The sequence below is a fragment of the Lepidochelys olivacea genome (assembly GCF_965140295.1).
Source record: "Lepidochelys olivacea isolate rLepOli2 genome assembly, chromosome: 1".
Lineage (NCBI taxonomy): Eukaryota > Metazoa > Chordata > Testudines > Cheloniidae > Lepidochelys > Lepidochelys olivacea.
The window spans coordinates 155,263,629-155,551,986 of NC_140411.1; the positions used below are offsets into that span (position 1 = coordinate 155,263,629).

Below are 288,358 nucleotides of genomic sequence, written 5' to 3' on the forward strand. Positions count from 1 at the left end.
ACTTACCTCTGGACTTAGGTCACCATCCCCCGGCGAACCTAGTTTAAAGCCCCCCTCACTAGGTTAGCAAGCCTGCCTGCGAAGATGCTCTTCCCTCTCTAGGTAGGTGGATCCCATCTCTTCCTAGCAATCCTTCTTCCTGGAACATCCCATGGTCGAAGAATCCAAAGCCGTCTCTCCAACACCACCTGCATAACCTCCACATTTACCTCCACAATTCGATGGTCCCTACCTGGGCCATTTCCCATCTACAGATTCTAAGATGTTTTAACACAGTGGCACAATCACCTTATATCTTTTGGGCAGACAGAAGAAAACATGTCTTTATAACCACTTTTAAGAACCCTTTTTAGCCCAAGTTCCAATACCTACCAAAGTTAAAACATGATACTTTAACATGGCAAAGCTATGTCAGTGGTGGAAACAATGTGCATTTTAGGGAAATGTCAAGTGTAGAATAAGTCTATGAGTTTTAGTTTATGGAGCTGTGCAAATTACGCAACACAACTTTATAACAAATGCTTTGTTTTCTCTAAAATGACATAGAATACAAAAACCAATACTAATGCCAAGTTAATTTAAAGTGTCAGGAAATGCAAAAGTTCAGAGCAATGTCAGCTCACATATTATTTCTGATTGCTAGTTACCTACATAATTTCATATATGATTACATAAAAAATCGACACTAAAAAAACTAAGGATGAAAACTCAATCCCTCAAAAGTTAGGAAACGCCAAAATTAAAATGGCCTATGCTACCTTAATTCAGCCTTCTTTTGTGTACGCATTATGATAGTCTTAAATTACATGATGATATACTTTTTTTTTCCACTGGACCCCTGCTTTTCATAAGGCTACAAAGGCAGGTCATGTGGTAGAACAGTCCTAGCTTGTAGAGTTATACTGAACACTTGCATTGCGTTGCAGCAAGATATATGTTCATGTGGAGACTTGGTCTTTATTGAGATCCCTCCATTTACAGTGCTAATTCTGAGAAAAGTTGTAAAGTAATAAAAATGTATAACTATTGAAAGGGATACTGCAAGATAAAAATCTAGTATATGGAACATGTAGAGTAATTGATCTAAATATCCTTGTTCATAATATATTAAACTGAACATTTTAAACATCTTAATCTTCATTGCTGTCTACTTTTTGCATTTCTTACAGGTTGGACAATGAAACTAGATTAGTCAGTTTCACATATTTATAGCTAGTTTGAGTTTGGTATGCTGACTAGAACAATGCTGCAGCTTAATGAGTTGGAAACCGTGCAGGGGAATGCCTAAATCCTACATTTTTTTAAATTGAATTTAAAATGTCATGGAAGAATTTCTAATCAGATTAGGGCTAGTCTACAGGGGAAACCTGTCCAGAATCGTTATTATGAAATAAGCTATTTTGCAATAGCTATCCTGGAATAGATGCTTGTGTGGATACTTTATTATGGAATAATAAGTGGGCTTTGTGAGCACTTGCTCACCAACTGCTGTCTTCCAGCCACCAATCCTCTTTAATCAATAATTTATCTACTCCCTTATCTGTTCATTTTCTCTTCCATAACGTTCCCATTTTGCGTGCAGCACTTATCTGCAGTGCCCAAAAGTGGTCCACAGACTTTTTCATCAGCTGCAACAAAACTTCATAAAATGAGCTGAGGAAACCAACTCAAAGGATTCTGAGGCACATCTCGGAAGCTCAAATGAACATAAACAGAGGCCTTATTTCTTGTTGTTGGTTAGAATGGAAGAATTGCACAGTCAGAGAAGACTGTTTTGGGATTTGCTTGTTGAATAACCACAACAGACCCATTGCTATCCTAGGCCCCCTTTTGTTTGATGCCATAAATACCTGTCTGTGTTAGCCTATCATGATGTTTGATTAATATGGCTACAGGCAACTGTTGTCCTGGCAAAATATTTTGAAACACATCTTTTTAAAATGTTTGATAAAGGAGATAAAATATCAAAGTACCAGAAGAAATATGGGCATAATTTCTTTAGCATAAATGCACAATTTTGTTTCAGTATTTTTGAGACTAGTAAATTACAATAATAAAAAATTGCATAACACTAGGTTTGTGTGAAATGGAAGTAAACTACAATCTCAAATGAGGAAAATACCTCCAAGGACATTGGAAAGTCATGGAGAACTCACATCTGTTTTGTACCTTAAATTGAAGCTTTCAGTTAAATGCAATGAAATTTCTATTCCTTTTCTTTGTTAAAGAAAGCCTTCTTTACAAGTTAACGTAGTTATCCTGTTTACTAAAAGGTGCTTGGGGTTTAATAGGGCTATTAGTAGTATCTAATGGTCTTTTGTTGAATTATGCAAATTGAACTGATGTCTGAGTCCATTTCTTAGTGGGCATTAAAAAAACTGCCAGTACACCTATCAATCTGTTTGATGCCATCAGAGGTGCTAAAGACAGAAGGACATATTCCTTATTTGAACCTAGGATAATGTTATATTGTCAGGACAGCATAGGGAAGGTTGCACTGTTATTACTTGTACTATTATTTGGATACATAGGGAACTTTAATTTCCAGTGCTGTCAACCTGGCATTTTTCATAAAAATGAAACTAATCCACTTAAAGATAAATAGGAAAGAGACATGACTGTAATTAGACACTACTAATTGTTTTACAGGGTTGGAGGCAGTTGAGAAGTGCACACAACTTGAAAATTCTGATCTATTCTGAAAATGCACTTACACCTCTGTAAGTAAGCTGAAACAGTCAGAGCCTAGAGGGTTCCTGCAAAACAGAGAGTACTGAGGCAGAACAAGAAATGAAATGAAGTAGAATTGCAGACATTCTGGTCAATTTCACTTTACTGTCTGCCCAAAGGGGAAAGGAGGGGAAATGTGGGTGACAAAACAAAATCAAAATGGAATAGAAGGAAAGAATGAGTGATGGTGCAGAGAGAGAAAAGGGATAGGAAGGTATAACAAGAGAGTGAGACTGAGACATCAAAATCTCATGAAGAGGTGTAGGAAGTCATCAAAACTGAAATAATTGGGCTGTATTTGATGTAGTTCTTAAAAGCAAAGGTTGTTAGGCCTAAACTTTTATTGATGTTTACAATGACCATAGTTTGAAATTATTACCTTGTTTAATTCCTTATATTTTTTGTTGGTGGTAAAAATACTAAAAACTAGTCTGACAGTAAACAAACTGCTGCATTTGTACTATAACAGGATAGCAGCGTGTACTGGTTTGTTTACAGAGTGCTTAACACTAAGACCTGGTCTACACTGCAGGGTTAGGTCTATGTAAGCAGCCTTGCATTAACCTAGCTGTAGATGTGTCTTCTCTTAAATTGGTTTCCTGCCAAAGTGCCTCTCTACACCAATTTAGTAACACCACCTCCTTGAGCAGTGTAGTCATGGTCGATGTAACTAAGTTGACACAGTGTCAGTGTAGACACTGGGTTACTTTGTGCACATTACTGGCTTTCAGAAGGCATCCCAGAATGCTCCACACTGACAATAAAATTGATACAAGCGCTCCTGATGAGGATTTGCATTGCTAACACAAGGAGCCAAGTGTGCGCGCACACACACAAGTGATTTAGTAACTGTGGCGGCTGTATGTTGACAAATGAGGTTGACATAATTTTATAGTGTAGACAGCCCTAAGATGTGCTTTTGCTGTCCTCTCCAAATGCTAAGGGTTGGCAGGAAAACATAAGTAAATCAGGAAATTGCACCATAATTCACCCTTCAGTCCGAAGTCCTAAAGACTGTTTAGAAGAGAATCCCTGAGGCCAGTCACTATGAGTAGTTGTTGTTTTGGTCTGTACAGACTGCAAACACTGGAGATAAACATTTTTCACAAGTTAGGGTTGTTAGCCCTGACCTCCTGGGCAAATTCCAACTCCTTACATTCTGCATAAAGTTACCGCTGCATTTTTAATTGGATACTGTTGTCTTCACTGCCTGCCCTGAAACTGTTAGCATCATATTGGCTAATGCTGTATAACGAGAGAGACTCAACTTGAATATGATCAATTTTTTTAAAAAAAAGGTAAAAGTAGTTTCAGGTACTAGATCTGGTTGAGTTCCATCTCCCTGTCAACTTTTGTGGTTTTAGATTATTCCCTATTTTTAAAATGTTTTCTCCCTCCTCTTGCTATACACAAAGTCCACACAAATGGAGAGATGTGACAGTATTGAATTTACTATATTCTAAGTGCTGTCAAGCAAATAACCGGAAGAAAAAATAGACAAAAATAATATATTTGTTATAGTAACCTTAAGTGTTACAAGAAAACAATTGGGGGTGGGAGAAGGAAAACAGATAAATTTGAGTTTTACAGTGCTGATGCCCTTTAAATTATGATGGTGGCTTACTCCAGTGGTGGCTGCATGCAGGGAAGGGTGAAGTAATTGCTATATGTATACAGTATCTGCTTGTATGACAGCTTAAGGGCCCCCTCCTACTGTCTAGGCAAAACTCCATAGTCTGACTCAACTGCAGCACTGGGTCCTAAATTAGTAACAGGCTTCGGATTGAAGGGTGCTGTATGCATGCAAGACTCGCATGAAAAACGAGTGATGCCGCCGGTCTGCACGCACGGTGCCAGGCAGCTGGAGGAAACTCCCCTAGTTCCAGCGCCCGTGCCCGTGCCAGGGCGAGGGGCTGTCTGGCCGGTTCTGCGTTACGGCTACTGCTTGTGCCCTAAGCCACGGGCAGCCCGCTGCTGGGGGGGAGGGGGAAGGGGGGAACGTGCGGCGGAAACACCCGGAGTCGGCAAACAGCGCTGCGGCCGGCCCGGGTTTTTCTCCCTCTCCCGCCGGGCACCACCCGCCTGCGCCGGTGCGCGTGGCCTGAAGGCGGCCTGCGGCGCCCCTCGGCCTGAGGCGGGGCTCCGGGCCCCGCGGGGGAGCGGGACGTCAGCGGCTGCGCCAGGCCCCCGCGCGCCAGTCCCCGTTTCCCCCTCCCCCACCCCGGCCCCGAAGGAGGAAGCGTTGACGTCATTATCCGGGCTCTCCGCGGCGGCGCTGTTCGCACAGCGGGTCACAATGGAACCCCAACGAGCCTAACCGACATGAAACGGCCGCGCAGCCGCCCGCCCCAGTGAGCGCGGCCCGGCCGCCCCGCTCTGCGCCGCACCCCCTCCCCGTCCCTCCCCTCCCCCCGCCCCGGGGAGCCCCGCGCGCCCCTCGAGGGGGCGGTGACGGCCGCCAGGCCTGCCCCGCCGTCGGGCTGAGTGACACACGGCGAGAGAGAGGAGAGGAGGGGGAGGGGGGTCACGCTGTTTGGGTGGCGGGGCCGCCGTCGCGTTAGGTCGGAGTCTGCGCCGCTGGCCCAGCGCTGCCGGAGCCGCCATATTGCCCAGGACGTAGCGAGACGCTAGCGCCGGGAGCGAGGAACCGGCCACGCCGCCGCGTCTGTTCTCCGCCGCCCCGTGCACGCAACGAGTGGCCAGTGCCCGGCCCCTCCCCCCCGCCGAACCCAGGCCCCGGTGAGCGGCGCGGGGAGCGTGTGCGCCCCTCCCCCGGGCGTGTGTGTGTCTGTGCCCCGGACGGGGCGGAGCGTGCAGGCCCCGGCCAAGCCCCAGCCAGAGCCCCGGGCTGCCGGGCAGGAGCTGGTGACGCAGGAGAGACGCCCCGGCGCCGCTGCCGGAGGGAGCCAAGCGGCTAGGCCGGGATCCGAGCGCGGGCAGCTCCGCACAGCGCCGCGGGGCCCGGCAACGGGCAGCCCCCTCCGCCCGCCGGCTCTGCGCCGAGCATGACTCGCTGCCCTGCTGGCTGCCTGGGATGAGACAGCCCCCGGCGGCGCATCGTCTGCAGCAGCACACAGCGGGGGAGCGGGCCGCGGCGGCGGCAGCAGCGGGAGAAGAGGACACCGTGCGGGGGTGAGCATGGGCCGGGGCCGGGGCCGGGTGGAGAGGAGCGGTTCGTGCCGCAGCCGGTGGCCGCGCTGAGCGCAGGGAGGCGCAGGCTGAGCGGTCCCTGGCCCCGGGGGACGGGGCCACCTAGGCGGGGTGGGGAGCCGGAGGCCGCTGTGTTGTGGCTGCGGGGGGAGGTGGCGGCGGCGCCGCCCCCGGCGTGTGTCCGTGCATCGCTGTGTTTTGGAGCGTGAAGGAAAATGGCTGACGGCGTCTCCTCCTCTTCCCCGTCCTGTGCGGGGCTGCGAGGCGGGCTGGAGGGAGCGCACCCAGCCTGGTACCCTCGGGGAGCGTGTCCGCCGGGCGGCCCCTCCCTGGACCGCTGGGGTGAGAGGGGCTCCCCGCAGAGCGGCACCCGCTTTTACCTCTCCTGAGTCTCGTTTCATTTCACACCAAGCGCCATTACTGAGGTGGAGTGATTGGAGCTGTGTAGGCCTGGGCTACGCCTGGAAATAAAAGGCCCTGCTCAGACTCTTCCCCCAAATCGGAGTGAAATCCAGCAGCACCAGCTCATTCCCAGCCGCTGTAAGCGTTATTAACACGGGTGCGGGCGAAGTGCGTCCCGCCTCTAGCTCCCATTCCTAATAAAACTGTTCCTGTGTGGAAAACGGCCTTACCCTTTTATGCCCCTATTCTCTTTAGTTCACCCTGTTAGTTTTCCAAAATGACCACTTAAGACTTTCCAGTTGTTCGTTTACACCAGTGTTAAAACTTTACTTTGAGATTCATATCTGCGGCAGGGCAGTTGGGACATAATTTTTAATGTCTTGGCCCTCTTTTTTTATTGACAATATAAAAGGTAATTGAGGAGATGACCACAGGACCTCCCCCCCCCCCCCCGGAGTTATCTAACTACTATTCTACCTCACTTTTGGCACCATTGTCTGTGTACAGTGAGGATGTATATGAAAAATCCATACTAACAGTCTCTTATTGCCAAATAAACTTGTTTCTATATAAATGTCATAGAAATGTCCTAAGTTGTAAGATGCCATATTTAATTTGATTATTGTTGTTCAGGAATCAAGTTGTATATTGAATGATCATGTAGCAAAAATTATTTTTTTAATATAAAAGTGTGTAATTCTAATTAGAATTTTGAAAGGACTCTAAAATTCTTTATACAAATCAGGTGTGTATTATGGTTCTACCAGGCATGTTGATTTTTGTCTGCAAAATGTTTTAAATCCTTGATCCTGCAGTTGGGTTCAGTGTGGGAAGACCTTTACATCTCAACAAAGCCTCACTGGACTAATTTTGGGTATGTGCAAGGATCTGCCCATATGGACCTAATTGCAGGATTGAGGCCTAAATTTTAAAACTGGGCTAATTTATTTTTGATATATAGTACTAAATATGCTAGGAACGCTTGCTATGGCAAACTGACTTGCAGGTTTGTTTGTCATTGGATCTCTTATCCGTTTGCTAGCTAACTACAATTGTGCTGGGCTGTGGGACTGGTGGTAAGTGTTGAGAGGATTGGGTCTTTGCTGATTAGGTAGCTGTAGTGACATGTCTACTTTGAGAGGTTATTGGTAACAGATTAGCAGCTATCTACAAATTTCAAACTGCTAGATACGTCCTGGATCGTTTGGGTGCTGCTTATGATAAAATGGTGGGGCTTCCTCCTTTAGCATTCCTGATTGAGGAACATGTAGGATGAAGCCAGCTATTTCAGCAAAATCTTAATCCTACTGTACATTGATCTTGAGGTTTTTGTTAAACATGTAATGATGTTTATTTGCAAGGCAGCAGCACCATTTGTTTTCGCAAACCAGAACTCAGCAATTTTCTCAGTCATATTTCTCAAATATTAAAATTATTTCCTTCAATTGCAGTATTTGGAGCAGGAGAGTAAAGGCCAGCTGCGCTGGATGTCATGGATACTTAAAGATAGCTCTGAATAAAGACATAATCAGTATAATCTAGAATGAACTGCTGTGGAAGAACCTCCAGCATCTAGTTATGTGAAAAAAGGCTCTAGGTTAAAAATAAACCCATAAGATTGCACCACTTTTTCTTCTACTTTTTCACTTTTACCTTGTGCCCTTTCTATCATCTTGCCTCTTTATATAGTCTTTTTAAAACATTTCTTTTGAGCAACCTCTGCTGTCCTCTTACTGTTTCCAGCCTGCTGCTTTGCGTCTTGGTGAATTTACTATTCTGGTGATACTACTTCCTATTGAACTGACAGGAAGGGCTGCTTCTGTAGGTACCAATCAGTAAGGGCAGTGGGAGCAGACCAGGTGTGGCTTTTGCATCTTTAGAACACCACCCCCTTTAGAAGTGTTTTGTTTCCAGTTTAGTGCATTCACGGTTGAGGGTACCCCGGAGTGTCAAGCAACCCCTGTTTCTATTATGTATCCAGTCTTGTCAGTTGTGTATTGTATTGAAAATGCTGGAATTGTTACAAAGAAAATGAGAAAAGATAAGTAAATAGCCACTTGAGGAACTAGAAATGCCTATGGTAACCACAGTAGTATTCTCTTGCTGGGGTTCTCAAGTCTAAATATGCAATTCATGTAGGGAATTTTCAAAATGTCAGATATCCTGAGTAAAACTGAATAAGAATTTTGTTGTTGACTGTGATAAAAATATCTTTGAGACACATCTACTTGATTACTGAGAATTTTTCTTCAAGAGTCATAGGAACCTTTTTATTTTTCCCAATATACTCAACTGTATTTAAAGTACTAGAATTTAACAATTACATGGATTTCAGGCAGCATAGCTATTTTTTCTGAAAAAGCGTTTGTTAGCTGATAAATAGAATTAAAAATTGCAATAACATTTTGAAAACATTTTTACTAATAAACATCTAATTTAAAATTACTTCCTTCAGTCTGTTTTGATCATATTTTTAAGGGAAGAAACAATGCTTTTATCCTTACTTGCATTCCAAAGAGCACTGAAATTGTTATGCTGAATCAGACCAGTGGTCTGTCTGATCCAGTATCCTCTCACCAACAGTAGTCAAAACCAAATGTCTCAGATGAAGGTGTTAGAAACCCTAATGGGGAATAATGTGCACATGGGGAAAGTTTCCTCCTAATCCCTAGTAGAGGTTATAAACATGAGGGTTTGTCTCTCTTATAATTTAGGATACTAATGTTAACATCCAAATGCTTAAGTGAAAATTCTTGCTGCTGTTCAAGAATCATTATTTTGCTAGGAACATCATGCTTTGGAAGTATGTGCTCTTCTTAACCATTAATTTGATTATTGCGTGAATCCTTAAAAATGTAGTACATAATACTTGTATTGCTCTTGTCATATCTGTTTTAAATTTAGGGGCTAAAGTTGTAGTTCAGGTGTATTATGTGAACTAAATTTGAGTGGTTGGACATTATTTTAGTCCTAGAAGACGGTATATCTTTTGCAAAAAATAAATTATCATGTACCTATGGTACTGGGTTGTAGTCTTTCTCCTTTGTATTTTACAGTGTGTCATTTAACATAATGTAATAATACACGCAGACTTACTGAGGAAGTAGTTAGGGTTGCTACGCACAATGTACCTTACACAAATCCAGACACAAGAAAAAGTTAAGCCATCTAAAGCAGTGGTTCTCAAACTTTTGTACTGGTGACCCCTTTCACATAGCAAGCCTCTGAGTGTGATGTCCCTTATAAATTAGAAACACTTTTAAAATATTTAACACCATTATAAAGGCTGGAGACAAAGTGGGGTTTGGGGTGGTGGCTGACAGCTCGCGATAAGAGGGAAGGTCCTCTCATGGATTAAAAGATAGGAAACAAAGGGTAGGTAAAATAAATGGTCAGTTCTCAGAATGGAGAGAGATGTCCCCCTGCAGTCTATATTGGGACCAGTCCTATTCAACATATTCATAAATGATCTGGAAAAACGGGTAAACCGTGGGGTGGCAAAATTTGCAGATGATACAAAACTACTCCAAGATAGTTAAATTCCAGGCAGGCTGCGAAGAGCTACAAAAGGGTCTCTCAAAACTGGGTGACTGGGCAACAAAATGGCAGATGAAATTCACTGTTGATAAATGCAAAGTAATGCACATTGGAAAGCATAATCCCAACTATACATATAAAATGATGGGGTCTAAATTAGCTGTTACCACTCAAGAAAGAGATCTTGGAGTCATTGTGGATAGTTCTCTGAAAACATCCACTCAGTTTCAGCGGCAGTCAAAAAAGCGAACAGAATGTTGGGAATCATTAAGAAAGCGATAGATAATAAGACAGAAAATGTCATATTGCTTCTGTGTAAATCCATGGTATGCCCATATCTTGAATACTGCGTGCAGATGTGGTCGCCCCGTCTCAAAAAAGATATATTGGAAAAGCTTCAGAAAAGGGCATCAAAAATGATTAGGGGTATGGAATGGCTGCCATATGAGGAGAGATTAATAATACTGGGACTTTTCAGCTTAGAAAAGAGATGGCTAAGGGGGGATATGATGGAGGTCTATAAAATCATGACTGGTGTGGAGAAAGTAAACAAAGAAGTGTTGTTTACTCCTTCTCATAACACGTGAACTAGATCACCAAATGAAATTAATAGGCTGCAGGTTTAAAACACAAGGACATATTTCTTCACACAATGCACAGTCAACCTGTAGAACTCTTTGCCAAAGGATGTTGTAAAGGCCGACTATAACAGGGTACAAAAAAGAAGTAGATAAATTCATGGAGGATAGGTCCATCAATGACTGTTAGCCAGGATGGGCAGGGATGGGTATCCCTAGCCCCTGTATGCCAAAAGCTGGGAATGGGTGATGGGGAATGGATCACTTGATGGCCCCCTGTGTAATACCTCATGATCCCAACCCCCAGTTTGAGAATCCCTGATCTAAAGGTACATCTAATCTGCATCTGGGAGCAAGCCTACCAGCCTGGGTAGAGACCCAGGTCTCCACTAGTGCTCTAAAAATAGCTGTGTAGATGGTGCTTTGATATTACAGATTGGCCTGGTATGTTGACTCTGAAGCCCCCTTAGCCCCTGGAGCTTTAGAGCCTGAGCTCTAGCCGGAGGCCCCACTAACGCAGGTCTGTGGACCAAGCTAGGAGGCTTGCTCTCCTATGCAGTGTAGACATTCCCTAACAGTACCCTCTAGTTCCCTCTAGTTCTCTACCTGCAAGCACAATACCTTACTATTACACTCAGCTGCTGTATACCACAGACCATACAGCCCGGGTATGCAGAGGGGGTGGCTACAAGGGTGATGGAATGCTGCCATTCTTAGGTGGCGGAACTAAGATTGTGGTGTGTAGTCTGTGATATAAAGTATGTGCTTGTGGGTGGTGATAACATTATGTGGTTTGTATTAGACGAACAGTTTAAAGGTTGAGTTCTTTTGGATTCTTGAATTACTAAAAATTACCACCAGACTTCTTATATTTTAATCTTGTAATTTTTTTCTCCCATGAATATGGTGATATTTACAATTTTTTAACTTTGATATAGTATTGTCATAATGGGTATAACTGCCTTTTTAAAATAACTGTACTTTTTGACCGTGTTCCTGAACAGAGACATGGTGATAGCTTTACTTTGGAATGCAATTAAAAAAGGGTTCCAACTATGCTTGAGTACAGAATCATGTTTTAACTTGGGTTGGACAGTTTTGTTCTAAGTAGGTCTTCTAATGATGCAGTTGTCTGTTAGAGTGGACAGGGTTTCTGCATTTGTCTATTTGTCTTAATTTTACCCTCTCAGAACTTCGCTTGTGGAATCCCTGGGAGACTTTAGGGATTCCCCCACGCCGCATGCTTACATCATGCATTTCCTGTGAGTAGAATAAATCTGGTTTAGTGGCCTTCTGGATGATTTGTCAAGTTGGATATCAGTAAAGGTACAAGACAGCTCGGATATGAGCATCTGACTTGAGGGGAGGGGGAGAATAAATTTAAAAGATGACAGCATTCCAAAGTGGAATCTTTTTTTTTTTTTTTTTTTTTTTTAAAAAAAAAGGAAGGTGATTAACCCACCTAATTCCTGTTACATTTTTCATTGTGAACTTTACTAATATTTCTTCTTTGTACAAAACAAGTAATTTTACTCACGTATTTCAGAAAGTTCAGTTCTGAGCTGCTGGGTAGGACTTGCTGTCTTCTGGTTATTGAGACAAATGTTTTGGATGATAGTAGGCATGCAAACATTGATGGAATAAAATACAAAACTTACATTTTGATACATGCTTACTTTGGTGGAAAATCCTAGATTGTATGGGCTTCTTTTTCATTAGGTTCTGGACTGTTTTCCCATGGTACCTGAAGTATAACAGACAACTACCATTTGTCTACAAGAAATGCATCTCTTGCAACGAGCTAAATATAAACATTGACCTGAAAAGCTGTTAGTATTTAATATGTATAAAATATATATATAAAAATATGTATTTAATACTCTAATATGACCTCCTTTGATGCACAAGGCATATATAGTAAAACCTGCCTCAGAGACCAGCTGTTATGAGCAACTTCTTGCAGAGGCCACGGAATATGATCGTTGTCTGCTGTGCAAACCTTTGAAGAGAGACCACATCTTACAAGTGACCACTTTTGCTATCCCCAATGAGTGGTTGCTCTTGACAGGTTTTACTGTACTTTGTGTTCTAGATCCCCTAGGCACCCCGATCTTGCTGACACTTAAGTAGAGGCTTAACTTTATGCATATAGCTTCAGTAGGGCTGGAATAGAGTAAAGTACAAGTATTTGCAGTATGGGAGCTTTTAATATTCTAGATCGGTGATTCTCATCCTTTTTGGGCTCAGGATCCATTTGTAAATTCTTATGGCTTCTAGCAACCCAGTAAATAGTCTAGGGGTAGAGACCCTGGCGTGGTTTCAGTCAGATCCTGCCCCTGGGAGTGAGAAGGTGGTCTTGCCAGCACTCACTCCGCAGTGGGAGCTCCTGCAGTCCCTGTGCTGTGAGGCTGGTTGGGTGGGGCTTGGCTTGGCTCTCTGCTTTGGGCGTTGCAGCCTCTGGGGTTGCGGTGCCAGTCAGATTTGGCCCCACACACCTAATTGGATCAATTTTGTGTGAGTTGAGTTGTGACCTGGCTCATGGGCTTGCAGTGCCACTCAAATTTAGCCTACCTAGACTCATGTAGTCAAGACAGCTGGACCAAACCTGGGTGGTGGTGGGATCCCAGAGGTTGCAGTGCCTGGAGTAGGGAGGTGAGCCTGTACTGCCCTGTGGGACAGGAGCTACAGGAGCTGCCATGTGACCCTTTGAAACGTTTTGGATACCCAGTTTTGAGTCTTCAACAGGGATTCTCAGCCCATGAGTCTAGGTAACTGGAAAACAGCAAAAGGGGTTGTGGGGGGGGGAAAGGGGGGAAGCTGACCCTCATTAGACTTGCACATTCTTTAGGAATGTGTAGAATTATCTTGAAATAAGATCCCTCTTTCATAAAAGACAGAATTTTAGAGGTGGGTTTCCCTCAACACTGTGATGCAGTATAGAAGTTCTAGAAATGTGGGTTGGATTCTAGGTTATTGATCCTTTTGTACTAGAAATTAAACCTCTTACAATTATGTGGAGGGGAAGCCTCTTTTAAAAATTTCTTTATTGGTTTTCCATAATAGCAGTGTAAGTTATACAATGAGAAATGTTACTATCGAAAGAGATTGGCATCTCAGTATATGTTTTTAATATACTAGTGTTTATTTTTTCTTGTTTCTGTTGTACCAATAAAATATTTAGCACATTTTTACAAGTTTCATCAAACTAAGTCTGTGTGCATGATTTTTAATAAAAGAAAGAAAAAGGGATTATTGGAAGATTTGATTTAGTCTATCCTTTTATAGGGGTTTGGGGAGTGAAAACACGTTAGCCTAAAATTTTGTAAAAGCATGGAATCCTAGATTTAGGCAATAGATAATGTTTTATTTTTCATTTGCAAAAGTGAAGAAAATGTTAGTTATTCATGACTTGAACATTCCTTTTTTATCCAATTCTGGTAGGTGTTTGGTTGTGATAATATTCAGTCATTTAAAAACTGTGGCATAGTCCCAGAAAATATAGAAAATCTGGAGCTTGGCTGGAAATAGGATAGTTTTGTCCCGAAAAATCAGTGATTTGGTCTGCCATTTTAAGCTCAGATTCTACACAGACCTCCATGTGGGTGGACCCCTGTGGCACGTGATTAACTTCAGTAGAACCTTAAATTTCAAAATGCTAGTTTTTGCATTTTAACTTGTATTTTTCTTTAAATTATCCCTTCTGACAGTAATGCTTTAATCTTTTTTTCTGAGCAGGGTAAAGTGTTAATGTCAGATTTCTTTAATACCTCAGATGTCTCTTGTACTTTTTTCATGGTCCCTACAGAGGTGGATTAAGATCTGTTGGGGTCCTGGACACACAGAATATTGGGGCTTTCCACATGCTCCCCCCTGCTCCTTCCCTTCCCCCCCCACCCCCCAAAGCCCCAGAAGCCAGGCCATGGTCAGAGCTTCCCAGGGAGCCTGGGCCACTGTGGGGAGCCCTGGACCCTCCACCTGCCCTGGGTGGTGCGCCCTGTGGGGCAGGGACAAGGTCTTGGGCCTGTTCTCGGTCACCCCGGCCCCCTGCCCAAAGCAGGTGCAGGTCTGGGACTCCCCACAGCTGCCAGAACTCCCTGGGCAGCTCTTACCACGGCCTAGGGAAGTGGTCCTCAAACTTTGGGGCATGCTCTCCTAGGGAGGCATGGAGGAACGTTTAGTGGGATGCAGCAGGGCCCAGCCCTACCCCTAGCTCCACTCTGTTCCCACCCCAGCCTTGTCCCTAGGCCCAGCTGTGTCTCTGGTCATGGCCACCCTGCTACTCACAGCCACTGACTGCGGGTCCCAGCCCTGGCTGCCCGGGGGTGAGAGGGGTGGACTGGGTAAGGGGGAGGTGTGACTGAAAAAGTTTGGGGACCCCTGACCTAGGATGACCATACTTTCCATTTTGGTCCCAGATGTCCTGACTTTTTTGGCAAAACTGGGCATTTGTCCCATTTGTTCTTGCCAACTGAGCACTAGTGTTACTAAGGCGATTATTTCTCATACTAGCTACCTAAGCTGTCAAACTGCCAAGGCCATGTCCCCCAAGTCACACACCATGTCCATGTTTCTTTTCCTATGTTATACTCTAGCTCCATCACTATTTTTTCTCCCTCTTTCTCTTCTCTCCCCACATCTGGTCAGAGCAGGGCTTAGCTATGGTTTCCAAAAATGATGCGGAGCAAGGTTTGTCCTTGCCTGTTTGCACTAAATTATGTTCAGCACCAGTTCAGCTGCCCCTGTTACTGACATTTGTTGTCAGTGGGTAATTTTCCTGGTGTAGACAAGGCTTATGATGTTGACTCCCTCTGTGACATAGGGTAAACCATTAATTCATTTGCCTTAGCTTTCCCATCTGTAAAACTGGAAAATAGGGCTTGGAATTTTGATCAATATGAAAGATGTGAAGAGAGGAGCACCAGTGGGGGCCAAGACAAGATCTTTGTTGAGAAGTCCCACCTGCAGTTGCTGAGAGTACTTCCAAGATGCTTTGACCCTGCTCAGAGGCTCCATCTTTAATATCAGCCTCTTGCTAGTAGATGTCTGAATTTGAAGATCACCTTTTCCTTGTATGCTGGAAGGGGGGATATTTTTTCTTCATCTTTGCCAGCACTCCAGCCACAGTGTCTTCTGACTTTGAGTGGGGGTCTTTACTAGTGTCTTCCTGCTCAAGAGTCTTGGCTGGTATTGCTTGGCAGGAGGATGTAGAAGTGTCTCCTAGTAGATCCCTGCCTTGGCCTCCACTTTTTTGTATTGTTTCCCCTTGGACAGTGTTTGCTTCTGCTGTTACTTACAACTTCCCCCATAACAGCAAGTTTCATTGCTGCCTAGAGATAGCTGAAAAGCAGTAGTGAAAATGACCAAAATCTTTTTAATTTCACTGTGTTCCTCCATGGCAATGAGGTGAGTAATAGCAGAGGCTGTCTGAATACTCAGACTGCATTGATTCATCCTCAGTTCACACTTGGAAGGTTTTTACATAACTGTATGGAGTGGGGACTTAATTTTTAAAACACGAAAGGTTAGATTCTGCAGAAATTGAACTTAGATCTCCCTTTCCCACTTCCAAGTCACTAGGGAAAGCATCTCCCCAGAAGTGAATAGATTGATTTTTTTTTCTCTCTCCCAAACCCTGAGCATAATACTTCTCACATGGGTGAGGACTGATTAATATTTGTAAAGTGTTTTGAAGTTCACCATTATATTTTATTCTTGATACACTTTTCTTCCAAAGCTTTCAGTTTGAATAGTTAGGTTATCTCTATTTCACAGGTGGGAAAGCTGAGATAGAGAGGCTGTGTAACTTGTCTGTAGTTAAACAGAAAATTGTCATTTGGACATAGAGAACTCAAGTTTCTCGACTCTGATCCTGTGCTCTAGCCATTAGACTACAGTTCCTCTCTAGGTGGATATAAGACACAGCCTGTTTTGTTTTTGTTTTTTCCAGAGGTGAAGAGCAACTACACCTCGCCTTGAGTTAAGTGAGATTTGCCAAGCACCTCTTAAAATCAGGCTAATATGAGCTGAATACTGGTGTGTAAAGTGTATAGTCAGGAAAGGATCTCAACTTTTGTTCTTTACTATGTCAGCTGACTTTAGGATAACTGTGATGATTTAAGTATTTAAAAAAAGACTTTGCAATTCTAAAATTGTTTAAATTCTAAATGAAAATTGCTGCTCAGAAATCAGAATTCTTCTGCAGTCCAACTCTTTTTTGTTTAGTGTAACCTGGTTGTGATGTGTCTGGTAACAGAGCAGTAAGAACTAATATCTAGTTCAAAGTAATACGAATCATTTGGGAAAATTCTTATCTGTTAATGTTCGTGCTGTTTTGGCTTACTTTTTAAAAAAACAGTTGTTGATTTTACCTGAGAACTTTTAGCCCTTCAGTTTCATGGGTGTTACTTTGTGGAGCAAACCAGATGTATAACTGTTTTTTGTTTTGTTTTTAACTTTGACTCTTAAGTCAAAAATGATTGTGTTGTATAGAAACTGAGCTAGTCAGTGTTTTCTAAGGGGAACAAATACCTATTAAATATACTTTTTTTTCTACCAGTCTTAATTTTGGCGGGTAGGAGCTGCTCATGTTTACTTCTACAGTAACTCTTACAATCTAAATTAATCTCTCTCCAACCAGATTTAGTATAAACTGTTCCTAAACTTCAGGTCTGCTCATCAATACTGCACAACTTGGTGCTGAAGTTTAGGGATGTGTTCACTCTGAAGATGCTTGATCTTTATATACATAGTCTAATAAAGTAGGTCTTAAACTTTGGGCTGCTTGCTGCCCAATCAGCAAACAGCTGTGGCCCATGTAACATCCTCAAGACCATATGGGTAGTGTATATATTGTGTGGATGCGGCCCACATAACACACAGAGAGCTGCATGTGTGGCCCACAATGGTAAATAGGTTGAGAACCACTGGTCTAATTTTACAGTTTTTGCTCACTTGTGAGGCTTGCAAAAAATGATAATTGGGGTCCTGTTAGTCCAGGGGTTCTCAAATTTTTGTATTTTGTGATCCCTTTCACACAGCAAGCCTCTGAGTGCGACACCCCCCCACCCCCTTATAAATTAAAAACACATTTTTAAATAATAAACACTATTATAAATGCTGGAGGCTAAGTGGGGTTTAAGGGTGGAGGCTGAGAGCTAGTGACCCCTGTGTAATAACCTCACAATGCCCAGTTTGAGAACATCTGTGTTAGTCTGATTTTGAAAACTGGCACAATAGCTATGGAAAAAAGTTCTATAAAATTTTTTTTTTAACAAGTCATGGATATAACTTTTTCTTTTTAGGTGCCTATAGAATCAGGTTTTCTATTTTTTTTTTTTATTTAATCAGCTCTAAACTGTTTAGTTATTCTGTTAAGTTTTTTAAGTTTAAGGAATAGTTAAAATTGAATCCTGTTTGGATCTGATAGAATTACCGTCAGGTCTTCCATTTGAGAGACAAGGTGGGTGAGGTAATAGCTTTTATTGGATCAACTTCTGTTGGTAAGAGAGAAGAGCTTTGGAGCTACACAGGTCTTTTTCAGGTCTGGGAAACTTACTGAAAACATGGTCTTACAGTGCAAACTTACTCGGTGTCAAAGGTAAACATAATTTTTCATTTTCTCCCTCACTACCTTTGAGTTTTTTCTTCTTCCATTTGGTCCATTGTATTTTTTTCTCCCTTTCTGTCACAGAAAATTGTGATGGTGTTTTTTAATTAACCAAGGCATCAGATTCGTTGTTTTTGTCTTCCACTTTTTACCTGGGGTCTTCCTTTGCTCTTATTCCCTTGTTTTTCCTCTATGCTCTCTCATCCTTGTACTTTCCTTGTGGTTCTGTTTTTGCTTCTCCTATCTTGGCTGAGTTAGGTGGAATACTGGGTTTACAATGTTGCCATGCCCACACTGGGAAGAACCCCATTAATGACCCATCTAACCCATCCACACAGCCAGGTTTGGGCCCTTGCTAGGGGCAGTCCAGCACCCAGACCTTGCTGTGTAAGCAGCTCCCAGCCAGCAGGTTGTGCTCCCCTGTAGGGGGCTCGCTGCCCAGCAGCTGGGCTCCACCATGCGGGTTGGGCAGGGCTGCTGGCTGTGGGGCAAGTGGGCATGATCGGGAGGACTCTCGGGGGTTACATCCCAGGAGTCTGTCCCACTCCCCAGTGTGGCTCTGGCTCCAAGTGGTCTCTGCTGCCTGCCACCTGTGGGGCCCCATCTACCTCCCTAGGGTTGAAGCAGTGGGACTGGTGCAGAGGCTGGTATGGTCTCGGCCAGTTGGGGAGAGGGAGGGAGCATGGGGGGCTCAACCGAGCCCCACCAGGCAAGTGGGTTCTGAGGGATCCCAACCCAGATCTGCTCCCACACTGACCTGGCTGATTGCACACTCCCGAGGGGCTGGAGCCATCCCTGTCCCGGGGCTGGCTCTGGCCATGCTGCCAGCTCAGCCTGGCAGATATGGTCACCTCCCAGTGGGGCCAGTGAGTGCAGGAGGATGTGGAGGAGTGGGTCTCTGGAGGGCTTGTGGGGGGGTGCTGGGCAAGAGGGTGTTGGGTGGTGGTGGTGCGCAGGGCGCTGTGCGGTTGTGGTGGGGGATTCTGCAGGCAGGGGGATAGGAGTCTGAGGGGGGTCTCAGTGTGGGGATGCTGGGCATAGGGTTTGGGAGGCGCTGGGCTGGGGGGCAGTGTGGGGTGACATGGGCCAATCCCGAGGGGAAGGGGCACACTAGCAGCATAGTGCCGGATGGGCCAGTGTGCATCTGGCAGCTGCCAGTTTGTAAACTGTTCCTTCATGCTGGGTTCGGCGAGTGGGGCCGCCCCGACTTGCTGTACCGCATTGCCTCCGGCTGGCCCCTCATTCCGGAGACTGGCCTCTTTGACCCTGACTACTGCACTCTCACTCCCCTGAAATCTATTCAAAATAATGCTGCTAAGTTCATTTTCTGGCCTGTCATTCTGACCACATCACCCACCTCTTTCAGTCCCTCTGGCTTCCTCTTAACCGCTGTATCAAACACATGAATTTCTTGTCTTTACATTCCAAGATCCTTCACAGTTTAATCGAACACTATTTAGTTGATCTGGTAACATTTCATGACATCAGCTCCTTCCTTCTCTGTGCCAACATTCCCAGTCTTTACCATGTACCAGCCAGGTCCTTTCATAAAGACCTTTGTTTTCTCTTATGCTATCCTTATGCAGGTGGAAAATTCCCAGATACAATAAACACTTCCTTATCCTAGGCTTTATTTATTGAACACCATCCAAACTCAGCACTGAATACTTAATTCTTCATGAGCTTCTCTGTGGCAGTCTTACCTTAACATCTGTGTGTTTCAAAAGCATTAATGAATTATTCTTCACAAGGTGAGGAGGCAGTGTTCTCACCATTTTACAGATGGGGAATTGAGTCGCAAAGAATTCAAGGGCAAAATTGTCAAGTATTACTAATATTGGGTCCACAACTTCAGGTGCCTAGGGTCTGAATTTTCAGAGTATTTAGCATTTTTAGAGCCCTTCATGTGTTTAAAACACATCTCCCATTGACTTCACTTACAACTGAGAACTCACCACTTGTGCAGATTAGGCCCCTGGTATCTCAAGATAGGGATAGAAAATGAGGAACATGCAGTTAGTTGCCACCTGTGGAAATTTTAGTTTGCGACTTACAGGATCTTTGTGCCAGAGACAGGAATAGAATCCAATTCTCCAGAGTGGCATTCAGTTCCCTTAACTACAAGACCTTCCTTTCTCTTCCTGCAATATCCTGCCTCTCTCAGTATACACCTTTCAGCTTCTTCAACAGATGAGGCAAGGGTCCTGCAGACATCAGCCTCATTCACCGAACAGCCCTGAACCCTGTCCACCCTATGAACTGAATGAGGTAGTGGTCCTATGGAAAAAATTGTCTTTAACTACAGATTGTATCAAAATGCATACCCAAGGGGGACTGAAGTAACTTTGCCCATGCAACCTTAATCTTGCCATTTAATTTTTTTTGAGTGCTTTATTTTGTAACAGTGTTCTTTTAATGTAGTTTTTATAATCTGTGTAATTTCCTGTTTTTTTGAAAAGCTGATAAATAAATCTGAAGTTGATCATATGAAACTATATTGATTTCCACATTGGTCATCAGAAGAGAGAGACCTTTTAAATCCACAGCATAGCCCTTAACCATGTGAGCTAACAGAATAATTGATAGCAATTGAAGGCTGCTATCTTTTCTTTGGATCTGTCAGTTAGAGGGGAATGATGACACACTTTGCTCCTAAGTTTCACATTCATTTAATAGACAACAAAGGAATGTTGAGACTCAGAAATAATGGTTTCAGTTCCAGGTTCTGGAGGGCAGTGGGCTCTGCTAGTTATCAACCCTTCTGGCCCTGCCCCTTCTGCTTTGATTCCTCAAACTCCCCCCACCCCACTATGGACTACTCTCTGTCCCCCACTACTGCTCACTCTCCTCATCAGCTCTCTGCTTCTCACCCCTCTGTGTTCAAGTCAGACTGCATCCTTCTCCATGCTGCCTAGGTGCCAGCAGGAAGAACATTGAAAGCATAGGGGAGAGTGTACCTTTTTGTCAGTTCCTGTGCCTGGAAGAGCACATGCTGGAAAAGTTCTCTTCAGCCATAGGTTGGAGCATGCTCAGTCACTTTTTGGGGATGGGGTATGTTCAGGGGTAGAGCATTTTAGTGTAGACAGGATCTTCAAAGATTTTAGCTGTGAGCTTCTAACAAACCTCTACAGAGCTTGTGTGAACTGATTTCCCCCCAAATCTACAGCTTTTCACCAAAGTGGCTGTAAGAGTTTTTTGAATATGGACAAAACAGTTTTCACTAGCCTTTTTTTCTTGAAAACCGTTTACAGAAATCTTCTGGCTGAGGCAGATGCCCGATGTGGAAAATTTCAGCCCAAGTGGTTGACGTTTTACAGTTAAAGCTACTGAAAACAGTCTTGTAATGAAAAGTATTAGGCAGCCTTACTTATAGTCATAATTTCCAACTTCTTCTGTAATTGATGAGAGACTTAAATTGTGCTTGATGTTGAGCATCCTTGCTCCTGCACTGGATTCACCTCTTGCTATCATTTAGTAAAATGAAAAATAGAGTATAAAAAAACTGCAGTGCTGGATAGAGCTAGTAGCACTAGAAGAGGAACAGAGTTTTTGTTGAATTTAGAAAGCATTTAAAAGAAAATGTTGAGGATTAACAAAATTGAACTATGTCAAGACTCAAGAATGAAATTAAAAAGTTGCCTCTATTTTCCCTGTTGGTATAAGAGCATTGCTGACTACTATAGCAGAGCATGTGGACCACTGCTTTACAAGTTCTGTGCCGCTTGCAGGTAGTCTGCAGTGAGTTGTTTGGTTACTAGTTTGCGGGGATAGCTTATGGTTCGTACTTAATGAGAGAAACATAGTGTGTAGAGTTCTCACTTTGTTCAAAGTATTTTTAATATACTTTTAAGGAAAACTTAAATGCTTCCCAATATAACTTATTTAGAAGAAAAGTCTGAAGTGGGACACTATCATCCTGTGTTGTTCTGGTGCCATGGCAATGCTTTTAATGTTGTCCATCTCAAGCTCTATCTTCACTTAAAATTCTACAGCACACAGCTGTAGCCCTTCAGTGTAGACACGTCATAGTGATGGGAGGGGTCCCCCATCCCTGTAGTTAATCCACCTCTCCCAGAGGAAGTAGCTAGGTCGATGGAAGAATGCTTGCACTGGTGTAGTGCTGACTATGCTGGGAGTTAGGTTGGCATAGGTATGTGTCTCAGGGTGTGGATTTTTCAGACCCTTCAGAGACAGCTATGCTGATGTAAGTTTTCAGTGTAGACTGGCCTTAACAGAAGTCATACAGAGTGGTAGGAGTGCACATGGTGCTAATGCTTAGGTCTAGTTTCGCAGGGAACTGCATGCGTGAAATTTATGGCTGGCGGTATGGGAATATTTATTACTGATAGGTCACTTAAAAAATGTATGGGTGAATGTCTTTTAAACATGTACACGTGAATGTATACAATATATTGGACTTATTAAAAATCTTTATCTGCACAGTGTGAAGATGCATAATCAACTGAGAGTGAGAACACATTTTAGTACCACCAGTGAGTGAGCTTGGGAAACTGCCACATTTTCCCTCCCTCAATCAAGAAAAAGCCTAATGAGCCTAGAAGAGTCCACTGGGATGTTTAAGCCCTCTCAATGAGAAGCCAAGTTTAAGAAGCCCAGCAAGCCATGTGAGCCTCTTTGAGAGGTAGCCAGACCCATAATGGATGTATTCATATGCCCCTGAAAGGAAAGTGGGACTAAGGAGCCTGGAGAGTGTGCATGGTTACATTTTAAACATCTGCAAAATCTACTGTGTGTGGTGTTTAATGGGTGGAGCTCAGAATAATGCCCCAGTGCCATTTTTGGAATCTGATCCCTAACCAAAATGTAGTTTGCTAATGTGTAATTTCAAAATTAGCTAATTTGTAAATTAGTAACATGTCTGTGGAATGTAGACTCCTGCAAGCATAGTGTAAAATGTTAAACAGATTACTGAAGACCTAAGAGTGCTGCTTTAAAAAAAAAAAAAAGTTTTTGGCCTGTTTCTTCATAAAGGCAGACCTCAAAATGTAATCCCATCTCTGGGCTTATCAATGTGGGGTAGGGAATGCTCTAGCTTTACCCCTCCTGCCAACTTCATTATGTGCAAATGACTTCCAGTCTCCTCCTAAGGTCTTTAGCTAAGAGGGAAATTGGGCTTGCAGGACTAGAGTGTAGGGGAAGAACTTCTGTACTTCTCCTATGGATCACAGAGGGTTTGGCACCTCCATCCTAAAGCCAGACCTGATTAACACTGCTGGATTAGGCCTGTCCCTTTTGTAGACATGCTAGGGTTTATAGGAACAGGATTTCTCTCCAGCAGGCCTTAGGACCAGACTGGAAAAAGTCCAACCTAAAACTAAAGAATTTCCCACACAAACTATGCAAATTTATGAAGTGAAAGTACCAGATGCATATCAATAGTTTGACTGCACTTTAAAAGAACCTGAGATTATAAACAAAAAAAATCCCTTAAACTCAAGAAATAGAGTTATGGTTGCACTTAAGCAAGGCATTCAAGTGGCTTTAATTTGGGTCTGAGAATTAGGAACTCGTATTGTCTATCCGTAAGTTTTTGTGACCACACAGAGAGGATGCCTTAATCTTAATTGAATAGTAGTTGCACTGCTTAGTGTCTTCTTTTACAGTCATTCATACATACAGTTTTACGAATTACTTAATAGAAGGATAGCAACATGAAGGCAATCATTCCTCATTGTTAAGGGTCCAATCCTGCCAGATGCTGAGGACATGCCTCTTAGTAGGAAGTGATCAGCACCTTACAGGATTGAGCCCAATGATTCGGTTTGCCATCCAGTTGGCTAAGTGTCAGGCAGAGAGGTAGCATGTCTCCACATATGAACCTTGTATACCCCGATCAAGAAGTTTAGCTCTTACTAAAGAAAGCAAAGGTTAGTGTGGTAACAAAGCAGTACATCCAGTATCAGATGTGTGTATGAAATAAATGATAAAATCCGTGTTCTGTGATGCACAGTTTTGATACTCTACATGTAAAGAAGGGAAGATGATAGGCTGACATCTCGGGACAGAATTAAGGTAGTTTGGGAGCCTTGTTTTGAAAAGTGCAATTTCCTACAGCCACAAAAGGAGATTCCATGCTCTGTTAATGATCAGTGATATTACTGGTGTTGATTTAGTCCATGCTGGGTTGTCTCCATCCAGTGGGACAGTCACTTTCCTGAAGTGACAAATAAGTGGACTTGCAAAAGAGGTGTGTGTGGGAAATAAAACACAAAACTTGGTGAAATCTCTACTAATTATTAGGTGATTCTGCAGCTACTATATGTGGGTGGGGAGATGGATGTCTGTTATTGAAAAAGGTTTAATTTTTTTCTAGAGTCTGAGGTCCCCTCCAGTTTATTCAGGAATGTTTAAGGAAACTAACTTTTGTATTTCACCTTTAAATAGTCACCCAGCATTTTTATGGATCTATCAAAATGTGTTCATTTTTATTAGTGTTATAAATAACTGTAGTGCCTAGGAGCTTTAGTCATGGACCAGAACCCACTGTGGTAGGTACTGTACAAACACAAAACAAAAAGACACTCTCTGCCCCAAAGAGCTTACAATCTAAAACAAAAGGCAACAGATTGATTGACAGATGACTGAATACAAGGAAACAGTGAAACCATATTGGTCAGCATGATAGGCTGCTGGTGTGTTGAGCATACTGCCTAACTGTTTTTTGTAAGTATCACAGCAAAGTTTTGAGGGTTTTCAAGGTGAATAATGAGTAATGAGGTAGCTTTGTGGATGTTTACAAGGAGCTTCTCCCAAGTGTAAAGGGAAGCATGGGAGAAAACATGAAGTTGTTGGTTGGAAAATTTTAAGAAGCGGGTGATGAAGGCTGGCATTATGGCCAAATGGATACAACAGGCAACATCTCAATAGCAAATGAGATGTTGGGGGGGGGATAGACCTTGAAGGGTCTCGAAAGTGAAGATCATCAGCTCATGTTTGAAGTGATAGAGAAGGGGGAACCTTCTATATTCTATAGGTTGACTGTGTGTTGTGGAAAGAAGCACTTCCTCATTTGTTTTAAACCTGCTGCTTATTAATTTCATTGGGTGACCCTAGTTCTTGTTATGTGAAGGGGTAAATAACACTTCCCTATTCACTTTCTCCACACCGTTCATGAGTTTATAGACCTCAATCACATCCTCCCTTAGGTTTTTTTATAAGATGAACTGTCCCAGTCTTTTTAATCTCTCCTCATATGGAAGCTATGCCAAACCCGTAATAATTTTTGTTCTCCTTCTCTATACCTTTTCCAGTTGAGGTGGGGTGCCCAGAACTGCAAGCAGTGTTCGAGGTGTGAATGTACCATAGATTTATATAGAGGCATTATATTTTTTGTTTTCTTATCTATCCCTGTCCTAAAAGTTCCTGAACATTGTTAGCTCTTTTGACTGCTGCTGCATGTTGAGCAGTTTTTTTCAGAGAACTATCCACAATTACTGCAAGATCTTTCTTTAGTGATGGCAGCTAATTCAGACCCTATTATTTTGTATGCGTAATTGGGATTGTTTTCCAGTGTGCATTGCTTTGTGCTTAACAATATTGTATTTCATCTGCCATTTTGTTGTCCAGTCACCCAGTTTAGTGAGATTCCTTTGTAACTTTTTACGGTGATCTTAGCTATCTTGGACTTAACTATCTTGGCTAATTTAATTACATTTATTTACCTAAATTTAGGTTATTGCTGATTATGTGCGCGCGCTCTCTCTCTCTGTATATATGTATATGTATCTTATGACTTTTAAAACAAACTTTTTGTATTTGTGGATAATGTAAGCACTATGCCCAGATGTATAGACACTTTTCTTAACCTGTGTGTTATATACTTTAACATTAGATTTCATAAAATTTTTATCTGCAAACTTTTCCACCTCACTGTTCACCACCTTTTCCATATAATTTATGAATATACTGAACAACACATTGTCAGTACAGATCCTTGGGGGACCCTGGTATTTACCTCTTTCCATTGTAAAAACTAACACTTTATTTCCTGTCTTTTAGCCAGTTACTGATCTATAAAGACCTTACCTCCTATCCCATGTTTGCTTAGTTTGCTCAAGGGTCTTCAGTGTGGGATCTTATCAAAGGCTCTGTGACAGTCCAAGTACACTATATCAACTGGATCACCCTTATCCACGTGCTTGCTGACGCCCTCAAATAATTCTAATAGAATGGTGAGGCATCATTTCCCTTTACAAAAGCAGTGTTGACTCTTCCCCAGCATATCCTGTTCATCTGTGTTGCCTGATAATTCTGTTCTTTACTATAGTTTCAACCAGTTTGCATAGTACTGAAGTTAGGCTTACTGGCCTGTAATTATCAAGATTGCCTCTGGGGCCTTTTTTAAAAAATCAGCATTACATTGGCTATCCTGCAGTCGTCTAGTACAGTGTCTGATTTATGCAATGGGTTATATACCACAGTTGGTAGTTCTGCAATTTCATGAGTTCCTTCAGAATTCTTGGGTGAGTACCATCTGGTCCTCATGATTTATTATTGTTTAATTTATCAATTTGTTCCCAAACCATCTCTATTGATGCATCAGTCTGAGACAGTTGCTCAGATTTGTCACCTAAAAAGAATGGCTCAGGTATGGCAATCTCCCTCACACCCTTTGCAGTGAAGACAGATGCAAAGAATTCATTTAGCTTCTCTGCAATGGCCTTATCTTCCTTGAGTACTCCTAATCATCCTTTGGCCCCGTGATTGTTTGGCAGGCTTCCTGCTTTTCGTGTATTTCTGATGATGGTGGTATCCACAGTGAGAGAGAGCGAGCGATAGGAGGTAGTTGGGAGGCCTTGTGGAAGTTATAGTGGAAAATTAGGAGCGTTCTTTTAACTATTTTTATCTTTAGGTGATGGCTAGACATCCACAAGGAGATGTCAGGTTTTAGTTTAGACAGAAGGAGACAGGTCTGGAGTAGAGATGTAGATCTGTAAGTCGTCAGCATAAAGGTGGAAGTTTAATTTGTGTTTGTAGATGAGATTACCCAGCAATAAGGTGCATAGGGAGAAGAGATGGGGACCAAAGACAGAGACTTGTGGAAACTCTAAGATGGCATCCCGCTTTCTGTGTCTGTTGTTTGGCTGGCTGACTTTTGCTCATATGCTCAAGGTCTAACTGATCACTGTATGTGGGTTCAGGAAGGAATTTTCCCTGACGCCAGATTGGCATGACCTTGCTGGTGGAGTTTGCCTTTATCTGCAGCTTGTGGTGCGGGTCACTTGCTGGGAACATGTGGGTATATCTCCCTTAATCAGTTCCCGGCCATTGCAGGGCCTCAGCCATTGATGCACCACAGTCCCTCCTGGTCTCTGCCTATAGCACAATAATAGTTTAGTCTCCTGTGATCAGTAATACTTTCGTTTAATTTTGCTTGTTGTGGTTTAGTGTGCAGGTGCTGAGTGGTGTTGGTGGCCTCTGATATATCTGAGGAGGTCAGATTAGATCATCTGATGGTCCCTTCTGGCCTTAAACTCTATGACCTCCACAGAAAGTTGGAGGGTGGGAGAAGGGGATACTCTGAAAGAGACAATGAAGGAGCAATTAGAGCGGTAGGAGGAGAACCATGAGAGAACAGAGAAACCAAGGGAGGGCAAGATTTCAAGAGGAGCATGATTGTCAGCAGTAGCTGACAGGTCAAGGAGGATGAGGATGGAGTACTGGTTCTGAGTTTAGTTAAGGACAGTGGTCCCAAAACTGTGGGGCATGCCCCCCAGGGGGATATGGAGCAATGTTTGGGGAGTCATGGCCTGTGCCAGCCCCCACGGGGGGTAAGGAGGGAGCACCACCTGGCTGCTGCCCCAGCCCGGCCCCCAGCTGAGGTCCCAGCCTCGGCCTTCTTACCCTTGTCCATGCAGCTCCCGTCCCCTCCCCTCCCCTCCCACAGAGCCACAGCCCCACTCTTGTGGGGGTGCTCCCAACAGGGGTAAGGGCAGGAACAGCTCTGAAAAGTTTGGGGACCACTGAACTAGGAAGAGGTCAGTAGAGACTTTGACGAGAACAATTTCAGTGGAGCGCCAGGGGCAGAATCCAGAGTGTAAAGCATCTAGAATAGAACTAAAGGAGAGGAACTCTTGACAGCTATTGTAAAGAGCATGTTCAGTGAGCTTAGATATAAAAGGAAGAAGGGGTTGTACCTGGAGAGGCAAGTAGGATAAGGGTGGGTTTTTAAGATGAAAGCATGATTGTGTTGTGATGGGAAAGAGCCAGAAGGGAGTGTGATAAGGAGAAGAGGAAGGGAGGGGATGAGAGCAGGCATGAGGGAGATCAGGAGCTGGAATGGGTTTACTGAGGCAAATGGAAGGGTTAGGGGAGGCGAGCAGACAAGAAACTTTGTGATGGGGAGAGAAGGGGGAAAGGGAAGGCAAGCTGAGGGGAGGGCAAAGGTTATATTGCGTTCTGCCAATTTCTTCCAAGAGAAAACTGACAAGATTTTGTGAGGAGAGAGAAGTGGAGAAAGGAGGAGGGGAGGTTTTGGGGAGTGAGTTACAGGTGAAGAAAAGGCATTACATTTTAGTCAACTTTAAAATGAACAGTCTAAGGTTCTTATGACCAGTTTTGAACAAAATGCAAAACATTTGCAATAAAATAACGGCCAAGCAAAAACATCAGTGGTGCCTTGGATGTACAGTAACTCCTCACTTGTTGTCCCGGTTAATGTTGTTTCGTTGTTACGTCACTGATCTATTAGAGAACATGCTCGTTTAAAGTTGCACAATGCTCCCTTATAAGTTGGCTGCTGCCTGCTTTGTTCACTGCTTGCAGGAAGAACAACCCATTGGAGCTAGCTGGTGGGGGCTTGGAACCAGAGTGGGCTGGCAGCCCCCCATAAGCTCCCCTAAGTTCCCTGTGCGGCAGCCACCCAGCAGGCTATCAATTGCCAGGCAGTTCAGGTGTCCCTCCCCCTACTGCTGTGTGCTGCTCCCGCCCTCTGCCTTGGAGCTGCTCCTGGGAGCTTCCTGCTAGCTGTGCAGGGGGAAGAGTGCTGTCATCAGGGTGTCCCCCTCCACCCGCTCTTGTACCCCATCTCCACAGAGCAAGGGGGCACACGGCAGGTCTCAGGACTGAGGGAGCTTGCTGGCAGCAGCTGCTGTCTCAACTTGCTGATCTGCTGAAAAAGGCAGTGTACTTAGTGGGGTTGGCATACTTAAAAGGGCAATGTGCGTCTGACACACACACACACACATATGTATGTGTGTATATATATGTATGTATGTGTGTAACACCTTCCCCCCCCCGCACTTTGGAAAGTGGAGGGAGTGGTGCGCTCCAGTGGGATAGCATGGGATCATCACATTCAGTTTCCGCAGGGAACTGTTTGCAGCCACTGCCATGCATCTGTTGTCTCCTCCCTCCATTTGTGCTGCCTTGTAGAGTGTGAGGCTACATTATCAACAATGTGTTAACCCTTGAAGGCTTAGCCGAGTGTTAGTTCATCATTTAGCAGTAAGGCATTCCCTGGGAAATATCCCACTCTGACTCCATCACCTCAACCAAGCTTCACAATCATCATTGCTGTGTACAGTATTGCATTGTGTAACCCCCCCCCCCCGTGTGTGTGTATATAAACACACACACGTCTTTTGTCTTTGGGGAAAAAAGGTTCCCTGGAACCTAACCTCCCCATTTACATTAATTCTTATGGGGAAATTGGATTAGTTTAACATTGTTTCGCTTAAAGTAGCATTTTTCAGGAACATAACTACAACCTTAAGCGAGGAATTACTGTAATTGTTATTGACAGATCTTAGATTTATCTGCCAAAGATGCAACAGAGAGTCAATCAAAACTCCTTAATAAAAAGTCTAAGCAATTTTTGTCCTTGTTTGTCATGGGATGTTGTCTTAATGATTGAAATGCAGATAGTGCCCAACAGTAGAAAGGAGGTAAGTACAATACACTCACCTTTTTGTGTCTTTCTGGGATACTTAAAAGGTCACACTTTTTAATGTTTTGTTAAGCAATACATACTAGAAGCCAGTATAGTAGGTAAACTGTTAACTGACTTTTTAGGCTATTTCCTCTATATGGACATGATTTGACACTGGGAAGGTACAAGACCCTAATCTATCCTGGATTGTCAAGTACAGCTGATTGGAAAGTAGGGGGAAAACAATGAAAAATGTCAGATTTTTTTCCTTCCCACATTTTTGTCAGACTTCTGAACTTTTCAAAATTTTCCAACCAGTTATATTGCCAAGAATACCCTTTAGTAGATCTGAAAAACACAAAATGAAAGCATGGTATTGTATTGTTTATCAGGCATGTGATTAAGTCGTCCTCAATTTGAAATGTATATGTGCAGTACTCTTACCTTCGATTTTTTTTTTTTTTAATTTTATTTTGAGGTTGTCACTTGCTATAAATTTTGCCCCAGGTGAGGAGAAATCTCTTAAATTTCTTTCCATTGTCACACACATTTGGTAATGAAAGTCTAGGAGTAGACAAGAAAGGGTCTTCATAATAGGTAGAAAGCACAATCATAAATTTCAAAAATCTTTTAACAATTTGAAGGCCATTCTAGTAGGAGTGATCCTAAAACTTTTAGGAAGCTCATTGTTTAAGTTGTAGTACACATTTTCCCACTGTCTTCTTTGCCAAACTTGCCTAACATCAGTTGCTTGTTTCCAGCTTGCAAACTTTAGTTTGTTTTACTCACAGATATGTGACCAAGGTCTAATTTCTCTCTTCTGTTACCACCTAAACACAGCAACTCCAACTTTTTTTCAGTCTCAATTTTAGAACAACTGAATCTCAGGCTTTCACCCACATTATAGGTGGAAACTCAGAATAGGTGCAGACTCAGAATAGGAATAGTCAGTGCATAACCCCCCTACTTTCTATAGATTTCTGCACGGGGATCTTGTAGTTTTGCATTCTTTCCTCTGCTTTGTGAGTTGGAAAAACAATTTATTAACATGTAATTTGTGTACATTTTGCAGTGTACTAAGGCATGCTGATGTCACCATAATGCCACAGTAGAATTAAGACGTCTGTATAGTTGAGGATGCAGTTTTTCCCTTCTCCTTCTGTTAACCAGTATCTTAAGGATCATTAAGGCTATCTGTTGCTTTAACAACCCCCTAGATCCTACATTGTAACTACCATCTTCTCGGCTGAGGAATATATAGGTTTTGAAGGAAGTCTGTTCTTCCATTTGCCTGAGGACTTTCTATTTAAAGAGGTGAGGCACTCATCCCTTTCAATCTTTGAATGTGCTTCCTTTTCAGCCGTTCTGTCCCATTGTCTGTCGTGTGAGCCAGACCCAGGAATGGGAATTGAAATCTGGTCTTCCACTTGACAATATGGAGCACTGTCTGGTCCACTTCTTTACATTGTGATTTCATGGAATGGAAAAAGAACATCTTACCCTATGATACTGAAAGCTATGAAGGTAATGGCACATTGTCTAACAGATATTAAATATAGCAATAACGTACAAGATTCAGATTGTTTAAATCAACAATTCTGACTTGGAAATGTTAGATAAAACAAGAGTTTCAGACATAGACTGTACTGCAGTCAGAGTTTGATTTCAAGGACCTGAAACAGTTCTCTCTGGAGAGCTAAAACTAGTTGTGTTGCTGACATAAGCAGCACCAAGGTTCTCTGGATTCATCTGGATCAATTCTTAGTGCTGTGGTCTAATGTCATCAGTTATGAAGCACTTTCAAACCAGTTCTGTGTCTGACATAAGCAGCATTATATGTCTAGAGCTCTTCTGGATCAGCTGAGTCCAGTGCCAAGAAGCAAGCATGTTTGCCTATGAAGCGAGCTTGCCAAAGAGGCAATGGTGCCCAGATCTCTCTGCTTAGGGATTCCAGCTCTGTTGTCTATGCTCAGTCTAAGTGGCATGGAAATCCGTAGGTCCATGTTGGTTGACTGAGTCTGGTGCTTAGGATCAATCACTGCAAAGAGCGGCTCCTTAACATGACTCTGGATGGACACTGAGATCTGTGTGGAGATTTTGTGGTTTTCTTACTCATTCTCTTGGGGTAGACTGCAGTTTGGTGTTTTATGCTAGACTAGCATTTACTTCACTCATGTCCTATGGCATATATATTCCATCTATCTCCTTTGTAGTTCATCAGTTCAAGCCCCCCCTCTGGATTACTGACTAGCTGCTGTAACTTGCTTCCAGTACTAAACTAAGAGCAGCACTTTTTGGCGTTCAATTCTGGAGTGACTCTGGTATGGAGTGGGCAGCTATAGTCCGTAGCATCCTCCCAGAGTGTGGAATTGGTCAGTGCTGTTCCTGTGATACTGAGCCCCGCCTTGGTGTTAGAAATTTTTGCCAAGTACCCCTTTGGATCCAGTGGCGCAGTCATGCTTTGTATTTGAGGGAGTCTCAGCAGCTCTAGCTTTGATTATTTACAACTTCTTGGTGGCAGACAGTCTGTTTCAGTTCCTTGAGCACTTTTAAATTCAGCCAAATGTGGGCTTACGGGAAGAAACACTAGTCTAGGAACCCATGGATTAACATTTAAGGATAAAGACTTATTGGTGTGTAAGGTTTATTCCTTAGCCAACTAGCAAGCAGTGCTGATCATGATTTCTTCACATGTGGCTTGCTACTGCTCAGATATGTTATCCATCAGAGAATTGATACAAGAGAATGCCTTTCCCACTGAGGTTCCACAGACAGTGCTTATTGACTTGCACCCAGCCAGAAGTATTTGTTTTACCTATGGGGTCTTGCCCATTGAGTTGCGTTGCAATTTGTAAATTGCAGTTTCAGTCCGCACACTTGATGGTACAGTTTTGAAAGATGCCTACTTTTATGTTTTGATCTTTCTCATTTAATATAGCTCTGGCTAGTATAATGGAAGACATCTACCAAATAACATAGCATTCTGTACTTGGGCATTTTTCTAGCACTACCAGTTTTCACCAAATGGTTGAATATCATAATTTTTGAGATGCTAGGGCATTAATTTCTGTGTCTAGATTTTGGCTCGCAGGAGTATTTGCACCTTTCAGTTCTTGGAACGTTGTATAAACAAAACATGGTTCATTTTAATCCGTACATGAAAGGGTTGGGGGTCACTGGATCCCTAATGGGGCCTAAACCAGCAAACTTCCCTGCTGGAGGACAGGTTCCTACTGCACCTGGGTGCAGTCTTTCATCATGCTATATTTTAGGCCTCTGTGTGTCTGCTATGGGTATACAACCTCTGTCTTGGATTATGAACACGTGTGACATTTTGGGCCCTATGAATCTGTTTTATTATGGTGGATTTATTTTCCGATTTTTGTTTTTTCCTTTTAAAAAAAAGTCTTTGTTTTTTTTAATCAAAATTGTTTGGATACTTTGACAACAATTAAGTAGCCTTACTATAAATTCATGAAAATATTCAGAATTGGATTACAATGGGGAAAAACTGATTTAAAAAAAATCCTACAATTTAAACAAAACATCCTGCAGATATACAGTATATGTAAAAGTAACACATTTTAAATCGCTTTTTTAAAGTAGCTCTTGGTAGTATGACCAAACTGATACTGCTGAACAGTAATACAAGAAGTCCACGGAAGTAAGAGTCTCTTACAGTGTCAATGTAACTGAATTCATATTTGAATAATTAAAAAACAAAAACATGCACTAAACATAAAATAGTTGATCTTTGCAGCAGTCGTTGTCATTTTAAATTAAACTCTAACTTTCAAGCTTCCTATATTCGGAAGGAATGTTTAACTTAATTTCAAATTTGATTAAATAATTTCAGACTATCAAACCAACAGTTTATTGCTGAGTAGTATTACAAATTGACAAACTTAAATATTTTTGCTATCTCTGGCAGACATCTCCATTGTGGTACATTTATGGTTATCCTTTTAGCATTATCCTCAGAAAGTGATTCCCTCTTGTCTGTAAGTAGATTTTCATATTTACTAAAGCTTCTCTCTGTGTCTAAAAATCTGACAGGAAAGAAGATGTAAGGTAGGGCAGTGTCTGCTACTTTAGGCACTCGTCCCTTTATAATCTGTAAAAAAGAACAAGATAAGTTTGGAGGATAGGTCCATCAGTGGCTGTTAGCCAGAATGGGCAGGGATGGTGTCCCTAGCCTCTGTTTGCCAGAAGCTGGGAATGGGCAACAGGATGACGGATCACTTGATAATTACCTGTTCAGTTCATTCCATTTGGGGCAGCTGGCATTGGCCACTGTCGGAAGACGGGATACTAGGGTAGATGGATTTTTGGTCTGACCCAGTATGGTGGTTCTTCTGTTCTTACATTCTTATCTTCCAGTAAGCGTCGGAGATCCAGTGGATCTGGGTTGGGCTCATTCTGAGTGCTGCACAGAAACACCAACCTTTGTTCACACAATTCTGGTGAGGGATGGGCAAGAGATGGTGAGCTGTAGGGCAGTGGGTATCCTCAAGGATGGTTGGTGCTGTTATCCGTTTGGGACAAGCTTCAGATATGAAAGCTGTCTTAAGTTTCAGCAAGTCTGATTTCTCCTGACTGCTAGGTAATGTCTAAAGGTTTGTCACAGCCTGTGCTGATGACTTCTTTTTCAAAAAAGTCCTGGTAGAGATCAGTGTGCTCTGCATGATTTTATTGCCTGAAACCAGCTATTCCATCTTGTGTGTATTACATCAGGGGAGACCATCATGGTGTGCCTGCCATCTTCACTTTCTGACTGGCTTTCTGAAGAAGGAAGAGGGCAAAAACGCATATACGGTACACCCTCTCTATAATGCCCTTTACAATATCGGACATTGGGGTATAGTGAACCTTGTCCCTGGATCCCACCTTGAATGGGTGAGGGAACAGAGCTCCTCCAGCCATGGATTTTTTGTTTTTTTACAGCACTGGATTCTGTGTTTTGATTCCGTCTGTGTTCTCTTTAATGTGGATTTCATAGGGCCGTAGGCATTGTGACTCAAGACACTTGTGCTTTAATGCGGGAAAAACAAAGGACAAACAGACATGCTATCATCTAGTTCTCTTCTCCCCTCCATTGTCAAGTGCAGTAACATTTTCAGTAGTAGACTGAGAAACTCACCTTGATCGTATCCTTTTCAAGGTTTGTGAACTTTTCAGTGAATGATACTCCACATCGATATACTGAAGCTGAAAGCTATTTGACCTCTAAGGTTTCTCCTGCTGACCAAATTCAAATGTTGAATTTCTGACATGACACCAAAGAGGTGTATAGTCAGCAGTGTCGGGGAGTTTTCATTGCCCCTTTAAGTATACCCAACTATCCAGAGCTGTTGCCTGTTTTGTCAGTTCTGCTGACAAAACCTCTGTCCTTGTTTATCTAGAATTCTTTAGTTCCCTTTCCTAAGGGTTGTATTGCTCGCTAAACTCCCACAAGTGATAATACGCAGAGGCTTCTCAAAAAAGATATGGTGGTTACTTTCCAGTAACTGGAGTTACTTGAGATGAGCTTCTGCGTAGTTGTAGTCCCCATGAGATTTCTACATTAATGGAAGGGTATCTGTTGGTGCAGGAACACCACCTCCCAAAGTGATCGTAGCTAGGTCAACAGAAACATTGTTCCATTGAAAGAAATAAATCCATACTGGGGGTTAGGTGGGCGTAACTTTTTTTCAAGGCTGTTGTTTTTTTTCACATTCCTGACTGGCATAGCTATGTTGCCTAAAATTTAAGTATAAACCAGGCTTGAGAATCTTGGGTGGAAGGTGCTCAAGAAATCCACAATATTTAGAGGGGGGGGGGAGCATACTTTCCTTAACCTTAAACACATTGAAATATTATACTTCATGTATGTATCTCTTATACTAAAATAAATGCACTTGTTTCTTATGCAGCTTAGTTTACCAAAAACTGTCTGATAAAGGATTGTCTCCAGTGTCTATTACATTGAAAATTCCCTTAATTTTGTTCAGAAAATCATCATCCTACCATGATGTCATTCAGGTAGTCAAGGTTATGTTGTGGTTCCGTTAAGGCCAGAAAGCTAAGGAGAGGAAAGATAGTGAAGTTCCATTCCTTTTCAGAAGCAGAGTGTGAGAACAGTGGAGCTGTTTCCTGTCTTCCAGCTGGAAAGAAAAAGGTCCTGTCCCTTGACTCTGTTCAGGGACTCATTTTTGGTAGTGTGTGTAGTATCCAAAACACTCTATCTGGTGTGATCTGGAAACCACAAGTGTGCAATTAGAAAAATTAAGAGTCCTGTCCCATGAGCTGTCCACGAAGTTCTGCCCATTTGCCATACCAAAACAATATGCCAAAGTGGGACTCCACTCATAATTAGAGTGGGCTGGAAAACATTTGTTCTGTGAAAAATTGAATTTTCAACGTGGGTTTCCATTTCAGCGTGGAACAAAACTGAGACTTATTGAAATTCTTTGTGAAAAAGAGAGTGAGATTCCCCCACCTCGGAATAGCTGATAGCTTGATGGGATTTTGGAGACACTGGTTCAAATCCCTGCAGTGACTGTTTCAGACCAGGGACTTGAACTGTTGTCTCCACCTCTTTTTTTCTCTCTCCTGGTGGAGCTGTTCTACTGTATAACTAGGTCACATTAGGCCAGAGTCACTGATGGAAACTCTCTAGCCCAATGATTTTAGGGCACTCACCTAGAAAGTTGGAGGCTCAGGCTCAAGTCCTTGGTCTGAGTCAGGCAGCTCAGGGATTTGAACGGATGTCTTCCACATACTGGGGGAGTCCCTCACCGATGGGGCATTAGGTATTCTGGGGTGGTTTCTTTCTCCCTGAAACCAACACTTTTCTGCCAGAAGCTTTGGTTTTGACAAATCAGCATTTTCTGACACAAATATATAGTTGACAAATGCCTGACCAGCTCTACTACTCATAGTTTGCGCCTATCTTCATTGTATGTTCATCCTTCTTTGCTATGAGCTTTGATCAACAGTGAAATATTTATATTTAAACTATCATATTAGACTTCATTTAACATGCTGTAGAGGTGAATATTTCTGTTTTTTAGTACTCTACAATATGAGTGCCCATTCAGAGCTTAGGACATATTTGACAGTCTTTTAGTATAAATACACAAGTAAACAGAACCCAAGAGCAAAATAACTCAGGAATAGATCTAATAAACCCTTCCATGAAATCCACATAGCATATGGGCAGTTCAGACCTCTCAGCTATTTCAGGGTATTTGCAGATTCAGAGAGCCATCCCTGCATCAGTTTACACTGGTTCAGATTTTGAAGACTCTCCAGTTGGCCCAAATGAACCCCTTTAGTAAGCTTTAACTCTAGAAATTCAGAATGAGTGCATATAGAATGAGTTAAATAAGATGGCTGGAATTCAACAGTACAGCTAGGTAATCAATAGTAGAAAGCTGGAAAGAATTTTAAAATACAGTTGTCAAGGCTACAATTAACTTTTTGCTGCTGCGTAATAGATGAATGAGTGGTATGGCTAATCAGAAAGGTAAAGAACAGTATAAAATGCAGAAATTGGAGGTTTATTTGCAGTTAAAAAGAAGCATAAGTAAAAAGTGTGCAATAAGCAGCAAATTATAGAAAACTTCAAATAAAGAATTATTATTGTAACATATCAGCATATTTGGAATAGGCAAATAATAAAGAACTACTGGATCCCTTACTGGTGGTTTGGAGGGTTTTGGTTGAAGTTACTTTTGTGTCCAGATTTCAGTTTCTGAATACTCTTGATGCTAATCCTCGTATAGCATTACATGTAGCATACAATAGTTAGACTATTAGAAATGTTGTCTTCCGTCAAGAATGAGTAAATGTTTAGTTATACTCACTGGCAAGGAGTAAGTTTTCTTACTTTAATAAAGTTGTATTTGACTTGATACTTTGGTTTCTTCCTGAATGTGGATTTAAAATAAATTTGTATGTTTCTAATATTTTTTATTTCTTTCAGGTTATGCAATGGTCTCTGCAAGATGGCTTGTTCTTGAGTTGGAGCTTTTTAAGGCAGACCTATGCTGGTACTTCAACTTTATTAAGCGGACTATAATTTCTTCTATCACGACAACTACATAAGCAGACAAAATTGCAAAGATCTGCCCTGTGTCGAGTATGACAGCCACGACCCGTGGCTCTCCAGTAGGAGGGAATGATAGCCAGGGCCAGGCTCCTGATGGACAGTCTCAGCCGCCCCTCCAACAGAATCAGGTATGATGCTAATGCTGTTAGTAAAGCTGTCTAGAAAGACAATAGTTCTGCAGCATTCAATATTACTTTTTTTCAGGTAATTCTTTCAAAATCTCCTTAGGGTATGATTTTATGACCCGTTGAAGCAGGGTCAGGCCTAGTTTGTACTTTGTTGGAAGTCTGTAGGTGAGTCACTGCTGAACAACTGCCTCAGTATGGTGATAGGAGACCCTGTACTGCAGAAGGTGCTGCCTTTAGATAAAATCCACAGTGATGAAGTAAGCTGCCCTTCCAAGTGTCTTTACTTTGGGCAAGAAATCTGCATACCAGGATGTCAGATGCTTCTTCAGAGCCATGTCTGATTCACCTACCTCAGATTTTGTGATGTCAGCTTGATACTCAGCACTCTGAAACACCTTTTTGACCCTTCCTTCCCCTCCCCTCTCCTGAGGAAGAGTGATACCTGTTTTCATTCACTAAAATTGATGCCTTAATGGCTGATACATCCACCAGAATGGTTTCAGAATTGGGGGCCCTCTGCATAGAAGAGCAGTGCTGTACCTTTTGTTTGGGTAAAGTAACACATAGGAGTGTCCTAAGCTTTATTCTGGAGATCAACTTCATCTTTTGTAGGTCACAGGTAATAGTTCTCCTGTCTTTCTTGCAGAAACTGTCTGTCTGAAAGAAACTCTAGCATACCCTGGGTCTATTTATATTCCTTTCATTAAGCAGTTCTGCAAGACTTGGACCCATTTTGTTAACTTACCTGTCACCTTAAACGGATTGAACTCTTCAAGTATACTGAATCAGAATGGTCCATTTCCAAATGCTGTAAGTTGAAAAGCATTGGCAATTCACACCTTCTGTAGGATTTACAAGCTGAGGGTCCAGATATCTGCCAGAGTTGCCTGTGGTAAGAGAGGGCTTCATGTTGTAGTCCTCTCATATCAGATAATTGGTTTAAATCCAGTATATAGTTTAATGTAATTCTGCCCTCCTTGAACGTACACTGCTATAAAAATCCCCACTGTCAGCAGACCTATTGATCTTAAGATGGAGAATAGAAAAAAATGATCCCTGTTTACCTGAAAAATGCCCTTTTCAGAGTAGTAAGGGTCAGTTATATAACTTCCCCCTTTTCAGAGTTTCAAACAACTATAACAAATTTCAGAACTTTTTTCACTGGAATCTTTAAAAACAGTGTGGAAAAGTCTGGTACTGCTGCATTAAAGCTTTTTTGCAAACATTTGCTTCAAATTTAAGTTGACAATGTTCCTTTGATGAATAATTTAGGGCAGATGGATCTTCAGTGATTCACGCATTGGTAATGAGTATGGCCTTGTCGTCTTTAGATTTTTTTTTCTTCATATTTCCCCACTGTTGTTTCTACCAATAGAGTTGCTCTGGTAGTAAGAATGATAGGAAATTTTAGGAAAAGAGAGGCTGGAGTAGACAAGGCAAGGGAGAGTCGCTTCTAATTTGGTTTCAATCTGACCCATGTCACTAGTGAGTAAAAATGATCTGACTACAAAACAGCTGTGAATATGAAGTGTTCTTAGTGAAGAGAAATCCAGGTCAAAATCCACCTTCATAACTGGCATCTTTGATCGTAATCTCACCATAGTGACCAAGGATTGCATCAAGTTTGAATTATCTTGTCACCTATAGATGTGGTCGTCTGCAACTTGGAGCAAATTAATAGGTCAATGTATAGAAACATATGCTACTGAACATACTTGTTAGACTTTTAATGCCCAATTATAGGGAATAAAAATAGCACAAATGTAAATGATACAGAATTTTTCTTTAGCAAAGGTATCTTTGTCCAACCTGCAGTTTCATTACTCAACATTTCTGATGAAAGTTTAAATAATATAATTTAAATAGAACAAGTGAGAAGTAGATTTGAGTGTGGCGGAGAAGATAAATCAGGATCTAAAATTCAGGAATAGCGAGGAGGGCTTCCTGTGTTGTTGGCCAAGTGGATATAGGTGACTGAAAGCATTTTAAACTAAAATCTGTCTCTCTTGTGTCAGAACTGAAGTTGTTAGCACATGGGCTGACTTTGGCTTTCACCATACCAAATAGTGAAGGGAATTGAAGGTTGCAACTTAATATGGCTAAGATTCTAAGTACTGTAAGTTAAATAATAAAATGGGGTTTAGAATGCTGAGGGACATTAATGTGAGATTCAGAAAGTTTATGCCCAGACAACTTAGGTTTTTGTGTAATGATTTTTTTCAAAACAAATAGAAATGTTAAAATTACTTTCATTTACATTTGTTACTGGTTTGAAAACATCCCTGAAGTATTTGCAACCCCCAAACATTGTAGTGTTCTAGTGCATGAAAATCAGAGTGAAATTATTCCACTGATTGGCTCTGCTTCATGGAAATGCAAAAAGTTAGCAGCAAATATTAAAAAAAAAAAAAAAAAAAAAAAAAAGTGATCTTACGAATTTTTTTAATTTCAGTGATCCAAGTTACACAGGAAAGAAAGCATTGATTGTTCTTTCACCTCCTCTTATGTTTCTGCACCTTCTGCTATATTGTCCTTTCTTTAGATTGAAAGCTCTTTGTACTAGGGACTGTCTCATTTCTATGTAGCCTGTTCAGTGCAGCAATTAGGGTTGCCAACCCTCCAGAATTGTTCTGGTATCTCCAGGAATTAAAGATTGTCATATGATGAAACCCCCAGAAATACGTCCAACCAAAAGTGGCAACCCTAATTTACAGGACCCTGATTCTGATGGAGGCCTATGCGTACTACAGAAATACAAATATTTTAAATAAAGGACCACTGCCTAGTTCAAATTTGAAGTAATGAAATCTTTACCATATTTTTTGTTGATTGAATTAATTTTAAAATTACTTTTCTATTGGCATTATTGGAAGACTAAACTCTGATCTAAGAAGAGACTATATGAAACTACATTCATGCTGTATTAAAGTTGAAATTGTAATTGTGCAAGAGTTAAGAAACCCTGAGTCAAAGGAAAACTGCAGTGGAGTGTAAAAATATGCTAATTACATTTTAAGTTATTAAAACATTTATGTCTGAAATTAGGTCCCTCAGTCCATACTTAGGCATTTAATTAAGAGTGCAAGTGATGGAACCAAGAGGTAGTTTGAAGAGGACTACAGTTCTTGGGAAGGATATCAACCAAGCCTGGTCTTTCAACTATTTAATACTTTTTAGTGTCAGAAAAGCAGGGTGGATAAAAATCTGTTTTTAAAAATAAATTTTCACTATTTTTTTTAAATTAAATACATTTCTTTTTCTTTTTAAATGTGAAATTGACAAACGGAAGTTCTAAACTTACTATATAATCTATTAAAATTAAAATGGAAATAAAATGCTGCATCAATGAGCCCTTCCCAATTTTAATAAGTTAAAAGGTACTGCTTTTTAAAGTATGTATACAGTTTTGGGGAAAACATCTTAAATTTTGAGGTCAACGCAAGCCATTTAAATGTTACAGTGTTATATGCGGTATTAAGTATATTATTTTCAGTCTTTACAGTGGAGCAAATGTTGGTATTTTTTTTTCCAGATGTAAGTACTTTCTGTTTCTGTTGTGCAGAAAACCTTTTGCCTGTATTACTTTTGTTTTCAGTTTAGGTAGCAGGTGCAGAGAGAATATTTTCCTCGTTTTTTCAAAGTTGAAAAACAGTGGAAACAACAGGAAAACGTTCAGTCTATGAATAAAAAATGGAAGAGGATGAGATCTAATTGTAAAACACTGAAGGACAGGGACAGATTTTCAAAGGTCTTTAGGCTTTCAAGATGACACAGTTCATCTACTTTACTCCTGGGGGAATTCTGCGCCACTGCGCATGTGCGATATTTATGTACCTTTGCAGATTTCTTCGCTTCCCTGCAGAAAAATAAATTTTTGTCTGGGAACCAAAGGGAAGCCACAAGAGCAGTCATGTGATCCTCCCCAGCAGTATGTTTCAGGTGCCCAGGGCAGCTGGCAGAGAGGTAAATCACTGTGGGGCAGGGGGCTCCTACCCTGTGCCGGGCTCAGCTGCTAGTCCCAGCTGGGCTGGGGAGGATGGGACTTCCTTTTCCCCTGCATGGCATCTGGAGCTGGGTCAGAGCCACTCCCAGATTTCTCCCCCAGCTGCAGGAAGCTCTGCCAACTCCTCTTCTCTCCTTCCTCCTCCTCTTCCCCCCCCCCCCCTGTGCTTCCTGCACCCATCGCTCCTCAGCTGCAGGGGGAGGGATCCCTGTACAGGGAGCTGCTCCCCCATCTGCCCAACCCCAGTGTAGCCAGACCCCTCATACCTAGACCCTCCTGCCGAGCCTCACCCATACTCAACCCACCCGCTCTTCTGATGAGCCCCACTGCCCCTGCACCTGGACCATCCTGGCGAGCCACCCAGATCCCCACCACACTGATCCCCACTCCCCCAGCATCTGGACCCTCCCCCCAGAGTTCCCCAGACCCATCTGCCAAGCTCTATCCCCACACATTGAGCCCTCCCTGCTGAGCCCCAACCACCTTCACCTGGATCCTCCTGCAGAGTCCCATTACTGTTGCACCCAGAAACCCTCAACATACCGCTGTAAATCCAGACACTCTTCTCCTCCCACCCCCTGCACCTGGATCCCCCACTGAGCTGCTGGCACGCAGATTGCCCCACCTAGAACCGTCTCAACCCACCCCTGGGTCTCCCCACACTAGGCCCCTCCACACTTGGATCCTCCCTTGCTGAGCCTGCCTGCCCACACCTGGTGCAGAGGGACAGGGTCCTGAGGGGTTTCTGGGGCAGGCTCGGTCCTTGTGCTGTGTCGGTGTCGGGTGAAGCCTCACCGCTGAGTCCATGTCCCAGTGGGGAGCTGCACAGTGATCTCCCACCTCTGTGCAGTCAGTGGCCTCTGCTCCCCAGTGCCATGCTGGAGCCTCCACATTTATTTGACAAATAAAATTTGCATAATTTTAAAATATTGTGCACAGAATTTAGTTTTTTGGCACAGAATGCTCTGAGGAGAAATCAACTCACTAAGTACAGTTAATACTTTTGTTTAATCAATTTTAACTAAAAAAAACATGATTTGATAATCTTATTTTCTTGTGTCAGCACATTTAAGTTAGTTTTAACTAATAAAAACAATTTGAAAGTGCTGTTTCCATTTGTTTTTAATTGAATGTCAGTTTCCATCCAGATGCATTTTGAGAGGATGAATTTGGAATAAAAAAGTTATCTAGTAAATAAAGAAATGCATCCCTCATCATTTTCTAACATACTGAAAAAATATAAAAATTAAGATTATGAATAAATATGTTGAGTGATATAATTTGCTTAAATAAATGTCATCCTGGGTAGCAAAAATAAGTACCAAATTCAGTGTAAAGGCTTTGTTTAGTTGCAAATCAACGTGTTTAAATGGTAGTACCAACCAGTTAGAATTGATCTCTTTTTAGGAATATAACTAAAGTAGATTTAAAGCAAGGTTCCTGCTTGATTTAAATCATGCTTAATATTGGTGGTTTGTAATTTATTGGCAACTGCTGTAAGAAGGAAGGGAGGTAATGTTAAGTTCATATGTGCTGCATTTTGGACAAGTAAAGAAATTGTTTCCTGCAGCTGGCAAACTGTAGATGATGGAATAACAATAGTCACATTAAAAGAAAATCAAGGCTTGGGTGGCAGGTACCAGATTCCCACAAGAGAGAGCAGGGGTATAACCAACACCAAACAGGTTATATAAATAGAAATCTTTAGCATGTGGTTCTTCTTGATCAGTGGAAGACATGTGTACTCCCTGTGTAATTTGTCTTATCAACTATCTGTGATCCATACAACCAGGAGAACCCAACCAGGGCATAGAATTCATAGTGGCAATGCTTGCCAACCATTGCTCATTCAATCTTGTTTCAGTGTGAGCCAGTTATCTTGGCTGGATTCAGTACAATCTAGCTGCCATGCACCAAATCAACATTCCCCTTCAGGGAGGCTCCTGACTTGTGGAGTCAAGGTGGAATATATCGAGCAAGGTGTGTATAGCTGAGTCTTCACACTATGCATTGCTTTCCGTAATTTTACACTCGATAAATTTAGAAGTGGGGGAGCCTTTCAGAAAGTCACAAGATAAACTAGGGGGCAGATTTATATTGGACCATCAGAGTTTGTAATACAAACAGATTTTGTGTGTATTGGCAGTTGCCTTATTTTGTCATAAATACGTGAGGTGATTTATTGCCTCAGCCTTGCAGTTTGCACTGTTTCTGCTAGCTGTTCTCTACACTTGACACTCAACATGCATGCTCCTCACTCCCAATGACATCGTCCATCTTGAAATGAGACACCTGATCTCCCTACACTTCCATCATTGTGGACAGACCACCTCCATTCTTTCGTGCATCTTTGAAGACCTTCTACTTGCACAAAGAGCATCCCTCCTTTTCGCTAAGACACTCTTTCATGCACAGAATTCCCAAAGCCCTGATTTTGGCCTTTTCAATGAGAAATAGAAAGTTGGTCCACTAACAACAAAATCATGGACCAACTTTGTTTCAAATGACACCTTTTTCCATATTCCAGGAAACTAGCATTGTTTTTAGACTACTTGAATACTAAATGAAATATATAATTGGACTAATAAATAATTTTAGTTAAATTCTAAAAGCCTTAAATAGTCATATTTTGTGGTGGTGTGTTTTTTTTAAAGATTTTTTTTTTACATTTTATTGACATTCTCTGTTTGCTTTCAAAATTCAAATGAAATTTCAAGGGGGAAAAAAGGAAGCCAAGAGTAAATGATGTACATCTACTATAGTATCTGAGAAGTAGGATGAATATTGTACATACAGTATTTAATTTAAATCATTGAAATGTTTTTATTTCAGACTTCTTCACCTGATTCTTCCAATGAGAATTCCCCAGCTACCCCTCCTGATGAGCAGGGTCAAGGGGATGCCCCACCCCAACTTGAAGATGAGGAGCCCGCATTTCCACACACAGATCTGGCAAAGTTGGATGACATGATCAACAGGTACTTTAAGTTTGATGTACTCTTCCTAATCGTGTGGTTTATAGGTAAAATCTCTTAACATTGCCATCAAAATTTATGGGCCTGGCTTTGTGTTTGTGTATTAGATTGCATATTTGCGGATTTGGGGGGAAATAAGAAAAGAGATGGGGGTTGGTGAGGTTTTTTTTCTAAAGTTGAGCCCTCTTTAGTGGGTTAAAAATAGATTTTACACTTTTATCCTAACCTAAGGGCATAATGAGGGGGAAGATACGTTTCAATTTCTTTTCAGAAACCTAATTAAAATGCAATACTTTTTTAAAAATTCAGACCTCGATGGGTTGTTCCTGTGTTGCCGAAAGGGGAGTTAGAAGTTCTTCTAGAAGCTGCTATTGATCTTAGTAAAAAAGGTAAGTTGAAAATACAATGAATGGTTGCTAGAGGAATGTGTAAATCTAACTCCTTAAAGGTCCTCCATGTCCCTGTTGGAGCTTTATTTCTTTAATAAATTGAGATCCAAGAGTCCCACATCCTGGATCAGCATGAAAAGCTGCATAGATCTTTTGAAAACAGCATAGCTATGAATTTTCTACCTTGACTCAAGCACTGGGGAACACTGAGCCCACAGCTATAAAATAAGTCTTGTTGATCCTTTCCCACTTGTTTTCTGTATTTTTACCTGCATATCAGACCTGATCAGGTCTATTTTCCTGACAAATTCTTATATTTTAAACTTTGAAGTTGAATTTTTTTTCTCAGAAAAATTTTGACAAATACCTTGCTAAAAACATTTCTTCAAAATCTACATTTAGACACTTTGGATAATATTAGAAAACAAGATTTGGAACCATTAGAAACAGTGTGACCCAAAACAATTAGAATGATTTAGTTAATGATTGTTTGTCTGAGTGCGACCCCCCCCCCCTTTATAAATTAAAAAACACTTTTTTATATATTTAACCCCATTACAAATGCTGGATGCAAAGCAGGGTTCGGGGTGGAGACTGACAGCTCGCAACCCCCCCCCCCCCATGTAATAACCTCATGACCCCCTGTTTGAGAACCCCTGCCTTAGAGGAAGAATAGTACTGTTTTAAATATATATTTTTATTACAATATAAAATTGCCTGTTCTTTACCCTTGGATAGTTGGACTAGGAGGAACTTACCTCACTAATAAATATTTACTCCTAGAATTGGCAAGGAATAAAGGTTGTTGTCAGCAGGCAGTTCTGGCCTGCAGGAATTATTTTGTATGAGTGTTAGTCACCTGTTTTGAAGCACCTGCTCAAGAAAAAAGTTGTGGTGTTCTAAATATCTAGGGTATGTCTACACCGTGATAAAAATCCCTGGTTACGGAGTCTCAGAGCATGGGTTAATGGATTTTGGCTTGGGTTGTGAGGCAAAAAATGGCAATGTACGTGTTTGGGCTCAAGACCGTCTCTGAGGCACGCCCAATTCACAGGGTCTTTCAGAGCCTAGGTTGCAGCCTGAACCCAAACTTCTACACTGCAGTTTTATAACACTGCAGCCTGACCCCTGGGTGCCAGCTTCAGCAGACCCAGGTCCAGCTGTGGCCATGCAGTTCGTCTTTTATTGCAGCGTAGACCAAAGGTTGGATGTGATACACACGTCTTACTGTGCAGTTGATCTGTTCTCTGGGACTCCAGTGGCCATTGACTTTTGGTAGACATGTGTGCCTGGCTGAAATCTTCAGGTGAACATAGAAGATCTCTCAAGAGGTCACATTTGTTCAATGACAATACAAATGCTACCTTTCCAAAAAAAATTTGAAAGATGCAACTAGCTACATCTTTGGGTCTGCTGCTGCAGCACGCTGGTAGGAAGAAATCCTCTGGTTTCTAGTTTGAGGAGTTTTTTGGCTGCTGGCAGCAGCTATGTCTGTCTTTAAAAAATCACAACACTGTCAGTAGTGTAGCAAATAAATATAGACAGAAAGCTTCTTCAGCTGCTCTGCGGACAACACCTACACACTCCACTACAAGGCAACAGATTTGACAATCAGTCTGAGAAATCTTTTTCACACATCTCCCTACCCTTCTGAAGATGATTTGCAAAGCTGCAATTTGGAGCTCCATTTATATAATATGTTCTAAGCTGAATTTAGCGCTAGTTCTAATATCAATTTTAGGCATATGTTTCTACAGTTGCTGTTAATTACCACTGGTCATTCCACCCCTGGAGTTTATGCTGCAGATTACTTTCCCACAAGTGGAAAGAGAGGTTACCAGAAACTGTTAGGAAGTGTGTACATGTAGGCAACACAAGTAACATCTTTCCCCACTCATTGAAGAATGGAGGATGGCTGAGGCTGTTGTCCCTTTTATAACTCTGAACAGTCAGATTTACGAGTGAGGTTCTTAGCTGTTCTGAAGTGGGGCACTCTTTTGCTAAATGGTTCTGAACTTCGAAAGTGTGGAAATGCAGAGGCAATATACTCCAAGAATGATGACTTGTTGTTGTTGTTGTTATGATTTAACCTTTCTGTTAATCTGCTGGAAACGTAAGTCTTCAGTGAGATTTTATGAGTTTAGGTACCTTACCACCCATATGTGGACTTAAACTTTAAATCCAAATGGTATCTGGTGGAATGGATACAGAGAGGATGAGGACTGGAAGAAGGGATTGAAATTGAATAACTGTGTTCCTAATATTGGCATTGATGTAATTTTGCACTGAGATCTGTAGCTCACCAGAACTTTAGAGCAGAGGAACCAGATATTGTTTTGGTAGCCCACTAGACTATTACACAACAAAACTATTTTTGTTGTTGCATGTTTTTTGAAAAACTGTGTGGCCTAGTGGATAGAGCACTGGACTGGGATTCAAGATCTGAGTTCTGTTTCTGACTCAGCTACTGTTGTGCGACCACGGGCCAGTCACTTCATCTCTCTGAGTCCTTATCTGTAAGGTGACTTTGAGAACTACTGATGAAGAGTGTTATATAAGATGAGGTGGTTGTATTGGTATTATCTCCTGCTAATTTGGGGGAAAGAGTAACATAGGAGGAGGATCACTGAACCATTAAAATACTTTGTGGCACTGGCAGTCTGATGGTATTTACTTTATTTTTAATCTTTGAGAAAACTCTTTTTCAGGGAGAGAATATATTCTCAGTTTAAAGAGGCACTCGGGTGGTTGTGTGAGGTTTTTCTGAGATTGGAGAAGCAACTTATTGAAAGAATGGTACCTATCAGCTCGCTATTGAATAATTATAAAATAACTAAAATCAGGGATACTATTTTTGAATAGTGGCAGCTACTCCAAAAATTAAATTTTAATAATAGAGCTATATAACATATATTATGACAAAAAATAGAAGCACACTTAAAAATTATGCCTGGCTCTTATGCTCTGCTTCCCCCATAAAACCCCTGCTACAGCTGGTCTGACAGCTGCTGGGTGTTCCCATTATGGTGTGTGCTCCCTCAGCTCATGATTTTGTGGTATGGACCTGGTTCTTTATAATGTTCATGTTCAGTTATTTTTTCATTTTGCTAACATTTTCCTGACTGGTGCAAGCAAGAGGAAAGGAAATGTCAAGTTTTAACAACTTGTAACTCAACCCTTTATTTCTGCTGAAATTCAAAGACCTGCTGCAGTGGAGGTGTTAGAGTTTCTCACAAAAGATCACAAGAATTAAAGAATATTTTATAATGGAGGGTATTAGGCAACTCAAATATAGGAGTTACTGCTAGCTCCCTGAACTGAGCTCTTTCTGGGTGCCTCTTTGAATCTCTGTTGAATTGTGGGGGAGGGAAAAGTGTATCTTCTGTTACTCTTTTGAAGTGACATGTCTTGACCATTATTCATCTAGACTGAATAGAACAGGAATTATATATTTTCTGGGTCCCCAGTATTGCCTGTGGTTGGTTGCTCAATGTTTTCTGAGGCTGGACATGTCATATTGCATAAAGAGTGTGATTTCAGGACTGAAAATGAAACATGTCCTGCACAATAACAGTGCAGGATACAACCTCTTGGCTATTAATGTAATAGTTTATATTCACGTAATTCCTCTTTTCATAGATTTGTAGATAAAGCCATAAGGGACCATTGTGATCATCTAGTCTGACCTCCTGAATAATACAGGCCATTGATTTCCCTGAATGAATTGGTTTGAACTCATTTTCTGCAAACTGTTGTATTCAGTGTATGTGTGACTCAATACATTGAATATATATTTTCTTTTCTGTCCCCAGAACTGAGTTATTTTCAAATGAAAAATGAACTTTAAAGGGACAATGTCAACTTAAAAATTACATTTCTGTGTGAAAATTTGGGGCGTACTGTTTCAAGTAACCCTGAAGGCTAACATAACTGAAAGAGTGCAGTATTTTTCTTTCCTCCTTTTTTGTTTATTTTGTATATGGTCGATTTCACTGTTTTCGTTGATGGTCAGTTTCATTTCCTGTCTTCTTCATTAGCATAGCTCTCAGGTACTGCTTTGGAGTGAGTTCAGTGCAGGAACACCATTAGGCTTCTCCTCTCCTCCCCTTCCCTGGAGAGGCATGGGGAGCTGCAAGGGGGCCCTCTAGTATTTACCCCTGCAGGTGTATCTGTTTGGGTGAATGAGGAGGGCCAACTCTAGTTTTTCCTGCCTCACACAGTCTTCTGCTGGGGTAGTATTGGTGAGACCTACCAGAGTGGTGGGTCTTAGAATTAACACTGCTTTGAGATGTATGGGGAAGTCCACCCCTCTCAGAGCCATTGTTTCAGGCTCTCTGTAGTTGCATGTCTCAAGGATGTTGGGCCTAGAGATGGGTGTTTAGTGTCTATATTGTAAATATGACTCTGCTTATGTACCCTGCAAGCTGGTTTTTACCACTACCAGCAAACTGAAGAGACAAAACGCAAGTGTGTACAAAATGAAAAAGGAGTGGAAGGGTTGTAGTTTTGTATTCTGATTTGACATGCCCAAAAGACTGTTTAAGTCTCAAGGGAGCAGAAAACATTTACAATTTTTAAAGCAATTTAAATATAGGACATACTATTTTTAAAAGGATGTTCTATCAAAAACAATTTTTGGGAATTAATTAGTTTCACCAAATTAAAATTTACATAGTCATGTAAAGAAAACTTTGAAGCCGAAATGTTAAGTGAAATTTGATAGGAGAAGAGAAAATTAATTGGCAATTTTAATGTCTAGTACTGAATTTTGACACTTTCTGACATTAGAACGCTATTCTTTTTTTAGTTTGCATGGCTATATTCCTTTCATTAGGCAATATCTACAACTGAAACTCTTCAATGTATATTGAAGTTCTTCAAATATTAAGAGCTGAGATCTAAAAATAGGGAGGAAGAAGTCAGTGGTTAGAGTAGGAGACTGGGAATCGGAGCTGCTGTGTTTCATTTTTAGTTCTGCTACTGATTCACTGTCTATCCAGTAGTAAAATCACTGAACCCCTTCCCCCCCCCCCCACCTGTTTATCAGTCTATAAAAGGAGCTTGATAATAGCTACCTACTCAATGTTTTAGGTCTTCATTTTTTGTAAAGCACTTTGAAATCCTTGGATGTTAAAAGTGTAAGTCCAAAATATGACTCTTCTTAATGTTAAGTGAGCATTGTAGACAACCAGTAAAGTGGAGTATATTAACTGATCTTTCCCTTTTCTCTTTTAAATAGGCCTTGATGTTAAAAGTGAAGCATGTCAGCGATTTTTTCGAGATGGGCTAACAATATCTTTCACAAAAATCCTTACAGATGAGGCGGTGAGCGGCTGGAAGTTTGAGATTCATGTAAGTTTGTATTGTATTTTATGAAAAGCAAATAATTTTAAACAGTGATGGAGCTGCAGAGGCCATCTGCTTATTTGCAGCCATGAACAATTTTTGAAAATCCTCTTCTTTCTGACAGTTCTGCACAACTCCATGACTTATGGGAAATAAATTTTCTCCTTCCTTCTCTTCGCTCCTCACAGCTTCATGGTCTGACCTGTAGGGCGAGTGGTGAAGGGAGAGAGATTGGGTTAGTAGGAGATTACATTTGAGCTAGGAGGAAGTTTGGGTTGAAAAAAAATCAAACGTAGGGCCTGGTATGATGAGGTATCAAGGTCCCCTTCCTGCGTTTATCAGTGCAACCCCTTGTTGGGCTCCTGGTTATGGTGGACACGTCTATGTCCTTTCTACTCCCCAGAGTAATTATATAGTTCAGGGGCATGAAGCTATGTCTTCAGATTTTGGTAAACCCTTTAGAAACTTTGCTGATTTGTGCATGCTCATTAACGACTTCTTAAACACTAAAATTTTCCTCTCATTAAGTACTAGCCAAAATTGAGGTGGTGGAGTTACTGGTGAGTAAATAAGTCTGGAAAAAAATTGAAATAGAAAAGATATGTATTTCTTCTACCCACTGATAACTCAAACACTGAGAAGATTAGCTCAGATTTTATTTTAACCTCTTCCCCCAATTATGAAAATAGGCATGGAAGCTTCAGCTCAGACAAATTTTTCGAGGAAGCAAAGAACAAAGTTTTGTAACTTTGCTTCTGTGAATGCAGTAATACAGTTCATAATTTGTTACATTTCAATCATCTGCCAAAACTTTTAAATATCTTTTTCTTAATAGAGGTGTATTATTAACAACACTCACCGTCTAGTAGAGCTATGTGTGGCCAAGTTGTCCCAAGATTGGTTTCCTCTTCTTGAACTTCTTGCAATGGCCTTAAATCCACATTGCAAATTTCATCTCTACAATGGTACACGTCCCTCTGAAACAGTTCCTGCGGGAGTTCAGCTGGCTGAAGATGAACTTTACGCCCGTCCTCCTGACCCACGATCACCAAAGGTAAATTGATATTTTTTCAAACTAAAATCCTAACACCTTAAAGCTAAAGTCCATATTAATATTTGTAATTAAACAAAATCACACATAATCCAATCAGAAAAATCATTTAGGAGGAAAGAACCCACATAAGACTTGCTGCTTTTTGTTTTGATATTTGATTGCCTTGTGACTGTAAGAGCTTCTCCAATATTTTTCCCTTCTTCCTCATGTTTTTAATCTTTGCTCCACAATCAGAGTCCCCATGGTGAGGTACCCACCAGTGATCAGTGCTGGCATAACTGTATTTGGAATGTCAGTTTCACTGCTTTAGTTGGCCAGAAGTCTTTGCTAGAGTGACTGGATTTCCCTTTTCATATCATTTTGATTTTGTAGGTGTAACAGGGTTGTAAAGATGCATCATCTGGTTAATCATATTGTCAAAAGCAGAGTTAGTCTTTGAGTGACATCTACACATTCACGCTCTTTGGATGTGGCAATGGTGCAGCTTGGACCAGGGGAGCCATCTAATAGTAGAGCCCACTGGAATCCTCTCATGCCTCTACCCCATTCTTCCTGGCTTTGATTGTTCAGAGGGTGCAGCCCTACAAGGTGGGGCATGGAGTAGGGACTACCCCCATTTGTTCTGACAATAGCAGATGGACCAGGAGCCTTGTTGAGACCTTGGACACAAACTAATTGGAATGAATCACTCCTAATGTGGTCCATTTTAATTTTGTTAGCTGCTCTTGTTTTTTGCCTAAAGATCCTCCTGGCTTTGGTCCTGGGTACCATATGTTAGAACCAAAGACAAAGAAACCAGGGTTCAGGAGATGTGCCTCTTGCCCTGCTGTTTTTCCCGTTTTGGTTGTATGTATTGTTTTGGTCTGCTTGTGAGGGAGGTAGTTTTGCCTGAAAATAGCATCAGAATTAAGCATTTAGTAGCTAAGCCTTCTGACTCCTAATGCAGACATCTGTAAGTGCTTGGAAACCAGCGTGAGTTCCTATCTTCAAAGGGTTTAAAAAGCACTGCACAGCCTGAGTGCAGGTATCTGCTTCCTTGGCTGGAGTGAAACCAAAGATAGTGGTCATGAAGATTCATAAAGATTGATTCTGACTGAGCATAAATATTTGGCTTCACAAGTGTCAGTCTCTACTTAAAGAGACACTGTGGGGTATACTCGTAAGCGTTAAGTACTTTCAATTCCAAACAATGATGGTACAAAAGCATATCCATAAGGTCCCACCTCAGAAGCCACAGCATATAGAGGACCAAAGCTTTATTACATAACTTCAAACTGCCCTGGATCTGAAGTCGTGAGTTCCATGCTTGAAACTTCATTGTAAGCTTGATAAGGCTCCTGATACTTTCGTGTAACTATCAGTTTCTCTTGGATCCATTGTTACCATGATGGCTCAGTTCATTGTGTTGGACCCTTGGAACATCCTAATTTGTGTATCTTTGGATTTGTGGGCCTCTTATGCAGCACTGGATACATTTCTTTATCTTTAAATTCTAGATATAAAGAAAAGAAGTGTAAGGTGGTGAGGCTGGTTCCTTCTTTTTTCTTTAGAAATAAAGAAAAATTCTTTCAAGGTGTAATCAGTTTCCCTAGCTACACAAATTTCCTGGGAGATGTATGAAGCTCCCCCAAGCTAATAAGTCTAATCTCTTTTTTGGCTTTTTGCTTTACCAGGCTGTTGTTGTCACGCTTGGAAACTTCCTCAGACTGGGCTTTGGAGCCACACCCAGATCCAGAATCAGGTCTCAACTACTGGCCTGATGCTTTTCTCTGCTCTTACTTTCCCAGGGAACGGATCAGGAGACCTAGAAAGCATTATTGAACTTCTGGATTCCAATCTTTCTGACCAAGATCACCCTCCTTCACCCAGAAATTGAGTTGGAATTTCCTATTGGTTACTGGTAGAACTGGGAGGTAGCACTATGGGCATTGTCACCATATTGGCTTTCCCTTCTGTATTATCCTGATTTTAAAAGGACTGAAAAAAAGACAGCTACTAAGGGAGCCTTCTTCCAAAAGAGTTGAAGAGAAATGTCCTGCACTGGAGTGACCCTGCCTAGATCTGTCACTCTGTGATATCAAGGGAGCAGTCTCCTTTACTTATCCCAGGTATGCTAGAGGCCAGTTGAACCTCTCAATGTAGATATGGATGTGGATTTTCATACTTCGCTGGATGACATTGTGGATGCATCCATCTTTTTTTCTCTCCAGAAGGTGCTCTAGTTTATCCCTTTGATAATCTTAAAGGAATCTACAAACCTGTTTTCTGATACTTTGGGTTCATCTCTAGGAGTAAGATTAATTTATCAGTTCTTGATGGTTTATTATAGCAGGCAGAATTATCTGATTAAATCCAGCATCTATCCTGGTCTGTGAATAAGAATAATGAAGGACTGGCAATTTCTGAAAATATAGATAAATTATATCAACTGTCTCCTAATGGTTTTTTGTTCTTTTAAACCCCTCCAGTTCCAGAATCATTGGTAGTGGTGGTTCAAATTGCTGAAGGGGTGAAATCCACAGTACTCCTTCAGATACAGAAGGTGAGAAACTGGACACTGAGTTCTCCCTTATTACTTATGGGACAAAACTGCACTGTGTTGCTCAGTCAGTGCTGGAAGACCAGAGAACTGGCCAATGCCCAATGCAGCTAAGATCAGTTAGTTGCTAAGCACTCCTTGAGAGCATACTTCACTGCTTCTGATGTGGCTTCTGGAGCTGTAGCATCCACAGTTATTTTGAAGCTGTACTCTTGGATATATTCATCTGGCCTTCTTCTGGAGCTAAGAACCAAGTAGGAAAATTCTTGTTTGACGGTGAAGGGGCTGTTCAGATGTAGAGCAGACAAGGTTCTATTGAAAATGAAAGACACCAGGTGTGCTACAAGGTCTCAAGATTGCTCAGTCCTCAACTAAAAAGATTTGAGGTCCCAGTGTTTTTTTAACCAGTGATAACCATACCCAGCTTCTGCTTCTGTTCACTGCAGTGGAACCAATACCAAGAAAAGCCTTCTGTTCCTCATCAGCAGAGAAGTAAATCCTAGAAACCACAAGCGAAGGGGAGATCTTCAGCATCGTCAATCTCTGCACAAGCCTTTCAGCCTCAGGATTGAAGGGATGTATGGGAGCTACAGACGAGTTTTTAAAACATATTAGTTATCTGCCCTTCATTTAGAAACAAACTCTCCTTTTTCTAAAATACCTGGAGTACTGTCGCCGACTGATGCATCTTCTCCAACATGTAGCTCATTCATTAGTAGAGTCAGGTGCCATAAAGGAAGTTCCTAAAGAGTTTCATGGGAAGGGATTTTATTTCTTGTATTTTCTGATCTCAAACAATTATAGATGTCTCCCAACCCCTTTCATACCTTTGGAAGCTAACTCTTTCATTAGAAAGTTCAAATTCCTCATCCTTATCCTAGCTGCGATTATCCTTTTTTTATCCACCTACGCTTGGTTTGGGACCTCTTGATTTAGAGGGTACCTATTCTCATCTCAGAATATCTTTTTGTACTGGTGGTGATGTTTTCTCATAACCAACCTTAAGTATTTTCGATGCAAAAGTCTATTTGGCATGTCTACGGCACCTTGCGTGTTCACAAAGTGCCTTTCAATGGAAGCAGCACATTTGCAGTGTAGGGGCATCCATGTCTACTTGTTTGGATGATTGGCTCACTAGGATATCCTCATAGAAGGACGTAGCAAAGGATATGACACAGTCATGACTCTATTCCAAACACTGGTGTTCAAGATAAAGTGGAAGACCCACAATTTCCGATCCAGATTATAGTTTTTATTAGGGCTGTTATGGACTCTCAAATACAGTTTTTCTTCCAGAAGAAAAGGTATTTAAAAATCCTTATAGCAATAGAAGTACTACAGGAAAATTAATTTCAAACAGTGTTCTTCCTTAGTTTGGTGGGCCTTATGACTTCAGTGACATACGTAACTCCATAAACTCATTTAAAGATGAGGCTTCTACAGCACTGGCTAGCAGGATGCTATATATGCCCAATATAGGCAACATATTTATGAATTTGACACTACCTAGGATGTATCCCTAACCCTCATATGGTGGTCTGCACATCACAATGTCCTCAGAGGAGTTGCATTCAACAACCCAGCTCTGTCTTTCATAGCCACCTCTGACTCTTTCAGTCTGGAGTGTGGAACTGATTGCAAGAATTTAAGAATCAGTCACTGGAATTTATGGGAGAAAAAGGTCCATATCAGTGTTATATAATTAGGAATTCAGAGCCCAACTTGTTGCTCTTTTCTCCCCCATCTGCTTTGCAGAATAGTTCAAGTAGTTACTAACAATACTACAGTGATATTTCACATGAAGAAGCAGGGGGAGCACATTCCAGTTAGCTGTGCAAAGAGGCCAAAATTCTCTGAGTGGTTCATAATACACCAGATTTATCCTGTAGCTGTCCACCTTACAGACAAGGACAATATACTATCAGATCAGCAGAGACTTGCACATTTAGCATGAGTTAGTCACTCAAGAACATCATCTCCTTGTGTGGAACTATCCGGAGAGAGTCTTATTTGCAAAAAAATATAGCTCCAAATATCTAAAGGTTTTGCTCCAGAGCAAGAGCAGACAACCAGCCTATCTCAAATGTTTCTTCTAGAGTGGAGAAAGCATTGTAGTTCTCTCTCCCTCCACCTTTTTCCACATCTAATTCAGACAGTTCTCGGGGAAATTAAACAAGAAAAGCCAAGATGATTTTGATTGTTCCATCCTGTGGAAGACAATAGTAATTCTTGGATATACTTACTTATTTTAAAAGTCTGCAAAATTCTGCATATTTTATTTGTCAAAATAACGCAATATGGTCACTCTGGTGTCAATTATTTCAGTAATTTATTTAAACTACAATATAGGGGATAGAGAATGGGAGTGGAGAGCAACCCCCCTTGCCTAATAGTAATGTAGCTAGGTTTCAACCTTTATTTCGAGTTTAGTCAACAAATATATGTAGTCCTATGCTCAGTGTTACAATATAGGCAAGTGATAAGGGCTGGGGAATCGAACACACAATTTATATTGGCTATTGACCATCTCCAGAAATGTCAGCAGCAAACAATTCATGGAGCACATTTTGATAGGAAATTTTTTCAGTCCAAAAATTTAGACCAGTCCTAATCACCACAAGCATTTATAAGGCCACACTAGTCTTTTATACCACTCTGACAATGTAAAGGAGCCTTAAAACTTTTACACTTGTTTTATACTCCTGGGGGAATTCACAAAGACAGTGGAAATAATTCACTATGCAGGCAGGCTGCTACATTGTGCTCTGTCTGAGGGGACAGAGCCTGCCCTACACCTACCTTCTCAGAAACACCCCAAAGCCCTGCCCCTCCATGCCAAGCATGCCGCAATAGTGAGTGAGAGGGGCATGCGTGCGCGCGCACACACTTCCTGTTGGTGATTTAAGTCTCTACTGGTGCCCAAACCAACCTGCCTGCGCTGCCGGGAAGGGGTGCCTGACCACTCTTGCAGCTTCCCCTTGCTTCGCCACCACAAGTAATTTTTCTACAGAGAAGCAAAGAAATCTGCAGGGGACATGAATTCAGCACATGCGCAGTGACACAGAAACACTCCCCAGAAGTATATACTGCAACTGTCACAGGACAATTTACTGTTTCTTCCTGCAATTCTGAAATTATTGACCCAGCAGAGAGTTCAGATTTGTTATCTGGATCCATGCTGTCTCTGCTTGCCCAGCATGGGCCATATGACTTTGACAGAGTTAGAACTGTCCTGTTAAGTGAAAGTACATGAGTCTGTTAAACTTTAGGAAGTCGTCACCTCATCTGTTTTGATAACAGTAGAAAAGATTATTTTTGTGGGCAACCAATAATACCATAAACCCAGCTTCAGTTAGTATTCAGTTTATATGTACTTGATTTGAAATTTTTGAGACTCAAGAGGAAAGATGGCCCACTGATTAGGGCATTAGCTTGGGACCTGAGAGAGACAGGTTCAATTCCCTGCTCTTTTTGCAAATGTTCTATGTGACCGTGGGTCGGTTGTTTAATCTCTGTTACCGATCTGTAAAATGCGGCCAAGAGTACTTCCTTACCTGACGGTGGTGTAAGAATGAATATAGTGAAAGATTGTGAGACTGTAAGCGTCTACACTATGGGGTCTATACTGGTATAGCTATGGCACTGTAATTATGCCATTATAACCCCATAATACAGATGCAGCCTACACTGATGGAAAGGGTTTTTCTATTGGTATAGGAATGCCACTCCCCGTGTGACAGTCGCTAGGTTATTTATTGACCTATCTGCATCTACACCGGAGGCTAGGGTTGGCATAGCTATGGTTTGTATTCTTTAGACTCCTGATGGACATAGCTATGTTGGCCTAAATTTAAGTGTAGACCAGGCCTTAGATACTATGGTAATGGGGTCCATATAAATATGTAAACTAGAATGGACTCTTCACGTTGTTGGTAAAAGTACATGTTGCAGCCATCTTGGCTCATCACTACTCCATTAGGTAAAAGACTATATTCACCTATGCTACAGTAAAACTTCTTGGAAGGGGTTAATGAAGTTTAGAGAACTTCAACCTACATGGGACCTCAATTTAGTACTACTTCAACTCACAAAACGTCCTTTGAACCCATGAGAGAATGTTCATTGTTTCATTATTCAGCTAAGACCGCTTTTAGTATACCTATCACATCCGCTAAGAGAGTGAGCTCTCATGACTTCCCCCCATTTTTTACAGCCTTTCACAAAGATAAAGTGGTTCTTCATCCACATCTGAAATTTGTCCCTACTATAGTAACTATTCCATTTCAACCAGTCCCTAAATAAAAAATACTTATCGCTTACATAGTACTGTTCATCTGTAGATCGGTGTATTTTACAGATGGGGAAACTGAGGCAAAAAGGCCAGTGGCAGAGCTGGGGCTAGAATCCTGGTCCCAAGAGTCCTAGTTCAGTTTTTTAGCCAGTAGGCCACATTGTCTTTCCGTTAACTTGCCAGTATTTTTCCTTAGGTCTAACTCAGGGGAAGCACCTTCGATGCTAAGAGAACATTATTAGCCTTCCATTTACTAGATCTAAGGAAAACAGGAAATCACCTGGACTATTTTTCTCATATGGGAGAGAATAAAAGCAATCCCATCCTAATGCCTTTCTAAGTAGGTTAGACTCTATATTGAAGAATGTTGTAAACACACTGTTTTCATTTTGCAGAAGGGCTGAGAGAGCACTCAGCTAGAGCAAAGGCCTTCTCCAGAGCCTGCTTTAGACATAATCCCATATTCGAAATCTGTGGAGCTGCTCTTGGATCTTGAGTTACACTTTCACAAAACATTATTCCTTTGTTTTGGCATCTGTCTCAGATGCACAGTTTGGTAAATCAATATTACAATTTTTATTTAACTGGGCCTCCTCATTCCATCAAAGTACTGTCTTCCTAATGCCCAAGAGTTGGGAATGTGCAGAGACCGTGCAGAGAAGTGAAGATTACTAATCTGTAACCGTTGTTCTTTTAGATGAGCCTCTGCCCATTCACACTCCTCACCTTCCCCTCTTTCTCAGAGTCCCAGTTATAATTTTGGACCTGAGGAGGCACTGGAAGGAACTGGGGTAGTTGGGCTGCCCCCTTATGGCCCCTTTTTCTGAACATTGGGAGGTACAAGAGTGCTCCAAAGGGCACTGCTAATAGAAGTTTACACTGGTCCAAGCTACACTGTTGGCACATCCCAAGAATGTGAATGTGAAGAAGCATCTCAAATAGTTGTGGTTGCAAGTGTATAACCTTCATTTTTCCTTATTTGTTACTAATAACACCATAGATGTTAAAACTTGAAAGAAATTTTAAAATCTAATTTAATTTTCACTATATGCTTTTTTTTTTTTTAAAGCTTTGACCAGGGAAATTGACTTAGACTAACTGGCTTCACTTATGACCTATCTCTGGTCGCTTTGCCTTTCTTATCCTCAAGTACAAGATTGTAAAGTTTGGGTTGTAAGTAATGTAGACAGTTCTTTTAAAAAAAAAAAAAAAAAAAAAAACCTGAATCCACTTAAATTTTTCAAAGTGAATCGTAACGTTTGTTTTAGTCATGAGTTTTGAAAAGGTGATTTTCATAAAGCTTAAGTTTTATATGAAACTTGACTTGACAGGTTCTTAGATTAGCATTTGAATGAAGTACTTAGTAAAATCCTATAACTATTACAATGTTGTTGAAGCTTTAATTTGGTCCAAATTTGAGCCAATATAATTTGAGAGAATTAACATGACTATTGTACAGTAGTAAAGTTTATTGGAAGTTCGTCAAAAACAAAATGCACATTGCATCATTTCACTGAGTGAAACTAACAAAAGAATATGGACAAAATATGTATCAGTTAAAAATAAAATTATTGTAGTGATAGTTTTCAAGTACAATAATATTTTTAATCTGCTCTGAAAAGTGACTTTAAAAGTGGTTCTTCGAGTGCTTGCTCATGTTGATTCCATGTTAGGGGTGTGCATGGGAAGTGCACAGTTGCCAGAGATTTTTTTCCTCCTTTCATGGTATCCATAGAGCTTATGCACCGGTATAAGAGATCCCCCCACCCTCTGTTCCTTCTTACCGCCTGTGATGGTTGCTGTAACGGCTTCTTGCTCTTGCAAGGCTTTCCTGCTCTAGTGGTTTGGACTTGTTTCTGTTGTATATAGTTCTCTCTAGTTAGCCTAGTTAAGATAGTGAGTGTTAAAGTGTAGATAGTTGTTCCAGTCTTTGGGGGACTTTGTCCTGCGGATTGGGCATACCCAGGTCTCCGGGTTTCAGGCCGTGCTCCACCTGTGACAAACCTATGCCCGTGAGCGACCTGCATTCAGCTTGTCTGAAGTACCTCAGGGAAGCTCACATCAAAGACAAGTGTATGATCTGCAGAGGTTTTGGGCCAAGGGCTCAAAAGGATAGACACATTCATTTGAAGGCTCTACTAATGGAGGCAGCCCTCAGACCATCTTCGGAGCCGTCCTGCTCTGATCAGTGCGAAGTGCAGCGCCAGCACCATTCTCTTCCCAGCACCACTCATCATCTCTGGTGCCAAGGAAGAGGCACAAGAAACAGTGTGCGGGGAGAGGGTGCTTGCTGGCGCCGAAAAGGGACGCAAGGGGAGCAGGTGACATGCTGAGATCAGTGCGGGGCCACTCACGCTCCCCAGAGCTGCAGTCTACTTCAGCGACCCTGCCAAGGGTGCTGAGCCCTATTCAGGACTCGTGTTCAACTCCCGGGAGCAATTGTGGTCCCTTGCACCTGCGAGCCCCCTCGACACTGGAGGTGTTCCAGGATGCAAAAGACTGATTGTCGCTCCCAGTACCGCCCACTCCCCAAGGTCCTGACCTGGCCAAGGCTACTGAGGATAGAGGGACACACAGACTGGACAGCTCCACAGTGGCAGCAGCACCTTCCAGAGGGAAGCGCTGTATGGTCCCACTTCAATGATCCCTGGCCTGGCATCTGTCATTAGTGCCCCAGCACCACAGGGAAGTGGAACCGGGTGGGGCTCCGCCATGGTCTCAAGGTGAAGAGATCTCATCAGAATTTGAGGTGGAGTCTGTAGTGTCTCAAGTAGTAGTACTGGTTACCAGCATATGCACTGGACTGCGGCACTGGTGCTGCAGCTTGGCCATCGGGCTGGCCCATGCAGTGGCAGGGCTGGAGCCCGTGGGGGTTCCCTCTGGTACCAGGTCCCCCTTCTCAGCAGTCGTACTTACGGTATCTGAGAGGCAGACAGCGACACTATCCCACCTGTCACTGTATCCCAATTATGGGACTGACCATGGTACTGAGGTTGCCAAGTTGGCCCAAAGGGACGTGAGACAAGCTGAGGGTGGGTGGGATAGCTCAGTGGTTTGAGCATTAGCTTGCTAAACCCAGGGTTGTGAGTTCAATCCTTGAGAGGGCCATTTAGGGATCTGGGGCAAAAATTAGAGATTGGCCCTGCTTTAAGCAGGGGGTTGGACTAGATGACCTCCTGAGGTCCCTTCCAACCTGATATTCTATGAGGGGGATGCTACAGCTCTTCCTGTTCCACTAGCCACCTCGTCATCCTCTCCGGACGAGGTGGTGGCAGATCCTTCCAATCTGACTTGATCTAGAGGAATCAAGACTGGCTGCGCCATATGAACATCTCCTCCCTATACCTGATGCCACGGCTGCTGTATAGCTGAATCCAGAGGAGCAAGCCTGCTTGGAGCATGTCTAGCAGGTCTTGGTAGGCAGCAGGAAACCTTCCACCAGAGTGACCTACTTGGCAAAGTGGAAGTGTTTCACTTGTTTGGCCTCAGAATAGAATCTCTCTCCATATCGGTCATCCCTGCAGTCCATCTTGGACTATCTGCTTTATTTGAAGCACCAATGCCTGGCTGTATTGTCAGTTAAGGTTCACTTGGCAGCCATCTTGGCCTTCCATTCTCTGGTCTGAGGTAGATCGGTCTTCTCCCACAAAATGACGTCTCGGTTCCTGAAGGGTTTAGAGAGGCTCTACCTGGAGGTTCGCAACCTGATTCCCCCATGGGACTTAAATCTGGTACTGTCAAGGCTCACAGGTCCCCCCCTCCCCCCTTTGAGCCGTTGGCATCTTGTTCTCTACTGGTCCTCTCGTGGAAAGTTGCCTTCCTTGTGGCAATTACCTTGGCCAGGGTGGGTCTCTGAGATGAGAACCTTGACTTCAGAGCCCCCTTACGTGGTGTTCTTCAGCGACAAAGTTTAGCTGTGCCCAGCCTTCCTACCAAAGGTAGTGTCACAGTACCACAACAATCAGGACATTTTTCTGCCTGTCTTCTTCCCGAAGCCTCACAGAACTGATGAGGAACGTTGACTGCATATCTTAGATGTTAAACTGGTTCTGGCCTTCTACATTGAAAGAACTAAACCTTTCTGCAAGTCAGCACAGCTCTTTGCAGCAGTTTTAGTGTGTGCATAGTTGTCTAGCCAAGCGATGGCATCTTTAGTGGTGTGATGCCGTTCTTCTAGGCCACCGCTGAACCTAGTCGGCAGGCATTCATCGACAATGTGCAACATCGTCTGTGTTGCGCTGCAGCTGCACAAAGGGCTGTCACGAAGGCCCCAGCAATACTAGTTGGCTGCACAGAGACTTTGCCTGGTCCCGAACCTGTTCAACAGGGACCACTGGCAACAGGGCAGGTCAAAACCAGGCGGACAAATTGTGGTGTCAACGACAAGGGACTGGTTGGGGATTATAACAGATATCCATTCCTCTCACCAGAGTGTTTCCTCCATAACATTCTGGCGTGGCAGATGAGACCGTGATGGCAAACGTGCTGTTGGTGGTTGAAAAAGGTCATGCAGCGGTAGGCTTGAGTTGGCGCCTATTTACTTCAGTAACTTGCCAGTGATAACCCCTCGACTGATATAAAGAAGAGCAGTATTGCTTAGAACTGGAAGTCATGGGAATGAAGCCCAACGTAGGGCACCAGAGATGATGCGCATGGTGGCACGTAACTGTGTATCCATCAGTTTAGTGTGTGGCGATCGACTCCAAACTGGTGCTCGGTACTCTGCCACTGAATATGCGGTGGCAAGAGTTGACATCTGCAAAGGTGGAGCACTAGCACCCCATGACAAACCTGCTAGTTTGCTAATAAGATTGTTGCGTGTCTTAACTTTAGCTGCTGTCTTTTTCAGGTGGGCATGGTAACACAGTGTGCAGTCGAAGGTCACACCTAGCTTGACCGGTTCTACTTCATGCTTCACCTTCTGACCATTCAGATAATCATTCAGTTCTCTGTTTCTGCCGGTGTGATGAAGATTGGACAAACTGGAGACTATTTTTATGATGGTTGGTTGGAGGCGCCAAGTCTTACAGTAGCCAGCTAACTTTATCATGTCCCAGTGTAAGAAGGCATCAAGCTCGTGAAACATCCGGGCCTGGGTACTGCAACAGATGTCTGCGTAAATTAACTTTTGTGAACCTTTTGTAACAGTGGCAGACAGCATGAAAAGTCTCCTGGTGTCATCCAAGAGAATCTCGTCCTGGATAACCACCTGCATCCGGGCTTGCTATGAGCAGGCAAAGGTTCTGCCTCTGGCCATGGTGACCACTCATTCCACAGGGGCTCAAGCTTTGTCAGTGGAATTCTTCAGTACCAATTCAGGACATTTGCGAAGCTGCGACATGGTCGTCAGTTCATACCTTCACATCCCACTATGCCATCACCCAGCAGGCCAGTTTTGGAAGGGCAGTGTTGCAATCAGCACATCTGTGAACTCTGAGCCCACCTCCAGGGGTACTATTTGAGTCACCTATCTTGGAATCAACATAAGCAAGCACTCGAGGAAGAAAAAACAGTTACAAACCTTTCATAACTGTTGTTCTTGGAGATATGTTGCTCATGTCCGTTCCATGACCCGCCCACCTACCCCTCTGTCGGAGTTACCTATAAGAAGGAACTGAGAGAGTGCTGGGCCGGTGACGCCCCTTATACTGGTCCATAAGCATGGGGCTCTAGGGCAGGCCCTATGGATACCTTTAAGGGAAAAAATCTGTGGCAACAGTGCACGTGGCGCATGCACACTAGCATTGAGTGGGCATCAGCAACATATCTTGAACAACAGTTATAAAAGGTTGTTAACCATTTTTTTCTGTGACTCTTGTTTTATCTTATTGACTTTGTCAAACTTGCTGAGTTCACAAGTAAAACTTCTAGAAGTCTGGCTTATTAACCTGGAATATTAAGGTCAAGCTGTTTTTCTTCTGCTTTACCACAAAGATGTACTTAAGTTGCAATTGTGATCTGAATGATTTTAAATTGAGATATACACCTCAATTGCAACTTAATTAAATCTCTTACACTGTGGTTGGGTCAGTTTTACCAGTAGTGATGTGTCAGAAGTAAATAATACAGCCTGATTTTCAGATCTCAAGTTGAGGGTAGGACTTTAAAAACACACATTTTTACTTTTAATACAGAATTATTGAGGCACAGTAAACACAACTCCACAATGGCATGGCATTTTTAATGTCACTGCTCACAAGAAACTATATTGTCTTTAACCTGAGTTGTAAGGAGTTCACAGGTTTCTTATTTGGCTGAACTGGGCAGGGGTGCAGGGAGGTGAGAGAACAGATTCTGCATCAACTTTTGTCCTAAAGACGTCTCGTTGGAGAGACTTGTATTTAGGAAACAAGACTGTATATGGTATTCCCACACCTATCATTTTGTATACTAAAATAAGTAATTTTTTTTAGATTACTGAAATTGGCAAGATTTGTAGAAATTAATACTGTTACAAAGGGTAATATTTGATAGCTGGTATAGGATACAAAGATCATCTGCTTGGAAAATTGCTGCTTGAGGACGACTATTAGGCTGCAGTAATTCAAGATGACATTGTTCAGTACTTTTAAATGTGTGATAAAAGCCAGTTTAAAGAAGGAGTTTCTATGGGAGGCAGGTAAAGCAATGTTTAGGTCAGTTGATAAGCAGAATCTTTTTTTGGGGGTGAGGGGGGACCTCGAAAAATGGAACACAAGATGGAGATAGCACATTCATATAGGCTTAAAATGATAAACAATTAGCTATTGTTAGGGGAAAACTGAATATCATGACCATAGACATCACTGAAAAAGCCCTCAAGTATACAAAGAGAAATTAAATGAAAAAGGAAATACATGTAGTAAGTTGGCTGAAAAACCTGAGGATTAAAAACCTGGAGGCTTTTCCCCCACCATTTAAAAATGATCAGCAAAAGCTAGTTACTCTCATGAAATATGGCCAGCTTTTGATGCTCAGTAGATTAACCCCTATACCTTAGACGCTCCACAGTCTGAAGTTATTTGAAAATATCTGGAAGTAGCAGGTTTGCCACAGATCATGAGATTCATAAACCAACTTTGGATGCAGAAATTATTTAGGTGATGGTCATAGAGACAATAGCAAGCAAGAAAAGTGATAAATTTCATGGTCTTATGGCTAGCCATGTTAATTTTACAAGGAGATATTAGGAGGTCCTTCAAAGGGTACATTTAATACTGTTTTGTTAGGGAAAGATCTCAGGGCTTATCTACATGGTGCTGCAGAGCATGTTGTGGGGTGTGATTTTTAAAACACACCATGTTGCACACTAACTGGCCCGTGCAATCCTTGCTGCTGTGCACAGTCTACACAAGCTAGTTAGTGCTCAACTTTGGTGCACTTCAGAATTCGCACCCCATAGTGTGCATTGCTGCACTGTGTGTATGAGCCCTCCATCTATACAGGGTGCCACCGTTGTGGGTTCTTCCTCAGGTTGGACCACATATAATTATCAAATCATGATATAAAAATCTTAACAAAAATACTAGCTCCATGTTTCCTGTCCAAACTATTAGTTTACATACATCTGGATCAGAGGGTATGTAGGCAAGGGTAGGGTTATTAAGAGTAGGCAAGTGTTAGATAATGCTTATGCAATACTTGAGGTCAGACTAGATGATCAAAGGGGCCCCTTCTTGCCTTGGAATCTATTGAATGTATAAATCATTCATAGTGCCAAATATTAAAAAAAATTTTTGTTTGATCACTTGACTCAGAAGGTGTTGGATAGGGTGTAGTGGAATCTTTTAGTTAAAGTTTTGTTCCCCATTGGTCCTTATTTCCTTAAGTGGATTACTGGTCTTATTTCCATACCAAAAGCAACTATGGGAATTAGTAGGGTTAAGTGTTCTCTGATAGTTATATAGTGGAACTCATCAGGAGTGTCTGCGGTATCCTTTACTTTTTGCACTGGCCATGGAGCATTTTGCTCAGAAGACAGTGGATAACTGATTTGTTACAGGAATAAAACTGGAAGATGCCACAGAGTAGCACATGGGACAATATTATTTTTAATTAAATCAAACACTTCCTTAACATTATATGAAAATCATCTTTTGGGAAAATGTCTGGCTTAAACTAGCTGTATATTTGCCAGATTCAAAAAAGTCATTCTCTCAGAAAAGTGTTGTGTAAATGAACACCACATTGTATAAGGTACCTGGGAATTCAAATTTCAACCTAGAACATCTATATGATTTAAGTATCAAACTGTTACTTCATCAAACTAAAAATGATATGAAATGCTAGGAGAGCTGCCCAAATTCTTGGCCAGGGAAAATAACCATGGTCTAATGAACATTTTGCCTAGTTTATTAACATCCCCCCCGTCCACTCCCCCCTACCCCAAACACACACACACACACACACTTTCCTATAGTCATCCCAGATAGAAATAACAGGTATAGAGAGGATGATGGTATAATGTATACCACTGATTAACCAGGGTGAGAGAGCTGTTCCAAGCAATGTGTGATTTTTCTCAATCCAGCCAACTCAGATTAATTTTTTTTTTTTTGGCTTGGTGGAACTCTCATCTAGCCAAATGCTGGATCACAGTTGAAGCAGGAAGTAGCGGTAATGCGGACATTTATAGATTACTGGGATTATTAATAATTATGTCCTCCATAAATGTGTGCCTATCTGTTAGAGAACTACCGTTTAGGTTTGGGGTAGAATTAGATAGAATGAGGTTTTTTGTTTGTTTTTTTTTTCCATTGCTAGTGACACACACTGCAAATAATATAGGCTTTAACTGAAATAATGAACTTGAGAGTTTCAGAGACTTCAAGAGTCTTGAAATATATTTGTTTGGCCAGTTTACTAATAAGACATTTTGTGATTTTTTAGAAATCAAAACCAACTTTAATTGATCTGCTCTTCCAGTAACTTCCAAGTTAAGCATAATGTTTCTCCTATTTTCAGAGAAACTGTTTATTTTATAGGAAGCTAATTTGAGTGGAACCAATGGCTTCAGGATGAACAGGAAACAAACGTTCCTCTTCTCCCGCAATTTGTCAGTTTTTGGTGATCACATAAGATGATCAGAAAGAGACTTGGAATGTGGTACATTTGAACTTTCACATGATCTAATGAGGGGAAAAAAGGATTTGGTAGGCGAATGACCTTGAAAGAAAACTGGCTTTCATGTGGAAAAGAAGCAATTCTGATTTGCAGTGCACAATAAGAGAGAATGTATTTGATACTGTTTCAATGGTACCTTTTACCAACAATGTAAAAATAGATTGATAGGAATAGATGTTGGGGAGGAAAAGTGATTTTATGCATGTACATGTCCAAGTTTTAAATAATACTGGGAATGTATGTTATCCTATATTACAACTTTTGGACATTTATGATCAAACAATTAATTGATTATCCTTCTGGGGCTTCCTAGTGCAAATAGTCTCACCCATGGAAATAAGTAATGGCAAAATTCTTGCCATACTGAAGTCAGTGGGAGGTTTTTTTAGTGGGGCAGATTTCACCTAATGAATCTTTCATCTTGCTTTTTCACTTTAGTCAGTATCTACTAAATTAATTTGACCAAAATTAGAAGAACAGAAATGCATTGCTTACTATTAATTTACTACTCAGAGTACATGTATACACAAACAAATTATATTTGACAAAGTTCTTTGAATAATTAATAGGTACAATACCTGTGCTTCAGTTTAATGAATAAAGACAGAATTGTCTTTCTGCTGAAAAAACAAAACACCACAACCCAGAAACAGCATGTCCTGGATTGTGTAGGATCATATGTAACTTGTGTTACCCTTACAAATAGAAAAACATGACTATATTGGTTGCATAATGAGTCTCTAAACAAAAGTGATGTTTATGTTGTAGTGGCAAATATTGTATTTTTGGCAGTTTATAATGGTAACAGTTTTTAAAAATGAGGAAGTAACTAATTTATTGTGTTGCAGGGTTGGCTAGTAGATCTCATCAACAAGTTTGGCACATTAAATGGATTTCAGATCCTGCATGATCGTTTTATGAGTGGCTCAGCATTGAATGTTCAGATAATTGCAGCTCTCATCAAGTAAGTTCCTTAGAAAGCATAGTAGTTTTGGGATATGTTCATTGAAAATAAATGCAAGGATTTCAAGTATCATTTATTTTTTTTCTTCTGAAAAGGGGTACTGTGATCTGCTATTCAGTATTGTTTACTTGAATGTCCAGAATCTGAATTACCTTTTGTTATTTTGTTCACTTGTAAATAAACCAGTTTCCTGAACAAAATACTCTAATATCTTAATAAACGTAGCCAAGTATTCACATTACATCTGATGTTTTTTATTGTTTTTTAGACCATTTGGACAATGCTATGAGTTTCTAACGCTACACACAGTCAAGAAATACTTCCTTCCAATTATAGAAATGGTTCCACAGTTTTTAGAAAACTTAACTGATGATGAACTGAAAAAAGAAGCAAAGAATGAAGCCAAAAATGATGCTCTGTCAATGATAATCAAATCTCTAAAGAACTTAGCTTCCAGAGTCCCAGGACAAGAAGAAACAGTAAAAAACTTAGAAATATTTAGGTTAAAAATGATACTTAGGTAAGGCACTCTTTCTGTTGGAATGGTTATTTTTTTGTCTGTCTTTTTGCATTTCTTACACTTAATATTTCTTACAGATTATTGCAAATTTCCTCTTTCAATGGTAAAATGAATGCACTAAACGAAGTTAACAAGGTGATATCTAGTGTGTCATATTATACGCATCGGCATGGTAATCCTGAAGAGGAAGAGTGGCTTACAGCAGAGAGAATGGCAGTAAGTTTTTGTTCTTATTACCTGAATTAGGTTAAGACTTTTTTTCTTTAAATGCAGTAGTAATTCTTCAGAGATAGAGTAATAATGTACATTACTTTATGTGAATCCTCATTATCTGGTGTTATCCAAAGTCATGAAAATTAACTATCTTCATAATTAGTCACAGTAATTACTAGTGTGTCATAAGGGTTTTTATGCTTTGCTGTTGACATCACTATATTACCATCAGGATTGCTATTAAAATGTATTCAGAGATTTATAAGATCTGCAAAAAATTATTTTCGAAGTTGATCTTGTGTGTCAAGGTGTAGCACAATTTAAAAGAATTCTTTTTTTAAATTGAACGTAAAAATAGATGTGTACTGAAGTTGACACTTTTTTGTACCACTATAATTAGTACAGCATTAATTTAAACAAAATTACATGAGTCATTTCTCAGAGAGCAATGTTGATAATTACAAAAGAATTATTTAAACAGTTCAAATTAAATTTTGAAAGTGATTGCCCTACATGTGGGTCTTTAGTATACATCCTAATTGTTTGACCGAAAAACTTTTCGTAGAATAGTTTTGTGATAAGACTTTTATAAATTTACCTAAAGATATATTTTTATAGGTACAACGGCTCATTCTGATTTTATGTTAAATACATTCATAATCATTTTTTAAATTTAATATACAGTCCATACATTCACTTGCTTTGAGTGCTGGTTTGTCCCTGAGTACAGATTTGAGGAATCCCTGAAATAGAACCTTTATCAAGTTCCAGCATGCTGCATTTTAAGATGTAATTGCTACAGATGTTTGCTTTAGTGAGAGCGAGAGAAAGAGAGTAAAAAGTTCACATGCTCTCCGGGTTTAGTGACTTTTTTTCCCTGCTGTGAAATTCATAATCTGGAGAAGTAATGCTATGGGGCAGGATTATGCAGCGTTTGCGCTATATGTACTATATAAGTGAATAAGTGGCTCTTGACACAACTGTGGGATTAGGCATCTCAAGCAGGATTGACTCTTGTTAGAAATACTCATTTTTTTAAAAAAAAATTTTGCCAAAAATAATCTCTTTATACTGGAAAATATAAAGTACAGGTGATAATTGAAAAACCTTGTTTGTCCAAGTCTTACATGAGGTGCCAGATTGACTCTTCTAACTATATAATCAAATATAGCAACTCTGAAGGAATGGCCACCTTCTCTCATTCCTTTTTGGTTCTGGCACTCAGTAGACATTCTGCTGATGCCTCAGTCTGAACGAAAGAGCTGGACTACATTGCGTTCCTTGCACTATATCAGTGCAACCTTTGAAATCATCTTAATTTTTGTCTCCACTTCTTAAATCTTGCTTGAACTCTTTTTTTCTCTAATTCAAGTAGAAGTTGAGGCATTTAAAGAGGTGAAGCTGATTAAGGAGTACCCTTTTCAGAATATAGTTCATTCCCTGATGTTTTCCAGTGTTCAACCATCCTCTTGTTATGTAACATGCTATGCTATAAGTGTACCAATTGAGTTACAGAAAGGTTACACCTGAGTCACTGAAATGTCTTCAGTGGCTCCAAGCTACTGAAAAAATGTATCCCTGGAAAAAGTAGATGCTTAGTCTTCCCCCGTCCCCTTACACTGGAAGCTGTATGAGAATTTTTATGTTCAGATTTCACTGTTGCGCTTTGCTTGAAAAACATTTATAGTGAAGTATCCTTGTCCACTGAAGCTACAAAGCATGGGAATTATTGCTGACCTTGCCTTCAGAAGACAGCTGCAGGAAAAAAAATCTTATTTATTACAATGGGTAGGGAATCAGAATTGTATAAAGCACTGACTTGCTTTGATTTGGGGGGAGTGGTGGTATTGCATTCTAGAAATTGGAAGTGAAGTATAAATATCCTTCCCTTTTGGTGTGTGTTACCTTTATAAGAGACAGAATGATGATTTCTGGCTTACATTTTCCGTTTAACTTTAACTATCTACTTCTCAAAAACTTCAGTATTTTGAAATTGTATTTTAATTTAAAATTAGGAATGGATCCAGCAAAATAATATTTTATCAATCGTATTACGAGATAGTCTTCATCAGCCTCAATACGTAGAAAAGTTAGAGAAGATTCTTCGTTTTGTCATCAAAGAAAAAGCCCTCACTTTGGAAGATCTTGACAACATTTGGGCAGCTCAGGTAAGGAATTAAACTATTGCCCTGTCCTTAAGCAGGATTGATCTTACTTTATAGCACCTCTTTACAATTTTAAGTCAAATCATGACTTTTATTCAACATAGCAAATGGCATGCATGTTATCAAATAAGGAAGGAGGGTATTGGATTTCATGTAGACGAGAGGGTGCTTTGAGATTGTGTTGCTGGTGGTGTGCACTGGTATATACAAAAAGAAATGGGGGAGGAGATCTTGAAAACTAAATTTAGACTGCTAGGTGGACTCAAGTCCAGGATCTCAGACTGCCTTCTCAGATGTGCTACAAGTTCATTGGGCAGGACTAACTAGGCAGGAGGTAATAAATTCTAAAGGCATAGATGATAAAATGGTACGGAGGAGGGATTAATATATATTAAGCGGCGTGTGATTCTAGATTCTCTAGCCTACCAGTGGACAAGATGAGGCAATTAAAGATAATGAAGTAGTGTAAAGCATTTAAAATGAATATTTTGTCTTGGTTTTACTGTAGAGGACAAGGGAGTTTTTTGAGAGTGCTTTAATTTTCGCTGAGAGCACATACCATTTCCCATGAAATCTCGAAGGCGTGGTCTACACTGAAACGTTAAGTTGACCCAGCTATGTTGCTCAGGGGTCGGAAAAATCCACACCCCTGAGCAGTGTAGTTAGGCTGGCATAGCCCCCTATGTAGACAGCACTAGGTCAGAGGAAGAATTCTTCCAGTGAGCTAGCTACTGCTTCTTGGGGAGGTGGATTACCTATGCCAATGGGAGAACCTTGTTCGTTGGCGTCGTAATGTCTACAATGAAGTGCTATGATATTGCAGTAGCAGCAATGGATTTGTGCCGCTGTAGCATTTAAAGTGTAGGCAAGCCCTAAGAAGAAATTACTGGAGCAAATGAAGTGCAATAAATCTGAGAGCCAAATGAGTATTCTGAAGCTTCTGAAGGAAATAAAGTGTGAAACAGTGAATTCTGAACACCCGGTATATCCATAAAACTAGTGACTGTTCCTGAAAGCTTGTAGTGTCACTAGTGTTCTCATCTTTTTTTAAAAAAAAAAAAAAGACAAAAGGAAGAGTCCAACAATTACAATGCATGCTCACCTCAGTTCCAAGGAAACTGATTCAGCCTCTCGTTACAGCACTCAAATAAAAATACAGTGATAAGATCAAACCAGCACGTGTTGTGGGGTACAAGGGAAATCATGCTGCTTTAACCTGTTAGGAGATCTAAAATATTTAGCTTTCGGTATAACATTTTCAAGTGTCTCATGAATTCCTGCCAACAGAATTAGTTCATGTAGGTTTGGGGAGTAATACTGAAGTCTGCAAGCAAATACTAGTGCTCAATGGCAACAGATTGAGTTTAAGGGAAGTGTCATGAGGGGAGGGAATTGGTGTTGGGACCCCATCTTATTTTCCTTCATTAATGATCTAGAAGTGGGAATAAACAGCATGTTACCTAGAGGGTCACAGGGTTCATTGCTTCTGCAGGCTGAGCACATTGCACACACCGGGGTCTCTTTCCATTCCTTGATTCTCTCTCACCCACCTCTATTTCAGGGACTCCCTGCACCCCCTCCCTGACCCTCTCCCTCATGCAAAGGGCTCTGTTGCCCCTCCTTCCCCTCCTTCTGCTATGAGCCCGCTGATATCTCCTTTCTGCCACATGCCATGGGCTGAGTGCCCACATTCTTCTTCCCCATTCTAGGGGCACTGTGTGGGCCCCCATGCTCCCTCCTCCACCGTTCTTTCTTCATTTTATTGTCTGGAGAGAAGTCATTCATGGTGTCAATGTTTTAAACTTTATTGGGAGGATGGACAGATGGGGTGCTAGGGTGGAAGGTGTTAATGATTACCGTCAACTGGTTCTTTGATTCAAAGATTAGACAGAGAAATGCTGTCCAGTTCATTGGCGTAAAAACTCACAAGTTTCCCCACTGAAAATTCACAGATACTAAGTTGAGAGGTGTTGCAAACACCATTGAGGACAGAGTAATCCCCTCTTCTGTGTTTGTGGTGTTTATACTGTCCTTTGTGCAGTGACCTTGTGTTCATAGCTGTCCATAATGTGAAAGGCACGCATCATAAATAGTAACAAAAAGAATGAATAAGTTCAGAAACGGGGCTGAAAATAACAAACTGAGATTGACTTGGGGAAAATAATCATAAACCGATTCAGTGGGAGGAAAGAAGCTAAAAATCAGAAATGCCAAAAATAGGCATTGGCATGATAGTGGATAAATTAGATCTGAGTAGGAAAAAAGGCCAAAGCCACTTTGGACTGGTGATTGCATCTCTCTCCATATGGTGTTGGTTTAATGGCAATGAGATGTTAGCATTTAAATACATGCCACATTAATACTAGAAAGACGACAAATTGGAGGGAGTTCAAAGAAGTCCAGAGAAGAAACTGGAGGAATTGATTTAAAAAAATTGAGATTTGAATTGGTCAGCAGGGGGACACTAATTTCTAAAAAGTTTGGTCGTATTCAAATAGATTGGAATTATTTAAATTTAAAATTAGGAGTAGATTTATTGAATCAGGAAAATTAAAATTACTGAACATTTGGCGTATTCAGCAGTATGACTGCCACAGTCACTCCCTCTTTTTTTTAAAATCTGGACCATAATATGAAAGTAAAAGTCAGTGGATAAAATTTAGAACAAATATAAAGTAGTAACACTGCACACCATATAATTTTAAGATACTGAATTGAGTACTGCAAGGGGTGAAGTGAAATACTGATGCAGAGTTTACAAAATAGTGAATTTCATTACTATTAATGCATTAATTTTTAACACTGAATGAGATTGACAGTATCTCTAAATTTTGTTTGCGAAGCTTTACAATTTACAATAATGGGTTAGTCTCGCAACTCTACATATTAATTTTTTGAAACGTGTCTGCTTAAAATAATGCCATATCAAATCAGACTATTGGTTCATCTAGTCAGGAATCCTCATGCTTGATAGGCATAGAACACAAATAAGGCATCTCTTTTAGCATTAAACCAGAAAAAAATTGGTTTCTACCTTTTCCCTAAATCAAAATGCCAACAATTATTGGTTAAGCCTCTCTCTTCTCCCCCCTCAATTTCAAAAAGTCTTTATATGACACCTCTCTTACCATGGCTGTTTTCTGATGCACTGCTGATCAATGAGTAGGTTCACCTTTAGAGTGCTGTCAGCAGATTTTTAAGGAAGGCTTTCAATTAGCCATCCTCCACTACTATCTCAGGAAGACTTTAAGATACAGTATAGAAATATTGTATTGAAAATCCATTTAGACACAGAACAAAGCAGCATGATGGAATATGGATTGAAGTGCAGGACAGCTTGTTTCAGTTAGAAATTTCAATTTAAATTCTTTGCAGAAATCATTATCTTCTACATAAAAGTGTGAAAAATCGGGCAAGCTTTGACCTACAGATTATTTTTAAACCCAATCCCTCACTAACTAAGGGTATGTCTATACTACCTGCTGGATTGGCGGGCAGCTATCGATTCAGCGGGGATTGATTTTATCGGATCTAGTCTAGACACGATAAATCGACCCCTGAGTGCTCTCCTGTCGACTCCTGTACTCCAGCTCCGCGAGAGGCACAGGCAGAATTGACGGGGGAGCTGCAGTAGTCGACTCACTGCAGTAAAGACACCATAGTAAATCGATCTAAGTACGTTGACTTCAGCTACATTATTCATGTAGCTGAAGTTGCATAACTTAGATCGATATTCTCCCCCTCCCACTTCCCACCCCCCCAAGTGTAGACCAGGGCTAATTTCACCTGATATTTTAAACTTAAACTAACAAAATAAAACCAGACAATCAGGTTACACTGAGGAAATCTATGTAGTCAAAGTGGGTTATGCTTTGGTGGTGGGGTAGTAATCCTTCCTACCCATTTCAGGTAATCATCTGACAAATTTGAAGTGTTATATCTTACTATGTTTATCTTAGTATAGATAGTTACAAATGTTAATTTTGTTTCTCTGACAGGCTGGAAAACATGAAGCCATTGTTAAGAATGTACATGATCTTCTTGCAAAGTTGGCTTGGGATTTCTCTCCTGAACAACTTGATCACCTGTTTGATTGCTTTAAGGTAACACTGCATTTTTCAGCTGTTCTGTTACTGTAAATACTGAATACAGTGAACTTGCCTTTAATGTACTGGATGAAATAGATTAGTATTTTGATTGTGCATAATTTGCTAAAAGCATTTTTATATATTCAAATTACCACAGTAGAACTCTTTAAATTGTCTGTCATACTCTTTAGCAGTCTCCGCAGACAGGGGACTTCCCTTTGCATGTAGGTATGAACAGGGTTGTAACTTTTGTATACTGCTGTACTGTTTAGAGCACAGTCTGGGATATTTTCAGAATATTTCTTCTGAAATAAAACAAATATTTAGACTATGGCATAATCTACACTCGACAATTAGGCTGGTTTAACTACATTGGTCAGAGGTGTGAAAAAAGCACACCCTCGAGTAGCATTGTTAAGCCAGCCTAAGTCCGCATGTGGACAGCATTAGGTCAACGGAATAATTCTTCTGTTGATCTAGCTACTGCCCCTTGGAGAGGCGGATTACCTATGTTGACAGGAGAATCTTTCCCATTGGTGTAGGTAGTGTCTACACTGAAGCTCTACAGCAGTGCAGCTGTGCTTCTGTAACGTTTTAAGTGTAGACATACTCTACTTGTTTTATTGACAACTTGTTTATCTAGTTTCCCTTGGCTTTTTCAGCTAATGCATCTTCATTGTGTCTTCAAGCTCAGTAAATTCAGTTTTATTCCTTGAACACTATCATTTCATTCAGAAAGTAAATTTAAAAGTGAAGCTATTTATCGTTCCCTTTTTGTAGTCCAGGGTCTTGTCTTCATTTGGTGGGGGGGTGGGAAAGGGGTGTTTTTTAACTCAGTTAACTCGAGGTAATATCCTAGTGAAGATAAGGAAGTTGTAGTAATTCTTCGAGTGCTTGCTCATGTCCATTCCATATTGGGTAAAACCCACATTGGGACCTGTGCATGTGTCCCCGCTTCAGTGGTACCGATCCCCATCGAGAGGGATGTCCTGCCAGCGTTTGCCCACCCAAAGCCGTCACGCCTCAGGATTGGAGAGGAAGGCTCAGCTGAGCCCTCTTTGGTACCCACGCCAGGGGCACTGATTGAGGGACTCGAGGCGTACCTCGCTGGTAGATTGGTGCAGGCCCTCTGAGGCACGTGCCACCTGGCAAGAACTCTGGGACCAGCCCCGACCATCTCCAAGGGCCCAGGGCCGATCAGACACCAGAGACCACCAGTTGCTGGGCCATCATCGCCTGTCTCCAAGAAGGAGGTTGCCCTACTCAGGACAATCCTCCTGGCCACTGGCCTGTAGTAGCTCACGGTCCTGTTCAACGTCCCGGTGCCAGTTGAGGAGCGTGAGGCGTGGATTACCAGGTATCCACCGCAGCTCTGCCGAATGCTGTTGGTCCCCGAGAGCCCGACCAAGACAGCCTCGCTGCAGAGGGGGGCAGAGAAGCACTCCCTATCTTCACTGGCTGCAGTCACACTCTCTGCCCCCAGCCCCAGACTTGCCCTCTGTGGCCCCAGCCTTAGCCCCTTTACCCCTGTCTGCAACAGGCCACAAGCCACGGTCTATTTCCCAGCCCCGTCTTCCCTAGAGAAGGGGGCAGGCATGATGTGAAAAGTTTGGGGACCACTGCTGTAGAGGGAGACTCAGTGCTATCACACCCGATGACTAAAAGACTCCTCAGGGGTATAGTAAATCTTTTCCCACAACACCAACTCCCTACCCCCATGTGAGACCTAAACCTGGTATTGAAAGGACTGACCATACCCCCCTTTGAACCCATGGCTACCTATTCACTTACATAACTCTCAGTGAAAATGGCCTTCCTGATAGCAGTCACCTTGGCTGGGAGAAATAGTGGCACTGATGATGCATCTCCTCCTCTGCCCCCTGGTATTATTTGGAACAAGGTTATTCTCAGACCACATCCAAAATTCATTCCTAAAGCAACCTCCCCTTTTCACATGAACCAGTTGATTCACCTTCCAACCTTCTATCCCAACCCTCACCAAGACAACAGGGAGGCTATATTACACACTCTAGATGTCTGGAGAGCCCTAGGCTTCTACCTGGATAGGACGAAGGGTTTCAGGAAGCCCACTAGACTTTTCCTCTTCATTGCGGAAAGATCCAACGGCTCAGCAGTATCAGCCCAGAGCCTCTCCAAGTGTCTCTCTCAAACTGCATTAGACAGTGTTACTACATTTGCAGTCCAACCCCTCCGGATACTATTCATACACACTACACAAGGTTGGTCGGTGTCATCTGTCGCAGCCTTCAAGAATGTCCTTATCTGAGAATTTGTAGAGCAGTGATATGGCCATCAGTCGACACCTTCGCACAACATTATGTGATCAATGGGAACTTTGCCTCCGATACCATCTTTGGCTCCTACAGTACTGTCGTCTGTAACTGACCAGATTCTGAAACCCCAGCCCTCCAATAGGGGCACTGCTCGGGAGTCCTTTACATGGAGCATCAGTAGAAACACTACTTGAAGAAGAAGTTACTCACCTTGTGCAGTAACGATGGTTCTTCGAGATGGGTCCTTATGGATGCATCAAAATCCTGCTCTCCTCCCATCCACTTCAGAGTTCTTGTCAATGACTCTGAGGAGGAAATGAGGGGTGTTAGCCCGTGCACCTAACATGGTGGGGCATGAGGAGAGAGCGCACAGGTGCAGGCCTAATGGACATTGCTGCCAAAGTTCTCCAATCACCAGTGCAGGGACACAAGCACACCTACAGTGGAGCACCCATAGTGACACATCTTGAAACAGCATCATTACTGCACAAGGTGAGTAACTTCTTACTACTATGCCAATAGGCAGATCCCTAATGATATGATTTTAAAAAAAAAAAGCATTTCAAGTCTTAGTACAGTATCAGTATATGTAAATTTGGTAAATATACTGAAACTCTTGTTGTAATGTCTCACAGTGGTATAATTTTGTGATGGAATGACAGACTTCTAAATTCTGAGCTTTTGTCAGTTTGTTAAACCACTTACTTTTAACTATTTGTCCTGGAATACTAGTGTTAAGAGTGATTTCTCAGATGTTTCCTTCCCATTGTCAAGCTAACTTTTATTCAACTAAGGGCAGTATGTGTATGTATATGTACATGTCGGACATGGAAAATTCTGTATTTCAAAATATTTTATTGTATTTGTATACTTGCAACTATATGACATGCACTAGCTTTATACTGAGTGATGCTGAAATTATTCTCATAACATATTTTTATGCCAAGTGCTTTTGTGTAATGACATTCAGGAATGTTTTGGTTTTTTTTTTCTCTGCACGTTTTTGAAGGGGTGGGTTATAGTTGCTTTTAAAAGATACTGACATGCATACTTGGATCTAATAGCCACCGTTAAAAGTATAGGGCCCGATTTTTCAGTAGATCAGTAGGTACTTCTGCACCAGCAAGTTTGCGCCTGCTTTGTGGGATCCAATTCTCTGATTTGTGTGTGCAGTTGACTGGATAGATGCTTCTTTAGTCAATGTTTTCATGTAAATAAAGGATTCAAATATATATTTCAAATTTATTGAAAGTTAGAACCGTATTTACTAAATTATTCAAATGAGTACTCAGAAATTACATTAAAAGGAAAGTAAATGTTAATATCATTTGTGGCCTCTTTTAAGAAAAGGGATGTGGAGTAACTTATTTTGGGTCAGGTATGCTAGTAAAAATTTTTGTATTATCAGGCAGTCTATTGCATCAGAGAGATCAGTATTATAACTATTAAATTAAATCATTAACAAGTAACATTTGAATGATTTACTAGATGGCTTTTAATTATAAGCAGGGGAGTCTTTAGAAAGCAATAACAAAAAGCAGCCGAGGTCCACTCCATTTTGGTTACTGTTTAAAATGTCAACAGTAAATGATTTATCAGCTGTTTCAAAACAATGGAATGTATTGATGTTCATAATTAAGGAACCCTTAAACCCCAGAATTTCTTTTAATTCTTAAAAGAACTTTGTTGTACAACAGTAATCACTGAAATTTGTGCTCTTAATATGTGTCTTTTATGATTGACAATTAATTAAAAATAAATGAGGAGGTTATTTTCACAGTATTCTTTTGTAACTGGACATGTCATAATGTATAAGATCAAACGTAAAAATCTGGTGGCTTTTCATTTTGAATGAAATTCTTTGTTTACCAGGCAAGCTGGACAAATGCAAGCAAAAAACAACGGGAAAAACTACTTGAGTTAATCCGTCGTCTTGCAGAGGATGATAAAGATGGTGTGATGGCACACAAAGTATTGAACCTTCTGTGGAATTTGGCACATAGTGATGATGTACCTGTTGATATCATGGACCAGGCTCTTAGTGCCCACATTAAAATTTTAGATTACAGCTGTTCACAGGTAAGAAATTGATTGTGGTTTTATTAGGGCATAAGAACTACCATTTTGAGTCAGAGCATGGTCTGTTTTGCTCAGTATCCTGTCTCTGACAATGGCCTGTACCAGAGCTTGAGGTGGGGTGTACAGAATAGGGCAGTTGTGAAGTGATCCACTCGGTCTTCCACTCCACTTTCTGGTAGTCAGTATGGAGTTGTGTCCCTGACCGCTTTGGCTAATAGGCACTTGATGGACCTATCCTCCATGAACTTAACCAGTTCTTTTTTCAACTCAGTTGTAATTTTGGTCATTACAACATCCTATGGCAATGAGTTCTACAGGTTGTTTGTATAGTGTGTGGAAAAAGTAGTTCCTCTTGTTTGTATTAAACCCTTTGCCTATTCATTTCATCCAGTGACCTGTGGTTTTTCTATTGTGGGAAGAGGTAAATGACACTTCTCTTTTCCCTTTCTCCACGCCATTCATAATTTTATAGACTCCTATCATAATCCCTGCCTTACTCGTCTCTTTTCTAAGCTGAACAGCCCTATTATTTTTAGTCTCATTTTGTATGGAAGCCATTTCATGTCCTTAATCATCTTTGTTGCCCTTCTCTGAACCTTTTTGAGTTCTACTGTATTCTTTGAGATGGGGCGACCAGAACTGTACACTGTATTCCAGGGGTGGGTGCACCATGAATTTAGGTAGTGGCATTATGATATTTTCTGTCCATACTTCTCTGGGGTAAGCAGTCTTAGGTGCTCTGTAGCTAGACACACACCAGGTTGAATACCCTGCCTGGAGGTTAGGCCTCTGCCACGTGTTCAGCCGGATACTACTTTTCCCCCCACAGTGCGTCACTCTTTGCTGAGCAAGTCCCTAGTAGCTCTCTGGGGAGGTTCATGCCCAGTGCATTCTCCTGGGCTGCTCAGGTCCCTTGCCTGGGAACAATTTCTGTTCCTCTTTCTCTTTGAGCCTCTGCTCACCAGGGAGGCATCACTGGAAGTAGCTTCCTAACCAGGAGTCTTGGGGGTTCTCTCCTTGGAGCTTCCTGTGTTCTGGGGCTCTTGACTGAACTCTCGTAAGTCTTTATTAGGCCCATGTGTTCCTTAACTAATTAACTGCTTCACAGCCACCTGGTTTGGTTCATTCTTTTTAGCGGAGCCTGTCACAGGTAGGCTGAGTGCCTGACCTCCTCAGAGCTCAGTTACCCTATGACACATGGTAACGTGGGAGTAAGAGGTGGTCCTCAACTGAATTGGGAGGAAAAAGGCATTTCCCCGGTCAATTTTAAATTTTTTGCTTTGTTTTCTGGGTAATCCTTGACTCTTTATTGGAAGATAAAGGAGATAAATGGGAAGAACCTAATTGACCATTTATTCTTACTGATGTTTTCTAAAATAAATAGTCAATTTTTAAATCTCCCACGTTTTTACATGCCTCTAATGATTTCATTTCCCTTCTGAGTCTTTTCTATTGCTATATCATTTGTGAGATGGGTTAGTCAGAATTGAATATAATCCATTTAAAGGAGTAATACTGATTTATATGACACATTTTCAGTATTCTTCTCTATCCCTTCCTCAATATTACTTGTACCAAAGTATATATCATACTACATATTCAGTATCTGGAAGTTGCTAATCCTTCCATGTGCAGTGGCACTGAAGAATATTATTAGACCAGTCCTTGGTTTCTTCTCTTTTCAGAAAAAGATACTGAAACACTTGTTCTTTGGCCTAGTAAGGTCAAGGTTCTAAGCATGATTACCAAAATCAGCACCATTTCAGATGCACCTGTTGCCAACATCCATTATCAACATCTGGTAGTTTTTCTAGTGTACTCAAATCCTGCAACTACTTTGATTCAGGGCAGACTCCTGGCAGGTTTGTGGAGATGCAAAGGGAAAAGAACAAATTTTAAAATTCATGGAACTAATATGTAGAATGAACAAATTGCAAATTATGGATCTGTTACACCATTGAAGTCTTCTGCTGATGCCATGAGCCACTTGGACTTCCCTCTTGTGATTTGAAATTTCAGAGCTCAATAAAATTAGTCTGATAGTTCAGTTACTTGTTTCTTCTATATTTATGCACGCACATGGATAGAAAAATAAAAATGGATAAAGCAGTTTTAATTTGTTTTTGATGTATACTAAACTGTGAAAACTTGCTTTTTAAGGATCGGGATACTCAAAAGATCCAGTGGATAGATCGTTTTATAGAAGAGCTTCGCACAAATGACAAATGGGTCATTCCTGCACTGAAACAAATTAGAGAAATTTGTAGTTTGTTTGGTGAAGCACCACAGAACTTGAGGTAAAGAACTAATGTGAATGGGATAGAGTTGTGGACAATGTCCTAGTTTTTTATAAACTAGGATAGGTAATGAATTTTATATTTGTTGAAGCTTGTTTTTGCTGTTAAAATACGTGTGTGCGCGTGCGCCTGTATAAACCATTTAAAAATTATTGGATTTAAGCATTCAGGCACAAGAATAAATCATTGACTACTTTATTACTTCAGGTGTATATAGACTGTTAAACTGAGATGTTACAATCTCCTAATTACACTCTCATTGGGCTGTGTGACCTTGAGCAATTCAGTTCATATCTCTGAGTTTTCATTCTTCAGCTGTTAAATGGGGATGATCATAGAATATCAGAGTTGGAAGGGACCTCAGGAGGTCATCTAGTCCAACCTCCTGCTCAAAGCAAGATCCAATCTCCAACTAAATCATCCCAGCCAGGGCTTTGTCAAGCCTGACCTTAAAAACCTCAAAGGAAGGAGATTCTACCACCTCCCTAAGTAACACTTTCCAGTGCTTCACCACCCTCCCAGTGAAATTTTTTTCCCTAATATCCAACCTAAACCTCCCCCACTGCAACTTGAGACCGTTACTCCTTGTTCTATCACTGCTACCACTGAGAACAGTCTAGATCCATCCTCTTTGGAACCCCTTTTCAGGTAGTTGAAAGCAACTATCAAATCCCCCCCCCCCCTTTCTCTTCCACGGACTAAACAATCCCAGTTCCCTCAGCCTCTCCTCATAAGTCATGTGTTCCAGTCCCCTAATCATTTTTGTTGCTTTCCGCTGGACGCTTTCCAGTTTTTCCACATCCTTCTTGTAGTGTGGGGCCCAAAACCGGACACAGTGCTCCAGATGAGGCCTCACCAAAGTTGAATAGAGGGGAATCATCACGTCCTTTGATCTGCTGGAAATGCTTCTACTTATACAGCCCAAAATGCTGTTAGCCTTCTTGGCAACAAGGGCACACTGTTGACTCATATCCAGCTTCTCGTCCACTGTAACCCCTAGTTCCTTTTGTGTAGAACTGCTGTCTAGCCATTCAGTCCCTAGTCTGTATAATACTTCCGTTTCTCATAGTGGTAATGAAAGTATAAATTCATAGATTTTAACCTTTCTGAAGATAGAGGCCATATAATTACCTAATTAGAATCACACAGCTCAATTACCTTTGGGATTTTTGTTGATGCAAAATGACCTTTTCGGGGGAATTCTTGACTTCTTAATAAGTTGTTTAAGAAAAGCAAATTGGAGATTACCCAGAAATTTCCATTAGTTAAAATTCTCTAATTGTAACAGATTGGTTCTTTGCTTTGCTTTTTTCTATTTTATCATGCTTTTCTGGAATAAAAGAAAGTGAAAGTTTAGCCTAAATCTTTTTTATATATTAACTGTTTAATAGGATCTGTTGAAATTAACAAGCTTAGTTTCACTTACTGTGTCTCCTCATCACAAAAATATCTGACCCCTCAAAACTGAAAATTTCAGTGTGGGTGCTGAAGTTTCTGCAAACTCCAACGTTTGTGCTTGTGTATGCATGTTCCACTGTTCCTTTGTTTTACCTGAATAGTTCTGTGAGCAGGCAGAGTATTCAAATGAGTTTCAGTACCCTGTCTGCTTACAGGAATGGATAAGACTGAAAAAATTGAGGGATGATGTGCAATTTGTAACAGATGATAGCATCACTTATTTTTTGTTGATGGGTTGTCATTTTATTTGCTACTGCTACAGCTGATGTCAGTTTTGCAAAGTACTATAGGATATACTTAGCATGAGTGAACAAGAGTAAGAATAATACCATTCACATACAAAGCTTTGTGCTACCATTTATGTATTATATAGTGTGTAATAGATATTAATATGGTGTGCAATACATACATATTTGCTAACAGTGGATATTTGTTGTTCTCAGTGCACATTATCACTTGAGTCTCTGGAATTTGTTTTTCAAATCAAACTCCTAGAACAATCAGAGATGTTTGTGACAATTCATTTGAAGAACACTGCATAGAGTGTTGCATGCAATATTGATGTATGCAATCTCTATGATGATGTATCCTGCTTCCCACTTGGGTATCTGAGCCATTGGCAATTAAAGGGCTATTTAGAAAAGATAAGGGCATTGAGTTCACAGCAGGATGTTAAGGTTAAATTTAATTATCTCTCTTGCACAGGAGAGATTCTCTTCAGGGGAATGGCCTAGGTGTCATACTTAACTTGCACATGAACAAAGTTTTGAGAGCAATATAAATATAAATGCATCCAATGAAGTGAGCTGTAGATCACGAAAGCTTATGCTCAAATAAATTGGTTAGTCTCTAAGGTGCCACAAGTACTCCTTTTCTTTTTGCAAATGCAGACTAACACGGCTGTTACTCTGAAACCTATAAATACTTGGATAGTTGCTTTCACAGCAGACTTCTTACTACAAGGAAAAGGTACACCTTTTGGGAAACTTAGGGCATGTCTGTGCATACAACACTGCAGCTGTACCGATGCAGCTGGGCTGCTGCAGTACGTCTGCTGAAGATGCTCTATGCCGCCGGGAGAGCACGCTCCCATTGACTTAATAAAATGACCTCTGCAAAAAGCAGAAGCTGTTTCGGCAGGAGAGGCCCTCCTGGTGACGTAGTGCTATGCACACGAGTGCTTATGTGACTGGGGTTCCAGGGTGGCCACGCTAAGACTGCAAAGAATGAGATAGACAATCCCCAAAGCTGGAGGTTATTCTAATACTTAGATCCACCAAGCTAGCAACAAATCTGCTTCTGTAACACTTTATTGGTTACCCAGAAGCCAAAACACAGTTCCCTTAAATCAACCCAGCCTTTGGGGTCCCACCCAGACAGCCAAATCAAATATGATGAGGATTATTGAAAATCTTGTTCATCATATAAAAAGTTCTACCAATTCAAAAGGAGTGGACACATTACCCACCAAGTTAATGAATATTTCAGATCTTGCCCAAATACATGTTTACAACCAATTCTTATTAACTAAACTAAGATTTATTTTTTAAAAGAGAAAAAGTATTGGTTAAAAGATTATACTTACAGACTTGAATAAAATTCTTAGGGCAGTTTCATAGCAGCGATGGTGAGCTTCAGAGTTGCAAAGAATCAGTTGATCAGGTTTATAGTCCAGTGTCCATATCCAGTATCAGGAGAAGGAACGAGGAGTACTTGTGGCACCTTAGAGACTAACAAATTTATTTGCGCATAAGCTTTCATGGGTTAAAGCCCACTTCATCAGATGCATGCAGTGGAAAATACAGTAGGAAGATATAAACAGAGAACATGAAAAAATGGGGGTTGCCATACCAACTCTTAACGAGACCAATCGATTAAGGTGGGCTATTATCAGCAGGAGGAAAAAAAACTTTTGTAGTGATAATCAGGATGGCCCATTTCAAACAGCTGATAAGCAAGTGCCAGTAACAGTAGGGGGAAAATTAGCATGGGGAAATAGTTTTTAGTTAGTGTAATGACTCATCCACTCCCAGGCTTTAGTCAAGCCTAATTTAGTGGTGTCCAGTTTGCAGATTAATTCCAGTTCTGCTGTTTTTCGTTGGAGTCTGTTTTTGAAGTTTTTTTGTTGAATAATTGCGACTTTTAGGTCTGCAATTGAGTGTCCAGGGAGGTTGAAGTTTCTCCGACTGGTTTTTGAATGTTATAATTCTTGATGTCTGATTTGTGTCCATTTATTCTTTTGCGTAGAGACTCTCCAGTTTGGCCAATGTACATGGCAGGGGGCATCGCTGGCACATGATGGCATATGTCACATTGGTAGATGTGCAGGTGAATGAGCCTCTGATCGTGTGGCTGATGTGATTAGGTCCTATGATGGTGTCCCTTGAATAGATATGTGGACAGAGTTGGCAACGGGCTTTGTTGCAAAGATAGGTTCCTGGGTTAGTGTTTTTGCTGTGTGGTGTCTGGTTGCTGGTGACTATTTTGCTTCAGGTTAGGAGGGCTGTCTGTAAGCGAGGACTGGCCTGTCTCCCAAGATCTGTGAGAGTGAGGGGTTGTCCTTCAGGATAGGTTGTAGATCCTTGATGATGCGCTGGAGAGGTTTTAGTTGGGGGCTGAAAGTGATGGCTAGTGGCGTTCCATTACTTTCTTTGTTGGGCCTGTCCTGTAGTGGGTGACTTCCGGGTATTCTTCTGGCTCTGTCAGTCTGTTTCTTCACTTCGGCAGGTGGGTATTGTAGTTGTAAGAGGGCTTGATAGAGATCTTGTATGTTTCTCTGTCTGAGGGGTTGGAGCAACGCTTCCTCAGCTCTCGTCCCGTAATGCCCCTACTGTACTTGCGCTACATTGATGACATCTTCATCATCTGGACCCATGGAAAAGAAGCCCTTGAGGAATTCCACCATGATTTCAACAATTCCCATTCCACCATCAACCTCAGCCTGGACCAGTCCACACAAGTGATCCACTTCCTGGACATTACAGTGTAATAAGCGATGGTCACATAAATACAACCCTATACCAGAAACCTTCTGATGGCTATACTTACCTACATGCCTCCAGCTTTCATCCAGACCACACCACACGATCCATTGTCTACAGCCAAGCTCTGCAATACAACCGCATTTGCTCCAACCCCTCAGACCGAGACAAACACCTACAAGATCTCTAAGGTGCCACAAGTACTCCTCGTTCTTTCTGCTGTTACAGACTAACACGGCTACCACTCTGAAACCTGTCATCCAATATCAGGGCAATCCAGAATGCATTGGAGACCACAGTCTTGCAACTCAAACCCCTGTCAAAGTTTAAGCAGATTTCAGTTGAAAGGATTAGGTCCCAGGAGTCTTTCAAGAGATTTTTTGCAGTCTCTTGGTAACGGGCAGTCCTTGGGTGAACAATAGGCTTTTGAAATAACCTTCTCTTTTCTAATGACCGGTAATTAGCTACATTTACTAGCATAAGGTGGTAATTCATTAAGCAGTTCATAGACAGTTTACTACTAACTTCAAAGTGAAATGTAGACAATGACATTATTATACCCAAGTTTCATAATCCCTTTGTATCTTTGAATTAACAGATACAGTAAGAGACAGGAAGTATCTGTTTACATGGTTAACATGTAACAAGATATAAGTGAACACATACAATGAGCATTGCCTCTAATTCTTTAACAATACAAGCTTACATTTCAAAGCTCTGTCTAACATGGCTATGTTAGCTATTTATAAGGAATAGCCTTAATTACCATTTATTTACTTCTCTAATATGCCTTTAAAGGTTGAATTTGGATCATTTAGCCTGCAAGTTGCTTAACCCTTTTTGGCCCTGTGTCACAGCTTATTTCAGTGTAATTTATGTCGCTCAGAATGATTATTCACACCCCTGAGCTACATAAATTATGCAGACATAGCCTTACTTTAACCAGAATAGCAACATCAAGAAACCAAAGTTTCAACAGGGGTAAGACCTCCTTTCATCATAGGGTCGAATTCAACTGATTACCACTGTAATTTATTTGTCTTGTTAGAGTTGGTAAGGCAACCTCCATCTTTTCATGTTGTGTGTGTGTGTGTGTGTGTGTGTGTATAAATATCTTCCTACTATATTTTCCACTCCATGCATCTGGTGAAGTGGGTTTTAACCCACAAAAACTTATGCCCAAATAAATTTTAGTCTCTAAGGTGCCACAAGTACTCCTCGTTCTTTTTGCTGATACAGACTAACACTGCTACCACTCTGAAACGGTTCACTGGGGTTGTGCACACTCGCATCAGCAGGGAATTTGACTCATTGTCTTCAGGTTCACGAGCCCTAATCTGCTTTCAATATACTCTGTTGATTGTGGGCAGGGAAGTAATTTGCACTTTGTTGGTGATCTTTGATAGTTAGACCTGTAGTTTTTGTTTAAAAGATTTAACCTTTGTTAATTTGGCAGGAGAACTCTGTTTTGAAGGCTGCAAGTTGTACTGGTCATGATACCACTTGGTATCAATAAATACAACACAACATAAAATCTTTTAAAGATCTATTTTAATTTACTTACTGGTGTTAAAATGACAGCAAAGGTGAAATCTACCAAAATCTTTTTTTCCAGTTGAAGGGACAATCTAGTCAATGATTGTTCTCTCTAGTAGGTTCAACAAATATTTTTGCTTCTATGGAAATGATAAATTTCCTTAAGATTATATAGCTGTGTGTGATACAGGCTTTCATTTTTCATAGCTACTCTTTACAAAAAATTATTACTAAAGTATGATGTCACAATTCAGTCAGACCAATGGGTAAAATTGGCCTCTAGTCTGGCAGTATTTGCAGAAATAACTTGAGTGCTCATGTTGTGGAATTTGCCAATGTTTCTGAAAATATAGCTCGTTATTGGTCAGTGTGGCTGCTACCAGAGCTACTTCTATGAGTGGACAGAAATTCTTCTTCCCTTTTGAGCCCATCAGCCTGATGGAGGATTAGCTTTTCTGAAGGACCATGTAGCATTTCAATGAGCAAAATAAAAAAAAAAACTTGGGTTATTCCACCAACTATAATTCTCTAATTTTTGCAGTGGTTGCTTTATTTTTGCTTTTCACTTTGTGAGAGAAGTGGTTTATTTTGACAAATCAGACTTAAAAAGCATAGGTCACCTTGGAAGCCAAATATTAGAAACAACTGGATCCACATGATCAACCCTACTATTAATGTGAGTGGTGGAGAACCCTCAGTGAATAGTAGGTGATCTGAAGTAGATCCCCTTCTTGTGCAGGTGTTGCCTTCCCTTTGTGCTCCCGAGAATGAGGGTATTACAACTACTACTTTATGTAATCTATATAGGTAGAAAATGGGGTGATATTTTCCCAAGAATTAAAAAATTAGAGACCTCTTTCAAGCAAATAAAAAAAGATCAATTAACTTTAATCAGATTATGATCATATTTAATACTGGGCTGAACAGTTTTAAGATGATGCTGTCAACTTAATTGAAGACAAAGCTATGTTGTGACATAGGGGTTGGATAAAGGATAATAAATCGAGGGCCTCCACGCTTTATAGTTTCAAACGAAGACTCAAACAGAAGTGATTCTGTTGTCTCCTTGATAGGACTAATTCAAGATATATTACGTTGAAATATTTGAACATAGTTGTTTTTACAGTTGCGTATTTTATTATTCAAGAACGGACAGTGGGAGTGGTCTGTCAAACTGTTTCCATTCACTTCGTAAATGATAAAAAAATTTCAAATGTCAATGAAAAATGTTGGCATCCCAGAATATAGCCATGTGATTGATTATTGGTCAAGTCCTAATAACGTTTTTCCTTTAAAAAAAAATGAATTTTTCTAGAAAAATTCATTAGATGCAAGAAATCTTATTTACTCTAAAATTTGTGTATTAATTACAGCCAGACTCAGCGAAGTCCCCATGTATTTTACCGCCATGACTTAATCAATCAACTTCAGCACAATCACGCCCTAGTTACTTTGGTTGCAGAAAATCTGTCCGCGTATATGGAAAGCATGAGACAGTATGCTAAAGGTAAGTTATATTTTTGCTTCCTAAATCAAGTGTTTCATAATTCCAATTGAAAATCGGTGTTTAAAGCAACATATTGCTAGTGGGGAGAGAGAGTGTTTATTTCACTTTCATAGGTTGTTAGATATTGGAGGCCTACACATGTATATCAATCCAAAACAAGTCAAATTTAAATTTTAAGATTACTCTTGTAAATGTAAATTTAAAAAACCAAATGCGTTTTGTAGTGGAACTTCAAAAGTGGCAGTCTCATTGCTTGTATTTACTTTCAAGTTAAAGATAATCCTTTCATGCCCTGCTTAATTTGTGATAGTTGTGTTTGTGGAAAATGTTAAATTCTGTCCCACTTGTAGCTTTGTGTAAATCTCATTATTCATTATTACAGAGGGAGTTGGTAGTAACACCTATATTTCGGTTGCATAGCACTTACCATCATAAAATATTCTTAGTCTTAGAAGCTCTATCATCTTCCTTGTTCACAGCAAGCATTTAAAACTTGGTAGGGAGAAAGCCCTGAGGCCAGAGAAGTGCTATTTATTAGTTACATGAAATTCTGTTAATATTTAGCTGAGTTATAAACTTCTGAAAAACCCTTCTTTTCTGTTGCTTGCTTTGTCAGTATGCCAAAATAATAATGAATATGCACATATTCCAATGTCAGGCCAGTCCCCTGTAGATTATTCTGCACTGGGAATCCCAAGAGTAGGCAACCTAGTCGCTGCTGTACAACTGTAGCAGGGATGAGGAGGTAAAGAAGAAAGATGGGCCAGGTCATGTCAACAGTGCCCAGCCTGCCCTGTATTCAACACATGGAACTGGGGCACATCGTCCACCTTGTTGGCACCACATGGGGCAGGAACTCTCCCCCACAAACAGAGGGTGAAATGGGGAAAGAGATCAGAGCTGGGTGCCCTGCTTACCCAACATATGTGCCTAGCCACCCACTTCCACCCCAGGGTTTAACAGCCTGTGAGCTTAATGTAATTAGCTGTGTAGCTCAAATGGTAGATATCTGTGCTGCAGTGTTGAGTTCAGGATTCAAACTTTACAGATGCATGATGGGGGAAGGAGGTTGTTATTACAGCTGCACATTAGAAATTTTTTTTTTCCTTTTATATACCCCCCCCCCCCAACGCCCTCCCTCGAGGGGTTACATACAGAAAAACCTGTTAAAAGAAGGTTACTCATGTTGCACAGACAGCCTTAATTCAGGCATTTCCTAACTCTTCAGTGTTTGACTTCGTAACCTAAAGAGCTCAGCTCTTGAACTTGTGCTACTATCCAAGATTTACTTCAACCTATTTTCACAAGGCCTTGAGAGCAACCTTCATTTAAGAGACCTGGAGACTGCACAGTCAGTTTTTTTTTCTTCATCTGGTGTTGCCTATTTTAAGTGATTACATTTATAATAGCACTGCAATAGTTAATGTAGAGATGGCACTTCTATTCTAATAGCTTATTTTCAATTGTATATAACTTTATCAAAATTTACTGTGTGTGCTGACATAACTCAGGCTTTGTCTTGTCTGGAAAAATGGAGTGGGATATGTGCTAGTCTTTGTGCATAAACATTTATTAAAAATGGGTGTGGCACTTTTAAAGTTACCTGAATATTTAGGTTGGAGATAACTAAAATATTGGATAACTGAAATTTAGGATAATATATAATTCTGAATGAGGACAAACTATGTAAAATCCATTATTTTCCAATAAGGAAAAGATAAGTGTTGATAACATACCATTCTCAGGATGTCCCATGTGTTAATTTCTTGACTTCAGACTTCCATTGGAGGAATGTACTGAATATTCACAAATGCAGATATTTGACCGATTATACTTGTCTAGAACAAAGAGGGGGAATGGAGAAGAGTACCATTACATTTATTTCACAGGAAGTTAACGTTTTATATGAATAGCTTAGCTCTCTTAAAACCAACATTGTCCAAAGTTCTTTTCCTGGAACAGTAACACTTTTTCCTTTTCAGCTTATTGGTACAAAGGTTCACAGAATTAGAACAAAAAGAAAAGGAGTACTTGTGGCACTTTAGAGACTAACCAATTTATTTGAGCATAAGTGAGCTGTAGCTCACGAAAGCTTATTCTCAAATAAATTGGTTAGTCTCTAAGGTGCCACAAGTACTCCTTTTCTTTTTGCGAATACAGACTAACATGGCTGTTACTCTGAAACCTAGAATTAGAACACTTAGTGGGTAACAGATGTTCCGAGTATGTAAATCTTGTATATGTTCATCCCAGGATACATACATTTTAAATAATAGTAAAAGTTGCAATTAATGAAACAGTTTGAAATTGGTGGGTCAGACCATTCTGAATAGGGCTGATCTTGTCAGATTTTTAAAAAAGCCACGTTGACCTCTTTCAGTAATTGGATGAGGAGACCTCCAAAGACTTTTTTCTTGGAACACATTCCATGCACCAAATTTAAGCCACCAATTTGTATTGAAGTTCTGTTTGAATTCCCGCTTCAATTTTTATTTGTTTTATATCATTGGTGGTGCTGCCTATAGTTAAGGTTGTCTAATACTTGCCTGTGGGGTCGTTCCCAGTTCCAAATAAGTTTGCCAAACTTCAACTATTCATGCTGACATATTTTTTTATGCCTAGTGTCTTCCTTGGGCTGAAAATATTTGGAAAGTTTCAGCAAAAACAGGTCAGCCCTTTCTGAGAATGAAGTTGGGGAGAAATTGTTTTCCTTATGTTAAGTGGAAAGGTCTAGCGCCTCCATGGTTTAGAGCAGGGACTTGGAATTTGTCAGGGAGCTTGCTTCTTGGAATCAGAAAGATTCTTTTTTACTTTCCCTGTGAAAATCCACCCAAATTTGGCCAGCTTGTAAACCTATGAATATTACTGTCTGCCCAGGCTCAGTGGAGGTATATTAGAAGAGGGAAGACTCGCTTCTGTGTTTTCACTGTTCCCCTGCTGGCACCCAGGTAGCATGGAAGAGGCAACAGTCTGGCTTGAATTCAGGGTAGGGAGATGGACAGACACTGGGTTAAATAGGAGTTTGGAGGTTGGAGGGGAACAAGGATATGCTATTGGCTATGCTGGGAAGAAGAATGAGGCAATGGCAGAAAGGTCTGTAACCACTGGAAGAACACTTCATTCCAGAATCTGGAATTGAATCTGGGATTTCAGAGTCTGGGCATTCCTCTTGTCTATCAAATAGGAGTGAATCTCCCTGGGAAAGTATTCAGGATGGGTACTGTGACAAAGTTCCTCCTCTACCTTGGTGGATCTTGCGCTTATTGGCGGATTTGCTCGCCTTGGAGCTTCACAGCAGCCTCAGGTTGGCCACTTTTCTGAACCCACAGTCCAGGTCGACGACTCCTGTGTCTGACCAGGAGTTGGGAGGATTTGGGGGGAACCCGGGCCTGCCCTCTACTCCCGGTTCAAGCCCTGGGGTCCCGTGGAAAGCAGCTGTCTAGAGTGCCTCCTGGAACAGCTGTGCGACAGCTATAACTCCCTGCGCTACTTCCCCATGGCCTCCTTCCAACACCTTCTTTATACTTACCATAGGACCGTCCTCCTGGTGTCTGATAATGCTTGTACGCCTCAGGCCTCCAACAGTCCGCGTTCTCAGTCTCAGCTCCTCATGCCTCTTGCTCCCAGCTCCTCATATGCATACCGCAAACTGAAATGAACTCCTTTTTAAAACCCAGGTGCCCTGATTAGCCTACCTTAATTGATTCTAACAGCTTCTTGATTGTCTGCAGGTGTTCTACTCAGCCTGTCTGTCTTAATTGTCTGCAGAAGGTTCCTGATTGTTCTGGAATCTTCCCTGTTTTCCCCTTACACAGGGGAAAGGGACCTACTTAACCTGGGGCTAATATATCTACCTTCTGTTACTCTTCTGTAGCCATCCGGCCCGACCCTGTCACAGTACATATTGTCTTTGGTAAAAAGAATGGGAGAAGCAGATGATTTTCTGAATGCATCCGATGAAGTGAGCTGTAGCTCACGGAAGCTTATGCTCAGATATATTTGTTAGTCTCTAAGGTGCCACAAGTACTCCTTTTCTTTTTGATAAAATTAAGGGTGTTTTTTTTTTCTTTATGTTGAAATGGATATTAAAATCAGGGTAATAGGTCAAACTGGAGGAAAAAAGTTGTGGTACTTTTAGGCTGTGTGCATTCATGACACCAAAATTAGTTGCTATTTATAGTGAATTGTGCAGGACTTCATAGTGCAATTAGCCCTATTTCTTTTGTGCTTTGATCAGCAAATAAAACTGATTCTGGTCATCATGGTTGTGAAGAACACATTAAACAAATGTATTCCAATACAGCGGTGTCTTCCTGTGTCTACAGACAGCTTGAAAAATAGAGAGGTGTGAACTTGAACCACTCATCTCAAAGAATTTTAAATTCTGAAACCAAAAGATGATAGTTTGTGTCAATATTGTTTACCTATCTCTCTGCTGATTTATTTTAGCAGAAAGATTTAGCTAATTTGCTTATTTATTCTAAAATGTTTCCGATACCTCCTTGGGTGCCAAAAGCCCCAGCTTCCCCCTCAACTTTTGATTAAGGTAAGGATTGGTAAGATGAATATCTGTGGCCCAAGAATAACTGAAAATGTGGAAAGAATATAAAGTATATTTAATATAAAAATATGAAAACAGATTCTGTTCACATGAAATGAAGCTGCTGCAAAATGTCAATTCTTTAGCACATAAATGCTGTAGAAAGGAGGTGGTTTTGCTGCAGAAATTTGGTCTAGCTTGTGTGGTTGTATGTAGGGCCTTGTTAAAGAAACTGTTCAAATGTGACAGGTTTTGTTTCAGCGCAGGTAAATTCTGCTCTGAAGAATAAATAAACCACCTAAGTTGATGCTGACAACGGTATTGTCCTCTTAACACTTCTGGTCTGCTCTTAAACATTTGTCAAAATTGAATATGTCCCACTCCGTATTTGGCATGTCTGCAGATCTCATTTTGGGTATTTTGATGTAGCTTCCTTTGTCTTGCCCGTATCGGCAAATGTTCTGTATTAAAATTATTTTCAAAAGCCCTTCATGCTGTCTTCAGTCCATTCATGCTGTTTTCAGGATTGCAGTGGCTCCCCAACAATGTAAAGCCCACAAGCATTTAATTGGTAGTAGCCTATTGTTCAGTCTAATGCCTCTAATTTCAAAAGAAAATTGGATATTTTAAAGACTGAATACTTGTATTGAATTCCAACCAGGCATATTTTGGACAAACAAGACTTCAGATTTGGTTGCTTGATAAGAAAACACTGTGGTTGCCATTTTGGGGCTGTAGTGTCATTCTCTAAAATTAAAATAAAGTGAGCTTTTGGAATAGGAGTTCCCAAAGTGGATCAGCTAGTCTAGTATCCTGTCTCAAGCAGTAGCCAGCACCAGATCCTTCAGAAGAAAGATCTCCTAATCCATAGTAGTCAGATTGTTTTAAACCATGAATTTTGAGGCTTAATCTTGCCTGAAATTTGCTGGCACTATTATAACCCTGGATATTCTTGTTAGTCCTCTAAATGTCCAGTTCCTTTTAATCTTGTGGTGTGTTTGGTCTCATTGACATCTTTTGGCAATGAGTTCAACAGTTCAATTATGTATTCTGTGAAAAAAAAAATTTTTTTCTTCTCAGAGTGCTTGTTCCTATGAGTAATGCACTTTAGATTGTGTATGTGCTGCATACACCAAGATTGGAGAATTTTCCCTAGCAGTGTCCACTTGTTCCACACATCTGCCCCTGCTCTCCTTATGCTCTGCACCGAAGGTATAAAGGGGGCTGCCAGACCGACCGCGATTTCATTTCCATCTCACTGCTCATGGTCTGGAATGGAGCCTCATTGTGTGTGCTGACGACTTCTGCTTTCTCTGTAAATAACCGCCCCCACCCTTCCCCCAAAATAAGTTTTGTTTTGTTTTTTTTTAATTAGTCTAAATTAGATAGAGTGGTGGAGTTCAGTTTCCTAGTTTTGGGACCCTGCCCTAGGTGGGGAGCAATTCACACGCTCATCCTGCTCCCATGTTCTCTATCAGCGACAGGGAGAGCATTCCAAGGATTCCCAGCTTCAAGAGCTGTGTAGACTGCCAAAAGCTTTTCCTAGTAACAGTCAGTCATATTGCCTGTCTGTACTGCCTAGGGAAGCCCATATCCCTCCCAGATCCTGTATCTGCCAGTTATTTCTGAGGCGGGACAGACAGTCGAGAGTTCAGACTCTGAAGACTCCTCATGGGGACTGCTTCTGACTGGGGAGACACCCCTGTACATTGGCTTGAAGATGGTAGGAGCACCCCTTTGTGTGCAACTCTGGCCAGTTCCAGGGCCCCTCTCCATCCTCTTCTCCCCAATTCTCCCCACCCCCGAGAAAAAAGTTAGCTCCAAGAGACTCCGATGAGTTCAGACAGAACAAATGAGGAGGGAGATGCAAGCACAAGAGGGGGGAAAAAAAGAGATAAGGGATAAGGTAGCCTGGGTGGGGTTGGGGAGGAGGGAAGGACAAGGCCACATGGCTTATTGTAGCCACACTAAAAATCAAACTGTTTGAATGACAGCCTTCTGTTGTTTGGGCCATCCTCTGGAGTGGAGTTGCTGGGTGCCCGGAGCCGGCTCCCCCCCTCGCCCCACCCCCAATTCTTGGGCATCTGGCTGAGGAGGCTATGGAACGTGGGGAGGAGGGTAGGCGGTTATACAGTGGATGCAGCGGGGGGTGTTGGCTTTCATGCAGCTCCAACAGACGCTTCATCATGTCAGTTTGCTTCCTCATTAGCCTCAGCATTGCATCCTCCCTCCACTCTTCACGCTCACTTAATTCTTTCCTGGCCTCTCCCACTGAATGCCTCCATGCATTAAGCTGTGCCCTATCAGTGCGGTAGGACTGCATGAGCTCAAAAAACATGTCATCGCGAGTGTGTGTTTTTTCGCCTTCTAATCTGCGATAACCTCGGGGATGGAGATGATAGGGGGAGCATAGAAAAGTTCTACGCTCTTCAATTCTGGGGGGACTGCGTGGTTACCTGTGCTGCTGAGTTCACCACGCTGACCAAACAGGAAATGAAATTCAAAAGTTCCCAGGGCTTTTCTTGTGTACCTGGCTAGTGCATCGGAGTTCAAAGTGCTGTCCAGAGCAGTCACAATGGAGCACTCTGGGATAGCTCCTGGAGGCCAATACAATCGATTTGCTTCCGCACTACCCCAAATTCAACCCAGCAAGGTCGATTTTAGTGTTACTCCCATCATCGAGGAGGAGTACAGAAGATGATTTTAAGAGCCCTTTAGGTCGACAGAACGGGGTTGGTTGTGTGGACACAGTCATTTTTAAATTGACCTAACGCGGCTAAATTCCACCTAACCCTGTAGTGTAGACCAGGTCTTAGTGCCACTGTAGATTTTATTATCTCACTGCTCAGTCCCCCTTTCCCAGCCATTAGTATATTAAACAACAAATGGACCTAATGTGGACACTTGAGGCACCCTGCTATTCAATTTTTATCATGGCAGAAGGTTGACCATTTATTCCCACACTTCTGGTTTCCTGCTTTTGGCCAGTTTTTGATCCATGAGAAATACATGGTGATTAGTTTCTTTTGAGGAACCTTGTCAGGCCTTTAGACAGTTGAAAAAAATTAACCAGTTCTTCTTTGAGTGCTTGCTCATTTCAGTTCCATTCTAGGTGTGTGCCCGCCCACGTACACAGTTGTCAGAGATTTTTGCCTTTGTGGTATCTGTAGGGTCGGCACTCATGTATTAGTATATCAGGCGCCGCCAGCCCTGTGCCCTCTTGGTTCTTTCTTAATGCCGTTGATGATTAGTCAGAGCACCTTTCCTTGCGTAGTAAGGGCTAGCAGTTTTTCATCTTTACTGACTTCGAGCCTTAGGGCCTAGTAAATAGTTTTTTTTATAGCAGTTAGTGTGTTAAGTGTAGTTGTAGTTAGAAGTTAGAGTCCCAGCAAGGACTTCGCCCCTGGCGGGGCATGCCCCAGTCTCCCGCGTTTAAGCCTCACGCGGACTGTAACAGGCCTATGCTTGTAAGCGATCAACATAGTAGCTGCCTCAAGTGCTTGGGGGAATCACGCCTGAGAGATAAGTGCCATATTTGTAAAAACTTTCAGCCCTGCACGCAGAAAGAGCGGGATATTCATTTACGATCTCTCCTCACAGAGTCTGCCCTTCATCCGGCTTCCGTGCCATCCTGCCAGGACTCTGAATACCTCAGCGTTGATGTGCAGTGCACCGCTGGCACCAGTCTCTGCCCAGTATGGTTCCCTGTCGCCAGTGCTCCAAAAGAAGGTGAGAAAGCACCGCTTCCTGGCACCAGGCAAGAAGGGCAATGGGTCATTGGGCAAGGGACCCACTTCGGGCCTCCTGGCCACTCCAGAGCCACGAGTTCGTGACTCTCCGATTGGGGCCCTCCTGGAAGCGGCATGGGACCTAAACCCCTGACGCCACTGACGCCTTCAGAAGCTCAGCCGGCTCTAAGAGAGCAAAGGCTTCTGCCCGTGCCTACGATGCAGCACATGCCACAGGAATTGCCCTCGTGGGAAGCCTCTGCCAAGCCAGCCACTAAAACCCTTCAGGGGGCAGTGGAGTGCCGCCGATTCCCCTGAGACAAAGCAGCAGTCTCCAGCTCTGTGCTGCAGATCGCCAGAGTTGCAGGCCAGAGCCTCTGGGCTTGCTTTTGGTCACCACCAATGCAATTGCGGTCCCTGCCATCTCCACACAGATCATCTAGAGGGAGACGCTGGTCTCCATACTACTCGGACCATTTGCCCTCTCGCTGGTTGTTCTCTAGTGCAGGTCCTGGTCGCCTACCCCGTGGGAGTACTCTCCGTCACGTCTCCGGTCCCCTTGGCACCAGTCCCCTCGCTCCAGGCACAGGTCTCCGACTGTGCCGGTCAGCAGACAGACTCAGGTATCGATGGCCCCATCATGGTCACCGGAAGGGGATTCCTTTGGCATGGATTCCTTTAGCCCCTCGCTTAGACTCCAGGGGTGTGAATGGGCACCCGAGGCTGCGTCAACATCGACAGCGCCGCCTGGGCAGCACGGCCAGTGGCCTTACTGGAGTGCGTGGGGAGTGCCGGTCATGGTCATGTCCCCTTCACACCACTCATCGGCTGCCTCTTCGGAGCAACAGCTGGCAGCACTGACTGCATCGGGCTTGGTGTATGAGATATGCTTGGAGGTCGAGGCAGAGGAGACTGCACCCACCCCTGAGCTTCCCTCCCCCATGGGAGAAGATGCCCCAGGGCCTCCCCCGACGGTATAGTCATCATTTTTGTCCCCAGACAAGGTGGTTTCGGGACCCTCGAGGGCCAACCTGCTGGACAATTTTAAAGAACACGAGGCCCTGCTTTAACGGGTGGCTGAGAACTTGGGCCTGGAGGTGGGGAAAATGGCTGAGTAGGCAGACATCTTGTTTAATGTCCTGTCAGCCTCTACCCTGGCCCTTGTCGCACTACCAGTGCATGACTGAGTCCTCAAAATTGCCAAGGCCCTCTGGCAAACTCCTTCATCCATCCCTCCCAGCTCAAAGGGCTGAAAATAAATACTTTGTCACGGCCAAAGGGTTTGAGTACCTTTACACCCACCCTTCCCCGGGCTCGCTGGTGGTCTGTGCCCAATTAAAAAGATAACAAGGGCATACCATCTTGACTCCCAAAAATAAAGAGGCCAAAATATTGGACATGTTTGGGAGGAAAATTTTATTCAACTGCCAGCCTACAGTTCCGGGTGGCGAATCATCAGGTCCTCCGAGGGAGATAAATTGAAATTCTATGGGACTCCCTCCGTAAATTGAAGGAGTCCTTCCCGCAAGGTTTGGTCCAGGAATTCAGCACACCTGGTGGAGGAGGGCACCACAGCCGCTCAGTGTTCCCTCCAAATGGTGTGGGACATGGCTGACTCTGTGGCTAGGGTGGTCATGTTGGCAGTGGTTATGAGGTGCAGCTCCTGGCTTCAGACCTCCAGTCTCCCCCAAGACCACCCATTCAATGGGTTCTGTCTCTCTTTCAGAGCAAATGGATGCAAGGTTGCATGGGGTAAAAGACACTCTGGCCACCCTTTGCTGGTTGGGCATGTATTTGCCGCAGTTTGCAAGAAAACAGTTCTAGCCACCCCCTCCACCAAAGCCTTGGCTGTCTTGTCCAGGATCTGCAAGGAGAAGAGACAGATGTTAGTTTCAGCTACTGCTGCCCCCCTTTCTCCTCTTGCTCACCTGCACAACCCGGCCCTCATTTTGAGGGTGTAATCAGGAGAGACACCCCAGTCCCCTCTCAGGATCCACCCCATTCTTTCCTCAACCATCTTCTGGAGATCTTCTGGAGATAGTGTCTGAAGACTGCACCCTGAATCCACCCTGTTCTTTCCTCAGTCATCTTCTGGAAATAATGTCTCAAGGCTATACCCTGAATTTTTTGGCCGCCTCTCCCTGCCCCCGTTCCTCTTCAGGAACCCTTCTCACGAGCAAGTCCTCATTCAAGAGGTTGAGAACCTCCTGCTTATGGGGGCAGTGGAGGAAGTCCCTCGAGACATGACAGGGACAGGATTCTACTTCTGTTACTTCCTAATCCCGAAAGCAAAAGATCGCCTCAGCAGGACCTTCTCGTCTCGCCATGAGTGGTTGTTCCACCCAGAGGAGGTCAGTATGATGAAAGTGGGGAATCCCCACAGGTGGACTTGTTCGTGTTGTCTCAGAGCAGGAAATGCCACGTGTTCTGCTCGCTCTGGGGAATGGACAGGGGTTCCCTGCCACATGCTTTCCTGCTCCCATGGTCGGGGTGGCCTGATGTATGCGTTCCCACCAGTGCCGTTGATCCACAGAGTTCTAGTGAAGATCAAACAGGACAGGGCTAAGGTTATCCTGATGGTCCCTGAGCGGCCTCACCAAGACCGGTTCAGCACGCTATTGGAAATTTCAGTAGCAGTCCTGCTGCGGCTACCTCTCTGGCCAGACCTGTTGTCCCAGGACTACCTGAACCTGAAGGCGTTGCACTTGTTGGCATGGCTACTGCATGGATGAATGTGGAAGAGCAGGAGAGCTTGGCCTGAGGTCTTGGTGGGTAGCGGAAAGTCCTTCACCAGAGCAACTTACCTGGCCAAGTGGGAAAGGTTCATGTGGCTGGGCTTTGGAACGATGTGTCCAGGCTGAGCAGTTCTCGCTGCAGGTGATCCTGGATTATCTTGTGTATCTCAAACTTCAGGGCTTGTCCCTGCCATCGATCAGGGTCCACCTGGCCACTATTTCAGCTTTCCATCCTCTGTTCCAAGGCAGGTTGGTCTTTGTTCACAACGTGATGGCCCGAGTTTTGAGAGGTCTGGAGTGTCTCTACCATCACATCCAGGATCTTGTTCATCCCAGGGAGTTGAATCTCGTGCTGTCGAGACTCATGGGGCCTCCCGTCGAAACTCTGGCTTCCAGGAGAGGAAAAGAAGAAAGCAGGAAGGTTTCGTTCTGAGTTGCAGTTACGTCTGCCTGCAGGGTGTCTAAGATCAGGGCGCTTACTTCAGAACTACCCTATATGGTCCAAGTGTGGCCACACCCAGCGTTCCTGCTCAACGTGGTTTCCCAGTTTCATACCGACCAGCACATACGCTTACAGGTAATCTTCCTGAAGCCCCATAAATCCAAATAGGAATGCAGGTTGCATGCCCTGGATGTCAGGAGGGCGTTGGCTTTCTGTATGGACAGGACAAAGCTGTTTTACAAGTCAACACAGCTGTTAGTTGCGGTGGCAGAAAGGATGAAAGAGAGCCCAGTTTCTGCTCAGAGGATTTTGTCGTGGATCACAGCCTGCATCCGATACTGCTATGAGCTGGTGAAAGTGCCTCCACCAGCAATAGTCAAGGTGCACTCAGCTAGAGCGCAAGTGTCATCAGCAGCCTTCTTGGCTCAGGTGCTGATCTAAGAGATCTGTAGAGCTGCTACCTGGTCATCTGTCCACATGCTTTTGTCCCATTATGTACTTACTTAGCAGGCTTGGAATGATGCTGGCTTTTCCAGAGCAGTGCTGCAAGATGCAAGACGGTGAACTCTGAGCCCACCTCTGTTGGCACTGCTTGTGGGTCACCAAGAAATGGAATCAACATGAGCAAGCACTTGAAGAAAAATTTACCTACTTTTTCATAATTGTTGCTCTTTGAGATGTGTTGCTTATGTCTAGTCAGTTACCTGCTCTGCTGCCCCTCTGTTGGAGTTCCCCGCCAAAAGGAACTGAGGGCGCAGGGCCGGCGGTGCCTGATATACGCTACTGCCGACCATACGGATACCACTAATGCAAAAATTTCCAACAACTGTGCACGTGCGTGCACATACACCTAGAATGGAATGGACACAAGCAATACATCTCAAACAAGAAAAAATTGAGATGGTAGGTAACCATTTTTTCTCCTTTATCCACTGCTTTATTTGGATGTATAAAGAATTTTAAGATTAGTGAAACATGGTTTTCTATTGTAGAAACCATGCTGGTTAGATCGTGTCATATCATGATCTTCAGGATGTTTTGTTAATGTATATTTACTCCTGGGGGAATTCCGCGCTCCCGCACTCATGCAGAAAAAAGTCTCCCTGCAGATTCTCTTTATTTTCTGCAGAAAATGGGTTTCTGTGAGGTAACAAAGAGAAGCTGCACTAGTGTTCACTCACTGTCTCCCCAGTAGCCCGGGCTCATGTGTTCAGGCAGCCAAGGGAGAGGTAAATCTGTGTGTGCGCGCACGTGGATGCCCTGGCCACCCAAGGATATTAGTCCCAGCTGGGTGCGGAGGGGAGGGGTAGTAGGATGATGGTGACTTATTGGTGTTTAATTTATCAATTTGTTCCAAAATCTCCTTTAATGATACCTCAGTCTGGGACAGTTCCTCAGATCTGTCACCTAAAAGGAATGGCTCAGGTTTGGGAATCTCCCTCACATCCTCAGCCGTGAAGACCGATGCAAAGAATTCGTTTAGTTTCTCTATAAAGGCCTTATCGTCCTTGAGTGCTCCTTTAGCACCTTGATCATCCAGTGGCCCTACACTAGTTGTTTAGCAGGCTTCCTGCTTCTGATGTACTTAAATATAAATATATATTTATATTTTTATTTGCTATAACTTTTTGAGTCTTTGGCTAACTGTTCCTCAAATTCTTTTTTGGCCTTCCTAATTGTATTTTTACACTTCATTTGCCAGTGTTTATGCTCCTTTCTATTTTCCTCACTAGGATTTAACTTCCATTTTTTTAAAGGATGCCTTTTTGCCTCTCACTGCTTCTTTTACTTTGTTGTTTAGCCATAGTTGGTTCTCTTACTATGTTTTTTAATTTGGGGGTATACATTTAAGTTGAGCCTCTATTACGTTGTCTTTAAAAAGTTTCCATGCAGCTTGCAGAGATTTCATTTTTGGAACTGTAGTCTTTAATTTCTGTTTAACGTCTTCATTTTTGTATAGTTCCCCTTTCTGAAATTAAATGCTATATTAAATGTGATTAAATGCAATAACAATGTAATCACACCATTTTCAATTATTTTGGTAATTTATTTCAAAATACTCATCAGCAAATAATTGAAAATGATTATATTGTGTTATTTTGACAAATAAAATTGCAGAATTTTGCAGTTTTGTCGCAGAATTTTTAATTTTTGGCATAGAATTCCCTGAAATAATTATTTCAACACATTTACCAGGCAAATATGTATGACCTACTAATCTATAAGTCCTCTGGCCACTCCACAGGCATTTATAAAATATAGATACAGCATTTGTGGTCATCCAGTTCTCTGGTACAATATCTTTTTGCACATTTTTGGTGGTAGCTCAACCATTTTATTCTTGAGCTTCTTTAGAACTCTTGGAGGTATACTATCTGTGACTCATTGTCTTTTGAGTCATTAGTATGTTCTAGCACTTCTTCTGACACCTCAATCTCTGACAGTACCTCATCTTTGTTATCAGAAAAGAGTAAATCTATGGTAGGTATTTCCCCAACATCCTCTTTGGTGAATTTAGCTCCTCAGCAACGTCATTATCTTCCTTAATTGTGCCCTATGTTCCCTGCTGATCTAGCAGACTCTCAAATTCTTTTCCAGGTTTCCCACTTCTGATGAAGTTCAAGAATTTCTTCGTTTTTGTATCTTTGAATGTTGAATGTTATATAATTAATTTTAGTCCCCCTGATTTTCCCCTTACATACTGATTGCTGTATTTATACTTCTGTTACTATGGTTAGATTTCTAAATTTTGAAGGATTTCTCTTTGGCTTGAATAGTTTCTCTAAATTTTTATCTTTTAGCCATATTGAATTACTACCTACTTTCCTGGTTCCCTTTTTATTCATTGGTACACATGCCCTCTGAGACTTTACAACTAAGGATTTTACTTCCTTTTCTTTTGTTTTAGGGTCTGTAGCTGCTGTGTGCTTTTTTGAACTTTTGTGCCAGGTGTCTCATTTTTATTCTCTTGATTTTAGCATGTGACTGAGTAGATTTGATGTATAGTTGTCTTTTCTTTGAAATAAATGGTTTATATCTAAATTTTTCATGTTCCTTGTCATTTTCTTCTGTCATGTGCCTGATGTTTACCTGGCCTAGGACTTTCAGTATTACTCTGTAGTGATTCAGATAGATAGGTTTTTTACTCCCCAACAGAGTGATTTATATTCCAGACATTTTTCGTAATTATTAGAGTGTAAAGTTTTGCCTGAGAACCTATTCTTGATTGGCTGGAAAATTAAACTTTCTGGCTGAGTTGAACTGCTGTACTAAAATGCTGAGGCACAGAGGGACAGAAAGCAGGACTGAGTGGGGAAATCAAGAGGAGGAAAGAAGAGAAATTAAGGGAGAATGAAAGAGAAAATGGAAACGAGGGAAACTCAGAAGAATAAAATCTGTACCTCAAGAGATTATTCCTTTTGTCTGTCAGAAGAGCTTTCCCAAGAATAGCCACTGAGATAAGGGGAAGTGTGGGAGCAATAGCGAACGTCCAAATGACTGAGCCCAAGGTAGGAAAACAGACGGTTGAATTTCAGACACGGAAAAGTGTAGAATTTATTCAGCATTTACTTCCTAAATGTAACATTTCTCTCACCTATTCCCAGTGATAAGTTTACTAGACGATAAAAATCACACATTTGTATATATATTTTTTTAATCTTCTACTGTGACAAATAACACCTGGGATTACTATAATGGAATGGGAAAAACATCGTTTTCTTTATTTAGTTTATTTTGTGTATTTGATAGTGCTCTTGAGTATATTCAGTTTCACCTGTTTGCATGGGTCTTTCACAAAGCAACAAAGTAGGGAAATCTTTTTTTTTTTAAAATGGAATGTGATTGTGAAACCACAGAGATTGGTAGGGACAGGTATAGTACCTGAAATTCTTGACTAAATTGACTAGTTTTTAAGTTGGTGTACCTTTTTTCACACATTCATAGATGACTGTCTTTTCAGACCGTTCCTTTCCCCCAGTTCTGAACCATTCGCAGTATGCATTTGACTATTGGATCTATAAATTTGTTTTTTCTCTTAGAAGCAATAGGAAATTGATTTATTTTGTATCTTTACAATTCAGTAGAACCCCGTTTATATGTCCCTTCGTTATCTGGCTCTCTGTTATTAACCAAACAACCAGTGCACACAGGTCCAGAAGCAGGCAGTCTCTCCTGTGGCCCCTAGGTGGTGCTGCAGCCTTGCACTTACCCATTCTCCACATTCTCCGAATTTTTGATTATCTGATCTAGCTTCTGTCCCAGTTAGATTGGATAGATGGGGTTCTGCTATATATGAATTGCATAGAGAGACTGGCTATCATGACACAATTTCCCACACGTGTCACATTTGTCAAAAGTAATGCACGTTATTTGTCAGATTTAGTCTGGTTGTTTCTCTGGATTATAATGAGGTTGTTATGCATTTGTGGCTAACGCATGTTTAGTAGTATCTTTTAGCTGCTCCATTCAAGGATCAGAGCCCCATTATGGTAGGCACTGTACAGAAGCATAATAAAAAGACAGTCCTTTCATCAAAGAGCTCTGCTCCAGATATGATCTAATTTTATGACAGCCATACAGGCCCACACAAACACACCCAGTTATTTACAAAGCTAGGGGGCTCTTACAAAACCTTATTTAAATAAAAATATTTCAGTTTTTTAAAGTTAAATCTTCTACAGTACCATGAACCCGAACATTATTATGGAGAAAATTTACTACGAAGTGAAATGAACTAGCAACAGGTGATACAGAAAAGTTAATACTATGAATATAATTAAAGTATTATTGTCATCTATTGCTCTTTGGGGCAGGGACTGTCTGAGGTTTTTACAGTGCCTAAAATGTTAGTGCATTAATTCCTGACCGGGGCATTTAGTTTCTAGCACAATACAATTAATAGCAACAACAGTATTAGAGTAATGTCGGCAGGACCCACCAGAGATCGTGGCCCTGTTTATGTTTTAGTGACCGCAGAAACCCGTGGTAAGAAATAGTCATTGCTATAAAGAATTTAGTCTATATAGAAAAAACATACAAAGGGTTGGAGAAAGGGAGAACAATACTTTCTATTTTACACATGACAAACTGAGTCACAGAGATTAAGTGACTTGCCTGCGGTCACAGGAAATCTGTGGCAGAGCTGGCAATTGTATCCAGGCTCATGCCTTAACCACAAGTTCATCCTTCATTATTTTAACCATTTATACCTCTTATTTTTTTTCCATTACAGCTTGGATAACTTTATGAAAAGCAGCAAATAGTGTCATAAATAGTGAAAAATAAATTTAGTTTTTCAAATTTTACTTTTACTAATCTTAAGTGTTAGTAACTGAGGAAGGGGCATTATTTTCTTTAAATTTATATATATACGAGTTTCTTTTAATTTAGTGATTGTGAATTAAGTACTCATGGAGATTATTATATCTATATACAGTAGCAGGTCAATGGTGTGTTCAAGCCAGCAGTACACTAATCATTGATAAGCACAACTGGTACTTCACATGCTGACTCAGACCTTTTTCAAAGAAGAGAAGAATTAATTGAAGCAGAGCAACCAGAATCACATTGACAGGTTTTTTTAGGAGATGGAACTAGTTGCAGTCTGTTACACAAGCTGGGTTTCTTTGTGGAAGACTGCATTTTTAGAGGTGGTCTACATGGGGAAATAGGCTAGAATAGGTATTACGCAGTAGCTATTTCACACTAGCTTACCAGGTGGACACTCTTATTCTGCAATAAAAGACCCTTTGTGCTATTTAGCTTTAATCCACTTTGGAAGTACAGCTGTAATACAGAGAAGTGGTTTAAGTGGGTAATACATAAGAAATGAATTGTTAAACTACAAAGGCAGTTTTAGTGTGGAATAAGTGTCCACGTGCTGAGTTAGTGTGGGTTGTTATGCTTTTAAATTCATACTCTAGCATATTTTGCAGTAGCTTTCCTGTGTAGACAAGCCCTTAGAAGGTCCAAGTTCCACCCTTGCTCATTATGGGGCTTGGCAGGGCTTGGCTGATAGCAGTATGGGTAAAGGATTATTCTTTTTATTATTATTGATGGAGCACTTTATTCAGAGAAGGAATCAACCTCTGCTCATATATAACACTGTAGACCACTTGGAATGGGGCATTAGGTGAGACAATCAGTGGAACTTATTTATGGGTAAACTCTGACATGACGAAATTTATCCATATTTGTTAGAGAAGCAAGGAGTCTAGACAACCAGATATTCTTTGATAACCTATTAAAGTAATAACTGGCTCATATTTACTATTTTTAAAAATCACAAAACCTCATTAGTTACTTTTCCAAGAAAAATGAGTAGTGTTCATCCTGAGTGAAAATCTAAATGATTTGGTGGATAACTTGCTGTATGATACTTGCAAAATGCTTTTATTTTTTCAGTGAGGTAATTCAAATAGAATGTTTTTATGAAACTTTGTGTGCAAGCACAAACACATGCATTCATTTCTGGGCTGAGATCAAGAATGCAAGAAATTTCAGCCCCAAAATTAACTTTACTAGTTTGGATTGAAATTAGGGATTTGAAATGGAAGTATTATTTCCACCTAAATGATTGTCACTATCATACTATGAGGTTGTAAACTATTAATGATTAGTAAAATTAGTTACTGTAAATCTTCCTGAAGTTTTCAAATATAACACTGCAGCTCAGATCTTTCTTCCTGGTTTTGTCACAATAAAACCATGTTGTATTCTAGTTGCACTTGTAGCATGTACAAATGCAGAAATAAAACTTAGTGTATAAGATATGACACAGATATGAGAAGAACCAGTTTGCTAAATCTTGCAGGAGAAAAACCCCAAAATATATAACTTGGCCTGACAAACGATATCATGTTGCTCTTTCTCTACACGCATTCTTTGTAGCTTTGACTTTTGACTCATTACTAACAATAAAGTTGAAAAAACTTCCATTACAATGAAAGGATTAGAAATACTAATTCTACATGTAACAACATCTTAACTGCTAATAAATATTGTTCTGTCCTATCTTGAAATTGCCAGTTTATGACTCAGTATCTACATTTCAGTAAAAAAACTGATTCATCAATATAAAAATTGCTTTGGATAGCTGTCGTGCCTCTTCTCCCTCCCTACTTCCTAAACCCCTGATGTGACAACAAATGTTTATGGTAGCTTTAAAGAAACATTGTCATAGTTGGTATCTCCAATATATAACCCATCTTTAAAACAAACCACTTTTTAAAGTGATATAATTCTTGCCACAATGAAAGCTGGTTACAATATTGTTAAAATGTCGACATTGCTGGGTAACCTATCAACCATATATCCAGTGTACAGGATTTTTTCTCTGCTTGCTTTGTTTTTCAAAGAAATAAGAGTTTGAGTGATGGAGAAATGCAGCTGTCTGAGTAAGCAGAACGTAGTATTCTTTGATATTTTAATATTCTATTCATAATGAAAGACACACGTGCACATCTGCAAGTAAAAATACAGTTGGTGAATCTAATTGTAGGCCAAGCATCTTCGACAGTGTATATCTTAATTTAGTCTTTAATTCTGAGCAGGTCTCTGAAGATTGTCTTATTACAGATTTATGAATCACTTTTGTTAAAATTGGTTTGGTTTTCTGCAGAGCAACAAGACTTTAGAATCAGCATCTGTTTTCTGTATGTATTGCTTAATAAAACTTCTTAAATTTGCAGAGCATGGAGAGTATGATCCACAAACTGTAAGACCAGGAAGTAGATACAGTCATGTGCAAGAAGTACAGGAGCGACTTAACTTCCTACGGTTAGTTTCGAGTAACTTAAGTCATTTTCTCTAGAAGGCAAACAAGTTCATAACTTAAACTTCTGAAATGGAAAGAAACAATTATGTTGAACTTTTTTGTTTCTTTTATACAGTTGTCCAGCTTAGTGTATGGCATTAACATTTAATTCCAGCAGATCAAGATAGCAAAATAAAGTAAAATGCTGGAATTCCTGGGTTTGAAAGAGGACATAGTATTAGAATACCCAAGAGAGTATTAGGGGTTGTATACATAAAGACATAATCCCTCCCCCACAGAATTTACAATATGGGGCCTTGATTGTGCATTAAAATGTGTGCCGGCACACCGCAGTGCATGTGCCAAGTCCCATTGATTTAAAGAAGCTCTTTGTGTGTGGTGGGCTGCACCTCTGTGCGTATCAGGTTAGGATCGTGGCTTAATATTAGACATGGCACAATAACTGAAGGTAACAAACGGTGCAGCAATAAACTCTTGGTTACTTAGCCATTAACATATGCACATGCCTAAAATAAACCTTTTAAAATGATTGACTTACTGTGAGCAACATGGAAAAGGTGAGTTTGGATTTTATAACGACCATGTTATAGTTCTTGAATAAAGTAAGAAAACAAAGGATTTAGGAAGAGAATATTAAAAATTATTTGCCACAGAATGATACTGCTTGAAACTTGTCAAGTTCTTAGTTTGGACATAACGGTATTCTTTCACAGTTTATCTCCCTCAGTATATTTGTTATCCTTGTGACTGTATCATTCTTCCATTTGTCTGATCCTAAATTTTTTTAAACTCATTCTTTAATGCAGATTCATATTATAACTTTGAATTTCAGAACTGATTATAGATTAAACTAAATAGTACTTCTTTGAGTAATGGTTTCTATTATATTCCACTGAGGGTGGGTTTACACATGCGTGCCATGTGTCCAGAGCCAGAGAATTTGGAAGTACTAGTGTCCATTGGTCCACGCGTGAGCCCTTGCTTCACCTCATTATTTCGTCCAAGATTGTAAAGGGCTGGGCAGACCAACTGCGTCCCCAGTTCCTTCTCATCACTGCATGGTCCAAATCCAAGCTGTAGTTGCTAGTGTCCTCTCGTCTGACACTTTTTATATATAATTCTGAATTTTTTTTTAGTTAGTTTGCGTCTACTGTTTTTGCTGGTTTTTTTTGTTTTGTTTTTTTTTACCTAGTTTAGTTTTAGTAGGACTGGGAATTCACACAGATCACACACAAGCACAGATCTTGAAGCCTGAAATCTTCGGCATAATCCAGTACCTGTGTGTGGATGCTGGTAGGACCAGTAAACAGATTATCCCGAAGCTTTCAGGCTTCAAGATCTGTGCTTCTTGCCCGCGTTCATTCTTGGTCAGCAACTAGTCCCAATGCTACCTCTACTGTTTGGGAGAAGCCCACATTTCATTCAGGAGCGGTATCTGCTGGTCCTTCCCAAGCCATACCTGAGAAGGCCGGGCTCTCCGCCTCAAGAAGCACCTCACGGAAGTCGCCGGAGGCCTCAGTCAGACCCGGGTTAGGGTTATGGACCCTGTGCTGAGGCCTAGTCGGGAGGCAAGGAAGCATGTGTATAAGCATGGCAGTAAGTCTTCCTCCAAAACAAAGGATGATGCATCTCCCACTAGTTCCAGCCATGGAGAGGCCGCATGTTCCATGGCGTACAAGCATGAGAAGAAACTGCGCACACTGGCAGATCCGCTGGTACTGAGCATGCACTCAATTTTGGCTACAGAACCGGTACCATTAATTCTGGAGTGATGGGAGAAAGCACCAAAGCCACATGAGCAGTTTGCCCTAAGGGAACAGAGATCTCCATGCTTTCCTTTGCAAACCGCACCTAGGGAGGTCCAATCTCCTATATAGGACGTGCTAAAGTCTGATTGTGCTTTGACTCATTCTCATGTGGTTTACAGACTTCTGCCGTCTCCAACGGTACCGCCATTGGAATCAGGATCTGATTTCTCATCGTTGGAGGATTCTGCTGGAGTAGAAGTGTCAGTACGAGTACCTGAAAGGATCACCAGTGGCGTGGGAGTATCCCTTCTCCACCAACAGGGAAGTCACTGGTTGCCCTCCCCATGGGGCCCTCTTCAGCATATGCTGGATTCATCTTGCTGTCCCTGTTGGGGATTCTGGCCCCAGTACCCACCCTGAGAACGTGCATGTTTGGTGGGGGAGGCTTTGCCCATCCCTGCTTATGACACTCTTGACCAGGCACTTCAGACTGGTTATGGAGGACAAACCGCTCAGTCCTGTACCACTGGAGCAAGAGTGTTTCCCATTGTCCTCTCCAGATGCTGCAGCAACTTCAGGCTCCCCCTTGCCGCCAGATGACTTTCAGCAATTCCAAGAATTCTTGCGAACCATGGAAGACAAGCATCATATTCCGCTGGAGGAAGTACAAGACAAGCAGCATTAGCTCCTGGACATCCTTCATTTCTCACTACTGAGCAGGGTTGCTCTACTGATCAACGATGCCATTCTCTAACCAGCCCAAAAAGTTGGGCAAACCCCGACCACTTGCACTCCTATCCCCAAAGGGGCAGACAGGAGATACTATGCACCAGTGAAGGGTTCGGAGTTTCTCTTTTTATATATACCCCCACCCAATTCCCTCATGGCACAAGCATCAGTGGAATGGTCCAGGCTGCAACACCCATGATCTACCCCAACAGATGAGGGTAAAAGCTTAGACCTTCTGGGAAGCAAGGTCTTCTTTTCAGCAAGCTTCCAATTTTCAAACTGCCAGGCCTTGTTGATCATATATGATTTCCTTAACAAAGGTAAATTGGAGGACTTTACTGAAAAGCTTCCTCGGCAAGATGGAGCTTGTTTCCAGTCTGTTCTGGAGTAGGACAAGCTGGTGGCTAGAACAGCACTACAGTCAGCCTTGGATGCTGCAGATATCACACTTGATGGCCCTGGAAATAGTCATGCAGAGAGAATCATGGCTGCACTCATATGGTTTCCCCAGAGAGGTGCACAATACCACTGAGGACCTCCCTTTTCACGAGTCACACCTGTTTAATTAGAAGACCGATGATTCCCTCCACTCCCTAAGGGATGCCAGAGCCACACTTTGATCACTGGGTATCTATCCAGTGAAAATTCTACTGCCCGCCACCTACACAGGGATTCAGGTCCCCCCATTTCTTCCACCAGAGGCCATATGAACCTCCTCGTAAGTACCGGAAGACTCTACAATCCTGCTCTCCAGGCCTGCCTTCGCAGTCTTCATCCTGTCATGTTCAGACTGCTCAGAAACAATATTTTTGAGTGCCACTGAAGAGCTGTCGACCACCATGCTTACTGCCATGTAACCAACTCACCCCCTTCGTGGGTCATCTACCACTCTTACTACTAGTCTGGAGCTCAATAACAGCAGACAAGCTGGTCCTGGATGTCATCCACTATGGCTATACAGTTGAGTTCACCACCCTACCTCATCCACATCCCACACCCTGATCGCTTTCCAAGGACCACTCTCATGACAGGATCCAGGTACTAGAAGTAGACTCCTTACTGCAAAGGGGAGTGATAGAGCACATTCCTCCGAACTATCCGCGCATGGGGTTCTATTAGACTTGGAGCTTGTCTTCACTACCGGCGTAAGTTGACCTTAATTACTCTACTCCAACTACGCGAATAACATAGATGGAGTTGACGTAGCTTATGTCGACTTACCCCAGTGTCTTCACTGCACTGCATCAACGGGAGGTGCTCTCCAGTCAACTTCCCTTACTCTTCTCGGAGAGGTGGAGTACCGGGGTCGACCAGAGAGCGTTCTGCCATCAATTTAGCAGGTCTTCAGTAGACCCGCTAAATCGACCCCTGCTGCATTGATTGCAGCAGCGTCAATCTCCCTATAGTGAAGGCCAGCCCTTACTTTTGGGTACATAAGAAGGGGAGGTGGAGGCCTACCCTGGATCTCTGTAACTTCAATCGCTTTATCTGCAAGCCCAAGTTTCGCCTTAGTAGCCATCATACCGTCTCTAGGAAAAGGCAGGTGGTTTATGACTCTCACTATGTAGGCCTCCTGTTTTCACACAGACATCCATCCAGCCCACAGAAGATTCCTGAGGTTCATGGTGGGCCTTTAGCATTTTCAGTGCAGGGTCCTTCCTTTTGGACTCACCCCTGCTCCCTGGGTCTTCACCAAAGTTCTCTGTCATAGCAGCCCTCTCTGATGCTCAGGAGTCCTTATTTTCCCCTATCTTGACGATTGGCTGCTAGCAGCATGATACACAGACAAAGCTCGAATCTCAGCTTCCATGTTGCTCAGACTCCTTTCTTCCCTGGGAGTCAGCATCAACATGGAAAAATCAACTGTAATTCCCACACAGTCCTTAGACTTCATAAGGGCCTCCATCAACTTGGTCACAGCCTGATCTTACGTGCCAACGGACAGATTCCATTCTCTGCAGGCACTCGTCCAGGTAGTCAACAGTCCATCTGTCCCATTCAGAACTTGCTTATCCCTTCTTGGCCTCATGGCAGTCTGCATGTACATCGCTTCCTTTGCAGTCTACAGATGTGGCCTCAGAGAGTCTACTTACCTACGCGACATGCTATGGACCTTATGCTGACAGTCCCCCGGCACAGTGCTCTCTTCCTTCCAGTGGTGGATAGATGCACAGCAGGTCTGTACAGGGATCCCCTTTCTCCCATCCTCCATGGACAGACCAATTATCCGGCACATCCCTTACAGGATTGGGAGCACACACTAAAGAACACATGACACAAGGGACGTGGAGCCCTTGGGATACCAGGATGCTCATCAACATTCTTGAACTCTGGGCAGTACAAGTATGTCAAGCATTTCTACCTTCCATTCGCTACGATCATGTTCTTATCAGCACCACCATTGTTTTATTACATCAACAAACAAGGGGGCACGAAGTTGATTGCTCTGTGCAGGGAAGTGGTCAACTATGGGATTGGTGCGTTGCCCACAAGATCCTGTTGTCGGCAGCCTATCTTCCAGGGACTCAGAATGTGATTGCAGACTTAGCTGAAGATTCATTGCTGATCACAAGTGGGAGCTTCACAACTCCATAGTAAATGACATCTTCAGCCAATGGGGGACCCTTTTGCCTCCCACGTCAATAACAAATACAGCGCATACTGCTCAAAGGGGAGGTGGTGTCATCCACTCTTAAGGTGATGTTCTCATCCTCCACTGGTCAGACCAGATCAGCTACACCTTCCCCAGGTCAAGTGGAAACACTTCACCTCCTGTGCCCAGCAGAATGGGCTTTCCCTGGAGGAAGTGGACATTCCCCTTTTGGACTGCCTGCTGTCCTTGAAGATGTCAGGACTCTTTTTCTCTCAAGGTCCATTTAGCAGCTATCAGTGCCTTTCACCCTCCCGTGGAAGGATATTTCATATTTACACATCTGTTGACCCTCAGGTTTTGAAAAGGTCTGCTGAGGACTTTACCACCCATACAACCTATCACCTCCCAGTTGGACCTCAACCTCGTTCTAGCTGCATTAATGAAACTGCTCTTTGAGGCATTAGCTTCATGCTCTGTCCCTCCTTTCCATGAAAATGACCTTCCTAATGGCTATTAGTTTGGCCAGAAGGGTAGGTGAACTTGGAGCTATGATGGCAGACACCCCCCACCACCACCACCACGTTCCATAAGGGCAAAATCTCCCTGTCCCTGCACCTCAAGTTTCTACCGAAGATCGTATCCTGGTTTCATGTCAATCAACCCATATGCTTACCTGTTTTCTTTCCAAAGCCTCACACCTCAGTGGAAGAGCAGCATTGTCACTCCCTCAGTGTCCGCAGGGCCATGAGCTTCTACCTGCAGAAGACGAGACCAATCAGGAAGTCCTCTAGACTCCCTATAGCTATAGCTGAGAGGATTAAGGGACCAGCAATCTCCACACACAGGATTTTGGGGTGCATTACGTTCTGTCAGTTGTAGTAACTGCCTGCACCCCTTGGGGTGAGAGCCCATTCTAGAAGAGCCAAGGCATTGATTATGGCCATCCTGCACAATGTGGTACTTCCAGACGTATGTAGGGCAGCCGTATGTTGTTTGGTACATACTTTCACTGCACATTACAGCTTGGTGCAGGACTTTGCAATGGATGTTTCATTCAGTGTGGCTGTCCTTAGTTCAACCATTCCATCCTTGTCCTTGCACCCTTCTCCAAATTAAGTACTGCTTGTTAATCACCCTCAGTGGAATATAATAGGGACCATCACTTGAAGAGGCCGTTACTTACCTGTAACTGGAGGTTCTTTGAGATGTGTGGTCCCTATCTATAGTCCACTTCTCGCTCTCCTTCCCCTCTGCTGCGGATCTGATTTGTCGTGGAGAAGGAACTGGAGACACGGTCGGTCCACCTTACCCTTTATTGCCTCTGACAAAACCGTAAGGCAAAGCAAGGGCACGTGCGCAAACGAACAGGCGTGACTATTTTCAAATTCTCTGGCTCCATAAACCCACCCTCACTGGAATACAGAGAGGGACCACTCGTCTGAGAGAACTTCCAGTTATAGGTAAGTAATCTCTTATTAAATGGTTACTTTACCAAATAGTGGGGACTAACTCCTGGCCACCAATCTTTAAACAATTATCATTCTATCATCTTCTAATAGTTAAACTATATTTTTCTTGAAATTTGGCAATGATTTTGGTATGTATATAATGGAATAATATTGCCAAATTTATAATTGCATGTCATAATATACTATAAACATAAGGTTTATGATTGGTATGAACGATTTTGTTACTCTAGTCCTCTATTTCTCTCACATACAGTCAGAGTATATTACTTTGATCCATATATAACTGATTCTTGAAGAGTAAAATCTATTGTGTATTTTCTTGAAATGTTCTTACAAGAATTATTAAGTATATCTGTGTGAAAGATAACTGTAAAGTTACAAACTTCTCCAAGACTTTTCTTGGAATTAAAAGATGCATGAAGAGTAATTCTGTCTTATGTTCTGAACTGTGAATGAAGTACCCTAGAATTTCACTACAGATTTCAGACTCTCTAACTTCCTACCTCCAATCTAATATCGATAACTCAATCCATTGTTAGATGTAATTTTTCATTTCACTCTGTTGCATCCTCAGAATTAAGAGGGCTAAGAATGTTTAGATAATCCAGTGATTTGGTTGCTTAAATATAGTTTTGCTTAATATGGAAAGAAGCATGACATAAAAATTCAAGTTATCATTTGTATAGTAATGACGTTAGTTAAATGTCTTTGGAGAGAAAAAATCATGTTCAATACTTTATAGGTAATGCATATTTTTGTCTAATCTAGTTTCCATACATAGCTAGAATTCTGGGGCCTGATCCTACAAACTTTTACTTTGATGAAGACAATGGAACCACTCGTGAATGAGGACTGATCATATGAGTAAAAGTTTTCAGACTCAGGCCTATAACATATGTTGACTGTAATTTTAGTGTCTCTAAAATGTTAAGATGTCAGTGTTATTAATTGTTTTTGTTTTGCTCAAGATTTTTATTGAAGGATGGTCAGCTGTGGCTCTGCGCCCCTCAGGCGAAGCAAATATGGAAGTGTTTAGCCGAAAATGCAGTCTATCTTTGTGATCGTGAAGCCTGTTTTAAGTGGTATTCCAAACTAATGGGCGATGAACCAGATTTAGACCCTGACATTAATAAAGACTTCTTTGAAAATAATGTGCTTCAGTTGGATCCTTCCCTATTAACAGAAAATGGAATGAAATGTTTTGAACGTTTCTTCAAAGCTGTGAACTGTCGAGAAGGGAAGCTAGTAGCGAAAAGACGAGCTTATATGATGGATGACTTGGAATTAATAGGATTAGACTACCTTTGGAGGGTAAGTACAAAAGAGGAAACATGCAAATGGCTTACTGCTATGTTTTTGTTAAAACCAAAATTATTTAAGACTGTAACTAAATCTGTGTAGACGTACGTTTTTGTAATTTAAGTGTTTTTCAGACTAACTGCATGAAAATTGGTGGTTCTGTTTTCCTTTCATACTCCTAAGTTAATTATTTCTCAGGGCTGAACCTTGAACTCCGAATATGACAGACAAAGAAAGAGGAATTAAAAAATTGAGTGTATTTGTAATGTCTGTGCATGTGAAATTAATGTTTTGTTTGTACCATAAAACCAATCCCATTTGTTTAATTTTTAAAATACCTTTGATGTGCATTGTTCATTTACCTTATGCTCTCACTCACCAGTGATTTTACTTATGAAATCACCATTTCCGCTAATGGCCAGTAACATCTCGGGGTTACGGGAAAAGATTTATCTTTCCAGTTAACAGGAAATGGAACTGAACTTTATTTTGAGCATCTGAGAAACTGGCTCATATAATTAGTTGCAGTATTGTGTAAGTAACAAACAGGTATTGCGCTCTCATCTCTGAACAAGGTGATCATTGTTTTAGTCCTTTTACTAAATATGGAGCTTATGCTCACTACTGCAGAGTTATGGATGCAGTCTTTTGGATGAAAGATTAGACATCCTTTTTTGTTCAAGGTTGGTGGTTTCTAGGTGGCAGCTGATGATCCCATGATAGTTATTAAATAGAGCACACTGGCGTTATCAACTCCAACTTTCAGCATTCCGTTTCTGAAATACCTTTGATGTCTAGTGTATAATGGCTGTGCTACAGCATCAGCATTAATGTTTCATTTTGTAAAGCACTTGAAGTACCTAGAGCAGGGATTGGCAACCTTTGGCACGCAGCCCATCAGGGAAATCTGCTGGTGTGCTGGGCTGGTTTGTTTACCTGCAGCGTCCCGTCCCCAGGTTTGGCCGATCGCAGCTCCCACTGGCTGCAGTTTGCTGGTTCCAGGCCAGTGGGGGCTGCAGGAAGTGGCATTGGGCCGAGGGATGTACTGGCCACCTCTTCTTGCAGCCCCCATTGATCTAGAATGGTGAACCACAGCGAGTGGGATCTGTGATCAGCCAAAGCTACGGATGCTGCAGGTAAACAAACCGGCCCGGCCCGCCAGTGGATTTCCCTGACGGGCCGCGTGCCAAAGGTTGCCGATCCCTGACTTAGAGTGTAATCCAAACATTTGGGATATGCCCAGTGAAAAAGCAATGGGGGTGCTCTTCCGAGCTGTCAGTTGTGGACAGTAACTTCCTTGGATCTGCCCTTCTGCTTGGAGCTACTATCTTGCTACTTAGTGGGACCAATTTATGACAGCTTTTCAGCTTCAATTCAGGCCAGTGGCTAGCAGTAAGTTTCCTAATATTCAAATTAGGTACAACACTCCTTTTTCTAGGTTCTGAAGTAAATTTTAAATCTCATCTTAAATGGTGGCACAGATTATCTTGAGTTGAGAGAGGTCTTTAATGATATTAAATTGTTGAATTAAAAAATTAACTTCTTCTCTTAATTGCCCAGAATTCCTAACTAACATAAACACAAAACTTGTAAGTACTGGTACATTTAGATCATTGGAAGGTTAAGATTTAATTGTAGCTAACTAAATGTTTTTCTGGGCCTCAAACTTAGCTTGTAATGATACAACAAGAATGCATATTCTTTAAAACTAGTGGCACTAGAAACATAGCATGGAGAAAATTTTGTGTGCCATTCTGTCACTTGACAAAGCACGATCTGTTTTTTGCAGACACCGATGAATTCTTTTAAAGCAGTTAATTTGATTGAATCTTAATCTTGATTAGGGTCACATTAGACAGATAGAAAAGGAGTACTTGTGGCACCTTAGAGACTAACCAATTTATTTGAGCATAAGCTTTCGTGATGAAAGCTTATGCTCAGATAAATTGATTAGTCTCTAAGGTGCCACAAGTACTCCTTTTCTTTTTGCAAATACAGACTAGCACGGCTGCTACTCTGAAATTAGACAGATAATTTACAATGATTGTATTTTGATTATATACTCTAGTTACTTTTTTGTTCTGATGAACAAGAAGAAATAATTTATCCATTGTTATGAGGATATGTTCATGTGTAGTCCTTTTGTTTTTTAAACTGGATACCAAAAAGAGTTAAAATGCATTCATACTTTTTTATTGCTTTAGGTTGTGATTCAGGGAAATGATGACATTGCCAGCAGAGCAATAGATCTGCTTAAAGAGATCTATACTAATCTTGGTCCAAGGTTACAAGTTAATCAGGTAAAAAATATTGAGTGGAATGTAAAATTGAATAAAGATTATCGTAAAATTTAACAATTGTGATATTTTTATAGCTTAAAGTTTTGAAAATGACAGTTTCCATCCATGGAACGCCCTTTTGGACAATGCACTCTTGCCCATGTGCAGATTTTAATATGTACAGCATGTTTGTGAACCTACCCTTTCATTCCTTTTAGCTGTTTGCAGAGATTTAGTGATCTACTAACAGTGTTTAAAGATTAAAATTACTGGCTTTTGAGAAATCTCAAAGTTTAATGCACTTGTTAGTTATGTCTGTTGTATTTCTATTAGCAAAACAGTGGCTCGTGCCAGATATTTAGTTTTGCATTCTGCTGGGATTTGAGGTATGTGATACTTTGTCCAGTGTGTTCGCTGGCTGGGGCTAGGTCATGCCAATGGTGGCTAATACAACCCTTGAATGCATTTCACTTCTCACATAAGAGAGCATTGCAAAGCTCTCAGAAATGAGCAATCTTAACTAAGCTCTGGAGAATCAAATCCTTTCTCTCAAGATTCAGACTTGCCTATTAGTATGTTTCATTAGAAAGTGAGAGAGACTTGCAAGTTTCTAGAAAGATCATGGAAAGGATAAACTGTTGGGATTTCTGAAATTTCCTTTGTTGTTATCAAGATAGTACTAGTGGGCAGTGTTGTTACCAGCTTGCTCATGCATATTGCAGCCATGGCGCCAGGGAGGGCAGTGCAGTAACGGAAACCTTCTGTGCCTTTCTTGAATTCAGTAGTTTTGAGTATAAACATTTGAAAACATAATCCTAAGACTTTGAGGACTTTTGTGCCCTCCAGATCACCTCCAACCAGTTTCTTGCATCTAATGTTAGTTGTATTTTTTAACCCACAACTCCTTGCTACACTCCACTGTCCTTTGTTGTTCCATTAAGGACACTTTTTTTTAGTCCTCAAAACCAGCAGTCTGCAAAATACCGTCTAAAGATATAGGTACTACCTGCCAGGTGGATATGTAAATATTCCATATTCTAGTCTGTGGTGAGTGGCAACTAAATGAGAGAGCAGTCCAACTTAGTATCCTGCACAGAGCTGCACTTTGCTTACATTGCAGCTATTTGGTTCAAGTTGGTGGGTTGAGGGGCAAGGTTTGTACTATACACACAAGTTGTAGAGTTAGCACTGGTATTTAAAAAAAGAAAAAAGTACACTGTATTAGATTGTTATCAACTGTAATGTTAGTGTGGAGAAAACCAAAGTTGTGAATAGTCTTGAGTAAAGATTTGGTTTTCAGTTAAGTTTTTATAGCACGTTTGTTTGATTCTGCAGCTGAAAGGTGGCTATGTAATATTTTGTAATTGTCCCAATTTCTTTTGTACGTTACATTAGGTAGTTATCCATGAAGACTTCATTCAATCCTGCTTTGATCGTTTGAAGGCCTCCTATGATACACTGTGTGTTTTGGATGGAGATAAAGACAGTATTAATTGTGCAAGGCAAGAAGCAATACGAATGGTGCGAGTATTGACTGTTTTAAGGGAGTATATAAATGAATGTGACAGTGATTACCATGAAGAGAGAACAATTCTTCCTATGTCAAGGTTTGTGAAGAACTCAGAACTACTGTGATTCATCTTCATTAAAGTGATCTTAACAGTGGAAAATGTTTGTTTCAAAATTAATTTAACTTCCTTAACCAGTGTATAAAACAAATCCTGTAGCAGTTATCCTAAGTGAATATTACAAACTATTGAACAAATAACATTTAATTTCCTTCAAAAACACCTTTAAATTAATGTAATGAACTTATTAGGCATTCTAAATAACTAACTTTCACAATTCGTTTGTGAGGTAGGTAAGCATCCACATGCAGGTAGGAACTAATTGATTAACAGAACTAGAATTAAATCTGAATTTCTGGCACTTGGTCCTGTAGTTGACACACACTGTCATTAAAGTATTTTTTTTGCTATATTTCCTTTTATTTCAAAAATATTCATTTTTTGTGTTGAAGAAAAAGGATTCTTGTTTCAAGTGCTTGTCCCTGTGTGTATTTCTCACATGATACTCATGCACACCATGTGCTTGAGTCCTGAGATTTTAACAAGCAGCGTTCATTGGCCTGTATATGCACAGTAGATCTTCTCATGCTCCCGAACGAGGGTATAAGAAGTGCTCCCGAACGAGGGTATAAGAAGTGTGAGTTGATGTCCTCTCTTTCACTTCTTACTGCCACATGGTCTGAGTCAGAATTCAGTGTCATCTCTTGTTTCAGCCTTTCAGAAAATCTGTAGATAAGATTGTAAGTAGTTCTTTAGCTTAGTCAGTTAGTCTTAGTATAGTTTGTTTCTCTGGACTGGGCTTCAAAAACTGCATCTCCTGCCCTAGACCCTTTTCCGTCAGCAACGAACACCAATGCTATCTCTGCTGTCTGGGTGAGACCCTTATTTTGGCAGTATTTGTTGCTCATTTCCACTAACAACTCGCAAAGGTATGAGCTTCACCTTAGAAAACGCTTAATGGAGAAGTCAAGGAAGCCTCTCTCCTATCTGGGTCAGTAAGACTCCCTCTCCCCCCCCCCCCCCCGCCACAGCCCCATTGGCCTCACCAAACAAGCAGTGCCCACCCCTCTGAGTAGGAGCAGAGCTGTGGGTGTCTCTGCCCAAAGACTCTTCCACAAAGGCTTCCCATGAGAATAAGGGGCATTCTCATGGGGTCAAAGACTGTCCATAAGAGAGAGACTCCTTCTTGAAGCCCATTGAGGTGTGTAGGAAGAAGGATCTTTGACCTCTGTCCTTCAAGGTCCTAGGGCGGAACCCTTTGCAAATTCTGCTCTTCTCCTTCTGGTGGCTCTCCCCCAGGCACCGAAGACAGGAAGAGTGCAGGTCGCTCTGAGGCATTAACATTCCACAGTTCTCACAGAGCCTGAACCCTTGGGACTATTAAAACTAGAAGTTATAAACACGAACAGTGGACACTGCCCAAACGTGCCTGCAAAGCAAGAGCAGCAGTTTGTTCCAGCTAGCCGTCACCAGTGGTAAGAAGGAACTAAGGGGGTGGCTGGTCGGCAGGGTCCTATATTGAGCTCCATGAAGGGGCAACTCCAGGGGGCGCCAGGTTGGCTGTACAGACATTGCTAAGGGAAAAATCTTCCGGGTGGTGTGCACGTCCCTGATTGGAATTGACATGAACAACACATCTCGAACAACAACAGTTACAAGAAACTGAGTGACCGTTTTTTTCTGTTCATGATTCTGGTACTGAAGAACAATGGCCATTATCCACTGATCCTGTCCACAAATGCAGCTCCAGACTCTGTGCTATCGACACTTCCACCCAATAGGGAATTAGAAATAGGGATGCACTAGTACTATCAGTGCCAGCCATCAGAACTCCCCATGTGCCAGGGTGCACAGAGATCTATACAGCACTGGAGGATATATTTCTCTACTACCCGCAGTCTCCTCTGGATCAGTGTTCTTGAGGGACATTACCACACCAGAAGAAGATATTAGTTCGACATCCCAGGAACCATCCCGCTTACAACCATCAGGCAGGATTGCCCTGGTGCTGACGGCTTTGTCATTACAGCAGGAGCAGTTTTTGGGTTCGGACAAATCCAGTGAACCAGTCTATCCTTCACCTCCCCAGTGAGAACCAAACCCAGACAGGCGATGCAGGACTTATGGTCACTGCCCGTATGAACATGACCTCCCTAGGGACCGATGGTTCCATATGCTATGGGCCTGCAATCAAACTCCTCTTTCTGGCCCTATTGGGGACCATAGGATCTCTGTATAGATGTCTGGGACCCACACAGGAGTCTTTCCACTCTTCTCCCTTGCGCCAACAACTGGCTCCATTGGTGCGTGAGGAGGAGGATGGTGTTGAACCGGAACCACAGATGATGACAGGAATCTCCTCCTCTTCCCCCAATGAGGCAGTCTCTCCTTCCTCATCCCCACCAAACTATGACAGGCAATACCAGCACGTACTCTGAAGAATGGCTAGTGATGTCCAGATATCTCTGGAGGAAGTCCAAGACCCACACCACTGACCGTTGGATGTTCTGCATCCAGTTAACAAGGTCTTATTGGAATTGGAAAAATTGGTCTGGACACCCCAGTGTTCTTCACACCCACACATAAGACGGCTCAGAAACGCTGTTTTGTTCCAGCAAAGGGAGCTGAATTCCTGTTCTCCGACTTTGCTCCCAACTCCCTGGTGGTACATTCCTTAGCAGCCTGTAACAGGTCTCAATACTGAAGGACCACCCCATCAGAAAAGGGCTCCAAGAAACTGGACTTCCTGGAGAGAAAGATCTTCTCTCTGGGCTTGCAATTCCGCATTGCCAATTACCATGACCGTGACCCATTCTCAGTCTGTGTTTAGGAACAATTTTTGACATTTTAGTCAAGACCTGCTCGCCTTCTCTGATGCCACCTGCCTCTCCTTCTGTCACCTTTGGAGGCCATCTCATTGTTTGCCTCCAACTGGGAGTTAACTGTTATTGACAGTTGGGTCTTGGAGATTATACATCAGGGATAGTCCATAGAGTTCATCTCCTTCCCTTCCCCATTGCCCTTCATGGACCACTCTCATGAGGCAATTCTTCCACAAGAAGCGGAGTCCCTGTTACACTGAGGGGAAATAGATCCTCAGTATCAAGGAAGAGGGTTTTATTTTTTAGTCCCCAAAAAAGACTGGGGATGGAGACCCATTCGGGATCTTTGGCAACTCCCAGTCTTCCTACAGAAGATGAAATTCAGGATGGTCATGTTGGCATCAATAATGCCCTCTCTTCAAGGAGGGATGTGGTTTGTGGCTCTCTATGTGAAGGATGCATATTTTCATATAGACATTCATACACCCCCCACAGGAGGTTCTTACAGTTTATCATGGGCCAGGTGTATTTCCAATACCAGGTCCTCACCTTTGGACTAGCAACAGCTCCCAGAGAGTTTACAAAAGTTTTCTCTGTGGTGGTGGCCCAGATGAAAAGTCAGGGCCACAGAGTTTTTCCATATCTCGACAGCTAGCTCCTTGTAGGTCGCTCTTGACAGGAGGTCAGGTTGGCTATTCAGTACCTCATTCAAAGCTTCACAGCCCTGAGGCTTTGCGTGAACAGAGAAAAGTCTTTTATCTCTCCCCCTTCCCCTCCACCCCCCCACCCCCCCCGGACAAACTTTATCAGGGCAGTGCTGGGATCTGTTTACGTAAGAGCCATGCTCTGCAGAAAGGTTTCAGATGATGCACAACCTAATTTCTTTGATTTTCCGCAGAACAAGGACTATAGTGTGGATGTGCCTATTGCTGCTAGATTGTATGGCAGTGTGTACTTATGTAACATCCTTTGCCAGGCTTCATCTGTGTTTCCTGTAGGCCTAGCTCAGTTTGGTCTACTCGCCCAACAAAGACCGCATCAACTCCAGGATGACTGTCCCCCCTTGTTCCTAGTGCCACTATTGTAACAGATGCGATCCCTTTTGGTGTGGCGCCTTCTGGCTACGCTGCACAAGTCATGTAGACCAGGCAGGAGGCCAGACTACATATCAACATCCTGGAGCAGCGGGCAGTTCGCCTTGTGTGCAAGACCTTCCTTCCACTCATTCGCTCCGTCCACATCCCAGTAGTGTCAGACAATATCACCACTGTGGTCTACATAAACTAGGAGAAGTGAGGTCTCTCTCACTTTGTCTTGAGGTAGTTAGGCTTTGGAGCTTGTGCATCAGGCACATCACCACCATCCAGGCAGCATACTTCTCTGGTATCCACAACTCCTTAGCAGGCAACTTTACCCCAGGCATTTCCCAGCAGACCAAAAATGGGAAGTCTGTGACTCTGCCTGACAAACATCTTCATGCTTTGGGGCACATCTCTATGGGACCTTTCTGTGTAACAAACAAGAAACTACCCCTGTGTTATTTCAGAGGAGCCATAGGTCGTGACTCTCAAGGTGACATGCTTCTACTGTCATGGATGAGCGGTTTCGTGGATGAGCCTTTCCTCCCATCCCCCTGTTTCCATAAGTGCTGAGAAAGATAAGTTACAACAGGGCCAGTGTCATTTTCCTAGTGCTTTACTGGCCCAAGCAATTTTGGTTCCCAAAGCTTCAGTGTCTCCAATCAAGATCTACCCCTTCCCAGAATTCTTGATGCAGGACAAGGGAAGGGTCAGACACCCCTACCAGGGTTGTCTCCACTTCACAGCCTGGTGTTTGGATGGGTGTCAAAAGTAGATCGCTCTTATTCAGCCGCAGTCCAGGCTATACTTACCCAGAGTTAGGAAAGAATAGACCAGATCCTGTTATCTGGCTAAATGGAAACAGTTGTCAACCTGGGTGCAGCACAATCAGTCACTCCCAGTCCCTTTAAGCGTCGTCCTGATCATTCTGGATTACCTCTTGTCTCTTTTTTTTAAAAAAAAAATCTGTTCTTTTGATCAGCTCGTTACAGATCAACCTAGCAGTCATTAGTAGCTTCTTCTCCCCAACAGACAGTCTATCTTTACCCAGCCAACTACGACACGGTTCATGAAGGGCTTCATCAGTGCTTCTCCACCAGTCACTAAACCCACACCGCTATAGGGTCTGAACCTCGTGATGTCAAAGCTTATTAGACCTCCATTTGAACTCTTAGCAACATGTTCCATGGTCCTGTCTATCCATGGAAATGGCATTTCTAGTGGCCATTACTTCAGCCAGGAAGATCAGTGAACTAGGAGCCATTATGGTGGACACAACCCGCCCCCCCCCCCCCAATGTTTCACAGGGACAGAGTGTTCCTTCACCCTAAATTTCTCCCCAAGGTTGTTTCCAGATTCCACCTTAACGAGCGTATTCACTTACCTGTCCTTTTTGTGAAATGCCACGCTTGTCCTGAAGAGAAGACTTCACTCCCTCGACATCAGGAGTGTCCTTGCCTTTTACCTGTAAAGGAACAATTCCATCAGAAAATCTCCAAGATAGTTTGTTGCGATAACGGAGAGATCATGTGGTCAGTATCTTCTTAAAGAATTGCTAAGTGTGTTTATGGCTGAATTAAGAAATGCTATAGAATTAAGAAATGCTGGCTCACATCCCACCTTCTGTCACTGTAACAGCCCATTCCACCAGAGTGCAGGCCAGCACGGTAGAATCCCTGCAGGAGGTCCCAGTGTGCGACATGCAGAGCAGCCACCTAGAGCTCCATAGATACATTTGCTAGATATGCGCTAATCTAAGCCTCTGCTGCGGAGCTGCATGCATCTTCGTTGCAGGCTTCCTCACACCCACTTGTGATCTGATAATTGCTTGTGAATCTCCCACGTGTGGAATACACATAGGGACCAGCACTCAAAGAAGTAGTGGAGGTTACTTCAACAGGAGTTCTTTGAGATGTGTGGTCCCTATCAGTATTCCATTACACGCCCTCCATCCACTATGCTGTAGATTTGATTAGATTTGTGGTAAGAGGAGGAACTGAGAGGGCGTCAACCTACACTGCTTCTTATACCCTCTAGTGGGAGCAAGAGGATGTGTGGGCCAAATCTCTGGATTCAGGTGCATGGCGCTCATGCGTACCACGTGCGGAATACGGGTAGGGACCACACATCTCAAAGAACCTCCCGTTACAGTAAGTAACCTCCACTTCAGATCCTTTATGCAGTTTGTAGAGGAAAGCCGGTCCTCTGCTTGACATGACCACTATTGCTGCAATAAGTACTGTGGTTAGTGCTGTCAGTGCCTTCTTATATCTCAAGAGATGTTTACTGGGATACTGTAAAATACTTGCATTCCACGTTTTGGATTACCTTAAAGTGAATTTTTTATACTGGAGCAAAAGTAAAAACAACAAATAAAAAAATTCACAGACTAATTAATGAAGAGACATATCAGGTGGGGTCCAGCAGGGATCAGTTCTGGGTCCAGTTCTGTTCAATGTCTTCATCAATGATTTAATGGCAGAGAGAGTACACTTACAAGTTTGTGGACAATAACAAGCTGGGAGGGGCTGAAAGTACGTTGGAGGATAGGATTAAAATTCAAAATGATCTGGACAAACTGTAGAAATGGTCTGAAGAAAATAAGATGAAATTCAGTAAGGACGAAGTACTTCACGTAGGAAGGAACAATCGGTTGCACTAATACAAAATTGCCTAGGAAGGAGTACTGCAGAAAGGGATCTGGGGGTCATAGTGGATCACAAGCGAAATATGAGTCAACGTTGTAACACTTGCAAAAAAAAAAAAAAAAAAGCAAACATTTTTCTGCAATGTATTATCAGGAGTGTCATAAGCAAGACAAAGAAGTAATTCTTTCGCTCTACTCCACGCTGATTAGGCCTCAATTGGAGTGTTGTGTCCAGTTCTGGATGCCACATTTCAGGAAAGATATGGACAAATAGGAGAAAGTCCAGAGAAGAGAAAAAAAAATTATTAAAGGTCCAGGAAACATGACCTGTGAGGGAAGATTGTTCTCTTTAACCTTTGAGGATAGGACAAGAAGCAATGGGCTTAAATTACATTAGGAAAAACTACCGAACTGTCAGGGTAGTTAAGCACTGGCATAAATTGCCTAGGAAGGTTGTGGAATCTGCGTCATTGGAGATTTTTTTTTAAAGAGCAGGTTAGACTAACACCTGTCGGGGTGGCCGAGATCAGCGGTCCCCAAACTGTGGGGCACACACCCCTAGAGGGGCACAGAGGAACATTTGGGGGAGTGTGGCAGGGCCTAAGCCAGCCCCCAAGGGGTGGGAGAAGGAGCACCACTCAGCCCCACTCTTCCCCCAGCTCTGGCCCAAGCCACAACTGTAGCTTGGGCCCTGGGCATCATGCTCCTCAGCTTCCAGCTGCAGTCCTGCTCCCTGGCCTGACTGCAGCTCCGGTCCCGGCTCCTGACTGCAGCATTAGCCATGGCTTCCGACCATGATTTCTGGTGTGAGTGCAGATAGGTTCCTTTATGGGTAAGGGTGGAGGAGTGATGGAAAAAGTTTGGGGACCACTGGTCTAGATATTACTTAGTCCTGCCTTGAGTACAGGAGACTGGACTAGAAGACCTCTCGAGGTCCCTTCCACGTCTATGATTCTATATGACCAGCAATTTTCCATGTCCACTTTGATATTATTTTAGACATTTGTGCTTGGGTAAAAGGTTTTCACAAGTCCTAGTTTTCCTAGTTCTGTCATATATTCAGTAGTCTTGTGTTGGTTACTTCAGTCTGTTGCTGTAGAAATGATTGTCACAAGCAGAGCAAAATAGGAGGGAAGACTAACTACTAACCATTCCAGATTTACTTAAATAATTAACAAATGAGGCAAGAAATTCTGAGAAACAAGTAAAGGATAAATTGAGGTTCCTAAAGATTACTCACCATGAAAATCCATCTTAATTATCTGGTGAGAATGTTCTGAGTTTACTAAATCTTTTTTTAATTCACCATTGCTGCCAAGAAATTTTAAAACCTCATGACCTTGCTATATTTTTGAAGTGCTGCTCCAGTAGTGGGAGCAAAAGTTAGTTAAAATACTAATAGCATTCAGTAATTACAACAACAAATTAAACAAGGCAAATTCATGTTGACTTTTATGCTGCAAAAAGAATAAAATATAAGTGCTAAACTGAACAGAATAAGCCAATAGGACTGAAATTTTATTTCCAAGATTTGAACAGAGAATTGCAAACTGTGAAGAGAGACCCAAAATTTGAACTACATAATTACTTTTACTTATGTTCAGAATGCAAGTGTAGAACTGATTTTTCAGTAAGTTTGTGGGTGTGCATTTTCCACTCTGACTTGTGGCTGCACAAATGTTCAATTTAATGCAGCAGTGCATGTGCAAAATAGTCATATGCTTGCACATTCCAAAAGACTTACAGAAAATCATTCTGTAATAGTTGCAGTACAAATGACTGCAAGAAAAATAACCACTTTTGTTGTACTTGTTTTATGCCAGCAGCAACGACTTTATTTAGCATGTGCTCTCCATTTGTTTTGCAGAGCTTTTCGTGGTAAACATATCACGCTGGTGGTTCGTTTTCCAAACCAAGGTCGGCAGGTAGAAGACTTGGATATTTGGTCTCACACCAATGACACAATTGGTTCTGTACGGCGTTGTATTCTGAATCGTATTAAAGCCAACAGTGCACATACAAAAGTAGAACTGTTCATTGGTGGTGAGCTGATAGATCCCGCAGATGATAGGAAGTTAATTGGACAATTAAATCTTAAAGATAAAACGGTGAGTGCTATTACTTTAGTCAATTAGTAAAGTAAGAAATGGAGTAATTTAATATTACTCCATTTCTATAATTATTGGTGAGAAATGAGAGCAGGAATATCATTATTAGAAATGTGAGGGGCAAGTAATATCTTTAATTGGACCAACTTCTGTTGAGAGACAAGTTTTCGAGCTTCCACGGAGCTCTTCTTCAGATTTGGGGAAAGTACTCAAGAATGAAGACTTCTTATAATTATTATTGTAAGCCATAATGTAATTATGGATTATTACAACAATCTATAACCCACTGTTCCCCCAAAGCCCCCCAGCTTCCCGCACACCAATGACTGGAAAGGTATTAACAGGCCACTTAACCTTGAGTAGTCCCTTGAAATGTGTTGCTACTTATGTTAAGCAATGTGTTCCATGTTGTATTTTTAGCTGTGAGAATCTTGAGTACATTTCCCAGACCTGAAGAATAGCTCTGTGTAAGCTTGAACGCTTTTCTCTCTCACCAATGGAAGACCCAACAGATATTGTCTCTAATATCGTGGGACAAACACTATTACTGCAATATTGCATACTTTTTCAAATGATCCATTCCAACTTAGTGAAATGTTATGTTAGTAGCTACTAGTATAAGATGTTCTAAAGTTTATAGTTTTCATATCTGATACTTATTAAAATATATTAATCTTCTACAAATTTATTTTTCAGCTAATTACAGCCAAGCTTACGCAAATAAGTTCCAATATGCCTTCAAGCCCTGATAGTTCTTCTGACTCTTCAACTGGTTCTCCGGGCAACCATGGCAATCACTATAGTGACGGTCCAAACCCAGAAATTGAAAGCTGTTTGCCTGGAGTGGTAAGTATATGTATTAGTCCAAAAATCTTATGCAATTAAAAAATGACACATTGTAAATATTAGCACAAATTGTTTCAGTTGCTGAAAAAGCATGACAAGTTTTTATTTTTGTTTTAGATCATGTCACTGCATCCTAGATACATCTCGTTTCTTTGGCAAGTTGCAGACTTAGGCAGTAGCCTAAATATGCCACCTCTTAGAGATGGAGCACGTGTCCTTATGAAACTTATGCCACCAGGTCAGAATATAATTTTAATCTCTTTATATTTTGAGGTTATATCTCATCCATTTTCTGGAAGTGGAATATTTATCATGAAATCCTTCCTCCTACTAATTTAGTTGTATGGTAGTCATGATTGTTCATTCATTTATTTCCTGTATTGCTATATCTTGTCCATAATAGAAAGTTAAATATTTTAAAGAGTTTTTTAGCTGTCAGTGCCTGTTTATCTTTGAAAATGGGGAAAGGTGTTAAAATTGAAACTATTTTGCAACACTTACTACTGTATAGGAGGAGTTTCTAAGTGCTTTTGGTAATAAATATAACACAGTAAACTCTGAAGAATCTGAATTTGTATGTCAGTTACAATTCCTGCATCTTTTCTTATCTGATGTCCTTTGAAGTTTCTCAAATTGATGGGTATTAATTATTAATTGTCAATTTCAGTGACTTATTTTTAGGTAACTATGGCAGTAATGTTTAGAGGTTGTGTTTTTATTGCAGATAACACTACAGTAGAGAAACTAAGAGCTATTTGCTTAGACCATGCAAAACTTGGTGAAAGCAGCCTTAGTCCATCCCTTGACTCTCTCTTCTTTGGCCCTTCTGCCTCACAAGTGCTATATCTAACAGAGGTTTGTAATGTTTTTCTTTAAACATAAAAACCCAAACTTTTTTTATTTATATTTTAACACTCTTTTTGGCATTAAGGTTACATTTTCTATGGTGGAGTTGAAGAACAGGATCAAATTCTGGTGTAAAACTAAAAAGATTCAAAATACCTATCAAAGCAGCAAAGTGTGGGAGGTGTGCATGGGGAGAAATATCAAATCATTGTATAAAATGTACTTCTGTGTACTTCCATTTTTTGGTGTATGTGTTTAGAAAAAGTGTATCGTGTGCGTTTGCTAATGTTTTATTTCCTTCTTGCAGGTAGTCTATGCCTTGTTAATGCCTGCCAGTGCACCTCTGGGGGAAGATGCCAGTGACTTCCAATATAACTTCTTAAAAAGTGGTGGTTTGCCTCTTGTATTGAGCATGTTGACTAGAAATAATTTCCTGCCAAACGCAGATATGGAAACTAGAAGGGGAGCCTACCTTAATGCTCTAAAAATAGCCAAATTGTTGCTAACAGCAATTGGCTTTGGCCATGTTCGAGCTGTGGCAGAAGCTTGTCAGCCAGTTGTAGAGGGCACAAGTCCAGTCTCACCGGTAATGTACATTTCTTTTTGAGGTTTTTTTAAAAAAAAAAAGTCAGTCTTTTATAGAAACACTAATATGCAGTAATTTACATTCAGGTCTACAAAGATGCCTTCCTATAATAATACCACTTTTACTTATTTTTCTGTGTTAGATGTATATTTCAACTGTGTGATTAATAAGGAACTAATAATAATCATTTTTAAATGTCTGAGATAGTAAAAGGTTCTGCCTCACCAATTCCTAGCACCTCCATTGTTGCAAGTTCAGTTCCTTTCTGACTCTGGAAAGTAACAGAATTACTGCAAGAACAGCTCTTCCAATACTGTTCCAGCTTGTCTCACTAGGTATTTGCTGCTGTGATCCTTCATTTACATGTATTTGTGAGTTTCAATGACTGTCCAAGTGAATTTCACTCTTGGTGCATATGCATCCTGTGCATGTAAGATCAGATTCTTCTGACAAGATGTGCCTGATGGGGCTGCACCTGCACCCTTATGTCCATCACACCCCCCACCAGAGGGCATAAAGGTCCCAGTGGGTTTACCACCTCTCAGTTCCTTTTACCACCCTTGACAGCAGGACTGAACCCCAGTCTCTGCTTACTCTGCACATCGTGATGTCTTGTTAGGCTAGTTAATAGTAGTTAGTATAACTAATGTAGATAATAGGGTGGGGGTTATTTTTGGCAAATAAATAAGAGTGTATGTATATATTAGGGGATACATCTGGTACAAGGATCCTTGCCTCTAAAGCTGGGATTATATGACTGGGTTGCCTGCAGTAGCAGGAGATAAGGCTCAGTAATCCTGGAGGTCCCTTCCAGTCCTCCTGTTAGGTTGGTGGAGGAACCCACTTCATGTGTGAAGTACCTTTTGCTGCATCGCTGCCTACTAAGACACTGGTGATGTGCTGCATACAGCTGGGGAGTTCATCTTTGCCACTTGCAGACACAAGGGCATTAGGTCACCCCAGGAAGCTCAACTTCATGTTATGTTGTGGAGCTCAGAGCCATACATCTTCATGCACATCATTTCTACTCATTATCCAAGTGATAATGGTCAACACCACAGCCATACGTTATGTCAAGATAGGAGTACAATCATGTCTGCTCTCCAAAGAAGCCATTTGTGTCTGGGGTGGAGTATTTGTCATCAAATCAGACCATCTTCCAGGCTTGCAAAATGCTCTGGCAAATTGAGACAGCAGACAAACACTAGTGGACTATAAGGGTATCTCTGCACAGAATTTTGGACTGAGCAAGAGAGCGCCTCCCAGTCCAAGTCAACCTACTTGGGTCAGCGGGGGTGACACTGGTGCTCTAAAATTAACTGTATAAACAGTGCTTTGAAGTTGCAGTTTGGACTGAAACTTGGGCTTTGAGACCTAGGTTCCTTCTCTGAGCATGGTAGCCACAGCTTAGCCCAGACAATTCTGGTACTTGGATCTGGTGAACCTGTCAACTCATCCTTCAGTCACGCTACCTGTTCTACCTGACATGGTTTTGCAAACAGAGGTCATATCTTATATTCAGAGCCAGTAAAATTACATCTGAATTTGTCACTGGTGTCACCACTGCTGGAATGCTGTATCTGGTTCTGGTGTTCACAGTTCAAGAAGGATGTTAATTTGGAGAGGGTTCAGGAAAGAGCCATGAGAATGAAGAACAAATATTTGATGATGGGTTTTTCAGTCTAGTAGACAAAGGTATAACAGGATCCTCTGACTGGAAGTTGAAACTAGACAAATATAGACTGGAAATAAGGTGAGAATTTTTAACAGTGACAGTTATTAACCATTGGAACAACTTACTAAGGTTGTGGTAGATTCTCCACCACTGACCATTTTTGAATCAAGATTAGATGTTTTTCTAAAATAAATATATGCTGTAGTTCAAACAGGAAGTATTTTGGGGCAGTTCTATGTTCTGTTATGCAGGAGTTCAGGCTAGATGAATACAATGGTCCTTTTTGACCTTATAATCTATGAATGCAGGAGCATAATGTTTTAAGATAGGGTTACTCTCAGGACTCCTTCCAAATTCCTGTTTTAAGAATTTTGTGTGAACCAGTTTATTCATATCCCATTTTTTCTTCAAGCCTGACTCCCCCTCATGGGAAGCTAAACGTGTCACAGTTGATGAAGAAAGGGCACAGTTTTCTTACGTTTACAGGTGAAAAAGCCTTCAGGAATACACCTAAACTTTATGGCCTTTGCAGAGAGATGTGCATCAGGCAGTATCCTCTCTGAACTTATCTTAGTCTTCAACTGTATAAGGGCATGTTAGTAGTTAGTCAGGTTAGATCTACCTAGTTGTAGTAGAGCTTGGGCAACCTTTGCTGCTTGTTTGAAGAATTTTACTATTTCTGAAATCTGTAGGGCAGCTATGAGGTGCTTGATCCACACCTTTACAAGACCTGTTCTTTGACGGTGGCTTCCAGATAGGATGCCTGCTTTGGTGTGATTGTCTTGCAGTCATTGTTTAAGTAGGACTCCTATTTCCAGTCTCCAAACAAATGTATATCTGCTTGTTGTGCACTGCGACAGCGTAGACTAGGTCCAGAGGTCCCCTGCTGGAAGCCACGCACCTATGCCTCACCCTGCCCCAGAAGAGAGCAGAGGAGAAGTCCTCCAGGTGGTCTAGAATGGCTGAAGAGAAGCAACCAGAGGGGCTGCTGGAGCTGACAGCTGACAGCGAGGGGCCAGAAGGGCCCTGTAAAAAGGAGCAGCAGAGGCAGATCAGTCAGTTGCTGCCTGGATCTTGAAGCAGGAGTGCCTGGCTGGCTGGAAGAACAGCAGGACCTTGGGCAGGTCAGTGCAGGCAGGCTGAGCCCAGGAGACTGAGCCCAGAACTTAGCCCGACCAGGCAAGGGTACTGTGATGGGCCTTCCTAATTTGGCTGAAGATTGAGCCCAGGCAAGGGCTGCCAAAAGGATACCAACTGAGGGTAGCAAGCCCTGTTGGTCTGTTTAAAAAAGGCAGTGTCTCTGGGGAGGAATCCTTGGTGCTACGGCCCCATACCAGGACCGTGAGAAAGAACTAGAGACTGTATTCCTCAGAAGGGGGGACAGTGTGAGAGACTTGGCCAGAGGGCTGAGTTGCTGAAGACCTGTCAAATAGCCATCAACCGGGAGACGCTCGCAAGAGGCGGGTGCCACCCCTTGTAAGAACTGAAAGAAAAGCAGGCTCACACCTGACCGGAAAGGGAGTGCCTGTGAGAGGTGGGTGCTGCCCCTTGGAAAAAAACACTGAGTGATTGTAGGCACCTATCAGCCAGAGACGAGTGCTCGTGAGAGGCGGATGCTGATGCTGTTACTTTACTGACACTTACATGCACCAACAGTGTAATCCAAATGGACAATTACTTTAAGAAAGAATGTTTACAGTAACTGTTCTTCAAAATGTGTTGTCCACATGGGTTCTATGACCCGTCCTACTCCTCTGGGGTATATTGTTGGTAAAGGAACAGAGATGTGGTTGGCCCACTCTTCCCTTTATGATGTCAGGTATAGGTGCTGCCCCAACAGATGCTGCTGGCGAGAAAAATCTGCTCTCCCATTCATGGGGCACATGCACACCAAAAGTGAAATCTATGTGGTTTCAAAGAACCACAGTTATTGTAAGGTAAGTAATTGTTCTTTCCCTTTAGTCTTTGAAGTTCTTTTTAAAGTAATTCATGTGTTTTTCATGCATTCACTTGGGCTACTTTAACTAGCGTATTGGAAACATGGGTTGCAGGGGCTTGGGCGATACCTTTATCGGGCTCTTTACTTTTGGTGTTTAACACTGTTTGGGGGTGGGGGGCTTCAATCCTTTGGCACTGTGCCATTTGCCTTTGGGTCTCTGGTATGTATATCTGTACTGCTTTAGTGCAGAACACTGTACACATTTTGAAGCTTCAGCCTTCCAACACACAGTATTGGTAGTGTTTCAAGGCTTTGTCTCTTGGTATGGAACAGTTCTTTGGAAGAATTTTTTAATGTTTCTCTTTGCTCGACTCTGTTAGCTAGTCTCTGTGGGATTTGAAGGGCATCTTCCCTATGGTTGTCTGGGACAAACAACTCATTAGTTTTAAATGTATGCAGTATGATCATACTATGTCTGACAGATACCAGGCCAGGTACTGAGAGTTCCCAGAAAGTGAAAGACCCTACGTGGGCGACCTCAAACCGAGGCTCACAAAGCAAAGTGAAACCCTCCACCTCAATACCCATTGAGCTGAAAAGAACCTCTGCACCAAGCAGTGCAGTGGTGCCACCTGCAGTACCTACGCCATACAGCTCAAAACCCTCAGCACTGGTGGCTACAACTCGCACTCCTTTGCTGCCAGCAATGCTGACCTCTGTACCAAAGCTCCTGGTTCCACAACTATTCCTGAGACATGCAGACCTGCTAGTCTCCTCAACACCTGACTCTTGGCTGATCAGAAACACCACATTGGAAGGGATCCAAGGATCAGTCCATGCTACTGTTAGTGTGTAGTTAGTCAATATCTTCATGTTCCAGGACATGATCCAGGATGCTGTAAATGTAGTGGAAAGGAGTTGCCAGAGCCAGCAGGAACCATACAATAGAGGGAGTCTCATGACCACGGCAGTTTTCCTCGTACCATATCAGAACTTAGTGGTCACAAGGCAGACTCCAGTGCAGTTTTACTGTCTCTTTCTATAGGAGATTTCTAAAACAGTCACGTGTTTTCTCCATGCATTTTACAAATCATTGTTAGATTTAGTATCAAGAGAAAAATCCAGGTTTTCTGTGCTACTTTTCCTATCTCCCTGTGAGGGGTGCCCAGACTCCCATCTTTTATAATTTTGTGTTTGGGATGTCCACCTTTTGAATACTTTTGCCTTAATTTTCACTTTTGATGTATTTGGGTTTCTTCTGGAGATTTCTTTGTCTAGATAAAATGTCCTCTCCTCTCCCCTCCCCCTAAATTTTCTTATTCATGTTTTTAAAGTATGTTATGTTGTTGTTCACTGTAGACACTGCTTCTAGTTGCTGCAGTTTTTATAACATTTTTCTTTTAGAAATAGCATTCAAGTTTTCTAGCCTTAGCAAAAATCTAGAAAAGAAAATTACGTACTTGTAATGCTTGTTCCTTGATTATGTCTGTCTGGATTCTCACTTTTGCACCTACCACCTTTCAGAGCTTGAGAAGCTACAGCTGTTTGTTTTTTTACCATTCTGTGGAATGTTTATTTTTGTTTTTTGACTGTTAAATTCTTATGCAGAAACAAATTTACTTTGGGGCATTGGAGGGTGTACACTAGGTCCAATCAACTGGAATGTGTTTGTGAAGAACCTCTACTAAAAGCTAAGAGGATCAAAAACTTCTGAGGAAGTTTTTCCTAAGTCACATGTTAAAAGCATGGACCCAGGCATTGGAAAACAGTAAAAAGAATTCAGAGAACTACTAAAGACCATTCTCTTATACTTCTGACTCAAGTTTTACATCAGTTCTAATAATGTCCAAACAGCGAATTTATATTTTTAAAAGAAAATTAAGGTGTACTTTTCTGGACACTTTCTGGAGAGCAACATCTAGCTGAAGAATGACACCATTAAGGGCACCAGCTGTTTACAGTCCAATGGCATCCCATAAACCTGTTCCTTTCCTGTCTCAAAAGATGGGGTTGGATGTGGTGGGAGAGGGAACTGTCAATTTAAAACTTTATTCAAATGTCAAAAGAATTAAAACTAGTTTCAGGTATTCTATACCTATTTATGATTCTCCTTGCCAGTATGTTTATAGTTTTACAGTTACATTTTCCCATTTTTGTAATGTTTTAAGAAGCTATTTGGACTTTATCCAAAACTTGAGTTTGGAATACCAATTTTAACAACAAAATATCAAATACATGAATGTGTGTATTGAAAGGTTGGTTAGTATTCGAAATAACAAAAATTAGTGTCTTTTTTTTGCATGTGTATTGTATTTAAATATAATACATCTTCTTCCACTCGTCTCCTCTCCCCACGCCTATCAGATAATTTCTAGTTTCATACTTTAGGGTTTTCAATACTTTTTTTTTAAATGTAAATAATAAAAATAACTTATTCCAGATAAACCAGGCTACCCATGACCAGGCAGTGGTGCTGCAAACTGCCCTACAGAACATTCCCAATCCAACTTCAGAGTGCATGCTACGAAATGTAGCAATACGTCTTGCCCAGCAAATATCTGATGAGGTTAGTATACTCTTTCCTGTAAAACCTAAGTTTTCTTTACTAGATTTTCATTTTATTTCATCATATTCTTAGATTTCCTTTCATATAGGAAAATGATAGATTTCCTTAAATTCAAAATACAAGTAGGATATTTTGCATACTTTTTATTTTTTAACACTTAAAATATTGAATGATTTATTTCTTTACAAAATTATTTACATCTTTTTCATGTGGTTACTTGGGAAAACCAATATGTGTAATGGAGTTCAGATGGTATTAGCTAAGTGAACTATGTAAGGTTCTGCACATCTATATTAATGGGTTCTGATACTGTGAGACCAGAACGCAGTTGGTATAGTATTGTTGCAGATTTTAAAAGTAAACTTAGCATAATTTTTCTTGAGGTAATCAATGTATTTGAAGAATAACCAGAGAAATATTTTTAACAAGAAAATATTGTTACTAATATTATAGTCTTTTTTACTCTTATGTTTGTCTTTGGTAATATGCTTTTTAGAGAGTAATAGGAAAAATGGAGAGAAAAAGGTTAAATATTTTATTAAAGGTGACCTGAAATGCCTTTTAATACAAAAAATTCAACTGTTGAGGTCTCAGATTATTAACAATATATATAATATAAAAATGTTTAAACTACACATAATTGAAAATTGGATCACCTGGGTGGAGGAAAAGTGAACAGCTTTGCTCACAAATGGATCATCTATCTAAATGGTGTGACTTAGCCTTATTAGATTTATGCAATACTGGGTGAGATAATATCTTAAGAAGAGCACTGTGTAAGCTGGAAAGCTTATCTCTGTCACCAACAGAAGATGGTCTAGTAAAAGATAGTATTTCACCCATGTTGTCTCAGTTATTAGATTTAGAATTTTTAGTAATGCGTTTAATACGTTGTGGCCTGTCAGGTAAAAGGGTGGCCAAAGGAAAAATTACAACTTCCTTTCCAGATGATTGGTGCTGCATCAGCTTCCAAAGTGGAAGCAATGCTGACTTGGACTTCAGGACCTGTATAGGAAATAATGTCCTCATATTACCTCAGAACATTGCTGAGATATCCAAAAGTGTAGAAACCCTCCATGACCATTTTAACAATATGAAATGTACAGCGTCTGCCACAAGTAAAAAAAGACACAGGCTTGAGAAAAAGAGGTTGATGGAACTGGACACCAAAACAGGATCCCTAGTTTTCATCATTGCTACCATTGATGGAGCTGCATCAGTCATGAATTTTGTATATGAAGTTGCCAGTGTAGAGACATTTACTTTAGACACAGATTTTTCCATAGAAGAAATAGATCTTGGAGGGAGGGCAGGATGTGAAATGTGATTTTTACGTGCTCTGTGTGAATGAAGTTCTTAAAAAATATTAAAAGCAGAACACTAGCGAGACAGATCAAAGGAACGAGACTCAGATTACACTGCATCAGTGCTAAAATAGTCTCTATTTGCAAAAATGAAGAGAACTGCTGAAGAGCTAAATCTGAAGTATTATCTGGTTTATCCTGCAAGATTTTTCTTGTATGATTTGGTGGCCAATAATTTGTTTTTCTTCAGCAGAATGTTTTTGTTTGCTTGTTTTTTATTTAATTTTGAGACATTGGATGCAGCCTGTGAGGGAAGAATAGAGTAAGAGTTGAAGGGCATTAAAAAAAATCTACGTATTTGTTAATAATCATACTTCAAGTTTTTAATGTAACTTTTCTCCAGACTAAATTAACAAACCTATTTTTGTTTTCTTAATATGTGAAAGTTCTTACTGAGATGCTTCTGATGCAAGGTGAATCAGTTGGTGGAGAGACTGGTGAAGTTCCTACTTTCTGTTCTAGCTCTTGCCATTTCCATAGTCGTAGTGTAGGTTCATCTAGGATTAAAAGCTCATGATGGAACCAGTTTATTAAGCTTTTTATGTTCAGTGTTTAATAAATCTGAGTATTGGAAGATATACATTGACAGAAAAAAGGTGACTAGATACCAGCCTTCTCAAAGGATATTGGAAGTTTTCCCCTATTAGAGGGACGTATGCTTCCTGAACAATGTTGCCTTGAATATGAACTCATGAAATTTCGGTGAAAGCTTGTTGCAAGAAGTTACGATTGTGGTATTTAAATTTTTTGTAATGTTTTAGGTGTTTGTACTACCAAATATTTGATATATATGAATCAATACAGTGCTTTATTTAAAAGTTACTAAAAGTAAAGCAACAGAAAACTTATTGCTTACCTTTACCAAATATGTATTTATAGTAATTAATTTGAAATATACATTCTGTTAACTTCTTGGGATCTTGCAGATGGTTTTATGTATTAACAATTTTCCCCTTTGGCCTTGGATTTTACTGTTCCAAACAGTCCTATTGGAATTATTTTATGTTTGTATAGCTCCCATCAACAAAATACAATATAAGGGCTCCCAAAGGTACTGTGTAACTCAACTAAACATAGAGTTGGCTTTAGTATGAGAACTACTGTTTTTGTTTAAGGTGCTATAAAAATTGGGAACTTAACTTGGCTGTCATATTTCATGCTTACTTCACAGTAGAGAGAAATGTCTAATTACACCATAGCTGAAATGCATGACTTTTCATTAGGACTGTAGATGGATTTTATCCTTATCTGCTTATTATTGTAAAATAGATAAATTGGGTGGGGAGAGTCAGATTTTGGACCTATAAATCTTGACATTGTCACTTTAAGACTGACTTCTTTCAGTTACTTAAAATATAAAATTGCAAGAATTCTGACTTTCATGTTTGAGAGTATAATTTGCTTTCTTCCTCTTCATTATATAAAGTGAGTACAGTTAATGTTAAACGGAATACTTTTTTTAGTGTCTAAAAAGAGGAGTCAGAGACCAGGATTTTAAAAAATGTCTCTCAAGTTAGGCCGCTTCGGAGCTTCTGTGCTCTCAACACCTTGGAAAGCCAGGCCACTTACTTAGATGCCAGCATCTGGACCTGCAAGGCTAGCTTGAGGCATAGGATTTTGTTAGTTTTTTTTTAAAAGCTTGGGCTATATAATTTGCTATGAATATTCTCAAATACCATATCCTCCAGCTTTCAAAAAATACATTAGGTGTTCTTATAAGGTGATTATGGCTTATAAAACCAAGTTTACATTCTATGACATAAATGTGGTCAAGGGGAGGAAGGAGATGCAGTACTCCTCAAAACTAAAACGTGGTCCTTAACTCTTACTTTTTGCTAATTCTCCTTCCTGAAGGAGAATGTTAAGGACTTGTGTTTGTGTATGAGGTGGTGGGGCGGGGGGGCAGGAAAGGTGTAATATTTCTCTCTGGTTGCATATTTTAAATTAATCACACCTTTATAAAGCATGTTGGAAAACAAACAACTCTTTTGCAGCAATTAGTGATAGATAAAAACATGATGCTAAAGTTTAAAAAAATTAGTATATAAACTAGGAACTATGCCCCAAAACTGTTGAATTCTAGTAATTCATTCATAAAACAAGACTCAGATAACCTTTGTAGGTGTTCGGCTCTCTGATAAACTTTGTAGGGCCTATGTGTAGCAAAATTCCTTTTGAAAATTAATTAGGGGTTTGGGTGAACTCTTCTGTGTTTGGATAGCAGCTAACATGCAATATCTTGGTTATTTTTCTTTATCAAAATTAGTTATGCCATTTTATAGGCTAATTGCTTTCCAAATCACAGCTGTTTTGGAGTTGAGAACTAAGCAAACAAATCCAGTAAATGTATATTTTATGTATACTTCTCTAATGAAAAATGGCTGAGCAGATTAGGTTTTTTAAAAACAATATTGAAAATAATTTTAATATTTTTGCCAAATTTTGGCCAGGATCAAATATTTTTGTCACTTATCTAATATCAGTTTATAATACTTATATCTCACTAACTATAGTGGCGTGAAGGAAGACCCTGAGACACTACCTAATACTCATATTTGGCTTTCATGAGCATTGCTAAGATGAAAGTGAAGTGTAAAATGCTAAATGAAGGCACAAGCCTTTCTAAGTTATAGCATCTTTTTTTGTTTTGTTTCAATATAAAATGTCTTAAAAAGTAGTGTAAAGATTCTATTTTTACGAGGTTAGTTGCCGTAATGGTGTAGAGTCCATTTTAATATTACTAGCAACTGTATTTTAATGTTGCCGTGGTTTGTTTATTTCTTTGTCTCCAGGCTTCAAAATACATCCCTGATATCTGTGTTATTAGAGCAGTACAAAAAATTGTCTGGGCATCAGGGTGTGGGTCAGTACAGCTGGTGTTCAGCTCAAATGAGGAAATTAGTAAAATTTATGAAAAGGTAAGAGTTCTTAAGCAACTTCTTTTTCTATTTAATTATTTGGTCAGCTATAAAAAGGACAGTGTCAAGTAATTTAGGCTCAAAATGTGACCTATCTTCAAATAGTTATATTCTTGTTGGTAATATGCTTTGGATTCTAATGTAGGGTCACAATTGTGATACTGAAGTTAAGATTAAGATGGCATTTCCATGCCATGTGCCTATTTTCAATTATTTTGGGGCTGAAATTTCTTAAACTTGAAGTCACATTTTTTCTGTTGTATCAGAATATGAAATAAACATCATGCTAAATTTTTCAGGTGTACTTTTGTAATTTAGATAATTCAAATGCTTTAGTCTTTAAAGCTCAGACTAGGCACATATGGAATGAAAAATGTTTTTAGCCTGCCTTTTTTGGAAGAAATTTGATTTTGAAATTGACACTGAAGCACTGGTAAAACTGAGTGATAGCATGTATAGCGGTTTATTTTCCTTAATTGTTTATGCACGTACTTGGAGTGTAAAATATCAGATCTTTGCATACACAGGATTTAAGGGGTGGGTTAGACCAATCTGAGTTGGAGATATTTCTGGGTATCATGCAAAATGTTTATACTGTCTCAAGCTTTTGGATCTTTTTTCCCCTTGGTATACACTACTCAGAACCTTGTTCTTGTAAAAGTAACCTTCAGCTTATCAACGGTGGCTTATAACATTTTAAAAGTAATGACATAACCAACTCCTAGAATTGTATTGCAAATTCATGTGTATCGTTGGATGATGTAGTTGAGGAAGTTGCTGAATTCTGGAAAGAGCAAGTTCTGTTTGTCTCACATGTCTCTTCACTATCTCCTCTGAATTTTCAAAGTTAATCAAGTCTGGCACTGCTAAGTACTTAGCTAAGTAAAGGAAGAAGGAATTTGGTGGGATGCTTTTATTCTTTGTATACTAGACCTTTTGCTTAAATTTTTGATTTACAGAAAAATAGGTTTACTTCCAGAAGAAGCAGCTTCTCGTTTAGCTAGCTTAGTAGCCCTAGCACTTCTGATTGCCTAGGTATCCTGTTCAATTTCTCACAAAATGAGTTCCTCACTAAGAAGAGTAATCCTCCCTTTATTTGAAGTTTGCTAACAGGGCTAAATTCTGGCTAAGCTAGTGTGGTAGTAGAGAAGCAGAAGTTTTTCTCAAATGTTTCTTCACTTGCTACCCATATCACAAAAAAAGTGTGTGGGAGGGGAAGCAAGATCCATATGCAGGTGTACGGAAGGGGGCAGGCTAGGGCAGAACTACTTGAAGTCTTGGCTCCTTGTCCCCTTTTCTGCCAACACTCTAGCCAGTACAGCTGCCCTGGCATACTGGAGAGCCTCTGCTGTGCTATAGACCTGTCACAGTTTACTCCCTCCTTAGAATAACGAGGAAACCAGGTGGAAGGGTAGCAGTGCAACAATGTGCTGCTGTTTACTGTGGCATCGTGGCAAAGCCACAGTTGAACCTTGACACTCTCTGTATTGTACTGTCTGTTTCAGGCTTTACAGTTTGTATATGTAAACTATATATTTAAAGATAGAATTGAAAACATTAGGCAGTGAGTATGTATCTTAAATAAGAATGTATATGGCCACAGAAATAACTAGAGAGAAACTATAGTTGGACGAATGATGTTGAGAATTGTACACAAGATGAGAATGTTTCCTGCACATTAATTTTAAATGCCATTTAACTTTGCTTCAGGAATTTCTCACATTTGTTTTAGATACTCACCCAGTTTTCACTTGGGGTGAAAATCACCCCTGTGAGAAGGCTAACACAAGATACTCTACCCTTCTCTTCTTCCCACATACTTAACCCTGTGATCTTTCTATCTGTCATCTAAAATGCATATTGTGTGTGTGTGTGTATATACCCCTCTATAATACTGTCATATAATAACTGTTGGCGATGGTTAAGGTTGAAATTTGGCATATGTTCTATTGGCGCAAAGCTTTTTCAAACCAGTTAATTTTTTATATCCTGTGCTTGCTTTTTTTTTTAAAATCACCTTGTAGAAACTTTGGCAAAATCAGTTCAGCCATTTTTTAGTTATGCAAGAAGGTATGGTGGAGTGGCTGTATTCCAGTCAAAAAAATTTCATGTCTGATCAAAAATGATCAAAAGATGACCATTCAAATTTGGCTTATTTGATCTGAAGAAAATTCTATTCTTTTCTGATTTTAGGAAAGGAGTACTAAGAACCTCAGTTAGTCAAATAGGTCCTGAGCACCTTAGAACCATAGACCAACTCCTCAGGGACAACTCTGCTGTATTTGAAGAACAGCTCTGCTTGCAAAATTTTAAACTCCACATTTGCACTGCATTGGAAACTTTTTTCTTTTTATTGGAAAAAAAAAATGTGAGCAACTAGCAGTAACATACAGTGATAGTAACTTCTATCCGCTAGCTCCTCCATTTTTGCACCTCAGTTCTTCCACAAAACTGATATTCGCGCTTCCGTGGTCTTCCCCCAAACTCCAACCCAATATTCATCCCTCCTCCTTCTGCACAGTTTGCGAAGTAATGACTCTTCCGGAACATATAAAAACATGGTGGTGTTGCCCAAGGGTGTATAGGACCTTCCAGGATCTTGGCCCTCCATGCACACCCTGAAATGTACTGCGGAACATCCTGTCCCATGGGCTTGGGTTCATACTACCTTGTTCCTGGGATGACCCTGCAGCTGTCTGGCTTTGTGTTGCAATGGGACTGCCATGCAGCCTGTGTTGTCGCAGCTGACTTTGTCTCTATTGCCTACTGGGGATCTGGTCCCTTACCTGAGGGGACCAGAACTTTTTTCTGGGTCCTTGAGTGCTTAATTTCTCAGTCTTAACATTAAATGAGTATTTTTAATACATGTAAGTATACAGTATGTGTGAATATGCTCACTCTAAATGGGGGTCTGCTTATTCATAAGAATTTTGAAGAAGACTGAGAATATGCTTTAGTTTTTGTAAGTGGCTGGCTGAGCTTCTCTGAATTGATCATTTTAATGCTTCTGAGATTTGAATAGTATTGTAGTTGTGTGTTAGGGTGTCTAAAGCCTTAAGCAGTTTGTAGGTCCCCCCCACCCCCCCAATAGAAATAAAATTTTTCTAAGCTGTTTTGCTTTCTTATCTCTTTAGAGGGAATGATTGTTGAGTTGGACTAGGTGAACTGTCTTTTGCTGGAGAGGATTTCAGTTATGTACCAAAAGGATAGGCATCCTATTTTGCATCTTTTTTTCTGAGCTTTGCCTTTACTAATCTGGTATAACTATGCATTTTGTTATGTGGTGCTTTATACAGTCCATATCTTCATGTGTTAGTTTGACAAGTAGTATTGAGAAACTTTAATTGGGGGATGGGAGGGTGGAATAATATTAAGGCATACTAATGTGACAAGGGCGGGAAAGAAATTGGTTAATATTGTATTTAAGACGCTACCAATGTAAAAGTGGAAGGAAAAGTAACTAAACAATTATAACTAAGATCCAAGTGCTTGTAACTTAAGTATAAAAAGGCACAGTCTCTTCTGCATATATTACTATGTATTCGTTCTGTTACACTAGCACCTGCAGGACCCAAACAGGTCAGCACTTCACTTTACTAGATATATACTAAGACAGTTCCTACCCCAGAGAACCTATAATTTAAGACACAAGGCAGCAGGTGAGTGGAAAGAGTTTAGGGGAGAGAGGACTGAATCAATGTATGTGATAACTTGCATTGTAGATTTAGCTGGGCATTGGTACACAAACTCTTGGTATCCCCTTGTGTTTTAAGTGTATAGCTAGATGCCAGGCAGATTTGTTGCACTTTTCCATATCCATTCATGCTGTTCATTTGATTCACTTTACAGACAAATGCAGGCAATGAGCCAGACATGGAAGATGAACAAGTTTGCTGTGAAGCTTTGGAGGTGATGACCTTGTGTTTTGCTTTGATTCCAACAGCATTGGATGCACTTAGTAAAGAAAAGGCATGGCAGACATTTATCATTGACTTGCTATTGCACTGTCACAGCAAGTAAGTGATTTAAAATAAATAGCACTTGTATAGCGTTTTACCTCTTCAAAACACTGTACAAACTAATCTAAAACACAAAGTAGATGTTGCAGCTATTTATCATCTTTTTAACTACAAGGGGGTTTTTTGTACAGAAATACTAAAGACTTTCAGTGTTGGTTTGCTTTGTGTTAAGTTCAAAATACGTTTGCTTTTTTATGATTAACTGGTTACTCATGTACAAATATGTATTAGTATGCTGCTTAGAACCTAGTTACAAAGTTATATTGCTGTGTCTCACCAACTTTCACTGAAATCAGTGAGTTGCAGGTGTTCAGTACCACTAAGCATTGTGCTGTTTATTTCAAAAGTCAGTTAAACCAGAAAATAGTGTTTTAGAAATCCTGAAGAGGGTATTTGGCCATTCTGACTTTCGTTCATAATGTGATGCATGTATTAGTAACACTAATGTTGTTACTTTTTCCACTTGTACTCATTTGTTCAAAAACTCTAATCCTTTTCTTTTACTGGTAAGAGGGAGAACCCTTAATGTATTATAAATGTCCAACTGACTTGACAGAGTGCTTATTAAGCTTCCAAAAAGACCAGTAAATGTTGTATTTAATGCCATTCAAAAAAGTTGTTTTATTTTGTTGAGTTTGTATTTTGAAAGATCAACAATAGGTAAGTGAGTTAAGTCATGATTGTCCAATCTGTGGAATGTTAGTTATCTGGGTTAAATCCTAGCCCCATTGAAGTCAATACAAGTTTTGAAATAGACTTATATGGAGTCAGGGTTTCACCCACAGTGTTTGATTTCTTTTCCATCTAGATGTGACAAGCTGTAAAGATTTCTACACTACTCTGCATGAAGTTCTGTGATTAACTTTCCAGACATTTTCTTTAGCATATAGCACATCTTATACACTAGTGTTGGAAAAATATTTTTTCTGTGTGTATCTCCTAACAAATCCTTTCCGTTGAGAAACACTTGAAATGTGGTTGCCTCTTAATATAGCAATCCACGTCAGCCAGAGTGAATGTTATCTAAGACAGGTGTTTCAAAGACTGAATCACTGGTACCAGGATAAATGAACTTAGTTATATATGAGCTGAGGATAGCCACAAGGAACATGAACTTCAGGTATGAAGTTTTTTGCAGGGAGTGGGGAGGCTTAATACCAGAGAATAAGCATAATTACTTCACGTTGACCTGAAGCAAGGACACATTCTATCTTTTGGTTTGCTTGAAAGCCGTCAAAAGGCCAGACTGTGGGTGTGAAAGCAACTGACACACAATGTGTTTCAAGATGCTGTTTTTTCAACTTCTGAAATCAGTTATCGCAAATGAATTCTATGAATCCTAAACATATAGCAGTAAAATGTGACCTGAAGAACAGTAATAGGCCCATTGCCCGTAGTATTTTGTTCATGAATATTTTGAGTATCAATCACAACAAAATGGTAAGTATCATTCCTCACTACTGTGTTACAGTTTACAGTAGTGTTCTTTAGCCGTACGATTAAGTATCCCTGCATTATCATAGGCTGCAGTTAACAAGGCTGCTAGTACCTTGTGATACTGATTGTTGCTTTAGCAGCTTCACAAAAGTTTGAGATCCACATCTAATTAATTTACATATTAGTTTTCATAGCTTGTAGTAAAAAAAAATGCAGACAGACAAAATGTGCTTAACTTTATTTTTAATCACGCTAACAGATATTAAATAGACTTCTTTTTCACCAATCTCTTGTATTTTTAGAGCAGCCTTTCTGTAATATAAAATCAAGGGGTTTTTTGGTTCCAAGTGTATGCACATTACACATCAAACTTGGAGGGTGGTTGTAGCAGAGATATATGTAAAGTTGTTCATTGTTCACCTCTTCTTGAACGTTGGAAGACTTTTTTTCGTACAAAGCTGTGCAGTCCTGACTGTGCAAGCTTGAATAATGCCTGACATCTCTGAGATAGTTTAGTATAAGGTTATTCAAGAATCTGGCATCTGCATTTGGTTTAATAGTAGCATTTTCCTTTACAGAGATAAATACCTCATAAGATCTGAATTCTAGGAAGTGGGTCTCACACTCCATGTGTTAAATGATCTAGAAGTATGTTGCATTTATTGGGAAATGAAACACTGCATAGATCAATCAAGATTTTCATCTCATCAGACTCTGTGTGTGTGTGTAGAAATTTGTTTTCCTTCAGAGTTGGAAAGACAATCAAATGTAGATGAGGCAAAATATACATTCCCCTGCAATTTTTGATTGATGTAGGTGAGGTACCCACCATTCATGATGAGGTCGTCCATGTCCAGTTATATCTAATATGTGCCATGCAGTGTTTGTGCAGCACATATCAAGCACTGTTGAGAGAAAGTTCCCTTTAGGGATACACATCTGCAGTGTGTGTTACACACTGCTTCATATAGTCTCCATTACTAAATGGCTTGATGCTTGGTTAACTCCAGTAACTTTTAAATTTGAAGTAGTTTATTTTAAAATAAAGACCATTGTACTATAAAATCTTCTGCATGAAATGTCAGTCTAGGTCTTCTGTTTTTTCCAACAACATAACTGTTGTGTTTGATTTATTGTGACTTTTCCAGCAGTATACTCTTTTTGTCATAGCAGCTAAAAGTGGTATCTCAAGCAAATAGATTTCTGCATCCTCTTTCAACTGGGTTTTTTGACAAGGCAAGGAATTTGTGATCTGCAGTTACACACTTTTTGAATTTTTTTTATGTGAGACCTGGTAGTCTGTCATGGATCACACTTGGGCATCCCTCCACTATTGAATTTTTTTCTACATGAGCATTCAATAGACCACTTTGCATTAAGTTTCCTTTCACTATATAATTTAATCCAGAGGTGGCCCAAGTTACTGAGCCTTATATGACAGTCTTCAGAAGTTCAAGAGATGGGGCACACTGGCCGGGGGTTGGAGCTTCAGCCCCTCGGGAGGCACCTGCTGGGGCTCAGAGTTTCAGCCCCACTCCTGCTGAAGCCCCAGCAGGCGTGCTCCACAGGGCTGAAGTCCCAAGATCCCCCTCCCCGCTGGGCAGAAGCCCCTACTCCACCATCCCACTGCAAGGTAAAGGTTCTAAGCGTGTGCACTCCCCACCACCACCACCACCCCCCCCCCGCAACCACACTTTAACTGTAAAAGAGCTGCATGCAGCTCACAAGCCACAGTTTGGCCACCCCTGATTTAATTTGTTTGGTCCTGCTAGTGTGGCTAATATTTTGACATTGAAAGGAGCAACCAGAATAACTATTTAGGTTAGTCTTTTATTACTATGAATGACATCTGTTATTTTGTAATGACAAATCATGTTTTAATGATAATTAGCAACTGCTTGTATTGCTGCAAGAACTGACATTTAACTTAACATTTAACTATATTTGGCATTCGCATAAACATCTGATGCAAGTATAACATGCTGTATATTTCTCAGTGCTGATAAGTCACAGAATTAACTTACAAACATCTTACAAATTACATTTAGAATGAATTTTAAATCTTCAAGTAAATTTACTTATGAAAGGTATTGGATTGACTGCACTAGAAAGTGAAGTAACCTGTTTACAGAAAGCATATAGTAATAGCATATCAACCCCACCTCAAAGCTATGTATCCAGACCCCTTCAGTCATAGGAGACTGCTAAAACTGGTTGTCAAAGATGCCATTTGTAATAATGAGTTTTCTGTTCTTGGCATTTATGCATCAGTAATTGGACTACAGAATTCGAATTGAGTATGCATAAATTCGAAGGCCAGAAAGGGACCATTTTGATCTAAACTGAGCTGCTGCTTAACATAGGTTGTAGAATTTCACTCTGGATCTTGCATCTTACCACAATTTGTGGCCAAGCTAGAGCATGTTTTAGAAAAACATTTAGTCTTGATTTGAAGACTCCAAATGATGGAGAATTTATAAGGTCCTTTTGGTAATCCAGTGTTTAATTACCTTGCTGTTAAAACTATCTTATTACCAGTCAGAACTTTGCTGGCTTCAGCTTCCAGCCATTAGATCTTGTTATGCCTTTGACTGCTAGGTTAGAGACTACAAGTGAACAGCTAAGAGACAGTGTTTACTTTTGACTGCTGCTAACTGGGGCCAAATTTGAAGTGGTGCTTTAGTTTTGAGAAATTTTGTTCTGTTTCTGTATCCTGACCTTTCTCAGTATATGGGACAATTGTACTGTGTCTTTCTTCCTGCAACCGCTAGAGGCAGTTCAAACATACCTGCGTTCTGCGGCTTGACCCACACCCCTTTTTTCCCTCATGTCTTAATTCTGTGTCCAACTTGCTAAACAGAGCAGCACTTTAGTTCTCCTGAGTCATCCATTACGATCCCAGCCTTTAAAGATTATATGGTGTCATTAGCTAACAATTTTTCTCTCTCTCTCTCACATGTGCTAAAATTTAAGGGACTCGTCCACTTATATGGGGCCACCCACTGAGCTTCTTATCTCTGGTTTTCCCTTCTCCACCATCGTGGTGAAGCAAGCCAGATTTAGCAAAATGAAGGATGTCAGCACAGTCAATACAATAAGTTACCCTTTGGTCAGTTGTCTACCTCAAGTGTTTGTAAAACTATTAGTAGTGGTGATAACCCAGCTGAGAACTCTAGGAACTTCTCTATACCGATTCTTAGAGGACCTGCTCATCAGAACAGCATTCTCCTGGAACCACTAGAAGTAACCCAGAGGGCCCTCTCCATTCTTTGACAATATGCATTTATGATCAATTTAAAGAATCTCTCTTTTCAGAGTCAAGATAGAGATAAGTCAGTTTTCCTAAAGCAGAGAGGGGTTAATAAGATCCAAGGACTGACTTCTGAAGTGTCATTCTTCCATCTATATCCAGGACATAAGTCTTCTGATCTCATGCAAAGAGATTATTCAACAGGCAAGATCACATAAGAAAGAGTTTCCAGATTTATTTTTGGGGACCTGGAATATGATTGCAATCTCCTCTCCCCACTTCCCCCAAATCTTTGATCATAGCTGAAGAACCATAATACATGGGGAAGGTGGGCATGGTCAGATCTTCATAGCGTCGTATCTTCAGAATTATCACTTCCTAGAGGAAAGTAGTTGAATTGGCTCTTTTGGACTTCCCAGATCACCTGAGAGCAAGGCAAATGCTGTTTGAGTCAGGCAACACAATGCTCCTGGCATACATAAATAAGCAGCAGGGTTCAAGAAACTCAAATCAAAATGTCAGAGAAATTTGGATTCTTTTGTGGGCAAAATGTCACCTACCTTCTGTTATGGCAATAAAATATAAGGGAATACCCTGAAAAGAAGAGGAGACTGGCTGAACAATTAACAGGTAAACACCTCAGAATGGTCCTTAAATTGTCCCCGCAACAAAAGTGTTTCTGCTCATATTTCAAAGCTACACCACTCAGAGATGCCATAGAGCTATCTAGATGTAACACAAAGGCAAGGCTCTCCTTCATCAGGAAACAGGCTCACAAATTTGCAGATTGGCTTTCCTCCACTCTTTCACTATTAGGCTAAGTATGTCAAAAGATGAAAAAAGGAGTAAGACAGCTGTTGTTCTCATCCCCCAAAACAGATATTGAAGGTATGGTACTCAGACCAAGTAGAGATCTCATGTCTCCACTCTATCAGCTTACTAACAGGCAGGAGCACTTATTCCAGGACTGTTGAATTCCTAAACATGGCAATATTCTTTCAAAATAGCAGGTGCTGCAAGCCTTCCATCCATCCCACTGGTGTTCACAATAGATCAGTCCTAGGAAATATCAAGTGTTTCAGCTCTTCCGCGTTCCATACAGGATGGAACTAAACCTGACCATGTACCAACCACCATTGCATCCCATGTGTTAGTATAAACCAGTCTCAGACTCATCCAAGTCTGATGTAGATCAGCCTCCAAGTTTGTTAGAGCAGCGTCTCTAACCAAACCAGCAGTTATCTCGATCTTCCGTGTCTGGGATCTCTCTTAACCCATCTATTCAAAATCTACTGTATACAATTACTTCATATTTGTGGCCCATAAAGGCATAGTGGTCACCAAATCTCTGCTGTTAAAAGGTACAAGATTTACTGCTTTTTTCAAGAGGAAAAACGGTTGCTCTTTGGACTCATCACACTAAGATCTATCAGATAAAATGATTAAATGAAGTCATTTTGTACAACAGAATTCCTTTCTGGACATGGGTAGTGTCTCTCTTCTTGAAACTACTAGTGGCAGTTCAGACTCATCCAAAAAGTTCCAGAGCATTAGCTATTCCCCTCCCACTCTCATGCTTGATGAGTACTTTCACAGATGCATGGAATCATTAAAGTTTTATTAAGAGGTTATAATCTTCTAATACCTTCTTTCATTGTGCTAAATATATATAGACATGAACCTTGAATAGGTCATCGTATATATATCCAGAAAAAATTCACTCAGCGGGGGTGGAACTGAAAAGAAGTCAGTCACAGAAAAGAAATCTGGTACATTTTTTCCATTCTTGAATTGTTCCAATTATCTTGTACTCGGGGAGAAAGAGCAGTAAGAAAAAATGAGTATGAAGGGAGAACAAAAATAGAGGAATATTTCCCCCTCCCTACAGTAAGAGAGATTAGTAATTTTGGGATCACCTCTTGGAGCATCTTCCTGCTAAAAAGACACTTCTGCTTGGGAGTGAAAAATAAGGCTTACAGTGTTTTATGACAGGTTTCAGAGTAGCAGCCATGTTAGTCTGTATTCGCAAAAAGAAAAGGAGTACTTGTGGCACCTTAGAGACTAACAAATTTATTTAAGCATAAGCTTTCATGAGCTACAGCTCACTTCATCGGATGCAACAGTCTTGATGGTTGACAAGGTGGCAATTTTACAGATTTCCCCTGTTGTGGCGCCCATATCTTCTGCCCAGAAGGCCGCTGTGGAATACAATGAATGGGATCTGATCCATTTTGGAATACGCTTTGTCTGTGGCTGAATAGGCTTCAATGACACAGCACTTGGTTCACTAGATGCACAGAGTGTGGATTCATTGCAGATCTAGGCATTTAAAGGTGGAAGGAACTGAACAGGGATGATGTTTTCCTGAACTGATCAATTCTATTAAAGTATATTTTAATTGCTTCTCTCACAGTGATGTGAGAAAACCTGGATTTGTGCTGGAAATGGCCCACCTTGATCATCATACACATTGTAAGGAGAGTGATCACTTTAGATAAGCTATTACCAGCAGGAGAGTGGGGTGGGAGGAGGTATTTTTTCATGCTTTGTGTGTATATAATATCTTCTAAACTTTCCACAGTATGCATTCGATGAAGTGAGCTGTAGCTCACGAAAGCTTATGCTCAAATAAATTGGTTAGTCTCTTAGTGTGATGACAGTTCACAATGACAAAGACGTGTGTGTGTGTGTGTGTGTTGGTTGGTTTGGAGAACTTGGCCTGTTTGTTTTTCCTGTTATGTGTTTGCCAAATAAAAATTACCTTATGCTTAAAAATATCTTTTAAATAGCACTTTTTTTGCATATTCCAGTTTCTATTTTATTTTAAATGGTGAAACTAAGTTTCATCGAATTCCAACCATTTGTGAACATATGGTATTGTTCTTTTTTACATGTATATGTTGCTGCATGTTACATGTTGATTCAGTATTGCTGTATGTTATGTTGCATGATCGTCTCAATTCTCTATCCTTTCCAGCCGCTTGAATATTCAGAGAGCTTTCCTTATGTGTTCTGATTACATCCTTGTCTTCCTCCCCTACTTTGCAGTATATGCATTTAATTTTAAACGTGGATCACTTAAGGGGATTCTCAGCAAGTCGTACTACTTGACTAGAAGAATCTTAATTAGGTACATCGTGCTCATAAATCATTTCAACTCTGATTTTTTTAAATATGATTTGCAATTAGGATGCCAGAAGTCCAGTAACTTGAGAATTATATGCTGAAATTCACAAATAGCAAAGGTAGAGGGCATTCAGGATGTAATTTGTTTTAAACTTTGCATTCTCATATCTCACTAAAGTCCCGGTCATCAGTTTTGACTTCATTTGATGCCCCAATGCATATAAGTCTGCAGGTGAAGTTACATCTGCTATAGAATAAGGAGACAGTCTAGGAAATAAACTGTTCTTATTTGTATTGCATAGTTTTGCAAAGGTTCTTTTAATGCAGTTTACACCCTATGGAATAAAAGATATTTAAAAAGAAGCTGCAGTCTACAAACGTATTGGGGCCTTTTTGTTTTTTTAAGTACTGAATAGACCACCCCACGCTCTCTAGTGGATTCCAGTATGGGGTTAATGTCACCATGTTGGTATTGGGCCATGGAGCAAGGGCTGGCAGTCATACAAAATTGTGGGTGTTTGTTAAATCTGTTTGCAGATCACCTTCACTTATACTAAAAGACAACATCATTGATTTTTTGCTCATCTTGTTTTAAAGGGCAAGGTGAGAGATTTAAAAGTTTGTCGTATTAATGGTTGGTTCTTTTATAGTTTTTGGTTTATAAATAGTGATTCTCTTGAAAGAAAAAACAAATGAGGGACAATAACTAAAATGTGAAGGTATTGTTGTTGCTTACATTTTGCCAAAAAAGACTATATTGTGCAGTTTAACATATAATTTACAGTTGTGTGTTTTTCTCTTTTAACAAAAATTTTCATGGATTTCAAGAGGTATTTTTTTTAGCCCACATTAAAATTGTATTTATCCTTTATAGGAAAAATTAAATGTTTTTTTCACTGTTTTCAGAACTGTTCGTCAGATGGCACAGGAGCAATTCTTTTTAATGGCTACCAGGTGTTGTATGGGACAGAGACCTCTGCTTTTCTTCATTACACTGCTGTTTACTGTGTTAGGGGTAAGGCATTTGAAATTAACACTTCCATTATTCTAGTACAGTTTGATGTTCTATAAGAAATGAGTGATAAGATAAAAAATAATTTCAATTAAGAGTACCTTACTACCATGTATAATGCACTTGAATTTACATGTTTTGAACGTTTTTTCTTTAATTATGCTGCTATGGCTCTTGTGTTGCAATGCGTTGTAGGATCATTCCAATTTGATAGCGGTAAAAATGGTCTCTTACACAAATACTAAAAATATATTTTTTAAAATGTAACTATTTTAAAAGTGAATGGCAAAACTTCTTTTGAAATGTTTATTCCTTAGCAAATTAGATAAATATGCATAAATTATGAATAAATTTGTTTTTAAGCTACATATTTGTGAAGCAGTTCATCCTTCATTTTCTGTACCTGTCAGGACTTTCAAACTCAGTGTACTTCTGGCTCTGTATTAAACGTTTTATCTCCTCAGTTGATCTTTACAAGTTAGTGAAAGAAGCTGCTTTTCAAGTATTTAGTTCCAAAATAAATTGTCATTTTTAAGTTTACACACAACTGTTAATCTCTTCAAATATTAAACTTTTTCATTTTATTTTTCTATTACAGTTCTATTCAGCTTAGGAAAAAATTGTCTGGGTTTAGTGGCTCTAAATAAAAAAGGCATTTATAAATTTATTTATTTATATTTGTGTTAGAGTACTGCAAGAGAGAGAGCTAAGCATTCAGGAGACTACTTCACCCTATTAAGACACCTTCTTAACTACGCTTACAACAGTAATATTAATGTGCCCAATGCTGAAGTTCTTCTTAATAATGAAATAGACTGGCTTAAAAGGATTAGGGTAAGTTGTAATATCAGGTGAATTATAGAGATTGGTCTTCCAAAAATTCAGATTAAAGTTTAGTTGTAAATTTCACAAAAGATACATAATTTCAAGCCTTCTAACTTTTTTAAAATATTAGGATGAAGTGAAAAGAACAGGAGAAACAGGTGTTGAAGAGACGATCTTGGAAGGCCACCTTGGAGTAACAAAAGAGTTGTTGGCATTCCAAACTCCTGAAAAGAAATATCATATTGGTTGTGAAAAGGGAGGTGCTAATCTCATTAAAGTAAGTTACAGTTTGTATTATATGTTAATTTTGAATATCGCTACTTTGAAACCAGTAAAAAAAAAATGTGGAGAAACTTTTTATTTTACAGAATGGAACCACAAAAGTGCCTCATTCCATGAAGCATTTTTTGTTTGTAAAGCAAATGGTTCTACTTGGAATTTATTAAACTTTTCAAAGTATAATGGACATGTTGGTCTATTAAGAATACTTAGCGTTTACATTGCCTTTTACATCTTCAGACCACCGTTTGTTGATCTGTTACAACTTAGTGAGATAACTTTATATGTAAGGCCCCACTTATAATATTGCAGAAATTGCATATTCCACAATATTTAGCTTCCACCACAATTTTGATAGCAGGAGTCCCACCATGCTTGAGGCTGACCATGGGAGCCCCCACTGTCAGCTCCGGGCAACCAACAGCAGAAGCAGCCCAGTGTTCCTACTCTCAGCCTGGGCGGCCAACAGCAGAAAATCACAGAAAAGTAATAACAGACTTTATTACCGCAAATAATTTCCATTATTACTTTTCTGCAATTTTCTATGGCTTGTTCAGAATTCAGCCGCAATTTTTTGAAAATCTTCCCACAGTTCAAGTAGGGCCTTACTTATATTCTGCTTTGCAGCTGGGGAAACTGAAGCAACAAGTTAGCTTGACAAACTATGCATAGTGAGACAGATATAGAGCACAGAGATTCTTTCCTTTCATGTCCCAAATTGTCTATTAGCTCTTGCTAATTAATTTATTATTCTTTTGTGTTCAAGTTTATGTACAACTCCATCATGTCTGAATAGTTAATCAAGTGTTTTCTGTGCATGAGTAGGGTGATATCTCTGAGCTTTGAAGCTCTCTTGTTGAGAACACAAAGCAACAGCTAGAATAGTACTTTCCAAAGGTGATACACTAATTTAGCAAGATTTGTCACTGATCCAGATTGATTAGAGACTTACAATTGAATTCTAAAAAGAGAGTTAACTTGAAGATAGAATATTTCCAAAAAAATAAGACTACCACTTCAAATTTTTTAGGCTCTTCTTTATTATAGAATGAAATACATTTTAGCTTATCTATATTCTTTTCAGTCATCTCTCTCATAAATGTAAAGCTTTCCAGACTGTTGAAAAATACTTCAGTTTTTTAATAGTAACGGGTAACAACTTTTCTGTTTTTCAGGAATTGATAGATGACTTCATCTTTCCAGCTTCCAATGTATATTTACAATACATGAGAAATGGAGAACTGCCTGCTGAGCAAGCCATACCAGTCTGTAGTTCACCAGCTACCATTAATGCTGGTTTTGAGTTGCTAGTTGCACTAGCAGTGGGGTGTGTCCGAAACCTCAAACAAATAGTAGACACCTTGACTGAAATGTATTACATAGGTACAGCAATAACTAGTATGTAGTATTTTTAACCATCTATTTTCTAATTATTTAATCTATGTATTATAATGTATGTAAGTGTTTCCTCCCACTTATACGAGTAACTTGTGGTGTCAACTGATTTTGATGCTAATTACACCCCTCCACATACACACCGATTAAAAGAATCTTTAACTTTAAGTTTGTAAAGTCAATCACTACAAAGTTAGGGAATACCAGTGTTAAGGTTGCTTCTGCAGCCTTACTTTGGCCCCATGGTTTTTATGCATTATGATCGTCTTTAATAACATCCCAGTCTCCTTGCCCAGACTGTCCCAGTTTCTTTTCCACCCCCATACTCCCTGTCTCCCTCCCTGAACTCCTTGCCCTATTTGTGTCCTTCATCCCCTGTCTACTTGTCTCAGTCAGTCCCAGTTCTTCCAGCTCCTCCTCAGATTGGTCTCCCATCACCTTTTTCTACTCCTTAGTCCATCTTCTTGATTAGACAGTTGCAGTCATGACACATCCCAATCCCTAGCCTCCAGTGTTAGTCTCTGCCACAGCCTCCTTGTCTCAGTTTACCTCCACCCACACGCTCCCCCACAGGTCTGCTTCTTGTTTCTTTTGCGTTTGAATCTGGCAGCTTCCTCCTCTGTGCTGCCTGGGTCCAGCAGGAGGGTCATTGAGGGTCTACACTGCAATGTAAGCCCAATATAAAATACATTGTATTTTAACTAGGTTAAGAATTTTTTGACCCATGCTCAAACCAAGGGCTCTGGCATCCGTAATGCAGTGTGCAAACCTGAGTCAAAGTAACCATATCCTAGAATCCCTAGGCTTCCCATGGTGCACCTCCATCCCCTCCATGTGGCTGCTCTAGCCCTAGGACCATAAAGTGCTGTGGGAAAACTTTACTGCCCACCCTGAACATTACCAGGAAGCAGCTTGCTTTGCAAAAGGTTTGATCTGTTTTCTCTGCATTGCAAAACCAGGAGGCTCTCTGATAGTGTGCTTGCAAATAGGTGATCAGACCAGAATGGGTTAACACTGACCTGGATTTCTGCAGTTTGCAGAGGGATTGTGGCTTCCATTTTCAATAGAGTGGATTCCAGATTGTTGGGATAGAGAGGACTAAGTTGTCCCATGGAATTGTGGGATACTTCCAGATGACTCCCGGGACCTGAGTCAAGTGGGGCTGCATCTACACTGCAAAGCAGTAGGGCTTGAAACCTGGGTCCCAGCTTGACTCAAACTTGGACACTCCAGCCCTGCAGGATCCTGGGACTGTGCATTAGAGCCCTGGGTTAGCACAATTACAGTATAGACACAAGGGAGGCTAGCCTTGAGTCCAGGCTCAAGCAGGGGCTGATGTTGCAGTATAGACGTACCCTGAGAGCCCAGGAGACCATCTCCCTTCTCTCAGTTCCGGTGCCCAGACCCAGCAGAGTTGCAGGGAAAGTCCTGAAGACCCTTGGGCTGTAGCATGCCCAGTGCAGATGGAATCTTCAGGGAATTTAGTTACTATAGTCTAAAGTCTACTGAGCATATGCAAACAGCGATTTTTTCAAAGGCTTATAACTTTTCTCCAAATTTGGATGGATTTTCATAGGAATGGCAAAGGCACGGGAGCCTAAGTGTGTTATATACACAATGGATCACAAGCTTATGGGGAATAAATTTATAGGTCACTTTCAAATCAGAGTTGCTTGCATTACAATGTTGCTGGGACATCACTAGGTTGGCCTGTTGGTCACTGATTTTAGCTTACTTGGTGACAGTAAAAGACTAGTTGAGAGTCTGGGGGTGTGGATGCAAGGAATAGTTCAAGTGCTTGTTCCTATGTGTATTCCACACATGGCATGCATGCACTTCATGCACCTGAGACCAAAGACTTCTAGCAAGTACTCTGTTAGTCTGGGCCTCTGTCAAGTTGCTCCCTCGTGTTCTTTACTGAGAGCATAAGGAGTGGTGCAGACCAACACCGCTCAAGTTCCTTCTTATTGTCTCATGGCCTGAGTCAGAATCCTGTGTCTGAAGCTATCTTTGCATAGTCTTTCAAAACCTGTAAATATAATTGTATATAGTTTTAGTATTCATAGTGTTTAAGCATTTTAGTATTTTTATAGTCTAGTTTAGTTTAGTTTCTCCCCATCTTGGGGATCCTCTTCTTGTGGAAAAGGACTGTGCTTAGAGTCCTAGGGTTTAAGAGCTGTCATCTTCTCGGTCAGTGATGAACACCAGTGTTTCCTTTACAGTCTTGGGGAGGCTAATATCTCTGCTAAGGTCAGCAGCTGCCACTCTCCCTCTCCAAACCTGTGAGGGACAAGAGTTCTGACTGAAGAAGTACCTCATGGGGAAAGCCATGGGACCCCACGTGGATCCAGGCCAGGGAAACCGTCTTGCTCACAAATTGATACCATTGTAAAACACCATCCCTTCAAGCACAAGCTCAGAAGCAGAGGCCAGATCTGCTAAGCCCAGGGAATCACTACGTCTGGGCTTTTGATGAGACTAAAGGGCACACTAATATACTCAAGAACAGATCCCCCTCCAGGTCTTCTCCTAAAAGAAAGGATCCCTCTCCTACTCTGTCCAAGTTGGGCAAGTCCTCATGATTGGGTCCTAAGGACCTATGATCATCTAAACCTCCAAATTATGAGGATAAGGTGCAAAGGAGAATGGTACCAATGGATCCCATTATAGTAATCCAGCTCTTGAGCCAAAGGATCAACACCTGCTGACACCAACTAGGAACTCCAGATAGGACTCCTCTTACATGGTATTGTCTTGTCCCCAGAAGGACCCACAGACCACCATGACCATGGATATGCTGCATATAACCATCGGGACACTTCACCCTCCAGGATGGACTGAAACCTGTACCTTTTCAGAGGATATTTTCACCCTTCCTTATCCTCAATTGCCTCTCCCTTCGGGTCTGGTTCTCCTGAGTGACATCTCCACACTGGAGGAGGAACTACCTTAAGGAGAAAAGGATACTCCATATCCTGTCCACAAGTTGGAACATTCACTCACTAGTACCAACAGCATTGCTGTTGGAACCAGAACTTACCTTTTAGTTGGCTGGCTCAGATGTTCTACATAAGCCATTGCTGCCACAGAAGGAGACTAGTCTGGACAGAGACTCTAGGAGGTCTTGGATCCATCCTCCACTCAAATATGAGTACCCACGGGACCAGTGGTACCCAGTGTCTTGGGGTCCCCCCAATGGGTTGATCCTTCATACTGGCCATATTGATGCCCATAAGATCCCTACATTAGACACCCCAGATTAGTACATGGATACTGCTGGCCTTCCTCCTCTAGCTAATGTCAGTATACAAGAAATCGAACCAGATTCACCAGTACCAATGATTCTGATGGTGTCACCTTCCTCATCTGATGAGGCAATTACCCCATCCTTGCCATCCCCACCTGACTACCATGGGCAACATCAAAAGCTCCTGCAGAAGGTGCGGAGTGAGATCCAGATTCCATTTGACAGTTTGCAGCCCTCTGAATCCTGGTCAGGTGACCCACCCAGCAAACAAGGCCAGTGTGGAACCAGCCAGGATAGTTTAGCATACTCCTTCAGCAAACAAGGCCAGTGTGGAACCAGCCAGGATAGTTTAGCATACTCCTTCTTCCTAATTTCCCATCCCAATAATGGCTGAGAGGCAATATTTTGTACCAGCTAAAGGGACGGAGTTTCTGTTTACTCCCGCTGCCCACAACTCCCTAGTAGTACAAGCAGCCACTAAGACATCCATGCTTATAGCACTGCAAGGCAATCCTTGCAGACAAGGTGCTTAAATACCTTGACCCTCTAGAGAAAGGAGATATTTTTATCCACCAGCCTTCTGTTCAAAATTGCTAACTATGAGTCTCTATTGGCAAAAAATGTTTTCACAAACACTTGAAGTTCAAAGACAAATTCCCTCAGGAGGACCAGAGCCCAATTTCAAGTCCTCATCGATGAAGGTAAACTGATGGCTAAGCTTCAGGGTGCAGTGGTCATGGCTAATACTGCATCTAGAGGTATAGCTACAGCTGTAGTGATGAGGCGTGAACCTTGGCTCCACTTCTTGGGGTTCCTTAGGGAAGTCCAGAATACCATTGAGGACTTGCCCTTTGAGGACCCTAATCTATTAAATGAAAAGACTGATTAATCTTTATGCTTGCTGAGGACTCCAGGACAACTCTCCACTCCTTGAGTATTTATACCCTGGCCCCAAAGAGAAAACACCATAAACCAAGTGTACAAGCTAAGACCTTTCCCTTAGGTGTTCTACAACCAGTCCCTTAAAAACTTCTGTGCAAACGTCAGAGGGCATAAAGGCCTATATATGCAGCTTTCTCCACCACAGCTACATCCATTCAACCTCCATCCACCAACCAGGTTACTTTTGATGGGATGCTTGAGAACCATGTACCCTTATTGATATCACTCCCTTCTGCCCCCCAAACCTTTGGTCGACTCACCCTTTTCACCCACAACTGAAGGGGAATAACAGGTCACAGGTGGGTACTAGAGATCATTCCGTCCAACTGCACTATCGAGTCTCTTCCCCCTCTTCAGGGACCATGCCCTTGCTGACCCTTTTTCAGGGACCATGCTCACAAGGAAATCCTCTGTCAGGAGGTGGACTGTCTTCTACAGCGAAGAGCTGTAGGCAATATATCTGCAAAGAAAGAAAGAAACCAATTAGGAAAACACGTAGACTGTTTGTCACGATAGCAGAGCGATCATGGGGACAAGCATTATTGGATCAGAGACTCTAAGTAGATGTCCAGCTGTATCATTCTTTATCATCAGTGTGTAATTCTTCCCCTGGAAAGGGTGAGGGCCCGTTCCACTAGAGCACAGGCAACCTCTGTAGCATCTCTTTGAACATTTGTAAAGCTGCAACTTGGAGTTCCATCCATACCTTAACATTATGCCTTAGTCCAGACCTCTTCTGCAGATCCACCTGTTGGGACAGCAGTATTACAGACATCTGTACCAATTGCATCCTTGCTCCCTGCTCCTGTTTATGTACTGCTTACCAATTACCCACATGTGAAAATACACATAGAAACCAGCTCTCAAAGAAGAAATGGAGGTTACTTACTTGAAACTGGACCTGCTTAGGCATGTGTGGTCCTTATCTATATTCCACTGCCTGCTTTCCTTCCCCTTAGCTTTGAATCCTATCTGATTCATGGTAAGAGAAGGAATTGGAGAGGCATCGGTCCGCACCATCCTTTATTCCTTTGGTGCAGAGCATGAGGGAAGCAACTGTTCAGGGGTGGACCAGTGCACTCTACTTGCTAGAAGTCTCCAGTCTTGGACACATGGAGCGAACTCACATATGGAATACAGATAGGGACCACACATCTCGAAGAACCTCCAGTTGTAAATAACACCCATTTTCAGAGAAAACCCAACCGTAAGCCATATTGATATCTTTATGTGAAATTGCTTTCAACTGTGAAGTAAAATGTGTGGCATAAATAAACATGATGTAGAATAAGAGATTTAAGAGGAGTATAGTCTGACTAGAGAAGTATTCTTCTAAGACATTTATTTACTTTTAATAAGGAAACAAGTTACAGAGCCAAACTGGTGCAGTATTCTGAACTCTGATTCCTTGTCATTGCTAGTGGATTTTGAATTCTTCAACTTAAGTGTCTTTAAAAGGCAAATCACTGGTCTCAAGGGAATAAGTACTTCTGCTGCTAATTTGGCACTAGCTATAGTTATTTTTAAGTTGGTTATATAAGATAGTGTACTTAAAGGTTGCACTTAAACTGTCATTGGCAACAAATGCGGGCATCAATTTTAGAGGTTTTTAACTATTTTCTGTTTGAAGGTTTGGTAAGTTAAACTTCGTTTAATATAACGTTGTGAACAAATAGTAATTTCAGTTTTATGGAATTGCCTTGATTATCATAATAGATATTGTTTTGTAATAAAATAATTTTAAAATCAATTTTGGTTATTCTCTTGTAGCTTGTGAAGCACTTACAGAATGGGAATATTTGCCACCTGTTGGGCCTCGGCCATCAAAGGGATTTGTAGGATTAAAAAATGCTGGTGCTACTTGTTACATGAATTCTGTCATTCAGCAGCTATACATGATTCCAGCTATCAGAAATGGTATTCTTGCAATTGAAGGCACAGGCAGTGATGTAGACGATGATATGTCTGGGGATGAGAAGCAGGACAATGAGGTAATTGTACAGAACTTGCTGGTCATCTGTTTTAATACGTTTAAGTCATAACTTTTTTCATCAGATAGAATTTTATTTTAATGGGTTTTCCTTACATTTCTGGCAACAAAACTGTAACCTAATATTTCTTATTTGGAAATGTTATAGACTAAAGTAGAAGGTCCAAAAGATTAAAGGTCAGGCTTGCTTTTTCCCCTTCATTTTTTCTCCCTCAGATGGAATACATGATTGAAAATGTCATCTACAATGTCGATTAAACAGTCTACATGTAGCATGTATAAGTTAAAATAGAGGAAACAATACACAAGTTACTAGTTTTTTCCGATAATCGTTCTGTAAACGAAGAGTGCACCATACTGTACATGTTGCCTTGTTGCTAGTTTTAGTTCTCCTATATTCTGCTTCTATTCATTATGTTAATGAAGATTACATGACTGTGTTTTTGATTGATAGAGCAATGTAGATCCTCGGGATGATGTGTTTGGTTATCCACATCAGTATGAAGATAAACCAGTGTTAAGTAAAACAGAAGATAGAAAAGAATACAATATTGGAGTTCTGAGACATCTCCAAGTCATCTTTGGTCATTTAGCAGCTTCCAGACTACAATACTACGTACCAAGAGGGTTTTGGAAACAATTCAGGTAAATAGAGAATTGGTTTTTACTATTGATTTCTGGTCGCTGAGACTATTAAAATATAATAGAAGTCAGTGATATGAAAAAAGTATTAGACATAAACAGTTTGTATAAATTTAAAGATTCATGTGGTTTTATATGTGCTATTTAGAATGGTGAAAAAGTAAGCTGAATTGAGCAGAAGTAACAGCGACATCTTTGAACTCTAGCAATTTTTGAGACTTATCAGCCAGATATTAGGTTATATGTGAAAGGGAATGTTTAGTTTTTGTGCCAGTTGATGCACAACACCATAAGCAATCAGTTAACTATGCTCAGTAAAAGTGAATAGAGGTATTATAATTTCAGTGTATTTTTCTCTCCTCCAAAAATACCCCCAAAACATTTTTTTTTCTTTTTAGACTTTGGGGTGAACCTGTTAATCTCCGTGAACAACATGATGCTTTAGAATTTTTTAATTCCTTGGTGGACAGTCTAGATGAAGCTTTAAAAGCTTTGGGGCATCCAGCCATGTTAAGTAAGGTTTTGGGAGGGTCCTTCGCTGATCAGAAGATTTGTCAAGGATGCCCACATAGGTAAGTGTTTCGTTTCACCTTTTTCACAGTAAAACATTCTACATTTATGAGAGAAGATGGTTACAAAAATGTTGTAAAGCAAATAAACTGCCTTATAAAAGTCTTTCTGTTAGAAGAAGCGTACGTTGGAAAACCCCATTAATATTGAGGATATATTTTGCCTTTAACGGAAATTGCTATCGTGTTTGGCCAAAGTCTTAACAATATTTACAGTGTGTTAGTGTTTCTGTTGGTCTTATTGCTCCCCACTATCAACTGTGTTCAAAAATTTCTAAATCACTCTGTGAACACAAACCATCTGTACTAGAACAGGGGTGCCTAGGACCAAATGCACTTTGCAAAGTCCTAAAACATGCCCCACTGCTGTTTTCACCCTAGAACAACATGATGAAGACCCAGTTGACCATATTGCATGTTTATTTCTGTTCAGTTCAAGCACCAAGCTATTTCCATTAAATAAAAAAGGTGTGAATTAAATCAGATATTATAGTAGTATACAATTATTTCTTATTTAAAATAACGTATACTTAAATATATTTATGAAAGGTGCAACTGTCTCCTAAATTGCCAATGTATCTGTGTCCTAAAATTTTGTGTACCTTTTTATTGAGAAATATAACTTTATTGGAAACGAACAGAAAAGGCAGATTTGGTCAATAATGATCCAGTTGGATTTTATTATGATTGTTTTGTTGACCCCAGTTGAATTACTGGGCACGCACTGTAACCACTTCAAGAAATAATGTTAAGAGAAGTAAGTACCTGCTAGCTATGAGTTTAATATGTCTCTCTTGCTAGAAGAAAGCAAAAATACTGCAAGTTGCTAAAAACATTGGATTTTTTTAATTTAAAAAAAAGTGTTCCTTCCCCATACGAAAAGGCTAAATGTGTGTAAAATGACAGAGATGTGTAATAACCTGGGTGTTTCTCAAAGTTCAGGAACTTGTGTGGTTGTATGTTTACTTCTTGGCCTTTGAAAATATTTGGTTTAGCTGGCTTATGGGTTTGTTTCTACCAGACTTATGTAACAGTATCTATTAGCAAAAAGGATGGCCCTGGAAGAATGGTGTCTTGGGAGGAGGAGGAGGCTGGTGGTAAATAGAGTGAGAGAGATGGCAGGGAAGTAAAAGTTCCAAATTCATGAGTGTTATATAGGTGGTGTCACTGAATGTTTTGAAGGAATGGATTCAAAATAATAGTAATTTTATCATAGAAGCCTAGAATAGAGGAGAGTATACAACAGCTTACAAGTTAGAGAAAAAGATTCTTTACATTTGTGTAGAACAGGCAGAACCCTTTTGATCTATTCAGTTTCCTTTCATTTGATAAATATCAATAAGGTCAGCTACTGTCCAGGATATGTCCTAATTGATTGTCTCCATATATTGCTGCTTCATTGCTCTGATTTGTTAATTTGAAGGTCACATCAGAACGCATTAAGTCAGACATGCCAGAAAGTGTCAACTGATTTGTAAAGTCTCTATCTTGTAGATTTTCAGATAGGAAGCTAAATATACCCTCCTAGGGTGGCTGTTTGAAGCCATCACTTTAGCTCTAATATAAAGTACTTACTATAGTTTATCAAGTTGGGAAAGCCAAACTCCAGATAATAAAAGGTCAACTATGGAAAAAATTACAGCTGGAAATTGGGTTATAAAAGTACAATCTTCTGTCAGTGCACGCTTGTCCACTCATTTCTTGAGAGTTAAGCAAGTCTGTCAAGATACCTTAGATGGTTAAAAGATGTGAGGTGCTGAAAAATGCATGTAATGAATAATCCTAAAGATAAACATCTGCCACCTTTTTTGAAGTTTAGGAAAATTAAGTAATTTCTATGAGCTTCTTAAAATAAGTGCCTTGAGGACAAAGATTGAAAAGTGCATAATTAATAGAAAATACTATAATATTATCAGAATAAGATCATTGAAAGTAAAGTGAATGGGTAAATTAATATATAATACAATAATACATTCCCACTTGAATTTTCTTGAAGCTCTAAGGTTAACAGCAGATTAGATCATTTGTAGGTTAGAGGAGCTCTTCAGTCATAACCTATTTGTGTTTCGGGGTATGTGTACACAGTAAAATCTGTGTACAGGATAGCCTACCTAAACTAGTGTGAATCCAACTAGTGCAGGTAACAGTAGTGAAGACAGTGCAGTGCAAGCTTCAGCAAATGTACTACATACCTGGCATGGACCCTAAATGCATACTCGGCTTACTAGCCTACACTGATATCTTGAAAGAAGTAGGATTACTATTAATGGAAGAAATAGAAAAATTTCCAAAAATACTTTTAAAAAGTTGTAATGTAATAGAACAATTCAGGTGGTGGTCTCTAATTTTTACCATTTGTTTTTGATTATAAAACATACAAAACTTACTTTTGGGTATATTATAGTTGATTACTGAACTGCAAAAGATTAATTAAAAAGTTGTTTGAGAGCCCCAAAAATGGGAGAATATCTAGCTGTTAAAATATAGTAGTGATATTACATGTTTTAACAAAAATTGGAAAGAGCTGTTCAGAATGCTGAGAATCCTGAGATCCAGACTTTTTCTCTGAGTGATATTACAAAGACCAAAAGATAGTTACAGTGATTTTTTTTACTCATAAGTGTTGTTTTTGGGGAAGGGTTATGAATTTTCTCATGTTCCAGATATATGGCTCGTCTAAACACAGTTGCACTGCTTTAACAAAAGTTGCAATTTTAAACTGATTTAAACTGGGTTAAACCAGGGTTGTTTAAGTTAGGTCAGATTTACACTAAATCAGAATAAGGGTTGTCCATGCACGGGTTTGCACTAGTTTAACTAAACTAGTGCAAGTCAGTGTGCAGACAAACCCTTTCCTTAAAGTTAAAGGACTGTGTGTATGAAGTTTCAACAAAACCAGGTGATAGTTTTGAGCTCATATGAATAAGATTCAAGATTGTTTTGTTTTGCTGCCCAACTGAGTGACCATGCAGCATCTGGGTTCTTCATTCTCATTTTTTACTTATATACATTAATGTATATTTGGATCATTGGAATGCATCATTTTTCATGCTTATATAACTCAAAAATAGATTTGATTTTTTTTTTTTTTTTACATTTTCTTGGAGCTTTAATTTGAGACTAAGCATTAAGAATTTCATTCCAAAAAGATTTTGTGTGAATAGAACAGCTCTTTCAGCCTGTATTTATGGTAGGTACAACATCAGTCCCTCTCTGGAAGAGGAAACAGGAGTCGTCTGCTCGTTTTCCTCAGGGTCTCATAATTGTCTCAGATTTTGTTAAAACACAGGTCTGACATGTTTAAAGAGATACATATATTTGCTGCTTTTAGGACCCAATCAAGCAAAACTGCTGCTAGTCAGGGAATTCACTGCGGTAAATAGAACTGTTAAAATAAATGGTACTATTCAAAGTAGTAAACATCTCACCTAGTAGTGTGTTTACAGTACTGAGCCTATAGGAGTGTACAAGTGATTTAAAGCTTTGCAGCTCACTAATTAAATGACCACAGTTCTATTCTTACTAAAAAAGGGGATTTTTAAAAATTGTTTTATCCTTAACTTAGCAAGAGACAGTTGCGTGTAATTTTTCTTACATTGTTTCTTACCTATAATTAAAGGGATATCAGCTTAAAATGTATGCATAGGTTTGACAGAATTTCTATTTAATTTTTATAGTTTTGACAGATATCAATGTTTTTAATATTTATATTTTTATTTTTATCAAAATCTTCACAGTTGTTGGAAATTATGGTGGAGGGTCAGGCCATAATGTAGAACAGTAGATGTTGTGATTCAAAAAGTTAAAATTTTACAACAGTTAAAACACAAATTGTTAACATCACATCAAAATATACAAAGTAAATATCTTTAAATCATACCTTAAGTTCTCAAGCAGCATTTTTCTTACTTTGCCTATCTGTCCAGTTTGCTTATTATTAGTGGCATTATTTTTCATCTGTTTGTATGTGCGCAGTGAAATAGATGTTTACCCACATTTACCAGTAAAAATCCAATTATTCTTAGCCTGTGTATGCACTTTCGAACACATGAGCTAAAAGTAGTTTCAGGTACTATACTTGCCTCTGACTGCCCCTACCAATTTTGTGGTTTTACAGTTGCATTTTCCTCTCTCTAAAATATTTTTCTGTACTGTTGCTGTGCCAGAGTCCTGCTCAGCAGGAGAGACTGAGTGACTGTACAAAGGAACCAGTGAAACTGACTATACGTTGTGTAGTCAAACACTCTACACAGAAAAAAGTATAATCTGATGTGTTACTTATAAAAAAAAAAAATGCACCTATTACTATAACTGAGCAGCTATTAAGATTGAGACCCACTGTTTTAACAGATTGTTTTTCTAAGTGCTCTAAAATCTCTCTGCTTGCTTGGATTGTTTTGAAATTTGCAATGCCTCATGAGTGTCCAGGGTAGGATTAGTGGTTGAAATTTAAGCAAGAGGTTCATAGTTACACCTCTGCTAATCTGCTCCAACTAATCATGCCACCATTCAATACAACTACACCTAACACACTGAACGCAGCTGGAGTGCACACAGATAAGTGCTGCAATTCAAATCTGCAATGCAACACATACAGTAGCATATTGTTTTAGTCATTCTTCATGTCTGCTTACTGTGGTACCATCTTTATTGATTCATTCCAAGTGGCTGTTAGCTTTAGGGGATGGAGTTGAGTTTTCTGTAGCAAATATTTATTTTTGTAAACCCTTTATCCTTTGCTTGGACTATCAATCACCTGGTGGAGGGGTGTGGTTTGAGAAGGAGTTCATGTTGAAGCTTAATACAAACCTATTGTACTTTATTTTTAAAACAGGCTGATGTGTTCAAAGATTTACCATTTTGAATTAGCACTTAAGAGGAAGTAATTTCAACTGTCATCTTTGATAGTCGAAGCAGTGACTTTAAATACATACATTTATATAATAAAGAATGGCTTCTTATTTTGGTGTGTCACTGTTGTAATCAAATGTCTAACAAAACATTTTGTGCTAGAATGTTTTGCAAACCATGTAAAATTGCCAAATGAACACGTTTGTATGTCCCCCTTTCCCTCTCCCCCTCCCCCCCCCCACCAATCATATCTGTAGGTACGAGTGCGAGGAATCCTTTACAACTCTGAATGTAGATATTAGAAATCACCAAAACCTGCTTGATTCTTTGGAACAATATGTCAAAGGAGACTTATTGGAAGGTGCAAATGCATATCATTGTGAAAAATGCAACAAAAAGGTAATGATCCTTTTTGTGATTTATTTTTGTGCAAGTTTGTTACTGGTTTAACAAAGTTTTAGCTTGTTTTTAGCATAATATATTTAAATTTGATTATTTTTTAGCACATAATTTATCAGTCTGTGGTTGGGTGAGGCAGTTTCACTGTGAATATTTCTAGGAAACCGTCATTTATTTAAATAAGACTTCAGAATTTGTGTCAGGAATCCAGATCTCAAATGACCAACCTGCTTCTCTCCTATATCTAAAGTTACTGCAACCCTGTTTTTTAGTGTTGCATTTTTTTGAAAGTGTGTATCTGCTTATGGAAAAGTGGATTTGTAAGCAAACCTTTCAGAAGTAACTTGGAAATTTGTTTGAAATGTATAACAGATAGCTTAACAGTGGCCTAAACAGGTCAGATGATATCATGGTGATGTAGGCTGTAGAGAACTGCTACTGTTTTAATAGTTAGCAATAATTCAATGAGATGTTAACAATATTATTTTACTTCCAAGTCCATTGCGTGCTTATTGTATGAAATTTGAAATGCTATTTACACTATGTTGTTTGCTTTGCAGCCAAGATTCTATTGATGCTGAAGTTTCTCAGTATATTATTGATAAACATTGACAGCATTTATTAAATGGGTTTTTCATCATTAGACCTTAAATTTTGTGTTGAGTGATAATGAAAATTTAAGAATCAATATCTGTTAGTATACTGTTTGATTGTTTTTTTAGGTTGATACAGTGAAACGCTTGTTGATTAAGAAGTTGCCTCCAGTTCTTGCTATCCAGTTAAAACGATTTGACTATGACTGGGAAAGGGAATGTGCAATCAAGTTCAATGATTATTTTGAATTTCCACGGGAGCTGGACATGGAGCCTTATACAGTGGCAGGTGTAGCTAAATTGGAAGGAGATGATGTAAATCCTGAAAATCAGTTGATACAAAATGAACAGCCGGAAAATGAGCACTCTGGGAGCACTAAATACAGGCTAGTTGGTGTATTAGTACACAGTGGTCAGGCCAGTGGTGGACATTATTACTCTTACATTATCCAGAGAAATGGTGGAGATGGTGAGAAAAATCGATGGTATAAATTTGATGATGGAGATGTAACAGAGTGTAAAATGGATGATGATGAAGAAATGAAAAATCAGTGTTTTGGTGGAGAGTACATGGGGGAGGTGTTTGATCATATGATGAAGCGCATGTCCTACAGACGCCAGAAGAGGTGGTGGAATGCTTACATTCTTTTTTATGAACGTATGGACACAATGGATAAAGACAATGAACTAATAAAATATATTTCAGAACTAGCTATGACCACTAAACCCCACCAGATTAAAATGCCATCAGCCATTGAGCGAAGTGTACGGAAACAGAATGTGCAATTCATGCATAACCGTATGCAGTACAGTCTAGAATATTTCCAGTTTATAAAGAAATTGCTTACTTGTAACAGTGTCTACTTAAATCCTCCTCCAGGTTAGTATTTGAAAGTTTATTATCTATTGTTCTTATAGAAAATTAGTCTCTGTTCCAGGAAAGATTTTATGATCATTGTTCAGAATTCTTGAGTCCTATCAAAAGTTAATATATTGCATTTCGTTTTGAACATTTTTTTTTCCTAATGGGTACTGCTTTCCTTTAAGGTTACCTGCACCATTAGAATAATTTTTCTGATTTTCATTTTAAAAAGGATTTATTACCTTATTTTTTATCTATTATGTTAAACTGTGTTTCAAAAATCACTAAAATAATTCTTATGGATACCAGATGTATTAAATTTCTATAATACTGTTGACATTTTTTTCCTGCCATCGTTTCTTGAAGTCTTACTTGTTCGTTGAAGTTTCTTACTTTTTGTTTGAGTATGTTACTAAAGGCAAAAGTAATTAGCAGCAGCTGCTTTGGTTGATTAACTCCATCAGTCAGCTGTTATCTAACCAAATTTTCAAGGTTAGATCTAATTTTTCAGAAGTGACTAATATCTCAAGTTGGGCACACAGATTTACCTGAAAGCGGCTTATGTTTTTCAGAGTGGAACCTGAGCACTTTCTGAAAATTGTGCCTCTTTCAGGTATCTCAAGTTAACCCATAATTACTGTTCACTTTTGAAAGATTAGGCCTTAATCAGTAATGAGAGGTTCTGGACGTTATGTTAGATTCTGTTTTGACCAGGTTTATGCTACCAAACAAGAAGGTTAGTTAGTCTTTTTGCCAATTGTAGGTAAAATTATTTGTTTTTTATTTTGTCTACACTTCTTTAGGACAAGATCACCTGTTGCCTGAAGCAGAAGAAATAACTATGATCAGTATTCAGCTAGCTGCTAGATTTCTGTTCACCACAGGATTTCACACAAAGAAAATAGTCCGTGGCCCTGCCAGTGATTGGTATATTTGTCTTTAACAATGACTGTACCATTTTGACAGTTTGGTTTCCTTTAAGAAATTCAGGTTGTGTAAAAATAGGGTTAAAGCTGTTTGAGGTATTCATTCCATGTCTATTTCAAATGTGTATGTGGAGATGAGAGCTAAATCTGGATGGGGAAGTACAGGGGAGATATTGAGCTCTAAATTGAAGTGAGGGCTAGCCTCCTTTTGATGTATATGATGATTGTGCAGGAATAAGCTATACTATAGTAACGGTTGTGTTACAGAATTCATGTTTAACAGTACTTTCTTTAAAAATCTCCATTGCAATGGCACAACCCAAAACATAGAATATAATCTCTGAGTGCTGTTTGAATGTCTCATGGTGGTTTGATAAAAAATGATGTGGTGCGAAGAATTGCAAGAGTTTACAATCACCACGTTTGGCAGTTTTCCGCTGGATTGTCTGTTTTCTTTGTTACCCTTTTGCAAGAAATCTGATACTCTGGGACACACACACATATCACCCCCATTTTAAAAATACATTAGCTGAGAGTTTATGCAACTTCACTGCCTAAACAAAGAGCCCAGGTCTGAAACATGAGAAACCTGTCTTAGGCTCTGTACCATACTGTCTTTCAAAAAGGCTAACCCATACTGGTTTAGTCAATCTCTAACCACCATAAACCCCACACTTCTTCCAGAGCTGGGAACAGAATCAGCAGTACTCAATTGCTGACTCGTAAATAGTTGTATAACACGCTGGGAAGGTGTTAAACCCTCCTCCAGTGATTGGTCTAGAAAGGAGCGAGCGTTTACGCCTGTAGCTCAAGTAGGAAGGGTCTAAGCTAGGAATCTGATGATCAAAACATTTCATAACCTACTGCTGATCTGTGTGTGGGGGTAGTACAACTGCATGTGATTCCCACAATCAGAAGACCTTTTTAAAGCAGGTTTTGTACTTAGAAACTACGATAAACTGTAAATTATGGTGTGAATCACCAAAATACACATTTCATATTTGTCTTGACCCACCTGGTGCTTGTGTAATCCATTGATCAGTTATGCCCCCCCTCCCCCCGTGCCTGATCCACAGAGGAATTGAGTCTGCAATGACTCTCAGCTTGGGAGCCTACATTAGAGTGCAAATTTGATGAAGTTGGGGTACGTATTGCTTTTTGGCATATGTTGGAGATGGAAATGAAAACCTTCTGGCTTAATATTTAATTCTAATTTCAGTACTTTCATTTGAAATAATTTGTATGAAAGAAAACCACAGTATGGTCCTTTTTACTGTTTAGTGAACAAAACAGTTAAGACAGCTCTAGTCAGGATAAGTAATCACATTTTCTGTGGAGATGTGACAGATGATCAAAAAGACCTATGTTTGTACAGAAATCTGCTTTTTCCTCAATTTCTAAAGGAATGGGTGGTTAAGACAGCAAATGGAAGACATTTATGCTATAGAAAATGAGGGTTGCATCTTGTAAATATCTGTTAAAGTTATTGTTATTTTAATGTCGATGTTAATATCACAGTTGTAATGTATCTTCTCTGTTTCAGGTATGATGCGTTATGCATCCTCCTTCGTCACAGCAAGAATGTACGCTTTTGGTTTGCACACAACGTCCTTTTTAATGTTTCAAACCGCTTTTCTGAGTATCTTTTGGAATGCCCTAGTGCTGAAGTGAGGGGTGCATTTGCAAAGCTTATAGTATTTATTGCACATTTTTCATTGCAAGACGGACCATGTCCTTCACCTTTTGCCTCTCCTGGACCGTCTAGTCAGGTATTTACAACAGTTTTCAGTCTAAACATCTACTTATTTGTTTTGCAACTTACTTAAATGCTCATTTGGAACAAGTGGCAGCATCAAAGCTGCAAACTTTGGACAATTGTTTATAAACAAATATTTGTTTATAATTTCTTACAAATCATTTGGTTTTAATGGAGGTGAGCTTCAGGTTTTTCATTCACACTCCTGCAACACTAGAGGCACCAAAAATCATGATTTCAATATAGTTCAAAAGAAAAAAAAAGTTTACTATGTTTTTTTAATCTGGTCAGTCTGGATGCGTAAAACTGTTGCAATGTTGTAGTTGTTAAAATTCCAGAAACAAACCTTCAGTAGGCTTTATTAATTTTCAATTTGTATTCTTCAGAAAGTGGTAAATGGTGTAAAATCTAGCAATACAGCATCTGTGATGATGAAGATGAAGCTGGGCATGTTTCAATCACTGATAGTTTTACTTCATTTGGCAGCTCAAATTTTGCTATATAATCCTTGTTTGGTCTCCTTTTATAGTCTCCACAGGTGGATTTGATGTATCAGCTATGCACTTAGACCCAGCAGCTGTTTTTATATTAAAAGCTGAATGAAAACTTCTGCATCTGCATTATTTATTGCACTGTTGTAATAAATAATGATGCACTATCCCCTGGTCCCACAGTCATTTTTTCTGTTCAAGTGTATCTAGTCTGAAAAATGGGGCAGCTCCAAGTTCCTTTGTAATGTAAATAGATGGATCGGCTGCTGGGATTTTTGAGCCTACTACCCTCCCCTCTTCCTTAGCAGCCCAGCTGTTTCAACCATTCTGTTGTCTACCTTTGCAGAAAGCAGATTTGATTAAAAAAAAAAAAAGGTGTGGGGGTGAGGAAGGTGGAGGTAGTGGTTGTAGATCTTTCTGGAAATCAGTGCAGACACATTTTGTGTGTCCTTGTTTGTATTTGTGTCACAAACACAAACATAATGTGGGAATGTCCTCTGATTCTGAATTCTGCTACCGAGTGCAGTTCTCCAGAACCTCTTACAGTTCCTCACTTAGTGGTCTCCTGCTCTTAGTTTTGAGAACTGCTATATATGACCCCTCCACTGTGGGATGTCAGCTGGAGTCTGAAGCCAGGACCTTCAGAATCAAAAGCACAGGCTTCTGTTATGTGAAATAGGGAGTTGCAAATAGTAGGCTCTTTTCTGTAGCCCAGTGTCTCCCACAATTCAGATAGATACGGGCTGTTCCCCTCCTGTCTGCAGTTTCTGGAGGTATTTCAAAGCTGTAGCACAGCCTGTGCTAGCCATACCTGCTTCTCTGGCTGCCTGTGTACTGCCAGATCGTCTCCCTCCACTTCAGCAGTCACGTGGTGGTTCACTTTGCTCCTGACTTTTCTTTGTTAACTTATTATTGTATCTGTTTTTTTCATGTATTAGGGAACAGGGTTTCTATCTCTCCCTTTCCTAGATCTGCTATTTAGCAGTGAGATGGTCTCAATCACCCAGAGCCAGCACTATAGTGCCCCTCGGTGCCCAGTGTCCCGGCATGGCAGAGCTACTGAGCTAAATCCAAGCGATATGCTATTTGTGAGACAGCTTTTGCAGGCTCTTTGGAGGGTCAGTTATGCCCTGTTTTTTCTCAACCAACCAACCTTTGCACTGCTAGGGCACGGGACTCTGAATCGGACAGGCATGTTAGGTCCTTCTGCCCCAAGAAGTTGCAATTCCAGCATAAAAAATCCTGATTTGGCAGCACAGAGAGGGAAAGATTCCAAGGTTGAGGAGAAGTTTATCTGGCCAAGCCAGGGGGTAAATCCCAGGGCCGCCCAGAGGGGGGGACAATTTGCCCGAGGCCCCCCCCCCGAGAGTTTTCAGGGGCCCCCGGAGAATTTTCGGCGGCACTTCAGCAGCGAGTCCTTCAGTGCCGCCAAACTCACCCGGAGTGAAGGCCCCGCCGCTGCTTCTTCCGCTCCGGGTCTTTGGCAGCAAAGTTCGGCGGCGGGGGTACCTCTGCACCATGTCTTCGGTGAAGTGCCCCGAAGACCCGGAGCGGAAGGACCCCCGCCGCTGAAGACCCCAGGCCCCCTGAATCCTCTGGGCGGCCCTGGTAAATCCTGGGGAAGAACAGGACCGGACGGAAAAAACCCTTAAGGATTTACAGATTTCCACTCCCCCTAGACCTAAAATGCAGTGTAAGTTCTCTGTTCCTCTTCTTCCCAGTTTGAATTGGGGAACTCCAGCAATGAAATCCCATCCCCTTGGCAGAGGGAGTGGGACTCCGCAGGGGAGGACACTGCGGGAGACGTATCCAGAGGGCTCAAGGCACTGCATAAAGCTAGCTACAGAAAGGTGGTAGTGCTTACTGAGCAGGCAGAGGGACAAGCCTAAAAGTAAATAACCTGCCTTCTAAATCCTCACCTGAGACACTAGTCCCATCTCACCCATTTTTGGATGATGTGATCAGAGAGGAGTGGAAAACCCCTGATAAGGGTAAAAGCATAAGCAGGCATGTACTTAGGTATTACAAGTTGCAATAGCCAAAAAATGTTACAGATATACCAAAGATTGATGCTGCAGTGGCATCTCTCGCAAAGATATGGTAATTTCATCTGAATGAGATTTCTTTACCAAAAATCCAGCTAATAGAAAGGTGAAAGCCACCTGCAGAAGGGGCTTCATCAGCCACCCTTAGAGCATCCTAGCGGCTACATGCTTTCCAAGAGCCACAATGTTTTAGTTGGTTGACCTTAAGGCCACGAAAGACAGACACCATCCTGACTTTTGGTCTACATGTAAGAAAATTTTCACTAGCAACAGCCTTCGTGGCAAGTGCCTCAATGGATACAATGAGATTTTCAGTCAGGGCCATAGTATCCACCTCAGCAGCCGGATGTATTGCTAATTTAGAGAAGGACAGGGATACCCTACAGGAGGATCTGGATGACCTTGTAAACTGGAGTAATAGGAATAGGATGAAATTTAATAGTGAGAAGTGTAAGGTCATGCATTTAGGGATTAATAACAAGAATTTTAGTTATAAGCTAGGGACGCATCAACTAGAAGTAACGGAGGAGGAAAAGGACCTTGGAGTATTGGTTGATCATAGGTTGACTATGAGCTGCCAATGTGATATGGCTGTGAAAAAAGCTAATGTCGTCTTGGGATGCATCAGGAGAGGTATTTCCAGTAGGGATAAGGAGGTTTTAGTACCGTTATATAAGGCACTGGTGAGACCTCACCTGGAATACTGTGTGCAGTTCTGGTCTCCCATGTTTAAGAAGGATGAATTCAAACTGGAACAGGTACAGAGAAGGGCTACTAGGATGATCCGAGGAATGGAAAACTTGTCTTATGAAAGGAGACTCAGGGAGCTTGGCTTGTTTAGCCTAACTAAAAGAAGGTTGAGGGGAGATATGATTGCTCTCTATAAATATATCAGAGGGATAAATACCAGAGAGGGAGAGGAATTATTTAAACTCAATACCAATGTGGACACAAGAACAAATGGATATAAACTGGCCACTAGGAAATTTAGATTAGAAATTAGACGAAGGTTTCTAACCATCAGAGGAGTGAAGTTTTGGAATAGCCTTCCGAGGGAAGTAGTGGGGGCAAAAGATCTATCTTGCTTTAAGATTAAACTCGATAAGTTTATGGAGGAGATGGTATGATGGGATAACATGGTTTTGGTAATTAAATATTCATGGTAAATAGGCCCAATGGCCTGTGATGGGTTTTTAGATGGGGTAAGATCCAAGTTACCCGGGAAAGAATTTTCTGTAGTATCTGGCTGATGAATCTTGCCCATATGCTCAGGGTTTAGCTGATCGCCATATTTGGGGTCGGGAAGGAATTTTCCTCCAGGGCAGATTGGAAGGCCCTGGAGGTTTTTCGCCTTCCTCTGTAGCATGGGGCACGGGTCACTTGCTGGAGGATTCTCTGCTCCTTGAGGTCTTCAAACTACAATTTGAGGACTTCAATAGCACAGATATAGGTGTGAGGTCTTTTTTAGGAGTGGTGGGTGAAATTCTGTGGCCTGCATTGTGCAGGAGGTCAGACTAGATGATCATAATGGTCCCTTCTGACCTAAATATCTATGAATCTATGTCATATCTGGCTTTGTCCCTGGAAGGTTGATGCTCACTCTAAACAAATTGTATGCTCATCTAAATTCCCAGGCTCTCTCCTTTTTGGGAAAAACTAGTGTCAGAAGCCATAGCCAAACCAAAACACTTTCGCCCCTCCCAACCCAGTAGTCTGAGGGACAACAAAACCCAGCAACAGACAAAAATGCTGCTTTTGTACATCCTCCTCACAAAGGAATCAAATGAAAGACAATGGGTATATCAGGGCAGAAACCCTGGATGAAGGTGGAAGATCCAGAAGTGGATCCACCCATTCTGAGTCCACTATGAGAACAAACGTGCCTCCACCCAGACCTGAATCTAGCTGGCAGAATTTCCCACTTCTCAGAGAATGGCCTTGATTGACCGCAGACAAGTGGGTGAGAGAGGTAGCTGTGGTATCAACCACTGGGCACCTTCCCATCAAAGTAACTGTACTGGGATCCTTGGCAGGCCCAAAGGTAACAGGCCTCCATCTCTACAGTGGCCTACCAGTAGCCAAGGAAGTACCCTCCTTCAGCTGCTGCCTCAAGGGCCTCTGAACCCCCTGAGCAGGCAAGGGAGGAACTGGAGGCCCAAGTTGTGGAGGAAATCACTTCTCAAGCCCACTTCTCGTTGTTGTCATCTGATGTGAGACAGTGATGCCCCCTTAGCCATCTATGGCTGATAACTTTAAACTATTCCAAGACTTGGCACAGAGGGTGGCAGGAGCACTACAAATACCTCTGCAAGGGGTGACTGAGTTGCACCAGAAGCTGGTGGACATTTTACATTCCTCCACCTCTTCCAGAGTGGCCCTCCCTATTAATGAGACTCTACTGGACCCCACCAAGATAATATGGCAGACTCCTGCATCTGTCCCACCAACTTGCAAGTGGGCGTGCAAGAAATATTATGTGCCAGCGAAAGACGCAGGAATTTGTTTTCACACCCACCTCCCAATTCTAATATTGTGGATGCAGTTATTTCTAAGGGCCGCCAACACCAGTTTAAGTCAACCCTTTATGACGGTAACTGGAAGCGCCTTGACCTTTTTTGCAGGAACTCCTTGGCCACCCTCCAGTTCCTAGTAGCGAATTGTCATACCTTGTTGGCTAAATATGACTGTCAAAACTATGCCAAGCTTAGTTTCATCTCTACTGCTATTGTAGTGAGACAGTCTTCGTGGCTTCATCTGTCTGGCTTCCCAAAGGAGGTCCAATTGACTGTGGAGTCCCATCCCTTTGATGGGACAAAAATATTTACAGAGATGACCCATGCCTCCCTTCACACATTAAAAGATTCCAGGGCCACCCTTTGATCCCTCAGGATCTGTACTCCTGGATACAAAAGAAAATGTAGTTCTCCATTCATCACAATATTCATCTCAATATTCACAGAGATCATATGAACCCAAAAGGAAGAAGACCAGGTTCCCTAGACAGAAAACATCAGGATCTCAGCAAACTTCCTCTCAACCCTCTACCTTGAAAAGACAGTTTTGACGGGTTGGTTGAGGTGTTTATAGAACACTCTTCTAACTGCTGCATCACTCTGGAAAATTCCATCCCTTAGGGAACCATCTCCCTCCATTCTGCAGCACCTGGGAATGAATAACCTCCGACAAATGGGTGCTGGAGATCATTTGGGATGTATACTTGATCCATTTCTTCCTCCTTTCCTCCTTCCAAACACCCTTCACTGTCCCTCTTCAATGAGCCAGTGCCCATACATCTAAGGGGTGGAGGTTTCTATTCTTGTTACTACTTGATACTGAAGAAAAAAGGGGGTTGGAGACCCATATTGGACCTCCAAGCCCTCAACAAATTTATCAAGGCTCAGAAGTTCAGGATGGTCACGTTATCAAAGATCATTCTAACGTTAAAAAAAGGAGATTGGTTCTTGGCCCTCGACCTCCAAGATGCTTACTGCCACATTTCAATCATACCTTACCTCCTATCACAGAACAGGAGACAGATTCTCCATTCTAACCTGCGGATTCTGCAGCTCAAAGCATGGCTCCTTCATGGGTCCAGCACATAAACACATCTTCCTCTGAGGAGGCACAGGAGGAAAGGAGCTGCTCATTGTACCTATCTACAAAAATGGAAGAGATTTCTGATCTGATGCCAGCCCAAAGGTGTGACTCCTACTACAGCCACCTTACCGGTAGTTCTGGACTACCTGTGGACTCTCAAGAAATCTGGACTCTGTTAGTTTGCAAAAGGTTCATCAAGTAGCAATTGCAACTTTCCACCAGCAGGCAGAAGAATACTCAATCTTCTCCCATCTGACTATGAAGAGGTTTCTCAAAGGCAAACCTCTTTCCACAACCCAGACTTCCCAGCCCTCCAACGGGATCTCAACCTAGTGCTAGAAGGACTGACTAGATTACCATTTGAACCTATTGCCATTTGTTCATTGACTCACCTTTCCATGAAGACGGCGTTTCTGATCGCCATCAACTCTGCAAGGATAGGGGAGATAACGGCTCTGATGGCACGTGCCCCTTTCACTGTGTTCTTCCCTGACAGTCATGCTCAGACCACATGCAGAGTTCACTCCCAAGATGACTCCTGCATTTCACATGAAACAGCTTATTCAGCTTCCAGCCTTTTATTCCAAACCTCTTCAGGATACTAGGAATCCATTTTCCATACGCTCAATGTGAGGAAAGCCTTGGCTTTCTATTTGTACAGGACAAGAGTTTTCAGAAAATCTGACTCTTCCTCTCCATTACAGATAAGTCAAAAGGTTCAGCGATTTCAGCTCAAGGACACTCTTGAGTCTCAAGCTGTGTGAAATTCTGTTACAGTTGTGTAATGTAACAACATATCTTCAGTATGCATGTACTCTACCAGGTCAGTCTCCTTGTCCGTCGCTTTATCCCTATATCAGAAATCTGCAGAGTAGCTACATAGGCATCTGCACACACCTTGGAAAAACATTGTGCCATCCTGGAGTATTCGGATCCAGACACCAAATTTGGTGCCCCACAGCACTATCATCGATATCAAACTCAACTGCAAAGTTCCAGCCTCTAGTGGTGGGTACTGCTCAGGAGTCACTTAAAGTGGGGTACTCATAGGGACACTACTCAAAGTCGAAGTTACTCACCTTGTGCAGTAATGATGGTTCTACGAGATGCATGTCTCTCTGGGTACTCCACGACCCATCCTCCTCCCATCTACTTCGGTGTTCTAGTAGTTGATTAGACTCTATGGGTAGAGAAGGAACTGAGGGTAGGGTTCACCTATGCATATTAACTAGCCCCATGGCAGGTGGGGAGCAGCGCATGTCCTGGGTGAACAGACACTGCTACCAAAGTTCTCTGATCAGCTGCTCAGGGACACAGACACACCTACAATGGAGCACCTGTTGGGGGGGACACTTCAAAGAACCATCATTACTGCATAATGTGAGTAACTTCTTCATCTCCTGGACATAGGATCAATAGAAACTGTTCCCCTAGAAAAAAATTCTTAGGATTATGCTCCATTTTCTTCATTGTCCAGAAGCGAGCAGGGTCAGCCATTCTAGATGTCAAACAGCTTAATGGATGAAGAAAATGAGATTCCAGATGGAGACTCTAGATTTAGTGGTAATATCTCTAAGGGGACTTTTTCACTTCTGTGGACCTAGTAAATGCATCTCTCCACATTCCTTTATGACTATGCACTGTGGTCTACTGAGATTTGCTTAGTCCTTGCCTTGAAGAGTTTGTAATCTATCTGTTTGTACAGTGCCTAGTACAATCGGGTCCTGGTACATGACTATGGCCCATACATGCTACAGTTCTACAGATAATAATAACTGATACACTAAGACTAATTTAGTTGTCTTTTTAGCTGGAAGTTTGCGAATCTGCTAAATACCTTGATGGGTTTTTTTAGGGCAGATTTCTATCAGTTTAATATCAAGCAATTCAGACTCTGTTGAGGAAAGATGTCCTCTAACCTAGATGTCTACCAGAGGTTAGCTTGTAGGGACATCTCATTCTGTCTCATCATTTATGCCATATGAGGTACCAAAGCACCTGAACCATTATGATTGCTGTAGTGCTTATTTAAGTCCCCAGTCCTGCAGCACTTACCATGTATGTAATTTTAAGCACGAGTCATTCCATTAAATTCACTGGGACTATTCACAAGTGTTTGCAGGATTGGAACCTAAGTGTCAATCTGTCTCACCGTGTGTATGTTTTATTCCAAGACCGTCTGGGGTTTCGGAACCTTTATTTACGTTTACTTGACTAATTTCCTTAACCAAAAGTATGGACAAATTTTAAAGTCTCTTTTTCCAGGCTAGCAATGGCCACTGGGCCACTATTTCACTGGGAACTTAAGGTACTTTATTCTGTCGTCTTTGACGTTTATTTTACCTGTTGTCTGCAGGCTTTTGGTCATAAGGTCTTCAGTGAAGGAGACATCTAATGACTTTTGTGTGGCTTTCTCTCAGGAATCTGTCTTACTCATGTTCAGAATCTATTTAAAGGAGAATTGGAAAGACTCACTTAGATCTCTTTTGACTGTGCTCCACCTAATGCCAGTATGCTTCAAGAGTTATTCTTTTGTCTGACTAGAACAATGGATGTCGTCATCTCAGTCAAAGAGATTTTGAAACCTAGCTCTTGGGTTTGATGATGTGATTATGGAGCAAGATTTTTGACATTTAAGGCCAGAAGGGACCATTAGATGATCTAATCTGACTTCCTGTATATCACAGGCTGTTACATTTTACCCATATATCCTTGTATTGAGCCCAATAACTTGTTTGACTAAAGCATAATTTGTGTTTGGCTAAAACATACCTTCCAAAAAGACATCCAGTCTTGATTTGAAGTTACCAAGAGATGACAACACTTCCTTTGGTGGTTTGTTGCAATGGCTGATGACTATCTACCCTCACTGGTAAATTAAATTTTAAAAATTAGGCACTAATTTTTATCTGGCTTCAGCTTCCAGACCTTGTTTTTTGTTATATCTTTCTCCACTAGATTTAAGAGCCTGTTCAGTACTCCATATTTTCTCCCTGTGAAGGTATTTATACACTGTAATCAAGTCAACCCTCGTTCTTCTTTAGATACACTGAAAGACAAAGGACTCAAGTTGTTTAGCTTAAGGCATTTTCTCCCATTTTTCAACATCCTTTTTAAAATGTGGACCCCACAACTGGATGCAGTATATCAATATTAGTCTCATCAATGTTATATAATGTTTCAAGTCGCTGCAAGTCTCCAATTAGATACTACAGTGACTGGTAATGTATCAATAACTAAAAGACATTCTGGACACACTTGTGCATTCTTTTTATGCCTCATTCAATTGAAAAATTAGATTAGTAGCCACCACAGTCACTCTTGGCTCCACATATCAGGGTTTATTTCTAACAGGTGGTCGGAGCCACATCTGGATTGTGAGGAGAGGTTTTTTGGGGGTGGGAGGTGGTCATGGCCTGCTACAATATAGCACTTTTTAGAAGTGCTGACTGTGCTGCGTCAGCTTTGGGTCTTTTTTCTTACCTGTTCTGACCATGAGTCACAAGCAGAGTGAACGATGAAGTTATGATCAGAGGAACACTCAATAGAGTCTAGGGAACATTTCACAAAGCTGTAATCAATGCAAATATAAATGGTTTGCCATTACTGATTGGAGCTGTTCTTCAGGTGAAGAGTCTAATTAATTGGTGTCTCAAGAAGTTTCATTGTTCAGTTTGTCTCAGTGTAGACACACAGTTGTCCAAGTGAGAAGGCATGAGTACATCCACTGCATTTATTTGGTAGAGTCATACCTCACGACGTCTGGAGAATCCATTATGGATTTAAGTCCACTGCTTGTGGGTGGATATCCTAGCTGATAATGGCTAGCAAAAGTCAACATGGAGTTAGTAACTGGTTGGATTGATTTATTAATTCCTTAGTGTAGGGTACAGAGCTGATTTTATGAAATATGCTGAGGTACAACTGCTGCTTAGGGAAGCCATCACTTGACACTGAAGTCATAGAAGGAGGCAGAAGACAGTGTTTTCCAGTAGTTTGAGCTCAGAATAGGGAGTCTGAAACTTGAGGCTTGGCCACCCACTCAGATTTTGGACAAGTCATTTTTCTCTTGCTTCAGTTTCCTATCTTCAAAATATGGGTACCACTTAACCTATAATTCTTGACAGAGAGAGACACTGAGGATTGATAGTGTTTGTGAAGTGACTTGAAGATGTATAACATGATCTATAAAGGCTAAATATTCATCCAGCTATCACCCAATCTTGCAATTCACCTTTATAGGAAAATGAATCAAGAAGGTGGTGGATGGGAACTGTTTGAACCAATCTATATGAAGACTAGTGCCCTAGAACATTCCAGAACTGCCCTGAATGATCTTGAGGCTTGATCTTTTGTCATGATACAGAAAGAACCACAAATTCTGAGGACTTACTATTGGCAGTTCTTTGCAATGAAGCAAGGTTGGGCCTTTCAGTACTATAGAACAAAGGCCTATCTTCTGGATTAAATGACCAACTGTTTCCACCATCTTTTTAATTTTGTGTATTCGGCAAGGTGGGTGAGATAATATGTTTTACTGACCAACTTCTGTTGGTGAGAGAGGCAAGCTTTTGAGCTCTTTCATAGAGCTCTTTCTCGGGTAGATTGAAAGCTTGTCTCTCTCACGTACCTGAGGAAGAGCTCAGTGCAGCTCGAAATCTTGTCTCTCACCAGCAGAAGTTGGTCTAATCAAAACTATTACCTTGCCCACCTTGTCTCTTTAATATCCTGGGACCAACACAGTTACAGTACTGCATACAACAATGAAAAATATCTAATTTTGTGTTCACACGCACACACAATTCATTAAAGGGGTAAGAAGCTTTGGGGTCCTTTTTAGCTCATCATTGAGCCTGCATGAGCAGGTTACATCACTGATAAACACCATGTTCCACCTGCAGCTTTCTAGGAAAATTCACCTTTTCCTTCCAGATGAGGATGTGGCCACATTGATGCAGAGATTTGTCATCTCCAGGTTGAATTATTCACTGTGTCAGAAGCTGACTGTGTAAACAATTCAAAGGCTTCAATTTGCACAGAATGTAGTTGCCCTCTCCTCCATGGGATAGATTGCCATAAGTACAGCACTCCTGTACTTTACTCCCTCCACTGGCTCCTTCTCCTTCTCATGCCAATTCAAGTCCTTGGTCCCGATTGTGAATGCCACTAAGGAATCATATCTCAGCTACATTAGAGACCATATCACCCATTTCTGACCTGCCAAGACAGATACACTCTTGGACATTGCAAATCACAAAGCCTAGAAGGAAGCATATCAGAGCTGGAGTTAAACCATTGGTGGTTGAGGTGACCAAGCCAGTGAACAAACTTAGACAGTAGATGGGTCTAATCAATAGTGTGACTACATGTAGGGAAAGCTGCAAATCCTTTGATAAACCTTTTCTGCCACAATCAAACTCTGTTCACCCTATCCTCCCCCTCCCCCCAAAAAAAATCCTCAGTAAAATTTGGGGGGGACGGGACCCACACTCAAATAGTGCTTCCCATAACCAGAGAAAGGGAGAAGAGCCAAAGACTTAATAAAGTTCACAAGGGTACCTCACTATGCCAGCTATGATCCTGTGACGTGCTCAGGTAGTATAGTGATGAGTACCAGTGCTAAATCTGGAGAGAGAGGTTTTTCTGTGTGTTGGTATATGAACTTTTACTTCATATTAAAATTGTGAACTCTTAATTTTTTCCCCAGAGAATTAACAGGGAAATCCTTTAATTCTTTACTTTATTGGAGGCTGTTTACTCTTGCTAAGGAACAGCGCTTATTTTTATTGCATTATCTATGATGATTGGTCACATTCTAATTAATATACAGGTCATTTATTTTAAATACATATCCGAATTTATTCTCTGATAGTTCAGATCTATCTTAAGTTCTTAACTTCCAGAGAGGATCAAAATACATGCAAGCAATTTTTTCCCTTAAGTCTATGTTTATAGTAGAATATCGCTTGCCCATTCTCCTTCCTCACTAGTTGTAAATGGGTTTTTCTTTTAATTATACGTTTTTTGATTTAAAAAAATTAACTGTAATTTGGGCACTTGGTTGTCTTTCCCAGTATATGTACTGCATCTTAATTGGAAAACGGTGAATATTTTTCTTTTGTCGAGTACTGTGAAGCGTTCTTATTTCTCTCACTTTGGACCCAGTAGTTGAGGCTGTCTTAGAATTTCATAAACCTGTTTTTTAACTATTCCACTTTAAAAGGGCTTCACCTTATACTAGTTCGCTGCATGAAAAATGACACCTAAATAGGCTGACCGTGTTATCAGGTATTGAGCTCCCATGTATGGATTTACTGAATGGAAACTGTTCAGGAACTGCCATTAATGTTAGAACTTTTTTGTTTTGCAGGCCTATGATAACTTAAGTTTGAGTGATCACTTGCTGAGAGCAGTACTAAACCTTCTTAGAAGGGAAGTGTCTGAGCATGGGCGCCATTTGCAACAGTATTTCAATCTGTTTGTGATGTATGCCAACCTAGGTAAGTAGTTTATGAAATATGCTTAATGGTGTTGCTGTAAGGCACTCTGTTTTTACATATAGGAAACTAACCATGCTGACTCAAGTAATGAGATGACCAGGATCAATAAGAAATTGCAGGCCATATTGTACTTGTGGGGGTGTTAATACTTTTAAGAATATTAGGTACTTATATAGCACTTCCAACTGAGTATTTCAAAACATTTCTGACAATGGGTGTATGAAACTTCACAACACTTTTGTGAAATAATGTCCCATTTTACAATAAGTAAGGTGAGGCATAGAGAGGCTAAATGGTTTGCCCAAAGTCTCACTAGACTGTACGTTATCAGTGTGGTCTAGTAGCCAAAGATTGGGACTATAAACTTCTAATACTAGGTCAGCAGAAGACTTGCTAACCTTGAGTAAGTCAGTTAACCACTGATTCCTCTATCCTAAAATGGTGATAGTAATATTGTTTTTACAAATAGCCCCCTGCCAAATTGCTCCAGGTGCTGAACAACATATCACAATTTTAAATTACATTAAAAACTTTAGTACATAACTTCAGGGGGTTCAGGGAGGGAGGTTAATTAAAGTTTGTACAGTGTTTAGACATTGTAAAGTGTTTATATAAAAACTAAGCATTATGATGATGAGTCGCACAGTTTGTTACTCTAATCATGTTGCTGTGGACTTGTTATAATGAGATAAGCAGTTATGCTCTGGCAAAGATCAGCTGAGCAAATCAGTTACTTGGAGGGGTTCTCTAACTACATCATGTAACCAATTCAGAGAGGAAACCTTAAGAATTGGACTTAATCTTCTGTTTCCCAAGACTGCAAGGCTTGTTTATTTTTAATCTTAATATTGATTTTGGGGGCAATATTTGCTTACAGTGGCTCTTTATTTTTACTCTACTGAATACGTGGTGGCTGTCTACTCATTAAATAATGTAAGTTTAATCATTTTCTAATGACTGGTGTTGATGCAGTATGGTGCTATTCACTATCATTCTTGACATGCTGCTTTCTGGTAGGCTTGAGTGCTTCCCTGTTTTGTGCTTCAGTCAGTCAGCACAGTTTAGCTGTTGGTGAGATTTTTAGTTGTTTACTGTGATTTGATTAATTAAGCTTGTCCACAACTCGATAAATCTTTTTAATTTAAAATGTCAGTTTTTTGTGGTCAGCATTTTGAATGACTGATAGTTATATAGGTTATCATGAAGCATAAAGGTACTCTAAGGCATGTTTTTGCTGCAGTAATGATCTACAACTTAATCACTTTGGATTCTGACTCTCTCCCAGTCTGATACAAGTGGGCTTTACCTTTCTTCCTGCAAAGTATTGGAGACAGTTGAGACTCATGATACACAGTCAACCAGTGGAACTCATTGCCAGGGGATGTTGTGAAGGCCAAAAATATTTTTAAAAAATTTGAATAAGTTAATGTAAGATATGTCCATCAGTGGCTATTAGCCAAGATAGGGATGCAACCCCGTGCTCTGGGTGTCCCTGAGCCTCTGACAGCCAGATGCTGGGACTGGACAATGGGAATGGATCACTTGATAATCACCCTATTCTATTCAGTCCCTTTGAAGCATGTGGCATTGGCCTCTATCGGAAGACAGGATACTGGGCTGGATGGGCCATTGATCTGATGCAGTATGACCGTTCTCATGTTCTTAGTGGCAAAGAGACCTGTGGCACCTTATAGACTAACAGACTTATTGGAGCATTATGTTCTTAGCGACTGATCTCTAGTTATGTGAGCACTAATGAGCACCATTGTGGAAATGTTTTTGTTCACAATTCTGCTGATATATGCAGTTTTCAGCTAAACTCTAATAAGAATCCAGTCCAGCTTCTTCCCCGTGCCCCCATCTCCCTCCTGGAAGGAATGTATAACTGAGAGCATGAATAAAAACCAGCAGTGGAAAATGACTTTTTCAAATTCTTCAGAATTTTTTCCAAAAAATCCAACTACATAAGAACAGTAAGAGTTAAGCTTGTAATAACATATTGTTGTCAATACTATCCATGAGGTGTAATTTTTTTGTCCCCTCTGAAGGTGTAGCAGAAAAGACACAACTTCTGAAACTAAGCGTACCTGCAACGTTCATGCTTGTGGCTCTGGATGAAGGCCCAGGCCCTCCAATCAAATATCAGTATGCTGAACTGGGAAAATTGTACACTGTAGTGTCACAGCTAATCCGTTGTTGCAATGTGTCATCACGTATGCAGTCTTCTATCAATGGTATAGTGAATTTTACATGTTTTCTTTAAATTAATTGAAAACATTGGTTATAAGTTGGTAAATTATTAGTATATGCGGTGTTTTGCTATTTATTAAATGTACTGATTGGAGCAATAGTCTTAGGAGGTTCATTATGTTTAGCAGTTTCTCACATTTTGCAATAAAGATTTTCCTCATTCTGCGGTGGCCAAATCCTATCTTGATATACATAACTCACTAAAACTACAAATCATTTTCCATTAAGCCTGTGTAGGCCTTTTAAAAGAACACAATTAGGAAGGTATAGAGGACCTATTAATATCAAACCTATTGCAGTTAGCTGTTTTAGTTTATAAAGACTGTGCTAAATTCTTCTCATTAAAATTAATGGAGTTGAAGTGACATACCTGATGAGAAGTTAACTAAAAATTAACTCTGCTAAGCCGGTGCCCCGGGAAAGCCCAAGATCCTGCAGCCTGGGGTGCTGGCCAGAAGGAGCCGAGCCCTGCATGTGCCAAAGCCTCACACAGTGCTGGCACGAGGAAGCCTCTGCACCCCTCAGCTAAACTCTGGAGTGGCGGGAGGGAAGCGATTTCCATCCTGTTCCCGACCCAAACCTCCAGGCTCCACAGCAGTCCCCTTGGCAGGGGCTTAGCACCCTCTTCATTCCCTCCTCCCCCCGTCCTGGGTCCTGTCCCCAGGGAGTGTGGGGCTGCTCCGTTGCCTAGGTACCCTCCCCTGCTGAGTCACCTCTCTGGCCAGGTTCCATGATGCCCCTGCAGTCAGGTTCCCTGGGCTCTGGTGCACAGTGCATCCTTAGGGCTTAACCCCTTCCTACCCACGCTGTAGCTGGGGGACAGGAGGCAGCTGTTAGCTGCCTTTCAACACTCTGCAGGCAGGAAGGGACAAGCTGCTTCCAGCCATGGGGGTGGAATTGGGAGGGGGTAAGGGATGAGCTCTGCAAAGACGCTAGCCAGGTCACACACGCCTGTCCCCTGCGGCTGGAAGCAGCTCCCGTCCCTTCCATCTTGCACAGTGCTGAAAGGCTGCTGCTGGCCACATTCTGGTGTAAACCCTGGCAGATATTGGGGAGGGGGCATGTGACCCTACATGTCCCCTTTCCTCCTCCCCCGCCCCCCTCATGTGTTTCCTCGGGAAGATGCTGCGCTGGGTACCAAGAGAGGCGAGTCCGGGTCCTATGGAGGTCAGAGAGTGCTGGGCAGGGAGGGTCGGTCGGTCACCCCCACATGTGAGAGGTGTACAGGAGTGAGTGAACCCTAAAGCCTTAAAGATAAGAAAGTATTGTGTAGTATTTCTTTTTAACAGGAGCTCAGTCAACTTGATGTTAATTTGAACGTTTGTACTGCATAGTTCTCATTGATTGCCATTGAACTCACTTGAATATGAGTAATTTTACCAGGTGTCCTGTATTCAGCATAGGGAAATTTGGTCACCCTAAATATAATCCAACTAAAACCAAAACACCAGGAGCAAAGCAACAACTTTCCTCTGTACAAAACAAATAAGTCTACAGAACTAAATCCCCCAACCTCAGTTCCTGCACAGGCTCTTACCTTCCTCACCAGTGACCACCCCCCCTCCACAAAAATCTGTCTCCATCCAAACCACCACACACCCCCGTATCCCAATTGCCAGTTGGACTTTGCACCATGCTCTAAAATTAAACAGATTTGGGCTTATTTTAGACAAGTGGGACAATGAGTATATTCCAAAGTTGAAGGGCCCTCACTGAGGACACCCTGCCAACAAGTCATTCTCTTTTATATACCAGAAGAGCTCCAATGCTTTCAGTGACCTCAACTGTGGTAATGCCCCACGAAACAAGAGGTAGTTCACTCAGGTCACACAAGTCCCCTGCCTCAATGTCAGAGAATCTAGCTCTGTATGCCAGAGAACTTTTCGCAGAGAGGATAGTTTATTACAAATTCAGTGTCTTATTTTAAGTCTTTCCATTGACTATACCATGTGTCTTTCATTTGTTAGTCCCAGAGTTTAAACATGTATTCGTTTTATATTAAAAAGTACTTAAGTACGGTTTCATCAGTATTGTTTGTTTTGTTCTAGGTAATCCCCCACTTTCAAACCCTTATGGTGATCCTAATTTGTCACAGCCTATAATGGCACTTCAGCAGAACGTGGCAGACATTTTGTTTGTACGAACTAGCTATGTGAAGAAAATTATTGAAGACTGTAGCAACTCAGAAGAGACCATCAAATTGCTTCGTTTCTGTTGTTGGGAAAATCCTCAGTTCTCTTCCACTGTCCTAAGTGAACTTCTCTGGCAGGTAAAATAAAATAAAAATCAGGGAAGCAGATGGGATAAGTTTGGGCATATGTAAGTGTAAAAATATGCCATACAGGGAGAAGTGATATCCATGTTAGATATTGTATTTATATGTGATAAATAAACTTCTCTTTGGATGCCTTCTGCTGGGATTCTCTCTTGGGGCTTCATATTGAAGTACTGTAGAATTTGCCCAGATCCTAAGAATTAGGAGCCCCCAGGGCAATGATAACAGGGTATAGCACAACCAGATCAAACTGGCCTTTGTGTGTCGCCACCCACAAACTGGCTAGTTCCCTCCTAGGCACAGTCAGCAAAGGAGCTTCAGTCTCATTGATTCATGTCTTCAAGTTTCCTTTTTTTGTTTCCAGTCAGTATGTTGCAAAACTTCAGTGTATCTGCTAGGTTATCTGCTGAGTACTGTTTTTTAGCTGGCATGCCCATTCCAGTGAGAACATTCTTCATATGCTTGATGCCAAAAGATCTTAGGGGGGATTATCTAAAGTGAACTAAAACCGTTAGAAAGTCCACCCTACTTAGTTTCCTTTGACAGCAATTCACTGGGCAGTGCTATTACTAAAAGGATTGTGTGCGTCTAGTTATCATGCATCTTTTTTGTTATTAATACACGAAGTCCATTGTGAAGCACTTAGGGTTCCTACACACTCAGTATGCCTGATCCAAACACACACAAGCAAAGAAACAAAAGTTAAGCCACCTAATGGTACCTAGACTGTACTCCACTCACAAGCACCCACCTTACCTTTACCACAACTAGTGTGCACCACAGACCATGCACCATTTTCATCTTTCTGCATTCACCCCTTTACCAGATTTCCCCTCCAACACTATTGATTATAGATATTTGGTGTATTACTAGTTTAATAAGGGATGATTAAGGAGTATGTGTACCCCCTTCAACCAGTCGTATTTTCATATGCCAGACCCCTCGATCAACCAGCTCGGCTTGTGTGAGCCAGGTCCTTCCCATCAACCAGGCTTGCATGCATAGTATGTAAACTTCCAGTTTTAATGTGAATACTGGCTAAAAATTACCTTAAATCCAACACTTAACAAACCCTTCTCCTTTGCACAGGCTTTCTCAAACCGACCTTTCTGGCAAGTTCCTTGAAGATAGCTCTTAAAAAGCATTGTCTGTCATCAATAATGAAAATTTAGGCCTGCCAAGGGAAATTTTCAGCCAGAACCTAACTTGAGACTTCCTTTTAAAAATGTATGAAGAGAAGCCAAACAGAATCCACACAGAAAATTGAAGGGCATACAAACTAACGTATTGTGAAATTTTGCACCATTTGGGCCACCTACTTTTAAAGAGAGAGAGGAAATTATTCCCTATTTTAAGTCTATTTTACAATGCAAAGCTAACCATGAAGTTGCTGCCAGACACCTCTATAATGACTTAGCTTTTCATCTTCATGCCAGCCATATCAAGGCTCCCTTGGTTAGAGCCAAAGCTATGACCACTGGCTATCTGACATGTCTCTCTTGCAAAGGTATGCAAAGCAGCTATGTAGTCCTCTCACACATTTACAAAGCATGTTTACTTGGATTCAGTCTTTAGGAAGGAATCTGGTTTTCGATTCCAAGCTCTACTCTAAAAACTCTTTCCTAGGTAAGGAAGATCACATTTTCCCACCCCAGTAGAAGTTTTGTTTTACTTTTGGATGTCCCTTATTTTAGGTTGGACTAGTTTTATTCTCTGTGACATTTATATTCATCGTATAGGTTGGAGTGTCTAGTGGTATCTTTAAAAAACAACATTGACATTAATATTACTGCTTTTTGCAGCTATTTGCAGTTTACTTTTTCTTTTGGGATAACCTTTATGCTGCTTACTCTCCAGAAGCAAGAATTGTAATAGAAAGTATTTTCTTGTTGTTCTGCTTCTCTGAAGCTATATTTTTCAAACAGGATTCTCCTTCATCTACCTTCCTCCCCTCAGAGTTTGGGTGTCACATTTTTTGAGGTGTTCTTTTTTCTTTAGTTTCATTTTTTAGTCCGTTTCTTTCCTTTGTAAATCTCTCTGCTGGTCTTGTCTCCTCAGGAGATTCATATGCTGTACAACTGAGGTAATTGGCTGGGATGCTGAAATGTCAATATTTATATCTTGTAATAGTGGGGAGGTTGTGTGCAACAGCTAGTAAGGGCCTGGTTCATGTTCTGTGCAGTGCTTGCTACTACCACCACCCCTTGGAATCAAAATTCCCAAGAGCTGAGGGAGTTTTGCCAAACTCATCCTGGGGAAGCGAAGGCCCCAGAGTGACAATGCTGTCTGAGAGAGAGTGCCAGAGAAGCAGAATTGAGAATTCAGAACGTGAATATTGCAACCATCTCAAACTCATGTCCTAGTTATCTTTATTACAACATAATATTTTAAGAAACATTTTTTTCTGAGATATAATTTTCACTTCATTTTCACTTCTTTTAAGGTTGCATATTCATACACCTATGAACTTCGACCTTACTTGGATCTGCTTTTGCAAATCCTGTTAATTGAGGACTCTTGGCAGACCCACAGGTTAGTATTCTTTTTTTTCCATTTTACGGTAGACTCCCATCTTTTTATAATATGGGGCACCCCTGTTGGACAGTTTCTCTTCCCAACTAAATGGTTCTGCTGATTAAGAGAAATGGACTTAAAAAATCTGAAAAGACTTAAACTCTGGTATTCAAAACACAAGGACAAAACTTATGTTCAGCTTACTTCATTTTTATCCCTACTTTTAAAATTAGGCAACTTGTGTATTTAAAACTTGAGCTTAGAATTTCACTTTTTTCACAGCTGGCAGAAAGCTACTTAGCCACTTAACACCAATTGAATGCATCCCTCTAAAAGTGGAACCTTTTACTAATATTCCAGTTAAGCAGCAGTCACTGGTACTCAGTGTCATTAGGCTAGACTGCTGTCTTGGAAACATTTGAGTAAAGTGGCTAATCCATTTAAGAGGAGTATACTGTGTTAATAGTGGTGTTATTGGTCATGACACATTCCTATGTGGATAGGATTATTTATTACCTTTGACACGTATGAAGCATGAAGTTAGGAGAGTTGCGGTTTTTGAAGACAGTAAACATTCTACATTAGGTCACATTTTAATAGACAGTTCTCTTTTAAGAGTGTCCAAATATTCAAACCAGTTTGAAACACAGTTCTCACCAATTGAGAGAATAAGGACTTTTTAAAATGACCATTAAAATGCTCAATGTTTTTTCTTTGCAACTTTATGAATACTGACTTTTTTTTTCCTGGTAGCTTCAATCAAAATCAAAAGTATCATGGAAGAGGGGTACAACTTGCAATAAACGTCGTCTAGGTGGTAGTAAGCCATGTTTTGAAATACAGCCACTGCTTGATAGCTTGTGTGTGGAAATATGTTGTTAGTTAGATTTTAGTAAATCATTTGAAAGAGTGTTACAATGAAAACTGACTGCAATGATGAAAATATTTGAGGGGGTCCTTAAGTCATTCCCTTTAGAGTTGCATTGGACTTTCTAGTTTCAGCTGCTACCTGGACATATCCCTGAAGACCACCTCTGAAAAGACAGTGGTGTGGCTTGCTGTGCTCCAAAGACTGGGGACTGATCTTTTTTTAAATTTATTTATTTATTTCTAAGTCTTGATTTACATATTGATAGGAAGTTGTTCCCAACAAACCTTCCAGGATATGTCTACAGTACGGAGGGGAGCCTTGCTCCCAGCCCAGGTAGACAGACTTTTACTAGCTCAGCTCAAGCTAGTGCACTAAACATAAGTGTGAACATTGTGGCGCCACTGCAGGCTTGGGCTAGCCACCTGAGCTTGGACCCAGAGTGTAACATGGGCTTGAGAGCCTGAGCTGTCACGCAACATCATCCATGTTGCTATTTTTAGCGTTCTTGCTTGAGCCAGGCTATTATGAATCTGTCTGCCCAGACTAGGAAGCTTGCTCCCAGCTTCAGTGTAAACATTCCCCAGATTCTGAACCCCTGTATGGTGTGTCAACACTTGCATATCCAACTGAGCTAGATGTATAAAGTTCACATAGTCTTTAGCTTAAGAAACACTCTTGGAGAGGGAAACAATTTAATAAGACACAACATTAGACGTGCAAAAGTGCTGGGTTGGTTTGGGATTCTGAATGTTACTGCTTTTCATATGTCCAGCTGTTGGATTTTCAGCATTTGAAATACGAGTTTAACTCGGATTTTTCAAGTATGCATGCTGTGGATCTCACTGTATGTGTGCATGCATCTCAAGCATGTTATATAAGAGCGTTTTGAGTAGCAGTGTCCACTGGGTCTGTGGCACCTCATGCTCCCTTATGAGGGTATATAGGGTGGAGTGATCACAGCCATGTCCCAGTTCCTTCTTATTGCCCAGGTCCACCCCACTACTTATTAGTGTTTGCTGCCATTCTATTTCACTGATCTACCTGAAGAATTTGTTTTTCTTTCTCTCCACTAATAAGTGGACTGCTTTCAACTGAACCGCTGCAAAAAAACAGGACAGCCTTCCAGTACAGAGGGTTTAGGCACTTTGCACCAACTGCCACACCTCAAGGCAAACTAAAAATCCCACAGCTTTGAGTCCTGCCTATCCTGTGATGGTCTTGTTCCACTCACCACTGGGCGCAGCCACTACCAGTCCTGCCTTGAGGAAAGTCACAGTGCTCTGCTACTGTGAGGGCTAGGGATAAAAGCTCAACCACTAGCATGGCTCAAGAAAGACATGGTTGCATGTTACCAGCCAGAACATTCTCAGTCTTTCAGCCACTGTCATGGGCACTGTTGGTAGAACCCTGAGGTGTATATACTGGCAAGAGTCTACATCTCCACCCGAGATGTCCTCTGAGTAGAGCTTGGCACTGGCATCTCTGCTACCAAGATCACCCCACATTACGGCACTGCCACTTGAAGAGATGTGCTCCTCCTCACCTTCACCTCATTTTTTCTCCATGTTCAGCAGAGATCTATCTCCTCTACGATCAGGAGGAGACTCTGTAGAAGACACTGGAGGCTCCCTTCTTGGAGAGCCCATCATAAGCTCAATGTGTGGCAGTGGGCAGGTCAAACTTAACTGGGCTAATACCAATATAGTATACCCTCTTGGCTGTATTGGGACCACCTTCGCATGTCTCTCAAAGCAGATCCCTTTCTCACCTATTAAGGAAGGGAAGGAGATCTCACTCCCACTGTAATTGCTAGCTCAACCTCCCATGCTGGAGCCAGGTTCAGGTGATCACGGACAAATCTAGGCAGCACTGGAGGAATACATACAGCCTTCTTGACCCCCCCCTAAGGAATCATTGTTCTCCCTGGATGTGGCAGCACCGGTGTTGAATTCTTTCAAAGCATTCCAGGAGCTACTGGCTCAAATTGCAGAGACTCTAGACATTGAAATCTTGGTAATCCAGAAGTCGTCTCATAAATTCTTTGACACCCTGAATTTTTCAATCACAGCCAGGATTTTCCTCCCCATTAACAAGGGAATACTTGAGCTTGCAAAGGGACTCTGGCAGGCTCCAGCAACTCTTTCTCCTACAGCCAAGAGGATTGATAAGACATTCTAAATACCAGATAAGGGCTTTTAATAATTCTGTGCTGATCCTAACTCAGTATCTTGGTGATTTCAGTGGTCCAAAAAAAGTCCAAATCAAGAAGTGTACCCCCAAAAGAGAGCCCCTAAAAGGCTGGTTCTCTTTGAGCATAAACCCTATTCCTCTGCCTTCTTACAACTTCACTTGGCAAACTATCAAGCTCAGTTTGTGGAATACAGTTCCCTTACTTGTGACAGTGGTCACTTTCCTAACCAGACTCTCTCAGGGCAGCATGGAGGACCTCAAGGACTTTATAAATGAGGGCCAAATTGTTTATAAGGTTGTCTTAGCAACAGTCATGGATGCCTTGGAAATGGCTGATAGGTTAGTGGTTGTGACCGTTATCATTCAAAGGGCCTCCTGGTTGCAAGCATTAAGCATTCCTAAGGAGGTGCAATGCACAATAGAGGAGCTGATTATTGAGGGAATAGAGCTCTTTAGTAGCCAAACAGATCATAGAATCATAGAATATCAGGGTTGGAAGGGACCTCAGGAGGTCATCTAGTCCAACCCCCTGCTCAAAGCAGGACCAATCCCCAATTAAATCATCCCACCCAGGGCTTTGTCAAGCCTGACCTTAAAAACGTCTAAGGAAGGAGATTCTACCACCTCCCTAGGTAACGCATTCCAGTGTTTCACCACCCTCCTAGGTGAAAAAGTTTTTCCTAATATCCAACCTAAACCTCCCCACTGCAACTTGAGACCATTACTCCTTGTCCTGTCCTCTTCTACCACTGAGAATAGTCTAGAACCATCCTCTCTGGAACCACCTCGCAGGTAGTTGAAACCAGCTATCAAATCCCCCCTCATTCTTCTCTTCTGCAGACTAAACAATCCCAGTTCCCTCATCCTCTCTTCATAAGTCATGTGTTCCAGACCCCTAATCATTTTTATTGCCCTTCGCTGGACTCTCTCCAATTTATCCACATCCTTCTTGTAGCGTGGGGCCCAAAACTGGACACAGTACTCCAGATGAGGCCTCACCGATGTCGAATAGAGGGGGACGATCACGTCCCTCGATCTGCTCGCTATGCCCCTACTTATACATCCCAAAATGCCATTGGCCTTCTTGGCAACAAGGGCACACTGTTGACTCATATCCAGCTTCTCGTCCACTGTCACCCCTAGGTCCTTTTCCGCAGAACTGCTGCCTAGCCATTCAGTCCCTAGTCTGTAGCTGTGCATTGGATTCTTCCGTCCTAAGTGCAGGACCCTGCACTTATCCTTATTGAACCTCATCAGATTTCTTTTGGCCCAATCCTCCAATTTGTCTAGGTCCCGCTGTATCCTATCCCTGTCCTCCAGCGTATCTACCACTCCTCCCAGTTTAGTATCATCTGCAAATTTGCTGAGAGTGCAATCCACACCATCCTCCAGATCATTTATGAAGATATTGAACAAAACCGGCCCCAGGACCGACCCGTGGGGCACTCCACTTGACACCGGCTGCCAACTAGACATGGAGCCATTGATCACTAGCCGTTGAGCCCGACAATCTAGCCAACTTTCTACCCACCTTATAGTGCAGTCATCCAGCCCATACTTCTTTAACTTGCTGACAAGAATACTGTGGGAGACCGTGTCAAAAGCTTTGCTAAAGTCAAGAAACAGTACATCCACTGCTTTCCCTTCATCCACAGAACCAGTAATCTCATCATAGAAGGCAATTAGATTAGTCAGGCATGACCTTCCCTTGGTGAATCCATGCTGACTGTTCCTGATCACTTTCCTCTCATGTAAGTGCTTCAGGATTGATTCTTTGAGGACCTGCTCCATGATTTTTCCGGGGACTGAGGTGAGGCTGACTGGCCTGTAGTTCCCAGGATCCTCCTTCTCTTTTTTAAAGATTGGCACTACATTAGCCTTTTTCCAGTCATCTGGGACTTCCCCTGTTCTCCACAAGTTTTCAAAGATAAGGGCCAATGGCTCTGCAATCACAGCCGCCAATTCTTTTAGCACTCTCAGATGCAACGCATCCGGCCCCATGGACTTGTGCACGTCCAGCTTTTCTAAATAGTCCCTAACCACCTCTTTCTCCACAGAGGGCTGGCCATCTATTCCCCATGTTGTGATGCCCAGCGCAGCAGTCTGGGAGCTGACCTTGTTCGTGAAGACAGAGGCAAAAAAAGCATTGAGTACATTAGCTTTTTCCACATCCTCTGTCACTAGGTTGCCTCCCTCATTCATTAAGGGGCCCACACTTTCCTTGACTTTCTTCTTGTTGCCAACATACCTGAAGAAACCCTTCTTGTTACTCTTGACATCTCTCGCTAGCTGCAGCTCCAGGTGCGATTTGGCCCTCCTGATTTCATTCCTACATGCCCGAGCAATATTTTTATACTCTTCCCTGGTCATATGTCCAACCTTCCACTTCTTGTAAGCTTCTTTTTTATGTTTAAGATCCGCTAGGATTTCACCGTTAAGCCAAGCTGGTTGCCTGCCATATTTATTATTCTTTCGACACATCGGGATGGTTTGTCCCTGTAACCTCAACAGGGATTCCTTGAAATACAGCCAGCTCTCCTGGACTCCTTTCCCCTTCATGTTAGTCCCCCCAGGGGATCCTACCCATCTGTTCCCTGAGGGAGTCGAAGTCTGCTTTCCTGAAGTCCAGGGTCTGTATCCTGCTGCTTACCTTTCTTCCCTGTGTCAGGATCCTGAACTCAACCAACTCATGGTCACTGCCTCCCAGATTCCCATCCACTTTTGCTTCCTCCACTAATTCTTCCCGGTTTGTGAGCAGCAGGTCAAGAAAAGCTCCCTCCCTAGTTGCTCCTCTAGCACTTGCACCAGGAAATTGTCCCCTACGCTTTCCAAAAACTTCCTGGATTGTCTATGCACCGCTGTATTGCTCTCCCAGCAGATACCAGGAAAATTAAAGTCACCCATGAGAACCAGGGCATGCGATCTAGTAGCTTCCGCGAGTTGCCGGAAGAAAGCCTCATCCACCTCATCCCCCTGGTCCGGTGGTCTATAGCAGACTCCCACCACTACATCACTCTTCTTGCTCACACTTCTAAACTTAATCCAGAGACACTCAGGTTTTTCTGCAGTTTTGCACCGGAGCTCTGAGCAGTCATACTGCTCCCTTACATACAGTGCTACTCCCCCACCTTTTCTGCCCTGCCTGTCCTTCCTGAACAGTTTATAACCATCCATGACAGTACTCCAGTCATGTGAGTTATCCCACCAAGTCTGTGTTATTCCAATCACGTCATAATTCCTTGACGTCACCAGGACCTCCAGTTCTCCCTGCTTGTTTCCAAGGCTTTGTGCATTCGTATATAAGCACTTGAGATAACCTGCTGATCGCCCCTCATTCTCAGTATGAGGCAGGAGCCCTTCCCTCTCAGACATTCCTGCCTGTGCTTCCTCCCGGTATCCCGCTTTCCCACTTACCTCAGGGCTTTGGTCTCCTTCCCCCGGTGAACCTAGTTTAAAGCCCTCCTCACTAGGTTAGCCAGCCTGCTCGCAAAGATGCTCTTCCCTCTCTTTGTAAGGTGGAGCCCGTCTCTGCCCAGCACTCCTCCTTCATGGAACACCATCCCATGGTCAAAGAATCCAAAGCCTTCTCTCAGACACCACCTGCGTAGCCATTCGTTGACTTCCACGATTCGACGGTCCCTACCCAGGCCTTTTCCTTCCACGGGGAGGATGGGCGAGAGCACCACTTGCGCCTCAAACTCCCTTTATCCTTCTTCCCAGAGCCACGTAGTCCACAGTGATCCGCTCAAGGTCATTCCTGGCAGTATCATTGGTGCCCACGTGGAGAAGCAGGAAGGGGTAGCGATCTGAGGGCTTGATGAGTCTCGGCAGTCTCTCCGTCACATCGCGAATCTTAGCCCCCGGCAAGCAGCAGACTTCTCGGTTTTCCTGGTCAGGGCGGCAGATAGATGATTCAGTCCCCCGGAGGAGAGAGTCCCCGACCACCACCACCCACCTCCTTCTCTTGGGAGTGGTGGTCGTGGAACCCCTCATCTCAGGACAGTGCATCTCATGCCTTCCAACCAGCGGAGTCTCCTTCTGCTCCCACCCCCCAAGACATATCATCTGGTCCACTCTCCGCAATGGTACCTGTGGAGAGAACATGAAAGCGGTTAGTTACCTGTGTCTGCGTTGCTGGAACCCAGACATTCCCCCTTCTTCTTCTGGAGGTCACATGTTGCCAAGCTTCTTCACTGGCCTCTTGGCTCCGCTGTGCAACCCGCTCTAAATCTTTAGAGCTTTGTGCCCGTAGAAGCATATCCTGACTTTTGTCCAGAAAATCCTCCGTTTCTCGTATGCAACGCAGGGTCGTTATCTGTTGCTCCAGACCTTCAATCTTCTCTTCCAATATGGAGACCAGCTTGCACTTTGTACAGACAAAATCGCTTCTGTCCTGTGGAAGAAAGACAAACATGGCACATCCAGTGCAGGTCACAACAGCTGAACCCCCCCCTTCCATATCACCTTCCTACTATGTGTTGGTGATGTGGTGTTCCACTCATTAAAGGACTCTCGGGCCACACTGCAGTGTTTAGGTATATACACAAGCCCGATCACAACTGAGACAGAGAACATCCACCTGCTCCCAAAGTAGGAAACCTGAAAACACTCAGAAAAATGCCCCAGTATTCCAGGAGACAACCACTGTCCTTTTCTGTCACGCACACTGTACCTGCACTGAGGTAGCAGGTTTGACAGAAGTGTTGAGAGCCACACCAAAGCCTGTCTAGAGCCAATCATTACCTCAGCAAGCCAACTTTACCTCCTTCCAATAGGCCTGGTCTGCAATTAGAGTAGACAGATGGGTGCTAGACATCATTGCCCACTGTCCCATCCATTTCCAGTCCTTTCCCCCGCCTACCCACTTCCCCATCCCTCTTCAGGGACCCTTTTCAGCCTTCTGCAAACAGAATTAGCCTTGTTGCTTCATCTAGGAGCCACAGAAGAAGTCTCACAAGAATACAGGGGAAGAGGCATCTTGATATATCCTCATTCCAGAAAAGACAGTGTCTTCATCCTATCCTAGATCTTAGAATTCTGAAGAAATATATACACCATCTCAGATTCAGAATGGTAACTATTGCCTCCATCATTCCATCCCTTCAGACTCAAGACTGATTCATCGTTTTCAGCCTACAGGATGTGTACTTCTACATAGCCATCCACCGAGCCCACAGAAAGTACCTAAGGCCATGTCTATATATCTAGTGTAGACGCGATAAATTGATCCCCGATTGTTCTGCCGTCGACTCCGGAACTCCTCCATGGCGAGAGGCGGAAGCGGAGTCGACGGGGGAGCGGCGGCCGTCGATCCTGTGCCATGAGGACATGAAGTTAGTAATTCTAAGTTGATCTAAGATACATCGACTTCAGCTATGCTATTCTCATATCTGAAGTTGCGTATTTTAGATCGATATTCTTCTCCGTGTAGACCAGGCTTAAGCCTCACAGTGGAGTCCATTATCAGTACAAAGTATTGCTGTTTGGACTCTCCATAGCACACACAATATTCACAAATCGGCTGCTGTTGTGGCATCCTATATGAGGAGAAGGGATATCCATATCTACCCTTACCTGGAATGATTGGCTGAACGAAGGTGGATTCCAGCAGAAGAGCATTGGGTCTGAAAATTGCCTTCTCCCTTTTCACCCAGCTAGCCCTCTTGGTGAACTGAAATTATTCCTTACTCTATCACAAAAGAGCAATCATAGGAACTGTGGTAGCCTCCTCACGTCACTCCAAGGACAAGTTCCTCTCTTTGCAATGACTGCTGAATGGAATAAAATCAAATCTGGCCATGATGACAGTGCAGGCCTGTCTCAGACTATTAAGTCAAATGTCAGTATGGCAATTATTTCTCACCACTTGCTAGACTTCTCCTGCGACCCTTAAAACTCAGGGGTCAGTCTATTTCCCAGTAAGTCATCAGATATTCTACCTCGAGTCATCTCAGAGAGGAATTGGTAGCTAGACCCCAAAAACATTTGGAATACCCTTTTCTGTTTTCCCTCCAACAGTGACACTAATCACAAATGTGTCAGAGACAGGTTGGGGTGGTCACCTGGACCACCTGAGATGCAAGGGTCCTGGTCCTAGGGTGATATGAAATTCTGCATAAAAGACAACACATCTTCAGTGGTCTACATAAACACACCAGTGTGTGCTTATTACCCCCATTCCAGGGAGTGATCGTGTTATGAATGTTGTCAGGAACACAGGATAACCCCAGTTTTCAGAGTAGCAGCCGTGTTAGTCTGTATTCGCAAAAAGAAAAGGAGGACTTGTGGCACCTTAGAGACTAACCAATTTATTAGAGCATAAGCTTTCGTGAGCTACAGCTCACTTCCTCAGATGCATATCGTGGAAACTGCAGCAGGCTTTATAAATACACAGAGAATATGAAACAATACCTATTCCCACCCCACTGTCCTGGATTTGTGCTGGAAATCACTTTAGATAAGCTATTACCAGCAGGACAGTGGGGTGGGAATAGGTATTGTTTCATATTCTCTGTGTATATATAAAGCCTGCTGCAGTTTCCACGATATGCATCTGAGGAAGTGAGCTGTAGCTCACGAAAGCTTATGCTCTAATAAATTGGTTAGTCTCTAAGGTGCCACAAGTCCTCCTTTTCTTTTTGAGGATAACCCCAGTGGCTCTTCATCTCCCAGAAGTCAGCAACAGCCTAGAGGACTTCTTAAGCAGACAATCACTCGCCAGTTATGAGTGGTCACTGCAGAGCTCCATCATCCAGCAGATATCTCGAAGTGGGAGAGCCCCACAAAAGACCTCTTCACCACCAGGGAAAACACCAAATGTCCAACTTTTTGCTCGTGGGAAGTCTGTGGAACTGAAGCCTCACTTATGCCTTTTCCCCAATTTTCCCAGAGTAATATGTAAGATCAGACAGGTCAAGGCCACAGTTACCCTCATGGCATCTTACTGGCTAAGGCAGTTTTGTGTGAGAAACCTGCTACAGATGTCCACTCAGGTCTCCCATATCTCTGCCAGACATATCTCAGAACAATGATTATATTCTGCATTTAGCCCCAAAGTGACCACATCTGACAGCCTGGACGTTGGCTGATTGAGAACCATTGACAGACTCTGCTCCTTTCAGATGCACAAAATCCTTATACATAGTTGTAAGCAACATACAAGAAGGACCAATTCCACAAAATAGAAGCGGTTCTCCATATGGGTGGCCCAGCACAACCCAGTCTCAGTAGAAACATAGGTACCAAAGATCTTACTACATACTGCATTTAAAACATTCTGGCCTTTCATTTAGCTCTATTGTGGTTCACCTGGCAGCAATTTCAGCTTGTCATTCACCTGTACACTTGTCTTTGATCGTCTCACAACCAACTGTATTGAAGATCCACAAAGACCTCTTTATATTTTTAACCCCAGGTAAAGAACTAACTCTTTTGTGTGAGACCGTAATATCCTCTTCCTAAATCTTACTGTGCTTCCCTTTTGAGCTACTCTTGGGATGCACCCTGTATTATCTTACTTTAAAGATGGTCTTTCTGGTTCCCATCACCTTGGCTAGGAGAATCTGTGAGCTCCAGGTCTTTGTGGCTGAATCTGTCTACATGACATTTCACGGAGACATGGTCGTACTGATACCTCATCATATGGTCATCCTTAAAGTGGTCTCAGAATTCCATTCAAATCAAGTTAATTTGTTTTCCAAAAACCCATTCTGTACCAGGATTAAAACTGCATACTGTGGAATTTCAAGTTCATTCATCCTCTGTGTGGACAGAACTAAACCTTCTTCAAGATGTTGTCAGTGTGGATCCCACAACCCTTCCTCCATAACAACTTTTTCGGAGCCCTCAGCATATGGGATTCTGAATTGATGAGGGAACTGAGGGGCAGTTGCGGACGCTCCGCCCTTTATACCCTCGTAAAGGAATGTGAAGAAGCACGGGGTGCATGCACGGTCCCAGCAAAAGACTATCATCTCACATGCATGAGGCGCATGTGCATCTATAGTGGGATCCACACTGATGACATTTCAGGCAACATTTACTGTAAGGTAAGCAACCGTTCTTTCTGAGATGCAACTATATTCTAACATTACAATGGGTGGTAGATATTTATGGAAAGGATTTGTTTTAATTCTGTTGATTGAGAACTAATGATTAATGGGTGACACTTTATTGCTATAGCTATAATTGTCGTTATGCTTTTTTGGTATCTGTGATTACTCTGATTTAATATATCCAGGAGGTCAAGCATATAACTGAATTGTTATTTAACCCTTTTAGAGTCCTAATTAATACATTGCATTGTAATTACTGTTATACTTTTTGATGAACACACCTAGTACAAAATCCTGTAATCAGAATATTAACTTTTATAATTACAGTGTAATTGAAGTGTCATTCCAGTTACTGTTTTATAATGTGTAACAAATTTGAGGACTAAAATTTTTTTTTTCCTTTTTCCTTCCCCCTCCAGGATTCACAATGCACTTAAAGGAATCCCAGATGACAGGGATGGGCTATTTGACACCATTCAGCGTTCTAAGAACCATTATCAGAAAAGAGCTTACCAGTGTATCAAGTGCATGGTAGCTCTTTTCAGCAACTGTCCTGTAGCCTACCAAATCTTACAGGTGATACCTTCCATTCTGACTTCATTGTTGTTTTAGAATTCTAGACAAAAAGTAAGTTAAGCAAATTACAACAGAGTAAATTGCCCTCTTCTTCTAAGTAAAACTCATTTGGATATTTCTTTGTCAAAAGATCAGGAGAAGGAAGTGGGAGGGAGGGATTCAGCTAAACTTGACCGTAATATACAGATTGTATTAATGATTGTGTGGCAGCTGCTCCAAACTCACCAATGCTTTTCCCTTCGGGGGAAAAATGTATGTACTCAGTAAAAAGAACTTTTGCTTAAACAGTGGGCTGGTGTGAAGACAGTAACCTGTTTTCCAATGCGTGGATGTTGTGGCAATAGAGAAGTATTGGTGTTTGAAGAATAAAAATGGGATTCTGAACTGTCACTTTTCTATCTCTGCAGAGCAATGGAGATTTGAAGAGAAAATGGACCTGGGCAGTAGAATGGCTTGGAGATGAGCTTGAGCGTAGGCCATATACTGGAAATCCACAATACACGTATAATAATTGGTCTCCCCCCGTACAGAGTAATGAAACCTCAAATGGTTACTTCTTGGAAAGATCACACAGTGCTAGAATGACCCTTGCAAAAGCTTGTGAACTCTGCCCAGAGGAGGTAAAAAATTAGACTTCACAGCAAATGGGAAGTTAAATAAAATTACTGCTTTAAATGCTCAAAATCCTTTGTACTTTATCCAGTAGTAGCAACAGTGAGTTGGGCAGCAGATTGTTCCTGGTTTCTGCTCGTTTTAGAAGTAAGAAGTTCTGAAACTTCATTTGCTAGTCTGAAACTGCCTAAAATTAACAGTAGTTTCCACTGACTGCCAGTTGTATAGTGCTGATGGTTTGTAGTAATCTTCTCTCATGTTGTTTACTGTTTGTACTGGCATTAACTGATTCCAAAGTTGGAATACCCCTAATTGAACTAAAATGGTGAAATTCAATTCTAGGAAGAGATAAGGTGATATCTGATAACTTATATCAGAAGTAAGTCTTTTCTCTGATATTGAGCAAGCTGTCACTTCATGTTACTTTTTTAAAATGTTGGGGGGAGGGAGAGGAGGAGTGTCTTGGTCTCCCAAGAACAGTGAGATTACAGTTTAAGGATGGGATTGGATTTGACTTGAAAATAATATTTTACTGTATGTTAATTTTAGGAACCAGATGACCCAGATGCCCCAGATGAACATGAATCCTCCCCACCAGAAGATGCGCCATTGTATCCTCATTCACCCGGTTCCCAGTATCAACAGGTAAACAGTGCAGAGTTTCACTTTCCGTTGAAGGATCTAAAGTCTAACTTTTTGTTTTAGCTTTCATGCTAACTCTCACTGTAGTAAATATTTAACTAGAAACACATTATAGTTCAAATCTCACACTTATAGAGTGATCATAAGGATGAACATTGAGCACCATTTACTAGAAGCAATTTCTCCATCAGAATTTCACATAAAACCCCAAATTTTACCATAAAGTTATTGATCATTCATACTAAAAGCATATATGCTGACTGCCATCCCCTAGCGAATGCATACTGGTTTCGTTAAGCAGTGCTTCTTCCATGTTTAGCACCTTACTCTGCGAATTGCACCATTGACTTAAATGATAGAATCCAGCCTTACATTAGTAAATTGTTTTAGACTTCAGTAAGTACTTAAAAATGATTTTGTCCCATATATAATTTGTTCTGTGAACCTGATATCCAAGTTTAAAGTGCATATCAAATTTAAATCTGTTTCAGGGTTAAGTGACTTATTTTGTTAGCATCTATTTAAATAGAAAGCTAGATGTGAAAGAGACCATACTAGAATTATTGAGCTGGTAATACCTAAGTTAGTAGGTCCCTGAATGAACTGTAGTTTTTATTTTCCTACTTTTCTCAAATCACTTATATATTCTGAATCTGCTCATTTCATTTCCTGCCCTGCCCAAACCCATTCCCCCTTCATCTTGCTTTCCTTACTGATGTTCTCAGCAGAGCAGTTGGCAAGTGATATAGACTCCTCCGTCCCCTTGGAGTTAAGTTGCAGTTTATCACAAACTCGCTGATTAATTCTTTACTTGTGTGATGTGTTCACTTTCTCACAACTGCTGGCATTTCTCACCCTGTAACAAAAACAACCCTTTTTTCTTAGTATTGCAATAGGTTTATGCTTGGTCAAATCTTGCAGTTCCCTGAAGTGTCATAGGCAGACAACGTTTTACATTTGACAGTTGTATAGGTGTATTTTTAATTAAAAATTGTACTAGTTAGTTTTGAAAAATTGTACTTGTTAGCATCTGGGGAAAATAACTGTTCAGCTTTTATTGACTTCCGTTGCAATTATTTTTTAGCGAGCAAAACTTAATGTATGTTTGCACAATTTATAACTAATTTCTTTTATTGTGTGTGTTTAAATTTTTCTCCCATACCGTTTTATCTTCTGGTAGAACTATATCTACATTTTAATCTAAACTGTACATATCACATAGGCAATATTCCATTCATCCTCTTTTTCCTGCTTTGTTTTGCATGTAATTGCAATTTAAAATCTGTAATTACTAATTTTTCACTAGCTTAATCTTCGCAATTCCAATTCAGAATCTTCAGCATAAATTCATTTAAAAGATAAAGCAGGAGACTTCACAGTAATTAATAAACATCCTGAAATATGTATTACTAATTAACCAGTTCACTATGCTTTGGGGTATGTTCAAAGGAGGGGGGAATCAATATAATTGCTTAGAAAAAATTTCCCAAGCATAAGGTCTCTTTAAAATGTTTTATTCTATTTTGCAGAATAACCATGTGCATGGACAGCCATATACAGGTCCAGCAGCACATCATATGAACAACCCTCAACGAACTGGCCAACGAGCACAAGAAAATTATGAAGGCAGTGAAGAAGTTTCCCCGCCTCAGACGAAAGATTAGTTAAATGCACATAATCAATTAACTTGCTCCATCAAGACTGTGCACCCAGGCCTTACAGTCCAACCTTTCTCTGTGTCTGGCTAATATTTAAAACTAGAAAAACTATTCCTAATCAACATGGAGTGGAGAGTCTATTCACTGTCTTATCTGCAGAAAATTGCTGTCAATATATAACCTGCCTGCAGTGGAAAGTGTATAGTGTTTTGTAATAAATGGCCTGATGCTAATGTGTAAATGGCAAAGGTGTATATAGTATATTAATGTTTGACTGTTAATTCTTAAGCAAGAAACATTTTTTTTGTCTTGATGAGACTCACAGATCTACAAAAACAAAAAGTAACTTCTTGATATATCCGCTGCGCTCTGCAACCAGTGTTGCCTGCCTAATGGCAGTTGGATCAACTCCTTTATGAAAAAGCCTATCCATGTCAACCACAAAAATAGTTTCATGTTAATTCTTTGCCACTGGAGTCGATTTTACTATGAGCAACGTAATGGCTGGTAACCTTTTAATTATTTGGTTGATGTGGAAAATTGGTGATGTAACATTGTTTCTAGATCTTTTTTCATTGCCTTTTTCATTCTGGTATTAGGTTAATCACTTTGAAGCTGTAGTTATGCTGTAACATTTAGCATGGCTTCACACCAGGTTAGTGTAGCCAATCGGGGCAAAAAACCCAACCATGACAGTAGTTGTCCCAAAGTGACAACTGTATTGCTCAGAGCTTTTTCTTACACCTAGACTACAAAATGGGGGAGGGAGGGAAAATGTGACAAACAAGTGGTTTTCAGTTGCACATATATTCCTCACATCTAATGTTGGACAGTTCTGTCTCTGGGTGGGATAAAAACACTTAGTTTTCAGTAATAGGAATTTAAAAGATTTAAAACAAATATGCAAAAATTTTGCTATGCCAGGATGCCTGGAGCATAATAGACTGTATTTGGTGTGCTTGTTTTGTTTCTTTGGTAGAGCTTATTAGATAAACTACTAACACTTTCCTTCTACTGCATCCCAGTGAAGTGGAAGTCAACGAAATCACACAGTACTTGTGTGTGCTACTGCACCAAGTTAACTTGCTGGTTTTCTGCTCATTCACAGTTCTACTTGAAAGCAAGAATTGTCTTAGCTCTTTAACCATTATACGAGAAATCTTGACTTTAGACGCAGGGTTTAATTATAAAAGAAACTACTGGTTAGTCACATACAATTCTAAGGTATCTCTAGTCTGGAATAAACATTTGTTTAAAGACTTCAAGAAACGCATCAGTAAATACTGTATTTAAATGAAAATTGGTAACTTGAATGTGTGTAATTTTTTGCAACCTGTCTAAAAACCAAATACCCCTGCAAAACAGATACAGCCCACCCTATACTATTTAAATATTTTGCTGTTTTATTTTATAGAAATTATTTTGCTGAATTCACAAATAGAATTTGATTTAAGAAGAATATTTTGTCCTGTGGTGTGTGTTGGTTTTTTTGTTTTGTTTTTTGACTGCACAGAAAGTTTAATTCTGTGCAATGGCACTATGCTGAATTCTGGAACTACAGTCACGTTGAGATTTTTGTGCACAGAAAAATTGGGCCCTTGACTAAGAATAAAAAATTAGGACAATTACCCTGTAAAAGTTTCTTAATGTGATTTATCTTGTACTTTTTGTATGTTTTTATATATACATATATATATATTTAATGAGCACAAGCTTGATGGTGTTTTTTACAACTAAGTTAATAGAAACAAAGCTGCTTAATCAAACAGAAGGTCTGTGTTGAAATGAACAAAAAAAAAATCATAAGTGCATTCTTATGCATTTAGTGTAATATAAGGGAGGGCTACAGAGATGAATTCATTTGATTTTTTTTTCTAATATTCTATGTAGCAGTGATCACTTTTGTGCTTCCATGTGTTCTTTAGTGCTCAACCACTTACTTCAGTTTTTCATGGTTTTTTAATAATACCATTTTACCTAAACTTGTTAAATTTGGGAGAAGTTTTCCCACATGTGTTTGGGGATACTTACTGGAAGTTATAACTCAAAATAGTAGCCTTCATATTAGAGCTGAAATAGTTCATATTTATTTGGACCAGTAATTATTGTTAAACACACTGTCTCAGAGACGATTGTGCATTTTTTTCTATTTAGGTAAGAACATGTAATGTGCTAGTTCAGCCTTGCCAAATGTGATTAATTTTAACAGTGCAATGATTGTAGAGACATGTAAAAACCTGTGAGATTTTTTGAAGGTTGTGATTTTTCCCCTCTCCCCTGAATTGGGGAATCATGACTGGTAGCAGTTATTTTTCAGATGGCAAGTTGAGGTTATCCTGCATCTGCCACTTTGAAGAAAGCTAGCCTGTGGTGGTGTTTGCTTTTCAAAATAGATAGCTACAGCAAAAAGTGTGCTGGGGAGAAAATCTTTTCTTCACTCTGGGCAAAATAGTTTTTACATTGTATTCATTTAAGTAACAAATGTACTAGCAAAAAGTTTAATATGCATGTTACAGTTGCAGCAATATGGCAGTGGTCATTTTCAGGCTATATCCAATACCTCAATATTGATATGGCACACATCCTCAAAGTGCCTAAAGGTTTAATTTCCCCTTCAATAATTTCTGGATGATATTTTTTGTTTAGAACAGATAGTGGGGAATCTCTGGTCTTCCACAAAATAAGAGCCAATAAATAATAAAACAATTTCTCATTTTCCTGACAATTTGACATTTAAATGCATACAAATTGAACATTCATAGGTCATGTTATGTGGTGGTAAAGTGTATCTATAAAAAGCTGCATTTTACCTAACAGAAGTTCTCCCTCTGTGTATTTAGATTAATTCCTGCTACCATTAGTGACTAAAATAAATTTTTACTATTGTTACTGCAGGGTTAACACAGGTATGTGTGAATGGGACTCCATTCTTCCTTATGCTTCAATGAGAGTATTAAGTTCTAATTTCAGAACTTATCAAGTACCCCTGTGTAAACCCATTGAAGAAAACGGGCTTTTACAGTGGTCAGTGGGGGCATAATTTGACCTGCAGGATTTGTATTACTGGTGGTGATGCACAAGAAGGAAAGCCACCCAGCTTTACTTGGAGATTTCTGAATGAGTTTGCAGGACTGGCAGTTAGGAGGGGGAAATAAATACTTTTGTTTGTAAGCTAGTATGTTTTGTTGTGGAAATTGAGACACAAACATGCAGTCCCACAATGCCAGTTTTGTGGGGTCACTTATCAGAGTGAAACTGATCATTTAAGAAACAAACCAATTAAGGAAAGTGAGTTGAAGTTTCTACTGTATGCTTTCTCAATCGTTCTGTTGTGCCTAGTGTGTATATTTCAGTGTATATGCTGAGGAAGAGCAGTTACTCTTCCAAAACCCTCCTAATAACACTTTGCACTCACAGCAAATCAGATTTGCTACTCTGCCAAAGCTAAATTGGCTGAAATTAGCCCACTGTAGCAACTTTATTTAGGTTTTGCTTTGGTTTTTATATGCTTGTTAATTGGTTTTCCTAGCTCTCAAAATCCTTGGCCTGCAATAAGCATGCTGGTAAAATGATTTAAAATATATGGGTGTTTTTTCTTTTTTATATAATTCCTATTAAAATAATTTTTAACATCTAAGTGTTGTTGTAAAGTTTGCAATGCTGGCATTGCATTGTTAGAAACAAGTTAGAAAAATGTTATGATTTAAAGTTTTTTAAATTGTATAAATAAAGGGAGAAGTGTGATATTAGGAAAGGATCAGAGTAGTAGTTAGCTATTTTTGATTGCAGTAAAACCTTGTTAGCCCACAATCTGGTAAACTGCAAACCCACATTAAAAGTGTATTTCCTTTATTGCTATTTGCTAAGTCTGCTGGAGATGGGGCCGCTATCTTAGACCTCACATTTCCCTTGGGCCAGTGTGGGAGTTCCGGGTCAGCACTATGTAGTGCCCTGAAACAGAGAGTACATGTAACTGTGCTCTTCATCCTCCCAGCTCCCCTTTTCTCAGGCTCTCGCTATGCCCACAGTCACAGAAATGACCAGGCTTTTATCTGGAGCAAAGATGCAGAGGTCTTTAGAAAAATCACCGCCTTGTGAATACTCCATGTTTCACTAAGATCTCTGTAGTTCTAAGAAAGTGAAAGTAAATGAGACTCTTGCGAGTTCTGAGCTCAGGGGAAAGAGAGACCCCAGCTTCTCTTTGTTCTCACAAGTAATCTGAATGCTGCAGGGAAGCAAAGAGGTGGCAGCAGGGATGGTTTCCTAAAGGTCTCCATTCCTTACTGCAGATGAGCATCTCTGTTCCACTTCTCTTTGTGCAGACGAAGTGGGACCACTATGTAGCTGCTGCAGCAGATTTACTAGTGGCAAGGAGGGGCACAATAAATGCCCTAGCCCTGCTTCAGGGCATTTCTGGCCCTCTCCCCACAGCTGGTGGGGATTGCTGTGACTAAATTTCAATAATCTGCACTAAGCCTCCACTTTAATAAGGACTAGCAAAATTATCTACTGTGCAATAAGGGCTTTAATCCACTGTAATTGGCACTGTCAGTTTTTACACAATCTAACCATTTTTAAAGTTAGTACCAAAATGTCTGGTGTCTTTGTTTCTATTAAACTGCCTTCCTGACTCTCTCACATTTGAAATGCCAAGTGGCCATTATTTTCCTTTCCCATAAGAAATGTTGTTCAGTGCTGCCTCTGCAGCAGCAGTTTATAGGCTGTACTTAGAATTGTGCTGACTTAAGTGCTAGTGCTTAAAATATGTGTAGGGTGCTGTGAAGGACCTGGAGGTGACCTAGTTCCTGTCCCAAGGACACTAAAGTCAAAGGTCTCAATCTTGCAATCTGATCATCTTGACTGGACTTGCATAAATTCCTCTGTGAGGAGTCCTGTTTTAAATCAGTTGGGCTCTTCAGGGATCTGCCCACATCAATTACATTGCTGGATTTGGGGCCTAAACCAAAAGCCACATCCAGAGCACCTGTATTTAAATGTAGGTGGGGAAATGGTATCAAAAGAATTAAGAACAGACTTAACTCTTGGGAAGAAAAATCTCTCCTGAATAAGGGCTAATTTTCTGCCACATTTTAAGTATCCAAATTATATTTTCAACTTTAGAACTCAAACCGCTTAGTAACTAAAAGCCACTTTTTGACAGAAACTAAATGAACTTCTAGACTAACTTGTAGTAAATAGAGCTTTAGCATAGAAAATCACTGTCACTGTTGAACACAATCTCACAAAATAATTACTAACTTAATCTATCTTTTAATCTCTCTGAATGAATGGTGAGTCATGAAAGTGGAAATAGAGCTAAGTAAATAAACTTAAATCTTATCCAAAATCTCCATGTCACAGAACAGTAAAATTTGGTGAAAGAAAATTAGGTCATCCAGTCCATCTCCCTGTCAATGTAGGATTGTTCCTTATTACAGTTCTATTAATATTTTGTCCTGTCTAGTTTTAAAAGTCCCAAGCAATGGGGCTTCTATCACTTCCCTTGGAAGACAGAAATCTTTCTGATGATTATCTTAATTTTTCCCTTTCTTAACATAATTCTATTACTCCTAGTAACATTCTTTGTATTGTGATAAATGTCTGTCCTCATATTTGCACCTTTATAAATTTGTACACTTTTATATCCCCTTTAGTCACCAGTTAATTTATATGTATTTAATCTTTCCATGTAAATCAGTTGCTCCAGGATCCAAGACCTTTTTTTTGCTCTTCTCTGGACTCTGTAATGGTTTTCTGGTAATGACAAGACTAGAACTGAATTTGTATTTCCAGGTCTGGTTACTCTTGAGCCAGGTAGAGAGTTGTTGTCTTATTTTTCTGTGATGCCTCTGTGTATGCAGCACAAAATTGTCTTGGCTTTTTTTGCTGCTTTATTCCTTTGAAATCATGTTCAATTTTTGTCCATCTCAGCATTACTGCTTTCTAGGTTTCTCCCCTTAAATTGCTAGGATTATTGTCATCTTATTTTAAAGATTGATACATTTGCTCTTGTTACATCATCTGATAACCCCTAGTTTCCCATGATTTTCCAATAGTATTTTTCAGGAATATAGTACATTTATTTAGGTATTTTTATTCCCTAGAATACTGATTTGTATAGTTATAAATTTCTAATTATTTATCTGTTTATCAATAGGTATTTTAGATGATCTGGAAAATGGTACAGTTTTTCTGTCTCTTAGGATTTCTCTCATTTACAATGAACTAGCCGCTTCTTACACTTGTGATAACAATATCTTCCTATTGGATCTCACGATATTTCTCAATATCTCAAAAACGGCTTTTTTGGAATCTAATATCTTAGTGCTACTACACACACTGTTAAATTTAAGTAGTTCATGAATCCAAGCCTCCTTTTTTCATTCTCAAGCAATTCCTGTCTCTTGGCAAGTAGATCCATGATGGCTTCTCTAGTTCTCCACTTCTGGATCATAAAACTTGTGTCTAACTTAGGTACCTCTTGCTGTGTTTGGCTGTATTTAAAAAAAAAATAAATCTGAGAGAAGCTTCAATGTCCTTACCTTTTTGAAAGCAAATCCAAAAGCCTAGGATTATCCAGGCTAACTGCAAACGCAGGAGCAGAACCTATTTCATTAACTGATCATAAAAATCAAACTTTTCAGCCAATTAACTGGGGAGGGAGGGACAGAAGTTGGGCATGTGTAAAGTGGTGCTATTCCACACATGCCTATGTTACCAGTTCCCAAGAGACCATTCTCCTCGCCTCACTGAACCTCGGTGTTGGACACCTCCTCTCATGTTAACCCTGTGTCTTCAAAGCTCTCTCAGCCACCATCTTCCCATCTAAGCAGCAATTTCTATGTATCCCATGAGTCCCTCCTAAACTGATAAGAAAAATCTCCACCGAATGGTGTGTAAGTCATTCTCTTCTGCCCTTTTCTCCCTAGGTCTTCACAAAAGTATCCTCAAGCCACCACACAGCTGCTTTATAAGGCTTCCTGCTGTGGTTTGCACCCCACAGCTGAACCCGTTATGGAAACAGGGTGTTAGGACTCAGCCATGGGTGGGTCAGAGCCTTTAACCGTGGTCATTTGACACTTTCTACCCCTTACATCCTGAAACTCCTACCGAGACTCGATACTACTTGAAACATGGCAGTGGTCTCACAGCCACCTGAGCTTGTTCCTTCTTTCAACACCCATGCAGCTGCAGAATTTTCTAGACAAAGACTTTTTTCCACCCACCTATGGGCCACTATAGTAGTAGTATCTGCCTCCCATTAGCCCATGGAGCAAAGGTCTTGGATCATTTGAACTCTGATTCCACGCATAATATGCCTGTGGGTCGCTTAAAGTGGGGGTTGTCAGACATTCATACCTAGGACCTCCACTTAATAGACTGTCTCATGGACTATTTTCCTCCCATTTACAATCTTGCATGCTCCTCCCCCTGCCATTTGATCTCAAGGAAGCGTGCAAGATTGTGAAGATCACATAACATCCCTGTGACAACCACAGTTGTTGTTTACATGAATAAACATGAAGTATGTATTTTTAGTTGTCCAAGCAATTGAATAGCTGGAAATAAGGAAAGGAGGGTTAGTACCATGTGAAAAACCTATGTTCCACAGATCACAGTTTGAGCATTTTTAAGTTGCTACATTGATTATGCAGGCAATGTAACTATAATCAGTATATTTCAAGCAAAGTCTAGCAGTGGTTTTCTGAACATTTCTGCAGTTTGAACCAAAGGATTACTGTCACTGTAGATCGTAATGTCTGTAGAATAACCTAGGACAGATTTGTATTATGGTGCTATATACTGTCTTCAGAGTAGTTTGGTAATGTTCTTTAGATAGGTTTCAAATGATGAGTATGGCATTTGACCCTACGGGCCAAAGTAGTACCAGCAAAGCATGAAGAAAAATGTGGACTCAGCTGAAGAACAGGCTGGTTGAGAGGTTCTGTTGTGGATGTCTTGAACTGCAAATGAAATATAGTTGTATCTGCTTTAAGCATCTTGGAGACAGAAGTAAACCTGTTGTGCTTTGTGTGAGAAGCAAAATAGCCTGATTGTCCTCTGCCTTGCATCCACTGTCATGATTTGGGGTCAGATTCTCTGTTCAATTGCACTGTGCTCCGTGCAGAACAGGAATGAGAAAGGTAGCTTGAAGTTTCTGTTGTCCCTGGATCCTGAGGCCAGCTGGGGGCCAGACTGGACCCCAGTCTCCCTTAGAACAGCCCAAAGGCTGGTCTAATTTATATTTGGCTGCCCACAGCTGCTGCGATCAGAGAGAATGCAGATACTCCAGCCGTGCCCACTTTCCTTCAGGATTGCCACCTAGGCCAGGACCCGAGGGGGAGTGCTGAAGAGCCACCGATGGCTAAATGCCTCCTGTGGATTCTTCTTACAAGCCAGTTTTGCACCATCAGAGCTAGGGCCAGAATCTGGAATGGACTGTACAAAGTGAGTGAAATGTTGTGTGTCCTATGACTGAAGAATTCTGGATTAAGTAGCATTTTACGTTCACTTTGCACAGAAGAAGTGGGGCCCAGTAAATGATTGTGTTGGTTTATGGTGTTGATGTACAAAAAAATAACCACATTATGAAACAAGCCACCCTTAGAAGTGCATGAACTCTAGCAAGAATAAGAATCTGCTCTAGTTATCTATATTTTTATAAAGTCACCCACCACCATGGTGTCTTGAGTGCATGTTGCAGCACCAGCCATTAGTATTTCAATGAAAAAAAGCACAATGATGATGATTAAACTCTTTCAGATGCCCCCAATATATGTACATTTACAGTTACCACTCTGTTTTATGTGCTAAACAGAAAAGGGAAAGTTTTTGATCAAGGCAACTCAAAACTTTAAAAATCCCACAAATGTTTCCCATTTGCCAGTAGTCAGTTTCCCCAGGAGTAATCTCTAGTGCTAAGGGGGATCAGATTTTTTAAACTGTGAATTTCCTTTTACTTGTGAAAAAGATAGAAGTGTAGTGATTTATCAATGAGCTGCTTGAAACCTGTCAAGTATTCACATCCTGCCATTTTACACCAGTTGAACATATGGCCCAAATCACTTTTCATGCTCAGATTTTTCATATTCACTTGTGTAATAAGTATAGATACCATTATAAACTCTACAGTGTATACTTTTGAAGATAAGGCCTTTTACTTTCTCAGGGCTCTCTTGTATCAGTGGCTCTCAACCTTTCCAGACTACTGTGCCCCTTTCAGGAGTCTGATTTTGTCTTTCATGCCTCAATACAGGTATTACAGCACACTATTACTGAAAAATTGCTTACTTTCTCATTTTTACCCTATAATTATAACATATCGGTTGGAATATAAATATTGTACTTACATTTCCATGTAAGTATGTAGAGCAGTATAAACAAGTCATTGTATGAATTTTTTTTTGTACTGATGTCACCAGTGCTTTTTATGTAGCCTGTTGTAAAACTAGGCAAATATCTGATGAGTTGATGAACCCCCTGGAAGACCTCTGTGTACCCCCGGGAGTATACGTACACCTGGTTGAGAACCACTGCCCTGTATCATTTAGCTCTGATTTATCTCCCTCAAACACATATCTCCTATATTTCACTCAAGATCCATTGTTTCACCACTACTCCTGGATGAGTAGATGGAGAATGCTCAGAAGTGCATGGACACTTCTGAATCACTACAGAGGATCTGTTCAATTACACTTGGACTGAGGAGACAATATAGTGAAGTAGTAGACTTCACATATCTGTTAGTAAGATCTTGTATCTGTTTGTGTGTGTGTACAAATAAGGATCACCCACAGTGTTTGTGACCATCCTAAGACTAATTCGTAAAAGTCCCCAAAAAAATTGTAATAGGGCAGTTCCTTTTCATACTAGTAGGTAAACTTTCAAAGAATGCCATACTGTATGGCATAGTGTCCCTGCTTAAAATTTGGTGATTCACAACATGCCCTTATGAAGGTGTAAAGAAAATGCAATTTATCTCTTTAGAGCTCCACTGTTAAAGCTTCCAATTTTGAATGGAAGCCTCTTGGTATTCGACTTGCATGTATACTTTGTAGCAAGCAAAGCCTTGTACTAGAACTGAGCAGTGGAAACTCATGTAGGAACATTGGCATTTTAGTACCTTGCTTCTGAAACGTGATCTACTTCCCGTCAGAGTCTCCAGTACGGCTAGATCTTTGGAGATCTTAACTGAAGATAATATTTCACAATTCTCTTGTCATTTTTAATGACCAGTGCTGTAGTTCTTTAAATCTCGCCTATTGTGCTGCATTAACACTGGACTTGCTTTGAACTAATTTTGACACTATATTAACCATGTGATAAAAATTTTGATCTTTCCTTTGTTTGTAAATTATGTGAGCAAATAAATTGTATAATCTGTGTCTCCTTCTCAATAACCAGCAATAGCTGGTTTGAACAGGTCAGTGGGTATAATATGCATTTGTTACACATTAGTACTTGCTGTCCAGATTAATACAAGTGTGTGCCCTTGAGTGGTAGGGGTGAGAGAACCATAGACTATCACGTAGGCCACAAATAAGATGTTTTTAATGCAAGGCACCCTTGATGACACACTTTTATTCTACGTTATTCATATTTATTTTGCTCTCTTTTACTGTTTACATTTTTTTTTATAAAGCTGCTGAAGTAAAGTTACAGAAGAAAGAAACGAACAGTCTTACCACTGGGCTTGTCTGTGTCTGTGCCCCCCCCCCCCCCCAGTGCTCTGAGAACTACATGATATCCATCCTGTTAGCAACATTGGAGCATTTCAGAATGGAAATGGGAGGAGCACTGGGTGCCAGCAGGTGACTGATATCAATACTGATAAACAGGGGGGGATTTGAATAGTTAAACTTTCATTATATAAATCTGATTTCAGCTTTGAAAAATACAGCAACCCGGGCAACACCAAAATCAAATAGACATTCATGGACTGCAACAATACCGAACATAAAGGCAACAGCGTGAATGCGGATGTTTTGTGTGAAGTATCATCTATTTAGGAACATAGGAATTGCCTTACTGCCTCAGACCAGTGGTCCATCTAATCTAGTATCTTGTCTGTGACAATGGCCACTGGCAGATGCTTCAGAGGAAGTTGCAAGAAACCACATTGTGGGCTATACAAAATGAGAAACCGTCTTACTCAACCCCCTCAATTAGTGGTTGGTTCCTATAGTGAAAAAAAGCAGGAGGCTTTTTTGAACCTCCAAATGAAAAATCAACTAGTGCTTTTTATCTGTTTTGTTGCCCTGCTGAAAATATTCTAGTAGATTGAAAAGGCACAGTTCTCCTTTACAGAAATTGCACTAGGTCATCCCTCTTGTATCATGTCCAGCTCTACTTACCATAGGTTTCTACAGATAGAATATTCTATTTTTAATTATTTCAATCCATTTGGCATTGCAGTGAATCTGAGGTCTTCAATTCTCAGGATCATCCCTACCATCTTTTTTTAAAGATAAGTAGTCGATTTGCCACCTTGCCATCCTATGGCATAGCAAGTGATCGATGAAAGTTTGCATATTTTTCTCAGCAGCTCAGCCAATTAATTTTTAATTTCCTTCAGAACTCTTGAGTGAATACCATCAGATCCTGGAGACCAGTTGCTCTGTAATGCATCTATTTGCTCTAGCGCCATCAGTCTCTGACAGTGCTTCATCTTTTTTACCTGAAAGGGGTAGGTCTGGGTTGAGTATCAACCCAGCATCCAGTGTGAGGAGGAATGGTGTATTGCTTTTCTGTGAAGTCCGTATCCTATTTAACTTCTCCCTTTACTCCCTGGCAGACTTGTGAACTCACTGATTCTCATGTAGGCTTCTTGCTTCTGAAATGCTTAAAGAATTTTTGTTTGTACATCTTTGGCTATTTGCATTTCCAATTCCTTCTTAGCCCTCCTAATTTCCACTTACATTTTAACTGCCATAGTTTATGCTCTTTTCTGTCATCACTTCAGCTAAATTTCCATTTTTGAATGAAAACTGGTTGGTTTAAAAGGAACCCTTAACCCAGGCCATATAACTTGACTCCCCCAGCCAGCCACCTTCCTGCTTCTATGTTTGTTTAGCGGTGCGAACACCTTTTGTGACTCTGAGAATGATGATTCAGACTATGCTCAATCTAAGATTTTAATGTGTTTTCTTTAGGGCCTTTTGACTTAGCTTCCTCATTTTTAATTTAAACCCCTCATTCTAAGTTTACAGTTGCGATACTAGTTTTTGGTATGATTCCTCCACAAGAATGTTGAACTTAATTATGCATTGGTCACTTAATAGCAGAGTTATTCTTGATCTAAACAGTGTGTTACTTAAGACTATATTGAAAATAGCCCTTCCTCTTGTGTGCTTTCGAATTCATTTTTCCAAGAAGGGATTTTGTAAGTTGTCCTGTTGTGCCATTTGATCAGTTTATGTGCAGTAGTTGAAATTACCCATTATTACTGTTTTACTAGACTTACTAGCTCTTTTGATCTCCCTCTATGTTGCATACTCTTGTCTTGATCCAAAGCAGAATTAAGTCAATAGGAATGAAGTACCATTGACTTCATTTGACTTTGGATCAGAACCTCAGTGTCCTTTTCATGACTTGGTGCTAGGACCCAACTAGTATATTTGTATTCCTGTGGCCTGGAATTTGCATCCATACAGATTCTACCGGATGGTGTTCCCCATCATTACCCTGTAGGAGTCTATGGAATTTTCTAAGCATAGCACTGCTACTCCATCTCTATGATTTAGTCTATATTTCCAGTGCAATTGTCTCCGGGTATTAGTGTCCCGCTGATTTGGTCATTCCATCATGTTGCAAGAATCCCTGTTATGTCAGGAACCATTTCCCTATTTTTGTTGTCGGTACATAGATGTGTCCAGTTCTTATTTTTGTCCCTAGGTCTATTTTTATTAAATTTTATCACATTCACTTTCTGGAATGAACCTCTGGAATCTCAACCTGTCCCTCTTCTAGTTCATCTGTAATAAGTGGCTGGTCCTTTACTACCAGATATGGAGTTAATTTTGAAATCTGTGTCCAACCTGACTTCTCCTGAGTGTAAGGATTTTTATACATACAAATAGGGTCTTTCCAAAGGAGTGTTTACAACTTGCTCTTTATATTCAAGGATGCTCTACATAAACTAAAGGAAGGGATCTTTACTTACAGACTAGAAGCTGCATCAGTTACTACAATACAGCCTTTAGTTTAGTTATGCATTAAAAGGGTGTTCGTTCTTGATAAGTTTGGTGCAGAGTGAACAGACTCAAGTCTTCAAAAATCCTCTTCTGGATGTGTGAATGTAGAATGAAATGTGGCATTGCATCCTGTATATTTACATGAAATAGGTTTGCTGCTGCCTTCAGCAATATAGTAGGGTACTGTTTTTGCTGCTGTTGTCCTAAGTGTGTAGGTTAGTGGATCCTTACGATACAGTTCATGCAAATTGGTTTTGATGTTCTTTTCCATCAACTAGCCTTAAAGAGCAACTTTCATGCATGAGAAAAGTTTCAAATGGATTAGACTTAACGTGTAATTATATTTACCTTGGTTCTTCCCTTTGTTAGTAATTTAAGCTCACACCTTTGAATCATCTTCCCTCTTCCTATTCTAGGTTTGATGCTATAATGCTGGATTTTTATCCAGAGCAAGGGAATGTTTTGGATTATGATTTCGTGGCAGGAGTGGCTGGCATGTGAGAGGACAAACTGTCACACCACCCAGCTGCACTACTAATGGACGGTACACAATAAGACTGGCCAATTAAATTGCTTTTTATATAATTTTCCCCAAAACTTTGCTCTACAATACAACTTAACCCAAAGTTGTTTTAGACAGGTCAAACCTGAGGCTATTATCAAAAGGCACTTCCATTATAAATGCCTCTCTCAGGCACTTACAGCCAGAGCTGGCCTTAACTTCTAGATGAAACAATATGAAACAGTATTTCTCTTTCCTCCTTCCTCATCCCTGCAAATGTAACAGACTTCTGCCTAGTGTGATTGCACCACTGTGCACTAAGCTGCCTTTAGCAGTTGAGGAAAATGATTTTTAGTGGGAATTTAATCTAAAGGACATGCAGAGTGGCTCAGGATAGACAGGAGTGGTAGAGCCTTGTTTGTGCTCTAAGTCAGGGGTGGCCAACCTGAGCCTGAGAAGGAGCTGGAGTTTACCAGTGTACATTGCCAAAGAGCTACAGTAATACATCAGCAGTCCCCCATCAGCTCCTTGCCTTCCCCCCTGCCCCAGTGCTTCCCCCTCCCTCCCTCCTTGCAGCTCCTGACCAGCTGTTTTGTAGCATGCGGGGGGGGGGGTGGGAGCAAGGGCATGGCAGGGGAGGGGGTGGGGGCAGAGCCAGGGGTAGAGCAGTGAGCACCTTGTAGCACATTGGAAAGTTGGTGCCTATACAAGGAGCCGCATATTAACTTCTGAAAAGCCACAGGTTGGCCTCTAAGTGGTTTGGCTGTGGGAAGGATTCAGAATCTGTAAGGTACAGACTGTCTCCCTGTACTGTGGGTGCTTAAAAAATGTCTAGGTCAAATCACTGCAATACTTTGCATTGATCAGTTTACGGGAGTGGGCTAGAAATTTACATCCTCGCCCTTAATGGAAACTAACATTTTTTTTGTATTTAATTGACACCAAATGAGAGGTACCCACCATGGGGGGAGGCAGGGGGGAAGGCTAGCTCTTATAACTGAGATTATGACCATTTGGTCTGAAATTTGTACCTGTTTGCTCAGTGGTAGCTGGGGTGGGGGTGTTTGCCCTTTTTGAATCAGAGTAAAAGGTGAATATGGGGGGAGGGATAGCTCAGTGGTTTGAGCATTGGCCTGCTAAACCCAGGATTGTGAGTTCAATCCTTGAGGGGGCCATTTAGGGATCTGGGGCAAAAATTGGGGATTGGTCCTGCTTTGAACAGGGGGTTGGACTAGATGACCTCCGGAGGTCCCTTCCAACCCTGGTATTCTGATTGTTGTGAATGGACCTTTTTTGATATTTTAAACTTTGTGCTAGTGCTCAGAGGAAAGTGCCTTTCCCCTAGTTGAAGCTGTGTGGTTTAGACATTTTTAAAGTGAGGTATTGTGGAAATTACTCTGATTTTTATTAACACTCCACTGGTGGGTTCAGCACATTGAATGCTGGTATAAAGTGGATGAAATAAACCATAATAAATGGGCCTTAAAGAACAGTGGCTGCTGCTCTCCTTAACCTGCAATTCCTCTTGAGGAGTTATATTCCAAAGTGTATAGTGCTACATAATTGAATGTGTATTTGAATTCATGTGAGGTTTGATAACAGCACTTCTTGTTACAGCACCAAAAATGCTACAGGTAGCATCACATGACTGGTTGAAATGAGCTTAGTTCTTACAAACCATATTGCTTATTTTCTTTGGGTCTCTAGCCCCAACATAGCTGTATTCTATTCCCTTTTAAAAAAATAAACCAGCATACACAACCCTGTGCATGTTGTATAACTCATGGGTGAGTGAGGTCAGAATTCTTCTTCTTGACTGCTGTGCCAGCAATGGACTTGAATAAAACTGGCAAGCTGATGCCACAGCAAATACACACAAATGGGGCTAGATTTGTCAATTGTATTCAGCTGCCAAAGGACTTTCCTTGATTTGTAGCAGCTGCTGTGATTTCAAAGAGACACTCCTGCTGAAGACAGTTAAGTTTGTATATAATGTATCCAATTCTGATATCATCTCCTTACAACTGAAGCCATTAAGAGGCATTGAACCTTGCGGCCTTATGCCCTGACAATGCAATGTGGAGGGAAAGTTGTATTAGCCCTGGTCTACACTAGGACTTTATGTCGAATTTAGCAGCGTTAAATCGATGTAAACCTGGACCCATCCACATGATGAAGCCCTTTATTTAGACTTAAAGGGCTCTTAAAAATCCATTTCCTTACTCCACCCCGGACAAGTGGATTAGCGCTTAAATCGGCCTTGCTGGGTCAAATTTGGGGTACTGTGGACACAATTCGACAGTATTTGCCTCCGGGAGCTATCCCAGAGTGCTCCATTGTGACCGCTCTGGACAGCACTCTCAACTCAGATGCACTGGCCAGGTAGACAGGAAAAGAACCGCGAACTTTTGAGTCTCATTTCCTGTTTGGCCAGCGTGGCAAGCTTCAGGTGACCATGCAGAGCTCATCAGCAGAGGTGACCATGATGGAGTCCCAGAATCGCAAGAGCTCCAGCATGGACTGAACGGGAGGTACGGGATCTGATCGCTGTATGGGGAGAGGAATCTGTGCTATCAGAACTAGGTTCCAGTTTTCGAAATGCCAAAACCTTTGTCAAAATCTCCCAGGGCATGAAGGACAGAGGCCATAACAGGGACCTGAAGCAGTGCCGCATGAAACTTAAGGAGCTGAGGCAAGCCTACCAGAGAGGTGAACGGCTGCTCCGGGTCAGAGCCCCAAACGTGCCGCTTCTATGATGAGCTGCATGCCATTTTAGGGGGTTCAGCCACCACTACCCCAGCCGTGTTGTTTGACTCCTTCAATGGAGATGGAGGCAACACAGAAGCAGGTTTTGGGGATGAAGAAGAAGATGATGATGATGATTAGGTTGTAGATAGCTAACAGCAAGCAAGTGGAGAAACCAGTTTTCCCGACAGCCAGGAACTGTTTCTGGACCTGGAGCCAGTACCCCCCGAACCCACCCAAGGCTGCCTCCTGGACCCGGCAGGCAGAGAAGGGACCTCCGGTGAGTGTACCTTTTAAAATACTATACATGGTTTAAAAGCAATCATGTGAAAGGATTAATTTGCCCGGCATTTGCGGCTCTCCTGGATATACTCCCAAAGCCTTTGCAAAAGGTTTCTGGGGAGGGCAGCCTTATTGCGTCCTCCATGGTAGGACACTTTACCACTCCAGGCCAGTAACACGTACTCGGGAATCATTGTACAACAAAGCATTGCAGTGTATGTTTGCTGGCGTTCAAACAACATCCGTTCTTTATCTCTCTGTGTTATCCTCAGGAGAGTGAGATATAATTCATGGTCACCTGGTTGAAATAGAGTGCTTTTCTTCAGGGGACACTCAGAGGAGCCCGTTCCTGCTGGGCTGTTTGCCTTTGGCTGAACAGAAATGTTCCCCGCTGTTAGCCACGGGGAGGGTGGAGGGTTGAGGGGGTAGCCACGCGGTGGGGGGAGGCAAAATGCGACCTTGGAACGAAAGCACATGTGCTATGTATGTAATGTTAACAGCAAGGTTTACCCTGAAAGAGTGTAGCCACTGTTTTATAAAATGTCTTTTTAAATACCGCTGTCCCTTTTTTTTCCTCCACCAGCTGCATGTGTTTCAATGATCACAGGATCTTCTCCTTCCCAGAAGCTAGTGAAGATTAGAAAGAAAAAAAAACGCACTCGAGATGAAATGTTCTCCGAGCTCATGCTGTCCTCCTACACTGACAGAGCACAGACGGATGCGTGGAGGCAAATAATGTCAGAGTACAGGAAAGCACAAAATGACCGGGAGGAGAGGTGGCGGGCTGAAGAGAGTAAGTGGCGGGCTGAAGACAGGGCTGAAGCTCAAATGTGGCGGCAGCATGATGAGAGGAGGCAGGATTCAATGCTGAGGCTGCTGCAGGACCAAACCAGTATGCTCCAGTGGATGGTTGAGCTGCAGCAAAGGCAGCTGGAGCACAGACTGCCACTACAGCCCCTGTGTAACCAACTGCCCTCCTCCCCAAGTTCTATAGCCTCCACACCCAGATGCCCAAGAACGTGGTGGGGGGGCCACCGGCCAACCAGCCACTCCGCCACAGAGGATTGCCCAAAAAACAGAAGGCTGGCATTCAATAAATTTTAAAGTTGTAAACTTTTAAAGTGTTGTGTGGCATTTTCCTTCCCTCCTCCACCACCCCTCCTGGTGCTTCTCTCCTCCACCTCCCCTCCTGGGCTACCTTGGTAGTTATCCCCCTATTTGTGTGATGAATGAATAAGGAATGCATGAATGTGAAGCACCAATGACTTTACGGCCTCTGCAAGCAGTGATCAAAGGGAGGAGGGGAGGGGGGTTAGCTTACAGGAAAGTAGAGTGAACCAAGGGGCGGGGGGTTTCATCAAGGAGAAACAAACAGAACTTTCACACCGTAGCCTGGCCAGTCATGAAACTGGTTTTCAAAGCTTCTCTGATGCGCACCGCGCCCTCCTGTGCTCTTCTAACCGCCCTGGTGTCTGGCTGTGCATAACCAGCAGCCAGGCAATTTGCCTCAATCTCCCACCCCACCATAAATGTCTCCCCCTTACTCTCCCAGATATTGTGGAGCACACAGCAAGCAGTAATAACAGTGGGAATATTGGTTTCGCTGAGGTCTAAGCGAGTCAGTAAACTGTGCCAGCGCGCCTGTAAACGTCCAAATGCACATTCTTCCACCATTCTGCACTTGCTCAGCCTGTAGTTGAACAGCTCCTGACTACTGTCCAGGCTGCCTGTGTACGGCTTCATGAGCCATGGCATTAAGGGGTAGGCTGGGTCCCCAAGGATAACTTTAGGCATTTCAACATCCCCAACAGTTATTTTCTGGTCTGGGAATAAAGTCCCTTCCTGCAGCTTTTGAAACAGACCAGAGTTCCTGAAGATGCGAGCGTCATGTACCTTTCTCAGCCATCTCACTTTGATGTTGGTGAAGCATCCCTTGTGATCCACCAGAGCTTGCAGCACTATTGAAAAGTACCCCTTGCGGTTTATGTACTCGCCGGCTTGGTGCTCCGGTGCCAAGTCAGGGATATGGGTTCCGTCTATGGCCCCACCACAGTTAGGGAATCCCATTGCAGCAAAGCCATCCACTATGACCTGCACATTTCCCAGGGTCACTACCCTTGATATCAGCAGATCTTTGATTGCGTGGGCTACTTGCATCACAGCAGCCCCCACAGTAGATTTGCCCACTCCAAATTGATTCCCAACTGACCGGTAGCTGTCTGGCGTTGCAAGCTTCCACAGGGCTATCGCCACTCGCTTCTCAACTGAGGGCTGCTCTCATCTTGGTATTCGTGCGCTTCAGGACAGGGGAAAGCAAGTCTCAAAGTTCCATGAAAGTGCCCGTACGCATGCGAAAGTTTTGCAGCCACTGGGAATCATCCCAGACCTGCAACACTATGCGGTCCCACCAGTCTGTGCTTGTTTCCCGAGTCCAGAATCAGCGTTCCACAGCATGAACCTGCCCCATTACCACCACAATGCATGCATTGGCAGGGCCCATGCTTTCAGAGATATCTGTGTCCATGTCCTGATCACTCAAGTGACTGTGCTGATGTTGCTTCCTCGCCTGCTATTGCTTTGCCAGGTTCTGGTGCTGCCTATACTGCTGGATAATGCGTGTGGTGTTTAATGTGCTCCTAATTGCCAAAGTAAGCTGAGCAGCCTCCATGCTTGCCTTGGTATGGCATCTGCACAGAAAAAAGGCGCGGAATGATTGTCTGCCGTTGCTCTGACTGAGGGAGGGGTGACTGACGACGTGGCTTACAGGGTTGGTTTACAGGGAATTAAAATCAACAAAGGGGGTGTCTTTACATCAAGGAGTATTTCAGGCAGGACTTCACAGAGGGTTCCAATAAGACATGGTGCACCTAAGTTATTGTTCTTATTGGAACAAGGAGGTTAGTCTGGCCTCTGATTGATACATGGCTAGATTTACTTTGCTGCACCTTCTCTGTGAGTGACTGCAGTGTGACCTAGAGAAATGAGTCCCCTAGATGGGGGAGGGGGGAAAGCAAATGAGTACAAAACAAATCTGGTTTATTTCTTGTTTTGATCCACTCCATCTATCTTTTACATCTTTGGCTGACAGCAGACGGTGCAGAAGGACTGCATGCCATCCACATCTCATGGCTGCTCGGCAGAAGATGGTACAGTACGACTGCTAGCCATCCTCATCTCTTGCCTGCCTGGCAGAAGATGGTACAGCAGGACTGCTAGCAATCCTTATCACCTGCCTGCTCACCATAAGATGGTTCAATAGGACTGACTGCAGGACTAAAGAGAATGACCTGGTCAAGTCACTTCAAATTTAGTCCCTGCGCCCATGTCTGCCCAGGCGCTCCCAGCTGATGTGGCCAGGAGCACCTCAGACATGACAAGGACGGCTACCAGTCGTATTGCACCGTCTGCTGCCAGAAGGCAATGGGTTGCTGCTACTGTGTAGCAATGCCATACCGCATCTGCCAGCGCCCAGAAGACATACGGTGACGGTTGCCGTGGTATGGCGTCTGCACAGGTAACTCAGGAAAAAAGGCACAAAATGATTATCTGCCCTTGCTTTCACGGAGGGAGGGAATGGGGGCCTGACGGATATGTACCCAGAACCACCTGTGACAATGTTTTAGCCCCATCAGGCATTGGGACCTCAACCCAGAATTCCAATGGGCAGCAGAGACTGCAGGAACTGTGGGATAGCTACCCACAGTGCAACACTCCAGAAGTCTACTAGCCTTGGTACTGTGCAAGCACTCCACTGAGTTAATGCACTTAAGAGCATTTTCTGTAGGGACACATACACTCAAATATATAAAACCAATTTCTAAAAAACCGACTTCTATAAATTTGACTAATTTCGTAGTGGACACATACCCTAAGTTGACATGGAGCACTCCTTCAGCTCTTCACCCCCCACACTTGCTTGATGGAAGAGATGTGGATTCATGTAGTGCCTAGCAAAGGTCCTTTATGGAGGATACTACTTTCAGCAGCCCCTTGGCTAATGTTAGAAGGTATAGGTGATTTCCAAACAGGACTTGTTCACAAGAAGCTGAAATTTTTTTCCAGCACAACAGTATGTGCATGATTCATGCAACAGCTTATATGTTCACTGAGAGCAATCATCTTCTTGCCTTTGTCCTACCCACCCAAAGATCTGCCTTTTTCTTTACAGGGAGGCATGAGGGAAGTGTGAGGTATTCTCAGGCAGAACAGCATTGTGGCTGCCTTTCCAAAAAATTGTAATGTTAATGCATAATGCTGATGGTATAAGGGAGGCTCTGGTGTAGCTTGACGAGCAGGTACTCCCTTGTGTGGAGTTAGCATACTAACAGACAATCATGGGGTAGTACTTGCTGGTCACTAAGCTTTCCCCACCACAAGGCTTTATTATTGCAGCTTGCTCACTCTGTACTAGCACCAAATAGAACAGCAGCCATAACATTCAGTTTTGTTAAGGCTAGATAGGGCAGATGTTTTTATAAGCCAGTGGTAATATTTCAAAATAGACTTTCCTGACCTTCCCCTTCCACAAAGTTTATTTCAAATGGTCTAGTGCATAAGCCATCCTTGAACTACTTGAATACACTTCTCAGTTAGTGCCTGAAGGAGATTCTCCTCCACAGAAAACTGAGTGCATATGTGAAAGAGAACCATCACCTATTAATCCACACTTTAGAGGAAGGCATGGGTAGAGGCCACCCATTCCTTTCCAGGGAAGAGGAGAGGTGGGTGACCAAGTTCTTACCCCCCCCCCCCTTAACACTAGGTGATAGCTTCAATCTTATCCTCATCCCATAGCGAATCTGATCTGAACTGTTTCTAAAACCTATTCCTAGTACCAGGCTATTTGATTGCGACTAAAGTCCCATTTATCCCTTCAGTGAAAGCAAGAGTTCCACAATCCACCCTCACCCTACAAAAGTCTCCTCACTAATAGAAGAGTCCCAAGAAGCTGATATCATTCCTTCATAAGGTTTACACAAGACAGATATGGGGGTTTTTAAAGCCTTTTATTGTGTAAACTGTATTGAAAGACATTAGTTCTCCTTCTCCTGCACAGTCTTGGTTCCACGCAGTCTACCAGTACGACGGGCAGCAATGAGACCGACCTTGCGACCAGCGGGAGCATCTCTCCTGATGGTTGAAGGCTTACCAATATGTTGATGGTTACCACCACCAAAGGGATGTTCTACAGGCTATAAAGAAAGTCAACAAGGTCAAAAATGTAGACAAAGGGATGTTTCAAGTTAAATAAATTAAACTTAACACTCAAACCAAGGTAAGTGTGCTCTAGAACTTATTTTATACCTTTTATCTCCTTACTTTATATCAAGGAATAATTTTACCTACCATGTATGCTCTACAGCAGATGTTTGCAACTGTAGAGCAATACTATATGCACTTTCTAGACAGTTTATATCGCCTACACTCAATAGCTCTTGCCAAAAGCACCACTGAATCTTGAATGACAATTGTTAAGCCCTTACGTGAACTATAGAAGGACAGACATTTGAAAGCTGAGACACTTACATTCATAGCCACACCACGGACACGTGGCCAGCAGTTTCGCTTTGCCTTGTATTTGTGATAGGCACGACCTGCCTTTAGGATAGGCTTGTCAATACGACCTCCACCAGCAACAATGCCTGAAATTAATTTTAAAAATACAAATTAATTAGTTGCGAGTTAAGATGTTATGGTCATCACTTTATATTTTGAAAGCTTTAGCTCATGCAGTGAAGTCTGGCTAAAATGATTAGCAAATGGCTTTGTTAGTGATGGGATATTTAAGGGGAAGTACCCATTCACACTAAGGAAAAAATGGACTGCAATTTTGCGATTTTAAAACTGTTTTAGAAATCTTGTCTAGCTAGCTAATCTGTGAAAGTGAGTCACAAATGTGCAACTGTCCACACAAACATTTCACACCCAGGACCAGAGTATGAATTGCTTCATGAAGGTTAGATACTGTGAAACTACATTCTTGCAAACAGGTGTTCTAGTATCTCTATGCATTGAAGGTGGGCTGCAAAGGAAGAGTTCTTAATTTTAATCTCTATTTAAGTAACTTTTCTCCTTTTAATAGTAAGACTAGATCACAAAAGATGGTCCTGAATACTAGATCATTGGTCATACTTCCCAGAATTGCTTGTACAACGCCAACACAGCTGCCTGGAGTAATGAGATGTGACAACCTTTCAGTTAGAACAAATCACTGAAAGATCAGGAGAAACAGTTAACGCCTACTGGGTTTTACCTTCAACACACTGGTCATAACTGACTTGGCACACTGCTAATAACAGCTTAAGATATGTAATGAATTAACTATGAAAATTACTGTAGCCTGTGTAATTTGCATATTCAGTCTTTTTATATTGCTTCCCCTGCCCTTATTCTGTTCCACCAGTATGTGTGTTAAATGCAAAAGTTGTCAAGCCTCCCTGTGCCCCTAGATGTAGGGTTACTAACATTCCAGGATTCTCCTGGAGTCTCTAGAAATTAGAGATTGTTATCTCACGAAGCCTCCAGGACTATGTCCAAAGAAAATTAGCAACCCTACCCAGCTGTGGCAGGGAAGAAATGTACAGGGAAGTAATGAGTTTGCTACTGAAGTCCAAAAACTAGCTACTGGTAAAATGGATTGTTTACAATGAAAGATGTCCAGTTTTTAAAACAATTTCCTGCTAGCTTCACATAGCACCTGCTATAATAGTTTGGATAAGTAATACTGTGTCCTCATGCAATTTCAAAAAAGCAGGTAGTACTCTGTTTCTCAACTTTCTTGTACTGGTAACTGCCTTTGGACTTCACTAAGCTGAAGCCTGAGCTCTGCCACCCAGGGCTAAAGCATGGAACTTAGCTTTGCTGGGCCCCAGGCAATTGTCCTGCTTGCCACCACTAAACCCATCCCATGACCCCCAGGTTGAGAAACAGTGTAACTCAGCTTTTAGACTGGACAGTTAAGCAGCCATCCCAACTTCTGCAAGTAGTACCACAGGATTTAGTGATCAGATAGTCAGGATCTGCTGTATGTCTCATCTAATACAGAGCACCTGCAACAGCCTGATGGGGCTTTGGCTTTAGCCTTAGACTCACTCGAAAGGAAGCCTGCCACCTCTTGGAACACCAATACTGTTTCCTACAGAACTGAAGGTTTTCCTTGCAAGTCTTCCAAGCAAGGGTAGCAGAATTGCATGCTTTCATAAACTGATCAGCTCTCTGCACATGTGTATTATGATACCTCTCTGGAACTGGAGTTTATCACAGTCTACTTTTGAACTCTATTTCCAAGCCTACACACCATTAGAACTTCTTAAATCCAACACAATAACTTCCTAATAACTCTTAATGATAAAGTATATAGGCTAATGTGTTAAGTTATTTGGGGGCTGAGAATGTCTTCTGTTCTTTGTATAATGCCTAGCATAGTAAAGATTCTAGGCTTTATGATAACACAACTTGTGCAGTAAGACCCACATTAAAGCAGTACATTAAACTCCCATGTACAAACTATTTATTCACATGTACACCTATATAACATGTAGGCTATTTTGGGTCCACGTGTGTATAGTTAGCTTTCACAGACGCAACACACACCCCAACCTAGATCACCTGTGTTTGAGGTATTAAGCAGTGAGCCTATTTACTACCACCCCTTTCACTATAGTTTGGACACCATTAAGATACAATACATAAATTGACCACTGTCACTTGTGACTTACCAACAACAGCTCTGTTTGCAGAAGAGATCACCTTCTTGGAACCAGAAGGCAGCTTCACTCGGGTTTTCTTAGTTTCAGGATTGTGAGAGATAACTGTGGCATAGTTTCCAGAAGCACGGGCCAATTTACCACGGTCACCAGGCTTTTCTTCAAGGCAACAGACAATGGTGCCTTCTGGCATAGTGCCAACAGGTAGGACATTTCCGATGTTAAGCTGAGCTGAAAAAATAGACCCATTTAGTTATCTGTAGATGCACATCATAAGAGCGGCCATACTGGGTCAAACCAAAGGTCCATCAAGCCCAGTATCTGGTCTTTTGACAGTGGCCAATGCCAGGTTCCCCAGAGGGACTTTTTGAAGCTTAACTGTAATCTTGAAAAATCCAGAAATATGTATAGATATCTTCAGGTACAATATACAGACTCAAACCAGAAATAAGGTATTAAACTATTACGTATCACTAGATGTATTTATAGGGTTACCAACATGATGCTATCTGGGTACACTTTCCCTCCCCCCTTCCTTCAATAACAGTGACTTTAGGGTAATCAGTCAGTCAAATGTAAGGGATTCTAAGGAATAGTTTGTCAGAGGCCTGGACAAAAAAAATGCACCTTGTTAGATTATAAATGTTGTAATTAGTTGCAGAATTTGTTGGATGGTGAAATGTTTCCAGCTCCATATAAAAACATAGTACTTTGCAAACAGCTAGTGAAGGCCAGTGCATTAAACATTACTTTTAGAAATCTTAGGGCTCACAAGGTCATGCCGTAAAGTTCTCAGGAAGACAAACATGCAGGTCAGATTCCATCATATGAGTCTAAGCCAGTGGTTCTAAACCTTTCCAGATGACTGTACGCTATTCAGGAGTCTGATTTGTCTTGTGTACCCGCAAGTTACACCTCACTTAAACTACTCACTTAACACAATCAGGCATAAAAATAGAAGTATCACAACACACTTACTGAAAAATTGCTTACTTTCTCATTTTTACCATATTATGAAACACCAATTGGAATATAAATTTTGTACTTATATTTCAGTGTATAGCATATAGAGCAGTATAAAAAAATCATTGTCTATATGAAATTTTAGTCTGTACTGACTTCACTAATGCTTTTTACGTAGTCTGTTGTAAAATAGGCAAATATCTAAATGAGTATCAATGTACCCCTTGGACGACCTCTGCATACCCCCTGGGCTACATGTACCCCTGGTTGAGAACCACTGGTCTAAACTACCAGCTTCTGGAGGCCATTTAAACATGACTAGCTGCAGTCCTAACTCACCTTTCTTGCCGCAGTAAACAAATTGGCCAGTATGAATACCCTCAGCTGCAATGAACAACTCTGTTCTTTTCTTAAACCTGTATGGATCACGAAATGCAACCTTGGCAAGGGGAGCACCTCGGCCAGGATCATGAATGATATCCTGATGTGATAAAAAGCATATTTAGAAACAGCTATGTCATTTATTCAGATTAGTGACAAATACATAAGCTTGTAGCAAATACTTAAACCTAACAGGCTCTTAAGACAAGTAGTTTAAACATTATTCTAACTCCTCCAGAAAGTTAGAATCTGGTACTAATCTTTACTTAAACACACTCCCAGTCTTTTACTCAACCCTCACTCTAAGTTTAGATCAAGTTCACTTCTGCAAGATGGCCAGATCAAAAACCTAGCTGTAACAGTTCTCAGCTAAATATATTACTTCATGCTAATCACACTTACTGCCCTTTTTTAATCCCTGCAGACCTTCCAAAGTTAGGCATTTGGCTTTCACTAACATCAATTTAATAAGATGTTTATGCATATTTTAATTGAGACCTACCAAAAAGCTATTTTGAGAACCATTTAAAAAGAAAGGAACTTTTTCAACTGCTCTCCAAGTAACTCCTCCCAATCCACATCTGTCAGAGTTTCAGAACTGCCAATATATTTATGTAAAGGTCTTAATTGATTTGGAACTGCCAAATTCATTTAGCTTTTGTAGGTGTGTGTTTGGTATTGTTAGACTGCCCCTTCTTTCCTCCAATAGGATCACACTGATTTGTTGCAATTAGATTGCTGCTCAGAGGATCTGTCTGAACATCAAACAATCTGGGTCACTTAACAAGTTCTATTCCTCTAAAAGACTTTCAAATTGATTTCAGACTAACTCCCTTCTGGCCTGACAACCATCTGAAGTGTCAAGCTAAGAGTAGTATTTTTTCTAAGAAGCTTAGAGGAATTTATTGTGTTAAAAAACCCAGCTAATGTTTGGTCTAGTGCTAGTCTACACTAGATTAGATTGACTCAGCTACATCACTCAGGGGTGTGAAAAAATCCATACCCCAGGAGCAATGTCATTAAACCAACCTAACTCCTTGTATAGGCTGCACTAGGTCAATGGAAGTATTCTTTCATCCAGCTACCTGTCCCCTTGAATCCTTCCATCATTGTAGTGTCTATGATGAAGCACTATACCTGTGCCACTACAGAAGAGTAACTGTAGACATTCCCTTAGCTATCTGGGAGTCAGATGTGGGTTCTACTTCCAGCTCTGGCACTATCCTCCTGGGAGACACAGGGCCAGTGTAGATTTTAAAAATGCGTATATGTTGTATTGATGAACCCTCAAATTTTGCAATTAAAGAGCACTGCTTTAATTATACAGAATCAGGGAAAATTAATCTTTAACTTTGATATCAACTTAGGTTTTATAAGTAGGTCAACATGAGGTACCACATTAAATATCTATATTTTCATTCCTTACAATGGAGGGAATTCTGGTATTTACATACATCCACCTGCAAGTACTTTGTCGTGCATTAAAGTTTCTCCCTTAATTGCTTTTGGTTTGTTCAGTTAGCAGATGGAGAATATTTTTTTCCATTTTCCACTATTTCAAAGTTCAGACTGGAAATTGAGACAGGATGAAAGCTTTATTTCCCGCCTCTAATTTATCAAAAAACAAGAGTGAATGAAACAATTGTGTTCTTAAAAATTTATGAAGCTAGATTTTCAGAGCCAGGGAAAAAGCAGCTACCTAGCTAATGATAGGACAAGAGCTTCTAGGAAGGTTTGGCCTTAACTGCCATGGAAATCATATTTAAGGTAAAGGTTACCTGTAGTTGCAAATCATGTTTTAACGGGTATATCAACCCATGAGAACAAATACAAAACATGACTGAAGTAATTGCAATAGGTTGCAGCTGGCTGACCTGAATCGCGATTAAAACAGAGTTTAAATCGATCCACCCCTGCCTCGAGCAATTCACTGCCCTTTCTCCGAGTCCGGTCCCGCCATGGCCGGGGGGATGACACGTGCTACCCCCGCGCCGGCTCCCACCCGCGGCCTGAGCCCGACGCCCCCCGGCGGGGCCCCTAGCCCCCGACCCACCTTTACGATGCCCTTGATGTAGCCGTGCCTCTCGGCGAAGTCGATCGCCCTCAGCTTAGCGGGGCCCTTCCGGTGCTTCACGTGGGCTCGGAACACAGACCCGGCGCCCTTCCGCTGGCCCCTGATCACGCGGCCCATGGCGCTCTGCGGGGAGAACGGACCCGGCTCGCGACAAACCGCTGACTCTGCGCGCGCCGCGCCTCCGAACCCAACCGCCGCCGCCGCCGCCGCCCCCCGCAGCGCCGCGCTGGCCCTTCCCGCCCTGGGAGGCCGGGCCGACAACCGGGCGCGAGGCGAGGAGGCCCCAAGAGCCGGCTGCGATTCGGACCTCGGGCCCCTGCCCGGTCCCGCCCCGAAACCTCGCGACCCGTTCAAACCCCTCCCGCCAAGGGCGCAGGGAAGAGCCGAGGGAAGGCTCGGGGCGGCCGGGGCTGGGTCGCCCCCGATGGGGGCGGATGGACCCGGCTCCTGTAGCGTCACCTTGCTCCTACCTCCTCCGCTGCCTACTCCAGAAAGGAAGGGGGAAGGACGGTAGGGGGGGGTCATGGCGGCGCTAAACCCTTCCGGGGCAAGGCACGGGCGCCGCGCGGTGACGTCATGCCTCTTAGCTTCCCGGGTAACGTAGTCCCGTCGCCTTCGCTTCTGGTCGAACTCCGAGTCTGAGGTGAGGTGAGGGGCGGGGCGCATGCGCCTCTCATGGAGGGTGAGAGGAGGTCAGGCTCGTGCTTGGGCCCAGTGATGCTGAGGGAAGGGGCGTGTCTCTAAGTGCAGCCCCCGCCCCCTCCCTATGTGACGTCATTACCGTCGGGAGCCGGGCGCTGTGTCACATTCGCTCCTAGGAGCCAGGCCCGTGCAGCGTGGCACGTCTCCGCAAATCAGTAACCGCCGCGGTGACGCTATAGCGTGTAACCGCCCCGCCCACATTCCTACGCTCGACTCCACTCTCGCGGCTGCCACGCCCCGAGCCTGAGGGGGCTTGTCTACACGCGGGGTTGCGCCGGTTTAACTTCATTTTGAAACCGAGTTTAGTTCAACCTAGTTTAGTTGAATGGCCGCCGAAGGCTGGGGGCGTCCCCCGGGATGTTTTACGTGGCGCTCACACCGGTCCCGCTCTACACTGGTTAACGCTCAGCAACCCCCCCCGCCCCCGGGTCGGCTCCCCTGGACTGCGCGCCCTGCAGCTCCCCGCGCTTGTAGGGGGGCTTGAGGCTGTCGCTGAGCCGCTACTGTAGGGGGCCCCATGGTGGCCACCCCACTGTCCACTCAAGTAGGGACCCCTGGCTCCTCCGTCCTGATGGGGGGGGAGTCAAAGTAGAGTGCTGGTTTCAGAGTAACAGCCGTGTTAGTCTGTATTCGCAAAAAGAAAAGGAGGACTTGTGGCACCTTAGAGACTAACCAATTTATTTGAGCATGAGCTTTCGTGAGCTACAGCTCACTTCATCGGATGCATACTGTGGAAACTGCAGCAGACTTTATATATACACAGAGAATATGAAAAAATATCTCCTCCCACCCCATTGTCCAGCTGGTAATAGCTTATCTAAAGTGATCATCAGGTGGGCCATTTCCAGCACAAATCCAGGTTTTCTCACCCTCCACCCCACCCCTCCCACAAATTCACTCTCCTGCTGGTGATAGCCCATCCAAAGTGACAACTCTTTACACAATGTGCATGATAATAAAGTTGGGCCATTTCCTGCACAAATCCAGGTTCTCTCACCCCCCTCCCAAAAACCACACACACAAACTCACTATCCTGCTGGTAATAGCTCATCCAAAGTGACCATTCTCCCTACAATGTGCATAATTAAGGTGGGCCATTTCCAGCACAAATCCAGGTTTTCTCACATCCCCCCTACCCCCATACACACACAAACTCACTCTCCTGCTGGTAATAGCTCTTCCAAACTGACCACTCTCCAAGTTTAAATCCAAGTTAAACCAGAACATCTGGGGGGGGGGGGGAGGAAAAAACAAGAGGAAATAGGCTACCTTGCATAATAACTTAGCCACTCCCAGTCTCTATTTGAGCCTAAATTAATAGTATCCAATTTGCAAATGAATTCCAATTCAGCAGTTTCTCGCTGGAGTCTGGATTTGAAGTTTTTTTGTTGTAAGATAGCGACCTTCATGTCTGTGATTGCGTGACCAGAGAGATTGAAGTGTTCTCCGACTGGTTTATGAATGTTATAATTCTTGACATCTGATTTGTGTCCATTTATTCTTTTACGTAGAGACTGTCCAGTTTGACCAATGTACATGGCAGAGGGGCATTGCTGGCACATGATGGCATATATCACATTGGTGGATGTGCAGGTATACGAGCCTCTTGTTTAAGTATGGGTGTTGCTAGCAGGGCTCTGACATGGTTTGCCTGTCCAGTGTGAACAGGGCGTGTTTTCTTAGAACTGTGTTACCCAAGCCTTGCTAAGGTTCCTCCTCTCTGTAAAAAGCACTATTTCAGAACACCACTCTAAAGGTTTAGGTTTGTTTGTCTTTTAAAACGCTTGTACACTTTGATCAAAGAAATAATGGTCTGTACCTCTATATCTCATTTTTTAAATATCTGGGGGTTAATGTCATTTCTAACCTTGGAGACCCTGTATCAAGCCACTTTCCCTGAGCTGGCAGACCCATTCCAAAGGTAGGCTGCCACTTGGCAATCCCAGTTACTGGCTTGATAGACAGTGCTGTTTGTGTGAAGTGGTTGCCTAGGCTGACTTTTTAAAAAAGACTTCTACATCATTTAGTTTAGGTTCAATAGTCTTTGTTCGGGCTGAGAAGTGAATCTGGATCTTCATGAAAACTCTTCATCAGCCATTTTTAGGTGCCTTTGTCAGATTTTAATCTATATTAATTAGGAGCTAAACTGCAATTATTGCAAACTGGAGATAATTCCCTCGGTGGCTGGCCGTAATCAGCTGCTGTCCCTCTATGAAAAGGGGAAGTGAAGAGTGTCTAAACTGCTGTTACAGCCTGTGTTTTCAGCATGGAAGAGGTCCCGCTCCCTTCTTATGGGATCACCAATACTATCACAACTTACTTTCTTCCGGCACAGTGAGTCTATTGTTGTTTTCAGTTTGGGTCACTGGGAAATTAGAATGAACACAGCAGGTGTAGACTCACATGTGCAATTGTTTGTAGGCCAGCGTTTTCCTCTCATTGAACTGAGCTAAATGTAAACATCCAGAATTTCCTTTGTGCTAAACTTTCTGCTTCATGGTTTCCCCAGGACAAAAGGGGGTTAAAAACCTTCCGTCATTACGGGCAAACCATCCTGACACTAAGGCACTGTATGAATCTTCACATGTTATCTGTATAAGCAGCACATTATACTGGTCACTGCTATTCTGTGTCCTCTACAGCAAATGAAGAGTGGTAACTAGTAACCAATTAGGTAAGGATAAATATAGTTGTATAATGTTGTAGTATACTCTGTCACACTTTTATTATTATTTATTTGTATTTCCATAGTGCCTAAGAGCCCTAGTCATGGACCAGGTACCCCACTGCACTAGGCACTGTACAGACAGAACAAAAAGGGGTCCGTGCCCCAAAGAGCTTACAATCTAAGTTATCTCTCATCTTATAAGTATGCCATTTCTATTAGAGCTTGTCCACATGGTGCAGCCATGCACACTAGAGGGGTGTGATTTCTAAAGTGCACCAATGTGTTGCACACAAACTGACCCATGTAGACCCTGCTGGTGTGCACTAGAAGTTCCCTCATGTACATTAACAAAGTGCAGTTTCAAACACGGTAGTGTTGTTATTCCCTAACAAGGTGGATCATTGCTGGAGGGGATGTTTGATGACACAGACTGTAAAATATATTATGGGACTATCCTGTGACCATCCCATTTCCAGCAGAAAGTAATCTTGGAATGATTACTGAACAAATTCAAGACTCCAGCTACTGTTGTCCCTAGTAGCTTTTTTCAGACCCTGATTCAGCAAAGCCCTTCAGCATGTGCTTAAATCCCATTTTGCTTTTGCTTACAGTTTATGGGGTTTCAAACACTGATGGACCCAAACAAACTTAAAGAAAAATTCTCCATTAACTTGATACAAACTGTATGCACTAGTTCCACGGAGTATACAAGTCATGGGTGTATATTGCATTATTGAATCCTTTTATGACAGTTATAGGCTAATGGGCTATAGTAGGGATCTCAAACTCCAATCACCACGAGGGCCACATGAGGACTAGTACATTGGCCCAAGGGCCACATCACTGAAACTTTTTCATACAACGAAACAAAAGTATAGTCAAAAATGAAAAAAAATGAATAGTAATATAGTATGCTATTAAAAGTCAATGTATTAACTTTTTTAAAACTGTAATGCAAAGAGGGGTTTTAATAAAATATAAACACCTGTATGTAGCATTCATACAAGGTTCATGCACTTGGCAACATTCAGGGCACACCCGGAGTGTTGTGTAGGAACAGTGCACACACAGCTCCTCTCAAGGGCATGTACCTTGGAATCTTGCCCAGATGACATGAACCATGGGAAGCCTCCCAGGACTGGGCTCAAGGCCCGAGAGCAAGGAATGCGGTAGATAGAAATTGGTAAATAATGTTAAACAAAGCCAGTGTATTCCTTTTATCTATTGGAGAATGTAATGCGCGGGGGGAGAGAAAGAATAAAGGAGAGGGTGGAAAGCTGACAGGCAGAAGTCCGTTGGCAGACCAGCCTGTTTGCTTGCTTAAAGCTCTGTGCTGTCTTGTATTTGAACTGCAACACCTGTAACTATTCCTTATGTGATCAGTAACACTGATGATGATCTACACAAAACCAGTCTATCAACATAGCTGTAATGGAAGGAACTTTTTAAAGTAACTATTCATACAAAATATGTTGCCACTTTTAACAAACATTCTTCCCAACTACTCACAGCAAAGAATCATACATGCTGAACTTCATACCTCAGATTGCTTGTCTAGTCCATGAGGCCCTACCCCAATTCCAACCCTTTCCCCAAAGTCCCCGCCCCAACTCCGCCCCCTCTCTGCCCCTATTCCAACCCCTTCCCCAAATCCCCACTCTGGCCCGGTCTCTTCTCCGCCTTCTCCCCTGAGCGTGCTGCATCCCCACTCCTCCCCCTCCCTCCTGGAAAGTCCTAAGTGCTGCCAAACAGCTGTTTGGTGGCAGGAAGCGCTGGGAGGTAGGCGGAGTAGTGGGGGTGTGGTGCGCTTGGAGGGGGGGAGAGGAGTAGGGGGTGAGGGTAGTTTGGCTGCCGGTGGAGTAGGCGCCTATGTCAGCCTGCAGAAAATAACTCTGCAGCCTGCATGCAGCCTGCGGGCTGTGTGTTTTAGACCCCAGGGCTATAGTATAATTGCACTGTAACTAGTAAAAGGCTAGGGTGTTCTGTTTGTTGCAGATGGGAGATACTTTGTATTTGACAGGACAGTATTTCTGTGAGATTGCCATCCAATGAAGGAATAGGGAGAAGGGTTTCCCTCCAACAACATCTTGAAAGGGAAGTCAGCAAAGGGCCGGCCCACAACATTTTGGCACCTGAGGCGGGGAGCTCAAATGACGCCATTCTCCCTTGTTTGGGCCAAAACTTTGAAAGGTCTCAATTCTGCCTTCTTCCTGGTCTACTCCTCTCATGGTACTGCTCTGCTACCTACCCCAATAAAGGAGAACTAACAACTTAAAATGTCTTGTTCAAAAATTTTAAGTAACACTTAACATTCAAATGCCTGAACAGCAAATGTAACTTTTCTTGTCTGCATAGTAAACACTGACATTTTTAGCTGTTTGAATAATCAAAGTGGTGCTTTCTGTGACTTCTTGGTTGCAAAGATTTGAACTGCTTCCTACCGAAGATCCACAGTCTGGGCCAACTCATGCTCTAGTGAAATGGCTGCAAGGCCAACCAGCCTCTCCTGTGTCATTGTGGAGTGCAGATGTGTTTTTATTAACTTCAGCTTGGAGAAGCTGTATTCTCCACTGGCAACTGTTACAGGAAGTGTTAGAAGTATGTGCAGAGCAACAAAAGCATTTGGAAAGAGGGTGGTCATCTTATTTGTGCACATATATTCCAGAACAGCCTTTGGAGTTGATCCTGCTGAAATGTATCTTGAAAGGGCTTTCAGTTCATCACCTAAATCACTCGCATCAGTATCATGCATGTCATCATGTGTCAACATTGCCTCTAGTGTCCTGCATTGCTGGTGTAGGTCTTCTTCAGGTTTAGTGAGGAGTTTTGGAATATCCTACAACATCCCAAATATACTGCTGTGTTCCTTGAGCTGCATGAAATGTTCTTCAACTGATTGTATTGCACAATCTAGCACCTGGTTAAAGAATTCAACTTTGAATTGTTATTTGGGGTCTCTTATGGGATTATCCCGTGCCTCGTAATCAAAATGTCTTCTTCTTCAGTGACTCTTGTATTCTCAAATGGGTGGGAAAATAGCTTCAGTGTGAAGTTCTTCTGCCAACGCCTGTGCACTCTTCAGAACATTTTGAAATCCTTCATCTGACCAGTAAGACTGTAGGGAAGACTTTGTTTTGTCCAGTTGTTCCATTGCTCCAGATATATCAAGGTCAAATCTTGGAGTTTCTTGCTTACAACATTTATTTCAAACAGTATGTCACGCCACAACACTAAGCCACACAGAAATTTGAAGTTATGTATGTTTCTGGTGATTCCATTTCCTTCTGCCACTGTTCTCCCATGAACAGTTCCTGTCAGAGCATCATACTTCATAATGGCAACTATGGCATCATCTATCTTCCCAATTTGGTGTTTGATAGGCTTTTTCACCTGCACTTGACTTTCCCATAGTGTGGCACTCAGTGCTTTCAGTGTCAGAGAGGATGTTCCCAGATGGTGCTTCAAAATTTGCCATCGATGAGTTGTTGCAGAGAAAAATACATAGATGCTTTGAATTACATTAAAAAATTCAGCAGCCTCACTAGAAGCTGATGCTGCATCACTGACCACCAAGTTCAATGAATGAGAACTGCATGGGACTAAAAAGGTTGAGGGTTGAACTCTCGGATATGTGTCCGTACTCCTCTGTTCTTTCCTCTCATGTTGGCACCATTATCGTAGCCCTGACTGCTCATGTCAGCTATCGCAATTCCTGTATCTTCCAGCTTTTTAAGAAGCACATTTGTCATACCAGCTCCTGCACTATCAGTGTCAATAAATTCTAGAAAATGCCCTCTGACAGTCACCTTTGCAGGGTCATTTTCACTAGGTTCTGTTGTTGTTACAAAACACACCATTAAAGTCATTTGTTCCATATGGCTGATGTCAGGTGTGCAGTCCAGAATAATAGAGTAATATCTTGCTGCCTTCAGATCCGCCACAATCTTCTGTTTGACTTTTGTTGCCAGTAACTGTATGGTCTCATTTTGAATTGTTTTTCCAAGGTAGTGGTGTGTGTACATTTCTTGGGTGGTACATTTCTTCTTAAATGCTCCTGGAGTACAGCGTCAAACTCAACCATCAGCTCCACAATTTTAAGGAAGTTTCCATTGTTTGGCATATACAGCTGATCTGAAGTGCAACGCAGTGCTAAGTTTTGAGTAGCAAGCATTATCACAATGGCAACGAGCCTTTTCAGAACATTTTGCCAGTAAAGAGACTCTGATGCAATCTTCTCTTGATGCTGGTCATCCATGGTGGCCTTTAATCAAGTCTCATCTCAAGCTCTTTCCACCTGTGGAATGCTCTCTGGTGATTTGCTGCCTTCTCATGGCATGCCAGATTTCTAGCCAGATTTTTCCAGTCCTTTGTTCTTGTAGAACCCAATGTGGCTGGAACATTAGACTGGAAGAGTTTGCAGCAAAAACAGTATGCAGCATTCTGGGTTTTTGAGTACATAAGCCATGGCCTCTCCACTTTGTCACCATTGGGGATTTCACACCAGTAATGTGTTGGATGGAAACTTCTATTTTCATTGTCTTTGGGGAACATGAAGTTTTTCACTTGCTGTGGCCCATGCAGTACAAGGAAGTCCCTCAGGCTACTGCTCAAGTGGGTCCACAGTCCTGGATCATTTAGATTTAAGGAACTAAACTCAGCAGCAGCTGTTTCTTGCGCCTCTACCACACTCTTCTCTGATCTACACTTTTCTTCAGGAATGTGCACAGTTACATCCATCTGAGATGGAGATATGGATGCTGCAGTAGCTGCCAGGTCACCTGCACTCTGACTAACTGGAAGATCAGGCATCTCCTCACCACTCACATCCTCAATGGGGCCGGAAGGCTCACCGTGAACATTTGTGTCTATGTATCTCAGGAGAGCTGCTTCCTGCATATATAGAAAACCTTCCTTTGCTTTCTTTCTTTTTCTGAATGCTGCCCCAAAGGGGCGTTTTCTTCTTTCACTCATGACTGCTGTTCTGTGCCAGCTATAGTGGCTCTCAACACTCAATTGAAGAGGACAAATAAGCAGGCTGGTAGCGGGGCCTGAGTGAGGGAAGATATCAGCATCTTAAGGGCCTAACTGGCTCCTACTACTTGAGTTGACTGCCTGTTCTCCTCAGGTAGGTTCAGGGAAGCAGCAGCAAACAGGAAGCTCCCTGAGAAGCTGGTGTTAAGTCCAGGTTCCTGGGGGTGCTAGAGAGGTATATAAGAGGCTCCTCCTCCTCTCTCTCCCTGCAGCTCCTGCTGCTTTCTGTTATTCCCTCTCACCTTTTCTCCTGCCTGCCTGTTATGTCTCTTGTGCTCTCCTTCCTCCAGCACAGCACTCCACCATCTCTGTGCATCTAGAGCAGAGAGAATACATATGTCCCAGCAGCAGACACAATTTTCTACACTCTGGGTCCTAGTGGTGCTGCCACACAGTCTGGCACCTGAGGCGGCCGCCTCAGTTCGCCTCATGGTAAGGCCAGCCCTGAGTCAGCAGGATGAGAAGAGACTAGATTCTTTTTTTGCATGTATAAATTAAAAGAGGAAAGTGTTAGTAGTTGATCAGTGATAAGACCCTTGTTACAGTTGTTTATAAGTATTTATCTTATTTTTGTACGTTCTGGGAGTGATCAATAGTTTGTAAGAGCGACTTAGCCTTGGGCCAATGTGCAAAAAATGAAAAGTCTTACAATATAACTTAAAACTAAATCCAAAATTAAAATGTTGAATTACTTGTCAATAAGAATTAACAAGGAAATACAACATTAAACCATATATGATCACCATGCCACTTGCCTTTTCCTTATTTTTGCGGCTGAGCATGCAAATAGGGAAACCGCTCAGCTCACAGATTCACTGTCAGTTCTTAACAAATATTCTGTTTTTTGAGAGATTGTAAAAAAAAAAAAAAAAAAAAAGGGTATCTGGGGCAAAAATACGGACAGTCATTATTGGCTCAAGTGGCAAGACAAATTACAATGTAATAAATAACGGGGTAGGTCTTCCACCTGTCCTATGGTACATGGACAGAGATGGTTATATTTCTCTATACCAATATATCGGCCTTCTAAGTAAGCTAGCTGTATGGTTTGAAGATGCTTTTTAATAAGGGGGAACCAAGGTGACATATTTGAGATAGAAATAACTGCCATATCCAGTTGCTTATTAATATTCTCTATTCTTGACTTGATTTGGGATTTTACATTTTTAAAGTTAAATCTACTCATTTCTAATTCTGAGATGCCTAGAGAATGCAAAGAATTTTGAATATGCTCCAACCAGGGGAACTTATGTGAGAAAGGCCTGCTGAGCTGTTTCTCTAAGCATAACCTTGGCAAATGCTTTGGGTGAATACAATGAATATGAATCCAAAAATTAATATTGTGCTGTTGCACTTTGAACAGAAGAGAATTGATAACTCAGCAGCTCTTAGAGACAAGACAGGTATTATTTGGGAGACCAAGAATCTTCTAAGAAATTTGTTTTCAATCATTTCCAGTCACTTGGGATCATTCCATCCACACATTTCTGCATTATACAAAATTTGAGCGTATACCTTAGCCTCAAATACACTAAGGGCTAGTGCAATTAAATTGCCCCCATGTGTCCAGGTAAAATGTAACAGAGCTTGCACTGAATTTAAGCCCTTCTCTTTTGTTACCTGAATATGCTTATCCCACAAACCATTTTGTGTGAATGAATTACCTCTGGGAGTGATGGTTTCTGTATCTCATGCATGATGAAGATTAAGGCCCAGTCCCACAAACCAGTGCACTCTTACTGTTGTGCTGAGCCCCATTGGCTTCAGTAGGGCTTTGAATGGGATTAAGAGTCCAGCCACAAGGATCAGATTGCAGGATCAAAGCCTGAGTATGTTTAAAAACAAAAAAACCATTCACACTAATCTTCTATAAAAATGTCAAAGGAGAGATTTACAAATACATGGGCAAACACATTAATACGTGTTGCAGTTCACATAAGCAAGATACAAGAGATGGAAGCAACCTGCTATCACCAGAGGAAGGGGGAGAAAAGCAACAGGCACATGAATTACAATAAGAAAAGGAGTACTTGTGGCACCTTAGAGACTAACCAATTTATTTGAGCATGAGCTTTCGTGAGCTACAGCTCACTTCACGAAAGCTCATGCTCAAATAAATTGGTTAGTCTCTAAGGTGCCACAAGTACTCCTTTTCTTTTTGCGAATACAGACTAACACGGCTGTTACTCTGAAACATGAATTACAATGTTTCATGTAAAAGGAAAAATTTAATTGCTGCACAGACCGTAGAAGTGACATCTGTTCACTTACTGTAGAGTGTCCAAAAGAACCCTCAAGCCACTGCCAAAGCTGAGAAAATATCGGGCGGAGGGGGCAGATTGTCCACTTCCACACAGGGGCACTACAGGGAAGGAAATTGCTAAGGATTCCCTCACAGAGTTTCTCACATTCTTCTGTTGGGGTAGGGTTTGACCCTCCTGCAATAAGCTGTGGTTCTGCATTCAGATTACATGGATCTCCAAGAATTCACAGAAACCCATTGCTTCCATTCTAGCCATGGACCCCAACACACACATCTTTGCTCACAGGCAGCCACTACCTTGGATTTCCCCTAAAGGAGTTTCCTCACGTTGAAGAGAGAATATTTTGTTTAATCCTTTGTGCAGGCAGGGTTGATGCGCATTCCCGTTGTAGCTATGCCCTATTCACTCCTCACCCAGCCTGCTCACTCCCCAAACCATGAAGAGCCCTCCATGAGGCCTCGGGGAGCCCCTTTTGCTCCTACACGGGGCAGGAAAGGTCTTGGGCAGATCTTGTGGGCACAATTTAACCCTTGGTTATCATTCTTAAATGTTACAGTGCAGCTGTTTGAATCTCACTAGTTCCAGATCAAATGCAGTTAGTTTAAAAGTAAAAGAATGTTTTTTAAACTAATTTCCAGCCCAGCAAACTCAGCTTGGACTCTAAGAGCCAACCTGGATTCTTTCCTTTCATGTATCATGAATAGCAAAACGACATTACATGCCAAATTATTCCCTCACTGACACTTATGTAACCCTCTTGTGATCAGTGGGTCTGCAAAGGTGTGGTTGAAGTTTAGTGAAGAATGGTGTTGATACATGAGGGGGTGCAGACTCAGCTCTGTTGGCTATGCACTGCTGTCAGGGATAGAAAGCAGTAAAAACATTTTTGTCACTGAAGTCAGTGGAAGTGATTCTGAATATGCATATGGAACAGCCTGTTTTGTCAGTAAGAAAGTTTCATTTTTAGTTACTTTTCAGAGCAACGCTTTAAACAAAAGGGACTCTGATTGCTATATTTTTAAGCCTTCCCATGAATTATAGTGTCATAGGCATTTTATGTATCTCACAACTAAATAAAACCTGGATAAATTGGAAGATGAGAGCTTCAAAGTTCCAACAGAGATGGAAATACAAACAAAACAGAGCTGTGCTGTTCATTCCTATCTGCCTAGTACATTCTCATTCATGAGGCTATGGGGACCTCTAGAGGCCTAACACAAAACTTATTTATAAAGATCAAATTATATATATAGCCATTTACTGCCCTGGAACAATGGGAATCATACCATCCTTGGAGCTTTGGGGAATTTTAATTTCAAACCAGTGTTTACTCCAGTCCTAACAGCACAGTTACTAGTGAAAAGTAGTTTGTATCAACCCATCCCCTTCCACATGCCATAATAATAATATAATATAATTATAATAATAATAATGTCCTTATTCCACATGCCACTGCCACAAGCTTAACATGACAAACTCTGTTGACTTTCACATATTGCAAAAATCCACCTCATGCATTTAGGGCCATCCCTAGGTCAGTGTGGGGCCCGGGGCAGAAGTGACATCACTTCTGGGACCTACTGCACAGAAGGTGGATGGGGAAGCTGGGGGGGCGGTGGTGCCTCCCCAAACAGCCAGGCATAGCCCTGCCCACACTCCATTCCCCTCCTCCCCCCCAGGCCCCACTTCGGCCTCGCTGCTGGGCTCCAGGGGACTGGGGCCACGCTGTCCACCTTCCCAGGGCTGGGGAGGTCACGCGTGGAAGAGGTGGGGCTGGGGATAGCCTCCCCCAGACAGCGGTTCACCCGCTGCCCATGTGGCGCTGGCCAATTGCACCAGTCCACGGGGGCCGCCAAAGCGCAGGGCCCAGAGTGGTCGCCCGATTTGCTGTCCCTGAGGGATGGCTCTGCATGCATTGTCCCACTGAGACCTGGTCTACACTTAAATTATATCAACCCAGCTATGTCGCTCAGCGATGTGAAAAACTTGGCACCCTGAGCATTGTAGTTTAGCTCAACCTAATCTCCGGCATATAGGCAGCTAGGTCGACCGAAGAATTCTTCTGTCGACCAAGGCTATGTCTACGCTACAAAATTAGGTCAAATTTATAGAAGTCAGTTTTGTAGAAAGCGTTTTTATACAGCCGATTGTGTGTGTCCCCAGACAAATGCTCTAAGTGCATGTAGTCGGCAGAGTGCGTCCACAGTACCGAGGCAACCATTGACTTCCGGAGCATTGCACTTTGGGTAGCTATCCCATAGTTCCTGCAGTCTCTGCCGTCCATTTGAATTCTGGGTAGAAATCCCAATGCCTGATGGGGCAAAAACATTGTTGCGGGTGCTTCTGGGTACATATCGTCAGGCACCCCCTTCCTTCCCTCCCTCCGTGAAAGCAACGGCAGACAATTGTTTTGCCCCTTTTTTCCTGGGTTACCCATGCAGACGCCATACCACGGCAAGCATGGAGCCCGCTCAGGTCACCGTCAGCGTATGTCTCCTGGGTGCTGGCAGATGTGGTACTGCATTGTTACACAGCAGCAGCTCATTGCCTTTTGGCAGCAGACAGTGCAGTATGATGGTAGCCATCGTCGCCATACTCCAGGGTGCTCTTTTAGCCGACCTCAGTGAGGTCAGTCAGGGGCGCCTGGGCAAACATGGAAGTGACTCAGCCAGGTCATTTCCCTTTTAAGTTTCATCTCATGGCGATTCAGTCCTGATGGCAGTCCTACTGCACCGTCTTCTAATGAGCATCAAGGAGACGATGATGGCCAGCAGTCATACTGCACCGTCTTCTGCCGAGCACCAAGGAGATGACGATGGCCAGCAGTTGTACTGCACCGTCTGCTGCCAGCAAGATGTATAAAGATAGATGAAGTGGATCAAAACAATAAATAGACCAGATTTGTTTTGTATTCATTTTCTCCTCCCTTCCTCTCTCCCTCCGTGAAATCAATGGCCTGCTCAACCCAGTGTTTTGAGTTCTATCCTTCTGTTTCTCCTTGATGCAAAGCCACCCCCTTTGTTGATTTTAGTTCCCTGTAAGCCAACCCTGTAAGCCATGTTGTCAGTCGCCCCTCCCTCCATCAGAGCAATGGAAGACAGTCGTTTCGCGCCTTTTTTCAGCGCAGACGCCATAGCACTGGGAACATGGAGAGCCGATTAGATCACTGCGGCAGCTATGAGCATTATAAACACCGTGCGCATTACCCAGCAGGATATGCAGAACCATAACCTCCAAGAAAAGCAAAACCAGGTGAAGAGGAGGTGACTGCAGTGCAGTGATGAGAGTGATGAGGACATGGACATAGACGTCTCACAAAGTACGGGCCCCTGCAATGTGCACATCATGGTGTCAATTGGGCAGGTTCATGGCGTGGAATGCCGATTCTGGGCCCAGGAAACAACCACAGAGTGGTGGTACCGCATAGTGTTGCAGGTCTGGACAATTCCCAGTGGCTTCGAAACTTTCGCATGCGTAAGGGCACTTTCATGGAACTTTCTGACTTGCTTTCCCCTGCCCTGAAGCACAAGAATACCAAGATGAGAGCAGCCCTTACAGTTGAGAAGCGAGTGGCAATAGCCCTGTGGAAGCTTGCAACGCCAGACAGCTACCGGTCAGTTGGGAATCAATTTAGAGTGGGCAAATCTACTGTGGGGGCTGCTGTGATCCAAGTAGCCAATGCTATCACTGAGCTGCTGATATCAAGGGTAGTGATTCTGGGAAATGTGCAGGTCATAGTGGATGGCTTTGCTGCAATGGGATTCCCTAACTGTGGTGGGACCATAGACGGAACCCATATCCCTATCTTGGCACCGGAGCACCAAGGCAGTGAGTACATAAACCGCAAGGGGTACTTTTCAATAATGCTGCAAGCAGTGGTGGATCACAAGGAATGTTTCATGAACATCAACGTGGGATTGCCAGGAAAGGTACATGACACTTGCATCTTCAGGAACTCTGGTCTGTTTCAACAGCTGCAGTAAGGGACTTTCTTCCCAGACCAGAAAATAACCGTTGGGTATGTTGAAATGCCTATAGTTATCCTTGGGGACCCAGCCTACCCCTTAATGCCATGGCTCATGAAGCCATACACAGGCACCCTGGACAGTAGTCAGGAGCTGTTCAACTATAGGCTGAGCAAGTGCAGAATGGTGATAGAATGTGCATTTGGGCATTTAAAAGCACACTGGCGCAGTTTACTGACTTGGTTAGACCTCAGCGAAACCAAATTCCCATTGTTATTACTGCTTGCTGTGCACTCCACAATATCTGTGAGAGTAAGGGGGAGACATTTATGGGGGGTGGGAGGTTGAGGCAAATTGCTTGGACGCTGATTACGCGCAGCCAGACACCAGGGTCATTAGAAGAGTACAGGAGGGCACGGTGCGCATCAGAGAAGCTTTGAAAACCAGTTTCAGGAATGGCCAGGTTATGGTGTGAAAGTTCTGTTTGTTTCTCCTTGACGGAAACCCCTCTCCCCACCCCCACCCCGGTTTCACTCTACTTTCCTGTAAGCCAAGCCCCCTCCGCTCCCCCCTTCGATCACTGCTTGCAGAGGCAATAAAGTCATTGTTGCTTCACATTCATGCATTCTTTATTTATTCATCACACAAATAGGGGGATAACTGCCAAGGTAGCCCGGGAGGGGTAGTGGAGGAGGGAAGGACAAGGCCACATCACTTTAAAACTTTAAAACTTATTGAATGCCAGCCTTCTGTTGCTTGGGCAATCATCTGGGATGGAGTGGCTGCGTAGCCAGAGACCCCCCACTGCATCCTTGAGCGTCTGGGTGAGGAGGCTATGGAACTTGTGGAGGAGGGTGGTTGGTTACACAGGGGCTGTAGTGGCGGTCTGTGCTCCTGCTGCCTTTCCTGCAGCTCAACCATACACTGGAGCATATTAGTTTGATCCTCCAGCAGCCTGAGCATTGACTCCTGCCTTCTTTCAGCAAGCTGATGCCACCTACCATCTTCTCTCCTCATGGTCATATTGTGTTTTCCTGCACTCTGAGATTGTCTGCCTCCACATATTTTGTTGTGCTCCGTCAGTGTGGGAGGACAGCATGAGGTCAGAGACCATTTCATCATGAGTGCATTTTTTTCGCCTTCTGATCTTCGCTAGCCTCTGGGAAGGAGAAACATATGCAGCTGGTGGAGGAAAAAAAAAGAGAGAGTGGTAGTTAAAAAGACACATTTTATAGAACAATGGGTAGTCTCTTTCACGGTAAACCTTGCTGTTAACATTACATAGTGCATGTGCTTTCATTACAAGGTCGCATTTTGCCTCTTATTGAGGGTATGCTGGTTTGGTGTGAGAGATCACTCACGCAGGGCCAGGCAGCAGAATTCGGCTTGCAGGCAGCCATGGTAAGCCACAGTCTTTTGACTTCTTTAACCTTCATAACATGTGGGAATGGTTTCAAACAGCAGCGCCCCCATTTCCCATACGAAGTAGCCATTGGGTTGGCCATTAAAAATAGGTTGGCCATTTAAAAGGAGGGTCTGTAGTTTCCGGGTTCACATGCTGCAAAAACCCAACTAACCCCCTCCCCCACACCACACACACACACGCTCAATTCTCTGGGATTATGGCTTTACCCCTCCCCCCACCACGTGGCTAACAGCGGGGAAGATTTCTGTTCAGCCACAGGCAAACAGCCCAGCAGGAACGGGCACCTCTGAATGTCCGCTTACTAAAACCACCCTATTTCAACCAGGTGACCATGAATGATATCACTCTCCTGAGGGTATCACAGAGAGATAAAGAACGGATGTTGTTTGAATGCCAGCAAACACCAGGACCATACACTGCAATGCTTTGTTCTGCAATGATTCACGACCACGTGCTACTGGCCTGGCGTGGTAAAGTGTCCTACCATGGAGGACGGAATAAGGCTGCCCTCCCCAGAAACCTTTTGCAAAGGCTTTGGGAGTACCTCCAGGAGAGCTTCACTGAGATGTCCCTGGAGGATTTCCACTCCATCCCCAGACACGTGAACAGACTTATCTAGTAGCTGTACTGGCCGCGAATGCCAGGGAATATTAATCATTAAACACGCTTGCTTTTAAACCATATATAATATTTACAAAGGTACACTCACCAGAGGTCTCTTCTCCGCCTTCAGGGTCCGGGAGCCCGCCTTGGGTGGGTTCGGGGGGTACTGGGTCCAGGGTGATAAACAGATCCTGGCTGTTTGGGAAACTGGTTTCACTGCTTCCTTGCTGTGAGCTATCTACAACCTCCTCCTCCTCATGATCTTCCTCACCCCCAAAACCCGCTTCTGTGTTGCCTCCCACTCCTTGGACAGAGTCAAAGCACAGGTTTGGGGTAGTGGTGGCTGCACCCCCTAGAACAGCATGCAGCTCATCATAGAAGCGGCATATCTGGGGCTCTGAACCGGAGCGGCCGTTTGCTCTCTGTTTTTTTTGGTAGGTTTGCCTGAGCGCCTTAATTTTCACGTGGCACTACTGCGGGTCCCTGTTATAGCCTCTGTCCTTCATGCCATTGGAGATCTTTTCAAATATTTTGGCATTTCGTTTTTTCGAACAGAGTTCTACCAGCATGGATTCATCTCCCCATACAGCGATCAGATCCCGTACCTCCTGTTTGGTCCATGCTGGAGCTTTTCGGCGTTTCTGGGACTGCATAGTCTCCTGTGATGATGAGCCCTGCATGGTGACCTGTGCAGGTGAGCTTGTCTAGCTGGCCAAACAGGAAATGAGATTCAAAAGTTCGTGGGCCTTTTCCTGTATACCTGGCCAGTGCATCTGAGTTGAGAGTGCTGTCCAGAGCGGTCACAACTGAGCACTCTGGGATAGCTCCCGGAGGCCAATACCGGTGAATTGCATCCAAAGTACCCCAAATTCGACCCGGCAAGGCCGATTTCAGCCCTAATCCCCTCATCGGGGGTGGAGTAAAGAAACTGATTTTAAGTCGGAAAAAAAGATCTTCGACATGTGGAGGGGTACAGCATTAAATCAAGATAACGCTGCTAAATTCGACCTCAACTCCTAGTGTAGACCAGGCCCAAGGTACCACCTCTCAGAGGGGTGGGTTAACTACATTGATGTAAAAACCCCTTCCGTCAATGTAGGAGGTGTCTATACTGTGGTGCTACAGCATGTCTATATGACAGCCACTTAAGTGGCACAGTTATGGCACTGCAGTGCCATAGCATAAACACTTCTTAGAACAATGGAAGGGGTTTTTCCATCGATGTAGTTAATCCACATTTCCAAAAGGCAGTAGCTAGGTCAACGGAAGAATTCTTCCATCAACCTAGCTGCATCTACCCTGGGGGGGTTGATTGACCACATTGCTGTGCTCAAGGCACAAAATGTTTCACAGCCAGGACTTGCGACACAGCTCAGATCCATCTCATTTTTAAGTGTAGACCAAACCTTAGTGTATGTGTAGGGCCCATCATTTTCGGTTTTTATTTTATTTAATTTTTCCAGGAGTTTATCAATGGTTATTACAACAACAACAAAAACAGGTGAAAATGGGTGCAAAAAAAACTATTAATTTTTCTGGGTAAATATGAGGGTTTATTTTGATGGATGGAAGGATGGGTAGAAAGTATTCAGTAGATTAATGCTTTGATGAATGGAATTCAGTGTGGTTTGCTGCAGAACTAAAACAGAACTCAAAACACAATGCCACCTCTGAGTTTAAGAAAACAATACATCGCTAATCCCCAAATAAAACTTTTCATTTTAATAAACAGTTTGCTGTTGTAGCCTTAGAACTAATCGCCTATAAATATTTACATTTAATAATTGGACCACAGTATTTGCAGCGCATATACTCAACTTCATCCTTTGCTCCTGTTTGTTTGTTTTTTTAAACTTTTGAATACTTCCTTGTGTTCTGAAACGTATTCCAATACAGATTTTTGTTTTCTTGCCATTTTAGTGTGTCAAATCTTTAAACCATTATCTGCTGATAGTTTGAAGTGTGTATGTGGTGGGAGTGAGATTCATCAGTATGTTCAGATGTGAATGCACTTCAGAGCAGTCATATGTGTGTGCCTGTTTGTTTACTGTGTGTATCTTCTAGACTAATACATAACCTTACTTCAACAGGCAGGTTTGCATATACAGACAGACTTGTGTATTATCGTAATACATATATCTCATATACTGTATTTTCCTAATAAAACAAGTTATTTTTTATATATTTGAATGATATAAAAGTAGGGTGAAAATCGGAAAAAAACAAATAATACTTTTAGTAAAACCTGGGATTTTTTCAGTAAAAATCAGTTTAAACTGAAAATGAAGGGGTATATGTATATGCAGATACACTGGCAAAAAGCTGCTTTTACCTGTATAGCTTATTTCATTCATGGAACCAGTATAAGCTATATCAGCAAAAGCACTATTGTCAGTATAAACTGTGTCTACACTATGAGAGTTTACCTGTATAGCTACAGCTATATAGAAAACCTTTTCTAATGTAGACTCTAATCCCTGATTCTGCAAAGATTTAAGCAGAAGTGTAACTTCACACATGTGAGTAGTCCCATTATTCACATGTGCCACGTCTTTCCAGAATTGGGACCATTGGGGACTGGACCTTGCTCATGGAGTGTGCTGGAATGCCTCACCAGTTCTACTGGATTGTATTTGATCCACTTTCTTCTCTGAAAAGTCTTTTTAGGAGGTTGAGAATGACAAGAACAAAACAACAAAAACCCAACATACTCAGGGACAAGCCAAATGTATTTGAGAAAAGCAGTGGTGACAATGTGAACAATATTTTTAAAAATAAAATAAGCTTTGAAAAAAATAATTGCATGAAGAAATAACTAATGAATGCCTGGATAATAGGTTCTGGATTTTTTTCAGTTGTATATATTCCTTGATTTTTTTAATAAATAAGTGCAAGGGTAGCTCAGTGAGCAGAGAGAAAGTGTTTGGGTGATTGTTGCTGAGAAAGAAATCTTTGAGTGGATAGCTGAGTGAGAGACATTTACTAAGCTAATTTTCTTTTCTTTAGAGCAGCTGAGACATAGGATTGAAATGGTATTGGAGGGGCTGAGAGAATTGGAGCTGCAAAAGAAGAAAGAGTTGAGGAAGAGGCCTGGAGTGGCACAGGGGAGTTAGTTGACAGAGAGCTTTAGAGCCATGGAGAAGCTTAGCAAGACAAGCACAGAAAAGCTGGAAGAGGTGAAACAGATACCCAGAGCAACGCGTAAGCTTAAAAAACAGTGCAGACCCATTGGCTTTAGCAAATATATAATGCTACAGTGACCTCACAGAGACCTTTGCAAATGTGTCTCTTTAATGTTGCTTGATTCTTTCACTGATTTCATTTTTTTACTTGCCTTGTTTTTCCATTCTGCATTTCCTACTGGGCCTCCTAACAACCAATTAATGACAAGGTTTGTTTGGTGGCAGTATCCCTGGAGGTTAGAGTCAGGGCAGCCTGTGCGTGCAGTCTTAGAAACCAAGAACAGTCTGAAAAGATTCCCTCTTTCATAAAGATGACCTGACAAAGGAAAACGAATTTTGGTTTTGGCTTTTTTTGGTTTTGTTATGACAAGTCTGGGTGATGGGCTTTTTTTCCTTCTTGTTTTTACCTTAGAAATTTTAAGTTTCACCTGCTTTGTTTTTGATGTTTTTGCTCTATAGATAACTAGGGAACTAGTGGGATTATGGACTCACAGGAGACTGAAACCTGAGCAGTTGAGAGGGGAATGGAGTTTTAATCAAACCCTATAAAAGTCTTTGGGTTTTGTTTGATTTTATTAGCACCTAAACACCTGACAAACAAATAGGAAAAAAGCTCTGTTTATTAAAGATTCAGACTCCCCTACCCCTTTCAGCTGAGGGTCCAGAAACTCCCACTTCAGTTCTTTGGTCCTCTAAGGAGTCCTCCAGCAAACACAATGTATACAAAACTTTATATTCCTGATATTTGTAAGATAGAAACAACAACGATGACAAAAACTTTTAAGGCCTTTTGAAATTGGTAAATGGTAAATTAATAAGAGGGGAAAGGGGCATTTCTTTTCAGAACACCTTTAAATGCTTAGTGTATATACGTTTTTTAAACATGCAGATTGACTGGTTATTTTTATCTGAAGTATAAGTTGGTTGGAAAATGGTAACTATATTTCATGAGAAAAATTGATAATTTTGAATTTTGTTATGAAACCTTTTGAAATTTTCTTTCTTTCAAATTTGGTTGCATGTGCTTCAATCTTGTTGAAAGCCTGCTTGCTCAATATTCAAGCTGTTCTCCACCTCTGATGTTATTTGCAATAATATTAAGCACTCTAGAACCTTAGGACACACAGAAAGCAGTGATATCAGGCTATAGCTTGATGCCTGGTTTGGGTCTTTACCTGGTTTTGTGAGGCCAATGATTTTTGACATGCATCAGATTTTCGGCAGTCTTCTTTCATTGATGATCCTTGTGCACAATTGAGCCAGCCAAGAGTGGGCGCATAGGCCAAGATGTTTCAGGAACTCTGCAAGGACATTGTCCTAGCCAACAGCAGTGCCAGACTTGATGTTATATAACAGTCCAATTCTGGAACTGTGAAAGATTCAGGGCAAGCTCTGGATTATGCTAACCACATTCATCAAAAATGGTTTTCAAAGAAACCTGAAAAGAGGCACAATTTTCCTTGACCTCACTCAGTGAATGATACAGTACGGCACACAGGTCAACTTGTTAAAATATCAAGAATCCTCCCACCATGGGCTACTGATGCCATCAAACTGTTATTCTGCGACAGACGGTTCAGGGTGCACATGGATGAGAAAAAAAGTGCTTCGAAAAAACAGATGAATGTGTTGCCCCAGGGGTCTATTCTAGGCCCTCCCCCACCCCAACCTTGTTCAATCTGTACATCAATAACATGCCATCAACCCAGACTTGAAAGTTCATCTGTGCAGACAACATCTGCTGCGGGCTACAGGCTCCAGCTTTCTCTGAGCTGAAGAAGACCCTGAGTGACAACTCTGCAAAGCTGGCTGACTGCTGCAAGACATGACGCTTTCAGCCCAGCACCAGCAAGACATTGCACCTCCACCAAGCCAACGCTAAGAGGGAACTAAACATGATAATGAATGGCCAGAGGCTGAAGCATGAAGCATGCCCAGTTTACTTAGACATGACCCTGACTGAACACTGACATACAAAAGTCACCTGAGCAAGATAGCAGTGAAGGTCAAGACATGCAACAACTTTCTCAGCAAACTGGCAAGTTCTTCATGGGGAGTGGATGCTCCAGTCCGAAGGGCCTCAGCCCTTGCCACCTTGTACTCGATACCAGAGTACTGTACACCAGTATGGATTTGGTTGGCACGCACCAAACGTGTTGACGTGCAACTCAACTCAACAATGCGCATCATCATAGGAACTCTCCAACTGACTCATCCTTCATGGCTTCCAGTTTTGAGCCCCATTGTTCCTCCTTACATCAGGAGGGAGATTGCAGCTGGCAAGCTGCTTGAGTAGGTAGGTGTCAACCCAAGCTTTCCCTTGTTCAACGACCTTTTTAGCCCACCAGCTGCACGTCTTTCATCACGACACCCACTGTGGTCGAGGCTGCCACACTACGACATGACAGCAGAGTCCCTGTGGCAGGAAGACTGGTGCTTATCATCAACCAGCAATCAGTTCCTTGTCATAGACCCTACTACTTGCCCACCAGCTTTGACATGCCACATCCATGGGCCATTCTTAACTGATTCTGAACGGGGCAAGGCCTCTGTGCAGCCAACCAACACCACTGGGGTCTTTGAGACAATCCAAGCTGCAGCTGTGGCACAGATCAAACAATGATACACATTGTTGAGGAGTGCCTGCTAACCAAATTCTGGGGAGAAGAGGAGTAGGAGGAGGAAGAGGAAAAGGAAAAGGAGGGAGAGAAAAGGGGGGAAATGACCCCCGAACAGTTTTTGTTTTGAAATTTAAAAAAACATAAATTGTAGAAAAATTAAAAGTTAAATTAAAACAAGTTTTGAACAAAAAAATGTGACCAGCTCTAAGTACAAGAACCATAAAAATCCCTGCTTGAGGATGGTAGGTCTAAAAGGAGCAATAAACCTAGCAGAAAAATTAGTACTTGGGAAACAGATAGTGATTAGAACATAAATTATCTTATTTTCTTGTTCTACATACTGCATAAAGTAAACACAGCTGCACAAAAAAACCACCCACAGGGCTGCTCTATGATTACACAAGAGAGAGAGATTCTGATGTGAAGTTCAATTTAATTCCACCAATCCTACTTCAGAATGTGTGTTCTGTAACTAGCCGCAGGATCAAAATATCTAAGAGCATCAAAGCAGAAGATGCAATTAAAGTTCAGGGCTCTATCCAGCAAGAAGCAGCCTTTGTGGCTGCTGGCCAATAAGAAGTTCTGCATACCAATTTCTACACACACAGTGTGCTTTCCCGTTGGCAGTCTTACACAGCAGCCCAAAATTGCTGCCGTCTTTGTGGCAGAGTCAAAGCTCTGACAGATGCCCTAAAGTTGTGCCGTTGCAGGGGTGTATAATTGCCAGAGAGCAGGTCTTCCCCCAGCCATGTCCTGAAACACACCCCGCACCGAGGACTCCTGTGGAGGTGATGCAGAGGCTCCTTGCTTGGGGGGAGTCAGTTCCAGTGGTAGTGGAGTGTTGGCACACGAGGTTGCATTTTCCCCTTTGGGGCCCTCTGCAATAGGCAAACTTATCTCCTGCATGAATCAGACTGCAGTGGAACTAGCAACCACAGGGCTTGCGCTGCTTGAAGATGTGGGTTTTTTTTTCTTTTTTTCTTTTTCTGGATCAGCTTCATGCCTAGCACCTAAAACAAATAGGGAGGATTGTCCCCTTGAGACCTCCATATGGATCTCTCCCTTCTTGGTCAGAAGGAAAGTCAGTCATCTCTGTTCTACAATCCATCTCCAAGAGTCCACAGAGATCCATCTTTGGGGCTGGGATCCATGCGGGGCTGGGAATAGGCTATGTTGAATGGGGACATGGTTGAGGGACACACTTCATTCCCTCACTGGTCCTGAGGCCTTTCCAAGTTAAGAATAATACAACCTGGAGCAGATCCCCTGGAATCTGCATGATTTCTGGGTGGGCCCCTTGGCCTGGTTTGCTGTGGGGCAAATTCACACCCCTAACAGGGCAACGCAAGGAGAGACACATGGTGGAATGTTTGTAGAGATTTCCTCCCCCAGAACCCCTCCTTATGAGTTGTACTATGACAGGGATGATCTGGCCCAATAGTTGCCTGTTTAAACCAGTTCAACCGCCATCTTCTTGATAGGGAGGACATAGAATTTAGGGCCCGAAGGAACCACCAGATCATCCAGTCTGACCTCCTGCATATCTCAGACCACGAAACACTACCCAGCCATCCGTATACCACCCCCAACAACTGAAATTAGACCACACTGTTACAACCTGTCAGAATCTATGATATTGTGTGCCAGAGACAGAGAATAGGAGGGATTGAGGTGCACCAATGCCTGAGGCCCTGCAATGTCAGGGAACTGATTAAGTAAGACATACCCAGATGATCCTGGTAAGTGACCCGCACCACATGTTGCAGAGGAAGGCGAACCCCCCCCCCCCCGTCACTGCCAATGTGACCTGGGGGGAAATTCCTTCCCGACCCCACATACGGTGATCAGTTAGACCCTGAGCATGTCAGCAAGAACCAGCCAAGCCAAGTCCCCTGAGAGAGAGAATTCTTAGTATCATCTCAGAGCAAAGGCCCAGTATAGTGTTCCATCTCCAGCCATGGCCATTTCTGATGCTTCAGAAGAAGTAGACCAAAAAAAAACCCCAAAACAACATAGCACCAGAATACGTTGGGGGAGAGAAGGAAGCCCTTCCTAACCCCCGCAGGTGACTGGCTGAGGCCCTGAAGCATGAGAGCTTAGGAACATCAGACATAAACCAGAAGAGACCCCTAGGGCTGCCTGCTAAGGAGGCAGTCAGGAACACATTTCATAAAAAATGTAAGGCCTTTGATGAATAGCTCTTAATGTACATTGCATTTTTTTTTAATTCATTACCTGTGTGTACTGAGATCTAAATACACTACATCTCAGCTCTGGTAGATTAAAAAATTGACTAACTGTCATAAATATAAAGGGAAGGGTAAACCCCTTTGAAATCCCTCCTGGCCAGGGGAAAGCTCCTCTCACCTGTAAAGGGTTAAGAAGCTAAAGGTAACCTCGCTGGCACCTGACCAAAATGACCAATGAGGAGACAAGATACTTTCAAAAGCTGGGAGGAGGGGGAGAAACAAAGGGTCTGTGTCTGTCTGTATGCTGGGTCTTTGCCGGGGATAGACCAGGAATGGAGTCTTAGAACTTTTAGTAAGTAATCTAGCTAGGTATGTGTTAGATTATGATTTCTTTAAATGGCTGAGAAAAGAATTGTGCTGAATAGAATAACTATTTCTGTCTGTGTATCTTTTTTGTAACTTAAGGTTTTGCCTAGAGGGGTTCTCTATGTTTTTGAATCTAATTACCCTGTAAGATATCTACCATCCTGATTTTACAGGGGGGATTTCTTTATTTCTGTTTACTTCTATTTTTTATTAAATGTCTTCTTGTAAAAAACGGAATGCTTTTTCATTGTTCTTAGATCCAAGGGTTTGGGTCTTGTCACCTATGCAAATTGGTGAGGCTTTTTATCCAACATTTCCCAGGAAAGGGGGGGGTGCAAGTGTTGGGAGGATTGTTCATTGTTCTTAAGATCCAAGGGTCTGGGTCTGTAGTCACCTAGGCAAATTGGTGAGGCTTTTTACCAAACCTTGTCCAGGAAGTGGGGTGCAAGGTTTTGGGAAGTATTTTGGGGGGAAGGACGCGTCCAAACAGCTCTTCCCCAGTAACCAGTATTAGTTTGGTGGTGGTAGCGGCCAGTCCAAGGACAACGGGTGGAATATTTTGTACCTTGGGGAAGTTTTGACCTAAGCTGGTAAAGATAAGCTTAGGAGGTTTTTCATGCAGGTCCCCACATCTGTACTCTAGAGTTCAGAGTGGGGGAGGAACCTTGACACTAACTGTGTAATATGATTTAATCTTCTACATGAAAACTATCCTATCTTGTTTTGACCATTGGTTAAATATATGAAGACTTTGTATTACCTCACACTCTGGACTATTCTAAGCAGGGCATTTATTTATGTGCTATAGACATACAGCTTCAGTATTTCAATATTTTGTTTTTTTGTTTATTATTATGCAGCTGACATCCTGAAATAGAATTAATTGTAATTCTACTTTGCAAATATGACAGGAGGAGGAGGTTTACTCTTTTTTCTGTTTTTATTTCTTTAAATATTATAATAAAGCAGCAGGTCTGCTGCAGTTAAGGTCGAGTGCCACTTTCTGTCTAAAGGTGGACTTTTCTAAGTGTTCTAAAATCTACATGCCGACTTGGATTGTCATGAAATTGGCTGTGCCTCATAGGGATACTGGCTAGTGCTAGTGATCCAAGTTTGGAGTCATTTGAGCAAAGGGTTACCAAGTTACAGCCCCACAAAAACAGCATTTTAAAAAATCATCTCCTTTTGTGCACATACCTAGGGGTCAAACTGTGATTGTGATCCCCAAACTGACCTCAGTCACTTGGGATTTATCTCAGCTAGTGCATGTCACCCACTGGCCCTTTGGGGAAGCAATATTGAAAAAGTTATTAAGGGTAAAGTTTGTAATTCCAGGGTGCTGTATGTCAAACTGATGCTCCTAATAGAATGAACTTCCCCTTGGAAGTTTTGCCCTGAGACCAAAATTTCTGATAAAGAGCAATATTTTAAAGTTCTCTAAAATTCACATGCAGACTCCAATTTAATTTAGAAGTACTGACATGGAAATTGGCATTAATTAAATAGGAGGAATGAGGAAGATTTGAGGAAGCAGTTAGGCTAATGTAATCATGTTTCCTGAACAATGGGACTGACTGTGATCAAAGGAAACAAGTTTCTGGGTCATTTGGTCCAGGTGTTCCTAATACACAGCACCCCTAATGTGAGCTGTTCATAACATTTTCAGATTCCTATAACATTTTTGGTACAAACATAGGGAATATGGGGGGCAGGGTGTCAGAGCAATGAGGAGTGTGTGGGGGGGGGAGTTGGATCAGTGCATGAGTATGAGGGAATGGTGCAGGTAAAGAAGGGGAGATGAAGGGGTGGATGAATGGGGAGAATATGGGAAGAGGCATTTGGGGCTGTGGCAAAGGAAGGGAGGTTTCGGGGGAGGGGGATAAATGGGAATGGGTGGTAGGGGAGGGATTAGTGTAGGGGAGCAGGGTTCCCCACTCTAAACTCTAGGATACAAATGTGGGACCTGCATGAAAGACCCCCTAAGCTTATTTTTACCAGCTTAGGTTAACAACTTCCCCAAGGTACAAACTTTGCCTTGTCCTTGAACCGTATGCTGCCACCACCAAGCGTGTTAAACAAAGAACAGGGAAAGAGCCCACTTGGAGACGTCTTCCCCCAAAATATCCCCCCAAGCCCTACACCCCCTTTCCTGGGGAAGGCTTGATTAAAAATCCTCACCAATTGGTACAGGTGAACACAGACCCAAACCCTTGGATCTTAAGAACAATGAAAATCAATCAGGTTCTTAAAAGAAGAATTTTAATTAAAGAAAAGGTAAAAGAATCACCTCTGTAAAATCAGGATGGTAAATACCTTACAGGGTAATCAGATTCAAAACACAGAGAATCCCTCTAGGCAAAACCTTAAGTTACAAAAAGACACAAAAACAGGAATATACATTCCATTCAGCACAGCTTATTATACCCCATTAAACAAAAGGAAATCTAACACATTTCTAGCTAGACTACTTACTAACTAACAGAAGTTCTGAGACTGCATTCCTGATCTGTTCCCGGCAAAAGCATCACCCAGACAGATAAACCCTTTGTTTCCCCCCGCTCCCGATTTGAAAGTATCTTGTCTCCTCATTGGTCATTTTGGTCAGGTGCCAGCGAGGTTATTTTAGCTTCTTAACCCTTTACAGGTGAAAGGGTTTTGCCTCTGGCCAGGAGGGATTTTATAGCACTGTATACAGAAAGGTGGTTACCCTTCCCTTTATTTTTATGACAGGGCCAAAAAAAATCTGATAAGGTTCAGCAATGACAAGTGCAGAGTCCTGCACTTAGGACAGAAGAATCCCATGCACTGCTACAGGCTGGGGATTAACTCAGTTCTGCAGAAAGGGACCTGGGGATTACAGTGAACGAGAAGTTGGATATGAGTCAACAGTGTGCCTTTGTTGCCAAGAAGACTAACGGTATATTGATCTGCATTCGTAGAAGCACTGCCAGCAGATTGAAGGAAGTGATTATTCCCCTCTATTCAGCTTTGGTGAGGTCACATCTGGACTATTGCGTCCAGTTTTGGGCCCCCCACTACAGAAAGGATGTGGACAAATTGGAGATAATCCAGTGGAGGGCGACGAAAATGATTGGGGGCTGGGGTACATGACTTATGAAGAAAGGCTGAGGGAACTGGGCTTATTTAATCTGCAGAAAAGAAGAGTGAGGGGGGATTTAATAGCAGCCTTCAACTACCTAAAGGGGGGTTTCAAAGAGGATGGAGCTCGGCTGTTCTCAGTGGTGGCAGATGACAGAACAAGGAGCAATGGTCTCAAGTTGCAGTGAGGGAAGTCGAGGTTGGATATTAGGAAAAACTATTTCACTAGGAGGGTGGTGAAGCAGTGGAATGGGTTACCTAGTGAGGTGGTGGAATCTCCATCTTTAGAGGTTTTTAAGGCCTGGCTTGACAAAGCCCTGGCTGGGGTGACTTAGGTGGTGTTGGTCCTGCTTTGAGCAGCGGGTTGGACTAAATGATCTCCTGACGTCTCTTTTAATACTAATCTTTTATGATTCTATGACCAGAATTTGGAGGGGAATGCACATAAAAAGAGAAGGGAAAATGGGGCAGCAGAGAACCCCAGCCAGTCCCAGAGAGGGCAAGGATCCCCCACATGTGAGCCAGGATCTAGGTGTACTGCCCCTCTGATGGGTCCTAACCCCCCATATGGGGCCCACTATGGGCGCATTTAAGCCCCTCTCCTTGCCCCCATGTGTGTGTTGAAATCTGAGGGGCTCTGCTGCTCTGGAGGGTTCTTAACCCTTCTCTCTATCCCCCTCCCATGTGACCTGGGGATCCCTGTTTGTCTAGGGGGCTCTGAACCACTCTCCCCCTCATGTGTGAGCCTGGATGAAGAGGAAGGAAGAGGAGATGAAAACACCGATGAGTTGGATGGATCTATTTGATTTAAAGTTTAGTCACCTCCAGGGGGTGTACTCATTTAGCTGAGAACATCTCATTGAGATGAATGGGCCACGTCACACCTCTCTGAACCTTCTATGCTGCAGATGGATATGTAGAGTCCCTTCTCCATACACTAGGCCCAGATCTGGGACAGGGACTGTGCATCTCCATTCTCCTTTCTCTTCCTGCCTCTAGCAAGGAGTATGGCGCTGGTGTGCATGTGTGGTGCATGAACCAGGAAGAGCAGGAAAGTTGGTCAGAGCATTTGGAATGATGAAAGACTTGGAACAGTAGTGGGGGAGTCTGAGCAGTGAGGTGGAAATGTGTGTGGGGGGGTATCTGAACAGTGCAGGGAAGTGTGGACTAAAAAGGAGAGGGTCAGAGATGTATAGTGGGGAATGTTGGCGCGGCTTCATCTGTTCCCCCAAAACTCCCACATCCATGTCATCCCATGTCTGTCCCTTCATCTTCAAAACTGTCCCCATTGAATCCTTCTAGTCCCTAAAGTATTCCTGCGTTCTCTCCCCAGCTCTTCAGTGTGTGGGCTCTGGGCTTACACCTATCTCTCTGTGAGAGGGAGGGCTGAGAAGGGAGATCCAGGCTGTTCTGGACAGGCAGAAAGATAGGGGATGAGATGATGGACAGGGAAACATTGCCAACAAGCCAGAGGCAGCGGAGGGGAGAGTTGGACTATGGTACATGGGGGTACTGAGAATTCTTTTTTTTAAACCAAGGAAATTAAATTACCAAAAACATTGTTAACACAAAGATAAGGTTACCCAGTGGTGCCTTTTCCCATTCCAGAATGTGTGTATATCATCAGCGAAATGAGTTGCAACTCCCTGATTCTGAGGTGTGTTCTATGCTGACCGTGGTTCACTTAAGCAGCCTGTGGGCTGCTCTATACTACATCATCTGGATACAAAGGAGCATCCACCAGTGGAGAATACCTGAAATGCAGACTTGCCCCTTCCCATCCCCAATATGCTCCTTATGTCAGAGATTGTGGGGATGGAGGAGTGGCAAAGGAATTGGCTGAGTAGTCTCTATGGCCTTATCTAGATTAGAATAAAAGGTGTGATGTTAACACATGTTCGCTAACATGTTCTAGCTAAATACACTTTAAAAGTCTAATGTAGACAAGGTACACTGCCTTTAATACATGCTAAACTGGTCTACTTAGAGTTTAGGGGAGAGCCTAGGGATTTAACTCAACCAGCCTGATGTGCTAAAGTCTACACTGCCTTGTTTACCCTAGCCTTTTCAAATGTGTTCATCTAACATCATACCTTTTTTCTGAGTGTAGACAAGGCCTGTATCAGATGAGTGCTCTCCTCTGCCAGGGGAATCCTGATCTACAGTAGCTCTCCTGACCCTTTGCACTGCCAGAGCTGAGCTAAGAGACTGCAGCAGGGGAAAGAGTCTGGGCTTGAATTTTTTTATTATTATTATTTTTTTTTTGCATGTTGTAAATGCTGATCTGGATGCACTTGCTACTCTGTTTCTCTACCTTGTTATAATATATATAATAGTCTCTAGCTGTGGAGCTACACTGTGGATTTGGAGATCTTCTTTAACTAATGTGTTGGCTTTATCCATGCCAAATATCTAAACTGCTGGATTAAAGTCAGTGCTATATCCAGTTTCACCCACATGAGGTTGTTGAGCAGAGTCCAGAAGATTTGTATCCAAGGAGAGCATGAACATTATTTTTACTAGTTGTTAACAGTAAGCAAGTCTGATTTATTATTATTTAGTGAGTGCCGTCAGAGTGCTTAGTGTTCTACAAACATTCCCTGCTCTGAGGTATTAATACCACCAGACAGGAATGGGCACTAGATGGAAATACATTACATGAAATATTTCCGGGCAAAAAACTTTAAGGCAGAGTTAAGGTTGAGATTACATGGTATAAATTTACAGAAAACTGTGTTACTGAAATGCCATAGTTAAAAAATAACTAAATGATTAAAAGTGAAGTAATTCTCATTCGAGGTTCTTCTAGTTCTCCACCTATCCTCACCCAACCTCCATGTACTGGCCAGAGAATATTATCTTTTGCTATATTAAATTTAACTCTGCTTTTCTGAGTATATGAATGACACCATTATAGTCTTTTGTTGTATGATGCTAACTCACATCCTCCCTGCCAACCTCTATATGGAGTACGACCAGGTCTTCAGATCACATAGGTTGCATGGAATACTGGTTACCACAGCAATTGTGTTTAGGATGAACAAGTTACATGAAGTTCTCTGGTTTTTATCTGGAAGCTGGGCCTCTGACCCATACTGGAAATAGAAGAGCTACACCTGGGTGCCTCGACCATATTGTGAGCATGAAAAGAGTACAATGGGGTCTCCAGCCCATAGTGGGTTTGTGGGGAATGTTACAGAAGTGTTAATGCTGCTGTCTTTGCCTCCTACACGTAGAGTAAGAGCCAAGCTGTTTTGGACCATCTTTACTCTAGGAAAATTAGGTGTTTTTTTACAACGAAATAGCTAAATCTTAGTGTAGACAGGGTAAAAGTTGTAATTTGTCCTCAGCTTATTGAAGTAAATCCTAAGGGAGTGAGGATTCTTTAATGAAGATCTTAATGAGTATAAAAGTATATGCCAGCACAGCTAGGCCAGTGAAGATTATAACTTTTGAGACACATCTTAAAAGTCAGAGATCTCACAGAAATTACAATCTCTGCTGCCCTAATATATATATATATATATATATATATATATATACACATATATATACACACATTTCATAGCTGTGTTGGTGGAACTTGTAATGTTTATAGTACCGTATTAAAAAGAGGCCTACCGAAGTTAAAAGCTCTGCTGGCACAGACAACAATCATCATAAATCTAAACAAGGTGTCTAACAAAAATGGTAACCCCTGCCAGCATTTTGTGCTAGTCTAGGACTTGCTGGACAGTCCAACATTAGCTATTTTGTCTTAAAAATGTTTTCCATTTCAAAACAGAAATTTGTCAAATCAGTTCATGCTGTAGTTCTCAGCAAGGACTAGCCCATAGGACTAGTTGGAACTCTTTTATTGTAAGTTATTTTTAAAGGGGTACTCTCAACTTGAAACGCGTCCAATTTTTAAAATGAGTTAGAAGGAGGTAACACACCTGCCCCTTAGTTCCCTGGCCAATGGATATAGTTTTGTAATCACATTTTCCAGTTTTTTTCAGTTCTTTTCTTTCCCCTGTTGCTGGTGAAAGGATACAGATAAACAATAAGGAAACTGACTGTACTTGAGAAATGCTGAAACTGACTGTTTGAAAAATGCTGAAAATAAACTAATTTAAAAAATCCAGAAAATATTTTTTCACTAAATTAATTCAGTTCTAGTAATCCTAGGATATGTTAACAAAAGCAGGTTAAAAAATTCAGATTGAGGAATGATTTTGCAGGTGATGTCCCCGTAATTTAGTATTTAATTTGACCAAATTCCATAACTCACAAAAATAAATTTCTTCTGAGCTGAAATTAAGAATAAGACATTTAAATAAAAAAGGAATTTTTACAAAGTTAAAAGCAAGGTCAAAGCCAGGATTTAGCATGTTGTAAGAGGGCTGCATGATGTAATCTCTGTCCTCTTTGTGTGTTCATGATTAAGGACCTGACCCAGTACCCTGAAATCTCTGGAGATAGTCCCATTGACTCCAGTAGGTATTGGATAAGGGCTAAATGAGAAAGGAGTTTTCACACCCTTTCACACTAGAGATATAATACATATTACACGTGATATACTGTTTCACTGCACTTATTAGAGCTGCAATCATAGGTGCCGAGTTCCCCTCTGCCCAGTGGGTGCTTGACACCCGCCACCCCTCCCCTGCCCCACCTCTTCCCACCCCTGCACTGCCCTCCTCCACCCCCTTCCCCCAATTCCCCGCCCCTGCCCTGCCTCTTCTCTGTGTCCTCCCCTGAGCGTGCCACGTCCCTGCTCCTCCCCCTCCCTCCCGGAAAGTCCTAAGCACCGCCAAACAGCTATTAGGCAGCGGGAAGTGCTGGGAGGGAGGGGTAGGAGCAGGGACATGGCGCACTGGGGTGGGGGTGGATTGAACAAGAGGCAAGGAGAGGAGAGTTTGGCTGCCAGTTGTGCGGAGCACCAGCTAATTTTTCTCTGTGGGTGCTCAAGCCCCAGAGCACCCACAGAATCAGCGCCTATGGCTGCAATATAAGGCTCTAAACTTGGAATCATAGAATCATAGATTAGGGTTGGAAGAAACCTCAGGAGGTCATCTAGTCCACTCCCCTGTTCAAAGCAGGACCAATCCCCAACTAAATCATCCCAGCCAGGGCTTTGTCAAGCCTGACCTTAAAAACCTCTAAGGGTGGAGATTCCACCACCTCCCTAGGTAACCCATTCCAGTGCTTCACCACCCTCCTAGTGAAAGTATTTCCTAATATCCAACCTAGACCTCCTCCACTGCAACTTGAGACCATTGCTCCTTGTTCTGTCATCTGCCACCACTGAGAACAGCCAAGCTCCATCCTCTTTGGAACCCCCCTTTAGATAGTTGAAGGCTGCTATCAAATCCCCCTCACTCTTCTGCAGACTAAATAAGCCCAGTTCCCTCAGCCTCTCCTCGTAAGTCATGTGCCCCAGCCCCCTGATCATTTTCGTTGCCCTCCACTGGGCTCTCTCCAATTTGTCCACATCCTTTCTGTAGTGGGGGGCCCAAAACTGGATGCAATACTCCAGATGTGGCCTCACCAGTGCTGAATAGAGTGGAATAATCTCGTCCCTCGATCTGCTGGCAATGCTCCTACTAATGCAGCCCAATATGCCGTTAGCCTTCTTGGCAACAAGGGCACACTGCTGACTCCTATCCAGCTTCTCATCCACTTTAATCCCTAGGTCCTTTTCTACAGAACTGCTACTTAGCCCATCGGTCCCCAGCCTGTAGCGGTGCATGGGATTCTTCTGTTCTAAGTGCAGGACTCTGCACTTGTCCTTGTTGAACCTCATCAGATTTCTTTTGGCCCAATCCTCCAATTTGTCTAGGACACTCTGGATCCTATCCCTACCCTCCAGTGTATCTACCTCTCCTCACAGCTTAGTGTCATCTGCTAACTTGCTGAGGGTGCAATCCATCCCATCATCCAGATCATTAATAAAGATGTTGAACAAAACTGACCCCAGGACCGAGCCCTCCACTTGATACTGGCTGCCAACTAGACATTGAGCCATTGATCACTACCCATTAAGCCCGACAATCTAGGCAGCTTTCTATCCACCTTATACTCCATTCATCCAATCCATACTTGCTGGCAAGAATACTGTGGGATACTGTATCAAAAGCTTTGCTAAAGTCAAGATATATCGCGTCCACTGCTTTCTCCATATCCACAGCGCCAGTTATCTCATCATAGAAGGCAATCAGGTTGGTCAGGCATGACTTCCCCTTGGTGAATCCATGTTGACTGTTCCAGGTCACTTTCGTCTCCTCCAAGTGCTTCAAAATGGTTTCCTTGAGGACCTGCTCCATGATTTTTCCAGGGACTGAGGTGAGGCTGACCGGTTTGTAGTTCTTCCCAGGGTTCTTCTTCTTCCCATTTTTAAAGATGGGCACTATATTTGCCTTTTTCCAGTTGTCTGGGACCTCCCCCAATCTCCACGAGTTTTCAAAGATAATGGCTAATGGATCTGCAATCACATCAGCCAATTCCCTCAGATGCATTAGATCTGCAATCAGACCTGTGTGGGTGGACCTTTATGCCTGCGCAGAGCCCATATGAGCCTCTACAGATCAGTTTGCAAGTTCCCAGATTTTAACACACTGGTACTGGACAGCAGTGGAATTAAGCAAGATGGCAAATCTCTCCTCTCACAGCTGTTGGAGGTGCTCCATAGGGACTGTGGCTTTGCGTATTATGCTTATACTGTACCAAGACAATCTCAACTGTAGTTTCATCTTCTGACTGACAGTGAGAAAAATCACTGGCCTTTTGGTTCCCGGTATCCTGGAATTTTGTCTTGGGGTACAACAGACATAACTGGATGTTAACTCAACTCTTGCTGCTGGGTTTTTGAACAGTTATTTGCAGGAGGTTGAAAAATCCTGACTTTCCCTTTCTGTTGGAATAGGTTCAACTAGCTTGGAACCTTGTGTCACTAAGCAAATGTGCACAGTGATGTATATCTGTGTAAATAATGATTATTTAGTAGCATTCTCTGAAAAGGTGAAATCCACCCACATAATGCCTAAGGAATCAGTGTCTATGCAGGTAGAAGGCACTAGAGATTAAGTTGATCCCAGCGCCAGGACATAGATCTGCAGTGATGTGTAGTGCTCTCCCACCTTTCTGACAAACTACAGGTTAGAATAGCAGCACCAGTGAGGGGGTGTCTTGAACACCAGATCTGCATGCACATGTTTCCTCTGTGCTTCTTCACCTGGCTGTCATCTTTCACAGCCTTCTGTGTCTCCTGGAGCTGAACCAGGAGAGAGGTCTTCTCTACTGTAAATGTGGGAGTGCAGCCACTCTGCTGCAGGCCCCCTGCACATCCTCTACGCAGGGCTTACAAAGTGTGGAGGCCTTACACTGGCCTCTGCACAATGGGTGGATTTCACACAAAAGCCCCTGACCCTGCCGCTCACAACACATGGGTAGGCCTACACATGTATTGTAAACTTCAGGGTTGGGACCGAAGTTTGCACATAAATGGTGTTCTCCACGGACCACTTTAGGAACAACCTCCCACTCCCCTGACACACACACACTTTGTAAATGAGACTGTTTCTTGAAAGGATATCCTAAGATTAAATCTGACACATTGATCCTCTCCTGTCTCCTCTTTTCCCAGCTCCTCTCACTCCTGTCCAATTTTGCCAGGGCGGGGGGGGGGGGGATCGAATAAAGTATTGACTACTGTGCCTAATGATTTTTAAAAATATAAGTCAAAAACCTTTTCCCTTATTTTGTAGTAATGAAGAGTGAAGCTTTCCACCCTGTATTTTGTAATGTATCTCTGAGCCTGTATACTGTACTATTCTACAGCAATAAAAATCAAATTAACAAACAAGAGTTTAGAATGGAAACTATATTTCAACTTTGATGGTGCACTAGACTTTTTTTGCTTTCACATTTTATTGTTGTATTATGTATAAAGGCCATGTAATTAAAAAAGAGACTGAGGGATTCTACTGATTTTTAAGCTTAAAAATAACAGCAATATCAATGACGTCACTGATTTTTGATGGAGAACTCTCTGGAGGACTTGAGAAATAGAGTAGGACAATGATATCATAATAGCCTGCAAACTGATCTCCAGCTTTTCCAGCCCTCTGCTGTGGGAGGGGATATTGACTTCTTCACAGAGGCCCTGTCCACACTAAGATTTTCTAAAAATCTCCCAGCATTGTTAACAATGCTTCAGCTCCACTGGTGTTAGTAACACTGAAAGCACTAGTGTGATGGGCTGTTGGCTGACACATGCATTAACACTATGTCAATTAGTCCTGCTTGAAGCAGGACCAGATGGCACAGTGTAAAAGCACCTGAGCTCTGCCTATACTAGGGCACCCACCACTGGTTTTATTAGTAGAGCTGCATTGGTGGTAGGGCACTGGTGGGAGATATCCTGTAAAAATGCAAGTGCAGGCAAAACCCAAGTGTGGAACTGAAGAGGAATTCCACTCTTGTAGAGTTTAAGAGCTCTGCAGGAACTTAGCTTCAGGCTTCAGCCCTCTACAGCTCCTAAGCGAAGTATAAACATACCTATTGTCCCTGCTCACAAGGACCAGATGGGTTTCTTGCTATGTAATTCTGCAGTAGTGTAGACAGGTTCACAGATTGATAGTTGTAAGGCGGTGGCAAAAGAAACTCTTGACCTGGTAGTTGCAACATCTCTTCCTGCAGGAAGAATCTTTAACAGGGCAGCATGAAGTATTCTGTATAAAAAAGGTTTTATGTATAAATAACTCCCTGGTGACAAGGGTAACAAATGAAGGTAATATATCAGAGACCTTTAGACTATTACAAATTATGAGGCAGGGGATAGGTTATGCCCTGTCAAATCTTCCATTATGAAACCTTAATTATATCTCATATCTGCAAAGGGGCAAACCAACTATTATATCAACACAGAGGGACAAGTGGTAATGCTTCCATTCACAGTGTAATGGGTCTAAAGAAGTTATAGATGTGCTGTGGTGTCAAAATAATTTTTTTGAAAGTATCAATTGACATCAAATTTCCTTTGAGATGGCTAAGCACCTCTTGATAAAAAGATTCATACTATTAAGAGCCACATTTTCAAAAGATGGAAATTCAGTGAGCTGAAACCCATGGAGCCACAGGATCTCATTATCCTTAACTGTTAAAACAAATGGATTTGAAATTGAGTTTCTGAAGACTGGTGACTTATGTGAAATAAATTAATTGTCTCAGTTCTGTTGCTGCTGGTCAGCTGTCCATATTACAAAACACCATCCCAACTGCCACCAACTAGAATCCTCCATGCCAGGGGTTCTGTGTGTTCCCCTGATTCCCAGGACTCTATATGCCACCCTTTCCCTCTGTAACAATATGCAAGTGCCAGCAGACACTTTCAGGCAGCATACTGTTTCTTGGGGGAAACTGTTTGAAAGCAACACCTCCTAGGAAACTGTCTGAGAAGCCATGAAGCAGAAGAAGCCATGATGTAAGCAGCCACAATAAAGCTGGAGTTTGTAAATGAACCTTGTGACAGAGTGAGATCTTAAAATGCAAATGAACCAGACACAAAGCATAAAACATGGTGGCAGTGGTAATTAAATCTGAAACGGCAGGAGAGAACATTCAGAGCTTCACTGCAGAGGGCAGAATACTTCTGTGAGTACATTGTTTGTCTTACGAGAAAAGGCTAATAACAGAAAATGGAGAGTCTGAATGCTTCAGGGACATTAAATCTGCAAGCTAAGAATTTAGCTCAGGCATGTAAGAGCTGAAAAGAGGAATTTTAACCTCTATGTAGTTATTGCTCTGGCAGATAGAGGATGCTGTGAAAATGAAACTGTTTTATTACCATATTGGAGAAAGAGGGAGAAAGATAAGTGAGACTTTGTGCATGGAAATTCCCGAAGCTCAACGCACCTTAGAAAGAATAACAGGCTGTTTTGATATTCACTGAAACCCCAAGAAGCAGTTGCAGAGAGTATAGATGAGTACAGCATTGATTTAAAAGTGCTAGCAGCCAGTTCTAATTTTGGAATTATTAAAGATTCATTAATAAGAGATTGGACAGCATGTGGGATGAAACTCGTTAAGTATGAGAGCAGTTGCTGAGGGAAGCTGACTTGATTTGGGGGAGAAACTTGGAAATATGTAGGGCTGCAGAGCTATACAAAAGACGATTAGAAGCCTGGAAAGGCAGGCAGAAGAAACTGCCCACACAGTATATAAGAGAAATAAAAAACAGATACAACATCAGTAGATGACAACAGTACAGGCACATGCAAATACTGTGGGAGAAAACATGTGAAATAGAACAAAAATAAGTGTCTGACTTATGAGAAAAAATGCCACATCTATGACAAATTTAATCATTTTGCAGCCATGTGTATGTCCAGAGAAAAGAAAAACAAATCCAAGGCACACAGAGTAACTGAAGAGAACAATATTGAGTATGAGGACGTTATGTAGGTGACTGAATAGCGGGTAAACACAGTGAAAGGAGACCGACCCTAATAAGCACAAGAAACGGTTGTATGCAGTCATGTTACTCGGCAAGAAAGTGATACGATTTCAGTTAGATTGTGGTGCAAATTGTAACATTATCCCAATCAATCTGGTGAACCCAGACATATGATTGGAAGAGACTAACCAGCTGTTAACAATGTACAATCATACCACATTAAAGCCCATGGGAAAATGTAAAATTTAATTAAGAAATCCAAGGAGCAAAAAGAAATACAGACTGGATTTTGTGGTCATAGATGGTGAGACAGCAGTACCACTTCTGGGCAGCAAGGATGCCCAAGCCATGAACCTGATAAAAGTACAGTTCCAGAACATAATGAAAGCAGATAGCAGGGTAACTGAAGATACCTTGGATGGTATTACCTGGGCCCAGAAGATGATATAGAGGGCGCATACAAGTGCGTTTCAGGGAGATGGACAGTGAGATGCTTTTTATAAAATAGAGACTGACACCGGTGTGAAGCCATTTAAATTGCCAAAAAGAAAAAAGTACCCAGTGCATTACTACAGCCATTAAATGAGGAACTGCTGAGCCTATGGAATCATACGGCCTGTAGAGAAGAACACAGACTGGATAAGCAGTCTCATGGTGGTAAGAAAACCATCTGGAAAACTGAAAATATGCATAGACCCAAAGCCTTTAAATGAAGCCTTGAAATGGGAGCATTTCCCTCTGCCAACAATTGAGGACCATTATTGAGGACAACTGAGGACTGATATTACCAAATCTGACTAAAGCGAGACTTTTTACAGTATGCAATATAAAGAAGAGATTGGGATATTGAACTGGATGAAGAATCACATTACTTACAACAAGAAAAGGAGTACTTGTGGCACCTTAGAGACTAACCAATTTATTTGAGCATAAGCTTTCGTGACCTACAGCACACTTCATCGGATGCATGCTGTGGAAAGCCACAGTATGCATCCGATGAAGTGAGCTGTAGGTCACGAAAGCTTATGCTCAAATAAATTGGTTAGTCTCTAAGGTGCCACAAGCACTCCTTTTCTTATTACTTACAACCAACTCCATTTGGCAGATACCAATCAATGGTTAAAGATGCTAGTAGGAATCAGTCCGAGACAGAGGTATTCCAGAGCAGATTGACCCAAGCACTGGAGGACTTGATGGAAATCCAGACAATATCAGATGTGCTGATAGTGGGAGAGGGTAACAATCCAGAACAAACGCAACGAGATCATGACTACAAATTACTACAATTTTTAAAGCGATACATAAAAAAGAATATTAAATTGAATTTAGCAAGCTCAGGTTGACCATAACCAAGGTGCCACAGATTGGACATTTGTTGACCTCCAAAGGCCTGAAAGTAGACCCTGAGAAAGTGAGGGCAATTAGAGAAATACCAAGACCCAGCAATGTTAGAGGAGTCCAAAAATTCCTGGCAATGCCAATTATATGATAAAGCTTTTCAACCATCTGTCTGAGAGCTGCGAAATCCTGAGACAGCTGACACACGAAAACACCTTATGGGAATGGACAGACCAACACAAGCAAGCATTCCAGAAAGTAAAACATGATTGAGGAGGCTCTCGTTCTGAAATATGACAATACAGAGAAACCCCTGATGCTGCAATGTGATGCATCCGAGTTGGGGTGTCAGGCTACCATGTTGCAAGGAGGACAAACTGTTGTGATTACAAGCACAGCATTGTCTGTGACAGAGAAGGGCTATGCTCACATTGAAAAAGAGTTGTTAGCAATACTCTTTGGAATGGAAAAAAATCACCAATATACTTACAGTTGCACTGTGGATATATGATCTGACCATACACCTCTCAAAAGCATTTGGATGAAAGCCATTACTCAGTATAGCAAAGTGCTTACAGCAGACAATGATAGGACTTCAGATGTACGACATACAGATCAAGTATTGCTCAGGCAGAGACTTGGTTTTGGTGCACATCTTAGGCCCATGAATACTTGCCAGAACCCAGTAAGGAAGGATCTGCAGAGACTGAGAGGGAGAAAATAAATATGGTACAGTCCCTACCTATCTTGGAAGAAAGGCTGAGAGATATACATAGAGATACAGTGCAAGAGAGAATGCTGCAGACATTGAAACTCATGATCCCACAAGGATGGTGAGAGACAAAAGACCAAGTACTTAGAAAGGTAACACCATTCTTTCAGTAGAGAGACAAATTGTGCGTACAGATGATGTTATATTTCAGGGAAAAAGAGTAGTTATTTCAGCAGCTCTAAAGAATGAGATTATGCACAAAGTTCATTCATCACAATCTGGGAATTGAAGGTTGCTTAAAGTGAGCAAGAGAGACTTTATACTGGCCAGAAATGAATGAGCAATTTATGGATATTCATGTAAAAGTGTGAGGTATACAGATCCTGGGAAGACTGTCAACCAAAAGAGACCCTGCGGCAACAAAAATTCCAGAAAGACCATGGGCAAAGATGGGAGTGGATTTGTTTTACCTTTGGGGATGAAGGATACATGATTGTTGTGGACTATTTTTCCAGGTTCTGGGAGATAGACTATTTACCAAACCAGGACCCAGAACAGTCATATGGAAAAGAAAAGCACACTTTGCATGGAATCGCATACCAGGTATCATGTTTTCTGATAACAGACCACAGTTTGTTTCAGAAGAGTTCCAGAAGTTCAGTAAGAACTGGGATTTTGATCACATAACATCTTCACCAGGGTATCCTCAAAGCAACAGCAAAGTAGATTCAGCAGTAAAAACTGGTAAAGTAACTGTTGAGAAAAGCAAAAACTGCACATGCTGACCCATACTTAGCACTGCTAGATCATAGGAATACTCCCCCACAAGACCTAAATTGTACCCGTCCCAAAGACTGATGAGCCAGAGAACGAAGACACTCTTGCTGACAATCAGAAGGTTGTTAGAGCTTGGGTACTGCGGTGCTTCCCTTGGCGACTATGGAGGAACCAACAGAAAAAGACAAGTGTTTTACTATAACAGATCTGCCAGATCTGGAGTCAGATGACAAAGAGCATATACAACCATTAACAAAACAGGATAAGTTCTGGCACAAAGCTACAGTGGTGCAAGCAGGAAACCAGAGGTTTCATCTAGTCAACATGAACAATGGACAGATAGTGAGGTGAAACTGTAGGCACCTCAAGAAAACAAAAGAAACCTCTAATGACAATACAGACAACACATGCTAGTGTTCTACTGCAGGAGAATCCCAAGCCAGAGTTGTAGAAGAAGACAGTGTCAGAGGCCTACCAAAGGAAAAACAGGAAGAAGAGGGTCTTTTGGTGGAGACTCCAAGAACACCAAGCCTAGAGACTGTAGTTGACCAGATAGGAGGAAGACAGCACCAGGGCGGTACCAGTGAATCACACTGTACTAGAGGAGGGCAGATTGTTAACAGATCTGCTCATCTGGGGGATTTTGTGTGATGGACTTCCCAGTTGGACAGTTATATAGCTAAACAAACTCGTAAGGTGATGAATGCAGTAACTGCAAGAATGGTGAGAATCAGAACGGAATATGTTAGATTAGATTATCAGTTATTGCTGGGGTCAGGTGCTAGACAGTTTTCTTTTAAAGAGAACGGATGTAACCATATGAAAGCTAGCAGCCCCTTTCAGGCAGCATATTTTCTGTGGGAAACTGTTTGGAAGCGACACCTCCTGGGGAACTGTTTGAGAAGCTATGAGGCTGAAGAAGCCATGTTGTAAGCAGCCACAATAAAGCTGGAGATTGTTAATTAAATTTGTGTCAGAGTGAGATCTCATATGGCAGATAATCCAGACACAACAAAGCATAAAATCACATCAGGAACTCTGTATACTCCCTCCCCCTACGGCAGTGGCTTTGGGTGCCCCCGTGAAGGGGTCCACTCACTGCTGGTGCTTCGGTGTGGCCAGGCATGACATAGCAGCTCTCTCTCCACTGCAGGTCTCACACTAATGGCTGCTCCACTTCTGCAGCAACATGCCTCTTTCTGTGACTTGGCCCTCTGACCAGGTCACTTAAAAGTCTCTCCCCTTCCAGGGTTGTCTGTGAACAAAAAGCCAGGGGAATTAATGTAAATAAACTGAATTAATAAGAGTCGGAGGGGAATGAATCCCGCTCAGGGTGTGTCGAATCTGGCCCTCATTTCCCTCAGGGATGGCTTCAGGCAGTGGTTGTCTGGGAAGCTCCTACATTCAGTCAGTCCTTTGCTCAGGGGCTGAGGGTTGACAGTCTGTCCTCTTCCCAGATATACCCACAAGTGAGCTGCTCTGCCCCCTTTTTAATCTTCTCCTCCAGCCTGTGCATGCCTTGCAGGTCTGGCAGGCTAAGCCCAGAGCAGCCCCCTAACCCCTGGTTGTCGAGTGGGGAGTTTGTATACCAATCACACCTACTGTCATTTCTTTTGTTTCTGGCTCTGAGATAAGTCATTCAGGGTGTCAATATTTGAGATGGGGGTATTGTTACTGTGGAAGGTGGTAATGGCTGCCTTAACTGGATTCTGTGATCAATCTGGTTGAGACTGGTGGCTCTAACCAGGTGTCGGGGCTTTGTGTGTCCCCAGTTCTTCCATTTTCCCAATTTTCCCCTAAATCAATAAAATTCTGCCCAATGATGCCTTGAATATTCCCTGAAATTTTGCAGTTGATTGGACATGGTATTCAAATGTTATCATGATTCAGATGAGCAGAGAAATGCCTTTGAATTTAGTTTAAGGCCTCATAAGCTCAACCAATTATTCACACTGGAAGAACTTTAAAAAATAATGGTAATAATTTACGTTATTTATTTACTTTTTACATTGCACTTAAAACTATCAACTTTAAATCTAGACAATTAAAAATCAAAATCAAAAGTAGCTTCATGAACTACCCCTTCTTCTGACCCGCCCTTGCTACTTTTTGTGGTTGGGCAATCATATCTTCTTATTTTATTTTTTCCCTGTTGCTGTGTGAAAATCCCATAAAAATAACAGGGGAAACTGATGCTAATAATGCTGCGGACAGTTCCATATGGGCAGACCCCATGTTATGTACAGAGCAGCTTGCAGGATTGCAGCCTGAGTGACTGGCTATACATAAAGGGCTAGATTCACAAAGGTACTTAAGTGTTGCAATATCTAACCCCTATGTGCTCTGCTGCCTGGTGGAATTTTCGGCCCTGAGTGAGGCACCCAGGTTCTCCTTGCATTGTGTGGCCAGACTTAGGCATCCAAGAAAGGAAGTCTCAGAAGCCAACATGAGCAGGGTGTCACCTAAGTTAACCAGGAATGAAATGCACAAAACAGGGGCAGGGCATAGGACCAAATCTTCAAAGATATTTAGGTTCCTGACCAATGGACTGGAGGGAGGTGCCTTGTTCTGCTTGAGATTCTGAGCTGTGAATGCTCTCCTAGAGTAGGGAATCTAAACCAGCCCTTTCTTGTGAAAAAAACAGCAAGACCAACAACAGCCCATTGGATAGGGTGCTCACCTGGAATGTGGGAGGCACAGACTGAAATTCCAGCACTGCTTGATTTGGAGCAGAGACTTGAGCACTGGTCTCTCGCAGCTCAGGTGAGTGTCCAAACCAGCACGCTATTAGGTATTCTGGGGTGGGCTTCTCTCACTCTCTCCTGTTGGAAATGTTCCATTTTGTGTTAAATAAAAAATGGTTACCTACCTTTCTGTAACTGTTGTTCTTTGAGTCCATACCACTGTAGTTGCGTGCCTCGTGCTCAGTTGTCAGACAACTCTTTTCCTCAACAGTACCCATCAGGGTGGCTCAAGCACCCTCTGTCACCACACAACACTGTGTGCTGGTAAAAAAGGGCAGAGTTGACCAGAACCCTTCTCAGTTCCTTTGTACTGGATAGACTCAAACAGAGAAAGGAAAGAGGATGGATCATGGAATGGACATGTGCAACACATCTCAAAGAACAACAGTTATAGGAAGCTAGGTGACCAGTTTTTCTTGAGTCTTTGCACATGTCCATTCTACTGTTGGTGATTACAAGCAGACAAACATGGAGGTGGGCTCAGCCTCTACCTGAACAGTGATTATAAGCAGTAGTGAGCTGGAGCCGGTTCGCACCGGTTCGCGCGAACCAGTTAAATTTTGAAGCAGTTTTAGAACCGGTTGTTAACCTGCTTCCCTGCAGGGGGCGCTGAGGCTTTGATAGGCTCCAGCCAGGAAGTGATGTAATTCCTCCTCCGGCCACCGGGGGCGCTGCGGGAGCCATGTGGGCTGCTGCCTGGCCCTGGGCACAAACCCTGTTGCTGCTGCTGCTCCCCTAGCCCTGGGGCTCCCGATGCTGCCTGGTGGGTCCCCGGCTGCTCTGCTGGACCTGGGCTGCGTCCTGCTGCTCTCCTCGTGAGTACCCACCACCCTGCCCGCAGCCAGTCCCTGCCTCCAGCCACCCCCGCACCCCCTGCCTGCAGCCAGCCCCTGCCTCCAGCCACCCCCTGCCTGCAGCCAGCCCCCGTCTCCAGCCACCACCGCACCCCCTGCCTGCAGCCATCCCCCGTCTCCAGCAACCCCCTGCCCTGCCTCCAGCCACCCGCGCACCCCCCTGCCTGCAGCCAGCCCCTGTCTCCAGCCACCCCCTGCCCTGCCCGCAGCCAGCCCCTTCCCACAGCCAGCCCCTGCCTCCAGCCACCCCTGCACCCCCTGCCCTGCCCGCAGCCAGCCCCTGCCTCCAGCCACCCCCGCACTCCCTGCCTGCAACCAGCCCCTGCCGCACCCTCTGTCCTGCCTGCAGCCAGCCCCTACCTCCAGTCAGCCCCTGCCCTGTCTCCAGCCAGCCCCACACCCCCTTGCCTCCAGCCAACCCTGCACTCTCCTGTCTCCAGCCAGCCCCGCACCCCCTGCCTCCAGCTAGCCCTGCCCCATGCCCCTGTCTCCAGCCAGCTCTGCACCCCCTGTCCTGCAGTTCCCAGGGCAGTAACCCTGCACACCTGCTTCAATGAGGGGGGCAGGGAGCAGCTGGGACCCACACATGTGCACACCCTAGGGTGACCAGACAGCAAGTGTGAAAAATCAGGACAGGGGACTAATAGGAGCCTATATAAGAAAAAGACCCCAAAATCGGGACTGTCCCTATAAAATCGGGACATCTGGTCACCCTAGCACACCCCCAGGGAGTGGCGGGGACCCACACATGTGAAACGGAGCTCATTTCTAGCTCAGGCCCATCTTTTTAAAAAAGAACTTTAGGCAGGGTTAACATACATCCGTATTTTCCTGGACAGGTCAGGCTTTTTGGTTCTTAAATCGCTGCCCAGGAATTTAAAAATTCCTCCTGGGAATGGTAACCCTGTTGGTACAAAAAATACATAACGGGGCACATCCCTTAAATCAGAACTTTTTATAGGGAACCGGTTCTTAAGATTTTGGCAGCTCATCACTGATTATAGGACAACCTGCCTGAAATTGGCATCGTCCCTAGACTGATGGGAACTGGCATAATGAGAAGCAAAAGTGTGGACCAATGACCAAGTTGCTACTTCACAAATGTCTATGATCAGTACGTGCACCAAGAAAGCTACTGAAGATGCCTGGAAGCAAGTAGAATATGCCAGTACTCTAGCTGGCGGGGTTATATTAGCCAATTAGTAGCATAAAAGAATGCATGAAGAGATCCAGATAATCAAGATGAGATTTATCTGAGTGGAAACTGGTTGGTCCTTAGCTCTGTCCACAACAAATAACTGCATGGAGGATCTAAATGACTTACTATGCGCCAGGTAGAAAGTTAAAGCCCTTTTCACATGCAGTGAATGAAGTCTCTCCTCATCTCCATATGCATGGGGGTTTTGGAAGAAAGTCAGCAAATAGCCTGCCCGGTTAACATGAAAATTAGAGATTACCATCATGTGAAATTTTGTGTGAGGGCGAAGATAAACTTTATCCTTATGGAAAACTGTATAAGGGGACTCTAGGGCTCTCAACTCGCCCACCCTTCTGACTGAGGTAATGGCAAATAAAAATGCTACCTTCATAGAGAGGTGGAGCAGAGAGCAAGTTGCAAGCGGTTCAAATGGTGGTCCCATCAACTTTGCTTGGACCAAGTTCAGATCCCAAGGATGTATAGCATCTTGCACATGTGGGTACAATCTGACCAATCCATTTAGGAATCTGGTAATGATAGGTTTGAGAAAAAGGGATCTATTATCCACTGAGGTATGGCAGGCTGAACTAGCTGCCAGATGTAGTCTTACAGAGCTAATCGCCGAACTCTGATGTTTTACACACAGGAGATAGTCCAGTATGAGGTTCAAGGGTGCATGGTGTAAGGATACACCTTTCTGACAGGACCACATGGAGAAGCACTTCCATTTAGCCAGGTACGTGCCCCAGTTGAGGGTTTTCTACTATTCCGAAACACATTCTGAACATCCTTAGAACAGGATTTCTCCAAAGGTATTAACCATGAAACATCCATACTGTCAGATGGAGGGCTCGCAGGTTGGGATGGAGCAGGCAGCCGTGATCCTGAGAAACCATGTTTGGCTCCAGTGTGAGAGACAACAGAGGCTTGATTGAGAAGGACAGTAGGGTTGAGTGCCAGTGTTGTTGGGGCCACGCCGGTGCTATAAGGATGAGATGCACATGGTTTTGTTTAGGAGTACTTGTGGCACCTTAGAGACTAACCAATTTATTTGAGCATGACCTTTCGTGAGCTACAGCTCACTTCAGACTAACACGGCTGTTACTCTGAAACCTGTCATGGTTTTGTTTGACTTTGAACAACACTCTGAGCAGCCAGGGAACCGGAGGGAAGGAGTGTGTCGCTCCAGGGTAGCAGAAAAGCATTTGTCAGTAAGCCTGGGCTGAGACCCGCCCTGGGAACAAAACTGATGGCATTTTCTGTTGGATTTTGTTGCAAATAGGTACACTTGGGAAGTCCCCCAGAGCTGGAAGATGGATCTGGCAATGTCTGGGAGTAAAGACCACTGGTGGTGCTCAGAGAAGGTCCTGGTCAGTTGATCCACCAACTTGTTCTGCTTCCTCGGAAGGTAAGCAGCAAGGTGAATTGCCTCTGGCATAACTGTCCTGAGGTGCTCCTTCCTGTCTATGTAAAACATAGTTGTAGAGTTGTCTGTTAGAATTAACAAGTTCTTTCCTACTATATGTGGGAGGAGAGCTGAATGGGCTAGTCATAAACCATTAGATCCTGAGATGACCAGAGACCTTGAGTCTGCAGGGACCCCATATGAGTCCCCCAGCCCAGGGCTGATGCATCTGTGACTAGAGTTAGGGTTGGTAGCAGGGGGATAAAGGGGATCTCCACACAGACTTTCAGAGGGTGCATCCACCAATCCATAGATGACAAAACTGACAAGGGCATCTAAACCACTTTGTCCAAATGATGACGACTTGGGACACACACTAATACTAGCCATGCTTGCAGATTAATAAGATGCAGCCTGGTGTGTTGAACCACATAGGTACAATGCTGCCATGTGACCCAAGAGACTGAGACAGCTGCATGCCATGGTGAGAAGTTGCAGCACCAAGCCTTGTACTGTTTGGAATCTGGATTGCGGTAGCAAAGCCTTGGCCTTTGTGGAGTCTAAGATTGCTCCAATAAACTCTATCCTCTGTACCGGTTTTAGAATTGACTTGCTCCAATTTACGAGAAGCTCCAGGACGTCGAATGTGGACAAGATGGAGGATACAGTGGATAACACCTGAGCCTCAGACCAATCTCTCATCAACCAGTAGTCCAAGGACAGGAACACATGAACTTCTGATTTTTATAGATGTGCTGCCACCACATCCAGGCACTTTGTGCACACCCGCGGACCAGCTGAGAGACCGAATGGGAGCACTGTGAACTGACAGTGGGATTCATCTGCCACAAATCTGAGAAACTTCCGAAGGTTGTGTCGTATTGCGACATGGAAATAAGCATCCTTTAAATTGAGGGCAATGTACCAGTCCCCCTATTCCAGGGAGGGAATAATCAAGGCTAGAGTAATCATGTGGAATTTTATTTTCTTCAGGAATTTGTTCAACTCTCTTAGATCTAAAATAGGCCTGAGACCTCCTTTTGCTTTGGGGATAAGGAGTTACTGAGAGTAGAAGCCTTTCCCCCAAGGCCCAGTGGGACTTCTTCTATGGATCCTGCCTGAAGAGGCAATTGAACCTTTTGCTGAAGGACGATCTCATGAGAGTGGTGGAGAAGGGGAGTGGGAAGGAGGGGTAGAAATGAACTGAATGAAGGGCATGTGACGTTGCACTCCGTGTTTTATGAAAATATGCTTATGAATGTGAATATAATGTAACTGGAATATGCTTTACGCAAAAGGTCTTTTGTAAGGTATCATTACAAAGCTTATAATTTACTGAGTGTGTTCATCGTATTTGTATGCATGTATCATCCTTGTTTCTGAAGCTAGAAATATGAAGTATAACTCTGAGGTCCTATTGTAACTATACAAAGTGTGGGCCATTAATGGTGGTTTAGAATTTTGATAGCTCCCATTGACTAGGACAATTGGTTGTAGATGGTTTATTTACCTGCAAGCCTTTCTGTGTATGTGTGGGCCAGCCTGTGGGTAATGAAGAATGAGGTCTTACAGTGACATGTGACCGTGTCACATGATACTGGAATCCATCTTAAATCTGGTGTCTGCTGGATGTCTGCTGGAACTAACAAGGACTCTACCAGGGGAAAGGATCGGGCCCAGACTAGGAAGGAGTCTAGTTTGTGAAAGAAGCTTATTGGAACATCTCTGAGGGTGAGATTTTACCTGTAATCAGTTTCTTAATGTATTAGGCTTAGACTTGTGTGTTTCTGCTTTATTTTGCGTGGTGACTTACTTTGTTCTATCTATTACTTGAAACCACTTAAATCCTAGTTTTTATACTTAATAAAATCACTTTTGTTCATGAATGAACCCAGAGTAAGTGATTAATACGTGGGGGGACAAACAGCTGTGCATATCTCTCAATCAGTGTTACAGAGAGAGGACAATTTATGAGTTTACCCTGAATAAGCTTTATACAGAGTAAAACGTATTCATTTGGGGTTTGGATCCCATTGGGGTCTGGGTGCTGGAGATAGGAAACCTGCTGAGCAGTTTTTAGTTAAAGTCTGCAGCTTTGGGGGCGTGGTTCAGACCTGGGTCTGTGTTGCAGCAGGCTAGCATGTCTGGCTCAATAAGGCAGGGTTCTGGAGTCCCAAGCTGGCAGGGAAAACGGGCTCAGAGATAATCTCAGCACGTCAGGTGACAGTCCCAAAAGGATCTCTGTGACTGAACCTGTCACAGGGCATATCCTAGTTCCACCATCCTTAAGACCCACCAATCCGATGTTATGTTGGTCTAAGCACTCAGGAAGTGGGTAAGTGATCTGTAAACAAAAGGTGGGAAACAGATGGAACTAGAGTAACTGATACATTGCCCTTGACCAATGAAACAAAATGTCTGTTTGAACGAGATGTCTGGATGGGATGAGCACACTGATGCTGAAAAAGAGGGTGGCGGATGTTATTTCCTATAACCCTTGCACTTTCTTTTCAGCAGATCTTGAGATTGGGCTGCATTTACATCCTCCAAAGTGTCCTGCATAGCAGTTCTGGCAACTGGCTTGCCCTCATCCACCATTACTGCAAATTTTAGAATGTTCTCCCAGAAGATGAAGTCATAGTGCTCACGAGTCCCTGTTGGTTTGCAATTCTGAGTTGCAGACTACCTGTAGAATGAAGATTGCATCCAAACAAGTCCAGCCTCTTCACATTTTTGCCTTTTAGCATCAGTGCTTCGTGTCATCTCTCCCATTCGTAGCAGCTACCACCATCACCAAGAAATGTCGGGGATAGTGAAAGTACAAATGCTCATTCCCCTTAGAGGGGAAGTAGTACCTCCTTTCTGCTTGCTTTGCTGTGTGGGTTAAGGAGGATCATAGGCATAATCTGACTTCTATATTTGGGGGGGGCAAGGGGCTTAATATGAATCAGTCTAATTTCTGGATTTACTAATTGTTAGTGGTAGTTAAATTACAATGTACTTGAAATCACAAATACAGTTTATGTTCATTATGTAATCACCCTTTTTAAAATTTTAACTTAATTATTTGCCATGTTTACCAGCTACCAGTTAAAAATCAACATTAACATAAAAACAAATTATTGAATAAACAGAACCAGACACTTTCATGTAACTATGAATCATGTCTCCCTGGTTTTAGAGTTACATAAACATTGTCTTAATATAGAAATACTGTATTTATCTTAATGTAGACGCAATTGTCTTTCCCTTCTGTTAGCTTTTCTTGGTTTTAGATATAGTAAAATAATTTGATGGACCTAATTTAAAACAGAGTAATATTTTAATTAAATTAAAACTTTTAAAGGTCACAGAGTCACTTTTCCATAGATGTTTTGCATCATCCTATAGAACAGGGGTGGGCAAACTTTTTGGCCCGAGGGCCACATCAGGGTGCAAAACTGTATGGAGGGCCGGGTAGGGAAAGCTGTGCCTCCCCAACAGCCTGGCCCCTGCCCCCTATCCAGCCCCTCCCACTTCCCGCCCCCTGACTGCCCCCCTCAGAACCCCTGACCCATCCAACCCCCCTGCTCCTTGTCCCCTGCCCCCCCACCCCCTACCCAACCCCTCCTGCTCCCCATCCCGACTGCCCCGCCCCATCCAACCACTCCCTGTCCCCTGACTGCCCCTCAAAACCCCCTGCCCCTTATCCAAACCCCATCCCCCCACCATTCCCTGTTCCCTTACTATGCCTCTCAGAGCAGCAGGAGCTTGCAGCCACGCCACCCAGCAGAAGTGGCGGGCCAGAGTGCTGGTGGCGTGTGGACAGTGGGAGAGGGGCTGGGGACTAGCCTCCCCGACTGGGAACTCAAGGGCTGGATGTGGCCCGTGGGCTGTAGTTTGCCCATCTCTGCTATGGAATGTAATAGAAAATTATATCCTCGATATAGTTTTTTAGAGTAATTTCTCAAGGTGCTTCATCTAATTCCCACTGAAGGCACAGGAGTCTTTGGCAAGGTCTACACTACACCCTTACTGACGTATAACAACATCACTCAAAGATGTGAAAAATCCAACCCGTCTGACATAGTTATATTGACCCTAACCCACCTTGTGTCGACTGCGCTATGTCGGCAGGAGAGCTTCTCTCTTCCATCGGCTTAAAACATCCTCCCCAGACGTGCTACAGCTACATCAGTGCAGCTGCGCTGATGCAAATTTCTTGGGTAGACCTGCCCTTTGACCTCTAGCTCTTTCTATAGGAACTAGAAGAGGCTATAGAGCCCCGTGATGTTTCTAAAGATACCTGTTGGTTCCATCCCTATTCCACACAACTGCTCCA

General features: G+C 41.8%; 2 protein-coding genes and 1 long non-coding RNA gene across 7 annotated transcripts; 2 read left to right on the forward strand and 1 right to left on the reverse strand.

Moving 5' to 3' along the window:
- The first annotated feature begins 5,310 nt into the window (after window positions 1-5,310).
- On the forward strand, window positions 5,311-210,240 carry USP9X (ubiquitin specific peptidase 9 X-linked). 4 transcript variants are annotated; one of them, XM_084641443.1, is made up of 45 exons: window positions 5,311-5,862; window positions 37,860-38,113; window positions 44,949-45,094; window positions 45,401-45,480; window positions 50,720-50,832; window positions 51,662-51,880; window positions 68,661-68,776; window positions 69,045-69,296; window positions 69,374-69,512; window positions 71,525-71,677; window positions 75,673-75,777; window positions 79,929-80,135; window positions 82,296-82,432; window positions 89,781-89,914; window positions 109,051-109,138; window positions 116,644-116,986; window positions 119,179-119,274; window positions 120,649-120,860; window positions 129,237-129,477; window positions 130,174-130,323; window positions 130,441-130,561; window positions 131,048-131,178; window positions 131,477-131,755; window positions 137,810-137,935; window positions 142,092-142,217; window positions 146,067-146,233; window positions 154,956-155,064; window positions 155,749-155,895; window positions 156,017-156,163; window positions 157,341-157,548; window positions 163,520-163,740; window positions 164,194-164,384; window positions 164,780-164,953; window positions 170,059-170,200; window positions 170,923-171,673; window positions 172,459-172,582; window positions 174,125-174,350; window positions 186,841-186,970; window positions 189,019-189,204; window positions 191,269-191,489; window positions 193,939-194,027; window positions 205,544-205,700; window positions 206,108-206,320; window positions 206,862-206,957; window positions 208,484-210,240. In XM_084641443.1, exons 2-45 carry the CDS (start codon window positions 38,018-38,020, stop codon window positions 208,616-208,618), a joined length of 7,644 nt encoding a protein of 2,547 aa, XP_084497569.1. In that variant the 5' UTR covers window positions 5,311-5,862; window positions 37,860-38,017; the 3' UTR covers window positions 208,619-210,240. The 4 variants fall into 4 exon arrangements, with proteins under 4 accessions (XP_084497569.1, XP_084497567.1, XP_084497570.1 ...); XM_084641441.1 differs by having other exon boundaries at window positions 5,312-5,862; window positions 157,341-157,563; XM_084641442.1 differs by lacking the exon at window positions 5,311-5,862 and adding an exon at window positions 31,276-31,417 and having other exon boundaries at window positions 157,341-157,563.
- Window positions 210,241-230,321: 20,081 nt separating this feature from the next.
- On the reverse strand, window positions 230,322-237,070 carry RPL8 (ribosomal protein L8). Its single transcript, XM_084624772.1, has 6 exons — window positions 236,929-237,070; window positions 236,438-236,581; window positions 234,343-234,484; window positions 233,053-233,271; window positions 230,861-230,976; window positions 230,322-230,526 (listed from the first exon to the last, which is right to left on the reverse strand). The coding sequence occupies exons 2-6, from the start codon at window positions 236,573-236,575 to the stop codon at window positions 230,368-230,370; spliced, it is 774 nt and encodes a 257-aa protein (XP_084480898.1). The 5' UTR covers window positions 236,576-236,581; window positions 236,929-237,070; the 3' UTR covers window positions 230,322-230,367.
- A 36,932-nt stretch (window positions 237,071-274,002) lies between these two features.
- Window positions 274,003-287,116, forward strand: LOC311514327. 2 transcript variants are annotated; one of them, XR_014709870.1, is made up of 5 exons: window positions 274,003-274,207; window positions 283,279-283,368; window positions 283,915-284,040; window positions 284,641-285,768; window positions 286,555-287,116. It is a non-coding gene; the product is annotated as an uncharacterized lncRNA (long non-coding RNA). The 2 variants fall into 2 exon arrangements; XR_014709871.1 differs by lacking the exon at window positions 286,555-287,116 and having other exon boundaries at window positions 284,641-285,923.
- Window positions 287,117-288,358: the final 1,242 nt, after the last annotated feature.

Bases quoted from the DNA above. Each gene is read 5' to 3' on its own strand.
- USP9X (XM_084641441.1), top strand. From the start codon at position 38,018: ATGACAGCCACGACCCGTGGCTCTCCAGTAGGAGGGAATGATAGCCAG. The intron at 205,701-206,107 runs GTGATACCTTCC...CTATCTCTGCAG, and splicing joins TAGCCTACCAAATCTTACAG to AGCAATGGAGATTTGAAGAG. The intron at 206,958-208,483 runs GTAAACAGTGCA...TCTATTTTGCAG, and splicing joins CCGGTTCCCAGTATCAACAG to AATAACCATGTGCATGGACA.
- RPL8 (XM_084624772.1), bottom strand. From the start codon at position 236,575: ATGGGCCGCGTGATCAGGGGCCAGCGGAAGGGCGCCGGGTCTGTGTTC. The intron at 234,485-236,437 runs GTGGGTCGGGGG...TTATCACATCAG, and splicing joins ACATCAAGGGCATCGTAAAG to GATATCATTCATGATCCTGG. The intron at 233,272-234,342 runs GTGAGTTAGGAC...CTATTTTTTCAG, and splicing joins TGTTTACTGCGGCAAGAAAG to CTCAGCTTAACATCGGAAAT.